At 36.3% G+C, this 288,358-nt stretch overlaps 7 protein-coding genes, 1 long non-coding RNA gene, 3 other non-coding genes and 2 pseudogenes across 13 annotated transcripts; 6 read left to right on the forward strand and 7 right to left on the reverse strand.

Moving 5' to 3' along the window:
• Positions 1–6,416: 6,416 nt before the first annotated feature.
• LOC102802859 (uncharacterized) lies at positions 6,417–10,941 on the reverse strand. Its single transcript, XR_438304.2, has 2 exons — positions 10,856–10,941; positions 6,417–6,714 (listed from the first exon to the last, which is right to left on the reverse strand). It is a non-coding gene; the product is annotated as an uncharacterized LOC102802859 (long non-coding RNA).
• Positions 10,942–24,333: 13,392 nt separating this feature from the next.
• On the forward strand, positions 24,334–24,404 carry TRNAQ-UUG (transfer RNA glutamine (anticodon UUG)). Its single transcript has one exon. It is a non-coding gene; the product is annotated as a tRNA-Gln (tRNA).
• A 7,714-nt stretch (positions 24,405–32,118) lies between these two features.
• Positions 32,119–32,190, forward strand: TRNAQ-CUG (transfer RNA glutamine (anticodon CUG)). Its single transcript has one exon. It is a non-coding gene; the product is annotated as a tRNA-Gln (tRNA).
• A 412-nt stretch (positions 32,191–32,602) lies between these two features.
• Positions 32,603–49,260, forward strand: LOC102803059 (cilia- and flagella-associated protein HOATZ-like). The gene is made up of 6 exons (XM_085499515.1): positions 32,603–32,823; positions 34,231–34,269; positions 34,759–34,829; positions 34,985–35,044; positions 37,268–37,317; positions 48,554–49,260. The coding sequence occupies exons 1-6, from the start codon at positions 32,640–32,642 to the stop codon at positions 48,654–48,656; spliced, it is 507 nt and encodes a 168-aa protein (XP_085355641.1). The 5' UTR covers positions 32,603–32,639; the 3' UTR covers positions 48,657–49,260.
• A 3,005-nt stretch (positions 49,261–52,265) lies between these two features.
• On the reverse strand, positions 52,266–64,342 carry LOC100370657 (DNA-directed RNA polymerases I, II, and III subunit RPABC3-like). Its single transcript, XM_085499111.1, has 4 exons — positions 64,221–64,342; positions 63,414–63,497; positions 55,501–55,681; positions 52,266–52,667 (listed from the first exon to the last, which is right to left on the reverse strand). Exons 1-4 carry the CDS (start codon positions 64,291–64,293, stop codon positions 52,550–52,552), a joined length of 456 nt encoding a protein of 151 aa, XP_085355237.1. The 5' UTR covers positions 64,294–64,342; the 3' UTR covers positions 52,266–52,549.
• Mir34 (microRNA mir-34) lies at positions 54,568–54,668 on the reverse strand. The gene has a single exon (NR_037532.1). It is a non-coding gene; the product is annotated as a microRNA mir-34 (primary transcript).
• Positions 64,343–71,347: 7,005 nt separating the features above from the next.
• On the forward strand, positions 71,348–168,398 carry LOC102803190 (sortilin-related receptor-like). The gene is made up of 43 exons (XM_085499112.1): positions 71,348–71,639; positions 77,433–77,663; positions 79,520–79,684; positions 86,289–86,356; positions 91,456–91,633; positions 92,914–93,012; positions 93,616–93,797; positions 96,947–97,163; positions 97,707–97,886; positions 99,140–99,228; positions 100,467–100,645; positions 101,203–101,389; positions 102,876–103,001; positions 105,334–105,416; positions 106,301–106,473; positions 108,762–108,988; positions 110,074–110,326; positions 111,381–111,519; positions 112,090–112,287; positions 117,731–117,844; positions 119,107–119,223; positions 119,978–120,109; positions 120,659–120,790; positions 121,653–121,775; positions 125,905–126,060; positions 128,207–128,374; positions 131,131–131,277; positions 143,542–143,685; positions 144,092–144,212; positions 145,384–145,559; positions 146,391–146,500; positions 147,982–148,101; positions 149,682–149,745; positions 155,667–155,770; positions 156,484–156,565; positions 157,640–157,836; positions 158,915–159,098; positions 159,605–159,702; positions 159,845–160,034; positions 160,938–161,047; positions 162,314–162,500; positions 164,714–164,932; positions 165,301–168,398. The coding sequence occupies exons 1-43, from the start codon at positions 71,379–71,381 to the stop codon at positions 165,363–165,365; spliced, it is 6,495 nt and encodes a 2,164-aa protein (XP_085355238.1). The 5' UTR covers positions 71,348–71,378; the 3' UTR covers positions 165,366–168,398.
• A 1,956-nt stretch (positions 168,399–170,354) lies between these two features.
• Positions 170,355–173,868, reverse strand: LOC144360340 (ABC transporter ATP-binding protein/permease wht-1-like). Its single transcript, XM_078013131.1, has 4 exons — positions 173,769–173,868; positions 173,251–173,351; positions 172,473–172,552; positions 170,355–170,612 (listed from the first exon to the last, which is right to left on the reverse strand). Exons 1-4 carry the CDS (start codon positions 173,816–173,818, stop codon positions 170,511–170,513), a joined length of 333 nt encoding a protein of 110 aa, XP_077869257.1. The 5' UTR covers positions 173,819–173,868; the 3' UTR covers positions 170,355–170,510.
• A 670-nt stretch (positions 173,869–174,538) lies between these two features.
• LOC102802991 (protein white-like) lies at positions 174,539–177,185 on the reverse strand. The gene is made up of 5 exons (XM_085498701.1): positions 177,178–177,185; positions 176,914–177,019; positions 176,589–176,720; positions 176,137–176,229; positions 174,539–174,553 (listed from the first exon to the last, which is right to left on the reverse strand). The coding sequence occupies exons 1-5, from the start codon at positions 177,183–177,185 to the stop codon at positions 174,539–174,541; spliced, it is 354 nt and encodes a 117-aa protein (XP_085354827.1).
• Positions 177,186–180,396: 3,211 nt separating this feature from the next.
• Positions 180,397–181,375, reverse strand: LOC146745473 (protein white-like). Its single transcript, XM_085498702.1, has 3 exons — positions 181,357–181,375; positions 180,656–180,842; positions 180,397–180,498 (listed from the first exon to the last, which is right to left on the reverse strand). Exons 2-3 carry the CDS (start codon positions 180,818–180,820, stop codon positions 180,397–180,399), a joined length of 267 nt encoding a protein of 88 aa, XP_085354828.1. The 5' UTR covers positions 180,821–180,842; positions 181,357–181,375.
• A 4,723-nt stretch (positions 181,376–186,098) lies between these two features.
• LOC100369167 (uncharacterized) lies at positions 186,099–226,516 on the reverse strand. Of its 3 annotated transcripts, none has more exons than XM_085499113.1 (31): positions 226,362–226,516; positions 219,901–220,017; positions 218,664–218,775; positions 216,935–217,163; positions 216,061–216,207; positions 215,328–215,447; positions 214,638–214,706; positions 214,063–214,074; positions 213,490–213,564; positions 212,851–212,937; positions 212,358–212,548; positions 207,544–207,771; positions 205,646–205,777; positions 204,802–204,973; positions 204,433–204,555; positions 203,656–203,775; positions 203,021–203,143; positions 202,206–202,433; positions 201,001–201,069; positions 200,154–200,347; positions 198,911–199,037; positions 198,398–198,467; positions 197,925–198,007; positions 197,221–197,351; positions 196,229–196,436; positions 195,461–195,568; positions 193,227–193,371; positions 192,636–193,007; positions 192,161–192,248; positions 188,903–189,058; positions 186,099–188,306 (listed from the first exon to the last, which is right to left on the reverse strand). In XM_085499113.1, the coding sequence occupies exons 2-31, from the start codon at positions 219,965–219,967 to the stop codon at positions 188,147–188,149; spliced, it is 4,146 nt and encodes a 1,381-aa protein (XP_085355239.1). In that variant the 5' UTR covers positions 219,968–220,017; positions 226,362–226,516; the 3' UTR covers positions 186,099–188,146. The 3 variants fall into 3 exon arrangements, with proteins under 3 accessions (XP_085355239.1, XP_085355240.1, XP_085355241.1); XM_085499114.1 differs by lacking the exon at positions 226,362–226,516 and adding an exon at positions 220,374–220,531; XM_085499115.1 differs by lacking the exon at positions 214,063–214,074.
• Positions 210,210–211,396, forward strand: LOC146745474 (uncharacterized; annotated as a pseudogene).
• Positions 226,517–251,690: 25,174 nt separating the features above from the next.
• On the forward strand, positions 251,691–279,717 carry LOC146745475 (uncharacterized; annotated as a pseudogene).
• The last annotated feature ends 8,641 nt before the right edge of the window (positions 279,718–288,358 follow it).

Below are 288,358 nucleotides of genomic sequence, written 5' to 3' on the forward strand. Positions count from 1 at the left end.
CGATATAAGATTTATTGTCACAATGTGCGTTTCGCGTTCGTAAACTTAGCTTACTGGAAATCCCCACACTGTCTACATTGACAGAAAATTAGCATATAGTATGACATCATTTTCACCCAGGATACCTCGCGATTCTTTACTGCGCAGGCGTACACAACTTTATTTTCATGTTTCAATGCTGTGCAAGTTTCAAATTTCTGACTTCCGTGTACTTCATTGTAACGAAATGCGGGGAAAGATTTTGTCGATTTTAGCGACTGTGAAATTTATTTGGGTGACATAATGGAAGAAGGACCTCATTATTTAGATGCAAAATATATGCACGAAGAGGATGTGAACAAATACAGATTGCGTCGTCACCATCGCCGTCGCTTCAAGGTGGCACCTGGCCACGAGGCTATGAGACCATGAGACTGAATTTGTAACTGAAGAAAAAACGAATGAAAAATAAGAGAACAGCAATGGAGATAATATTTGCCATTTTTGGGGATATTTACCCCCCACATAACACTAACTATATGATAGTTTGAGCCGAATTGAGCATAACGGCAACAATGTTAAATATCCACATTCTGCCGAGCACATGTACCATGCAACGTGATACACTGTTATTTAATATAAATAGAATGGGTCATATAACATTCTGGAATTGGTTTGGTTATCCAAAATCTACAATTAATTCTGTTTTTCATGCCAGGTTTTGTCGTTAATTCTCCACCAGTGGAGAGGCAGTTGTCTATGCAGAAAATGCGTGGGAAAACATAATACACTATTCATTTATGCAGAGCAGAACCTGTCAGTCTTAGTTAGCTGACCTGATTTAAATACGAAATCTACTTTTAATTGACAAGCTGTTTACGTGCGATATTCACACCTTTCATGTTAACAGTACCACCGGATCTGAAACATGCGATTATGCTAATAAATAAAACTGGTTTCAATTCATTTTTATACATATCCATTTATTTCATGAATCATCAAACTAAACATTAAACAGTCATTGAGTCCATGTTTTGTGAATTGAAAAAAAATACGAAAACACCGTTAGTATAGAGACGAGCTTGTCGTCCATGTATGAATAAAATGTGATCGTCATAACACCGTCTTTTTAATTTCAAGTTACTGCTATTTGTATTACAACTTAAAATCAGTGCAATTAAAAGAATTTGCGAATGTGTGGTCAGAAAGACCTTTACAAGGACTTCGCACAGGTCGACGATTTATCTAACTGATCTGATGTTCCGTAGATGGATGTTAGAATACTTAAATAAAAGTCGTTTGAAAGCAATCCTAATATATAAGTAGTCGGCAATACAAACCGAGTGTACAAATGTAAAGAAATTGTGTGCAAAGATGAATAAAGCGAGTGTAAAGTTGCGAGTTATGTTTGGAAATTTATCTATGCGGTTGTCTTTTCGCAAATAGTATTGCAAAATCGACCAAAAGCCTCGCAAACGAGTATCAAATCATCGTCGTCTGAACAAGTAGATGTCAAAAGTCAAATCCGAGACATTACAATTTGAATCAATATATATTTTGAATTATTAAATGACCGAAATTTATGAACCAGTTTATCATGCCTAAGTAGCTCTATTGTCAAGTGTTCAACGTGTGTTAAGCTTCAACGGGAGTGGCAAGTACTTGTATGGAAGACCTAACCAAATGATCTAGCGATTTTTTTTAATATCGTGTCAGACATTTGAATTATTCATTTCAATTTAGTATATCTTATTTATGACTGTGAAGGCGAACCATTTTGTAGAATTATGTAACAATGCTTTTAAAGTCCAAATGAATTCAGAACGTTGCACGTAACTTTAATAATATCTCGCTAACTGTAGTTATGACTCTATTCCATTCAGCGTGTTGAATGAATAATTAAATGTTTACATCCCATTATGTAATACGTAAAATTATATATCTTTATGGCTATTATGATGTATTGCGTTAACCATGCCACGAAATGCATTGTCAAAATACGAACAGTATGACAGTTTTTAGTAGCAAATTAATTGTTATGATTTGTATTACAACATCATCTAAGTACATTTAAGATATGTGTTGCCTTGTCATTAGAATATATTCTGTTACCCTACCATTGTTGTGTAAATTGTAATAGGAGCACTGACGTGCAATAATAGACAGATAACCAAACTGCTCCGTATAAATAACACCCATAGTTGTTGTAAGTTCAAGATGTATGACCAGTATCAAAACAATGTAAATACCGCCTCCAGTAAGACAGCCATGGTTCAGGGAGTACTCCATATAACTGAACAATCATTCCTCAGTTATGAATAATCAGCAATAAAAACATTACTTTAAACAGCGCTTTCAACATTGAGGACGAAAAGGTCACAGGTCATATTACGAAAGACACAAGTGCACGGATGCAATTTTAAAACATTTCCAAACATAAAACGGCCGCCAATTCGAAGCGAATTCAAGTGACGCTGATAGGCGAGTGGTCAGGTGATCGACCTCTCACAAAAGTTAAGATCAATCGGGCGTGGCTAGTAATTGCAAGGGAGACTAACCAAATATTTGTTTAAATACTTTTTTGCTTTCGTCACAAGTATGAAAACGACATAAAGCATTTTTTTTTTATTATTGTGATGTCACGCATTAACAATAAAAATTCTTCCAGATTATTTTGATATTTTAAGTTAATAGAATGTTTTAAATTTGCACGTATTTTCAATGTTCAACTATTATTTGCGGTCCGCACATAATGGATGAAAGCAATTAAGTTTTGCTAAGTGAGTATAAAGTTGGTATATTTGCGTGTATAATTGCATATTTACTTGTACTGAGCTGAGCAGTCTGCTTTGGCTATAAAAAGCTTTTGTTTTACGTTGAATAGGTGAGACTGCAAATAGACGGCAAACTAATAATACTATGATTTTTACCAGTATTAGTGACTGGTTTCTCAGTTTATAAGGAAATGAGGGCTGCTCTTGAAAATTGTTAGCTGTCCGGTCCGGTTTGTTTGAACGTTCCGGCGAAGTGCTGGTGGAAGCTGCAAGAAGTCAACGTGGGAGCTGAAACGTCGTATGTTGCTATTTGCATCTGCTTGTTATTAGTGGCATACATATTATGTGTGCCACGAAGTCATCGGTGGAATGATTGTCTTGTTGAAATGCATCTGGCAGATTTTATATGTGTTCAAAGTTATCCCTCAATTTCTCGATGTGTAGTTTGTAGTGTTAAACTCGCGGTCTTGCTTTAGTGAGTCAATTGATGGCCGCTCGTACTGCGCAGAGACTCCCATATCTCGCATACTTCACTCCTGCTAGACGTAAAACATTATTTAGATCTTCAATATTCGAGGTTCTTTCTCGTGCGTCTTATCCCGTCCTTAAAAATTCGAAAAAGTGAATAAATATGTCGTAAATGTCCGATTATTATCGAACTGACTGCTAAAGCACGAAAAGGTCACAGATTAACTTATGAAAGACACAAGTGCAAACGAATGCAGTTTGAAAACATTTCCAAACATTATATGACTGCAAATTCGAATAAAATTCAAATGACCCTAATAGCCGGATGGTCAGGTGGTCAAGTTAAGCTCAATCGAGCAGACCAGCTGTTTTTTACTTTCGTCACAAATATGAAACAGACATCAAGCATTTTTTGTTTGTATTTTTATTATTGTGATGTCACATATTTACAGTAGAAGGGTCGTGCTGATTATTTTGATATTTTAAGTTTATAGAATGTATTTTCAATGTACAACTAGTTTTTGCGATCAATTCAAGGACACGTCTTCATGTGATTGATAATATCTTTTACAACAACTATGCATGTCTGTTTTTTTAAATGTTAAACTCGAACTTACCTTATTAATGTTTATATTTAGGAATACATACATTTTATGATCACTGTACAATAATGCAAAAAACGCATCATTTGATATATTTTGTTTTCAAAAATCATAATGTTAATGATTTTTTAGCATGTTATCAGTGTAAATACATTTTGAAATTTGTTTCTGTTACGAGCACTTGTCAATATTAAATTTGTGTTTTACTTTTCAAAGAGTTGTGATAGTAAACACTTCATTAAAATATTTTTCTACGTGTCGTGCGTATAGACACTTTATAAAATGTGTGACTAGTAATAGCACTTTTAAAAGTGTTATGATAATAAGCACTTGATATACATGTTTCTGGTGGAAATACTTTCAAAAACGTGCTCTAATGGCACCACTTTACATAATGTGTCATGGGCAAAAACATTCCTGAAATGTTTCAATAAAAGTGTTTTCATAATAAACACTTCTCGCAATTATGCAGATTATAAACAATTTAAATGTTTTTAAAGTGGGGACAAGCTTATAAACACTTTAAATATTTGTTCACAAAACATTAAAAATGTTTTATTTTAAAACAGTAGTGTTGTAAAATACTCATTTGCGATTTTAAGAAAAAAACTTTTCATATGTTTAATTATAAATCATTACAAGTGATTTTAAAGTGGGGAAAAAAATATGTCATATTTTAAAACACCTAGATTTACAGTGTATTTTATCTACCACAATGCATAAGTCAAAAGCAGTTGTCATTCAAGCGATGTTGTCATCGATGTTGTTTTCTTATGTCTACGTAACTGTTTGAAGTTTCAGATTCAATATGATCTTCATGATAATAGAGTATTTACCGATTAGATCAGAACCATCATAAACATGGACGCCCATACCATACCTACAGTAGGGTAGTCATCAACAACAAGACGATGAATATCAACAGTGTGTATGATGTTGCCATGGCGACAATCTGCATAATATAATGGATATACACGAGTAATATATGAGTGTGACAATGGTACTAAACTAAATTAATATCGGTGAGTTGCCTGTTTTAAAGATTTCGCACTGCGTTTATCATCTTAGAAAGACCGATCCGGTTTTAATACAAAATGGAAAGTTATTTGTTTTATTGGTATACAATAATGCAATAAGAATTTTGCTTAAACTTGGTCCCGATACCAAATCTATTTTTCATGATGGAATCTGCTCGTCTAATCGGTGTATTCCCTACACTGATATTTCTCATATTCATGTACTCTGAATTCATTGAGACCACTTGTTTGAATGCTATATGACGGACTTTGTCGTCGACTTTGTTTTTGTGGGAACTCTGGACGGAATTGTTCGTCTGTGTATTGCCGCGACCTCTGCAGTAGATAGGTATTGCCGAGGTGGGGTTAGTGACTCCTAGCAGAACTATTATCAGTATTGTTATTGCTTTGTATATTAACTTTCATATGATTGAATCATGTGACATACATTCTATATATATATGCCGAGAAATAGACCAGTAAACTACAAAGCTACTTGTAAGATCATGTCTGATTGGATGTCCTACTCTAAAACCCGACAATCTGCCCAATATGAGAACAACTTATTTTTGTTTGTCAACGTAACAATTTTTTCCTTTTATATCAGATTTGACTACAAATGAATGTATTATTTTATCGTCAATAGAGCGAAATATGGACATTTCACAACTTTAAGTAATCATTGTATTTAAAATTCGACGATAACTGGTCTGTGATTGTAGACATTCCACGAACAGGCGAACAAAAATATGTGTGACTCGTGTTATCCAAAATACCAACGAATCAAACAGCAAACCCACTATTACCTTCGTGATATCCAATCCTTGGCATTTTATCTAGAATGATGTTTATTGGTGTGTTTTCCATATCGAATTTATTACCAAACGCATTTTGAAAAGTGTCGCTGATACAAGCACTTTTTAATATTTAGATTTTATTTTGCGTGAAAACATTTGTCAAAGCGTTGTGATAATAAACTGTTCATATATGTGTATAGTGAAATCACTTTTAAAATTCTACTGTAAACAACTGTAGTATTAGTTCAAATAAATTCTACCAATCCAAGTTATTAAATCGATATAATAAGTATATTGTAACCCAGGATTTGAATTTCGAGACAACTTAAACAAAAATACTGCCTATTAAGCAATTTTATACAGAGAGAGACTACACCACAGAAGATAATAATCTGTTTATATCGTGACCCCTAATATCCAGCAAAACATACCTTGACTTGAGTCTTCTTTTCCTTTTTTAAATCCTTCTACGAGCTTAGTATGCTAATTACTTAGTTTTGCGTGATTTTTTTCGGGTTATTACAATATTTATTTACGTTTTTCTCGTGGTAACTCTAAGCGAACCCATTGCATATTCAAGATAATTTTGAATTACCTCGATGGCACGTTCCTGTATCCCTGTACAAAGTTGTTCACTTAATGGTGTTGCCCAAAAAGTCAAATAATTGCTTTAATTCCACTGAGTGTATATTTGTGTATGGTTCTAACTCTCTGAGTTTGTATTGAGCGTTTTTTTTTTCATTTTCAAAGTATGTCACGCCGTAATACATGACAAGTCTGTTTTACAGTTTAGTGATTTACGCTAAACATTTTTATTTACATACTCTTAAATGCATTAGTTGAATCATAAATGCATATGTATAAGGATAGCTTCAGTTGTTTGTACTGGCGCCAGTCATTCTTTTCGATATGAGATTTAACATACTGAAGCGTTTTCGGGGTTCGACAAGATAGCCGCCGCCGGCCATACCATAACCACCAACATCATCAAACAAAAAAGCTTCCAGTAGGGAGATTGACGACAACAAGATAATTAAAATCAAGATAATGCGTGTTGGTACCATGATGAATTTCCGTGCTGAAAAAAAATAGACAAAAAATCAATGCTTTAGTAGGGTTGTTTGCGTTTCTATATTATGTACAAGTATGTTATATCCTATCAATGTTATTGAAACATCAAGTATTCGCACCCGTATTACGAAGTGGAAATGTTTACGTGTGTAGTTTCGTGTCGTGGCTACGTATACATAACCACAGTTCTTCAACACCCGATTTGGAAACGCTGTTGTTCTGAGGTGTGAATCGCGCGAGTCCCGCATACAGTATGTCTTGCGCTTGTGAAGAGACAGTGGCGACGTTATAGCATTTTCGTGGAGTTCATTGAAGCACTTATATCTGTGTTACGTTTACAAATATTGCGTGTTTTCAAGCAAAGTCGCCACATGTTATTAATTACAAGTCTCTGTGTGATCATTTCGGTTCCGTGAAAAGGCACGTGTAGTTTAAAGTTCATATTCATTATAAATCACGAAAAAATAATGATTTCGAACTGTAGCTGCCATGTGCATTAATTATTGCTGTTATAAAAATATTCATTTTGCTACTTGTCAAATCTTGGTTTTATGTATGTTTAACAGGCAAGATAATAGCAATAGAAAAATTAAGTCTGTTACGTATTATTCTTTCACATACTTCTTTTGAATAGTACCTCTTTTAAAAGCTAGAATAGCACAGCCCACTGAGTCTTATAGCTGTTCACAGTTACCTGTTATTTGTTACAAGAGAAACTTCTGGTAATGTTGAGTTCTGCTGCTGAAAAACATTTTACCTTGTAATGGCGTCCATGTACCAGCATGACTGAAACGTTCCTCTGTTTATTATATTTCGGTTTTATTAATGGATTTTACGATGCTCAGATTACCTACTGAAGCAGAGGCTCTCTTATCAACAAGCCGGGTCAATTTCCAGCGAGGGCACGAAACAAACGACATAGTTGCACATTACTGAATTTGATAATTATATGGGAGGGGAACCCAACCGGAGTAAACATCTCGCGGATGTGGAGTTGAAACCAATGCTCATAAAGAGCATTCCTTTTGATCATTAGCATATAATATAATATCATGGCAATAAAATACCGATTTTCAGTATGCTCTTTGTGACTTATTTCGGAAACTGTGTATAAATTGGGACAAAACCATAATTGTATCTATAAGATGGCCTGACAGTTTGAAGGGAGCGTTTAACACTGGTTTCGCCGAAGAAATCTCGGCCGAACATCTGGGTCCTGAAACGACTGTCGCAGTTAACTCACTCATAAATGTCCGGTGTAACCTTAGCTCACAAATGCCTGAATAACCTGGAAATAACTACAGATGGCATATTGTCGATGTGCTCTGTGTAGCTCATTTCTGAAACAGTTTCTATATGGGGACGAAACCATACGTCTATGAGATTCAGGTTTATTGCCTGACATTTCAAAGACATAGTTTTGCCCTGATATTGCCAGAGTAATCCCGCTCGTACATCCGGGGCCTGAAATGACTATCGCCGGGAACTCGCTAACGATTGTCCAGTCTTGTCACTTTAGCTGACAATTGAAATACGTTCTGTACAGTTTCAACTTTTGTTTCTCCCACTGATTGGTTAGATATTGGGGTGGGGTTCTGGGGGGAGGGGCAGTATAAAACAACAGCAGTCAGCCGATTTCAACATAGCCTATTACAAGTAATACACATTTACATACAGATCAGTTAGATAAATCGTCGATCTGTGCGAAGTCCTTCTGAAGGTCCTTCTGACCATACATTCATAAATTGTTTTAATTGTATAAATTTTAAGTTGTAATTTAAATAGCAGTAATTTGAAATTAAAAAGACGGTGTTATGACGATCACATTTCATTCATACATGGACGACAACTCGTCTCTGAAATAACGGTGTTTTTACAACAAAGTTTTCGTAGTTCTTTTTTTCAATTCACAAAATGACTGTTTAATGTTTAGTATGACGATTCATGAAATAAGTGGATATGTATAATAAAAAACAGCTGAATTGAAACCAGTAATATTAATTAGCATAATCGCATATTACAGATCCGGTGGTACTGTTAACTTGAAAGGTGTGAATATCACACGTAAACAACGTGTCAATTAAAAGTGGATTTCGTATTTAAATCAGGTCAGCTAACTAAGACTGACAGGTTCTGTTCTGCATAAATGAATAGTAAATTAGGCTTTCCTACGCATGTTCTGCATAGACAACTGCTTCTCCACTGGTGGAGAATTAACGACAACACCTGGCATAAAAAAACGAAATTAATTATAGCTCTTGGATAACATAACCGAGTCCAGGTTGTTATATGAATCAATCTAGTTATATTAAATAACAGTATGTCACGTTACTCGGTACATGTGCTCAGCAGAATTTTTGTTTTTAAGATGAGGATACCTAATATTATCGCCATTATGCTGTGAGACTCTTCGTATATGCGCAATACGGCTTAAACTATCATATAGTTAATACTATTTGGGGGTTAGATATCCCAAAATATTGCATCTAAATACTGAGGTGCTTCTTCCATTATGTCACCTAAATCAATATCACAGTCGCTGAAATCGGCAAAATCTTTCCCCGCATTTCGTTACAATGAATTACAATAAGTTTAAACTTTCACAGCAGTGAAACATGAAAATAAAGGTGTGTACGCCTGCGCAGAAAATAATCGCGAGGTATTCTGGGTGAAAATTATGTCATGCTAATTTTCTGTTAATGTAGACAGTGTGGGGATTTCCAGCAAACTAATTTTACGAACACGAAACACGCATTGTGATAATAGAACTCAGAGTTTTTCCTAACCGGGTGTGGAGGGACTGTGACATAACATACAGTAATCTCAATGAACATAATTCGAAAGAAATACAGATGACAAATGCAGTCTAAAAGGCGAACATTTGTCTTAACAGAATATCAACAGTAATTTTAAATAAGGGTTGCTGTGCACAGCACAGCCATTTCTTCGGCATAATAAGAAGACAAATGTATAGCCCAAAACATGTATAGTGCTTATACTTTGAAGGGCAACCTACTACAATAGAGGTATTGCGATATTCAGACCAGGTTTTAATGCATAACTGAAATACATCCAGTAATCATGTGCGCATAATAACAGGCCTTCTGATATTATAATGGAAATAAAGTACATCATTATACATCAGTCAACGTAACGCCATACGTTACATCGTGCCGTAATTTTGCGGTACTTTACGGAGTATTTTCATCTTAGCATATTAGGAAATGCGAATTCCAAATATGGAATGATTACGCGCGTAACCGTCCTCAAATAATAAAAACAAACATGGCTGCCACCAGGGTTTGTCCGGAATCCACCAAATAAAGTTCTTCCGTTGTGCTGTCATTGTGCATACTTAATAACCTCATACTGTTATTAGGCTCAGCTGAAGTCATTGAGAGAGTATAATAGATTCCACACGAGAGTATACAGGAGACAACAAGTTTGAAACAAAAATATAATCCACAGAAACATAAAAAACCATCAAAGGTTACCTTATAAAAAGTCGTTCATAGTGGGTTGAGCGTTGTAGGCGCTTATTGTGGCCATTCTTTTTGCTGTTTACATTTAAATCATGATGTCAACATGGCAACTAGCACATGTTTCAAGATATTATTTGTCAATATATTGATTGTGGACTGAGAGATATACATTAACCAGCAGTGTTTCCACATCATAAGTATATCAGTATTTGGAAATCTGTCTTTTAATATGTGTACTACGTGTGGTCGGCTATTCTGTGTATTCTTTGAACTGAATTTGTTTAAATTGCGTGATATTACGGTTAGTTTCATATACTCTGAATTCACTTAGTCCACATCGTTTGAAATATATTGGACGGAATTCTTCGTCTGTGTATTACTGAGACCTCTGGGAAAGCATTCTGCGAATTTTTGGCCGAAGTAGGGTTAGCGGCTCCTAGCTGTACTATTGTCAGTATTGTTATTGTTGTGTATGTTAACGTCTTATGGTTGAATCATATTACATAGCTATATATGCCAACACATAGTTAATTAAATTCCAAGATTAAAACAAACAAACAAACATTACAAACAAGAAACATATACGAAATGTCAATACAGTACAACCTAAGAGATTAACATGAAAATTGTACCAAGCTCATTTATATGTTGATTGTCTATACTCACATTTTCTTTGGTTAACGTTAATTTTGCTTGTAAGACCACAGAAACAATGCTCGCATCTGCTGTATAGTTTCCTTATGGCATATGAATGACAACCCGTAACATTTGCAACATGCTATTATTAAATAATTAAATCTATATTTAGTTGGAATACCAGAGTATTTTTTTTATTTAGCGCGTAAATAAATCAGAATTTATGGCCAGCGAAATACAAAATACAAGAGTAGATATGACATATAGACTCCACATGCATTTGTTGTCCGTCCGTTAGTTGTAAAAAGTGATTGAAATGATGGGAGATTTCATGGAAAATGTCCCGTAGATGAATGTTAGAATTTTTAATTAAAAGTCGTTTTAAAACAATCCTAGTATAGATGTAGTCGGCCAAACAGACCGAATATACAAATGTAAAGAAATTGTGTACAAAGATGGATAAAGAGAGTGTAAAGTTGCGAGTTATGTTTGAAAATGTATCTATTCGGTTGTCTTTTGGCAAATAGTATTGGAAAATCGACCAAAAGCCTCCTAAACGAGTGTCAAATCATAGTCGTCTGAACAAGTAGATGTCATAGGTCAAATCCGAAACATTACAATTTGAATCAATATTTAGAATTATTAAATGACCGAAAAGTATGAACCAGTTGATCGGCAGTGGCAAGTACTTGTATGGAAGACCTAACCAAATGATCTAGCGATTTTTTTGAAACTTTGTGTCAGACATTTAAATTATTCATTTCAATTTAGTATATCTTATTTATGATTGTGAAGGGAACCATTACAGGCCCGTAGCCAGCACTTTTGAATAGGGGGTTCGAAAACAACAATAAACGATATATTTGATATTTATCTCGTAGCTTGAAAATTTTAAAAGATACAGAGCTAGTTGATATATGGTGTGGCAGTTTGTGTAGCGACGAAGTAAGCCCAGACTGTCAGTATTTGCATAATTGCATAAAATTATTGACAAAAGATCAGCCCTTAGATCATTATAAAATGAACATATAAAAACAAATTGAAGTTCTTTTTCTATCATACTAAATTCAAACGTATCACTGCAAAAACTAAAAATTTATTGATCTAACTGTATTTTTGTGTGTCTGCCTAATTCAACATTATGTTTATGGCCAAAACATCGAAAACTCGTCAGTATATATTTTAGTCTATAATTGCTTGCCAATAAATCTCCCAGGTTATAATACTACATTGATTTTTCCGAAAGTACACAGCCTGGATGATTGTGAAATTGAGGCATGCCATTCTTGCTGGCAACAATTTTGTTATTCTTTGAGTAAATATTCATAAGAAATTTGCAGTATCCGAAACTTGTCCATATTTGAACAGGAGATTTGTATGTGGGTTTCCCAAGTAAGTCTGCCGGTCTTGTCTAATCGTTTAAGCATGGTATAACATGTTTTGGGGTTCCAGCTATTTATTATTTAATTTTAACCAATACAAGATACAACGCTTGAAATAACCACAACATAATGGTAGCCTTCCACATTCATTCAACATCGCTACATTGTTAGTACAACTATTCACGCTAAGTAGATATCTGCAAAATGTTGTCTGTACCCTCTCGATTTCCGAATTTTGGTACCCCCATATCGCTACCATAAGAAATAGTTGGCACAATGTTTGCATCAAACAAATTAAATGCACTAAGCAATGGCATACTGCCAGTTTCTTGCAGTACGTAAATTTCTTGGTTTACTGTAAATCTGTTTTTAGAGGGCGGTAAAATAATATGCATATAGTAGCAGTTTCGCAGCAGTCTCAATAAACTTCAATGACTACATCTCCTTTTATGAACCCACTAAAAATATAGAAAAAGTCATAAAAAAAACGTGTAAAAAATATGTTTGAAAAATATGATTTATCGCATAGTTTCAGTGCTGGGGCAACACTGTGGAATAAATTTTTGGCTACAAGAAGCTCTTCAACCTATACAACTCGTGATGATAAATCTTCGTCATTTTTTTAATGATCTTTTCAACCCTTAGCTGAACACTATGTCCAATAACACAGGTTACACGTACTAATACAATAAGTTGACCACATTTGGCTGATACACTTAGAACAAAACAGTATATATGCCATCATTAACTTGAAGAATACAAAACTAAGGAACCAATATGAAAGTACAGTGTCGTGTTGCCGTCTCAATCCCGTTCGAACCCCACACTTTACTAACTGAGCGAACACTACCACAAGACAAACGAACCTATTCAGGACCACCACATCCTTCAGAGAGTGACTACCATTACATTATTGTTTCAATGTTTCTTTAATATTTAACATCAGCTGCTTGAACGCAATCTTCATTACACCATCGCGGATTCACCGAATAAAAGCTTGTTCATTTATAACAACCTGTTTTGATTGGCTGCTGTTGAACTGAGACGGCGTAACTTCACGATTGACATTTAAAGCTCGTTGCCACCTAAATGCTCATTACTGTGCAATTTCGACCGAGTCTGATAGTTACCTCACTGAGTCAAGTGATTTAAACGATGATAATTATTTTAATTAATACTGTTTGTTTTATTATGTTCTAATCTACGATCATAAATCTATTCACTTCCAAAATTTAGGGGGTTCGACTAAACCCCCCGACCCCCCCCCCCCAAAAAAAAACTACGGACCTGCCATTACACGTAACTTCAATAACATATCTGTACATATTACATAACTGTAATTATGACTCATTAATTCCATTTACCGTGTTGAAAGAATTATGTAATATGTTAAAAGTATATATCTTTATGTAGGATTGACATTTCTAATAAAATTAGCACATGTCTTGTTTTAACCCAGTTGTTAGACAGAACAAAACATTTGATACATTTACCTGGAAAGGTAACCCAACCAGTTGGGTGCTTTGGTGAAACATGGCTATTATGATGTATCGCGTTAACCACGCCACGAAATGCATTGTCAAAAGCCGGAGAGTATGACAGTTTTTAGTAGCAAATTGATTGTTATGATTTGTATTACAACATCATCTCCATACATTTAAGATATATTGTATTGACTTGTCATTAGAATATATTGTGTTACCCTGTCATTGTTATGTAAATGAAATAAGAACACTGATGTGCAATAATGCGCAGATAACCAGACCAAACTGCTCCGTATAAATAACACTCAAAGTTGTTGTTTTTTTAAAGTTCAATGTGTATGACCAGTATCAAAACAATGTAAATACCGCATCCAGTAAGACAGCCATGGTTCAGGGAGTACTCCATATAACTGTGAACAATCATTCCACCGATATGAACAGTCAGCAATAAAACATTACTTTAAACAGAGTTTTCAACAATGAGCACGAAAAGGTCACCTGTCACATTACGAAAGACACAAGTGCAAACGAATGCAATTTTTAAAACATTTTCAAACATTAAATGCCCGCAAATGATCCTAATAGCCGAAGGGTCAGGTGATCGACATGTCAAAAAAGTTAAGATCAATCTGGCGTGGCAAGTAATTGCATGAAGACTACCTGAGCAAACCAGCTTGGGAATGTTTTTTTTTTGGTTTCTTCACAAATATAAAAAGACATAAAGCATTTTTTGTATTTATATTATTGTGATGTCGCACATTTACAGTAGAAACTCGTGCTCATTATTTTGATATTTTAAGTTTGTTGAATGTAAATTTGAACGTATTTGAGGTGACCGTAACATGATTCAAATAGCCTAAAATGATAAGAAAAATATTTGACAATTTGGGGGGTTTGCTAATATATTTGACGTAAATCATTGTTATTTCGACCCCGCAGTTAAAAATGTAGAAAAAATGAACAAAAGCGTTGAAAAGCCCCTATATTAGAAGATTATACCACTATCAAAGCGTAAAATGATAAACAAAGTGCTTAAAAATTATTAAAATTGATTGAAAAGTCGGCAAATGTTCATGGACATGTCACCTATGTTGTTATTTACCGTGACTTATCGTTAAAGTTTGAAAAAGTAATTAAATATGTCGTAAATGGCCGTTTATTATCGTACTAACTGCTAAAGCTTGTAGAGGTCATAGGTCAACTTACGAAAGACACAAGTGAAAAGGAATGCAATTTTGAAACATTCCCAAACATTAACTGGCCTCCAATTCTAACAAAATTCAAATGACTGTAATAGCCGAGGTGTCAGGTGATCGACCTGTAAAAGAAGTTAAGATCAATTGCTTATATCTTGCACCTAAATACTGAGGTACTTTTTTCATTATGTCACCCAAATCAATATCACAGTCGCTGAAATCAACAAAATTTTTCCTCGCATTTCGTCAGTGTCACGAATGTCAAACATTAAATCATGTTTATGTTGTATGTCGTGATGGTGGCGTTTTGTGTTTGTCTTACGGCGATAGATAGGCAATGTTGTTTTTGGCGATAGATAATTGTTAAATATAGAGTGGCAAGATGTTTCTTTTAGTCAGCACTAGGGAAGCGGACTTTGATAGAACCCGATCTGAACGTTCATGTGATCAAATGTGGATGTCCGATCTTGTAGGTACCACAGTAAGCCATGTTGTTATTTACCGTGACTTATCGTTAAAGTTTGAAAAAGTAATTAAATATGTCGTAAATGGCCGTTTATTATCGTACTAACTGCTAAAGCTTGTAGAGGTCATAGGTCAACTTACGAAAGACACAAGTGAAAAGGAATGCAATTTTGAAACATTCCCAAACATTAACTGGCCTCCAATTCTAACAAAATTCAAATGACTGTAATAGCCGAGGTGTCAGGTGATCGACCTGTAAAAGAAGTTAAGATCAATTGCTTATATCTTGCACCTAAATACTGAGGTACTTTTTTCATTATGTCACCCAAATCAATATCACAGTCGCTGAAATCAACAAAATTTTTCCTCGCATTTCGTCAGTGTCACGAATGTCAAACATTAAATCATGTTTATGTTGTATGTCGTGATGGTGGCGTTTTGTGTTTGTCTTACGGCGATAGATAGGCAATGTTGTTTTTGGCGATAGATAATTGTTAAATATAGAGTGGCAAGATGTTTCTTTTAGTCAGCACTAGGGAAGCGGACTTTGATAGAACCCGATCTGAACGTTCATGTGATCAAATGTGGATGTCCGATCTTGTAGGTACCACAGTAAGCCATTGAATAATATTGCATCATGGGAGTTTGTGATCTATTCTGGAGGACGTCGGTTCGCCGTTGCTGGCAGTATACCATTTTTTACGTGTCTACTAATCACGCGTTTGCAAGTAACGTTAGAACAATACACTGTGTATTGTCATACAAATTAATGTATTGTGATCTACGGAATGTGCATCATAAAGATAATTCTATTGGCCAATTCCGGCCTACTGCAGTTAACGAGTGGGGGAACTCGCCAGTGAATGACATTCCCGATTTTGGTTCTGAACTGGATGTGCCTTCTAATTTATGTTACTGGCTACGGAGTTACGAATATTGGACAGATAAACTCTGTAATTGATTGGTATCGTGCTCGACTGAGTGTGCAGCGTGTATTCTACGACTACAGTGCTTCTGACTGCGTTTTGTAATTACCGTCGTCGCCACCGTTAGCAGAGACTCGCTGGAAAATACAGGCAAAGACCCGTTTTCATCTAGTTTGAAGAAACTGTATGTAGGTAGGGCTGTGTCCGATCGCCAGTATATTATTTGCGTCCGTTGTTTGTTATGTATGTTTGTCTCTTAGTTTTATGCATGCATGCAAGATTCTATGTTAGACAATTATTTACATTATCGATTTAGGCATTTCCCCGTAATAGTATAACGTAATCCACTACCCCTTTATAGAGGGTTTGGCATTTCTTGCCTACCCTTTTCCCGTGTGGAAATATTACAATATTATTACTGAATTATATTTCTAGTGTTATATTTTTGTGTAACAAAACAACGTGTACCCCACTACCCCTTGTAACGGGTCAGGCATTTCCTGCCCATCTTTTAGGTGTGTGGAATAAAGTACGTTGTTTAAGCCTTACTCGTGTAGCGTGTACTTGTTGTTTATGTCGCATATAAATTATACAACTGTCTTAAGTTTCGAATTATTAAAGGACCCAGTTCACAGGGGTGTTATGGGTGTCATTTGTTTGGGACAATTTGAAACCTTAGCTCAACCCAACTAGCACCCTGTGACAGTCAGAAACATTCACATCAGTGAAACATGAAAATAAAGTTTTGTACGTCTGAGCAGAACAGACTCGGGAGGTATTCTGGGTGAAAAAATGTCAAACTATATGTTAATTTTATGTTAATGTAGACAGTGTGGGGACTACCAGCAAGCTGTTTTTACGAACGCGAAACACGCAGTGTGACAATATAACTCGATGCGTTTTCTAACGGGTGTGGAGGGACTGTGACATAACGTTCATTCGTCTAAATAGACAAAATTCTAAAGAAATAAACATGACAGGTAGAGTCTAAAAAGGTTATAGGCGGACATTGGTCTTAACAGAATATCCAAAATAATTGTGAGTGATGGTTGCTGTGCACAGCACAGCCACTTTTACGGCATAATAAGAGGACAGATATATCGCCCAAAACATGGACAGTGCTTATTACTTTGTAAGGCAACCGACTACAAAAACAGCTAAACTATAGTGGTATTGCGCTGTGAGCATAATTACAGGCATTCAGTTATTATAATGGGAATAAAGTACATTATTATACATCAATCAGCGTAACGCCATAAGTCATCATGCCGTAATTTTGAGGTATTTTACGGGGTATTTTCATCTACCATATTAGGAAATGCGAATTCCAAATAGGAATGATTACGCACGTAAGCGTCCTCTAATAATAAAACAAACATGGCTGCCACCAGTGTTTGGCCGGACTCCACACAAATACGTCATTCTGCTGTACTGTCTTCGTGTATACTTTGAGGTCCTCGTAATAACCTAATTTTATTATTAATAGAGCTGAAGTTATTTAGAAAGTATAATGGATTTCCCACGAGAGTGTACAGGAGCAAACATGTTTGAAATAAAATTATAATCCACAGAAACATGAAATCATCAAAAGCTTCATTTAATTCATAGTGGGGTAAGCGTGGTAGACGCTTATTTTGGCCATTCATTTTGCTTTTTAAAATCCTATCTTAAATCATGATTATCAGGTTAAAAATCCTCATGAAGTATAATGAAAATTAAAAATGTAATTGTTCACGCATGTTATGTAAATACGTTGTGTATATACACTATGACACCCACACCTTAATTTGCTCAACAAAGTCTGGACACGGCTTCACTTTTGTAATATGGTTAAGTATTACCTTATTGTATAACTTATAACCTCATCTAACACATTGTCATTTTTATTACACACGAAACTACTAAATATTGCTCTTTACTGCGTGAACATGTATAATTAAAGATTATAGAATGAAAAAATATATATTGATGTCGCATACGACTTGTTTACCACTTCCGTGTGACTGAGAATGTTCTGAAACCGTACTGTGTCTGGGTGGAATTTTTAGAAGTTGGTTGAATAGGTAATAGGACACTGTAGAAAGCAATAGAAGGTAATGGAACATTCTAGAAATTTGTAGTAAGTTCAAGACTCATTATGTATGCTGATGTAATGGTCTATTTATAGACCGTGTGGGTATATATAGGGAGTTGTTCATCACTGAGATCAGATCGGAGATCTCGTTGAATTGCATTGGAGTTTAAGTATCTAGTTATTGGAGTAGTGGAGTTTTACCGCGTTATTGTACTTGATGTTTGCAGAGTATAATAATACCAGTACCAGTTGAACCTCATATGTTGGCTCCGTGTTCGTATTTTATCATCGCCGCCAGGGAAGTCTTTTTGTTACTGTTGCCATTTTGGTATTTGAACCATCACACCTGTACTATACCAATTACGGTAATATTACGTTGCGTGTGACAATTGATTTTGTATATACTATTTTTGTTATTATCTTTGCCTTTTGTCGGTGAGAGGGAGATAATCCACTATTATTTCCCTAATTATTACTGTGATATGTGTTCGTATTATTGATTCTATATTATTCAATTGTTATTCAGTGCTTTCTTGAATTACTTATAATGATATTGTGTTTATTCAATTCAATCGTCTTTATTACATAACTCGAAGAGAACTAGCACAATTAACGATAACAGACGCCATTTCAAAAATGTTACCTTATTAACCCTTTCCAGTGGCGATTAATAAGAGGAGTTTATTGATATCGTTTATTTGTTTCCTGAACTTTACGCTCGTTGGGGTTGAAATAAGTGTTTTCACCACACCCACCCCACACAGACAAGATCACAACAGACAGCAGAATACCAATGGAAGTATATGGTGGAGATTTGCGCGAGTTGAATTTGTTGAATCAGTCGGTTTGTAAACGCCACATTTATGACAACAAATCCTGGTAAACTTGCCGAATGTAGGTGTAGAGCTCCTAATTTAGTTTGTGATAAATCGTGCAAATGTAGGGGACACACATACATATATTCTCTATCATCCCTGTCACAGGGTTTGTAGGAAAATCTATCACATTTTAGATCTTTTTATATAGATTATACATCTTTAGTAGTGTGAATTATCCAGCCACGTATATAAATTATAGGGAATATGAACACTTAGCGATTAAAACTTCCCTGTGTCACATTGGCATGCTTCTATGAAATTATTGTACTTTATAAATTGTAATCATCGTATTGCAAAATGGTGAGAAACACCGCCCTATTGTATTGGAAACTAACTTGACAAAATGACATTGAAACTAACCTGACTGAATCACTGCCAAATTGCATTAGCACGGCAGATTATATATGGAGGCTGTCATTTCTTAGTGAACGTTGTGCCAACAGGTCATAGTTATGGTTTTGAGTGGGCTGACCAGGGAACTTTAGCAGAGCAATGACAGAAGCCACTAGCTAAGTTGCGTGTAGATCAAGTAAAGGCATATATCATCTCAATAGACAACACTGCTGGTCGAGGTCTATTGTGGCCCACAGTTGAATCCCATCTCGAGTATTGAGTAGTGTTCTGCACGGGCAGGATTGTTTGGGCGGAATAACGTTCAACCTAGCGACAATCTGTAAAGAATAATGCACGAGTGTGGTGCCATCGTATATATATTGTACATTCATTCGGTCAGATACGGATTATGATCATACAGTACGTTAACCATATCTAGAGTTGATACTGGCCAATCGCGTTCAAATGATCGTGTCAGTGTTGGTGTGTATGTTTACCAATATTTCGGGCTTCGTTTTCATTCAATGACATATTAAAGATATCACTGGTGGACAAGTAAAACCAACTTAAAATATTTCTATTACTAATTTTAACGTGACAGGTTTGAAAACCGACCCTGAAAACGTTTTTCTGACAGATCAAAGTACAAGATGTTTAACTGTGAACCTGCACTTATGTATAATTAAGTGTGTATATTTTATTATTATGTGGAAGTCACGGACATTTTTCGCTATATATTTTAATAGTGGACAGGGCATTATCTATTCGACTAGAAAATGTCAATTACTGCATTGCTGTAAGATATTTTCTAGATTCGAATGGAGGGTTCTCGCCGATGTATGTATTCGAATGATGCTTGAGCAGAGATAAATGTAAATATTTTGTTATAAACCATATTTGATATGATTTGATATTGTACAGTGTAATGTACACCACACAATCTGAAAACTCGTTATAGAGACGGACCGCAACATGTGATGGCCAACAACTTCTAAACTAAATATTGGACCAGAGCAATAACCGTTTCTCGAAAGTGGTTTTGAAAGTGACACAAGTGTTCTTTTGAGAATTTCCGGTGAGCATTCATGGAAGATATCTTTCGCAAGTCCTTGAACTCTCTGTAATTTACGGCAGCCATGTTCTGATCAGTAACCTCTCTTTGAGATGGTGGCAAACCTTCTATATTCTGTTTGTTTATAATATCATTTTGACAAAAATTGATTCCATTCATCCGTATTTTCAAGATTCAAACAATTCAGCTTGTCCTTGGGGTTGGTTGATTAAGTTGAATAAAATAGATTTATTTTATTCTAAGTTATTCACATTATTTAAATTTTTGTATCCACCAAAAATACAAAGATGTGTGATAATTGCTATTAGGGTGTGTGTTTACAGCAGTGAATTCCATTCTGTGACTGCATACTCGAGTCACGTGATTTGATCACAGCTACGAGACGTTATAACATGGCGCAAGGTAGTATTTATTCTATTAATCGAGCATTATTATTACAATGACATAAGACAACATTGGAATACTGCATAACAACAATGGTGTTATCAACCATTATGACTTGTACGTCATATTCTCAATCTTCCTTTTCAGCATGGCCTCCATGATACTAGAGTGTTCTCCGTTCAGATCAGATCCGTCATAAACATAGCTAAGACCACCAAACATAAAAGCCTCCAATAAGGAGGTCATCAGCAACAACAAGACAAACATCAAGAGTATGTGTATTGTTACAATGGCGACGTTCTGTGCAATATAATGAAAAGGCACAAATAATATATGATTGTGACAATGGTACTTCTTATTTTTTATATCATTGAATTAAATTTAAGGATGAGACCCAAGTACCTGGGTCATTTATATTGTTTTCTGGAGATCCTACACCTTCGTGATATTGGCTCAACAATGATACAAACACTGTGAAAAGGAATATCATTTTTTGTTGTTAACAAAAATAATGTCAACGTAGTTTAGTTTACATGTGCTAAAAAATTACCTTTCGCACCTAAATTAGCTACACTAAAAACCTGGGTATCAAGTTTCTTCGTGTATATTTTAATTATTGATCGGATAAGTAAAAACGTGACACCTTGCTTATTCAATTAACATGTTTAACATGTTATGTTTTTAGCTTTATGCTCAAAGTTTTCACTTGATTAGTCATAACTAACAGTTTAAAACTTTTAAAACAACAAAAGAACTGAACTTGTGATAACAATTAACATGACGTCTGTAAATATTGTTTAGTTGTACAACTCTACGTCGAAAACAACAACAACAAAACGTAAAAACGTATATTTCAATAGATACGAGAATCTGGATTGATACAAAATATTTTTGTATTTATATTTTCATAAAATTCAAAATTAAAAGTATATTTCACATGTGCATAGACAATTTCCATCACCATTGTGAAATATATAATAACAATGGGAAAATTAAATAATATGAATACTATTTAAACGTGCAAATTTTAAATACAAAAATAGAAGCAAGGAATGTTGTCTTTTGTTTTTCCATTGTTTACATGTATCACTATCTGATAATTGTTCTCATTGACAACATGTGAACAAGATATACACTACTTTTACAAGATAATTGTTTAAATTTAGAGGCATAACAAAATTGAAATATTGTATTTAAATGGCAAAATATTTTATTTATAATTTTGTGTGCAATATTTAGGAATTTGTTGTCTTAAAATTAATTTAACAGTGATAAAAAATAAACGATTACGGTCAATATTAAATATAACTATATGCGTGAATAAATGTGATATTTACCATCAGCGTTCAAAATAACATATCAAACCAAAGATCATTACAGTCCAAGAACATAGCATATTACCAAAACACATACAATACACATACAATCGAATAAAAGTCAGACGAAGTTGGTGCCAAGCTCACGAAAATGTTGATTGTGTATGCTCTAAACAAGCATACTCGTATTCGCTGTTGTTTGTATTAGTTTAGCTCAGAAAAACCAGTCGTGTCTGCTATGTAGTTTTCCTGTAGTATATCAACGTCCACTCGTAATAATATATTAACATATCTATTTTCAAATGAAATACGAGAATATTATTTTTATCCAGACTGTGATCCGATTAAACTCTCGGGTCGCTATATTCAATATAGTCCACAGTTGATTATTCACATGTTTAAATTTCCAATTTCCCCTGCTCACATTGTAATCAGAGTTTACACTATATAAATACAGCGAGTTTGTTGATGGGAAATAAACAAATTATACCGCTAGATTGGAAAAGACGCGAATTTACATAGTGGTTAGACAATCCGCAATTGCCGGTGTAATAAGTACAATGCATTGTGGCTATTGTGTTGACATCACAAAACATAAGAGTATAGTTAATATGGCATATTTGTATAGTTTCTTATTAGAAGAAAATCATTTATTCCAGCGTTATTCATTCAGCCATCTATTTTCCCGTCTACTTAGTGAATCATTATTTAAGAACACTTAATAAAATATTGTTCATTGTTTTGTTACAATAACAGAATATCACTCATAATGCTTTTGAGCCAAAGTGTGTAAGGCGTTAACATGACATGAGATTCCCAATACTTATAGTATTTAAAAGATTTATGTAAAAGCTGTTACATGTGTGATATGTTAACTGCATTATTTAATATTTTTTTAATTGTTTTAGGCTACTTTTGATGGATGTTTCTTATTTCCTTCCTAAATCGTCTGAACTGGTTTGTTTAGTAAATATTTAACTACAAATTAGTTCGGCATTTCATTTTTTTTTATGTTTCTTCGACTTTTTTAAGGGTTCGTTTGTAGGTTATTTATTCCAGTTGTTTCAATCCATAATTGCTCAAAAAATGGGTAAACAACACAGACTACCGCAAACCCAGAAAATCCTGTTAAATCGCTGGGCCTATTTTGAATTTCTGGTTCCAAAAAAAAATCCATTGGCTTACCCACATGATGTTGTTTAATATAAAGTGCCTGTGAAACGCGTGCTATTCCAATGTCCGAAATCACTTATTGGTATGTGAATCGTATAATTGTTTATATATCTGGGCACAAAATAAATATTTTAATAGAGTTTCAAAGGTGTTGTCAGTCATTTATTGCGTTTCACAACGAGGCTCCATTAGTCCAGGTGAATTGATTCACAAGTAGGCATGGTGGTGGGACGCGGTGCTACATGACGTTCCAGATTTCAATCTATTGTCAATATTTTTTTTAAATAGTCTAAAATAAACTTCCACTAAATGTTTTAACAAATTTTGGACGACAAACGCTGTACTATTTGTACAGTAAAAACATCAGTTCGGGTCCATAGGTCATATTTTTATTTTACGAAAAGTCCGCAAGGTATGCACGGTTGGTTTGCACTCTCACCGCACTGTCTTCGTGCATACTGAGTGGTGTCCTCGTAATAACCCTATGATATTCCTTACCTCGCGATATTTATTTGTTTCCCTGTGTTACCATCTAACATGGATACTAATGGCAATGGTGACGTAATGGTGACGTAATTCTGATAAAATAGCATCGTACATTAAACTAAATAAAAACCTACACAAAAACAAAACAATATGCATTGAAATAATTTGCCATAGTCCGTAGTTATGTTGTCACTGTTTCTGTGTATATAAACCCTGTGCATCCATTGGACTTAACTTAGCATTGTCTTGCCAGTGGAGATGCTGCCCTTTTCAGGTGTATGAATGAATAATTGTTATCTTCTATGAGATTTACATTGGGTATGCAATAACATAACAAATGCCCTATGGTGTAATGGTTAGCACTTTGGACTTTGAATCCAGTGATCCGAGTTCAAATCTCGGTAGGACCTTGATTTATTTTAAGTTTTTTGTTATGTAATAATCTCTGTGGTAAAAAGGAAACAAATTAAATCAATAAAAAAAATAATTTAAGGCAAAACACATCAGGAATCTTTTTCCAACTTGCAAGTGATGCACAATGTCGATACATATTCTATGCTGCGGGGACTACTGCAGAAAAAAATGTAGAATAGTTATTCCTTCACTTAGTTTTTGTGCTATTTTTTTCAATGATGATTTTTTTATTTTTTTTGTGAGTGTAATATTTGTTCCCGAAACGCCAACTTGTTAAGTTGTACTGTAAAATCTGAGCTATACACAAACTAATCAAACACATTCTAACACCTTGTATTATTGTAATGCACACGGTGACTATGTCACTACCCTATTTGGAAAACGTTAGGTTAAAGTTTGTAATTGCTGCATTGCATAGAAAATATCACAATATTTGTGAAGTGATTTATAGCGGGGGTGTCGTCACCTACGCATGCGTCAGAAGGCCATATCGTGTCATTGTTTACAAACAAGCATGTACCCATGAGCCTTTGCGTTTTTAGCATGTGTTGTTATCGTCACTTGGGTCTCAATTGTCGCGCGTGCGCAGGTGACGACCCTTCCGCTTTAATTCAAGCACGCACTAAATACGTTGTACAATTAACATATAAGGTAGAAAAGGGGTATTTTCATGGTACTGTTACCCGATTGCCCAACACCCACCCCCCCCCCCAGATCATAGGAATCAAAATAGAGAACATCAGATACGAGTTTCCCGTCATGCCCCACGTCAGTCAATCGCACACTCAGGTAATATTGTTTATGTTAAATACCGGATGACATGTTACTAGTATTACATTTATGAAATTCACACTTGCCAATCGCAGCAGCTTATTGTAACTTTTTTATTTAGTTTTTCTCTTATCATTATTTTTAGTTATTTCTCTATTTGTTGGGCCTAAGATTAAGTTACCATTGTTTTTTTCTGTTTGTTTGTTTGTTTTCATTATGGTGTAATAAAAGTTATCATTATTATTAACATTCACATTTTAAATTAAAAAAATACATAACACAAGCGTTCTACTAATAGTTCTCTTTGGTTACGATAACTGTTTTTGGAGGATATAAAAAAGCAGTTTCTCATATAAAATTAAAATATTTCAAAATTCGTATTAGAAATAAAATCTTCAAATCTGATTCATCTAACTACTACAAGCACAAGGCCTAATGGTGTAATGGTTAGCACCCTGGACTCTGAATCCAGCTATCCGAGTTCAAATCTCTGTAGGACCCATAATTTTAAATGTTTTGGCAGTGTTTTCTTGTTATATATTATTCGAATAAATAGACATACAGACAAAAATGTAACACATGTAACACAATTTGAAGAAACCAATGTCACATTTGGATTAGTATTTTCTTTCATGAGACTGTGATTTTACGTTGGTGTATTTTAAAAACATCCATAAGTATGTATAGAGGGCGCCATTGTAGAAGGCTGCCTTCGTGATATTAGCACAACAATGATACAAACTCTGTGAAAAGGAATATCATTTTTGTTGTGAACAAAAATAATGTCAACGTGGTTTAGTATACATTTGCTAAAGAATTACCTTACGCACCTAAATTACCTACACTATAAACCTGGGCGTCAAGTTTATATTATAATTATCGATCGGATGAGAAGAAATGTGACACCCTGCTTATTCAATTAACATAATGTTTTTAGCTTTATGCTCAAAGTGTGTTACTTATATTTTCACTTGATTGAAATGAAAAATGTTACTTCTAACTTTTGACTATTAGTCATAAATAACAATTTAAAACTATTAAAACAACATAAGAACTAAACTTGTCATAACAATGAACATGACGTATGTAAACATTGTTTAGTTGCACAACTCTACGTCGAAAACAACAACAACAACAAAACGTAAATACGCATAATTAAATATAAACGGGAATCTGGATTGATAAAAAAAATATTTGTATTTATATTTTCATAAAATTCAAAATTAAAAGTATATTTCACATGTGCATAGACAATTTCCATCACCATTGTGAAATATAAGTTTCAAAATAATTGACTTCTCATCCTTGAATTCCATTTACTAGATTTAACACCCTACATTCTGTATAATAACAATGGGAAAATTACATAATATGAATATTATGTAAACGTGCAAATTTTAAAAGTAGAAGCAAGGAATGTTGTCTTTTGTTATTCCATTGTTTACATGTATCACTATCTGATAATTTTTCACATTGGCAACATGTGAACAAGATATACACTACTTTTACAAGATAATTGTTTAAATTTAGAGACATTACAAAATTGAAATATTGTATTTAAATGGCAAAATATTTTATTATTTATAATTTTGTGTGCAATATTTAGCAATTTGTTGATCAGTGATCAATAATAAACGATTTTGGTCAATATTAAATATAATTATATGCGTGAATAAATGTGATATTTACCACCAGCGTTCAAAATAACATATTAAACCAAAGATCATTACAGTCCAAGAACACAACATATTACCAAACACATACAATTCACATACACTCGAAAAAAGTCAGACTTAGTTGGAGCCAAGCTCACGAAAATGTTGATTGTGTGTATTCTAAACATAGGTATTGTTTGTGTTAGTTAAGCTCAGAAAACCCGTCGTGTCTGCTATGTAGTGTTCCTGTAGTATATCAACGTCCACTCGTAATAATAAATTAACATATCTATTTCAAATGAAATACGAGAATATTATTTTTATCCAGACTGTGATCCGATTAAACTCTCGGGTCGCTATATTCAATATAGTCCACAGTTGATTATTCACATGTTTAAATTTCCAATTTTTCCTGCTCACATTGTAATCAGAGGTTACATTTTTTAAATACAGCGTGTTTGTTGATGGGTAATAAACAAATTATACCGCTAGATCGGAAAAGATGCGAATTTGCATAGTGGTTAGACATTCCGTAACTGCCGTTGTAATAAGTACAATGCATTGTGGGTATTGTGTTGACATCACAAAAAACATAATAGTACAGTTTATGTGACATATTTGTATAGTTTCTTATATGAAGAAAATCATTTATTCCGGCGTTATTTATTCAACCATTTATTTTCCCGTCTACTTAGTGAATCATTATTTAAGAACACTGAATAATAAAATAATGTTCATTGTTTTGTTACAATATCAGAATATCACTCATAATGCTTTTGAGCCGTAGTGTGTAAGGCGTAAACATGACATGAGATTCCCAATACTTATAGTATTTAAAAGATTTATGTAAAAGCTGTTACATGTGTGATATGTTAACTGCATTATTTAATAATTTTTGAATTGTTTTTGGCTATTTTTGTTCTGGTTACTATGTATATAGTTGGCAGTTTGCTCCGATATGCCACTGCCATACTGTTTGAGGGTTGATTGGAATGACCTAGTTTTCAGGCTAAATGGGGAGAATGTTTTAAAATCGTATAGCGTTTTGCAAAATAAAGTATTGAATGCATTGAACGTCAGTTTTCTTGTCCTCAGAACTGATATAATATTCCACATAATAATAACAACTGTGGAATCAGATTAAGGTATTATGCTTCAATTAGAATGAGACTGACATTTAAATGTATTTAACGATGAAGGTGTGATTGTTTTAAATACAGCAATTTTGAAAATGATTTTCAAAAAATGGTTCACCCGATATGAATACATTGTATCAGGGTACAACTGATAAAATTAATTTACATTGTATATGTTTGGAGTTTTCGTGTCATGGTTTTTAATAAAGCATTGGCATTCCGAGGGGGAAACTTATTGTGTCCATCTGCTAGCCGATTTATTTATTGATTTTACTCATATAAGACATAATTTCTCCAGAAACTTTTAAAAAATCAAAATCATTCAGTAATATTGATTCAAGTATATTACAGTGCGGATAATGTACTTGCTATCAATGGTTATCTTTCTATTATAAATCTTGATGTCCTCTTTGAAAGTGACTATAGCAAGTCAGGTAATTTAAATTCTACTATCATCAATGTTCCTCATTATGCATTAATATTCCTCTTTCTCCTACATAAAGTGAATACATTTTCCACCTTAATGAATATGTAGAATTTACAGTGGTCTTGGTGATTTTGCAAAACTCTAACAACTATCTGTATGACCAATCAGAGAAAAGCATGTTTGTGGACGGGTTTTTTCGATGTATCAAATTATGCCTTGTATATACATGCTTTAACTCAAATGCAGAATTAGTGAGCGAGATTGCTAACCTTCTTCCCCGATAATTCTAAGATCTGGGAGAGCTCAAGCCATATTCAAATTTTTTACTACTGGACATGTTACTGGTCATACATGCAATGCATCATGAGAGGGAATTCAAACTTTGCACTTCTGAGCCTATTAATGAGCATATGTGTTATGCACTATGAAAGAATAGTTGTAAATAATTTTGTTTTATATAGTGTTACACTAATAATTTCACGGATTTTTGACGGCAGAATATTAATAGGTGATTTTTCGTTCACTGCTAGATCTTGAGTGATGCTTAGATTTTAAACTTTAGATTTCCACTTTTTTCATAGTTGAATGTTGATTATTAGAACTCGAGTCGCAGAATTCAGACTTCAAAATGCTAACCATTACACCATATATATATATATATATATATATATATATACTGCTTAGTAGACCTATAAATGTTTTAGATGAAAGACCCGCCGTAAACGTAAATGAAAATGTTTTATTTCAATTTAAAATTTCTGAAATATTTTAATTTTACACCTCCAAAAACTTGAATCATTTGCGGATTTATCATTTTTGTTTAGACATATAACATACTAGTAATATCTTGGCGAAAACCGAACGCAATAGCCATTTCGTGAACAGTTTCATAAATCAAACAGTGAGATTCCACTTAGACGAGTTAAACAATGTTGAAAATTTAAATAGAACTTATAACAATCGTCTAAACAGTAACAAGCATAAGGTTGGGGAGGTTCGAAACGTTTTAAAAATATAATTTTCTAAAAATCTTATGACTGGTAGAATTCAAATTGACCAAATTGTTTCTTATTTTTTTCCTTAATCTCTGACGTGTTTTAGCTTTATTCCTATTTATTTATTTACATACTTAGTAATTAAAAAAAATTGCTTCTATGTTAACACAGGAATTATTAAATAACAGCAACTCGACCAAAATAATTTAAGGTCTTACCGAGTTGTGAACTCGCTGGATTCAAAGTCTACATTGCTAAGGGAGAACGTCAAAAGATCGATGTCAGATAAAAAAACTTATTTGCTTGAGGTTGGGGGTGGGGTGGGGTGGGGGGATTTGACCTCAAAATGTTTCCATCCTATAAAAACGATTTTATTTTTTAATGAAGTCAAAAAAATCATGGAGTATTTGTAGTTCAATTTTTTTTCTATCCAATCATGGAAAAAAATAACAGAAAATGAAAAAAAAACATCCAAGACGAGAAAATGGTTTGGTCGGAGTGTAAATATCGGCGTCCAATGAGGTCAATTTCAGGGCATGGACCTAGAACCAACTGCTATGCCATACTACTGTCCGATTATCAATTTGTATTTAATGGTGAATTAGTCTGTGAGGTTGTGGAACCCATATGCATTTTTGGGTATAATCTTAGTAATTTTCAGGAAATACTCATTTTATATCAGGGAATTCCAAAACAATTGTTGCCATTTTTTCCAACCGCCTTGAGAGCGGCCATTTTGAATTTCAAAATGGCCGCCATTCATAATACATTGGTAATAGTATTTAAGATATATCAACTTTCATTTTGCCTAGAAGATTTATTCCAACGGCTTTCATGAAAAGAAAAAGTCCTACATACAGTAATCTTAACGTCTTAATCTTAATCATTAAATCCAAATTGATTTTACAAAAACTGCTGTTTGTCAGTAGTCGGCTGTGCCTCTATATGTTTAATTTCCGCCGGTTTTCTGACCTATACATATAGTCTGTTTGTGCTCGTAGGACTGAGACCGTATATTATTTATTAGTAATAACTGAAAGACATTAATTTGAATACAATTCTTGTCATGCAATCTGAATACCATACGCCCAGTTTCGCAAAGACCGTCATTCTGGAATAATTACCATAAAGTGTCTGTGAAAGGCGTGCTACTCCACTGTCCAAAGTCACTTATTGGTATGTGAATCGTATAGTTGTTTATATATCTGGGCACAAAATAAATATTTTAATCGAGTTTAAAAAGTGCTGTCTCCTATCGGTCCAGATAAAATTGATTCACAAGTAGGCATGGTAGTGCGACTGTGACACGGTTTTGGATAACGCTCCAGATTGCAATGTATTGTCTATTATTTTTTAAATAGTCTAAAATAAACTTCCACTAAGTGTTTTAACAAATTTTAGACGACAAACCCTGTACTATTTGCACAGTAAAAACATGAGTTCGGATCTATAACTCGTATTGTTATTGTTAGACCTGTAATCGTGATACATATGAATCAACGTGAAAAAAGTGGCAGATTTTTTTAAATAAATCAGACAATATAGTAAGACAGTTATTACGATCTACAAGGTATGCACAAAGAAGGTACAGTCGGTCGACGCTCTCACCGCACTGTCTTCGTGCATACTGAGCGGTGTCCTCGTAATAACCCTATGATATTCCTTACCTCGCGATATTTATTTGTTTTCCTGTGTTACCATCTAACATGGATACTAATGGCAATGGTGACGCAATTCTGATAAAATAGCATCGTACATTAAACTAAATAAAAACCTACACAAAAACAAAACAATATGCATTGAAATAATTTGCCATAGTACGTAGTTATGTTGTCACTGTTTCTGTGTACATAAACCCTGTGCATCCACATAACTTAACTCAGCATCGTCTTGCCAGTGGAGATGCTGCCCTTTTCAGATGTATGAATGAATGATTGTTACATTGGGTATTCTACAACATAACAAAGGCCCGATGGTGTAATGGTTAACCCTTCTGCACTTTGAATCCAGCGATCCGAGTTCTCGGTAGGACCTTGATTTATTTTAAGTTTTTTGTTATGTAATAATCTCTGTGGTAAAAAGGAAACAAATTAAATCAATAAAAAAAATAATTTAAGGCAAAACACATCAGGAATCTTTTTCCAACTTGCAAGTGATGCACAATGTCGATACATATTCTATGCTGCGGGGACTACTGCAGAAAAAAATGTAGAATAGTTATTCCTTCACTTAGTTTTTGTGCTATTTTTTTTTTCAATAATGATTTTTTTATTTCTTTTGTGAGTGTAATATTTTTTTTTTATTATAGTTCCTGGGCTCCCTGTGGTAATATTGTTTATGTTAAATACCGGATGACATGTTATTACATTTATGAAATTCACACTTGCCAATCGCAGCAGCTTATTGCAACTTTTTTATTTAGTTTTTCTCTTATCATTTTTTTAACTATTTCTCTATTTGTTGGGCCTAAGATTAAGTTACCATTGTTTTTTTTCTGTTTGTTTGTTTTCATTACGGTGTAATAAAAGTTATCATTATTATTAACATTCACATTTTAAATTAAAAGAATACATAACACATGCGTTCTACTAATAGTTCTCCTTGGTTACGATAACTGTTTTTGTGGGATTTAAAAAAGCAGTTTCTAAAGTAAAATAAAAATATTTCAAAATTCGTATTAGAAATAAAATCTTCAAATCTGGTTCATCGAACTGTTGCATGCACAAGGCCCTATGGTGTAATGGTTAGCACTCTGGACTCTGAATCCAGCGATCCGAGTTCAAATCTCGGTAGGACCTACAATTTTAAATGTTTTGGCAGTGTTTTCTTGTTATATAAAATTCGAATAAATCGAAATACAGACAAAAATGTGACACATCACACAATTTGAAGAAACCAGTGTCACAATTGGATTAGTATTTTCTTTCATAAGACTGTGATTTTACATTGGTGTATTTTAAAAACATCCATAAGTCTGTAGAGGGCGCCATTGTAGAAGACTGTCTGTAATCCCTGCGCTACATAAAATTACATTCGGAGTCATCGAGTGATTTTAAAAGATTTTTAACAAATACAAATGTAATATAGCTAACAATTAAATGTAAACAGTCAGTAAATAAAGAAAAAATAAGTGGTTCATCTATTAGCGACTGTTCTTACTTTTTGAAAATGAGGCCTGCTTTGCTTGTTGGCCCATCAAATAGTAGTAGAGTAACACCCGTCAAACACACCATTCCTAACAACCAAAATGGCGACCTCTACCACACAAATAATGCCCGACGAATTTACAGAGTTTGTCGGTTCTTCCAGCGAAGATCAAGCATATGCCAAGGTTTTCTGGCAGTCGATAACACTACACCCTCCGATAGAATCAAGACTGGTTTCCGGGGACATTAGACAGCGTCTTCCTGTCGCAAAACCCAAAGGAACGTGTGAGTACGACATTTTTTTTAATGTCAGGCTACCAAAGACAACTAACTTACAAGCTTGTAATTCAGGCGTACCGTAGATCTTGCACATACTTAGTACACCCCCCCCCCCCCCCCGAGCTGTCACATGAAGGCTGTCGGCAAATATTCGCAATCAGGAAAAAAACTAGTACCGCCATTCACAAAAACAAATCTGAAGGCATTTTTTTAGGTTGTTCAGCCTCTATGGGAAAATGCCCAAAACTTAGAAAAAGAAAAAAAAATGGACTGTTTTTCTGTTGCCGTCCCCTTCCCCAAGTAACTCATGAACTACCCATTAGTCGTCATCATCTCTTTTGTACACCTTGAGCCGTGGTTGAAAGCGTTATTTTTCTTGCTACATGCCTGTAGGTACGTTTACATCACAAGTAAACGATTGAAGTTCGTATTTTGGCACAATCGTCACTGTTACGAAGTGTGTGAAAATATTTATGACAAAATTGTATGATGTACAATTATGAGCGACCCATAATGGGCGAAAGCTCACAAAGAGTGCTTGAGTTATTATTGTTATTGTCTGAGTGTTGTCAATACCATTCAATACCAATTTAAACATTGGTGAAAACCTGAGGACACAGATACTTTCATTTGTCTATGCAAAAGTCGATCTAGTTTCGCAAATTATCAATAGTACTACAAAAACAAAACAAATTCTCTCTGTAATTGCACTCTGTAGACATACTCCCACTTCGATTACCTCATTTGCTTGGATAAATCATTCTTCACCTTAGTTCACTGACACAATCGGGCGACCCAGTCAGGAGGCCAAGATATTATTAAAGATTTTATGGCACTTTTTGAGATGAATTTTCATTGCCTCTGTAGTGAGTGAGTGCTACAAAAATTTTACCATTTGCACTGACTCGCGGAATTGTTGCTCATGGAAAATAATGTGTTCCGTATTGCATAGAAACATAAACGCCATAGATCAGTTTCCGTCCATTTTGAGAATATATGTTATGCCTGAAATCAAATGTGAAAACAGGACAAACAAAGCCTTAAGGGCACAGCATTATAGCATGTATTTTGTGAAGCCATGTTAAAACATTGCATGCGATTCAAAATGCAATTTTGCAATGTTATTTACCCGCCTAATAATGTGCTATACACATTTGGTAATAGTCAAAGATATCGCCATATTCCTCTCTGAAAAATCGGTATTTCATTATTGAACTATTAAAAAAAAATTATAGTTCAAAATCAAATCATTCGATATTTGCGACAGACTTTCGTTCCACGTCTTTCACGCATTACTTAAGATCTCACAGTGAAAGATAACTCACATGCGGTCAGCAATCCATAATATTATGAATGTAAAAATAAGTGATAATAATTATCAGATTTTGAAATTATCTTTTTATTATTTTGCAGATATTAATAAATCTTATAAACCAATACAGAAGCCACCTAGTAAGTATCATATTTGTACACTGAGGATGCTACCATCATTTCAATGCTTCGTCTTTGATAGTTTGTAACAAATCTGTTTTACAAATACCTGGTACTTCCTTTTTCTCTATTAGAAGTGCCACTCCAATAAAAGCGAAAATAAATCAAAAATTGCATTTTTGTTTAGGAAATTCATTATCATGAATTATTTTACCAATAAAAAGACCTCTGACTGTAATATACATATAAATTTATTATGATATGAACGTAAGTGAAGTAATTATGAGGTGAAAATAGTTTTGATGCAATTACCCTCTGATGAGTGATGTGCCCTCTATAGTTCATTGTACATGTTTACAATGTTTTGTTCATAACAACTCTAAGCGGTGTTTGCATAGTGCAAAGTTGTTGATGCTGCTCTCTATAGTCAACAATACAAGTTTACTTTGTTTTTCTTTTACTCTTTCATCATATCCTGTTGTTAAAAAATGTTATTTCTGTCTTATTTAGAATTGACCAAATTTCTACATATATCACATGGACAAGTTTTACAGGAAGAAAGTCTAAAGTTAATGAAACAGGTGAGTGGATTGTATTCTGAATATTCTCACATATTGTATTCTTTGAAGTTTTGTTTTTTGAAAAAAAAAAAAATTTGCAAAGTGTATTTTGTGAAGCTAATTAAATAATAACCCATGTTTGTGGGTGTATGTTTTAATTTACATATTTTATTTAGGCACAAAAAAGAGAAGAAGATTTGCAGAGACTGCGTAAAAGAAAAGAAGAGAGAGCAGAGGTGAGAAATTCACGAATACTTTGTTCTTATCACATGACTTATTGCCTTATTACATTGTTCATAACATGGTTACTTATTTAGCGAGAGGGTTGTCACCTGTGCATGCGCGAGATGTGAGTCCCAACCGACGATAACAACACGTGCTAAAAATCCAAAGGCTCGTAGGTAGACACTTGTTTGTAAACATGCGCAGGTGACGACACCCCCGCTTTAAGAAAGATTACTTACTAGAGTTATACTGTAAATCACTTTGATATTGTAACAAATTTTCATGAATTTCGAGAATCAGTTAAAATTGTGAATTTTTGTTACAGTGAAAATTTCTCTGGGGTTCTACAACTTGAAGAAATGTCAGTGTTATTAAAATAATGAAATGATCAAATCATAAAACGGGTTTTGCCTTCAGCCTGAATTTATAAAAAACTCCAGCTCTAATCACTTGAATCTTCTGATGTAAACCTAAAAAAAATATTGCAGGATTATAAATAAAACATTTTTTTTTTTTTTTTTGAATCTGAATCTGCAAGCTTGGTTTAGAATCTGAGGCTAGCCTCACTCTTTCTGAGGTAATTGTGTTTATAAGAATGTGCCCACTAGACCCATTATTCCTCATCAGCATCAACACTAGTGTTTAGTATATGATGAGTAGCTCAGTTGTGAGCCAAATCAATTCATATAATGAAGTGTTCAATGCAATGCAATCACAGTACTATTGATGATGTGATCAGCTTCTGGTCTGTCAAAATGACTACCTACTTTGAGTAAAATACAAAAAAATATCTATGCACAAGAACAGACAGTAACTTTCTAGCTTTCCAGTATGTTAGTAGTATCCAGTATCCATTTTTTACCTCTTACTTGAAAATAAAACTATATCGCTGCAGTACAATTTTAGGCTAAATCAAAGATATCAAAATATGTACATATATTAGCACGTGACATCCCAAGAGCAGCTTATATTCAACCAAATAGTATGGCTTCAGGTGATATACAGCTGTTGTTTCTTATATACTGTAAAATACTTTATTTTCGCTAGGAGTTATATTATTCACTAAGTTTTATTTTCATTATTTTGCTGACAGCTTATTGTACAACCATAAATTAAAACTTGCAAAGTTACCAATAAAATGTTTTGTTTTTTCACAAACCAGTGAGTTTAAAACTTAGTGAATATATCTACAACGTCAAATCGGCTAATATTAAATCCAGTGAATGTTTGGTAAATTTTAGCAATTTGCATGACTCAAATGTTTTGTGATTACCATAACTAATACTTCTTCAAAGTCCTTTAATTAAATATAGATGATAATATAGCGTTAAATATGAAAGAATAACAAAGAGAATGTTCAATGAATGCTTGTATCCCAATATTGATAATTGTTTTCTATCCCAAATGGCTGCCAAAGGACACTCAAGATGTGACGGTACAGTGTATACAAGCAACATTGTTGACCCAAACATGACTGGAATTAAAATAACATCACCATAAAATGCATGCAACACCATTATTATTATGTTACCCCCTTCAGCACCTTATTGTCACCATATAAAATTACTGCCATGGCGGTTGCCGAAGTACAACTTCAACTTCTGGATTAATTAAATAGTGGAGTTTTGGAGTTTCCCCGGTTGCTTACCTGTATGCACCATTGCACAAAGCAAAGTCAATGAACATCAATTCACCTCCAGCCTGCAGGATATACAAATTAGAGCAGATATTTGACTACAAGCCTCAGTTTTGTTTCAAGCATGTAGATTACTTTTACAAGTTTTTGAACTGTCCATACAATATAGAATACATTCACACACATAATGGAGTTATATAATTTATAACATCTTAGTTATCAGTAAATTCTTTCATAAGATATCTCTGGGGTGAGGCTTGTGAACAACTGGTAACAAAATTCTCCTCCACTTATGTCTCGAGTTCACACTCAGTATTGAAGCAACCATGCATGTCTGAGAACTCAAAACTCAGCTGTTGCTCACACCCAGTACCATATTTTCCCTTATTATTATAAATGTATGCAAATTTACCAGAGCATTTGATAATTTTGGTACATTTACAATAACACACTAACAAAGATGCTTGACTAACATGTACATGTTTGTAAGAGACACACTTCTCAAATGCATGTACTTATTTCATTATGGAACGCCTTCATTCTTGTACTGACCACACTCTCAATAATGTATTTTAATATATTTTCTCATTTTGTTCAGAAAGAGAAGATTTCACATAAGACGCTTGTACCTGCTAACCTGGATGAAATGTAAGTTGTACAATTTGTTTATTTACCATCACCTTTGCAACTCTGACCAGTGTACATAAATTGCATAACAATGTTCATTAGTTTGTGTACAATCATGAAACTAATGTCCCATTGTACAATGAAATAGCATTATTTTGTGTGTTAAAGTTAAGCTTTTTGAGAAACGTGTCCTAATATTTCTAGAAAATTGCTATTTTTAGAACAATTGCTTTTTCTGACACTTTTTAAAACCCAGATTTTTTAAATAATTCAGAACAACTAAAAGTACTCCACCATTAACAATATATGATTTTTTCAGCCTATGTCACCAGGTTAGATTTTGAAATATTGCATAATATCTCTGCCATAGTAACCTGTAGTAAAAGTGTTATAATAGGGTCAAAATGGTGACTTTCCACTAAATTACAACCATCAATTCCTGAAAAAAAAAGGCTGGTGACCCCCAACTTTTTTTAGATCAATAACCTTATATTGCCTTGAAGTACAATTTATTGCAAAATGAATAAATTCTGGGTATTGTAATTTATGAGTAGGCTTCTACCTTAATAGATAAAGCAAATATGGTATTTCAGATTTGTAAAATTCACAACTCGAAAATTTTGTTGTAGTTTGACTTGATATGCTTCAATAGATACTGCCAAATGAAGGTATGGTGTGTGTGTGTGACCAGAGGTGGATGGCAAAACAATATTGAGGAGTAATGTCAGAAGAAAATTATTGGGTGTAGACTGCCCTCTGGTGGCTGAGATGTAGTTACATTTGTTTTTTCCCAGAAGGTTTCTTGTTGGGTTCCAGTTTGCCAGTCAGTGTAACTGTTGCGTGTTGAGTGTGTGGGCAAATTTAATAAAATAAGCTAACTATTATTAAATTATTTTGAAGGGCAAGGCAAACCAGTTGACCATCAAGGTGATTGCCCTAATGCCTCTGTGAAGTTTAAACTGACATATGACTTTTCATGTGCACGTAGCCAATGAAAGAAGGTTCAGACTTTGTGTACCATGGGTTAATTTCACCAGGATACTAAATAATAGATGGGTGTCATCTAAAAAATATAAAAAAAAATGAATTCCCTCCCATGATGCATTGCATATATGCTAATTAATAACATGTTCAGTAGTACAAAATTTGAATATGGTTTGAAATCTCTCAGGTCTTAGAATTATCAGGGAAGCAGGTTAGCAATCTTGCTTACTAATTCTGCATTTGAGTCAAAGCATATATATATATATAAGGCATAATGTCCTTAAACAAGCTGTTCTCTGATTGGTCTGACTGTTAGGTGTTAGTGTTGGGTAGCCAATCAGATACAATCTTGCAAGTAGCTTTGCAGTGACTCGCTAGCTTAAAGGGCATAATGTCACAGGGCAACAGACTTAAAACCAAAGTACATCATGGGGTTAATCACAGTTGAAGGCTAGAACTGATGATAAGATACAGTACATTAATTGAACTATGAACAAATAATTATTTTTACTTGATGAGATGAGATGAAAATGTTAGTTGAATTATATCTGAGTGTTTTTTAATTTTTTGATTGTGGAATGCGTTGTGTAAATTTCTAACAGAAAAAAAGCGTCAAACATAAAAAAAGACTCAAAGTGGATTGACATGATCGTAATGTGGCCATTTTCTGCCAGGTGCTTGATTTTCTAGAAGAACTCAAATAAAATAATTATTGTTTTAGCAAAAATTGGATCCATGTTATACAGAGGTTCAACTAATGAAAGGAATACAGTACTAGATTCTGTTTTGAGCCGCAGTAATGATTTGCAGCAATATCAAAAATACAAACGTAAATATCATTAGGGTAGAAATAAAACATACATCCTTAGAAAACATTGTGACTTAAAATTGCACTCTGAGATCATTTCTTTATTGGTTTCTTGAGTATATTATGTGAAATATATCATGGTCTGAACTATAAGCAAATTGTGGATAATATAACGATTTTCAGCAAGTCAGAGACCAGCGCCGTCAAGACTAGATTGGAAAAAGTTGTTTATTGACTGTGCGAATGGTTCTCTGATATATCTTTATTTATTTATTTATTATTTTTGTCATAGTTACATGACACATTCATATCTTCAATGAGTTCAAAGGTCATCATCACACCCACACAGTTGTACACTATATTACATTGAAGTGATATTGTCATTACAGGTGTTTCTTTTATAATATGTTGCATGTTCATTTCATTTAGTTTTATTTTGTTAAATAAACAACATTTTGGACATTTAATACAGCACATGTACTTCACAGAAACATCAAATATAATTTCCTATATTGCCATATCATTTAGCCTTGGGTGTCTTTCAATATTTATGATATCCTCTGTATTATTTATACACTTTAAGAAGGTTTTCATAGTTTTATTATTAATGGTTAAAATACCAACAGAGAACAACAACAAATTGGAGTCACCAGCCAATTTTTCGAGAACAAGAGTCTGAAATTTGCATTTTTGTCATGTATTCTGTGGTCAAATTATACTTGAAAATTTTGCTCTGTGACATTAGGTGAAACAAGTTGTATACAATGGGAACCCCCCCCCCCCATATTGCATTGCACATATGAGTAGTACTGTAAAATACTTATTTTCGCTTGGAATTAATATCGCTATTTTCGCTGAAGTAATGTTTCACTGGGGTCCAAAGGAGTTGCAGTAACTTCTGTGTAGGCAATTTCATGTGCGGCCATTCTATGTGGGTTGGAGTTTGACTTTGTAACAACCATTGTCTCATCTCGACATTTGTGTATGTGTTTTGAGTGAAGGATTTCAAGGAGAAATGGTTTTATAATCCATGATAAAACAAGACATACTACATATTTGAAAGTCCAATCACTACCTGTGTATGCCGTTTTCCCAACACTGTCACTGTCTCTCTGCCATTTGCAAATGCTGACAGTGTTGTAGTGCATATTGCCAAAGTGACAATGTTTGAGTCACGACAGGGCTGTACGACTATCTTTCTATCTTAATGTGGCATGATGACATTTTAATGTGCTATCCTGACGCCAGCACATGCACTCGTGAACATTAACCAAGGTTCACCCACAAGTCAAGTCTGTCAGTGTTTTATTTTTGGCCAGTAATCTTTGCCTGTGTGGCACACTCATCCATGGTTGGGGGTGTCATTTCTATTTTGTTATTCAGCTGTAAGTAGTATTTTAACTTGTGTGTACTAATCATAAGGCGGATACAGCAACTACTATGCTACATGACAAAAAAGTTTTTAAAAAAATCTGCAATGATTCTTTGGTGATCATCAGACTTGTTTATTGTAACTGAGAATGAAAGCAGACCCCATCTATGTTAGTAAAACCCCTTGAATGTCTCAAGTACAATGTATCTGGAAGTTTGCCAGTCTCTCCTTGGTGCAGGTCACATTTGTAATTAGAGCAGTATGTATTGGCTTTGTTCTGTTTGATCATACAGAAAACTTTGCTGTGTTATTTGCACAGACATACAAAACTTGTCAAGATGGGAGCCAATGCACTGTCACACTGCCAGTGTTCACGTGATCTTTAAGGTTGCCCTCTAAGATCTTTAACCCTTATCCTGCCAGTCCCATCTACTTTTACATTGACTTGTCCAGATAAGGGTAAGGTTGCATTCCCATTGCCTTATTGGAGTCTTGGGAGTAACGGAATCCCACAGGTGTTTGGTTCAATTTATACTGTAAGCCGTTTTAATTTTGTATGATTCAATGAAACTTTTGACATAGAACATCAGTGATTTTCGCAAAAATGTTGTCTGTTTGATGTCAGGAAATCCTGAAATTACAAAAAATTTCAAGCGATGAAAATTATTAGGTGATTCAAAGTAGTATCGATATTCAATTTGAAATGCAGTGAGTTTCATCTGAATTGTGATTAGGTTGATTGACAATGCATAAATCTCTGTTTGCAAAAATGAAACTGACAGTATTGAGTTCTGTATATCAAACTTGTTAGTTTTTGCATGTCTTCATCATATGAGGTTATTACGAGGATACTGCAAAGTATGCATGAAGGCAGTACAGCAGGAAAATCGACCAACGCGCAGCGCAGTCGATGCAATGATTTTTGCAAACTTCTTTGTGTGGAGTCCTGTCAAACCCTGGTGGCAGCCATGTTTGTTTTCTATTATTAGAAGAAGCTTACGCGCATAATCATTACGTATTTGGAATTTCCATTTCCTAATATGGTAGGATAAAAATACCCAGTGCAATACCGCAAAATTATGGCACGTTGTAACTTACGGCGTCATGGTGACAGATGTATAATATTATCTTTTATTCTCTGCATGCAGTTAACATTCTTTATATTCCAGTTACAGAAGATTACAATCATGAGTACTTGAATAATTTTGACCTTTCAACTTTAATTAAAAAAAAAATTGTAACTTGTATTTTTAGCTCCGCTGTCTACTTTGTCGAGTGATGCTTATCATATGAGTGATTGTCTGTCGTCGGTGTCCGTTGTCGTCCGTCGTCGGTGTCAATGTTTTACATTTTTGACTTTTTCTTGAAAACTACAAGCCTGAATGCTTTGATACTTGGTGTATATGTACCTTGGGTAGACCTCTCTTACATTTGTTCATTTCATGATGATATTTTCAATTCTCTAATTTTGGTGAATATTTTTGTCATTTTTGGTAAAAAGGTGATATTTTCGACTTCTTGTTAAAAACTGCAAGGCCAATTGCTTTGATATTACATATATAGGTACTACATGTGGATCTCTTTCAGATTTGTTAATTTCATGTTGATATCTTCAATTATCTAATTTTGATGATTATTTTTGTAATTTTTAGTGAAAAGTGATATTTTTGAATTCTTGTTGAAAACAGCAAGTCCCATTGCTTTTGATACTAGACATATTGTTCATTTTCTAATGATGTCTTCTGTTCTCTAACTGAAATGTGCATTGCTAACAGCGGAGCTATCTCAGCCGACAGGCTGCTTGTATCTAATCAAATCCAAATACCCATTACTGGTACTTATTGTGATTACATGTACCTGAAATTTGTGTATAATCAAATATTTTTGACATGACCCCATATATTGGGCAATGCACCCCATCCCCTCCCCAGTGCAATAGATTCAATTTGATCCAAGTCTCTATTTTCAGGCTAAAATTAACAGTTTTTTCCCCGTTTTTATTTTGTGTTTTACTCGTGGTTCAGATTTAACTATCTCACATGATGTTTGAATACATGTTAATAAACTAAACTGACCATCCACTCATGCTATGAGTTTATTGCATAGGTTTAGGTGTCTTTTAATACATGTAGGTTCTAATTTTTCTCCAGTAGTGCACCACAGTGTTTGCCTGGGGTACAAATCCACAGGTGGTTGCATGTGGTTAATTTAGGACACACATGAAAACCTCTACCACTACACATGGTCCAAAACATAAAATCTGCATACAATGACTTCTCAGGTGAGAGGATACCCCTTTTTCATGGCCAAAATTTATTAAACAGTTTTAGCGCATAGTAATAACATTGGGCTTAGTCATTGAAGGCTACCAAGGCAAACTTGTTGAACATTGGGGTTAATGCTGTTGGGAAATTCATGCCTTGTAGTGTGTTTAACCATTAAATATTCACTGTTAATTGCCTAGCCTCTTTTACTCTGATTGCCTGGTCTCCAAGGACTATTTAGTCTCTCAGTAAAATGTTCAACACTAAAAATTTGATTTGTATACTTCTGTAAAATACTTTTTTTCACTTGGAATTTATTTTCGCTATTTTCACTGAAGGGGTGATTCAGTGACAATAAAATACAGCGAATATACCTTTTTTCCTATACTTTACATTCAACTTGTCATAAATCAGTGAAAATAAATTCCATACAAAACACCTTAAAAGTCTTTTCAGCGAAAATTAATTCCAGCTAAAATAATATATTTTATAGATTTTGGTATCATCACAATTTAAACTAAACTATTCATATTTTGCTGCTACAATTTTTCGAGTTTTGATGATTTCTTGGCTTTCATGAAGACAAAATTTCATTAAAGTCCCTGACACTCCGCTTTTTACTATGGTACAAGAATGTTGCGATGTTCACTGTGGAAATTCGCAAAAACAATTTACCATTAAATTAAAGTGGTTTACAATACTCTGTTGTGATCTTCTTAACAGGAATCATTGACTGTACATGGTGTATTGTGTTGTTCTTTTCAACTTTAGGGTGTGAAACAAGAAGCTAATATAAGGACCTTCCCTGCACGTGAACACACATCGTGTATAAATATATGTGAGATATTTCAAATTGTCAACATGTTTGTGTCAATCCTGTTAATTTATTTCTCATCTACCATACGCATACTTGCGCACATAATCTGTAACGCACAAGTGGTTTAATTTCTAAACTGACGTACGTTCATTCACCCAAAAGGGTTCAGTTTATTTGCTGACAAAGCAATTTCATGCATCTCAAGAAGGAGAACACGTTTGGGCATGATATTAGAATAAAGTTTCGGCAGTAGCTTTTCTTCGTTCTTTCTTCTTCCCCTTTTTTTTCAACAATGAGTACCATCAATACAACTTGTAATGTTCAAACAATGGGTTTTTTCTGCGATATTTTTGGATCTTTTCCAAACTTGCATACTGTAGTTTGAGATAACTTAGCATAGACAATACCTCCCACTGAAGGTTATTATATACATGGTTGTGTTCCACCCGCGCTACTCTCTATAACCGGCTATAACCCTTCGAGCTCTCTAAATTGGCATGTTAATTTGTGCTGTCATTTGGAACACCAGCTCAGAACTCAGTTAGTATTGTGATTAATCCATAATATTGAACCACAATACCATATTTGCTCTATTGGAAGTCCATCTCTGATAAAATCACATATAAACCAAAAATCACATATGCTATATACTAAATCACTAAAATATCACCTCTTGTGATCATTTAAGAATCACCTGTATAATTTATGTAGGTGCATATGCTACTTACATGTATAGAAAAAATACAGTACTAATACAAGGACCGAAGTGCTCTATTAGTTGCTTACTGTAAATGCATTAATTATTCACTAGGTTTTAATTTCTCTATTTTTGCTAAATTAAATCTATGTGAACATGTAAAATAACAATAAAACTCATTGTGAAATTAAAACACATTGAATATGCTCAAAATAGTGAAATTAAATGAAAATAAGTGTTTTTACAGTACATAAATTACAGACTGAAGTCAAGTGTTTTTACATGTATTAGTCAAATTAAGTAATATTTTAATGTTTCAGTATACAAAAATATTTGTATGGTATATAAAACCCATGTTATCAAATTGGTGCTTCAGCACTCCCAACATTGTCACCAGTGTGCCATCTTTATAGCTAATTTGACACCACAGAGGCACAGAGATTGTTCATGATGCTAATTCTGCTAATTCCCTGATGTATCATTGAGCCAGAAAATCATACATTGACAAAATAATCTTAAAAATGATCTTACTGTGAAATTCATCATTTATAAATAAAATAAGAAGAGAACATGAAGGAAATCAGAAGCTACAGCATTTTAGTTTGTTATCAACAACAGGTATTCCCTGGGAATGTGTGCTGGGATTAGACCATCGTGAGTTGTTCCCTCACTCATGTACAATATTTATCTTTTTTTTTTTTCCTGCCAAGTAGTCACCAAGCTGACCTATTTGATCATAAAGATTTCATTATAAGCCCAGGATGCTTACAATAAAATTAATATTTTATTGACATAACACACGCATAAATGTACAGCATTATGGTCTCAACTAATTTGTTGTTTTTTCGTCAAAACACTGAATTTGGGATTAATTTTGATTGTTGAAATCTAACTTTCCTTGCTCTTCATATTTTTTGCATGACTTTACGGAGTGGGTCTCTTCTTCAATTAACATAACTCACAAAATCTTTGTGCTCTATACAATATTTGACTTATTTACAGAAAAACCTACCTTTCAGTACAATCTTGACTATTATACATGTAATGCCTAGCACCGAAAAAAATAAAACTTAATATTTCATAAAAAAGCTGTATTTGCATTTTTTGAAAATGTATTTCCACCACTTGAATATTCAAAATTTCCTTATTTGGTATTGTCATCAATATTGCACGCATTCCAAATTATTGACATTGCATTCAAACCAGTTTTCTGAGAAAAAATATAATATAATAAAGTTTTCATGAGAACATGTCACTGTACACACAAAGGCAGTGCAGGATCACAACGACCTCTGTTATGTACCGGTCGATAAAATCACTGTACTGACTTTGTGCATTCTTTGCGGTATTCTCTTGATAACCTCATATAGTTAACTACCGGTAATATCCATTCAACATGTATGAACAAGTAGTCATATACCTATTTTGGCATTAAATAATAAATTGTTGTATTTTCACAGATTTTCACCGAAGATCTCACAGCTAGAGAAATTTTAGAAATTAATTATCCTGCAAGAATTAATTTTATGGGAGGAATTTTATCTTTTGGCGAGTTTTACATAAGTTATTCTTATAAGCACTCTCAGAAAGCTATGGTTTACATGCAGTCATTGTTGAGGTACAGGGTGTTCAGTGTTATAATGTTCTATAAATAATTATTGATTTTTAATAAATTCCATGGTGAGGGCTAGAGTTGCAATGTAACCAACTGTGGATTGTGATTGGTTTTTGCATTCCTGTCTAACTCTATATGACACACATCATGACTATGCAATCATGATTGATTGATTTACAAATACTTCTTGATTTTGGGTTCCGTGCACCGCTCCATTATTGGCAATATGGCACCCAGCCAAATTGTTTGTGTTTTAATTGTGTTTTTCTAGTTTAAGATCAAGTAGAAACAAGACAGACTGGTTTGGTTCACAGACTGGTAACAATTAAAGTATTAGAAGTGGTATCTAAGCAATTAAAACTATTCACAAACAGTGATTGGGATCGGTTAGCGATGTGAATATTGCCAAATATGTCAGTCCAGTTTGTGAGCAAGTAAACATGACTGACTGGGTGTCATAATCATAGAATTATGATTTGATTAAATGACTCACATAACAACAATAATGTATTAAGGAATTGAAATTATCTGTAACGGGTGTTTATCTAGTCACCTGTCTATACCTGATATTTCAGGCAGGAACTCCACATTTCAAACAAAATCTCATCAGAGAGGCAAAATTTCTACAAACATGTCCTATTTTGATTGAAAAATAACCCATAAATTACAAAATAACCAGAAATAATCAATAAAAATTGATTGTAATTCTGTGGTTTCATTTCAATAAAGATGTTATACTATTTTCTGGCTATAATCCTTGACTACAAAAAGTCGTGTCGATATGATTTAATTTCATTGTAGAATACAGGTGAAAAGTATTGAAATTTGAACATATAGTTTTTGCACCAGCTTATCAAGTTTCACACATACTGTTGTCTCATTAATTATTCCTGTTATTTATTTTTTTAATTTTGCTATTTTCATTGATGGGTAAAATTCGCTTGATTAAATTCATGAGTCTGTTCACGTCGCTCCCTCGGGGTGCCCCAAGGAAGTAGATTACACGAACGTAATCCGGGAAAGTAGTTTCACAAGATCGTATTGGTTCATTGCTATGCGAGTGAAACTCATGTCAAATGTATGAAATTTATTTTAAAAACATGCCCAGTTGCATTTTATATCTGAGACAATTACCAAAACACCTTTTTACCAATCGATTTCGTCGTTCGCTATCTTTTTTCTGAACGTCCCCGGCACTGCGAGCAGGGTCGGTAAAAACTGCCCTGAGTCGCCTCAGTTGTGACGTCACATATCGGTCAAACCAAAACTTGGCAGACTTGAGGCGCCCTGCGTCACCTGAGGCGACGACGCGAACGCACTCCACGTGAACATGTAAAATAACATTTAACTCTTTGTTCTTTTGCGTAATCGTAAACTTGTAACCAATTTATATTGCTGAAAACATCAAAATAGTAGAAATAAATGATTTTACATATGCTATAGAAGTGCACAGAAAGCCAAAAAATGTATTTATTCTATGCTGGATTGTTAAAATACCTAGGCCTACAATGTCCATGGACTGTCAGACTCTAATAGTTTCACTCCAAGAGCACTCTTAGAACTTAATTACTGGTCTGGGACAACTACCATATACTATATTTGCTCTATTAGAAGCGCATCTCCAATAAAAACAAATACTGTAGAATACTTGGAATTTATTTTCGCTATTTTTGCTGAAGTGATGATTCCGTGAAAATAAAATCCAGCGAATATACTTTTTTTCCTATATTTCACATTAAACTCATCAAAAATCAGTGAAAATAAATTCCATACAAAACGCCCAAAAAGCATTTTCTGCGAATATTAATTCCAGCGAAAATAAAGTATTCCACAGTATATAAGCCCCAAATCTTTGTTCCATACTAAATCATTACAATACTGTAAAGGGGGAAATTATTCACTGGGTTTTAATTTAGCTTATTTCGCTGACTGGAAAATGCGCTAAATTAAAACCCAGCGAAGATGTAAAATTTAGCATAAAACACATTATCTAAATGACGAAACTGTGAATTTAAAACCCACTGAATATGCCTGTAATGGGAAATCAGTGAAATTTAAACCCAGTGAAAATTAGTCATTTTACAGTATTACTTAATGTGATCATATAGATACACCTCAGTAATCTAAGTGTATGCACTTCTAAGTCATGTATAGTTAGAAAATTATTATCACATATAGTGATAGCTTGTGTGATAATTTAATGATCAGATTAACTCCTTGTTATAGATAGAATTGTGTTTATTTAGTGCCTCCCATGTTGAAGGGGAATGCTTCAAATCAAAGTCGAGCTGTACATGGAAGGTACTAATGTTAATACCTTCCATGGGCTGTATCAGTTGGGGGTTCCAGAATTGATAGCATTTGAACGATCCAAATGCCCAAGGTCGCAGTGCACCGAACATTAATGAGTTTCCAGCTCTGAAATAAAACTGCTATCATCTTTCAACTAACTCGTACCAGCCTCTGAAAATTTGCACACTATTCTGTCAAAGCAAGAATAATGAGCATGCAAATTATCTTTGGCTATAGCGTAATATTTTTTGCAGGTATTTGGAGAGTTGAAAAACTATGTCACAGTCGTATTTTAGTTTTTGAAACACACACATGCCATCTCTATTTCAATCCATTTTCTCTGAAAAATCATCTTTTTCAACTGGAAATTCACGTTAAAGAACATTGCTTTTTTCGTTCACATTGCAGTGAATATGGAGATGAACAAGAAGAGGAAGTATCTGACGCTATGCAACAGTTGGACCAGTTTGATAAGAAGATAAATTCTCAAGATGATAACGACTCTGATTGAGTATGTACCACCCCTGCATCATTAAATGGAACATTCCAATATGGATTCACCTGTTGACTTTTACAGGCACTGGTCAATGTGCCTTGATGACTTCTGATTCCAACCAATTATAAAGTGGCATTCTTCAAAATGTAAGATGTGAGTAGTTTAGTTGCAGCATTATCCGTCCATCCTCATTTCTGTCTTAATTATATAAGGTGTGTAATTTATGAGTTTGTCACCAGGATTATATAGTGCATAAAACTGTGTTGTATCGACTACCATGAAGGTACTTTTCCCCAATCTTGCTGGTATTTCCTTGTGATAAAAAGGCAAGCTCAAGAATTGTTTCAGCAACTTGCATTGACCTGTTTTTTCTATAATTTTGTACTTGCACAAGTGTACAAAAAAATATTTAACCAATCAAACATCTATTCTATGCTTTTTAAGAGCTTTTCTGGGGTAACTTTTCACTCATTTTAAAAACATGATTAATATGATGTGTTATCATATGTTATATGTAAAATTGATGATGGAATGTGACAAGTAATATTTTAACTATTTGCAACTTTGTATGTATATTTATAATGTAAATAAACTTATATTTTGTTATTTTTAACACTGATTGAACTTGTGCAACTGAGTTTAATATACTGTAAATGTGAAAGACAATTATTCCTAATTCAGAGGCAGAATCATGAAATTTCAGTGAATCAGTATTTGAAATTGTTTGCCCGTCTGAAACCCTGTGACATTTCCAATCGGTCTGGTACAAACATTACAACTTTAAAAAAAAAAAAGTTTTTGTTGTCTCCTGACCTTTTTCTATTTTGTAAGTGCAAATTGCAAGTGCTAGTGCTGATACATAGTGCATTTTGCCACAGAAGTCATTTCCTGTTTGGCACTACATGACAGGGCTGTGTGGCAATCTCCCTATCAAATGGTAATTTTAATGCGCTATCCTAGTGTCAACCAGGCTCTGTCGAGCACAAGCACCTGCGAACCTTAACCAAGGTTCCCCCAAAGTCTCATTCGTTAGTGAATGAATCTCGGCCAGTGGAATTGAGTCTGTGGCACATTCACCCAGAGTAGGAGTCGACCCTTTTGATGTTCAGCCTTGGGTAAGATTTGAACTTGGGTCTACCAATCATGAGTCTGATGCGACAACCACTATTTGCTACCAGTGACCGGCAACATTACAACTTGCATACCGATTGCCTGATAATATTTTTTTCACGCTTCCTACAATTCAAATTAATAAATTTGAACTTAGTCCTCCCACCGATGGCTGATAAAATGGCTGTGAAAAAAAATTTAAATCACTTTTTATGTGTAGCTGCTGCTGTAGATTCTCAATCTTTCTGAAAGAATATAAATCAGCTAGACTACTCGGATAAAAGTGATTGCCATGGAAACACTGACATTCAGAATGTTATGATCATTGTCCCCTGAGAATAAAGTGCTGTGCTTTTATGGTATGGGATAGAGGTATTTGAAAATACTGTACAAAACTTTATTTTCACTTAGAATTATTTTTGCTATTTTCGCTGAAGGGATGAATCAGCAAATATACCTTTATTTCCATATTTTACATTCAACTCATCAAAAATTAGTGAAAATAAACTCCAAACAAAACATCCAAAAAATGTTTTTAGCAAAAATTAATTCCAGTTACAATAAAGTATTTTACAGTAATCTATTATGCAGGGCTGGTAAGTTTCTAGCATTAAAGTTGCCAGTCTCTGGTATAGAATTTAAAGAAATTGCATTCTCATATCATTGGTCGTAACAATCCCTTCAATGAGACTGAGTAGTCCCTTCACAGCAAGTATGGCATTTGTTGTCAGCATGCACATCTACAAATTTGAATTTCAGTCACATAAGTAACCACAATGCATTGCTACTAGGGTCAGGGGTCAGCTACAATTTCATGTCAGTTTGATCATACATTTAGATTGGTATCATCTTTATCAATGAAGACTGTAATAATAACCATCCAAATCTATACAAATATGGCCTTGAACTTGAGATTTCTTGATTTGTCATTCATTTAAACAATGTATTTCACAAATATCAAAATATGCAACACAACATCTGTAGGTTGGTGCATTGAAGGTCTGGTTGTGTTGTGCCACATTGTGTTTGATGTTGCACGAACCCACCAGCAGTTCACTACCTCTTTTCATCACAAATTCACAAAATAGTCCTGTTCATAGTCTCCACTTCCTTCAGAAGATTGGGACATAAATAGCCAAATTTTTTAAGTAGAAATTGAAAATTGACTTAAATTCTGTCTGTTGGCCTCAAAATTATGGAAAAGATACAAGAAAAAAGTGCAGAAATTTTGGGTGAAAGAGTGATGGTGAAAAGGTAGGTTTTAGCCGAAGATTATCATGAGTTCATATAACATTAGAAATTGGGGTCACCAGAATTTAAAGGGAGGTGGGCGTCGCGCAATGTCCTGTTCGATATAAGACTCATAGCGGTGTATGCAACACATGTAAAGTACACTATTTATATGAAATTCAAACATGCGCTTTGTGATGGCCACCACCCTTTAAATGAGAATAAATAACCTTATACTGTATTATTTGCTCTTTGGGAAGTACATAAATGACAGACATGTCCATATATGTGATAAAAATAATAAATTCCATTCATTGAGTATACAATAAATGCAAATTTTGGTTCACATGCATTTGTATTGGAGATGCAAGTCTAATATAGAAAATATGGTTTAATTCTCAGCTCAACCAAAGGGACAACACATCAATTGATTTCAGTTTCGGCGTGTCTTTAAAGTACCCGGTAATTGTATACCAGGATGTATGACGCCATAAGGTCATGTGACCATGTCAGGTCAACTGATGGTTTATAATACAATTGTTTCACATACAAGGACGCATTGGCATATGCAATTATCTCATCAGAACAACCTGTTGTGATGGAATTTTGAGTAGGATTTTAGTGCCAACCAACCAGATACAAGTAAATGTACTAAGCTTAGTCAGTGTGGTCAATTCAGCTTCATTTTGGTACATTTATAGGAATACATTGTAGTTTAATTTTAAAAAACAGATGGTACTCTTTCCAATTTTTGTTAATCTCTGGATGCAGGACTTGATGGCTATATGTGTGAAATAGGTGTTCATATTATTGCCTATGGGAGTTACTGGGTATAATTCTGGCAAGACTTGGGGAACTTAATAGAGAGGGAATTTGCCATAACATGTAAATATGAGATATTCCTTTGGGAAATTACACACAAGATGCTGGTACACTGTCAGTAATATTTGGCACTGTAGATTACTCTATTCTTGCTTGGAATTTTCATAGACACAGTATAAAAAAAATTATTTGTCAGCAAAAATAAAGGATTCTACAGCACAACACCAAACCACAATGTTGTGAATAATTATCACTTGAGATATTGACCAATCAGCAGCATTCCTGTTAAGCCAAATCAATCTTTGAACAACTTCTCCAAGATATATTAAATATTGATGACACTTTGGTGATGTCACTGAGCAGATTGGACAAAGACAACAGCTTAAAAAGAACACACAACTGTCAAGCACTCCTCCATCTGAGGGAAGTGGTGGATTACCAAGCAAATGCAAAAACATGAAATGGTTTAAATATATATTTTTATTAAAAAGTAAATTTTTCTTTCCGCAATAAGACAAAATAATCAACTTGAAAATGGCAGTGTAGTATTGCCATGACAACATAATCATTGTTCATATCCAATTTTTTGGGATAAGTTTCGCAATACATGTACATACAGAGAAATGGTTATGCCGATTTACAGCCGCCATATTATGCTTTGAAAATGAAAACAGGGTGCTGGAATGTTGCATGGCTGTACAGCTGTCTACGTTGTGTGTATCAAACGATGACATCTATGTGTTATATTAGAAAGCCAGCTTCTTCATCAATAAATAGACGAATGAGTCAACTTCCATGCCGTGCAGATTGTTGGCATCTCCCTGTATTCTCATTAACAGTCCCCCATATGATATGTATGCTGATCTGTAATATATAAAATGGCGAACAACGTAAGCATGTCAGATTACAGGAAAAAAGGGTACTGGTAATATTAATAAATACATGCTCTCTATTAGAAACACTTATCAATGGGAGTGCATGTAGACCAAAAATGTGCATAATATAAGATGACAAAATTTTTTTTTTCATATTTAAAGGATGGCAGCCGCATCCTGTTCGATATGGGACTCATAGCGACGTATACAACGCATGTAAAATACATTGTTTATTTACATGAAATTCGAACCAGGCTGTGCGACGACCACCGCGCTTTAACTGACTTATTTCCAGATTTATAATTGATCAATGCTTCATTATATAATTTTTTGATTGCACGGAAAGTCTGTATTTACTAGGTGTCATGGGAACAAGGGTTCACCTGTGTTTTATACAAAAATGAGATAACGCAAAGAACTTAACAGCCCTACACTGCACTACACTGCATGTATTAGAAACCCTGGGCCAGTCACATGGCAAAGTGAAAGAGAGATGTCCACAGTCTTGAACACTGTACTATGAAATACTAACTGTGGGCCAGTCACATGGCAAAGTGAAAGAGAGATGTCCACAGTCTTGAACACTGTACTGTGAAATACTAACTGTGGGCCAGTCACATGGCAAAGTGAAAGAGAAATGTCCACAGTCTTGAACACTGTACTATGAAATACTAACGGTGGGCCAGTCACATGGCAAAGTGAAAGAGAAATGTCCACAGTCTTGAACACTGTACTATGAAATACTAACTGCGGGCCAGTCACATGGCAAAGTGAAAGAGAAATGTCCACAGTCTTGAACACTGTACTATGAAATACTAACTGTGGGCCAGTCATTTTAAACTGTGTAATCAAATCTATGTATACTAAACAAGAGTAAGTTATGAAAAGAAAAATACCCGGTACTATTCACTATTAAAGTCACAACACAATCCATACCAATCAGTTAACAAGGAAGCTTTTTACAATTTTTTTAAATTATTAGTTACTGTTTTATACTCGTATTTAAACAAAATCCCAATCCCAATGTAACATAGTTTCCATGTACAGCACTATGACACAGCTATTTAATACCAAATCAATATTTAAATTGTCTAAAGCATGCACTGCCCACTATATCGACATCATCATGACAAACCGGCACTTAACACCGAGACATGCGTCTCCTGAAGTTTATCAAAGTACACATCGAAATAAAACTTATCTAACAATGGGGAGAAAAGAAGTATGTTTTGCTCTTGTTTTGTTTGGTTACCTTAGCAACTGGCACGTTGATAGGGTGAGGTTATTAAAGCCTAGCCTGTAACATTGTGTACCCAGTGTTAGTCTATGGACCCTAGATTGCATGTGAGTACATGTCCTGTGCATGCACACACATGTACACGTTGTTAACAACTCACAAGGAGCACAGGCCAAATAACTCAACTGACAGTAAAATTAATCTTGAAAAATCTATATTTCAAATTCAATACTAAGAACAATTTTGACATATACATATGCACGTTTTTTTTTCATTTCAAATGATATTGGCAAGATTTGTGGAAACTTTAATGACCTGACATGATGGATTTTATTTTTTAGGTTGTTTCAAGTTTCACAAAGACATGCTCTTCGGCCTAGCAACCATTCTGGTCATCAAAGCTTTACAGGTTTCTGTCATGCATTTTTGTGGGGCCATTTAAATAGTCATGTACATATACAACATGTAGGCCTTTCACCTAATATATCTGAGTAATAAAGTTGTTCAACCACTTTGTCTAATAAAGAAGGGGAGAGAGTGATGTCGCTGCTATTTTCAGAGTACCGGTAACCCTCTTGGTGACGCTATTAAATATTACTAAAAACAAAGGACTGGTTCATTTTATTGGCAAGGGGGCACAGCATAGTTTGGAGGATGATTGGTTATGTCACTGTATAGGCAGATGATCAGATGGTTGAAATTATAATTAACAACCAGCTAACCACACTGCCACACTGTGGCATATAGTAAGTCCAACCCTACCCTGTGCAAACAATGGAATCTTCCACCATCAAAGTAACAAGACAATACCTTCTAATTTTTTACTGCTGGGCGGAATATTGATTTTCGCCGTGCACTTTGAAACACAGATAAGAAACAGGTCAGTGTCATGTGATGTGTCAAGTGACCAATCACATAGTGACCTTCATATAATCTAGTGAACAGTAGTCATCATGATGTTACCATGCTACTGAATTGAAACAACACATACTACACACATCAAATGCGGACTAAATATATATACTCCTATCCCCCATCTGTTTCCCACTTCCTCTTTCGCACATTATGCCGAGTCAATTTCAAACCACAATCTAAGTTTTCAATGAGATGACATGAAATCTTGGCATAACAGGTGATAAAAAAAAAATTTGGTATAATTTATTGAAAAATGAACAATTCTGATATCATGATTGAATAAACTGAAACCAATCCCTGAACTACAGATGAAAAGCAACGTTTATTCACAGACAAAGAACAGCCAATAAAAAAAAAACATGGAATTAGCCACATAATAGGAAAACAAAACAATTGGGTCTAAGCAACCATTGTCAAGCTGAATTCTGCACTCCAACAATTGCATTGTCTAACAAACTGAGCCTAACCCACTGTATCTACCTTGACAACACTTAATATAATACAAGAGGGGTCACCCTGATCCATCACCAACCTCCCCTTTTCGGAGCCTTAGCTACAGAAATTTTTTAACAAGTAGAATGCTTGAACTGGCATGGTGTAAAATGACTGGCCCACTTTGAGATCAAAAGAGAGAATGAAATTGAGCAGAAAATGGTACAAAAAAACTTACAATTTTGTTGCAGCGTCCATAGCAGTCTCATCTCCTTCAATCTTGTAGACCTTTCCATACATTACATACTCAAACTGGTCAGCCCTACTGGGCACGCCATCACTCAGGGGGGTATATTCACCATCATCTGGGTAGCCATCTTCCCGCAGGGTTGAGGCAAGCACCAACCGGAATTTATCAGCTGGAAGAAGAAAAATGAATGGACCGTCAGTACGGTCATTGGACTAGCATGAACGATTTGTGACCACACAGTTATTCCTCAATGGCAGTATGCTGACAGCGTGATCGTAAAAGAATGAAACCTGGCACAGAGCCAGATTTCCTATTTGATATCAGTCAAAGACGACGTTGTAATCCTTTGTGCGCCACCGGTATTCGCTAAGCAGTTAGCCGTGGGAATGGCTGATTCATTGGTCGGCTCTCAGAGAAAACCGAACTCCCCAGCTTGCGACAAACTCGTAGTCATTTATTACCCAGGCTTGTTCATACTTGTCGTGACTTTGTGGCGCATTTCGGATACCAACGTATGTTCGTACTGATTCTAATCACGTTTCCCGCCATACAATCTTTTTATGTCTGACTAGCTGTATACGACCGGCCATTAAATTTCAACTTCAATATAATATAAACTATCTATAAACCTAAATGATCCTAGACAATAATGTTCCAAATTATATTTTAAGAAACAATCTTGATGGAAGCCATAGCTGTTATTTTAGAGCAAAATAGAAAAGTTTTTTCAAGGTAAAATTATAGGGATATAAATTTCAAATTTGAGATAACACTTCAGGTACCAATTTCGACAAATTCAGTGTATATTTAGTACTGCTTTGAGGGCAGCCATGACCGAAAACCAGTTAAAAATTTAACTTCTAACAGTCATTACAGCAAAAAAAGTTTTTCAACACAAGCTAGACTTCACGAGGCAATGCAAAACAAAAATGGATTTGAGAATTGAGAAATATTTGTAACCATTTGAATTCATGCAGTTCAAAAAAAAAAAAAATATCTCAGTGTTTCATCGAAAGAATTTACAAATAACACACATACTTGAGCATACAAGTGCAAATTTGGCAAATCATTTTGTTCTAGAAATATACTGGGGGCACACAGAGGACAGGTATGCTACAGCTGAATGTGTAGATTGTGGCGGCAACTTATAATAGGGTTTAATTGCTTAGCAGTTTCCGCGTGGACATGTTTCCCTCCAAAATCAGATAAAGGTGTGTTCCCTCTAAAGTTGACAATTGCCTTTAAACGGACAATACTTCTTAATATGTGTTACAATTTAGAAACTTAAGTCACCTTTAAAGGGAAAAAAAGTTTCAATCAAGATAGAAATTTTGATCAGTGGTGATTTTTTAACAATTTCGACTTAGGAGAAAAAAAAATTTTTACACTTAGACAAGTATAATATTGATAAAAAAGAGAACACATCACTGTTACAAATTCTCTCTCTGTTTCTACAATGTATTTTAACATTTATAGCGTGAGAAAGAATTTACTTGAAATCTCAAGACAGAAATGGTTCAGGTATGAGACAAAATGCGATAATACTATCTTATATGGAAGGTGTTTCCCTCCAAATTTTGAACTTTGTTCCAACTTGTAAACTAGATACAGTCCAAGCCCGCCCTACAGTCTACAGAAAATTGTCAAGGGGGTACCCAATTGTTCGGGGTAAAAAATAATCAGGTTTGCTAGCCAGCCATGGTAGTTCTCTTTCTGAATAGAAAAGATTGCCAAAATGAATTGTAGAGAAGTATTGCAATGGTTTGGAATTCAGCTATCATGATCTAATCAGCAGAAATGGACAAGTAGGGCACCGATAACTGCAGTCAACATGAACATATGAAGGAATGTAAAACATTGAGGACTGACATAGCAATACCTTTTCTGCCAAGGTGGAACGATTAAGGAAACAGACATGGCAAGCCAGGTACATTAAAAACAACTAAACAAATGTCACCAACAGGGAAAGTAATCAGAAAAAAAAAACTTACTTCAAGTCATATTTGACAGAGCAGAGGCTTCGCTAAGTGACCATACTGTCTGCATGTATGACACTGCTAGCAGAGCTGCGATACTGGACTGTAAGTCCCAATGGGTAATGCCACACTGACAAACCATGAGGGGCGTCCGACTCTTAAAGCCACAGTTTCCCTCCAAAATTTGCAAATACTAAATGAGCGGCCAATGAGGCGACTTCCCTCTCAAATTTGAATAGTCGACTCTGCTTGTGAGGTGGGAACTGGACCCCCTAAGCCGTCACTTGTCACAGGTATTGTAAGGTCACTTCAAAGCACATACTGTGAAATCCACATTTGGGCACCATGCCAAGTCACATGGCCCCAAAACAGTTATAGAATACCTAATATTGGCTTCAATCTTGCCAAAATACTGATTTAAACACCAGAAAATAATAAAACACTAACAAGCGCACCAGTGACAATTTCCCGTGCTGGACATTTAAAAATTTAAAGGGACTATGAGGGAAGTTTTAAAACAAGATTAAACAAACTGAAATCCTGCCTCTGTGTAGTTAAACTATAGACAGAACATGTCAAAGCATGAAATAATCTAGTTTCAACATGATTTACACTGTCAACGTTGACCCCATCTGGAATTTCAGCAGATATCTCAGTAAAGTTCCACGAGTCACTCCACTGACATAAATTTCACCACATTTTTGTTTCACAGTGTAAATGTCAGCGATTTTGTACTCAAATCTCGGTAAGTTTTAGAGTGTAACGACAAGTCGCTACCTGTCCAATATGGAGATCTGACCGATATTCAGTTAACTATTATGACGTGGGTAGAATTCCTGCCCTGTCATTGTGGCGCAGTAGGTAATACTTCATTCAATACCCCCTCTACAAAAGTAACCTTGAAGACTCGTATCCAAGGTACATCATTTTCATTGCCTTTGGGGTGTGACGCAAACACAGTTACCCTGACACATGGCAACAAAACACCAATTACAGCAAAATGTCCCCAAAAATTGGCTCATATGATATAATGACATGAACCAGCAAGGAAATATAACCCCAACTTAATTCATTAAATTGACCAAAAGTCTGTCTTTTTCACCAAGATTACAATTTTATCCTATCCTTCACATATTGATAACTGCAGCATGTGGCCCCGTTATTGAGTAATTCAGGTTTTTTACTGGCATCCATTTCCCCTGATTCACCTTGACAATTTTTTATCTCCGATTACGAAGGCCATTTTAATGATCTCGGGCAAAGAAAGAAGTATTATTGTTGTTTCTTGAGCAACCATTGCCTACTGTGTATAAATCAATATTCTAGGCAATTTGTTTTATTTGGATTTTAAAGTCTGGCAGGCTTCCAACATGCGAGTGTGTGGCGCGAATGTAATGTTTGGTTTGCTGCAGATACACGTACGAGTGAGTGACGTAGAACTGCTGGTCATTTGACATGCAGGTTCAAACTGGAAACTGTGACACAAATATTTGGAAAAAAAAATGCTAGGAAGCGATCGGCAACGAATTAACAGCCATGTGATATAAGGGCAACAGATTTTAAGGAAGCTTACGATGAACTATGCTTCAGTTGGCCAGGGAAATTGACATGAGTGGTCAAGAATTCTAGAGAAAAACTTAAATTATAATCACTTTAATAACAATGTTGTTCAAGCCTAAACCACTCCCTACATTTAAGATATTATTATTGTGTTTTTTGTTCAAGATTTTGTATTATCAAACCTCAACTCATTTTGAGAAATGCAATATCAGGTTTGTACATATATTATCACATGACCAGCGAAAAAACAAGATAAAGTATTAAAATCAAAGAAATTTTTGGAATATTCATAATGGTATGCCACTGACACATGTTTTCAAAATCAGAAGGGTTTCCTGGTTAAAAAATTTGCATCAAAAATAAAATAATAGGATTAAAGAAAAAAAATAAAATCAGCCATGGAGCCCAGTTAGGTTATAAAAGTGGTCTTTATAACCAATTCCACTGCAAGTCATCTTAACTTTGAACTGGTGGGGCTCATTTGCATAGAAGCACATGGGGGCAGCCATCTTGGATTTCTTAACGCCAAAATACATACATTCAACATGTACATCTGGACTGTCAAAATTGGTGTACATTAGTGAAAATAACATTTTATTTCTACTCCAAATCAATACAAAATAAAACCGTCTAATTTATAGATTGAATTAGCCCATTTTTTTTTCTTTTTGCAGTTTAAAAGAAGGTTTATAATTAGTACAGAAAATAACACTACTAGGTTAGGTTGCAAAGATAGATATCAACTTCAAAATAAATTTAATGTTTCTTCAAACAAGTGAAACGATTTACTGAATTAATAAGCTGTATCAATATTTTCAGGCGACCTTTTTGAGCAAATTTCCAACTTTGGAGGGAATCTTTTCAAGATGTTTCAACTTGAAAATACAAGCTCCTGTTTATGCAAGTTTTGGAGGGAAAGATACAACACATATTTCTGCATAGGCGAGGTGTTGTAAAACCCCTCAGTTGTACACAAATAAATACACTTCCAAACAATTTCAGAACACCACTGTGACAAACCTTGACTTTTCACAGCTCAGTTACATTTACTATAAAATCCTTAATTTTCATTCTGATTTTATATTTGCTACTTTTGATGAAGGGCTGAATTCAGTGAAAATAAAATCGAGTTAATATACTTTTTTTTCTTATATTTTACATTCAACTTGTCAAAAAAATTAGTGAAAATAAATTCCATACAAAACACCCAAAATTCTTTTCAGTGAAAATTAATCCCAGCCATTTCACAAAATTTACTACCTGGCTGATTTTAATTAATTCCCAAAATTTAGTTGAACATTTAAAATTGAGTTGATTACATCTGATAAGTACAACAAGATATGGATGAAAACTAAATTAATAGGTTAGTTTTAGTTTGAGTGATATTTGACAGGAATTTGTCTGGATACATTACTACATTTTTCAAACAACTGTAAAATTCTTTTTATTTTTTAAATTACAGACTTAAGCTACACTAGATTTTAGAGGTTGTTACAAGGATTGAATGTCTAGGAAGTTTGGGGGGAGTTTTTGCTGAGTTTAAACTTGAAAATGCATGTATAATCGTACAAAAATTTTGGAGGGAACCCTAAATTTAGTTGCAATTAAATACAATATATTCCTTTTCCCCCATTTTGATTTAGGGAGAACTAACTGAACTTTAATTATGATTATATGATAATATAGAAAGTTTTGAAAGGTTTCTGAGCCAGTATATTTACCACTCAAGACTCTGACAATTGTAGCGAAGCTCATTTGCATGAAAGCACATGGGGGCTGCCATCTTGGTTTTTCCATAGAAACACAATAAAGTTGAAAGTTACTAAACAAAATCAAAAACATTGCAACTCACAAATTCATTTTAAACAGATGCACAAGAGAATATTATAATTTATCTGAAATCTGTGCAATCAGAATTGTTTTTTATCAAAACAAAAATGCAAACAAAAATTTTATTTCACACAAAACGAGTTCTTGGTAACTTATTGTTTATGAATAATCCTCAAAACATCATAAAACAGTTCACACATACGTGTAATTACTGTCTCCAGAGCTTTTAAATTGTTTTAGAAGATTCATTAACATATTTTGGGAAGGAGTCTAGATCTGTTTCAATTTGACACATCAAATACTTGCCTATGCAAGTTTTCGAGGGAAACCAAGCCAGAGTCAACAGTGAGTGAATGAATGAGTGAATGAATGAATGAACATTTTATCTACTCAACCTTTCAGATTAGAATGCTATGATGGATTTTACATTTTACACCCTACATACTTAGAAAATCAATACCCTTTCTCTTCCATTCTGATTCTTTAAACAGGGCCTATTTTTATTACCTATTAAGACTTTGCGAGAGTATCACCTTCCTCAGAAAACCAAATTTGATTTTTATTTTCATATGACATGCAACAACAAGAAACAGAATCTTGAAGATTTGAATGAAAGATATTATGCACACGATTCAAGCTAATTATATTTTAAAGGCTAGTTTCTGTATTGTAGCAGATATAGAGTATTAAAATCTGTGTTTAATTGCAAGAAACTATTAACAATATAAATGTCAATTTATGGAGGGGGGACTTCAAGTTGTTAGGAAACAGAGCGATTTAAGTTGTACTCAATTGTGCTTCAAAAGAAAGTAAAACCAGAATTATTAAGAGATTATTACAGGTAGAGATACATACAAGCCAAGTTTCTTTTTGCGGGACTTATGTTAACCAAACTCATTGAGTGCTAACTTAACAGGTTCCTTTATAAGCATATGCACTTCTAATAGAAACAATTACAATATCCACATTAAGCTACACACAATTTGGAAATGATAAATGCCTCCTCCGAGTGGGACTAATTGAGCATGGAGTGTAGGGATATTATGAGTTAAAGTTTTACAAATGAACTGAATCTGGATTATATTCAAATTCAATGTTACAGGGAATTATTGAATGTACATTACGAAATAAAAAGACAAGTGTGAACTATCCCGTATACGGTTCTCGATGGTGATGATATCTGATTTAAATTTTACAAGAGCTATGCTTAGGAATGCAGAAGGCTATAGACACAAAACTGGAAACCATTTTAAATATTTTTAAAAGTGTTCAAGGTCTCAACAACTTTAAAATGGATATCAGCCATGATGTTTTTTAAAAAACTTGCATTGTCTGATAAAAATAACAAAAAATACAAGTAACTAATTATAAATTGAGAACTCAATCAAAGGTAATTACAACTTTGTTTTGCAATGAGGGATAGCCATGTTTAAATGAATTTAAAGGCTATTGTACTTGAGTTCAACTGACAGTTTTTTTAAATTTAAAAAGACAAGCATAGACAGGCATTTAAACTGTTTTAGTAGTGTCATGCAAATCTCATTGTATACAGCCACCCCTAAAAACCTGTCAATGGTGCAGACTTTTATTGAAGACTAAACCATTTATGACCAAACTAGGGACCGAAGCATGTCTCAACAAATTCCAGAGATCTGCGAGCTTGGCACCACAGTGTTTCTTGTTGCTACGGCAGAAATGCACAATGCTGACAATGTAGTAACCAATGGGACTTTTCACCTCTTAATATGAAAGCTTTGACATGGCCTCACTATACAGGTCAGGTTGGAGATACTGGTACCGATTAAAATCTCACGTAAACTGGATTTATTTTCAGTTCTCCCTATGGGAAAAATAGGTACTCAGCAATTAGGTATGATTAGAGACAGACTTGACAGTATTCTATAATTACCAGTCAAGTTTCAGAACTTGGACAAATCTATCGCACATACAGTTTTAGGATTTAAGGTTATACTAAGGTCGTAACCAGGGATTGTATTTTGGCCATTCTGTTAGCGAGCGGAAAACAAAAATAAAATCAACTTAATCTATCAATACTTTTCAAGTACAATGGTATGAATTTAAATCAATTTTGAGGGGGAGGGGGTAAGCTTAGGGGTCTGCAAAGTTTCTTTAATGGAGGTTAAAATATTATTATTTGGTGAATAGATAACTCTACCTTAGTTAAAAATGTAATGAATCGTTTTTTGTTTTTTTAAAGTTGAATTTAAATCATTATGTTACAAACTTTTAATTAACCTTTTCTAATTGCAGTATTTTATATTTCTTTAAATTGTACCGAATTGGTGTAAAATAAGTTGTGTGGACAAGAATTTGCTTGATGTAGGACTCATAGTGACGTAAACAACGCGTGTAAAATACATTTGTTTAGGTTGTATAACAAATAAGCAACACACAGGCCATGGATAGCATAGAGATGTAGAAGGGTTAGATTGGGGTGGGGTAATATGTAAATATCTGGCCCAGCACTTACTTTGTACTGGTTTACAGCGGATATAGGGGGGCCAGGTTACCTACCTAGTTCAACTGGATAAAGCTGAGTGTTCACATCTAATATCAACTCCATTTTAAAACTCTCGCTTTCGCAGTGTAGACGGGAAACTGGAAAATAAAAAGCGGAGAGAAAAAAAAAGAAAAGAAAAATGTTTGAATTATTTGAGAAATAAATTAATCAAAAATGTTGATTTGTTATTTTAGTTTGCACTTGTCGAGTGTATGATATATAATCTGTAATTCTAGGGGCCACAGCCAGTAAACTGAACCAGAGGCCCGGGTTGAAACAAAGACATGGAAATAAATATCTACTACCAGACTTGGCGCATAGCAGGAATTCCGTAGCAATTTCCATGGGACAACTTTAGCCGAGAGCTTTGAAGGCCCTGGTTTGGGACTACTATAGTAAATTTAACGGATTTTAAATATCACCTGTTGCGTTTGCAGTTGCCAAACGCATACATAATATACCGTACCTGAAATCGCTGGAGAGGGAATCCCTTCCGTGAAGGAAACTCCCTCATTTGCATATGGAAGGTCGTCACGGGCGGCATTTTTCACGTAAATCGTGAAATTCTGCGATTTTACGGGAGTTCCGTAATCCTGAGTAAAAGACTGTATGCAACTAGAGTTAAAGCACAGATATTTAAATTTTTGAATTTAAAAACCCCGCTGTACCGGTCGATTTAATCGTCTTGTCAGAACATGTTTGTGTGCGCATACATGCTTCTGCGCCGATGGACTTGTAAGGCATTGTAGCCAATAACTCTCGATCCAAAGGCTCAATTCTCGGGATTTTTTACTTATCCACATATCGCGGAATTTTCTTACCTCTGTCAAACTTTTTCCCTTCTGGATCGATGTCCTTGACGTCAAAGATATCTTCGAACAAAACCCCCGACATGTTGAGTCTTGATCTCAGTTCAAATCTCGCATCAAGATAGCGCAGATTCCGAGAGTGTGCGTGGGAGAAATGTTTTGATATTAGGTCAACGCTTGGTGGCGTTTGCTTAAAGGTCATTCTGGTCACCGAGAAATTTACGCTCGAGTGGAAAGAAATACTAGTATATCCTATTCACAGTCATCTCAGACCCCATAAAATACTAATAATTCAATTCAGCTTTGTTGCATATTATGAATCCGAATTAGAGGTTTATGTAACGACATAGTTTAACATTATCACACGGTAATCATTTGTAAACCTCTATTCGCAAATCATTTCGACACAAAATTTAACTAAATGTTCTGATGGTGGAAATATATGAGAAACTATTGCCATAACAACAGGAATGAATCACACACAGCGAAATATTGGATTTGGGAAGAATCTAGACGCAATAATATGTTCGGTTTCGCCTCAGACATTATATAGTTGACTTTATAGCCATAGACCGATCCAATATGGCGCTGTGGGGATTTATTCAAGTTATTACAACAGTACACATGATAGAAAATGCAGTATACCTGAATAACTTTATCTTTATAACTTTAAATAAATTGAATAAATAGCAAAATGTTATATTTTTTTTTTCTTGTCGGGGTGGATTTAGCATGCCGAACGAGGCATGATTCCTTTTTTAATCACTGCAGTCCAATGCCATGATAACCTAGAAAGTCTTACATTGGTGTCATTATGACACCGTGACATGGTAACACCTCGTTGAGTTTTAGGGTACAGCAATCTTATGTACCAAATAATATTGGTATTTAATTATTTCAACGCGCATATTGATTGTATGGAGCCTTGCTTGTAGTTTAAAACGTGTGCATTGACTGGATGGATTTTGCTAAAAGTTCAAACTACAGGCAGCAAAGAAAATACTTATGAAATATACAAATACACACAATGTAACAGCAACAAAAGTATACTATGCACTGGGAAAAAGAGAAAAAAAATGAATATGCAGACCTCGTAATCATTTTCAAGTTCTTTGAAATGATATTTTCCGCGTAAATTAAAAGTAAAAACATAACTGAAAAAATCTTCCCTCTCTCCGTTGTTGGCAGAATCGACTATTCGCTATGTAAGTTAAGGTAGCAGGATAGTTTTTTTGCATGAAAAATATAAACACCTATAATCGGAATAAATTTTACAAGAAACCATACAATCTATATATGTTTGGAAAGCTCTTGACTTGTATTTTCCTATTATTAATATTTTGTGAACATTGTGTTTGTTTTAGCGTCACGTGGTTCTGAAAATCAGCGGGGCTGGTAATTTAACTAACGTGAATAATTTCGCATAGGTCATTACCAATTTCAATGTGGTCACAAACGCTGACAGAAATTACTTGTACCGAAATTATTTGTACCGAAATGCTTTCAGCTTTGTATTGTATTGTAAAATAGTTTTTTGGATATGCAAGGCACAGACTAATAATGATTGAAAGATAATTATGCTTAATAATAGCATTACATTTATCAGAAAAGGCAGAATAAAACAAAATTTTTTCGTTGTTTACTTATTATTAGTTTAAATGTGATAAAATAATAACAGGGCATTTGATGATATATGATGGTAAGTGTGGAGTTTCGCTAATCCTGAGTTCCGAGGAAGTCACCATGACTCTCTGGTAGGGATGACACGTAGATAATAAACGTAAATTCATTAGGACCTATATGTATTTTTAACAGTCTTCCGTATTACAAATCCTCAGCTGATTTTAGTTGGGAACCCTCTTAAATGTAACATTTGATGTACCGAATTGGTGTAAAATAAGTTGTGTGGACAAGAATTTGCTCGATGTAGTACTGATAGTGACGTAAACAACGCGTGTAAAATACATTGTTTGTGTGAGAAAATTTGAACACGCGCTGCGCGTCGACTACTGTTTTTTGAGCGTTATGATTGTCGATTTAAGGAAAATATTGATGAGACTAATCGGGAAATGATTTCCTTCTACACTAGAGGCAATGGTTTAAGCATTCGTAGATTCGCTCACTGAATTGATTGATTTGTCTACACAAGTGGCCACAGTCACCCACAATTACTGTTTTAAAACTCATTGTATACAAGCCCCTGTACACTGTCTATTACACGACGACTCTATATGTTTTGCAATAATAGTACTCTTAAAATTGTGTTTAAACACAACTGTATTAGAAGCTAGCATAACTGAAAACAGTGGGTATAATCGCGTGTGTTCTTTGCTCGGTTATTAAAAACTAGCAACCATTTCTACTTGAAAGTTATGGAAAGCAGGAACCCAGTGATTTGGGCAATACTAAATAGAAGTTTTTTTAAAAAAAAAAAAAATATGTACAAAAATGAGTGCGAGATATAAGGAAAACTTTTCGTCATGGGCTACGCATGTGAAATGACAAAACAAAAAAATCGACTGATGTTGCCGTTGGCGGTGTTCTTCTGAAAGAGAATAGAGTAATTCCAATATATGTTATATTGTAAGATAAAATGTATGTAAACATATGTATCAAACAATCGATTATGTACACTCAGTAACTCATATCATAATTCTTGCATGCGCCCTCAGCGGCACATGTTGGGTTTTTAGATATAATAAGGGGAATTTCGCATTTCCCAACAATTTGGACTATCATCCCATTTGTCATAATATCGAGTTATATACTCCAAATATGCAGGGTTGGTGTGATTTTAGAAAGTCGTGATTGAAGCTAGTGTGTTTTTTGAATGTTTTATATAATTCCACCAAACGCCAAAACGTTCATGCCTCATATAAGGTTACATCCGTGAAGAGATATTTATTGTAAAACTGTGATCAATATGACGGGTCACAATCACCGATACATAACATGGTAAAGATACACCCTCAACTCATTCTAGCCATGGCTGAAGCCTGGATGTATTACTAGTATTTATTTCCACACACACACAAACAAAACAATGTGTAAGCCTTTAGAAGTGAGCTCTGCAGTATTGCCCTTGTTTACGTTGGCGGTCATCACATCCATAGAGTGAAACTACGATCGATGTGACAATCAAGTCACAATCATCGAAACCACGATTAGTAGAAGAACCGTATCGAAACATAGCACAGTAAATGTACACCCACAACTCCATTCTACTCAAAGACCGAAACCCCTGACTGAAACCTACGCATGTGTTTGAATAGGATTGCAGGAATGGTCAATAGTCATGATAGAAAGGGTCTGAATTATAAAAAAAAAAAAAAAGGTTCCGTGTATTTATATGTGGGGGTGTATCCAGGAGATTGAAATAGCAAATAATGTCTTAATTCATTTAATCACAATTATTTATTTCAAAAAACAAAACAAAACCAGATATTACAATACTCAAGTTGAATAGTTAATATTGTATTACGGTTAATATAACGTACGACTGTAAAACCTTACTAGTAATGTTTTACATTTCAAACTTTGTTTTTTTCCGTCAACAAAGCTTCATAAAAGCAGATAATCATAATAACCAATAATAATAATGCTCCTTTTGAGTACCCGTGTGAATTTAGACAGAGAATTTGACCGTTATCGATTAAGTTCCAGTTTCAACTGATGATATTGCTTTACAAATCTATATGAAACTCTCCGAATACTAGTATATGCTTGCGATCTGATTGGTGGATATAATACGGCCTATGTAGAATACGTCATCAAGTAATTGTGATATTGATTTCTTGTCTGACAACTGACACGTACTTCTTATTTTAGTTGATTCTTTTTATAATTCAGTCATGAATTGTTTTTTATTTAGTCTCAATGTTACAAAAATTATTGGGTCAATTAAATAAATGAGTCGTCTCGCATAAAGTAGGGTCTACCGACAAGAGCGCCCTCATGATACAGCCAAGAAAATATGGAGTCGAGTGGCACTGATTATGTTACATATAAATACCAAGCCACACAAACTTTGCATCCGGTGTGACTTATAAATCATGTATATCACCTTCAACTGATTGGTCAATATCATATTTATCACCTTCAACTGATTGGTCAATATCATGTATATCACCTTCAACTGATTGGTCAATATCATGTATATCACCTTCAACTGACTGGTCAATATCATGTATATCACCTTCAACTGATTGGTCAATATCATGTATATCACCTTCAACTGATTGATCAATATCATGTATATCACCTTCAACTGATTGGTCAATATCATGTATATCACCTTCAACTGATTGGTCAATATCATGTATATCACCTTCAACTGATTGGTCAATATCATGTATATCACCTTCAACTAATTGGTCAATATCATGTATATCACCTTCAACTGATTGGTCAATATCATGTTTATTTCCCATAATACAATGCTCGTATAGTTGATTACGTGTTTTGTTTCAAAAAATCAACTCAGTTATGTGGCATACAAAGAACGTGTTTAATTGTTATGTCGTAATGGCAATGGTTTTCTTAAAACGAATCTATTTTTAGATGTATGGGTTATATGCTGGCATAAAAACTGTATATAATTGCTTCCAGTGGACGCGTTGACCTGCCTATTCCTCAAAAACTACTCTAATGTGTGAATGCATATATTAATACAATATTGTTAGTAATATTTTACTCGCAATATAACGCGACATATAGTGTCAATGTCAGTGCTAGTAACTACTAACAACAACGAGTTCATCATCACATGGTAATCTATCGCATGGTGGCGCTATTTTGCAATATAGCGTTGAAACTGGGGCAGGGGACCAGACTATATAAATCATGACGATTAGGGGCGTACCGCAAACAGTAGAACACAGTCTGACAAATAGTTGAACTATTTTCATAAAAATTAAACTTTACTTATTTAGTTTCTGTGTGATAATATTTTTTCATTATATATAATCTGAATTGAAGTTTTGTTTCTATGACGCATTGCGCACACGTACTGGGTCGTAACGTGAAAACAGAATTCGGCTCAAACTGAATTTTAATAAATCAACCGAAGAATGTAATTGGCTTCTGTGGCATACACACCCAGATCAGAGACCCTGTAAACGTCTTCAGGGTCTATACCCAGATTTACATCGCTATTTTGAATATTTCTTTTGAGAATGGGACAATAGGATGGGTACGAATAATCAGCACTCGTCTACTGTTATTTCTCCACAAATAAGGAGGTAAAACAACTTCGTCTCCTTCATTTGAAAACTAGTCATGCGGACAATAAAACTGAAATTTTAAACGTGCTTTAATTAAGAACAAAATGTTGGATTTCGAATGCGTGCTGTCGTGGTTCATTGCGTGTCATTGAACCCGAATGACATACATATTTCGCAACCACTCATCTGCGTCATTGTGAGCGGACTATTTCCTCATTTCAGGCGTTTGACGCAAAGTGTGTGCAACTTAAAAATCTTACACAACACGTACTAGTGTACGGATTGGATTTAAGTCTAGTCGAAGACACCCTGTGTTCCAGGTCTGCCTGTGTTCTTTACTAAATAAACCTCGGGCTGAGTAACTCCTTAGTAATATGAAGGGCCAGGGTTTACCAGCCTTCTGTGTACCTGTCTTGATATGAAACCAACACTGCACATTATAGAAATGTACATTTTAAATGATAAGTTAAATTTCTACTCATCTGTTCACCTTATATTGAAAATTTCGCGTAATTTACAAAATGACCAAGAATAATAATAATGACAAATAGGTTACTTTTTAAGAACTGCTGCAATCTGATTAAAATCTAATGTATTTTATTTTATATATTTTATTATGTTGTAATTATTATTATTATTATGAACTCGTTGTCTTATTTTCCACTGATTTAGCTATCGCCACATTGTGGGCTTCCGCGATTACGCATTTGTTTTTAAAACAGCCAGCAAATAAATAATAAATTGAAATGAAAAAAAAATGTATGATAAAAATAAATAATTACCAACATATTTAAAAAAAAACCTAAAGAGATTAGAGCTGTTGTAGCCATTGTGAAATTAGCATGTCAAAATTAACTAACAAAATTATAAAAAAAATACACAATAATGTGCAAAACCAACATGTTTGTAGAATGGTGGTGTTGAAAATGTGTATCTAACCTCTTGATCAACAAAGTCATCTAGGCTGTTTATGTCCATTTTGTCAAAAATAGACCTTTTCAACACCAGTTCTCCCTTTTGGTCACAAATTCACAAAATAGTCCCCTTTATAGTCTGCTCTTTTCTTCAGAACACTGGGACAAAAATAGTCAAATTTTGTCAGTTGGCTTTAAAATTACGGTTCATATCCAGTAATATTGAGGAATATAAGAAAAAAAAGTGCAGACTCAACAAATTGGGCGAGGCATTCTGGTGATAAAAAGGTTAAAGAAGAAACGTAGAAAAATATCGCGGAAAAATGATGGCATTCGTGTGGACCATTACGGTAGTTAAAAATAAGAAACACAAATATTATCGAACAAATGGTAGCAAATATAACCCTTTGAACTTTTGTAAATCTTTCACAAAATAAACATGCATACTAGAGTTTCCTAGCTGTGAACCAGCTCTTCTTGTGTCGGTATTTAGCCTTCTTTGTCATGGGATTAGTCATTTATGAAACATTTGGTGTCATATTTTTTTTTATCTTTTTGTAAAAAAAAATGTGCCAAAATTATGGAGAGAAAAATTGTGTTGTTCAATGGAGTTAATTAACTGTATATTGTGCTCAGTCGGTTATATCCAACACAAATTGTATTACACAAATGCCTATAAAATATATACATAGCAACATCGGCCTCACGGAAATTGAGAGCGAATAATCACAAAAACTAAAAAAGTTGTTTGCAGTGTTATCTTTCCGACAATTTCGTCGTTGATTTCACCTGGTGCTGAGAATTACTTTCCCTTATTTTGAGTATCAATCCGCGATTTGGAGACAACATCGATTTGTTCATTATTAAATGACTATTATAATATTATTCGCCAAGTGAGACTTCAAGCTAATGACTTCGGAACAAATGTTGAACAATGCTGCTTACTGTACAGCTGAACAATGTTTAAACAAGGTGAACTACATTGTTGCCGCAGTATACCACTCTCACATTTAGTCGTTGTGTGTCATTTCAAAATGGCGGCCATGGCCAGGATTATTCTGTTGTATTTTGTTGCGTTTACGCCTTTTGTAGTCTGCGTACGCTTCGGTTTACCGTCTAGAACTCTGCATTTCCCAACCGAAAATGCTAATCACGGCTTGGGAGAAGGATATTGGCGATATCGTGTTTCAAAAGACCACGAATCCAGCGAATTCATATCCAACACTGTCAAGCGGGTGGTTCGAGATGCACCATCACCAGGAGTATCCCAATCGCCGAGCGATATGGTCACAAAGGTGAAGTTACTAGATATGTCTGTATTGTTCACACCAAAACATCACAGTAACGTCCAAAACATCGCTTATAAACTAGTCTGTGTGATCAATGTCGGCAGCGACTTAATCTATCGCACACTTTGTTATTCTGCGGTTTATTCGTACCAGGAAGTGGCATCTTCAATATTGTTGTTATTCAGTCACGCACGCACACGCACACAAACACACATGTTGCATAATGTCAGTGTCTTCCGCTTTACCTGTATAACAATGTACGCGACAAGCTATAATTCACACTCATGGCCGTTCTTGGTACGGACATGTTTTGTTTATTTATCTTTTTCTGGGATATGCATTGTATAAATACATTTCGAGTCAGGCCATCTGTCGCAGCGTAAACATCAAATACGGCGTTGTTTGTTGAAATTATTATGCTGTAATTTGTAAAGTGTTTGTTCAATTCTTGTTTATCTATAGTTGTCAACTTACGCGTTTATACATTTACCATTTGATACATTTTCTCAGAGGATGTAGCTGTGTTCAGGGTACTTCAATTAATTAAGGGTTAAGGTTTAAGCTAATCTCATATGTTTCCATATCAGCTATTCCCCACTGCGTTTACTATGAGAGGGAACAACAGTGAGCACAGGCTAAGGAGCACCCTGATTTGTTAAAGGGGAACATTTCATGCCCAGGGATTGCACCAAAGAATCATGGGACACTATTGTTTATGTTGTTTACAATGTTAATATATCTTTTGTTATCCATTGTAATTTTAATCCAGAAAGTAAATTTGTAGTACAGGAAGCCCCCCCCCCAAGGTATACATGTTAGTTCTATGGTTATAAAACATTAACAATGCAAATTCAGAAAGTGCATATTGCAGAGTTTCATCGTCATTCCATGCATTGCCAAAGCTAAATGTTCTCACACACTTTCTTAGCCCGAGCTAAGTGTCTAGACCAGGTCTTAAAAACGAGTCAGATTTAACCTGTACTTAGTTTCTTAGCCCGTACTAAGCTGTACTGTGGAATAGTTTATTTTTGCTGGAATTAATTTTTGCTGAAAAGGCATTTTGAGCGTTTTGTATGGAATTTATTTTCACTGATTTTTGATGAGTTTAATGTGAAATGTATGAAAAAAAGTATATTCGCTGGATTTTATTTTCACGGAATCCTCCCGTCAGCGAAAATAGCAAAAATAAATTCCAAGCGAAAATAAAGTATTCTACAGTATTACATATTTTTTTACCGCGAACTAACAGGAGCTGTGAACAGAAGCAGCTTATGATTGTCATGATAATACAATTATAAAAATATTCACATTATAATTATCAACTTGTTATTAGGATTATTAAACAATTAATACAGTACACAGGCAGGTATGGCAGTCGGACGATTTAGTCGTCAATACTACGAAGTGCTTTCGTTAGTTTGTAATTCTTCACTTGGTAATTAACAGGACGGTCAGTTTGATGAACCGAGTAACACCTTGTTGGTAACGGTTATTACGCAATAGAATTATTTTCTTTTGTAAATTGTAACTAGTGTGTTTTCAGTGTGTTCACAAAAAAATCATTATCAGCAATCAACGAAATATTTTAAAACTTGTTTATCAGTAGGAATAAATCAACATGAGATCCCTCTAATAACAAAAATACGCAAATAATTGGCGTAGTAAAAAGTCTTGTGGTTTCACCACAAAATGGCAGTGTGTGGTGGCAGAGATACTTTCGGTACTCAGATACTGTTTGGGTTTGTTTACGTATTTAAATTGTGCACGGCTTTGGTGTTATGACGTTTACAGCGATAAGTGTTCAGCTGCGCACTCCACACAAGTGAAATATTGTTGTGGCTTCCTGAATACATGTTGACAATACTCTCTAATTGTCATAGTAATCGGGTTTGCCAAACCTGCCCGGACTTGGTCTTATTAATATTTCATTTTGATGTGAAAATTTGCTAGTGTGTATGTGTGTATTTGGGTGGTTCATCATACATGCAGGCACCATAAGAATGGAATGTCAACGTAATTTGCATAAACTGATGGGTATATTGTGATTTATTTCATTTCACATTACCAGCCCCCCTGTAATCAGTTAGACCTACTCGAATATGAATGATGACAAAGACTATTATCTGTTCTATTTATTCCAGTCATTCGGCAAAAAAGAAAAATGTAATACTTGTTCTGAGGAGTTAAAAAAAAATGTTCAGTGACACAGCTTTAATTTTCTTTCTTTTATCTTTACAATTTGTTGGCATTACCAGCACTCCCCCAACCCCCCAATGTGCGACTTTTGCTCGTCTTTCAAAGTGATACATGCATAGGAACTAGGGTGATGTAAATAAACATATGTGATGTGTTTTGTTCATACTGTCTATTGTATAATAATGAAAATCATTTGAGCTGGTAACAGACTGTAACTCAATAAAATTATTATTGCATGACGTTATACTATTAAAATTATGCCTGGCTGAAAAAACAGCTTATTTTAAAATTGTTAACATTTTCTATACTTTTGAATTGGATGATACTTTGGTTATGTTTTTGATGTCCAAATATATATTTAATATTCTTGTAACTATTTGTTCAAATCAAGGCTTCAAATCACCAACACAACCACTCAGTGAGATCACCAATTTTTGCCCCTGTACTTTCAGTTGGATATTCATCATCAGGCTGACTTGCATATGATTTGTACACAGTTTTCTTTAAAAGCACTCACTGTGTTTGTTCTATTAGAAGTGCTTCTCTAATAAAGTGTATATAAACTAATATAGTTGTGTTAATTGTATACTGAAACATAAAAATATGACTTATTTTTACCCTAGCAACAACTCTATAATTTACATAGGTTAATGTGCATCGCTACTACCGGTACAACTGTAATAGAACAAACTCACTAACTGCCATGAAATTTTAGCTGAATTAATCAACACACATCCATCACTTTAACAGTAGCTTTGTTTATTTCCTGTCAACAATTATCCCATGACTACTAGTTTCTAAAAATAGTAGCCCAACTGCTACTGGATATTTACCACCTGAGAATTAAATAATAAGTTGTGCTATACTGACTGGACAATACTTAATTACTTACTTACAATACTTAATAATTACTAGTAAAATCTAGTTGGTCAGAGTACATGATGTACATTGTATATGTCATCAGTGATGTTTACAACAGCAGATATACATAACTGGTAGCCATATTATAGTGACAGGCGACCTTGCATATACTTGTAGTTAGAGGTGTGTACACTAGCAGCCATACACCACTGGTAACCCTGTAGTGACAGGGGACTCTACCTTGCATATACATGTAGTTAAAGGTGTGTATACTAGCAGCCGTATACCACTGGTAACCCTGTAGTGACAGGGGACTCTACCTTGCATATACTTGTAGTTAGAGGTGTGTACACTAGCAGCCATACACCACTGGTAACCCTGTAGTGACAGGGGACTCTACCTTGCATGTACATGTAGTTAGAGGTGTGTATACTAGCAGTCATACACCACTGGTAACCCTGTAGTGACAGGGGACTCTACCTTGCATATACATGTAGTGAGAGGTGTGTACACTAGCAGCCATACACCACTGGTAACCCTGTAGTGACGGGGGACTCTACCTTGCATATACATGTAGTTAGAGGTGTGTATACTAGAAGCTATACAGCACTGGTAATCATATAGTGACAGTTAGAGGTGCGTACACAGGCCATACACAACTGGAAAGAAACCTTAATTTTGGAGCCAACAGACACAATTTGAGTAAATTTTCAGTTTTACTAAAAAATGTGGCTATTTTTGTTACAATAAATGAGAAATAATTTATGATGAAAAAGAGGGAACTGATGGTGAAAAGGTGAACATGTTATTTCTATCTCAATCTTGCATTTAATATAGACTCAAGATTATGAAGGAATGACCAATTTGCAAGTCTCTCATAGTGGATTTCTGATCATGTTATGGTCATCCACTACATCAAAGAAAGTAAATGAACAAAATAATTTCTGAGAACATAGTAATTTACATAAAAAAAAGAACTAATTTGCATAAAATGAAATAAAATGGGTATATAATAAAAAATATAATAATTTCCTTTGTACATGCTAATACACTACTGTAAACTGTCTATTTTCGCAAAGGACTACTTTTTGCGAATTCCGCTAACCGTAGTCAGTTAAAATCATGAAACTTTTATAGCAATGAAGAATTCAATGACTTTTGTGATATTTTGTAATAAATGCCATAAAATTCTGAAATTTCAGAAATTTTTATCGGTGCAAAAAAAAACATGGTATAAGAATAACTAATGTTTTGGAAATAATCATTGTTTCATGATACAATAGTTCTCCTAGCTAAACTGACATTCTATTGCAGCTGCCTTCTTTAGGAGACACAACTTATTTTCTAATTGCAAGCCAATTTGAAATACAAATGATAAAAAAATCTAATCAATAATTTCTCATATTACATTCATAAATTTATTAAAATATAGATTTTAAAAACATTTCTGAAAATTACATTTTCGAAATGAACTTCAAATCAAATATTATTCTGTGACATTGTTTTTATTTAAAAATAACTTAATTGCAATAGGGTAAACATTCAGCATTCATGTATGGTACATGTAATTGGTTATGCAAATGAGCATTCTGTGCTGTCTTAAACGTGCTTGCAAACTATGATTAGTTTTTAGTTATTAGAAGCTGTGAAATTAATACATGTGATAAACAGAATATCAGATTTGTGCCCCACGTATGAAATTTATCAAGTGATGGAAGTAAATTGTCATGATTTAAAATTACTACATGAATATATTGTAGGGTCACACTTAGGATATCCCTTAGGATATGTATGTTTAATAAATATCAGTGGTTTTCACCTCATTCACATGTCAGTGGTTTTCACCTCATTCACATAGCTGTGGTTTTCACCCTAATCCTATGTCACTGGTTTTCACCTCATTCACATAGCTGTGGTTTTCACCTCATTCACATGTCACTGGTTTTCACCTCATTCACATGTCAGTGGTTTTCACCCTATTCCTATGTCACTGGTTTTCACCTCATTCACATGTCACTGGTTCCTATGGCAGAGATATTATGCAATATCTCAAAATCTACCCTGGTGACATAGGCTGAAAAAATCATATATTGCTAATGATGGAGTACTTTTTGTCCTGAATTATTTAAAAAATCTGGGTTTTAAAAATTGTCAAAAAACACAATTTTTCTTCAACATTGTGTTCTATGGAATTGTTCCAAAAATAGCAATTTTCAAGAAATATTAGAACATATTTCTCCAAAAGCTTAACTTTAACACAAAATAATGGTATTTCATTGTACCATGATACGTTTAGTTTCATGATTGTACATAATAAACTAATGAACATTGTCATGCGATTTATGACCAATTTTGTCAAAAATTATGACTAGGCTTCTACCTTAAATGCAAGATCCTGCATTATACATGAAATCAAACATAAAAACAAAGGTTATACAAGTACTAGAGACATGGTGTCAAAACTATTTTGGAATTTTTCCACGCTCAATAATATACACATGTGATGATAGTTAATTTTGATAAAGTAAGGATACCTCAATGCCATATCCTCTCTAAAAGATGGGAAGTTGGACTATAATTGAACTAAAAAAAAGAAAGGAAATTCAAGTTTAAATCATTTGTATTTTGCGATAGCTATTTAAACTGTGTCTTTCATGCATTACATTAGATCTTGCAGTGAATGGAAACTCATCTACATGTATTCCGACCATCTAAAACATTAGTGTCACTTTATTTTTACAGTATGAGCTGCCTGATGACCACCACAATGAGATGATAGTCCACTGGGCTGGGGAAGGAAGTAAAGTTATTGTAGCGCTGACACGAGATGAGACCACTCAACCTGTCTCTACAAGTCAGGTGTATTTTTCCATGGACTATGGCGTCTCATTTTCAAAGAAACAGATTACAGGGAAGATTGACCCTACCTCAGTAATTGATAAGATTTACCACAGTGCCGCTGACAACAGTAGGGTAAGTACAAGTTACAGAGAAGATTGCCACTACAGCAGTAATTGATAAATTTTACCACAGTGCTGTTGACAATAGTATGGTAAGTACAAGTTACAGAGAAGATTGCCACTACAGCAGTAATTGATAAGATTCATCACAGTGCTGTTGACAATAGTATGGTAAGTACAAGTTACAGAGAAGATTGCCACTACAGCAGTAATTGATAAGTTTTACCACAGTGCTGTTGACAATAGTATGGTAAGTACAAGTTACAGAGAAGATTGCCACTACAGCAGTAATTGATAAGATTTACCACAGTGCTGTTGACAATAGTATGGTAAGTACAAGTTACAGAGAAGATTGCCACTACAGCAATAATTGATAAGATTTACCACAATGCTGTTGACAATAGTATGGTAAGTACAAGTTACAGAGAAGATTGCCACTACAGCAGTAATTGATAAGATTCATCACAGTGCTGTTGACAATAGTATGGTAAGTACAAGTTACAGAGAAGATTGCCACTACAGCAATAATTGATAAGATTTACCACAATGCTGTTGACAATAGTATGGTAAGTACAAGTTACAGAGAAGATTGCCACTACAGCAGTAATTGATAAGTTTTACCACAGTGCTGTTGACAATAGTATGGTAAGTACAAGTTACAGAGAAGATTGCCACTACAGCAGTAATTGATAAGATTCATCACAGTGCTGTTGACAATAGTATGGTAAGTACAAGTTACAGAGAAGATTGCCACTACAGCAGTAATTGATAAGTTTTACCACAGTGCTGTTGACAATAGTATGGTAAGTACAAGTTACAGAGAAGATTGCCACTACAGCAGTAATTGATAAGATTTACCACAGTGCTATTGACAATACTAGGGTAAGTACAAGTTACAGAGAAGATTGCCACTACAGCAGTAATTGATAAGATTTACCACAGTGCTATTGACAATAGTATGGTAAGTACAAGTTACAGAGAAGATAGCCAATACAGCAGTAATTGATAAGTTTTACCACAGTGCTGTTGACAATAGTATGGTAAGTACAAGTTACAGAGAAGATTGCCACTACAGCAGTAATTGATAAGTTTTACCACAGTGCCACTGACAATGCTAGGGTAAGTACAAGTTACAGAGAACATAGCCACTACAGCAGTAATTGATAAGTGTTACCACAGTGCTGTTGACAATAGTATGGTAAGTACAAGTTACAGAGAAGATTGCCACTACAGCAGTAATTGATAAGTTTTACCATAGTGCCGTTAAGTTAAGTTGTCTTGGGTGAGATAAGGACAGAAGAAGGGAGGGGAGGTGACATTGGATTCTATTTAGGATTTCTACATGAACAGCTGTAGTGTATTGTGTTTGGGTAAGGTAAGAAGGACGACACTGCACTGACATCTAGAAATTTGGTAACCCACTAAAATGTTGTGGTACTGAGGAGTCACTTGATTGTGCATGTATCAGTTTTAAATCAATTGGGCACCGTGTTTGGTCACAGTTGGGTAAAATATAATGCTGTTTATGTCACACCTAAATGACTATGTAAAACTGCCGTGGAGGTCGATCTTGTGACAGGCAGTGAATGACAATCATTCATGGCAGTCGTAAACGCTGTATGCTTGGTGAATAAATAACTAGCCCCCAGTTATTTTTGCTTTTTTTTAAAATAGTTTTTGTGCCAGGTGACACCAGCAGACCTTTAACCAAGGTTCCCTCAAAATCACATTCGTTAGTGAATGAATCTCGCCCAGTGAAATTGACCTTCCCGTCTGTAGCACACTCACTATACATAATATAAATGTCTGTTGGCACAAAATGTACTAGTAATTATTAATTTTTAACATCTATCTTAATTTATTTTTCAGTATATCTTCACAGACATTGGTAGTAAGGACTTATGGATCACTATAAATATGGGACAAACATTTCAACATATCAGGAACTTACCATTCACTCCTAAACTTCTGTCTACTCATAAGACAGATAGGAATATTGTATTAGCCAGTGAATCGGATCTTCCAGGGAAACCGGTAATTACATTTTCTTTATTTATATTATTTGAATGTATATAGAAATGATTCAGATCTTCCCCGAAAAGCGTTAATTACATCTCTTTTTATGTTATTTTACATTTAAGGTAGAGATGCAGTTTATTTGTGAATTTCAATCAAAAATAGTTTTTTTCGTTTTTTATATAGATTTTTATCTAAAGAACATTCTGTGAAAATTTGACCAATGAATTCTTATTGGAACACCGTTAAAATTGCTGTTTATTTTCTGGTTAAAAATAATAAACACTCGCACGTGGCAATGTTTATGTCCAATTGCCTAATTTGCATGAGTAACCAAATAACAGGACCTTTGATTGACAATATGCAAATGGAGATTGTACGGGTCATAGTTCATTCAATTCACGCGCATGTGCAATTATTCACAAATCAGTTCTCCCTCGCTAGCAAACCAAACATTATATTTCCTAGCGTTTTTTCCTAATTTTTATCATTACATTATGCGTGGTGTGAAAAGAAAGAGAGGTAGAAAGAAGATTCAAATGATTTCTATGTCGGAAGAGGCAAAAGCTACACTGAAGGCATCAGCCCACCGAACGAAAAACAAAATCGATGTGAGCGTCCAAACATGACTTTCCCTGAAGGCATGAATCCGAGTTTCTGATTGACTGAGAGATTTTATTTTTAAATAATTGTTCTCAAAAAATAAACTGAGCATGTGAAGAATAATTTAACATTGTTTACAGTGATAACTGCTCATTGTCGAAACGAAGCTTACCCATTCACGCTAGTCACAATTAAAAACCTCATACTCTTGAATAAGCGTCAATGACTACGGTAAAACTTAAAAATGACGCCAAAATACACCTTAAAAGTCCCATTTTATTTTTTTCCTAAATCCCATTCCGAATTTACGGCAGAATCTGGTCCCTCAAATAAGGGGCACGTGAGCTTTGATTCTAACCGGATATATTGCACTGGGTCAAGGAGATACAAACTTTTGTGTATCTTTTGTCCAATGGGTACCTGTACTTCGATCATTCGCAAGTTTTGCTAGGTGGTGCGAGACAGCTTTGTTTGCAACCGGTCGAACTTTGTTTAATTCAATGAAGCAAACAACTGACAATGCTAAAATAAATTGCAGAGGTACGCTAAAATTAATTGAAAACAAGCAAATAATTTCAATGAAAAATAAATCACAGAGAGAGGTAACTTGATACATTACGGTAACAACTCTTTTGACGCGCTGACCGCTTCTCCGCGTCTGATGTTTTGTTTTCCTTGTCATAATACTTACTGATTGATGATTTTGTTTTGATTTTTGAGTTTTTTAGCCTGCAACTTGGCCACGACCTTTGCTTTTTCCATGAAAAATGAGGAAGTTTACGTCAATTTGACAGACATTCCATTTTTTTAAACTAACAAAGCACACTGTTTAGCACTCCCAGGGTTCTCCCCAGGGCTTTTTAGCGCCGAGGTCCGCGGCGCTATACCTGTGAATCTTGGCGCTTCACTTGGGACCTCGGCGCTATGTGTTCCCACCTCGGCGCTTGATTTCATATTTGACATGCCAATATCAGATGTAAAAAAGCTTTGTTCACCACGCCGGTCGACCCCGACTGTCACTCAAAATTAGTGACCACCACGGAACTGCTTCCGACGAGGACTATTGTCTGATTGTTGGTATAATTACGTACCGACCGACACACATCCTGCCAGTCGTGGATTATAATTTATAAACAATAGACCTAGTCGCACGATACGTAGCGGTAAGTCAAATTTGTGGAATTAGCACCTCTTTGTTTGTAAGTAAATACTTTCTGCGATAGACACAGTCTTCAGATTGAAAGCTAAAATTATTTCAAAATCAATTCCACCTCGATATAACATGGTCAAATCGGAGTTCACGATCAGTTCACGCTACTCAAGAGAAAAACAACGTGTTTATTGCGTGATTTGGTAAAATACATTTGAACTGTTATCATTGCGAATCATGTAAAAACTCTTCTTTCAAGACCTAATTTACCTTTTAAAAATTGCAAATCACCTCTTTCGAAAGCTGTCATGCAGTTTTCAATTGAAATCGTTGCCAACACATCATGCTACGACATCGCTTTACTTCCGCAATGTAATTTTTATGATCACTACCATTCGGAAAACTTCGGGTTCTACCGGCATTACCATGCGGCATTTTGATTGGTTAATGGAATTCTTGATCCATCGGGTCAAAGGACACATGCTAATGTTTCACAAACATCATGGCGGGTCTGTTTTTTCTTACCGAAGCGATCAAGTGATCAAAAATAATCGCTCCCGATAAAAATAAGTCGGATTTTACTTACATTTTATATCAAAAAAAAAGAAGTAAAATTTGTTGAGGAATTATTGCTATAACTGGTGTATAACATGGCCAAGTAAGTTATGTCACGTCGTAACTTTGATGATCGTTTTGAAGCTTTATTTGTTCGCTCATTACTGTAATTGTAAACGTTTTAGAAGTTGATGGTACGAATAATAAATTACAACAATATGTCAATTAATTACGTGATCGATGTTTTGAAGGAGAATGTTTTTGAAGTGAATAAAATTATGAGATTCGTTAACATAAATCTGGCTTAACGTTTTGAATGCGTTTCCTTCAACGTTTTACAAAACAATTAAATTGCAACAATAATGTATTTGTGTTTGTTTTTAGTCTGTAGCATTTGTATTTCGAGAATGTTTCAAACTCTTCTAAATTGTGAAACATGATGTGTTGATTCCATTAAAAAAAATATTTGCCCTGTGACTGAGCTCACTAATATTCATAATTTTAAATAAGTTCTGTTAATCAATGAAGGAAAGATATGTAAATGATATGCAAATTATTATGCAAATTAGCCCCGGCGCTATGCATTTTTTCTGGGGAGAACCCTGACTCCTATTTTTCTCATTTGCCGATTTCTATTCAGAAAAATTCGACCGCTCGAAAATGCACCTTAATTTTGCACTCTTAAAACATGTCAGATTTCCAACACTAATTATTTAAAACCGGTCGAAATTTTAAAACTTTTACGTTAGGAGCTGGAGCTCTCTACTTGCAGGCGACCGTCGCCGGTAGTACAACAGCATGTTTTGTACGTACATCCGTGCGCTGATTGTCTGCGACTGTCTTAGAAAATCCCTGAATAAGGCGTTGCCAAAATCTGAAAAAATATAAAAATGCCTCCTTAAAAAACAAACAGAATTCAAATATTTCTTTTAACAAATATGTTGCAGTGGGAAAAATGGGATTGGAAACGATGAACAAAACTTCTGTGCCTCGCGTTTCGATTCTAGGATTACGCGATTATTCATTATTGTGTGTTCGCTTCCTGGAGTTGGTTCTCAATACTACATAAAAATCATCAAGGATAAATAATTTAATATCCCACTTTGTACTCTTCACGGTAAACCATAGGCTCTGAAATACTCGTAGATTTCTATTGAAAATACATCAAAGAGAAGCTATGATGTTTTGATCGTGATAAAAGGTCACCTTCCTAGGACCGCCCCCTGTTTAATAATTCATGAGATGACGTCATATTTACTGGGCATTGCCACGTGTTTTTACCGACCCCATCAAAACACTGGTATGAATGACGTGTTTCTGATTTATATATTCAAGAGCAGTTGTTCTGGTCCAACGATTTTACATAAAATGTCTATGTCTATACGTTAACTTTCAATTTCAATAGTCTAGAAAGTATGACAAAGTATGACAAAGCAGTAATTCCCGGTTTAACGCGCAAATATGCAAATTATCCTTTTTCTCGTCTTCTATTTTTGGTGAATTCTTGGGTTTTAAATTAAAATAGCTGATAGTCGCTTTGGCCATTTGCCTCAAAATTTTCACACATTATTGACAAGGTGTTCCCCCTTCAAAATGCGTCCGGACAGTTTATTACGGCGAGTGGAACAAAAATAACAAGTCCGCAATTAACATGGATATATAAATTATGCAAAAATAGAAAAGAGTGAACTTTGAGGTCATGCTGTGCGACTTTGAAAGCCGTTAGAGAGATGAGTGGACGCATTTGAATTAGTAGTATACCAAGGTATCCAGTGATGTAATTTTACCCACAAACGGACCTGAAGTTTTTAAGCTAATTTTTTTTAAACCACTTTTGTCCAAAAAAGCATATTTTTGACCCAAAATCAAAAACGCATTCTGTATATTTAAAATAAAGACAAGTTTTACAAAGGTTGTATAATAAGCTTTCAGAAAATATATAACATGTTGGATATATAATACCATCTTCATGGTCTAATTACTCAATTAAAAAGCAAGCCAAATAAACTGCATCTCTACCTTAACCCTTTGCACACCATAGATACTTTGTTGCAACAATGTTGCAGGGCCCATTACTAATTTGCATATTTGTACTCCCATTACCCAAAACTTTTTACCAATTCAGTGTGAGCCAGGTAGGTTGACATGTACACAGGGAAAAGAAGACTAGGACACTGTAGTTTCATTTCATTTAAAAAAAAAAACACATTTTATTTACAATTCACTTGGTTTCTAATTTATGATAACACCGAAATAGGCACTCATTTCATCTCTGTCCGTTTCATACCAATGCCGGTCTACGCGCCCGGTAACTTCCTGTCTATGTCTAGCGTATTTATTTGTTTCCCCGACCAACAAATCCAAAAAATCGTCCGTAAAATATAATTTAAAAAAATCCAGTGGTTCCCCGTCGAAACAAACACCATGTCTTGGTCCTGAAAACTGGTCGTCATGTGCTGGAATGTTCACGTCGGTCCTTTCATTTGACCAGATGTTTGGTGTATCGGCGATGTCATCGGCATCAGAGTCCGAGTCACTGTCGGCATCGGCATTCAGCAAGTCTAACAGTTCATTAGAATCGATGTCACTGCCACTGCCACAGTTGGTATTTTGACATAGCAATTCACATCTCAATCTCCCTTCGTCTATTTCTTCCACTGTAAAGCCTTCAAACTCAGTGTCTGAATCAGACTCATCGAAAAATCTCAGAATTGCGTCACGATCAGTTTGCGATGACAGCTCCGAGTCGGCCGGTTGTTGTGGCATCCCGGTACTGGGGCCCGCAGTCTGCTGTTCGCTCACAGTTTGGAAATTCATCACTGAGTTAAAACTTTAAACGTATCACACAAATAGTTGTGAATAATTGCATAAAAAATCCAAAAATACTCTACAGGAATTTAATTCGTTCGATTACAAGTCAGCTGTGTTTACAAACAAATGCAAATACGCAGTGGAGGTCAACTGAATGATCGTGTCTGTCAACCACTGAAAAACCTTGCATATTCCCGCCACAGTCAAATTAGTGTGTAATTTATTCATATATTCGGAAGAAGTATTCCTTATTTGGCAGGATTCTTTATTAGGAATATACATATGGAACAGTAGGGCGGGAATTGCCGGGGCAACGACACAGTGATCGTGTTTAAATATTCAAACCAACGGTAATTGATGACAGTGTCGTTTGGCCTACAGAGGTCATTGGATATTCCCGTTTAAAACCCCCATTTTAAAGCGATATTTGAACACTGTGAATGAAAAAAATACATTGATATCCAGTGGAAATACAACAGAGGCGAAATAAGGACTTGCAGTGAAAAATAGCAACGAAACTGGGATGCCTTTTTTACGGAACCAGCGACTACGGCAATTTTCACGTGTTGACCTCTGCTGGCACGCAAGACTGATTGCGATGACAGTCTGATTTTTCGACATTAAAAACTCGCCGACAAGGAAAAACAACATTTTATATAGGTAATTTATATAAATAATGTTTCCAGTTCAGATGAATATAAATTTTATATGTATTATGCGTTTATTTTGGATAAAAACTGCGGTAGAATAAATGAACTTTCACCAAACATGCCGCTGTGTTTGTTTATTTATGCAAATTGTCACAGCTCTTCACAGACACCGTCCGAAAAACCCGTTGTACAAGAAAAGTACGAGGACAATTCGTATATAATTTTCAGTCTGAACGTACCTGTATTTCTAATTATTTTCATCAACAATTTATTTTTTCATGCAAAGATCATGGGAGATCAGAATCAACTTCTGTTTCAATCTATGAAATACCGGCCGTTTACGGCCGCATTGGGATTTTGACAGTGCATTAACGGGTAGCCTTTTACGGCCAAATTGGGTTATCTTTGGTCAGAAATAAGCGGCCGTATATGGCCGCATTGGGGCGCAAAGGGTTAATGCATAATCTACAGTATTTATCCAGGTAAGAGCCCATTCCCAGGCAAATGTCCACCCCTCAATTTTGATACAATAAAGAAATTGAGGTCATGTTCAGGCATACCCCCAGGGGGTGTTTTTCTACACTCCCCCCCTGGTCCACCCCTCAATTTTGATACCCCAGGGGGTGTTTTTCTACACTTGTAATAAAAAAGAGAGGCTGCTTGTTTATTGACCTAAATAAAAATATGTTTGGCTCTGTTTCACATAAATTTGAAATAATACAAAAAAGGACCTTAAATGAAAATATTCTTAAGGTAAATTAACAGCCTGAATTATCAATATTCCACATAACATTCCTTTTTTTCTACTATTTATGGTAAGGTTACAATAGTTTATCTATGTTTTTTTTTAAAGTTGTGGAAATCTGAAGATTTTGGTGAAAGTTGGGTTAAAATTCAGGACAACGTCAAATCGTTTTGGTGGTAAGTATAGATGGTATGATTACCATAGATACATGCATTCTAAAGTTAATACAAGTACATGTATGTGAATTCTTTGATTTCATTAGAACATTTGTCTGAATGGGCAGTGTGTCTGATTTATTGGCTGACCAAACTCATTAGAAATAGTCCACTACCCCTACTAAGCTGAACTAATTTGTGGAAGACTCTTGCTGTCTTTTATTTGATCCTACACAGACTGATTGTAGTGTGGTGTTACTTTTAGCCAACTGTTGAAAATAACTATATCCATCATTTAGATATGACTTATGCATGGCCCCCAAAAGGTCACACATCCTGGTACTTTGCATGACCCCAAAAGGTCACACATCCTGGTACTTTGCATGACCCCCAAAAAGTCAAACATCCTGGTACTGATACTTTCTGAGGGTACAAATTCACTATCAATGAAAATTTGTCATTTATGCATGCACTTATGCAGTTCAAAAATAGCTAGCATAAATGGGGGGGGGGGGGGGTTATATTCTGTATTTGAAATTTCTGCTTCTTTTAGCAGGACTACAATACCTTCAGAAAGTGCCAAGACATGTGACCTTCAGGGGTCCTGCAAAAGTTTTAAACATATACCCCTTATAAAAATTATAGAGGGCACTGCTTATACTTGATTTACTGGTGGTAACTGTAGAGGGCGCTGCTTATACTTGTTTTACTGGTGGTAACTGTAAAGGGTGCTGCTGATTGTAAAAGTTGGCTTAGCTTTTTAGTCCCCGTTTGGACGCAGTTCGAAAACGGGGACTTATGTTTTGACCTCCGTGTGTCCGTCCGTGCGTGCATGTGTGCGTCTGTGCGTGCGTCTGGACCTGTATCTTAGAAATGCCTGGACCAATCACAATCAAACTTCACACATACATCATACATGATATTATACATATGCACATCAATTTGTTTCACGATCTGATTCAAGATGGCTGAATGTGCTAAAAATCAGCAAAATCAAACATTTTTCAGCTGTTTACAGATGGATTTTGTTCAAACCTTGTATATACATTATATGACCTTGATGCACATCATTTTGTTTTACGATCTGATTCAAGATGGCCAAATGGCGGCCATTTTGTGCTAAAAAAGTCTAAAAATCAAGCATTTTTCGGCTGTTTACAGATGGATTTTGTTCAAACTTGGTATATACATTAGATATTATGGGACCTTGATGCACATCATTTTGTTTTACGATCTGATTCAAGATGGCCAAATGGCAGCCATTTTTGTGCTAAAAAATCCTAAAAATCAAGCATTTCTCGGCTGTTTACAGATGGATTTTGTTCAAACTTAGTATATACATTAGACATTATGGAACCTTGATGCAAATAATTTTGTTTTTCTGATAAGATTCAAAATGGTCCATTGTTTTAATGAATGTGGTTCTCGTGCCATATCTCTGACTTGCTTTCACTGATTATGTTCAAATTTTAAATATTCATTATACATCATGTCATAGATAGACAGATATATTGGTTCCTATTCAAAATTGCCAAATGGTGGCCATTTTTGTGCTAAAAAAATCATCAAATATCAAGCATTTCTGGCATTTATGGATGGATTTCGTTCAAACTTGGTACCGTAAAATTCGTAATAGAAGCCGCGGCTTCTATTAAAAAGAAAATGGCTGCCCTCCCCAGGAAAAGTGGTGAAGTCCGGGTGCGGCTTCTATTGAAGCATTGTCTAAAATCTTAAAGTGCCTGCACGCGAAATATGCAGATTAGTTAATGATATGCTAATGAGATGCACGCAAATTCCAAACTGCAACAATGTATGAAGTTTTTACTTTAAATCATGGAGCTACAAATGTTTAAATCAAGGGCAATTTTCAGTGATATTCAATAAATATTTACTCAAGATACAAACCATTCAATAAATACTATATAACATACAAACACACACACACACATGATAGCGGTATAACTCTTTTTGGAGGATGTGGTGGCCCTGAAAAGGGCCGTTTGGTTTGTATGTGGAGAACCACGGAGATTTGGCTAAAATCCAAAGAACTCGTCATCGTCTTCATTGTCGCTATAAAATATCTCGGCGATCTCTTCTCCGATTGCCTCGTCGTCTGCCTCGAGATCTTCGTACACCAAGTTGTCCTCACTGCCATCAAGTGCATTAGATATGCCAGTCTTCTTGAATGAATTGATGACAGTTTGGGGCGGAACTTTGTTCCACGACGAGACGACCCACCCAAGTACCGTCTTCTTAGCAGGGGCCTTTCTTTTACCAGCCGGTGTGAACAGTGCTTCGCCGGTCTTCATCCACTCATCCCACTCGGCGTGCATATAGTCTTTGAGTGGCTTATTTACGCCCACATCTAGCGGTTGAAGAAGTGATGTCAATCCTCCCGGAATCACTGCAATGTCCACGTTCCGAGAATACAATTCCTCTTTGACAGCGGGCGTGAGGTGTACGCTACACGAGTCCCATATAAGCAGCCGCCGAGAGTCATCGTTCCGTCTCGGAAATGTATTTCTAATCCACGGTAAACAAACTGAAGAAGAATAAAAAATAATTAACTACAGGCAAAACATGGAAATAAAAAAAAAATTCCGCTAACTCCGTGGAATGATGATTAAACTAGATAGCAAATAATGATGCGAAAAACAAAAGAAAAACGTAATCACAACGTTTACAAGGTGGCAGCCATCTTGAATGGCACGCCGTGGCTTTTGACATGACGTGACTCGATCCGATCATGCATAATATTGACTGGGAACCATGGAAAACAGATTTATAAAAGAAAAAAAGAAAAATATTTTATGTGGAAACACAGAGCGGCAGTCATCTTGAATCTTATTGATCACATTTACAAACAGTGAACAAACCCAAATGTACACGCAATGATACACGGACGGTACAGTGTAGTGTATCAGGACATGATCAGGAGAACCGGGCCCAAGACAACTTTTTTTAGCTTCATGCACGAACAAAATAAAAAAAAAAATACTTACGAGATTCATTGATGTATCCCTTTTCTTGAACTTCTACCGTTATCTCTCTGCGTGTGAGGTCGTCCAGTCGCCGTTTACCTTTGAAAATAATCAAAGGGCGGATCTTTTGGCCGTCAGCGGTAACTGTCAACACAGCGGTGAAACCTCTTTTTTCTGAATTCGTTGTCTTGATGTGGACGGTCTTGATGCCTTCATGCTCGAGAGTTCTGTTTCCAGGCATATCGAACCGTAACGGTGTCTCGTCCATGTTATATACATCACTGAGTGGGTAGTTATGCTGTTGACGCAATTGGATAACGAATCGATGAAACTGGGCGATTTTTTCCTCGTAATCGGGTGGTAATTTTTGACCAATGGAAGTGCGCACGCGAGTTGAAAGTGTGTGACGTTTCTTGAACGAGTGAAGCCAGCCGTCAGATGCCTTGAATGTGGTTTCGGTGGCGATTCGTCTTGCTTGCATCTGTAGTTGTCGACCAGAGATGGCATTTCCATTTTTCCGATGTCCATCAAACCACTGCATGAGGTTGTCGTCCAGCGTGGTACTTCTCACTTTACGTCCTCCACCGTCTAATCGCTTAGCACTGCGTTTACCCATGTACAGTTGCTCCTTCGATCGGATCCATTGACGTACTGTAAAATGACTAATTTTCACTGGGTTTAAATTTCACTGATTTAACATTTCAGGCATATTCAGTGGGTTTTAAATTCACGGTTTTATCATTTAGATAATGTGTTCTATGCTAAATTTTACATATTCACTGTGTTTTAATTTAGCGCATTTTTCTAGTCAGCGAAATAAGCCAAATTAAAACCCAGTGAATAATTAACCCCTTTACAGTACTTGCTTTTCGTTGATACCGAAATGTTCGGCCGTTTTTCTGTTGTTTTTCGTCTCCATAGACATAGCCACAACTTTCAATTTGAAAGCAGTGTCATATGCAGCACGTCGTTGTTTGGGCATGATTAAATAAAATATCTATACGGAATACGATCAACGTAGAGACAGGCGAGATGAGAATGTTGCGTGAAAGCGAACAGAAAATAACTTGAGCAGTGCGGGAACTATACTCAGAATGAAAATTTCTCCAACATTTCTGGGATTATATTGACATTTCCACCAATCATGAAGCTCTCACAATTAGCACTTGTACTCATGGTAACAATTTGAAAACTTTATTTACGTCGTCTATGTGTCTGTCGCGTGTCCATTTCACACTTATTCAATCAGGCGTCTATCACCCAAAGAAAACAGACATTGCATACACAATACATACACTCATTTCTTGTATACACAGGAACTGGGGCAGCCCCAGGACGGTGAACACATGTGGACACGGGAAGCACTGCACACAATAATTGACAAGTCTCAAAAAGCCAAGGCGGCTTCTATTACAGGGTTTTGCAAGTTTCAATTGTTGTAATTTTTGACTTGATACATTGTAGCAAAGTCGGGGTGCGGCTTCTAATAAAAGTGCGGCTTCTATTACGAATTTTACGGTACATACATTAGACATTACAGATTCCTGATGCACATCATTTTATTTTTCAGATTGGATTCAAAATGGCTGACTGGCGGCCATTTTGTTTTAATGATTGGGCTTCTAGAGCCATATCTCTTAAATGCTTTGACTGATTATATATTCAAATTTTCTATATTCGTGTATTCAAAATGGCTGATTTTGAATGCTGTTCTAGAGCAATATCTCTCAATATGGACAAGTACTTGTTTGACGATCAGATACAAATGTTAATCATTTTAATGTTAAAAAATCATATTCCTGACATGGTTATATTCCAGCTATATTACTATAAATAAAACAATATATCTTAAATTTGATAACTAACGGGGACTGTGCCATGCATGGCTTGTCCACATTAGAGTCAGTTTAAAACATACGTCTCACACATTTTTTTTATTGATATTTCTGAAACTCACACATGTCTGGAGCTGTTTCTCTGAGATGACTGGGATGATTTGAATCAAAGTTGATGTGGTTATCATAAATATTTGTGTTACAGGTGCACGTAATTTTATTTTTTCATGATTCAAACAAATATGACCGACAGCTTAGTGCGAGTTATTTCTAAGTTAAACTAAACAAATTTGGTATTGTCCAGGGGTGTGGAACCGGATCCAGCAACAAGATTATATATCGAGAGACAGGAACCCGGCCAGACCTCTACAGTCCTCTACTCTGATGATTACTTCAGTTCACAAAGAACGGAATCTATCTTGTTACAAGGTATAGAAGATTTTGAAGTACGTGATGAGTACTTATTTGCAACAAGAAAGCGAGTAAGTATACAAACACACTTACATATGCATGTCAATTTTTTTTTATCACTTTATCAGACATGCCTGACTTAATAAATTTGTTAAATTCTAATACTTAATAAATTCTTTTCACAACCAGTTCCCTCTTTTCATCACACATTCAAAAAATATTCTTATTTTCCTTCAGAAGATTGGGACAAAAATAGCCACATTTTTTGAGAAAAAACTGAAAATTGACTTGAAATTGAAATTTTTTCTGTTGGCTCAAAAATTTGGTTTTATTTCCAGAAATATTGAAGAATATGAGAAAAAAGTGCAAAAAAAATTTGGGCAAGAAAGTCTGGTAGTGAAAAGGTTAAACATGTCTGGAACTTTTTCTCGGAAATGAACAGTTTGATTTTATTCAAACCTTGTATTATGATCATGCAAATTGAGTACAGATGCACAAACAAAAATAGCTAACTGCTGGCCATAAACTGCCTGATTTAGTTAAAAGTTTGCACACAAGTATTGTATCATAGATAATACATTGATTTTGTGATTGGCCAAATTGATTGATTGCAGTCTGTAAATGGGTTTGGAACTTTGAACTTTTTATAAAGGTTATACATGTATTAGTATATTTGAGTATATATAAATTGTTAAACATATTATATTGAGAGATGTATATGCACTAAAATATGTTTTCCAATGTGATCCAATTACAACTATTTCTATTAGATGGCTTGCGTGATTACATTCAAACTCAGTACTGGTTTGCATGATACATTTATAGTGAATCAACCAAATATTCTCAGCCAATTACAGGACATTATCAACGACGACATTTCACATCCTAGCACTATTTAACCATAAATACACCTACACTCCTGGATTGCTGCTAGTGGTGGACTTTGGCATCAAATACAGAACTAGGACGATAAATTGTCTGTTTGTTTTTTTCAACCCTCATTTTTTTCAACAGTCCCATGTACTTTTTCATTGTTTTATCCACATAACGGTTAAGACTGTAGAACACTTTACTTTTGCTTGGAATTTATTTTCGCTATTTTTGCTGCAGGAATGATTCAGTGAAAATAAATTCCATACAAAACAGCGAAAATAGTAGTATGTAAAGTATGTAAATTATCAGCAGACAATGTTGTAAAAGTTATGCTATTCTTTTTTTTTTTAAGAGTTAAGTAAGAATTTTTTTACCAATAATAGATACTATCAGCCCATATAAATAACAATAAAAGATCTTTTTAAAAACAATGGATTATTTAAAATTAGTCTTTAATATTTAATTTTCTTCTTTTCAGATGATAGAGGGACAAGCTGATTACACCCTTGAATTGCTAGTGTCTCATGAACGAGGAGATTTCCAGCAAGCGGAGTTTCCTAACGAACTGCTGAATCTTGTAAGTCGAATTCTTTTTACTTGCTGTAAAATTCAATTTATTGCATAATTCACTGATTTACAGTAATATGGAATGATTTACAGTAATATGGAATGATTTACAGTAATATGGAATGATTTACAGTAATATTCACTAATTTCAATCCAAGGCAGTGATATAGATTTGTTTTCAAGTAAAAGGAAAACAATAGAAATGAAGTTAGCCCCCCCCCCCAAAAAAAAAAAACAACAAAAATAGCAGGTATTTTTTAAAGTAGGTGTTCATTTCATCAGTCTGCTGGCTGTTTTTTTACATCTCTGCTGTATGACCTTCCTCATTCCTGAAGTACAGCTAAGAGCTAAGTAGAATATCACCAAGATATGTACTGTAAAATACTTTATTTTAGTTAAAATTAATTTTTTTTGAAAGACTTTGCGGATGTTTTGTATGGAATTTATTTTTAATGATTTTTGACGAGTTGAATTAAAAATGTAGGAAAAAAGTTATATTCGCTAGCTTTTATTTTCAATGAATCAGTTCTTCAGCAAAGATAGTGAAAATTAATTCCAGGTAAAAATAAAGTATTTTACAGTATATGATGGATCTTTTGTGTTTATTTTGTAGGATTTCTATATTGCGGATGCCTCAGAACACCAAGTGTTTGTGTGTGTCAACCATGACAGATCTCTAAATACTGGTATAACTCATCTGTATATCTCAGAATCTGCTGGTGTGCGGTTTTCACTGTCACTAGAAAATGTTGTGTATTTTAATCCACAAGGACCTGGTAAAGACACTTGGCTGAGGTAGGTCACATGGAGAGGCTGGGGAGTTGGCATCATTACAAATTCAATAACTAGGAGGCTAGAGGGTTAACATGTTTACAAATAATATGGAGGCTAGGGGGTTAGCATAGTTACAAATAATATGGATGCTAAGGGGTTAGCATAGTTACAAATAATATGGAGGCTAAGGGGTTAGCATAGTTACAAATAATATGGATGCTAAGAGGTTAGCATAGTTACAAATAATATGGAGGCTAAGGGGTTAGCATAGTTACAAATAATATGGAGGCTAAGGGGTTAGCATAGTTACCAGTAATATGAAGGCTAGGGGGTTAGCATAGTTACAAATAATATGTAGGCAAGGGGGTCAGCATAGTTAAAAATAATATGGAGGCTAGGGTGTTAGCATAGTTACAAATACTGTGAAATACTTTATTTTCGCTGGAATTAATTTTCGCTGAAAAGGCTTTTTGGGCATTTTGTATGGAATTTATTTTCACTGATTTTTGATGAGTTTAATGTAAAATATAGGAAAAAAAGTATATTCGCTGGATTTTATTTTCACGGAATCATCCCTTCAGCGAAAATAGCGAAAATAAATTCCAAGCGAAAATAAAGTATTCTACAGTAATATGGAGGCTAGGGGGTTAGCATAGTTACAAATAATATGGAGACTAGCATAGTACATAGTATCATCAAAGCTTGTCTTTGCTGTACTTTGGTGGAGAAACTAATCAATGTCCAGCTATTACAAAGAGGCTGAAATATTAACAAAGCTAAAGTCATCCTGTGTCACATTTCACAATTTTTGAATTAATGTTATTTTTGATCAAAACAACAAGAAGTTTGGTATGAAATTAACAAAGTAAAATGTGTAAGAGTGTGCGAAATGTTTCTTCAGAATTTTGGCGATGAAAAATGTTGACATACAAAAATAAAATTTGTGTTCTTAATACAAACATTACTGTTCTGTTATAATTATTATTATTTGTAATTCTTATATAGCGCATTACATAAAACATATTATCTCAATGCGCTTTACATAAATTATAGTTATAAAAAAACATTTAGAGAAATAAGATTAGATTAAAACCAGATAAAAACACATCATTGTACTGATGTACTATGGTAAGCTTCAGTTATTTGTCTTCAGTTAAGCGCCACCTTCAATTAGGCGTCAGTGCCATGAAAACATCGTATTTTACACCTCAATTAAGCGCCAGACAAAGTTGAAATTTTGGCACGTAATGATCGTGAATTGGGCAGCGGCGGATCGACTACCGGTTACTACCGGTTAGTAGCGATAGACGCCATCGCGGAAGTCCCTCACTGTTACTGTACGAATGGCTTTTATGTAAAAAAACATTGGTTTTGTTTCTAACAAATTTTGAGAAATCGGTCTATAATCTCTTGAAACATGTCTCTTTAGTCTACTGTAGAAAATATCAGCGTGGTATTTAATTTCGCAGTAAGTCCATAAAAACAAGATTAAAACAAAGCGAAAATGTTCTGTTTCAAATGCGCTGTTATCACAGTAAACAGTGTTAAATTATTCTTTAAATGCTCAGTTTACTTTCCAAAAATAACTAATTTCTTGATATGAAAAAAAAAATCATGCCGTTTTTCCCACCAAAACCAAAGCCAAAAGATCGCAAACATCGTCAAATCTCTTCTGCATTGCGTTCATACATTATTTAAATGAGCTATGGTAATTTGATCACGTTGGCATCATTCAGCATTTTGATTGGTTAATTAACGACTTGACCTATCAGGTCAAAGAACACGTTTCAGGTCATGTCCTAGACAGGAAGCATGGCAGACATCGTATCCCATCGAGCGTTTACATGCGACAGGAATCATTCGCTTACAATGAAATTAAGTTGAATTTTACTCGCATTTTATTTTTTGAACGTTATTATAATTAATACTGAGTAATAATCGTTACCATGGAATGCAGCATGACCGGATTTTGCTACCGTGATCATTTATCACTAAGCAATGCATTTGTTTTTTTGTTGATCGTACGGCAAACTGTGAATGTTTTCTAAATGATGATAATTTTTGTATAACTTTCTAGGCTGTCTGAAAACAGGTCATTTACTTAGTATTTAAAATAAAGGCTACAGACTGTAATGTAAAATACTGCCAATAATCTATCACCGGAATGGAGCAATTGCAATGGATTGAAACACAGTTACCGGAACTAGAACTCAAAGTGCTTGAAATAAGCGCCATTTGAAACAAAGTTGCTCATATTTAACCACAAATAAGCGCCACCATGAAATGAAAGTGTAACAAAGTGGCGCCTAATTGAAGACAAATACGGTATATGGTAAAGATGAGTTTTTAGTTGAGACTTGTAAGCAGACAAAGTAGATGCAAGGCAAAGAGCTCTGGGAAGGGCGTTCCAGAGTCTGGGTGCAGCAACCGAATATTTCCTCTTTCCGTAATGCTCTTGTTTATAACATGGTTCAAATAACCTTATAGTGGACGACGATTGAGTTTTTCCTAAACTGGAATAGTAGCGAGGTCAGATAGATAAGATGGTGCTTCATTGTGTAAAATCTTATATACAAACATTAAAAACTTAAAAACAATACGCTGAAAAACCAGTAAAGATTTTTAAGAACAGGAGTTATGTGCTCATGTTGACGTGAAAGGGTTACCAATCAAGCTGCGAAATTTTGAATACGTTGAAGGCGGGCAATCAGATAATCAGGAAGATAGATATATAGACTATTATAATAATCCAATCTAGATGTTATAAAAACGTGAATTAACTGCTCAGTACTACGATTTAAAACATTGCTACTGTAAAATCTGTATTAGAAGCCGCATCCCTAATAGAAGCCGCACCATTCTTTTTGAACAATTGAGAACCAAAAATTCACCATTTCTCATATGTGTAGATGCTCTAATAGAAGCCGCATCTCCTCTGTTGCATTGTACCATTTTAATAGAAGCTGCAGCTTTTAATACAGATTTTACAGTAATACAGCCAATATACGAATTAATGCATAAGAGGGCGATTTACACACATTTGAAATTTGTTATGGGATAAAGCAAAATTATCAATGTGAACCCCAAGATTCCTCACTAGATCAGAAAGATTGATTTCATCAGAACCAACGCGAAGGCATGCTTCATATTTTTTTTTTATTTTGTTGTAGTTACTATTCAGATCAACCGTTTGCTGATATCCACAAAGTTGAAGGTCTACGTGGTATCTACATAGCATCTCAGTTCAATGATACCCAAGGTGGTACTTTTCAGGACAAAAATATGGTGTCGTTAATCACATTTGACAAAGGTGGTGAATGGAGTAGACTGAATGAACCACAAAGAGACAGTCAGGGAAAGCCGTACCCAGATTGTGGCATTCTAAATGTAAGTATATACCAGTCAGTGAGGCAGAACAGAACAGAGAGCAATACACTATAAATGATTATTGTACCATGGACAAGGACATGGACACAGTACAGTGGTTCTTATGGTTGTCTTGCATCAGAGATACATAAAATAACTTTTGTCCAGGCCAACAGTTGGTGAATAGTGTCATATCAGATGGAGGCGATCATGACTCCTTGACACCATAACACCTAACCCTTTCTCTCCAAAAATACTATTACTGCAATATCTTTAGAATAAAATTTCGCCAGGCCAACGATTGATGAATGGTGACATTTCAAATGAAATTAATAAACAGTTGGTCTAAATGATTATTGCAGCCAGGTTAGAACATCACTCGATTGTTTTTATTGGATAGTCATACACATTGTTTATTGTTTCATGAAATTAGTTGCTCTACTTGGTGTAGATAGAATGTATGTGTATTGAGCGTGTGAGTAAAATTCCTGCATTACAAGCCTATTCTAGTTCATACATCTATTGTGGTACTTTACTTAACAATCTTGTTTGTTATATCTGTAGTCATGCTCACTCCATCTAACTCAGAAGTTTAGTTTGCTATATCCACGATCAAGAACTGTGCCGATCTTATCCAAGAAGAGTGCGCCTGGTTTGATCATGGCATCTGGTACTGTGGGCACCAGCATCAAAGATAACCCTGCTGTTTTTATTTCTACCACTGCTGGTGTTGAATGGTTTGAAGTAAGTAATTGGTTAAAGGAGAACCCATACTATAAATAGGGGCAAGATGCCCACCACAATTAGCATGCTAATTCGAACCATGCCGCTCACATCGTGGCTGGAGTGCCTAGAAATGTGCCATTCACGATGTTTAGAGATCAAGCTGTGATTCCAAATACATTTCTACGGGGGCATGAATATATACGCTAGCAATTACACTCATCTGGTTGGGCTTTTGATTGTACAACTGTTGTTGTTTTCGGTTGAACAAGTAAAAATCCTGATTTTAAAATGGCGGCTAATGTATGCTAAATGCCTGTCAATCACAGTTTCAATCCATGGGATTGAGCGGCTTCCTTTTAAGAGACTACTTAGTAAAAGCGGCTAGCCAATGAGATGTGGTCTTACTTAAATTACTCGCAACTTTCCCAGGATTGTTAGCAATTAAGTGGGGGGATGGTTATAATTATCATATGTTGGACAATACCATAGTTAGAGTTACAACTTAACATGAGCTGAAAACCTCTCATGGACCCCTGTAAGAATTATACAGGCTTTTGCTTGGGAAGTCTTGTCAAACTAATCCTGAAATTATATTTACAAGTAACCTTTTTTAAATTATGTTTGATTTGGCTATTAGACACCATCAATACCTTGTGGTAATCAGTGGGAGATGCATATAATGTATGCACATGTTGTTAAAACAACAGATAAAGATAACATAATAAAGAACATTTTAAATACTTTGACACATTGGCATCCTGTAGTAGAGACGCTGTCAGTCTTTGTTCTATTCCTTATATCAGTGATAAAGTATTCTTGGAAACTTTACACATGGGAGATTGTGTGCCCATAAAAAATATATACAGCTAAAGGCAACAGCTGATGATTGTTTGTATGAGTGTCATAATCACCAACATCTGAAAAAATAGTGCCCTACCTATCTGCATTTAGCCGTATTCCTCTTTGAGAAGGGTGTGTGTAGAAAATAGTTGTGCGATTTATCTGGCCAGTCACTAGCTGTTTAGTCCAGTCTAGATTGTGGAATTGCTTGTATCAAAGCTTTTGTACTGTCTCTGGTTGGGGAGATAATAGGGAATCAATTATTACTTTCCTGAGAGCTTGATGTTAATTTGTGTTTTGTCTATATATTTAGTATAGTCTGTTAAGGCAAGTGGTTACTACCTCAATTGTCTGAATGGCAATTTTATTTTGTAGTTATAACTACCCAGTAATTCAACATAAAACATAATTCCTCAATACTTGTACTACAGGTGCTGAAGGACAATTATTATTATGCCTTTGGTGACCACGGTGGTTTAATTGTAGCTGTAAAACAGTACGGACCAACAGATGAAATCAGGTATTTATGTCACCCTATGATATGTAGAAGTCTACTTATAAATAAACATACTCAAAATTGATCCATTTTGCAATAAATTGTACTCTTGTTCAATATAAGGATACTGTAAAAGGGTTAATTATTCACTGGGTTTTAATTTTGCTTATTTCGCTGACTGGAAAATGCGCTAAATTAACACCCAGTGAATATGTAAAATTGAGCAATAGAACCAATTACCTAAATGATAAAACCACGAATAATAAAACCTGCTGAATATGCCTGAAATGCTGAAATTTAGTCATTTTACAGTACCGGTATTGACTTTTGGTTGAACACGACACAAAAGTAAAAATATTGTCTTTTTTACAAATTTTATAGTTCATGTCACAAGAATACAGAAAATGGAATAAAAATATGTGGTCATCGTGCTCGGTTCGGAGAAAATCAATGTACAAAATGGAGTGAAAATAGCATGGTTTGTCTGTTTTAGGGAATGTTACCATCGTTTACTATGGAACCGTTATATCTCAAAATTTTGCTCAGTGACTTATGGTGAAAAAAAGTGTTATACTTTTTGATGTCTTGAAATATTAAAAAATTACAATACTTTTAGTGGGTTTTTATCAGGGACATGTGTTTTTATTGTGGTCTATGGAAACTGCTGCTAAGATGGCATTTTATGCATATTTTGCAGATTTACAGTAAAACAAAAAAGTTCACATACTTTTGACTTGATACTAAAATGGATAATTGTAAACGGGTTTTGAAACAAACTACGCATGTGTTGCTATTGCTGTATGTGCTAACATATACGCACATGTTGAGTAACATTCTCCCTCAAATAGTTTGGGAGTCACCTGCCTATTTTTCGAAAGAATTGTGTAGTGAATGAATGAATGGTGGCTACTTTGTCAGTACAATTTTAGCATTGATTCATATGGTGGAGATATTATGCCTTATCTCAAATTGTTGGCTGGGGTCACATGGTGAACAAAATGGTGGAGTACTTTCTGAATTATTCAAAATGCTTGGGTGTAAAATTTTGCTTTATCGTTTTTGTTATATGGAAAAATAGTATTGTATTTTTTGACACTGGAAGTGATGTTGATTTTATTATTTGTAGACCAAAACAGCGACTACATTTGGCTAAATTCGTGAAAATTTGAGGGAGTTTACAATTTGCAATGATTTCTTTACATATCTTGTGTTATACATTTGTATATAACATGTTGAGTAAAATTTCTGTTGTTGTACCACAGATATAGTTGGAATGAAGGGGAGACATGGAATACACTGACTTTCTCTGAAGAACAGATACAGGTGTACGATGTGATGACTGAACCTGGTGAACACACCACTGTATTCACACTGTTTGGTTCCAGTGTTGGTAAACAACACACATGGATGATAGTACAGGTTAACCTCTCAAGTATATTTGGTAAGATTTTCTGTCTATAAATGAATGCACTAATGAGATTCAGAGAACATGCTTAGGTATTCACCAGTCTCAAAATGGCAGCAGTTTTGCATACAACGTTATATACTATAAAATCGGTATTAGAAACCGCTTCCCTAATAAAAGTTGCAACAATTAAGAACCAAAGATTTACCATATTACCCTATTAGAAGCCGCATCTTCTCTGTTGCATTGTACCATTTTAATAGAAGCAGTGGCTTCTAATACAGATAATACAGTAAAATGAAATGCGTGATTGGTTTGGTAAACATACATGGCTAACAAAATATCCCTTTTCCTGTTCTTTAATTGAAAGTAAAATTCTTGAATCAATTCTTTGAATATATTGACGTCAGTTTAATATGGATTCCGAATTTTGGATGATTTAAATCTCCTTCATCACAGACTACTGTCAATTTCTGGGCAAAGGTGCATGTTATTTGTAGCGTTACATTTTGTATATTCACGACAGTTGTCCTGGCACTGATTATTATCTGTTTTATTTCAAGGAAAGTTTGTTTGTTTTTTTCATTTCTCAGAGTATTCATGTACTGATGATGATTACAAATTATGGAGCCCATGTGAGGAGTTGGCAGATGCCTGTCTTCTTGGATCTAAGACTGTGTATGAAAGACGTATTGCCCATGCTAAATGTTATAACGGTAAAGACTATGATAGACCAGTATCCACCGTGTTGTGTCCATGTACAAGAGAGGATTATGAATGGTAAGGCCCTCCTCCAAATGGGTGTACACCCTCTGTTCATTGAATTTTATCACCTCCCTCTCTGTTAGTTGCAAGCTTTCTGGGTTGTTTGATATCACCCTCTAGTAGATCAGTTTGATATCACCCTCTAGTAGATCAGTTTGATGTCGCCCTCTAGTAGATCAGTTTGATGTCACCCTCTTGTAGATCAGTTTGATATCACCCTCTAGTAGATCAGTTTGATATCACCCACTAGTAGATCAGTTTGATATTACCCTCTCGTAGATCAGTTTAATATCACCCTCTAGTAGATCAGTTTGATATCACCCTCTAGTAGATCAGTTTGATATTACCCTCTAGTAGATCAGTTTGATATCACATTCTAGTAGATCAGTTTGATATTACCCTCTAGTAGATCAGTTTGATATCACCCTCTAGTAGATCAGTTTGATATCACCCTCTAGTAGATCAGTTTCATATCACCCACTAGTAGATCAGTTTGATATCACCCTCTAGTAGATCAGTTTGATATCACCTTCTAGTAGATCAGTTTGATATTACCCTCCAGTAGATCAGTTTGATATCACCCTCTAGTAGATCAGTTTGATATCACCTTCTAGTAGATCAGTTTGATATCACCCTCTAGTAGATCAGTTTGATATCACCCTCTAGTAGATCAGTTTGATATCACCCTCTAGTAGATCAGTTTGATATCACCCTCTAGTAGATCAGTTTGATATCACCCTCTAGTAGATCAGTTTGATATCACCCTCTAGTAGATCAGTTTGATATCACCCTCTAGTAGATCAGTTTGATATCACCCTCTAGTAGATCAGTTTGATATCACCCTCTAGTAGATCAGTTTGATATCACCCTCTAGTAGATCAGTTTGATATTACCCTCTAGTAGATCAGTTTGATATCACCCTCTAGTAGATCAGTCTGATATCACCCTCTAGTAGATCAGTTTGATATTACCCTCTAGTAGATCAGTTTGATATCACCCTCTAGTAGATCAGTTTGATATTACCCTCTAGTAGATCAGTTTGATATCACATTCAAGTAGATCAGTTTGATATTACCCTCTAGTAGATCAGTTTGATATCACCCTCTAGTAGATCAGTTTGATATCACCCTCGAGTAGATCAGTTTGATATCACCCTCTAGTAGATCAGTTTGATATCACCCTCTCGTAGATCAGTTTGATATCACCCTCTAGTAGATCAGTTTGATATTACCCTCTAGTAGATCAGTTTGATATCGCCCTCTAGTAGATCAGTTTGATATCACCCTCTAGTAGATCAGTTTGATATCACCCTCTAGTAGATCAGTTTGATATCACCCTCTAGTAGATCAGTTTGATATCACCCTCTAGTAGATCAGTTTGATATCACCCTCTAGTAGATCAGTTTGATATCACCCTCTAGTAGATCAGTATAATATAACCCTCTAGCAAATCATCTGGGTAGTATAATAAATCTTACCACCATTTTATGTGACATTAACAGTGACTTTGGCTACAAGGAGATTTTTGAGTGGAATCCTACTTGTGTACCAGATCCGGAAAGTGACATAGATCCACATGCTATACCGGTACCATGTCATGAAGGCAACTTCTACACAAGAAGCAGAGGGTAAGCATCGCTTTCTTTTCGTCATTTCTCTTGTAACAGTAAGGAATTATTGTTTAGTTGGTGTATTTATTTATTTATTATAGTCCTTCCATTATTATACATCTGACTCTTAGACATTTACTGCCGGATATCCGTAAAATGATATACAGACATGTTTGAAAGTTTTAAGGATGTGTTCAGATGTTTTCTTTATTTGGAAATTGTGCATCATGTTTACGTCACACTCAAGACTTTCCTCAGATGCAGATGTGTTATTAGATCATGATGGAAATGGAGTTCTGTCACTAAATGTAAATGTTTGCACTTGAGTAGTTTGTCACCATTAAAAAAAGAATTTTTGAAATTTTCTAAATTTTCAAAATTCTGAAACTAAAAATAAATGATCACCTAACTATGTTGTCCACAAAAAATTGGCAGATATCAAAAAATGGCAGAAACATATCATATCATACATGTATCATATATCATATCATATATCATATCATATATCATATCATATATCATATCATATATCATATCATATCATATCATATCATATCATATCATATCATATATATCATATCATATCATATCATATATAATCATATCTCAAATTTGTTCAGTGCCCTATGCTAAAAAATGATATGTAGTATTATAAGGGCTACATATGACGGTCACGAAGAATTATGATTATTAGTGTAAGACAAGTCACTTCTGATGATATATGCAAATGGCCTTGGCCTTGGAATCGTGCAGCGGCGTGTGACTTTCTTTCCCAACTCCCTGTTTATTTCCCACAAGCTAGATCAACTGCACTCACAAACTAAGAAAACTGTATGATTGTTTATACAATCACCATACTGCCCTCAAGCATATTTTGTGGTATAATCGAAATAATCTCATATTACCGTACTCAACCGCGTTAGCGCCCAGGGGCCTCAACTCAGAAAATCACGATTTTGTAGGGGTGGACACTTACCCGAGCACCCCCCTCGAAAAAGAGTGCAAATGAAAATTTTGATTTATCAAGTGACAGATTACGTCTTTGAGAGAAAATCAAATTACTAAATTAGTTGCGTCGTCATTGATTTTCACAATGAAGAAACAGAAATGATCACAAAAAATACACACATTTTATTACAATATTAATTACGTACCACCATAATGTACGGAATTAAAAACATTTGAGTCTGTTGGAACACAGTCGAAGTCAATATTGTCATATTATTTCCACTGACGAAGTTGTTGGATCGTACGCAAACTCTCGATGAAAATCACTTTCCGCCATGATGCAATTGCAGATTTGACCTACAGCAGCATCCTTTGACCTAATGGGTCAAGTTGGTTATTAACTAATCAGAATGTTGTGTTGTACTGACGCAATTCTTTGGAAATTCCCGAAGACTTTCCGGTAACGCAATGCGGAAGTGAATAATCGATGTCGAAGTACGGTCTGTTGGGATTGATTTCAGCGAATAAACGACATGGTTTTTCTGAAAAACTAGTAACTAGCCATTTTTGAGAGGTAAACTGAATATGGCATGAAATATTTATCGCATTTTACTTGTATTAACAGGTCATTGTCGAAGCGTAGTTTACGCACGGTTACCGTGATCTACGCATTCACATGTTCACAGCGATCGATATCCATGCTGTATCATATAAAAACGATTACCAAGATTCGTTACGCAAGACCAAGTTTTAAATTAGTTGCATTTTGAAGGGGTGGGCACTTTTTCGAATGTGACCCTAAATATAAAAATTGCGCAAAAGTGGGGGGTGGGCGCTTGCCCGGGCATGGGCGCTAACGCGATCGAGTACGGTATCTTGTCAGAACACAAGTTTTTTTTTTTTCTTTTACTTATTGACAATATGTTCTTGTATGATGAAAGTTATTATATTGTCAGCATAACTTGAAATCCTTGGGTAACTTGGCCAAAAATCAAATCTGAAAGTTGGTTTATACAAAAAATACCCAATGAAAACACCCAACTAAATCATCTAGTGTGCATCTCAGACTTATCCTAGCTTAACATCAAATGTAGTCTTTTTAATATACCGGTAGTCAGTCTTGAATTGTTACACAGAGAAACCTGTGTTGGATTTGGTGACTTATTGACATAATTGGATGATAAAAAACTCAGTTATTCATCACAATACACATATTACTTGTCATGTCAAAAGCTTCAAACTAAGTTTCACATACAACACAAGTATAACACAGAGGCATCAAAACAAGAGCAGATCTCTTTCAAAAATGAATTAATCATCATCATCATCAGTTGTAATGTCCATCAAGTGGAATACACGATTGTCATTATTTTACCATTTATAAATTTTTATGTATTTACAGTTATCGGAAAGTATCTGGAGATCTCTGTACTGGGGGAGTTGAAATGAGATTAGACCCTGAAAGAGTGTCATGTCCAGTATCTGGTGAGTATGAACTATTTGTCATGGTTTGTTAACTGTCTTGTTCAGTTGACCTTGGTTAATTGTTAGTCCTGGTTAGTTAACCTTGATTAGTGTTAATCTTGGTTAGTTGTGAATATTGGCTAGTTAATCATGGTTACTGTTAGTTTTGTTAGATAACCATTGTCATAGTAAACTCTAGGTTAACATGTCAGTAATTATGTAATGCATAAACACATTGAAATGTATTCACTTCTTTGATTATTCACTGTATTGTATCCTGTCCAAATGAAAACAAAAAATGGAATAAATTGTTTTATTTTTGTACTTACTTACTTACTTACGCTGATGGACAGTTGATACACTCAGCTATGAATACGGTGTTGTATGCCAAGATGTCATTAGTTTGCCTTTTTCATGATGTTTCACAATTAAAATTAGTTGAATGTTTTAATTATGGCAAAAAGTTTCACCATTGTTCAAGTTTACTTGCATTTATTTTTTTTTACTTGTACATCTTTCATTCTTATTTCTGTCATTAAAACAGAGTTACTAAAATGATGCTCTAGTTACAAATACTGTAGTTGCGTATGATGCGCAATCGGGAGTGTCAATAAATTCAGGCAATTGACATATGAAAAATTCACTCACTTTTTACTCTTTCACAATTGCCAAAAATAAAATTGATAATTGTTGACAGACTTCCAGTAATCGCTGTTTACATCATGTAAACATTACAAACTCAGCCTGTTGTACGAGTGTGAGTGTGTTTTGGAGTCGGTGGTAAACGTAAAACCTGACAGCTGGGTCGTAGAACTTGATGGGTAAGCTGCTTACCTGAAACCCCCTGTAGAGAACACTGAACTAATCATAATCTTTGTTAAATGTTGATATATTTATGTTTTCAGAAAACCCAGAGTTTATACTATATGCTATGCGTACTGAGGTACGTCGTTACATACTTGGTGATCAGAGACAAGAAACACTACCCCTGCAGGGTTTACAAAATGTTATTGCTGTTGACTTTGATTACAAGGATAATTTTATTTACTGGGCTGATATGGCTACTGATAAGATAATGGTAAGTGGGAAAATGTAATATGGTTCTAGGGATTTTTCATATGAAAGTTTTGACTTACAAATGCTATTTAAAAGCTGTATCAAAAACATGCAAAGAATGGCATTCTGCACAGTTTTGACATCTCTTGCCAGTCAGCTCAAGTGCTAATATGACTACTTATGTGATAATGATTCTATGGATTCTTTAAGGGGTGATCTTATATTCAAACATCCGGGTCAAACCTACAAAAACCCAAACCGCCCTAAACCGCCCGAACAAAACCCAGTTTTGCGGTTTGGAATAGACAGTGCGGTTCAGGGCGACCGCACGAATTTGCATAAAAACGCGGTTCGAACCGATCTCATTCACGCCTCATTCAAGCTGTTGTTTATTTTTAGGATTGACGGAGTTTACATTTCTTTTTGAAGACTACATAGTTGTCTCTAAAATGTGTCGATTTATTGGTGTACAGTAGTCATTTTTCCGTGTGTGCCTTGCCTAAAAAAACACTCTTTTATATATCGGTGAACAGCGTGCTGAATAAATTGTTTTGTTTTGATAAACTGTTATGCTCGAGTCGCAAATTGAGCAGAGGACGTGAATCACACTTTTCATTGGGCTTGACAATTGATATGTGTCTTTGACAGCTAATAAGTATCAGAAGACGAAGATTTGTTGATACAAAGTTGCACTTGAGACTTACGCAACAGTGTTCAAGCCTTTACCACTGTTGCGCATTCAATTTTCAAACAGTTCTTTCAGGAGTGCGGCATCGCAAAATTCAGGAAAACAAATGCAGCGTACACCATGAAAATTTATTTTGATTTACTGCACATCGGTTATTTGCAGTTATTCTTATTCAATTGCCAGTGACACAAAGTATCAAAACAGAAAATTAAATGGACTCGCGCTGATTATTTAAGGCTATTCATCTGCAGACGAGACTGCTTATAAAAAACGAACCCTGACCTCTGAAAATACTTTATTCATAGAGTGCCTTGTACCCAAGACTGTCACCCAAGGCGACGCAATGCACGTTGCGATATCGCAATCGATGCATGCTGGGTGACAAGGAGAAATTCTGATTGAGGTAACCAAGATGGCTGCGTTGAGTGCATGATTTTCTGTGGTGTTTAAAAACAACACCTCGCTGCCTACTTCGCCCACAGTCCCTCGAGGCACTGTGCTTCGATGTACTTTCTAAAATAATCGTTTAATTAACCGGGGGTTCGAAATGTGTGCATTTTGTCACAGAAAAGTAAGATATCGGCAGCGGTAAATACCCGTAATTTCCCCGCAAAGCCGTCAGCTGACAATGTTACGGTGGTCGTAGCGCCGAAGTCGTAGCGTTAGCCCCAAGATGGGAAACTGATTATTATTACCAATCACAGAAATAAATAAATAAATATAATTTTTATCACACTTATAAATGACATGATGTAAATAGATTTGTGAAACAAATGCAAGTTTGTTTTTTATTAGCATTTACATGTACAAGACTTGCAAAGAAAAAAAATTGCTTCAAAATATAACACTCAGTATGAACATGGAGCTCCATAGTATGCATCTTATTTTTTTTCCTACTGAAACTAGGCTGAAACAGTATTGTAAGAAAAACCTAGGTTTCCCTAGGTCTGTCTTCTTTGTTCTCTGTTGTTTGTTTTCAGTGAGGGCGTTAATGGGCAGTTAATCCAGAGGTTAGGTTCAAACCTACTACTAATTTGCATATTGTAGGTCTAGTAGGTCTGAATAGGGCAGGAAAGGGCAGGACGGGTTAACCCAGGTTTGACCCAGGTGTTTGAATATGAGATCACCCCTAACATGCATACAGCTTTTGTTTTTTAGTCCCCGTTCGGACGCAGTCCGAAAACAGGGACTTATGTTTTGACCTCCGTGTGTGTGTGCGTCTGTGCGTGCGTCCGGACCTGTATCATAGAAATGCCTGGACCAATCACAATCAAACTTCACACATACATCATACATGATATTATACATATGCACGTCAATTTGTTTCACGATCTGATTCAAGATGGCCGGATGGCGGCCATTTTTGTGCTAAAAATCATCAAAATCAAGCATTTCTCGGCTGTTTACAGATGGATTTTGTTCAAACTTGGTATATACATTAGACATTATGGAAACTTGTTCTTTTTTACTTTTGTTGTTTTCTTAAACTTTTTTTCGTATTTTATCGGGACTTCAAATGAGTATATAATATAATAATTAAAAGTATTTTATTATTGCCATGGACACCAGGTGTGTCAAAATAATACTGCCTCTCAAATATTTATGATGTTTTTTTTTCAAAGCGCTATGGTCTAAACGGATATGGAGAACATGAAGTTATAGTTACTGGTCAACTTGATACGATTGAGGCACTCTCTTTTGATTGGCTGTCTGGCAATATATATTGGGTCGACTCTGGATCGAAGAAAATTGAAGTTTGTCGTAAAAATGGTATCAATAGACGGGAATTATTTAATGCTTCGCATTCTTTAGATAATCCCAGAGCTTTGTCGTTGGATCCACGACGAGGGTAAGTTGTCAACTAGGTTTATGCATGACAAATAGATATATCATGTACTGCCATACATATATTGAGATGATGTCTTCTCATTGCTTGTTCAGTGCAGCCCGGTTATTATGCGAGATCAGCTTGATGCACAAATAGACAAACAAAAATTATATGTGAAGCAACATTTTTTCTCTAAATCTATATAGATTGCGTAAACAACGAATCCTCCAACATATCAAATTCTGCGAAATTACTTGTTTATGGCTTTTTGTATGTTGTATAATTGCGAATAGGTTTCTTGTAAGGTAACAATGGTCATTCTAATCTCTCATTAGTTGTAGCAGATTTGTGAGTTTAGCTTGTTCCGGCAGTTAAGTTTCACAAATTTGCAAAGTGGGAGTGCAACAATAATGATGAAATATTTTTGTCTGTGGAAACTGTGGCTAAGTTGATAGTTTTTGCATTTAAAAATTTGTTTTTAAAAAACAGATCGACATGTGGGCGTTCATATCCAGCGTTCATATCTCACACATGTTTGGAACCATTAAGTTTAAACTTCACACATACATCAGAAATTTGAAATTACATTTGTTTCAATATATAATTCAAGATGGTTGAATGGCAGCCATTTTGAGAGCAAAATTTTTCAAAATCATACATTTCAACAATTCTGGAATCGAATCTCAGGCGTGCATGGACAGATTTTGTTCAAACGTGGTACATACATAATCGTACTTTGAAGCTTGTCATTTTATTCTTCAGATCGGGTTCAAAATTTGCTGACTGGAAGCCATTTTGTTTTGAAAAACGCAGTTGTGGATTCATGTATTCGATATGCTTAGACTACTCAAGCTCAAACTAAAAATGTACATCAGACATACAATGTAAGATTGGACAAACACACATGTATTTTTGTCACCATCAATCTGAAATGGCTGATTGGCAGTCATCTTGTTGTTTAAACAAATGCAGTTCCACGTAGCCATACATCGTACATGCCTGGAACAATCAAGATAAAACTTTACACATACATCGCACATCAGGTTATATATCTCAAGTCTATAACACAAACTGGGACTATGACTTGTTAAACAATTGATTTGCAGGTGGATGTACTGGACTGATTGGGGAGATAAACCGCATATACGTAGAGCACACATGGATGGTCTATATCATGAAATCATAATATCTGAAAACATACACTGGCCAAATGGGATTGTTGTTGATGACCACACACAAAAGTTATTCTGGACTGATGCATATTTTGACAGAATAGAGACAGCATATTTTGACGGCAGTTCACGTCAAGTTTTGTTGAGTCACGATATACCTCATCCATATGCAATAGGAGTCTATAAGGTAATTATTGTTCATGTCAAGTTTTGTTGAGTCACGATTCACCTCATCAATATTGATAAGGTAATTATTAGTCGAATGAAGTCATTTTCCCCTCAAATTTGCTAAATTCTGATATTTAAACATATCCGGAACTGTTTCCCGGAGCTGAACAGGGTGATTTCAATCAAACTTTGTATGGTGATCATGCATAATGGGTTATAGGTGCACGCCACTTTTTTTTGTTGAGATTCGGTCCAAGATGGCCGACTGCTGGCCATTTTGTTTTTTCTGTTTTCTTGCTGGTTCCTCCATAAGATATGGTCTGATTCAGTTCAAAGTTTGTACATAGGTAGTATACTACAAGGTAACACAACATGTTTTGTTTTGAGATTTGATTAAATTTGTCGAAATGGCGGCCATTTTGTTTTATATCTTAAAATCACAGTCTGTAACGTGTTCGGAACTGTTTCTCGGAGCTGAACAGGGTGATTTCAATCAAATTTTGTATAGTGATCATGCATATTGGGTTATAGACACACGTCATATTTTGGTTTTTCTTCCTTTTTTGTGCCGATTCCTCTGAAAGTTATGGCCTGATTCACTTGAAAGTTTGTACATGTTTTGTCTTGAGATTTGATGAAATTTGTCGAAATGATGGCCATTTTAACAAAAATACGTAGAATATCATCCTGTAACATGTTTCTTGGAGCTGAACAGGGCGATATGTTCAATTCAGTTCAAAGTTGAATCAATAGGGCATTTTCAATCAAACTTTGTATGATGCAAGCCATATTTCTTTTTGAGATACTTTAACAACAATACCCGATTGACTGCGTTTTCTTTCATGCTATTTCCTCTGTAAGATATAGTCCAATTCTGTTCAAAGTTTCCACGTAGGTACTATACGGACAGTAACACAATCTATAATCTGTGTTAGTGTTAAAAAAACATTGATCTTTCATTTCTACATGTCACTTGTACTGAACAGTTACATCGACTACAGCTAATACTAAATGGGGACTATGCATTATCAATGCTTGTTATTATTAACCAACTTGTGATTTATTATGTTCAGGATGAGATATACTGGGATGATTGGTACAAGAGAGCAATATCAAAAGCCAGCAAATATGATGGATCTGGTGTGACTATTGTAGAAGACAACCTTGATTCTGTAATGGATTTAAAGATTTTAGCAAAGTCAACCCAACAAGGTCAGTGCTCTGCAGTGTCTGTAAATATATTTTAGATTGAAAAAAATTTGCAAAATATATACATACATACAAGTGGGGTTTGTAATTCCAAAACTAGTTTGTGTATCCAAAGGTTTTTTTCAATCAGGATTTCAAGCAGCCAATCGCAAAGAATTATTTATTTTCCAAAAAATGTTGTTAAAGTGTTAGCCAATTTGTAGATATACAGTGGCGTCATCAATGAAATGAAATGTAATAAATACACTGAAGTACAATGTCAATTGTTTGATTTTGTTAACCAGAGTTGTCTTGTAGATTATTTTGAGGATACATGTAATTCTTACATTCAGCCAATTTTTTGTCATAAAGAAATGGTAATAGGTAATTTTGAGCCAAACTGAATATTTTGCTCGTGCTCATTTGACTTTGCCGGGAAAATACCCACAATTCTCCATGATAGAACAGTTTAGCTGAATGTGACTAGCTTTAGAATAACCTATTAACACATTAATCTCTTCATGAATACAGATAATGAATGGGAAAAAAATGATGTCAAATCAAATTTACTGATTTGTTTACTGTTTTCTTCAGGTTCTAATCCATGTGCTACTAATAATGGTGGCTGCAGTCAGTTGTGCTTGGTGAAACCAATAGGAGATGATGGTGGAGTTGGTAGGACATGTAAGTGTGGTCATGATACTGAGGTTGTTGTATATCATGGCACTGATGAAGAATGTAGATGCAAGGGTGGTGAGACAATTATCAACGGTACATGTGTCCCTCAAAATGGTAAGTTAGTCAAATGCTTAAAATTATTTTTGTTATCCAGTTTTGTTGTTTTTTGTTGAGTGGAGCTTATGGTATGAGTGATTGTTGGTCGTCTTTGTCTGTCGGTGTGCGCATCAACTTTTTACTTTTTCGACCTAATCTTGAAAACTGTAATTTCGATTGCTTTTGCTTGGTGTTTATGTACCTTGGGTAGACCTGTCTTAGATTTGTTCATTTTGCGAGGCTACGTGTTTCTTTGCATGTTCTACATGACAGGCCTAGCTATGGAGACTATTTGAAGACAATGTAATTCCAACAAATAACTGTGTTTGATTGTGCAGTCGCTTGTTCTCGAAACCATAATCTTAATTAATGGAGGACTGCCGATCAAATTGAATTCTATGCTTTGAACAGCCTTTGTGTCAACCATTAACATTATACAAGCATGTGACCAGAGGATACTATTTACTAATAAAGATGTTTTCAAAAACTGTTTCTTATATGCAATATACCAGTATTAGCCTTTCTGGTTGCTTAGTTACCAGTGTGTGAACAAAAGAGGGGTCGTTTTTGCATTGTATGCATTCTAGTCACCTTAGAAAATGTATGAAATTATTGTAAAATACAAACCAAATACAATTTTAACAAAAAAATGCATTTCACCAGGGAAAGCTTACATTGGTTTTAAACACTGTTTATATCACTATGAATCGGTAGGTTGATATTAATAATTTGTTGTTACCAGGTACCTGTGCACCAGATGAGTTTATGTGTTGGCTGATATCAATAATTTGTTGTTACCAGGTACCTGTGCACCAGATCAGTTCATGTGTTGGCTGATATCAATAATTTGTTGTTACCAGGTACCTGTGCACCAGATCAGTTTATGTGTAGGCTGATATCAATAATTTGTTGTTACCAGGTACCTGTGCACCAGATGAGTTTATGTGTAGGCTGATATCAATAATTTGTTGTTACCAGGTACCTGTGCACCAGATCAGTTCATGTGTTGGCTGATATCAATAATTTGTTGTTACCAGGTACCTGTGCACCAGATCAGTTTATGTGTAGGCTGATATCAATAATTTGTTGTTACCAGGTACCTGTGCACCAGATCAGTTCATGTGTTGGCTGATATCAATAATTTGTTGTTACCAGGTACCTGTGCACCAGATCAGTTTATGTGTAGGCTGATATCAATAATTTGTTGTTACCAGGTACCTGTGCACCAGATCAGTTTATGTGTAGGCTGATATCAATAATTTGTTGTTACCAGGTACCTGTGCACCAGATGAGTTTATGTGTTGGCTGATATCAATAATTTGTTGTTACCAGGTACCTGTGCACCAGATCAGTTCATGTGTTGGCTGATATCAATAATTTGTTGTTACCAGGTACCTGTGCACCAGATCAGTTCATGTGTTGGCTGATATCAATAATTTGTTGTTACCAGGTACCTGTGCACCAGATCAGTTTATGTGTAGGCTGATATCAATAATTTGTTGTTACCAGGTACCTGTGCACCAGATCAGTTCATGTGTTGGCTGATATCAATAATTTGTTGTTACCAGGTACCTGTGCACCAGATGAGTTTATGTGTTGGCTGATATCAATAATTTGTTGTTACCAGGTACCTGTGCACCAGATCAGTTTATGTGTAGGCTGATATCAATAATTTGTTGTTACCAGGTACCTGTGCACCAGATCAGTTTATGTGTAGGCTGATATCAATAATTTGTTGTTACCAGGTACCTGTGCACCAGATGAGTTTATGTGTTGGCTGATATCAATAATTTGTTGTTACCAGGTACCTGTGCACCAGATCAGTTTATGTGTAGGCTGATATCAATAATTTGTTGTTACCAGGTACCTGTGCACCAGATCAGTTCATGTGTTGGCTGATATCAATAATTTGTTGTTACCAGGTACCTGTGCACCAGATCAGTTTATGTGTAGGCTGATATCAATAATTTGTTGTTAGCAGGTACCTGTGCACCAGATCAGTTCATGTGTTGGCTGATATCAATAATTTGTTGTTACCAGGTACCTGTGCACCAGATCAGTTCATGTGTTGGCTGATATCAATAATTTGTTGTTACCAGGTACCTGTGCACCAGATGAGTTTATGTGTTGGCTGATATCAATAATTTGTTGTTACCAGGTACCTGTGCACCAGATGAGTTTATGTGTAGGCTGATATGAATAATTTGTTGTTACCAGGTACCTGTGCACCAGATCAGTTTATGTGTAGGCTGATATCAATAATTTGTTGTTACCAGGTACCTGTGCACCAGATGAGTTTATGTGTTGGCTGATATCAATAATTTGTTGTTACCAGGTACCTGTGCACCAGATCAGTTTATGTGTAGGCTGATATCAATAATTTGTTGTTACCAGGTACCTGTGCACCAGATCAGTTTATGTGTAGGCTGATATCAATAATTTGTTGTTACCAGGTACCTGTGCACCAGATCAGTTTATGTGTAGGCTGATATCAATAATTTGTTGTTACCAGGTACCTGTGCACCAGATCAGTTTATGTGTAGGCTGATATCAATAATTTGTTGTTACCAGGTACCTGTGCACCAGATCAGTTTATGTGTAGGCTGATATCAATAATTTGTTGTTACCAGGTACCTGTGCACCAGATCAGTTTATGTGTTGGCTGATATCAATAATTTGTTGTTACCAGGTACCTGTGCACCAGATCAGTTTATGTGTAGGCTGATATCAATAATTTGTTGTTACCAGGTACCTGTGCACCAGATCAGTTTATGTGTAGGCTGATATCAATAATTTGTTGTTACCAGGTACCTGTGCACCAGATGAGTTTATGTGTTGGCTGATATCAATAATTTGTTGTTACCAGGTACCTGTGCACCAGATGAGTTTATGTGTTGGCTGATATCAATAATTTGTTGTTACCAGGTACCTGTGCACCAGATGAGTTTATGTGTTGGCTGATATCAATAATTTGTTGTTACCAGATACCTGTGCACCAGATGAGTTTATGTGTTGGCTGATATCAGTAATTTGTTGTTACCAGGTACCTGTGCACCAGATCAGTTTATGTGTTGGCTGATATCAATAATTTGTTGTTACCAGATACCTGTGCACCAGATGAGTTTATGTGTTGGCTGATATCAATAATTTGTTGTTACCAGATACCTGTGCACCAGATCAGTTTATGTGTAGGCTGATATCAATAATTTGTTGTTACCAGGTACCTGTGCACCAGATCAGTTTATGTGTAGGCTGATATCAATAATTTGTTGTTACCAGGTACCTGTGCACCAGATCAGTTTATGTGTTGGCTGATATCAATAATTTGTTGTTACCAGATACCTGTGCACCAGATCAGTTTATGTGTTGGCTGATATCAATAATTTGTTGTTACCAGGTACCTGTGCACCAGATGAGTTTATGTGTTGGCTGATATCAATAATTTGTTGTTACCAGGTACCTGTGCACCAGATGAGTTTATGTGTTGGCTGATATCAATAATTTGTTGTTACCAGGTACCTGTGCACCAGATGAGTTTATGTGTTGGCTGATATCAATAATTTGTTGTTACCAGATACCTGTGCACCAGATGAGTTTATGTGTTGGCTGATATCAGTAATTTGTTGTTACCAGGTACCTGTGCACCAGATCAGTTTATGTGTTGGCTGATATCAATAATTTGTTGTTACCAGGTACCTGTGCACCAGATGAGTTTATGTGTTGGCTGATATCAATAATTTGTTGTTACCAGGTACCTGTGCGCCAGATCAGTTTATGTGTTGGCTGATATCAATAATTTGTTGTTACCAGGTACCTGTGCACCAGATGAGTTTATGTGTTGGCTGATATCAATAATTTGTTGTTACCAGGTACCTGTGCACCAGATGAGTTTATGTGTTGGCTGATATCAATAATTTGTTGTTACCAGGTACCTGTGCACCAGATGAGTTTATGTGTTGGCTGATATCAATAATTTGTTGTTACCAGATACCTGTGCACCAGATGAGTTTATGTGTTGGCTGATATCAGTAATTTGTTGTTACCAGGTACCTGTGCACCAGATGAGTTTATGTGTTGGCTGATATCAATAATTTGTTGTTACCAGATACCTGTGCACCAGATCAGTTTATGTGTTGGCTGATATCAATAATTTGTTGTTACCAGATACATGTGCACCAGATCAGTTTATGTGTAGGCTGATATCAATAATTTGTTGTTACCAGGTACCTGTGCACCAGATGAGTTTATGTGTTGGCTGATATCAGTAATTTGTTGTTACCAGGTACCTGTGTACCAGATCAGTTTATGTGTTGGCTGATATCAATAATTTGTTGTTACCAGGTACCTGTGCACCAGATGAGTTTATGTGTTGGCTGATATCAATAATTTGTTGTTACCAGGTACCTGTGCACCAGATGAGTTTATGTGTTGGCTGATATTAATAATTTGTTGTTACCAGGTACCTGTGCACCAGATGAGTTTATGTGTTGGCTGATATCAATAATTTGTTGTTACCAGGTACCTGTGCACCAGATGAGTTTATGTGTTGGCTGATATCAGTAATTTGTTGTTACCAGATACCTGTGCACCAGATCAGTTTATGTGTTGGCTGATATCAATAATTTGTTGTTACCAGGTACCTGTGCACCAGATGAGTTTATGTGTTGGCTGATATCAATAATTTGTTGTTACCAGGTACCTGTGCACCAGATGAGTTTATGTGTTGGCTGATATCAGTAATTTGTTGTTACCAGGTACCTGTGCACCAGATGAGTTTATGTGTAGGCTGATATCAATAATTTGTTGTTACCAGATACCTGTGCACCAGATGAGTTTATGTGTTGGCTGATATCAGTAATTTGTTGTTACCAGGTACCTGTGCACCAGATGAGTTTATGTGTTGGCTGATATCAATAATTTGTTGTTACCAGGTACCTGTGCACCAGATCAGTTTATGTGTAGGCTGATATCAATAATTTGTTGTTACCAGATACCTGTGCACCAGATGAGTTTATGTGTTGGCTGATATCAATAATTTGTTGTTACCAGGTACCTGTGCACCAGATGAGTTTATGTGTTGGCTGATATCAATAATTTGTTGTTACCAGGTACCTGTGCACCAGATGAGTTTATGTGTTGGCTGATATCAATAATTTGTTGTTACCAGGTACCTGTACACCAGATCAGTTTATGTGTTGGCTGATATCAATAATTTGTTGTTACCAGGTACCTGTGCACCAGATCAGTTTATGTGTAGGCTGATATCAATAATTTGTTGTTACCAGATACCTGTGCACCAGATCAGTTTATGTGTTGGCTGATATCACTAATTGTTGTTACCAGATACCTGTGCACCAGATCAGTTTATGTGTTGGCTGATATCAATAATTTGTTGTTACCAGGTACCTGTGCACCAGATCAGTTTATGTGTTGGCTAATATCAATAATTTGTTGTTACCAGGTACCTGTGCACCAGATCAGTTCATGTGTGCGGGCTCAACAAGATGTATTCCTGCAAGCTGGCATTGTGATAAAGATAATGATTGTGGTGATAGTTCAGACGAGCAGGATTGTCGTAAGTTATCTCTACTGTATATGTGGTTACATGCGATAGTTGCCATGTTCATATGTTGAAACTTGTGTTGTATAGCAGGGGTTTCACAAATGCATTTAATAGCAGGCCATCATCCTGTAACAACAGACAAAAAATAAAATAAAAAGGCTCTCAGCAGTGCGTAGTGCTGCAGCGAGACTGGTGAAGGCGGGCAATGGAGACCAGAAAGTAGGACAATTTGGGTTGTAGCAGGCCATATGGCCGGCGGCCAGCTTTTAACGAAACCCCTGGTATCAGTTGCACAGGACCTATATTAAACAGTACGTGCTGAAGGGTTGTACCTGAAATGTCTTGCTTTTTTTTTTTTTTTTTCAATAACTATTTTTGGTGTTTTTTTTTTCATTAAATCTATCATGTACTACCAGGTCGTTTAGCCTTTTTAACCAATTCTCACATTCAGCGCCATTGTAAACTTCATAGGCTTGGCAGTCTGGTAGCAACAACACATGTTTGAATAAATTGTCGCGTATTTATCTATTAATTAAAATTAAATAAATTCTTTGAAACTTTATTGCCAGCAGTTTTCCCAGGTCAGGTCAGGTCAGATTTGGCGAATGTCATATTTCAAACTGCCTCTATTATTGTTAATTTACAGAAAACTAGAAAATTCCTAATTTTTGTTTAACCCTTTGAGTGCCAATGTGAACTTCAAAATGATTGCAGTAGGTATATTTTTGTTTTCACATGAAAATGTTGATAACAATTTACAAAGCTTTTGGTTGAAAACTAAAAGCAATATCTGAAACTGTCTCTGTGTATAAATATTTTTTATTGGTAGCAAACTACCTTAAACAAGGTGTAGTTTGTTGTAAAATGTTCAATAAAAACTTGCGCAATTGTTGCTAAATCCTGTTTATAGTCTGCACTTTCCTTTAGAAGATTGGAACAAAAATATCCAATTTTTTTGAGAAAAACTGAAAATTGACTCAAATTTTGTCTGTTGGCTCCAAAATTAGGGTTCATTTCCAGAAATATTGAGGAATATAAGAAACAATTGCAAAAAAAAATAAAAAAAATTGGCGAGAAGGTCAGAAGGTCAATGGTCACCATTTAGTTAACAAATGCATACAATTATACAATTAAGGAATTACGTTCATTTTGTCCAGAATTATTCAGAAAGACAAAAAAATTTGAAAAATATAGCGGGAAAAATTGTGGTGTTGGAAGTGCTGGTTTGTTCAAGCGTTCGAAGTATTAAATTTATTTCTTATGTGTACTTGTAGCATATCAGACATGTCATCCAGATGAGTTTACCTGCGGTAATGGCCGATGTATTTCAGGATCATGGCAGTGTGATCTTGATAATGATTGTTATGACTGGTCAGATGAACAGGGATGCGGTGAGTATCATTGTCTATCAATATCATACCAATATCATATTGTTTAAACTGTATAATCCATGCAATTAAAGGGTGGGGGTCATCACTTAACATCCCGTTCGATTATGGGACTTATAGCGACGTACACCATGCATGTAAAATACATTGTTTGTTTTCATGGAACATGTGTTGCATGAAAACCACTGCCCTTTAATCTGAAAAGACAGTTTTGATCTAGAGTCACAATGGAATTCCTAAATAAAGTTGAATTATTTAAAGAAATAATAATATTGTATGTGGCTGTATAGTCAATTCAAAGCAACTTACAATACTGTGCCTGATTGGCTACCCTACTCATACAGTCAGACCAATCAGAGAACAGCTTGTTTGTTAACAGTTTTTTTTTGTCGTATCTAATTCTGCCTTGTATACTATTATGTGCTTTGACTCAACTGAGCTTCTGAAGGCATAAACTAGACTGTTGTGGCACCCAATTTTTATTATACATTTAATTGAGAGTTTTCGACCATCTTCTCTGATTGTGGTTGCCAGGCGATGGAAATTCTTACATGTTATTCGGCTAAACCCCAAAACTGCTTGCAGCGCAACAGAAACTAAACATATAAATGTGTGGGTGGGCATTTCACAGGCACTTTTATCATTATTAAATTAATCTTTGTTTTCTATATATAATTCATGCTTACAATTCATACTTTCCAGGCTTCCTTTGTTTATGATTTTTTTTTTAAAGTAAAATGTACTAATTATTTTACAGACTATCCAACATGTGGTGTGGATAAATTTACATGTGATAATCAGCGTTGTATACCTATAACATGGCGATGTGATTATGACAACGATTGTAGAGACAATTCAGACGAAATGAACTGCAATTACAATAATTACAGTAAGTTTATGTAACATCAGTCTTTGTTTGTCTTCCTTTATTAGTGCCTGTTCGGACGCATTATTGGTTCTTCATGCACATCATTTGGTTTTTCAGATCAGATTCAAAATGGCTGACAGGCGGCCATTTTGTTTTAATGAATCCGGTTCTAGAGCCATGTCTCTGACATGCCTTCACTGATTACCGGTATGTTCAAATTGTATATATTCATTATACATCATGTCATAGATATACAGATGTATTCAAAAGGGCTGACTGGTGGCCATTTTGTTTTAATTATTACTGTTCCAGAGCAATATCTCTCGATATGGACTTGTTTGTTGATCAGATACAAGATGGCTGAATGTCAGCCATTTTTAATGTTAAAAAATCATCATAATCAAGCATCAGCTTCTGAAATATATCTCTGACATGTTTATGTTCCAACTATATTACTATGAACAAAACTATATCTTAAATTTGATAACTAATGGGGACAGTGTCATCAGTTGTATATCGTTCCAGTTGTTCTTTTCTTAAGTTCCCATATAATATTACCTTCTCTTATAGCCGATTCTACTGAGCCTGGTACATGCAATAAAAATCAGATGACTTGTGATAATGGTTTGTGTATTCCATCCAATTGGCGCTGTGATGGCTATGATGATTGCGGGGATAACTCTGACGAACCAGATTCTTGTCGTAAGTTTACACCTGCACTGTATTATCATTAGACCAATTTTCAGTTTGACGTAACATCAAACATTACGAACAAAACTCCAAGTGTTGTGGTCAAAACAGTGTGTGAGACCTAACAAACTAGAAGTTTCAGTGTCGGATATTCAACCTGCACATTTTGTGCGTTATGCAAGATTTTGCAGTGATTGGAAAATCCAATATTCAGAGTACTCTGATTCTACCATAAAGTGCGAAAATCCAATGTTTTAAACCGCTTTAGCACTATTACAAAATTTCAGAACCACCTAATATTTCATTTTGCTGAGTGGAAGATTTCAACGACAATAAGCAAATCAAAATCTGTGGATACCCAAGTTTGGTTCCATGGAAACAATATAATAGCAGAGAGTGGGAAACCCTACTTTGACGACCATATTGGTTTAAAAAATAACCAAAAAGCTCAAAATTGACATTCTTAAATGGGAACCTTCCAAGCCCAGGGATTGCATCAAAGAATCATGGGACATTATTGTTTATGTTATTTACAAAGTTAATCTATCTTTGTTATCCATTGTAATTTTAATCCAGAAAGTAAATTTGTTGTGAGATTAGGCTTAACTGGAAGTGCCCCCTTTAGTGTTAAACTTAATAAGGTATCTTCAAGTTTTTTTTTTAGAATTTCGAACATCCAGTCACAAAGAATAATTTAGTAAAAATTCATGTTTGAAAATTGTTTGACCATTATTAAACTAACTGTTTGTGCATTTATAAATAGTCACTCTGAGTAGCTAGGCTGTTTTCTTTCATTGTATGTGACCTTTTTTTGACAAATCATGCTGACATGGCAATGTCAGATAATATTAACATTTTAATATTTAATCTACAGAGCAAAGAGAATGTAATAGTTCTTTTGAGTTCAAATGTAAGAACAATAACTGCATTTACCTGTCATGGAAGTGTGATGGGATGGATGACTGTGGAGATAACAGTGATGAACAAAATTGTCAAGGTAAGAATCTTCCCAACATGTGCTTCTATCTAAATAGCATGGCTCTAATAACCCAGCCCTATCTTGTTGTCTACACCCAACCATCCCTACCTAGCTCTTACCATCCACCCAACCCTACCTAGCTATCTCCATCCACCCAGCCATACCCAGCTATCTCCATCCACCCAACCCTACCTAGCTATCTCCATCCACCCAGCCGTACCTAGCTATCTCCATCCACCCAGCCCTACCCAGCTATCTTCATCCACCCAGCCATACCAAGCTATCTCCATCCACCCAGCCCTACCTAGCTATCTCCATCCACCCAGCCATACCCAGCTATCTCCATCCTCCAAGCCCTACCTAGCTATCTCCATCCACCCAGCCATACCTAGCTATCTCCATCCACCCAGCCCTACCTAGCTATCTCCATCCACCCAGCCCTACCTAGCTATCTCCATCCACCCAGCCCTACCTAGCTATCTCCATCCACCCACCCAGCCATACCTAGCTCTCTCTATCCACCCAACCCTACCTAGCTATCTCCATCCACCCAACCCTACCTAGCTATCTCCATCCACCCAGCCCTACCTAGCTCTCTCTATCCACCCAACCCTACCTAGCTATTTCCATCCACCCAGCCCTACCTAGCTATCTCCATCCACCCAGCCCTACCTAGCTCTCTCTATCCACCCAGCCCTACCTAGCTATCTCCATCCACCCAGCCCTACCTAGCTCTCTCCATCCACCCATCCCTACCTAGCTCTCTCTATCCACCCAACCCTACCTAGCTATCTCCATCCACCCAGCCCTACCTAGCTATCTCCATCCATCCAGCCCTACCTAGCTATCTCCATCCACCCAGCCATACCTAGCTATCTCCATCCACCCAGCCATACCTAGCTATCTCCATCCACCCAGCCATACCTAGCTATCTCCATCCACCCAGCCATACCTAGCTATCTCCATCCACCCAGCCATACCTAGCTATCTCCATCCACCCAGCCATACCTAGCTATCTCCATCCACCCAGCCCTACCTAGCTATCTCCATCCACCCAGCCCTACCTAGCTATCTCCATCCACCCAGCCCTACCTAGCTATCTCCATCCACCCAGCCCTACCTAGCTATCTCCATCCACCCAGCCCTACCTAGCTCTCTCTATCCACCCAACCCTACCTAGCTATCTCCATCCACCCAGCCATACCCAGCTATCTCCATCCACCCAGCCATACCCAGCTATCTCCATCCACCCAGCCCTACCTAGCTATCGCCATCCACCCAGCCATACCTAGCTATCTCCATCCACCCAGCCCTACCTAGCTATCTCCATCCACCCAGCCCTACCTAGCTATCTCCATCCACCCAGCCCTACCTAGCTCTCTCTATCCACCCAACCCTACCTAGCTATCTCCATCCACCCAACCCTACCTAGCTCTCTCTGCCCCCCCAGCCCTACCTAGCTCTCTCCATCCACCCAGCCCTACCTAGCTATCTCCATCCACCCAGCCCTACCTAGCTCTCTCTATCCACCCAACCCTACCTAGCTATCTCCATCCACCCAGCCATACCCAGCTATCTCCATCCACCCAGCCATACCCAGCTATCTCCATCCACCCAGCCCTACCTAGCTATCGCCATCCACCCAGCCATACCTAGCTATCTCCATCCACCCAGCCCTACCTAGCTATCTCCATCCACCCAGCCCTACCTAGCTATCTCCATCCACCCAGCCCTACCTAGCTCTCTCTATCCACCCAACCCTACCTAGCTATCTCCATCCACCCAACCCTACCTAGCTCTCTCTGCCCCCCCCAGCCCTACCTAGCTATCTCCATCCACCCAGCCCTACCTATCTCTCCCTACCCACCCAGCCCTACCTATCTCTCCCTACCCACCCAGCCCTACCTAGCTATCTCCATCCATCCAGCCCTACCTAGCTATCTCCATCCACCCAGCCATACCTAGCTATCTCCATCCACCCAGCCATACCTAGCTATCTCCATCCACCCAGCCATACCTAGCTATCTCCATCCACCCAGCCATACCTAGCTATCTCCATCCACCCAGCCCTACCTAGCTATCTCCATCCACCCAGCCATACCTAGCTATCTCCATCCACCCAGCCATACCTAGCTATCTCCATCCACCCAGCCATACCTAGCTATCTCCATCCACCCAGCCCTACCTAGCTATCTCCATCCACCCAGCCCTACCTAGCTATCTCCATCCACCCAGCCCTACCTAGCTATCTCCATCCACCCAGCCCTACCTAGCTATCTCCATCCACCCAGCCCTACCTAGCTCTCTCTATCCACCCAACCCTACCTAGCTATCTCCATCCACCCAGCCATACCCAGCTATCTCCATCCACCCAGCTATACCCAGCTATCTCCATCCACCCAGCCCTACCTAGCTATCGCCATCCACCCAGCCATACCTAGCTATCTCCATCCACCCAGCCCTACCTAGCTATCTCCATCCACCCAGCCCTACCTAGCTATCTCCATCCACCCAGCCCTACCTAGCTCTCTCTATCCACCCAACCCTACCTAGCTATCTCCATCCACCCAACCCTACCTAGCTATCTCCATCCACCCAACCCTACCTAGCTCTCTCTGCCCCCCCAGCCCTACCTAGCTCTCTCCATCCACCCAGCCCTACCTAGCTATCTCCATCCACCCAGCCCTACCTAGCTCTCTCTATCCACCCAACCCTACCTAGCTATCTCCATCCACCCAGCCATACCCAGCTATCTCCATCCACCCAGCCATACCCAGCTATCTCCATCCACCCACCCAGCCCTACCTAGCTATCGCCATCCACCCAGCCATACCTAGCTATCTCCATCCACCCAGCCCTACCTAGCTATCTCCATCCACCCAGCCCTACCTAGCTATCTCCATCCACCCAGCCCTACCTAGCTCTCTCTATCCACCCAACCCTACCTAGCTATCTCCATCCACCCAACCCTACCTAGCTCTCTCTGCCCCCCCCCCAGCCCTACCTAGCTATCTCCATCCACCCAGCCCTACCTATCTCTCCCTACCCACCCAGCCCTACCTATCTCTCCCTACCCACCCAGCCCTACCTATCTCTCCCTACCCACCCAGCCCTACCTTGCTTCCTCTACCCAGCCCTTTCTAGCTTACTTCACCCAGCCCAACTTAGCTCTCTCCACCTAGCCCTACCTAGCTCTCTCCACCTAGCCCTACCTAGCTCTCTCCATCCACCCAACCCTACCTAGCTCTCTCTGCCCACCCAGCCCTACCTAGCTATCTCCATCCACCCAGCCCTACCTAGCTCTCCCTACCCACCCAGCCCTACCTAGCTATCTCCATCCACCCAGCCCTACCTAGCTCTCCCTACCCACCTAGCCCTACCTAGCTATCTCCATCCACCCAACCCTACCTAGCTCTCTCTGCCCACCCAGCCCTACCTAGCTATCTCCATCCACCCAGCCCTACCTAGCTCTCCCTACCCACCCAGCCCTACATTTGTACCTTGCTTCCTCTACCCAGCCCTTTCTAGCTTACTTCACCCAGCCCAACCTAGCTCTCTCCACCTAGCCCTACCTAGCTCTCTCCACCTAGCCCTACCTAGCTCTCTCCACCTAGCCCAACCTAGCTCTCTCCACCTAGCCCAACCTAGCTCTCTCCACCTAGCCCTACCTAGCTCTCTCCACCTAGCCCTACCTAGCTCTCTCCACCTAGCCCTACCTAGATCTCTCCACCTAGCCCTACCTAGCTTTTCTAACCCAGTCTTTAACCAGTTTTTATCAAAACTGTCAAAATCACCCAAAATCGTGCCAGATTACAGATTACGAATTATTCCAACAAAATGTGCGCCCTCCTGACAGCACATGGAGATAAAAACCTTTTTTTAATGCTGCACCATACAATTGCAGTACCAGAATGGTTATTAACTTAGGATCACAAAAGGAGTTATCTTACGTACAATCCACCCTCCAAAACAAATCAGAAAAAATGTATTTGTTTACTTCTATCTTACCTGTTGCCCGATTCTACATACTTTTTTGGTTGGTTTTACATATTTTGTCGAAGCCGAAGATGTGTTGTTTTGAAAGAGGGTGTAATGTCTACTTTTTTTTCGTTGACATAATAGAGATTGTTTTGTTTAATGCCTTTAGATGTTGTGACTACCTCTGCTCCATCTACAAGTTATCCCTCCTCCTGCAATACATGGCAGTTCAGTTGTTTAAATGGTAACTGTGTTAGCTATTGGTGGAAGTGTGATGGTGTCAATGACTGTGGTGACTATTCAGATGAATATGACTGTGGTCCTGGTAAGCATAATATAATACTTTTTTATATACATTGTGTATATTCACAAGAATTTGAGGTATTTATGACAATCATGAAGACTTGTTTTTGCAAAAATCTCTGCTACATTTTGTCATACAGAAATTTTTCACAATTTTGAATCTCATACTGTTAAACCATTAAATATTTGCTTTTTTTATTTCATGATTTTCACAAATATGTAACCATTTCACAATTTTAAATCGCCCCAAATTAAAACAGTTTACAGTGACAAATATTCAAGTGCAAATGCAATTGTGTCACTTTCTAATGCCATCCATGTCATTACAGATGCCATATATGTAAAGAAAACGAACTTTGAAAGGTTCGAATGCGTGATTTTATGCCACAGTCCTGGCGCGTTTCAACCGTTGGGATATTTTACTATAATAGGGTGTGTCTACATCGCGCATTAAAATTTGCATATAACATTAGCGCGTAACAAAGATTGAGATAAAGGAAAGAGTGGTATAAACAAAGACCAGTGATTACTTGAAATCGATACCGTGGGGAGGGGGGTAAAAGAAAAGTTTTATAACATTTTATTTATACTTATAATTCGGTCTCTGTGCGTCTGTGCGTTCGTCCGGAATCATATCTCAGAATCCCTTGGACCGATTCCGTGCATTCTTTGCATATGCCTAATACTTTATGTGGGACATATGCACATGCAGTGGTTTAGCGATTGGATTCAAAATGGCCGACTGGCAGCCATCTTATTTTTTGAAAATGTTGTATTTTGGACATGCTTTATCAGTTTTCATTCAAACTTAGTACATAGATTAAACATGTTAGGATACATGTTCATGATGGTTTATTTCACAATTGGATCAAAGATGGCCGACTGGCAGCCATCTTGTGTTTTGAAAATGTTGTATTTTGGACATGCTTTATCAGTTTTCATTCAAATTTAGTACATAGATCATACATGCCCCCACCGTCCGTGAGTTCCTGAGTCTGTCCATCCGTCCATGTGTCCGTCTGTCCCTCAGTCTGTCCAGAGTTATAGTTAAGAATCCTGTAGACCGATTCCGTTCATTCTTTGCATGTGCCTAATACCTTACGTGGGACATATGCACATGCAATGGTTTAGCAATTTGATTTAAAATGGCCGACTGGCAGCCATCTTGTTTTTTGAAAATGTTGTATTTTGGACATGCTTTGTCAGTTGTCATACAAACTTGGTACATAGATTATACATGTTAGGATACATGTCCATGACGATTTATTTCGCAATTGGTTTAAAGATGATCGACTGGCTGGCATTTTTTTTTTTTTTTTATGCGGTATTTTGGACGTGCTCTGTCAGTTTTCATTCAAATTTGGCACATACATGTACTTTATATATGTTAGGATGCATGTCCATGACAATTTGTTTCAAAATCTGGTCAAGGATGGCCGATTGACAGCCATCTGACTTTTTGGCCTTACTACTATATTTCCACAATTTATGTACCATTTTCATTCGTATTTGGCACATACATGTACATCATACATATCAGTGTGTTTCAAAATCAGATCAAAGATGGCCGAATAACGGCTGTTTTTTTTTTTTTTTTGGCCATATTACTACTATACGGAACACGTGTTTTGATGTAAATAAACAATCTGTTGTATACGCCACTTGCAACTCAAGTTTCAAGGCCACGTTTGCGACAACCCCTCTGCTTTAATATGACGAGCACAAAGAGAACTTAATTTAACGGGGACTGTGTCATTTTCAATGACTTGTTATTTAATAACTTATTAAAATACATAGGTTTGTCCAACTCCCTGTGACTTCTTGTTAAACACCGTAAGTCTGATTGCTTTGATATTGCATATAAAGCTACTACATGTGGACCTATCTCAGATTTGTTCATTTAATGACGATATCTTTTATTCTCTAATTTTGGTGAATATTTTTGGAATTTTTGGTAAAAAGTGATATTTTCGACTTCTTGTTAAAAACCGCAAGTCTGATTGCTTCGATATTACATAATTAGGTACTACATGTGAACCTCTCTCAGATTTGCTCATTGCGTGATGATATCTTTAATTCTCTAATTTTTATGAATATTGTGACATTTATGCCAGTGATGTACCGGTGTTTATTTTTAGTAATCCTTAATCCTTTATTTTTTTGTTCAGTGACGAATGAGACATCAACCACCACAAAATCATATACCCAATACTACACCTGTTCACCGTATGAATTTGAGTGTGGCCCCCTTGCTACTACCCGGTGTATTCCAAGCTACTGGGTGTGTGACGGAGATAACGACTGTGGAGATTACAGTGATGAAAACGCTTGTCCAAGTAAGTACAACTATTCCTTAACCTTTTCACTACCAGTTTCCTCTTTTTCATGAATATTTTTGTGGAAAACCATGTTAAATAAATCATTATTGCATAAAAACAAAATAACGTTAATTAATTACTGTGTTACAGTTTTGAAAATTAGTTCAAAACCACAAAGTCATGTACAATTTATACTGTGAGTATCTATAGTAATCTATAGTAGCTTTTGATATAAGTAGTGAGCATTACATTTCAATGAAACTTGGTACTTACATACTCAAGGACTATGCAGAGATTGATTGTTTTGGATAAATATTTGTGCATATTAATCACCTAATTTGCATAATTAGTTAATTTTCAGCTTTTCCACGGGCATCTCAAGTACTAATCATCGCATTTCAATGAAACTTGGTACATAGATCCTTTAGGACTGTGCAGAGACCTGATTAGTTTCAGGGTAAATAATTGTGCATATTAATTACCTAATTTGCATAATTAATTTTCAGCTTTTCTACTGATATCTAAAGTACTAATCATCACATTTCAATGAATCTAGAATTATGCAGAGACCCAATTAGTTTTTGGTAAATATTTGTGCATATTAATCACCTAATTTGCATAATTAACCAATTTCCAACTTTCACACTGATATCTCAGGTACTATTCATCACATATCAATGAATGTTTATACATGGATGCTGTAGGACAATAGACAGACCTGGATAATTGTGGGTTAAAATCTGTACATATTAATTACCCAATTTGCATAATTAACCAATTTTAAGCTTTCACACTGATATCTAAATACTAATTTCCATTTTAATGAAACTTAGTACAAAGATGCTCTAGGACAATGTACAAACCTATTTAGATTGGGGTAAAACTCTGTTCATATTATTTCCCTAATTAGCATAATAATTCATAATTTTTGGGTTCTAATCACATTTCAATTAAACTTGGTACATAGAGTTTTTGTTACATTGCGCAGACCTCATTAGTTTTACAATCAAATCTGTTCATGTTAATTTTCTGATTTGCATAATTAGTTTTCAGCTAAGTAATTTCAAATTATATTTAATGTGTCTCCAATACTCTCAGCACATGGGAGTTCTTTCTAAGCTTTCTTTGATTGAAAATGTTGTATTTTGGACATGCTTTGTCAGTTGTCATTCAAACTTGGTACATACATGTAGATTATACATGTTAGGATACATGTCCATGACGATTTATTTCGCAATTGGATCAAAATCTGGTCAAGGATGGCCAATTGACAGCCATCTGACTTTTTGGCCTTACTACTATATTTCCACAATTTATGTACCATTTTCATTCGTATTTGGCACATACATCATACATATCAGTGTTTTTCATAATCAGGTCAAAGATGACTGAATAACGGCTGTTTTTATTTTGGCCATATTACTATGACACGAAACATGTGTTTCGATGTAAATAAACAATTTGTTGTATACGCCACTTGGAACTCAAGTTTCAAGGACACGCTCGCGACAACCCCTCCGCTTTAATATGACGAGCACAAAGAGAACTTAACGGGGACTGTGTCATTTTATTTTTTATGTGAAAGGAAGTTTGGGGACAAAACTTTTTATCTGGATTTGAAAATAAAGCAATTTTTAACTTCGCTGTCGACTTTGTGGAGTGAAGCTTATCATATAAGTGATTGTCTGTTATCGCCTGCGTCAACTTTTTAGCTCCATTGTCGACTTTGTTGAGCGGAGCTTATCATATGAGTGATTGTCCATTGGCGTCCATCATCGTCTTTTTACTTTTTCGACTTCTTCTTGGAAACTACAAGCCTGAATGCTTTGATACTTGGTGTATATGTACCTTGGGTAGACCTCTCTCAGATTTGTTCATATTGTGATGATATATTCAATTTTCTAATTTTGATGAATATTTTTTTCATTTTTGGTGAAAAGTGATAGTTTCGATTTTCAGATTTGTTCATTTTGTAATGATATCTTCAATTCTTTAATTAAAATGTGCATTGCTGATGACGGAGCTATGTCATCTGAGACCCTGCTTGTTTATAAATCAGATTTGTTTAATGTTAGCCTACTATCCTTTAAAAAAAATTTTTTAATCGCTTGGGATCTCAAAACTGAGTAAGTTGGTTAAAGCTAATAGAACTCTTTTTTTGCTATGTTGTTGCTTCAAAACTAGCCCGTCATCTTTGAAATATAGCCTAGCTTTTCTGTATTCGCATTATCTAATAAAGGTAGGATATGAATATCCAGAACAATGATGCAGAATTACTGATTGAAATTCATTTCATATTTGGAATTTATATTTTCTAATAAATAGGATACAGATATCCAGTAGAGTGATGCAGAATTACTGATTGAAATTCATTTCATATTTGGAATTTATATTTTCTAATAAATAGGATACAGATATCCAGTAGAGTGATGCAGAATTATTGATTGGAATTCATTTCATATTAGGAATTTACATTTCCTAATAAATAGGATACAGATATCCAGTAGAGTGATGCAGAATTACTGATTGGAATTCATTTCATATTTTGAATTTATATTTCCTAATAAGGTAGCATGTATGATAGGAAGGAAACGGATATTCAGTGCATAGTTGTATAGCTGTACTTGACTTTGTGTAATAATAGATAATAATTCCTTAATGCCCAGTCTCACAACCCTATTTTTGTTTAGGCTGGATTTACTTCAAAATAACCGAAATCCAGTTCCAATTATTGAGCCAAAAGAATTCAAATTTTTCTTTTTCTTTTTACGTAGGCCCAGTGTACGTACCAACAACAACAACACCACCACCACGTTGTACAAGGGATAAATTCCGATGTTACGATGGACATTGTATACCACGCATTTATATATGTAACGGCTACTGGGACTGTGTGTCTGGGGAGGATGAGAGGAACTGTCGTAAGTTGCATATTTACTTCTTGTACACTTTGTATTTACAAGTTATGAGTTCTTTGTTGCTTGACTACAATGTGCATGACAGTGTTGATAATGAGGGGGAAGGGATATTCAGTTTTTGACTATCAAGTGCAAAATATGCAATGGCAGTTACCTTATCTGTGTATGTATTTACTGGTATGTTTCGCTAATATCTCCATAACTATTTAACAGATTGATTTATAGATACTCTGGAATAATTCACAGACCTGGTTAGGTTTTTGTTAAAATCTGTGCATACTAATTATCTGATTTGCATAATAGTCACCCAATGTTTACTACATCACCTACCAGAAAGTTCGTGAAAATAATAAGCCTTGTTAGGCTTAATTACAGATTACAGCCCTGAACGGAAACAATTAGGGAATATACCCGGGTCCACAAAGAACACCCTAGGGTAGGATTCCTTTGATAAAGGCCTCTCCTGAGGGGTCACCCTCATGGCACTCACGTGCGCGAGGCATGTACCGTTCATTCTCGCTTGTTTCCGTTGCAGCGGGTGCGGATAAATTTCTCAGCTCCACTGCTACGCACAAGAGTACAGGTTACAGTTTTGCTGACTGAGGTTATCTAGAAATATAGTGTGGTTGATCGACTCCAAAGCCATTAAAGGCATTCCATTATTAGGGGCCCCTGTTTTTTACCTGTTTTTTAGTTGATCGCCAGCTAAGTTTATATTCACAGGATTCCGAATTCTGGTGCAGTGAATTTTCTCATTTTTTCACGATCTCATTGCGTACTATTTTTCCAGATTGCATAATGCCTAAATCACAAAAAAGATGAAGAATGTCCTGACGCAGCAGTCGGGACGTAAGACATGCTCAACCTGCTTTAAGCAAATGCCTGTTTGAGACCCGCACATGTATTGGCATTCGTGCCTTGGCTGTGTCAGGGACTCTGGGTTCTGCCTAAAGGGGCTATGCAATTTATGGAACCCCAAAACATGGTTGCATTGCGAGGCTAGGTGGAAAGCTGAAGGCAAGCGATTTAAAGCTTTTAAAAGTCGCGATAAGAAAGGGAAATCCCTAGCCGCAGCTAGCGAGGATATGTCTGATTCAATGAGTGAAAAATCTCTCCCTCCACTTGGTCATTGCGACGAGGCTTGCCTCCGGTCGACAACCGAGATGGTTGGAGAATTGTCACGATCTGACTAGCAGGGTCGACGTTTGCGACAAGACCTTCAAATTCGTCTATCTCTGAGGTGGCGGAGACGTCGGTCAATAACGTGGAAACACCAGCGGCGGATCTAAATTCTCCCAACGTGGAGTTAGTTTCCCTGTTTGATATTACCGCGGATGATAAACACCGTTCAACCGCTTTTGCTGGGGGATCAGATTTTACAGCCACAATGGTTACCTATCTTGTTAAACAGTGTTGTTGTGGACGGATAAAGTCCAGCACAGGTCCTTTCCCTTATTAACACACAGCAAGACAATCTCAGTATGCGAAGTCAGTCAAAATGAAGGACTACTTCGTTTATTTAGAAACTGGATGAACGTTGTGTACAAGACAAAACTAACAAGACTCACAAGTGAAGCGTGCTTTCGGTCGGACACGTGTTTTGCATGAATCGCGCGTGACCGTTGAGATTACTTCTCCTACGTTCGCAATGGGTCCGACTTTTAAAATGGTCAATCTGGTAAGATTGTGTTTGTTTCTAAACTTGTAATGCTTATAACTCAGCGACTAAAGGCCGGATCGTAATCAGAGAAACATGTATAAGTAACTATAAACACGAACTAGAACATGAAAACATTTGTATAAACATCGATCAATAATTGCACAATAAATGGGAATTTTCGATCTCCGCGCGACATATTCCGGGGGCCGACAAAATGGCCTCAATTATTGACGATTTCACAGTAAAAGTAAAGTCTGTAACATAAACATGAATCAATTGTTCAGAATTAACAAATACCCTGTCAATGAAATGAACATTAACGCAATACTATAGCTCATAGTATGGGAAGTTTCAAACATAATAACGTCAAACTGAGATCAATATACTTATATTTGTAATTGAGAAATGAATAAATGTCAGTTTATTTATTATTGTACATCAGACGCAGGTTGGCGACTTCAAATGCTTCTCTCCGTGGTCGCGATGACTGCGTTGTGTTTGAATTCTTGGCGGGGGACATTTGGTCTGCTCTGTCCTCAGTTGCGTCTTCTGGGACACCGTTCTCATTCGGGGGTTTCCCGGTAACTGGTGACGTCATAGTTGGATTTCCCTCAGTCAGCTCTTCGTTGTTGACATCCGGGACGGTTGGTGGCGACTGTATGGCGCTAGTCCGTTGTTCTTCGACTTGACTCGTCTCCAATAAATACAACTTATTAACGGGACGATTTGTTTTTCCAAGTTTGGTCTTGATTTCGACGACACGTACAAGTCCATCTTTGCCGGGTAGTAAGCGGGTAACTTTTGCCATGTGCCAATTCACTTGTTTCTCCACATCGCTATGAACGAGTACAATGTCGCCCACTTTTATAGTGTTGTTTTTCACACCTCCGGCGGTGTGAGTGTGGCGTTCTCGGAGCGCGGTGAGATACTCGGCTGACCACCTTTTCCCAAATTGGCGTTGTAGTTTTGCCAAATGTTCAAAGCGAAGATTTACATTATGATGAGTTAGAGAGATAGGATCACTCAGGTGGTTTGACGCGTCATACGGTAGACTGTATACATTCCTCCCGATCATAAGGTGAGATGGGGTAAGTGGTACCAAGTCGTCTGCGTGGCTAGCGATGTGCGTCAACGGGCGGTCATTTATGACAGATTCTACCTCTGTTAATATAGTTTGCAGTTCGTCAAACGTCACGCATGCTTTTCCCAGTACTTTCTTTAAAGTTGATTTGGTTATTCCAATCATACGCTCGTAGAAGCCGCCTACCCATGGCGCGCGTTTCGGGATAAACTTCCACGTTGTACGGTGATGCGCTAACAATGCTTGAACTTCGGGGTCGTTCATTAGTCGTCTCAGTTCGTGAGCTGCGGAAATAAATGTAGTAGCATTGTCCGATATTAACATTGATGGAGTTGAGCGGCGGCAGCGAATCGACGAAAGGCTAGTAAGAAAGATCGGGTAGACATGTCCGGTACGAGTTCAAGGTGAACTGCCCTTGTAGTCACGCAAGTAAACAGACAAACATACGCTTTAGTTACTGTTTTGTTGGGTGCGCTTCTCACGTATAAGGCGCCAGTATAATCAATACCGCTGATTCGAAATGGAGGTGTCGCGGTTACCCGACATTCTGGGAGCGGAGTAGATATCGGTTTTGCGTAAGCTGGTCCACTGACTTTCCGGCAGACCACACACTTGTGGAGCACGTGATTCACAACGCGGCGTATAGAATTTATCCAATAGCGATCTCGCAAGGCGTTAACCGTAGACTGGGGTCCGCGGTGCATGATACGATCATGTGTAGCTCGTACGATAAGTCGGGTTAACTGATGATCACGTGGTAACAATATCGGGTGTTTCGTATTATAAGGTAGATCTGCCTATTGAAGACAACCGCCTAGGCGTAGTAATTTATCCTCGGCGATAAATAGCTTCAGTTGGCTACTAAGATGACCGTATTTCTTATTGTCATTTTTGGTAGACGCGAATATATCAGCAAAGTGTTCATGTTGAATGTCAGTAATCCAGTGTATTTCTGCATTATTTAATTCCGTGGCACTGGGTTTATCTTGGGTGCATTTCTCTTTCGATTTAAGTAGTTGTACGAATCTCAACACATAAGCAGTAATTCGCAAAAGTTTGTTGTAATTGTTATTGTAATCATCCAGATTGATCACATATTGTAATCCAACAGGTACTTCCTTAGTGTTTACGGTGCGCGATGCATTGTGATTGCCGACTGGTACCGATGGAGTATTCTCACGGGTAAGGCTTTCCCGGGTCTGTGACGTCACTGCGGGGCTTCTATCTAATGATGACGTCATTGATTCTTTGTTGACATAGGTAGCGGGGATATCCTGATGAACTAGCGGCGCGAAATCGATGTCCCCAGTTGGCGTCAATGCTACGTGATTGACGGATATGTTTGGCTTGTCAAACAACTCGCATGTTGGCCAAGAATCACGATTTCCCAGCCACGGAGGACCTTTCCACCACAATTCAGAATCGCATAATTCCTTGGAGGTGATACCGCGAGTAAGCAGGTCTGCTGGATTGCATTTGGTCGGCACGTACTTAAACTCTTGTGGTAAAACTGACGATTTCACTTACGCGATTTGCAGTGAAAGTGTCCTGTTTTACGCGTGCATTTAACCAGTGCAAAATGATCTGTGAGTCTGACCAGAGAAACTATTTTGCAACATTATACTTTGTAGACAATGCTGTAGATACAAATTTGCTCAAACGCGTAGCAATTACGGCTTCCATCAACTCTAACCTTGGTAAGGTCAATGTCTGGTTATTTACTGGAGTTACGCGTGTCTTAGACATGGCGAGCGAAGTTTCATTTCCTGATTTTACGTATACAACTCCACCGTATGCTTTGCCAGACGCATCCGCGAATGCATGTATTTCAACTTCGTTGTTGACAGTATTGTCAGTTTCATTGAAATAGCGTCTTCTCACGTTTATCTTGGAGGTTTTCAGCAATTACTTCCCAATCGTTGCGTAACTTATCAGAGATAGGAGTGTCCCAGTGTTGATTCTGTTTCCATAAAGTTTGTATTAGTCGTTTAGCGGCGATATGCGCGGGCGTCAACAAACCCAATGGATCATACAAACTAGCGGTGTAACTAACAATGTCATGTTTGGTAATCAGTGGGTCGTTACTAGGCAACTCGATTTGCTTACATTGTAGTATGTCGCGATTTGTGTCCCATTTCATACCGAGAACTGTCACGGGGTTATCGGATTTCCCCCGTCCATCATGGGCGGCGAGTTCGCGTATAGCAGCGTCATTAGAACTCCAACTTCTTAAGTTGAACCCGCGTGTAGCCAATAACTGTGTCGCATCGTGATAGTATTGGATGGCTTCACTCGTGTTTGTGCTCCCGGTTATGACATCGTCTACGTAAATGTTCTGTTGAAGATCATTCGCGGCTGGTACGTCAGTGTTATTGTCGATGAGTGTTTTGATGGCCGCGTTTAATATGAACGGGCTTGGACTTGCACCAAATAAAACAGAACAAAATTGATAAGTAGAAAAGTCGCTGTTGACGTTTTTGATGTCCGATAGCCATAAGAACTTAGTGTATTGGCGGTCTTCTGTACTTAATCCAATTTGTAGAAAGGCCTTTTCAATGTCACTTGTTATGGCAACCGGATTCGCTCTGAAGCGCAGTAGGATACCAGTGAGGTCGTTCAACAAGGGAGGGCCTATCTCTAAACAATCACTCAAACTCGGTTGACCGGCCCCAGATTTAGCACTGCAATCATAGACGACACGAATTGGGGTGGAGGCAGAACTTTCTCGTTTTATTGCCCTATGCGGTAGATAGTGACCTGTATTGTTATTGTCCGGTACAACTTTCTCTATGCAACCTTTATCCAGCTGATCGGTAATCACCTTATCATACGCCTGAATAATGTCACGTGGTAATTTTCGTACCATGTTTCGCGTGCGCTGTTCAGTTGCGTAGTAGTTAGTTGGCAGGGGATCGTGATTTGGTTTCCATGGCAACTTGGCGCTAAATCGACCATTGACTACGTCCAAGCAGTTTTGACTATACTGCTTGTACTGTTCTGTGTGACCAACTGTTACTGGATCTTGATTGATTTGTTCACGGATCCCTATAGATTCTAAGTCCCAAAATGATGCAATGTTCTTGTCTAACACCTGACTAGTTCGTAGTGCTTGTACTTCGGCGGTGAAATGGAACGCGGTTACACTATTGGAGCGCGTATTTCGTACGTGTGTTCGACCAGTGAATGCCGCGGCGCGTGTTATGTGGTTTCGGTCGACAGGCCCCGAAAGTAAATATCCGAACACGGAATCGACGGCGGTGGGTCCCGGGCCTCTAATAACATCATTACGGACATAGTCCCAGTACTTGTCGGCTCCAATCAGAATGTCTATTCTTATAGTAGACTCGCTGGGCATCGGTTTTTGGGCTAGATTTAATCCTCGCAAATGGGGCATGTTGGTAATATTGGTTGTCACAACATTAGTGAGCTTATCGGAAATTTCCTTAACGTATAGAACATCGATGGGCTTTTTCTGTCCGTCTCTAGTATGTAGTTGTAACGTAGTACATGGCACGGATTTGCATTCGGCATCCGGGTTGTTGAACGACTTCAATCTGAGTTGTTCAGTGAAATGTACGTTGGCGTTAAGCCTTTGGGCGAGATTGTGAGTCACAAAACTACGATCGGCTCCTTCATCAAACAGAGCTGTAGCGTAGACCATTTTACCACGGTAAGAGACTGGAATAGTAGCTGTTTTTAGCAACACATGGTTTGGGGGATTACTCGGTGTAATATTACGATCGCCCGAGTACCGATCGCTTCGGTTCGCCAACTTCTGTGAAGCATGGGTAAAATTTACACTCACAGGGGGAGTTTCAGAGCCTGAATTGTTTGAGCTATTGTCGTTCGATTGTTTGTTATGACGATGTAGCGAAGTATGGTGTCGCTTCTTACATATTTTGCAACTATACTTTAACTTACAGGAGTTGGCTTTATGAGATCCCAAACAATTAAAGCACAGCTGATTGGTTTTGACATACTGCAATCTTAGTTCTGGGGTGGCCACTTTAACGCATGAAGTTGGGTTGTGCATTTCTTGACAGTAGACGCATTTACGTTCAGCGGGCGGCTTATAGGCGGGTTTTCTCGGTTTGTAGGGTTTCTTCGCGTGTGTATTTGTGTAGAAGGCGGCAACTGTAGACTTTGTATCAGTCTCATCGTCACAGGAAAGTGTAGAGAATTTATTGCCGACAGAGAGAGCTCGTATTTCTGCTCGCATAACAGCGGTCAGTCCGGTGAGTGTCCAATCGTCATCCCCGTGATTGCATGCGAGTTGTTGTTGGAAGGTAATTGGCAATTTATCCAACAACATGGGGATCAAAAGAGCTCCGTAACTGCTCTCGTTCATGTGTAGAACTCGTAGACCGCGTATCGTAGTCTCGACCTCATCGTGGAAGCGTCTTAGACTCGTGGGATCGTTGTTCGGAGCCGGTAGCGCCCAAAGTGACCGCATGTGAGCGTCGATAATCATCTTGGGTTGTCTGTAGCGCTCTTTCAACAAATCGAAGGCGATTTTATAGTTGGCTTGTGTAGTTTGTAAGCCATCTATTGTTCGTTTGGCCTCGTCTGTGAGGAAACTCTTCAAATAGGTGAGTTTCTGAACTTCGGATAATCGGTCATCACTGTCGATCGCAGATGAGAAATTGTCGTGAAACTGGTTCCACTCGAGTGCGTCTCTGCTGAATTTAGGGATTTCCAATTTAGGTAGTTGCATAGACGATCTGTATGTCAGTGATGGTGGGAATTGAACATGTTGGGCCGCAGAATTATGAGACTGGTTACGCGCGCTGGCATTGATTTGACTTTGTTGCGGTTGATTGTAAACAACTCTGTGTTTCTCGACGAACGAATCGACCCGAGCACATCTGTTGGACAGTTCCTGGTTATCCTTTATAACCTCGTCGAATTCTGGATCATCTACTTTTAAGTGGTCGTACAATTCACGATGCGCGGCGATAGAGTCTTCTTCTAGTTGATGTAGGCGCGACAGTCGACTTGCTATTTGTTCGTAGACTGACGGTTTGTCTTGTTGGCTATTGAAGGTGCGAATTGAGTCCTCTTCAGGTTCTAGTGCATTAACAAGCACCCTTCTAGCTTTGTCCCGCTTCTTCCTTAGTTGGTTGAGCTTTGTCATGGCTGTAGCTAGATTGTTGTATCCGGACAACGAAGAACAAAAGTGTCAATAATCCTGGTCTCGGCACCATATGTTGTGGACGGATAAAGTCCAGCACAGGTCCTTTCCCTTATTAACACACAGCAAGACAATCTCAGTATGCGAAGTCAGTCAAAATGAAGGACTACTCCGTTTATTTAGAAACTGGATGAACGTTGTGTACAAGACAAAACTCACAAGTGAAGCGTGCTTTCGGTCGGACACGTGTTTTGCGTGAATCGCGCGTGACCGTTGAGATTACTTCTCCTACGTTCGCAATGGGTCCGACTTTTAAAATGGTCAATCTGGTAAGATTGTGTTTGTTTCTAAACTTGTAATGCTTATAACTCAGCGACTAAAGGCCGGATCGTAATCAGAGAAACCTGTATAAGTAACTATAAACACGAACTAGAACATGAAAACATTTGTATAAACATCGATCAATAATTGCACAATAAATGGGAATTTTCGATCTCCGCGCGACAAGTGTGTTCCCACTGGGGCGCTGGCATCGACACCAAGTACTGAGGTGAAATCAGTACGGCCTTTAGGGACTGAACCGGTTCAATCCACCGAGACTTAATCGTACTGACGCAGCCTGAGTGGCTTGTGCAATCACAGGGACAGGCCCCATTGCCTTCCCTTACCGGTATTAGTCAAGGTGACTAGCTCTCCCTTGGTGCTGAGGTGGCTTGGAGATCACAGGGACAGGCCCCATTGCCTTCCCTTACCGGTATTAGTCAAGGTGACTAGCTCTCCCTTGGTGCTGAGGTGACTTGGAGATCCTGGATGCAAGATCTAGCTGCAAAAGTCAACTCCCTTCTGCAGTCTCATGGTAGGACACAGGCGGACCTGGGGGGGGGGGGGCGCAAGTCAGGTAGGGGTGCACGGGCTGAGATACTGCCTGTCCCTCCACCACCAGGGCTGGGGGTCAGGTGTGTCCCATCTCTCCAGTGATCTCTCCTTCAGTAGGGGGATAACTCACATCAGTCGGAAAGGGAGCATCCACTTCTTTTATAGAGGGGGGGCCCTCTTCCTGGAGCGGATCGCCTTACGCATCCTCCTCTGTATTCCCCACACCCCCTCAGGCTCGGACTGATCAGGCATTATTTCCTGTGTCTCACCAAGCCACGCAGATTGCTCCCACTTGTGACTCTGCGAAGGAGGGTACCTGTTTATATAGTGTTGGTACCTCTGTACAGGATGGTATGCAACCCTCTTATGGGGTGCAGCTACCACTCCCCCAACAGGAGTGGGGGGCGAGCGCTTTGTCATCTCTCGTCCCCACTTTGTCGGGACAGTCAGACGAAGCCCAACCAATCGGGTTTCCCACCCGACTCCGCTACCCATACATTCGTTAAGGCGGGTAGTGCAGATTGGGAAGGCCACGTTGCATGGACATTTGACCGGCACCAGAGCATACTAGTGACTCAGGCTTTACGGGCGGAACTTAGACCCATCAATTTTATAGAATGGGTTTCTTTGGTGTTGGAGCGTCTGAGGTGCTAAGTTCTGACAGTCTGAGTGCTCATCAACGAACCCTCGATCCTCGGGCAGATGGGCCAGTTCCTGGCTGCGCAGAGAGTCGCTATGTGGGATATCTTGCTCTCCATATTGCCCTCTTGGCAGGAGCGGTTATAGTTGAGTGAGAGGCAGTTCTGAGTCTGTGTGCTTATCCTACTCCAGCAGGAGGCAAGTTTGATCGTCTGTGGAGAAGGCCTTGGGAGCTGACCGGCTATTTGGTGGCCTGTTAGCGAATGTGGTGAACGGTTTGGCGGTTGCTGAGGATCAACGTATCCAATTGAAACAATCTTCCCTGTTGGCCACGGTAGCTAGTTCTTCTGGTCAACAGTTCAAATCGAAACCGCAAGGTGGCTCAGGCAGTAAGTCCTTCGCTCGGGGCCACAACCAGCGAGAATCAAAGCGCACATAGTCTTCTTAGAAGGGGCAGAAGAACACCAGTAGTGGGAAGCATCAGAAAAAGCCCAAGAAACGTGGTTTTGGTGGTGGGCGTTCTGACACTTCCGGGGACCAGGGGACCGCGAAGTCTTTTTGAAGGTTTCATCGGCTGCCTGGACATGGATGGTGGTACGACTCGGAGTCCTCGGGCTCAGTCTCCCTATCTTCGTCATCCCGTACTGGAGGCTGGAGTTTGGGAAGCACTAGCTCCGAACCCCCGTCCGCTCCTTCTCGTGGGGTCGCACCTTATGCAGCACATACCAGCTTGGCGCAAGAGAATTTCCAATCCCTGGAAGCTCGCAGTAGTGTCACGTGGGTATTGGATTTCTTTTCGGTCTCATCCTCCCCTGACTCCTCATCCCCCCTCAGGTCTTTTGCCGAGGGACGAGGTCAAGGCGGAGACGATCCGATAGGAAGTAGCCAGCCTTCTGGAGAAAACGCAACAGCGCTGCAGACGCCCTCTCAAGAGGTATTTGGTCCCAGAACACTGAGTGGCAGATCCCCCAATGGGTGGCGGACCGGCTTTTTCGTCTCTGGGACGGACCCCGGATAGATCTGTTTGCCCTTGGGTAATCTACATATGTGATTACCATAGTTCAGGGTTGAAATGCATGAATTAGCAAATTTTAAGCTGTTCACACATATCTCAAGAACGCCTCATCAGACTTCAATGACATTCTGTACTTAGGTGGTCTGGTATACTGAGTATATATGTTTAGTTAGGGTTGAAATTTGTGCATATTAATTTCCTAATTTGCATAAAGTAGACAGTTTTTAGCTGTTTCACAGATATCTCAAGAATGCCACAATGAGATTCTGTACATAAGTGGTCTGGTATATTGAATATATATTTTTAGTTTAGGGTTGAAATTTGTGTATATTAATTTTCTAATTTGCATAAAGTCGTCAATTTTTAGCTGTTTCACGGATATCTTTGGAACTTGGTACATATACATATGTAGTCCGTGATACTCCACACTATGTAAATCCTACCAATGTGCTCTCTAAGTTGATATGACCCGCCATTGACACACACAGATCAGCTGTGATGCAACTAGTTCATTAAACTAAATCAGTGGCACATTATTGACAGAAACAGAAAATCATACATCGATATAGTAATCTAATGAAATTCATATTTTATAAACAAAATTAGTGCAAAAATGAAGGAAATCAGTGACAATGAAATTGTTGTGCCTCAAATCATTAGATTTTGGTGAATACCATTTTGACTTGGGATTCTTACAAAATCAAGTCTGTTAGAAAGCACCACACTAGTTAGAACTGTTATCAATTGATTGTGGCTTGTCAGTGATTGTTCATAAATCCCTGAATAGTGTTCTACCTGGATATTACCAAATTATTTCAGTGCAACTGTAGTTCTAAAAACACCTGTTTGAGTGTGGCCCCCTATGTTTGTCAATCAAATGTTACATGCAATTCATGATATGATATTGACACAACTTATATCAATGCTATTGGTTGGACGATTGCTTTGTATTAAACAAAGAGAATTATTCATCAAATTAATCAAACTTGTACGTCTTCCATAAACCATTTATTTCTCTGTGTATAATAATAGATAACTTGTTTTCAGTCCCCATTTGAACGGAGATCGAAACGGGTACTTAAAATTTCATCTCTGTCAGTTCATTGCCTAGTACTTTATGTTGAACATGTGCACATGCAGTGGCAGACTGGCAGGCCTTGTTTTTTCTTGAAAATGATATTTTTGTTCAAATTTGGTGCATACATTATCCAGGTTAGTCTACGTGTTCATGATGATTCGTTTTGCTTTCAAATCAAAGATGGATGACAGGCAGCCGTCTTATTTTTTTTTGAAAATGTGGAAAATTTTGGACATGCTTTGTTTTTCATTAAAATTTAATTCATGTCCATGATGATTCATTATGTGTCAGTTCAAAATGGTAAACTGGCATTTTATTTTTTGAAAAATTAATTATTTTTGTATGATTTATCATATATTTCCGTCGCAAATGTTTTATAAATTAAAGTAAAAAAAATCAAAATAATGAAAAAAATTAGTAAAAAAAAAATTGTACATAGATTATTTAGGATAACACGGTACACGTTCTTGTTTGACTCGTGCTAATATAAGGAATAGCAAATAGAAATTTCTGACCACATATATTGAAAATTTAGAATTCATTAATTAATCTGATTTCTGTTGATATTAGATTAGTCCATTATTCACTCAATTACTGACCATGCACTACAAATTCATTCACAAACAATTGATTTTCATATCCAGTTTGTTTGCTTATTTTATGCATGTAGCAATACATAACTAGCAGCCATCATGCTTTTCGGTCTTATTACTTTATTTTCGACATGAATAATATTTCTCCTAATTGCAACAAAGACTGTGTTATTAGCAATGATTTGTTTTTATAGACTTAACTACGTCAACCCCAACAAGAGCACCATGTGATATTGGAGAGTGGAGGTGTCTGGATGGAGATAGATGCATTGATATCAACCATAGATGTGACATTATTGTAGATTGTCTTGACCTCTCTGACGAGACTGGGTGTCCCTGTAAGTATAACACTGTAAATCGATTAATTTTCACTATTTGTGAGCTAGTTAAATCTGTGGCACAATCACCGAGGGTACAGTGGCTTTGGTTTCCTCATTGAATCTGACTCATTATTGGTATATCTGGTTTATATCTTACCTGTGGTTGATCAAAACCTGGGCAAGTGTGCCACAGTTTCAATGGGGAGACCAAAGCTGCTGTACTCCGAATCTCACAGACTCAATAACAGGCTAATCAACTGTACCAGGATGAGTGTGCTAAACTAAAAAAAGTCAATGGGAGGCCTGTGTTTAACCGGGCATGATTGATGAAGCCATGTCCATCTATTAAATACATGTAGCAATGAAATTGAGTGTAGCAACGAATTGTACATGTATAACGTCTTACCATTTGTTTTCTATGCAGCAAGGAACTTTACAATTGAGTATGTAGATGCCTATGCCTTGTCCTACGACACAGTACTGGTATCATGGGGAGCACCAAGGACCACTCCCACTTTTGATTTCCAGTACATTGTTTATTGGAGGTAAGATCGAAATGTATAAAATTATGCCATATGTTCTAATTTACATAAGAACATAGCTGCCTTGTGCATAAGAAACAAAATTTACCATGACAACCAATTACATTCAAACTTTATACATGTTATTGTATACCTTGTATTGCCCAGCCTTGTAATGCTATGGGAAGTGTGCCTTCACATCAGGGCAATGATTTACCATATCCATCCCAGCCCAGCACCCTGACTTTCAACAATCAAAACAAAATGTGTCATTCTAAATTATATCTGTAAATTTATAATTATACCTATAAGGTTTATGATATAACCTTTATGGACAGGATACCACTTTTACTACCCCTCACAAGCTTGCCCCCCTCCCTGTACGACCTTTGGATCAAATCCAGTTCATAAAGATTAATGTCACACATGTTCACTTTCATTCGGTTGACGATCTAATTTAAGATGGCCGACTGGTGGACATTTAAATGTTAAAAATACATCAAATCAACCATCCTGTTTCGAAACCAAATCTTGGTTGTGCATGGACACATTTTGTTCAGGCTTGGTAAATACATTGAACATCTCAGAATTGGATACATATTGACTAATACCAAAACGATTAACTATAGACAGATTAACTATAGACATATTAACTATATAGACAGATTAACTATATAGACAGATTAACTATATAGACAGATTAACTATATAGACAGATTAACTATATAGACAGATTAACTATAGACAGATTAACTATAGACAGATTAACTATATAGACAGATTAACTATATAGACAGATTAACTATAGACAGATTAACTATAGACACATTAACTATATAGACAGATTAACTATATAGACAGATTAACTATATAGACAGATTAACTATATAGACAGATTAACTATAGACAGATTAACTATAGACACATTAACTATATAGACAGATTAACTATATAGACAGATTAACTATATAGACAGATTAACTATATAGACAGATTAACTATATAGACAGATTAACTATAGACAGATTAACTATAGACAGATTCTGACTCAAAATATTGTCACTGCAACATGTATATGTTTATCAAGGGAGTTCTACTTTTTCTTTGTTATTCTTAATTTCTTCTAATCATATATGTTTCTTGTAAATGTCCAGCGTTTAAATAAAGATGAGTTGAATTTTATCATTTTACATAGGGAGGCTGGTGTTGCAACTGACGATAGCTTCATGAATGTATCCAGTACGCGAACTTCACAACGTGTAACCCACTTGAAAGCCGGACTGATCTATGAATTCACTGTAGCCATTAAACCAGTCGGCAAAGCCCCGTTCCCAAAAGTGAGAGTAATACGTGTTCAAACGCCTGATGGATGTAAGTAATCAGAATAGTCGACAAATGGAAGTTGCAGTGCAAGTTCATTTCAAATTGTTGACAGTGTGTGCTCAAATTATAATTAATATTTGCGAAGTACAAAAAATGTAATGTGTTGTTTTGTAGTTGTGAATTACAGTAGGCTCCAGTTATACTGAACAAGCACTGATCTTTGTGTTGTTTTGTAGTTGTGAATTACAGTAGGCTCCAGTTATACTGAACAAGCACTGATCTTTGTGTTGTTTTGTAGTTGTGAATTACAGTAGGCTCCAGTTATACTGAACAAGCACTGATCTTTGTGTTGTTTTGTAGTTGTGAATTACAGTAGGCTCCAGTTATACTGAACAAGCACTGATCTTTGTGTTGTTTTGTAGTTGTGAATTACAGTAGGCTCCAGTTATACTGAACAAGCACTGATCTTTGTGTTGTTTTGTAGTTGTGAATTACAGTAGGCTCCAGTTATACTGAACAAGCACTGATCTTTGTGTTGTTTTGTAGTTGTGAATTACAGTAGGCTCCAGTTATACTGAACAAGCGCTGATCTTTGTGGTTCTGTGCATATTGGAACACAATTCAAAAATGTTAACAAACAAAATTTGAAACAAAACCTAAAGACTGGAGGGTGAAACAATTAGAAAACCTGATGGATTCTAGAGTAGTGTTGTATATAGAATCAAACTTCACATAGATTCTCAACTGGAATGGAGGTCAAAATTCTTATTTGAAAGGCTAATCTTAAATTATGAATTAATTTTAAGTATTTTCTATTTTTACTTTATATGTCTCCAATACTTTCAATTCTTTCTATGCTTTCTTTGATTCTCATTTTAGTGCCAAGTGTTCCAGAAGACTTCAGTGTACATAGTGGACTTGATGAAGTGTCAATGCAGGTGAATTGGGGTCCACCGTTAGTATCCAATGGCACTCTGATTGGATATGAGGTAAGGGACCTTCTCAATTTCTCACACTATAGCCAAGTATTAGAACACCATTTGTGTGTGTCCACCATTAGTATCCAATGGCACCCTGATTGGATATGAGGTAAGGGACCTTCTCAATTTCTCACACTATAGCCAAGTATTAGAACACCATTTGTGTGTGTCCACCATTAGTATCCAATGGCACCCTGATTGGATACGAGGTAAGGGACCTTCTCAATTTCTCACACTACACACTGTATCTCCAAGTATTTTAACACTATATTAGTGGACAAGTATTACCAATGTTATTCATATTTTGATGGAATATATACATTCTTTTTACATTGAAGTCATATTTAAGTCCTTTCCAAAAATTTTGCCCTTTTTTAGTTCCCGTTCAAACGCAGTCCAAAAATGGAGACTTATGTTTTGACCCCCCGTGCTTCCATTCGTGTGTCTGTGAGTTCGGACATGTATCTTAGAAATGCCTGGACCAATCACAATCAAACTTCACACATACATCATACATGATATTATACATATGCACATCAATTTGTTTCACGATCTGATGCAAGATGGCCGAATAGCGGCAATTTTTGTTCTAAAAATCATCAAAATCAAGCATTTCCCGGCTGTTTACAGATGGATTTTGTTCAAACTTGGTATATGCGTTGGATATTATAGGACCTTGATGCACATCATTTTGTTTTTCAGATAAGATTCAAAATGACCGACTGGCGGGCATTTTGTTTTAATGAATGTGGTTCTAGTGCCATATCTCTGACTTGCTGTGACTGATTATGTTCAAATTTTATATATTCATTATACACCATGTCATAGATATACAGATATATTGGTTTGACGATCCTATTAAAAATGGCCGAATGGTGGCCATTTTTGTGCTAAAAAATCATCAAATGTCAAGCATTTCTGGCATTTATGGATGGATTTTGTTCAAACTTGGTACATACATTAGACATTACGGGTTCATGAGGCACGTTATTTTATTTTTTAGATCAGATTGAGAATGGCTAACTAGTTCTTATTCATTCATTCACTTCAAGCGGGCACATGCCGGGGAGGCACCTTGCTGCGCCCACCCTCCTCTCCCACTCCTTCAGCCTCCTCCGAAAAGTAAGCTTGGGCACAGCCAATGCTCAATAACTCGTCGAGAAACCCGCTCATCTGCCTCAGCGACGATGCTCACGGTCTCCCCCCAGGCCGTCTACACCGGCCAGGATTCTGTGCAGACAGAATTTTGCAGGCAGGGTGGTTCCCTGGGAAACGAGCAACGTGTTCTTATGTTCTACCAATATGTTTAAACATTTGCTATTGATAACGAGCCATTGCTTGAAATGTCTAGCTATTTCAGTTATCTAAGACAACGAATATTAATTATTATCTACTACATTGTATATATCATAGGAAAAATTATGTTCAATTAATTTGTGAAAGATGGCTAAAGTTAATGGTTAAACTTTACTCTTTTTTTGCATTGTAAGATTCGTTACCAGAGAACAGATGTAAAAAAGCCTCCTGAGTCACCATTGACTATTTATGATGCAAATAAAACAGAGACTTATATCTATCAACTGGTTGAACGTGCTTCGTACTCTGTATGGGTAAGTAAAGAATGAATATTTTCAATTTGTCAAATGCCTCTGGATTTTTGACTCCCGTGTGCGAAGCACAAAAGGGAGTCTTTGCAGTTACCCTGTCTGTATGTCTGTATGTCTGTATGTCTGTATGTATGTATGTATGTATGTATGTATGTATGTGTGTGTGTGTGTGTGTGTGTGTGTGTGTATGTGTGTATGTGTGTATGTATGTATGTATGTATGTATGTATGTATGTATGTATGTCACTTTTTTTGTTCCACCGTTATCTCAAGAACCACTAATCAAATTTCAATGAAACTTGGTACATAGTTACTTGAGGACTGTGCAGAGACCTAATTAGTTTTTTGGTAAATATTTGTGCATATTAATCACCTTATTAGCATAATTAGTTAATTTTCAGCTTTTCACCTGATATCTCAAGTACTAATCATCACATTTCAATGAGACTTGCGACATAGATATTCTAGGACTATGCAGAGACCTGATTAATTTTGAGATAAAAAATTGTGCCTATTAATTACAGTACCTAATTTGCATAATTAGTTAATTTTTTGCTGTTCTATGGCTGTTGCACTGATGTCTAAAAACCACTCATTGGATTTCAATGAAACTTTTAAATAGTACCCATCACATTTCAATGAACCTAAGACTATGCACCATATTAGTTTTTGGTAAATATTTATGCTTCTTAATCACCTAATTAACATAATTAATTAATACTAATATCTCAAGTATGGATCATCACATTTGAATAAAACTTGGTATATAAATGCTCTAGGACAATAGACAGCCTGATTAATTTGGGGTTAAAATCTGTTCATATTAATTCTCTAATTAGCATAATAATTAATATTTTTTTGGTTCTAATCACATTCCAATGAAACTTGGTACATTGTGCAGACCTTATTAGTTTTACACCTAAATCTGTTCATATTAGTTACTTAATTTGCATAATTAGTTTTCAGCTATTCCATCAATATCTCAAGTATAAGTAATTTTGAATCAATTTTTAATGTGTCTCCAAAACTCTCAGCACACGGGAGTTCTTTCTAAGCTTTCTTTGATTGGCTATTGTGATGAGCAATATCATAAAATAGTGGAAATTTCAGTGATATCGCAACTTGTAACTGCTGAAACCCTGGCAACAAAGATCAGGGAGGGGTGAAGTGTAAAATAGCTGAAGCGATGTGAAACCCTGGCAACACGTTTGAGGGATCCAGGCAACACGAATTGGAGAAGCCTAGCAACAAGAATAAGGGATCCTGACAACAAATATCGGGGGGGTGAAGGGTAAGATGTAGAAACCCCACCCTGCTTCTTACATCACCAATGCATTTGTAGGATTATGCAAATAATGATTCTCGCTGCAAGGTTTCTGCCATCATGATTCTCGCATCAAGGTTTCTGCCATCATGATTCTCGCATCAAGGTTTCTGCCATCATGATTCTCGCATCAAGGTTTCTTCCATCACATTCTATGGAAATGATATATGTTCAATTCTAATACAATGTCAATTCTCCTTTGATTGACAAAATCAGTTTATTTTGTAACCTTGCATAATATTGTGTTTTTTCAATGCTAGATGGCAGCTAGAACATCTGCTGGACTTGGTCTTTTTACCGAGAAACAAACTATAACATTAGGAGGTGGGTATTTATGTTGGAGTCATGTGGTGAGATGCATCCAGTCTGTCTGATTTGTGGAATGTATTTCTGCCTGACATTGCACATTTGACAGAGAATGAGTAATTGAACAGAAAGTGAAGCAGTTTGCAGAGGTAGAAAACTGAATATTGCAAACTACTTGATCACATTTTGAATTCTGATTTATAACTCTTTATCACTCGGACAATCAAAACTGTACTTAACCATTTCAACACCATTTCCTTCTTTTCATCACAAATTCACAAAATAGTCCCCTCTTTTCATCACAAATTCACAAAATAGTCCCCTCTTTTCATCACAAATTTACAAAATAGTCCCCTCTTTTCATCACAAATTTACAAAATAGTCCCCTCTTTTCATCACAAATTCACAAAATAGTCCCCTCTTTTTATCACAAATTCACAAAATAGTCCCCTTTTTCATCACAAATTCACAAAATAGTCCCGTTTATAGTCTGCACTTTCCTTCCTAGGAAAAAAATAGCCACATTTTTGAGTAAAAATTGGTTTGTCTGTTGGCTCCAAAATTGAGGTATGTACGGTACCCTCTAGAAGGCATTTGAGACCAGTTTTGAGACTCTCCCACAGAGGAACATGCCATTTGAGACCGTGTTTGAGACCGATTTAGAGACTCTCGGATGCCACATAGACCGGGAATGAGACCGTGTCTGAGACCAGCTTTAGAGACCGTCAATTCGCGCAGTCTGATTGGACAACCATCTGACATCAGAAATTGTATTCTACTCTTTTCACCATAGATTTAGGAACGGAAAAATTGTTGTTGATAGATTTGTTAGCGTACGAGAAAATTAAAACGCTAAAAAAAGAGAAAAGAAAACGTGACAACAACATGAATATCTCATCTGGAGAATAGTTTGACGACATACAAGACTGTATTATGATTTAGTGTATTCTGAAATATGAAGCTGGGAATATTTAGTAACTGTGTTAATTGTTTGTAGCAGTTGACGTATTCGTTAACAAACCCGACATCATCCAGAAAAACAGGCGCAAAATTCACCCAGTTAGCCAGTTAACGGGTAGTAACAATGATCTGTGGCCATCGTTAACGATTGTATTTGAGTTGCAAGTGTTTCTTTATTTGTCAATGCTAGGTTGGGACGAAAAAAAAGATTTTTAACTCCATGGGTGAGTGGGAGTACGTCATAATTTAGAGAAAAGTTCCGCGATTTGCGTGAGTACTAAGTATCAACAAAGGTGCGTAAAACCGCAGCTACCATTGGCTGGCGGTGCCCAAAAAAGGCGGCGTCCTGGCAACCAGGGAGACGGCTGTTCATTTCCCTTTAGCTGCAGGCCTGCTTTAGCTGTATTAGTTCTTGGCGCCAATGAGCAACGAACGAGATTACGTTTGTTGAACGTTGGGTCGCACGAGTTCCTGTTAAGCGAGTTAACGTGTTTTTACCGATGATAACTACACTTCTGTGATTATTTCAACGCTGATATGCCCATTCTCATTTTAACGAAACATATTACTACTGGTTTATACTTCGTGTCCATCTCTAATTTTATTTATACAAGTTAAAATGGTTAGATTGAAGTGCTCGGGCTCGTACTTCTATTTACCCCTAAACCTTAGACCCAATACACTGCCCCTCTATCCCGGTCAAGCAACGCCAACGCCAGACATTTTTTTTTTTTTTTTTTCAATCTGGGTTGCGGTTAAACAAACCTCTTGTCCACGACAGGGATAGAGGAACTCGTCACAAAACATGTACTTTATTTCTCCACATATTCTATGAATTCGTGTTTATGGTTTATCTCGGAAATGTGTGCTAAATAACTCCGTTACCAAACTACATCAGTAACAACCATTGTACTAGTAGTTTTCGCGTCCATTGTGGCAAATTTAACACCTCTGTGAGGTGTGACTACTTTTGAAGCCTTCTATTGTTTTCACGTAATCGGCGGCCCGTGACACAGGAATCACCACATGGTTTCACCATGGAGGTAATAAGAATTCGAGTGCGTTGTTTGTGTTAGATAATACAATGAAAGGAATCACAGGAAAGAAAACACACACAAACTTCTTTGCAACGTCAAAACCAGACAGAATATAAAGTGTCTATTTGAAAACACAGCCGGCGGTTGAAATCAACTTGTCAACGATAAACGGCATTCAGAAGCCGTTCCCAACAATTTTGCCTGTAGTTATGATGTACATAATTCTGAATAAATAAGCGAAAGAGATTCGCTGCCGCCGTGCTAGTCGGTAATGTTCTATCTCATTATTTCCGGATCGTAGCGAGAATGATTATTTTTATAGTGATCAACCACAGTCCCTCTATCCCTCTAGAGGGACTGTGGATCAACGAAGCACTACAATAAGACATTCACGTACAATTTCGTATGCAAAATGAGTAAGGACAGAGTACATTTTGTCGTGATATTGCTCGACCAAGTTTTGCCGTGATTGCGTTTCGGGCATATATCCGATAAAAATGCACATTTACGCATTCTTGCGTTTGACTAGATCGGCATAGTTTGTAATTCTTTCTAGTTTGTCAAAAAATAGACGATAACCTGTGGCTGCGAAAGAAATCTTAAGCAGTTTCACAATTCGTGTTTCTCTGCCTGATGTCCGTGAACGACCTATCAATCATATTCAAAATTGCATGGGAACCTAGATGATACTTTGTAGCAACACAGTTGAGGGACTGTGGTAGCAAGTTCCAGTATAAATGTAAACAATGTCGCCGCTGATGTTCTTTCGTCGTTGCGCAGCCAAAATAATAAAATGAGGCATGGGCACGAACACGTAGGTGAATACGATAAAAAAATATTACGACCCGGTAATCGATCCAAGATGCTCTTGCCTGTGAGGTTATGGAAGATAATATTATTAGTAATAATAGTAATAATAATAATAATAATGCAAGGACAATCAACATAAATATTATTTGAATATACAGTTCTCTTAGTTATCTGGGGCATGGAGGTAAAAAGAGATCCTTTTCTAGCTCCATGTCTGGGGTAAAATGTGGTCGCTCAGAGACAAGAGATTTACTCTACGCAACCTAATTTATGTATGTGAATATATTTATTGAACATTGCAGCATATATCGTGTCACTTTAGAATGAACTGTGCATACTAGTATACCCGACTTGAATACGGATTCCAACAAGCTGCCTCGTCACCGGAAATGAATTGTTTATTTCACTTTACAGGGCTCAAATCAGTAACTATACACATAAACAAAAGATTAGGACTATCTACATTTAATGAACGATTGACAGTTGCCGTCGTTGAATAATCAGTCAAATTAGAATACTAAGCTCCGCCAAGCCACAGTCCCTGTGATAGAGGGACTGTGGCCAAGCCCATGGTTAGTATTCGCCAATAACAGTTCGATGACAATTGTTTGCTTCATTTTTTAATGGTGGAGTTAGTCTGTCTCTTGTTCACTAACAGTCACACACTGTTAACATCTGAACGTGTGAATAATTTTCTGTCATAAATTCAGACAGCCATGGTCAATATTTTATTTTACGTCAGTAAAAATACGTGGTCACGCCTGTAAAAAGGAATTCCTGCGTCACGCGCCGCCGATTACGTAAAAACAATAGAAGTCTTCAAAAGTAGTCACACCCCACAGGGGTGTTAAATTTGCCACAATGGACACGAAAACTACGATGGTTGTTACTGATGTAGTTCGGACACAGAGCACACATTTCCGAGATAAACCATAAACACGAAGTCATAGAATATATGAAGAAATAAAGTACATGTTTTGTGACGAGTTTCTCTATCCCTGTCGTGGGCAAGAAGTTTGTTTAACCGCAACCCCGGATTGAAACACAAAAAAAAATGTCTGGCGTTGCTTGACCGGGATAGAGGGGCTGTGTATTGGGTTTGAGGTTTAGGGTTAAATAGATGTACGAACCTGAGCACTTCAACCTAACCATTTTAACTTGTATAAATAAAATTAGAGATGGACACAAAATATAAACCAGTAGTAATATGTTTTGTTAAAATGAAAATGGGCATATTAGCGTTGAAATATTCACAGAGGTGTAGTTATCATCGGTAAAAACACGTTAACTCGCTAAACAGGAACTCGTGCATATGCGACCCAATGTTCAACAAACGTAATTTCGTTCGCTGCTCATTGGCGCCAAGAACTAGATACAGATAAATGGAAATGAACAGCCGTCTCCTGGTTGCCGGGACGCCGACTATTTTGGGCACCGCCAGCCAATGGTGGCTGCGGTTTCACGCACCTCTGTTGATACTTAGTACTAAGGAACGCAAATCGCGGAACTTTTCTCTAAACTATGACGTACTCCCACTCACCCATGGAGCTAAAAAAATTTTTTTTAGCTCCATGACTCGCCCCAACCAGGGAGCTGTAATGAGCTCCCTGCCCCAACCTAGTATTGCCAAATAATTCAAATACGATTGTTATCGATGGACACAGACCATTGTTACTATCCGTTAACTGGCTAATTGGGTGAATTTTGCGCCTGTTTTATTGAATAATACCGGGTTTGTTAACGATTATGTCAACTGCTACAAACAATCAACACAGCTTCATGTTTCAGAAGACACTACATCATAATAATACAGTCTTGTATGTCGTCAAACTATTCTCTACACGAGGTATTCACGTTTTCTTTTCTCTTTTTTAGCGTCTTAATTTTCTCGTAGCTAACACATCTGTCAACAATTTTTCTGTTCCTAAATCTATGGTGAAAAGAGTAGAGAATACAATTTCGGATGTCAGAGGATTGTCCAATCAGACTGCGCGAATTGACGGTCTCTAAAGCTGGTCTCAGACACGGTCTCATTCCCGGTCTATGTGGCATCCGAGAGTCTCTAAATCGGTCTCAAACACGGTCTCAAATGGCATGTTCCTCTGTGGGAGAGTCTCAAAACTGGTCTCAAATGCCTTCTAGAGGGTACCGTACATACCTCCAAAATTAGGGTTTCCAGAAATGTAAGAAAAAAATGCAGAAAAATTTGGTTTGAGAAAGTCTGGTTGTGAAAAGGTTAATATTATTTTAGTTGAGTTCAATTTTAATTGCTGAAGCTGCTCAATACTAGCACATAAGTTGGGATCAACAACATTTTTATAAGCTTTTGGACACAACGTTTTCCATATTTTAGTGCACTTGTCATTCAGATCTGTAATGAATGGTAAAAATCATACTAACATTTGCCGGGAAAAATTATGGTATACGATGAGTTTAAAAATTTAGCTTGTACAGTATCATACAATCTTCAAACCAGGGGTATGGATGGATGGATGGATGCATGTCTGTGTGGCTTCATAGTACAGATTCAGTATATGAACCTTGTTCTGACGAAAGAAATGAAATTATTGTGAAATCATCTGAAAACCAATGAAATTATTGTGAAATCATCTGAAAACCAATGAAATCGTTCATGGTACCGGTAGTTACTTTTAACCACCAGCTCCCTCTTTTCTTCCTAAATTCACAAAACAGTCCTGTTTATAGTCTGCACTTTCCTTCGAAAAATTGGTGCAAAAATATCCAAATTTTTTGAATAAAAACTGAAAATTGACTAAAATTTTGTCTATTGACTCCAAAATTCAGGTTCATTTCCGGAAATATTATTAAAAAAATTGGGCGAGAAAGTCTGATGGTGAAAAAGTTGATGACAATTCCGGTGAAATCTTTTCTCACCTAAAGCTACTTGTAAGACTGTACCTGATTGGCTACCCAACCCTAACACTTAACTGCCAACCCAATCAATGACAGGCTTTTTAAATGTATCAAAATTCTGCCTTGTATATCTGCTTTGACTCAGATTTGTTTATGTGCTATAACTTGTGGTACCAGGTACCCCATGTTTTATTGCTCACTAATGGCCGTCACATTCTGATGTACCTCGCTCTTATATCTAGTACTGATTATTTCTAGCAATGCTGGCACCACCAACTAATTTACATGCGCCTATGAGTAGTATAACTGAACGAAGTGTACACCTATACTGGACAGCACCGGCTCAGTCGTCAAATGTGAAGGTAGGTATATGAGGCTCTCTTCCTTCACTCATAATCATTTCATTGAAATGTACATATTTTTTTAGAATCAGGTTTTATAAGTCATTACACATGTGACAAAATTGAAATGTCAAGTGATTCACCGCAAAACAATTGCACATGCACTACCAATGTTGCATCATGTTTTTTTGTTAGTCCCTGTTCGGCAATATCTCTCAATATGTACTTGTTTAACAATCAGATACACTATGATTTGATGTCACTGTTTGGGTATTTTGAAAATATTCACTAAACCAGGCTGTAAAACCAATGAAACAACAATTTACTGTAAACTGATTAATTTTCGTTGCTATGAACTTGCTAGTTCAAACCAATTTTACGAGGGTGTGCCGCCCAGCTAAATGCATTCATTTATGAGGGTATTAGAACACCAGGCATTTATTACTGTCAGTACATATATTTTGTTTGGATAACCATTTACTATAAAGCAATTTATCTGATTGAATGAAATAAATTAAAAGGCAATTGCATTGTGATTGATTTATGTTCAATGTGTGTGCGTCCACCACTATTAGTTTAACGTCTCCTGTTGAGGTTGGTTTGACCCAACTTTTTCTGATTGTGTAACAATCACCAGGCGCGAATAGCAAACCGGTCAGCAACATAGGCGACAATGTTACTGTTTTGGTTTTCGAAACATTAAAACTAATATATTGTCTTTATTATTTATCTAGGGCTATAGAATCTACTATAACACGTGTTACCTCACGAGTTGTGACACTAAACAAACCACCACCACTCAAACTGATGTAACAGGTAATACGAAACGAATTGTAGAATGTACATAAGACAATATTTTGAGTTTTGTGAAAATTATTGCTCATTATTGAGTTGATTGTAACAGTCAACGTAGGTAGGCAGAAATGTTTATACTGTTTTACTTTTGACTTTGTGTAAAGCACACAATGGGAGTCTATGCAGTTAGTATGTACTCTAAACTCTCTAATTTAGGTATAGGAAAGAGTAAAAGGACGAACTGCTGAAACATGTACAGTCAAACAACCAAAAAATATTGGTATTTTCAAATGATGACAAAAAATACTCAGTGGTTTTAATGTAACATGCATTGGTTTTAATTTTGTTTGTAACGTACACATGTCAAATAAAAGCAAACATGAATGCATTGCTTAGTAGCAAATGACCATGGTTTCAGTAACTACCGGTACGTTATGTTTCACAAGTGTTGCAATTGTTGATAACAGTGTTACCCAGTAGTGATTATGATAACAAACAAAAAATAAATTCATTGGATTGTTATGAATTGTATTAGTAAAATTCAAATTATTCGTAAGCGAATGGTCTCGACTATGATTTTCGAGTTGACCTGAAACTGTGTTCTTTGACCTAATAGGTCAAGCTGCTTATTAACCAATCAAAATGCTGGATGGTGACATGTGTTTAAATTACAATAGATCATTTAAATGTGTTAATGACAGTTCAGCGACATGACAAAGAAATTTACTGATTTTGTTATATGATCTTTTGGCATTGATCTTTTTCAAGAATCAAGAAATTAGTAGTTTTCAAGGAATAAACTGAGAATTTAAGAAAAATTTAACAACTTTTACAGTGATAACAGTTCATTGTTGAAACGGTTTACCTATTCACGCAAGTCACAATAAGAACAATCTAAATTAGACTAATTTATGCATCAGAAAAGGGAAAGAATAACCCTCACCCCTAACCTGAACCCTAACACTCTAGCCAATTCCTCTGACTCTGCTGCTTCGACAGGTTGTCCATACACTGAATTTATGTATATTATGTTTTCTGTTCTCGATTACTGTGAGATGTGAAATATTAAATGAAAAAATGCTTCATCTGTTGCAGTGAACAGTCTGTCACCTGGCACAGAATATATATTCAGGGTGGCGGCATATAATGATGATACAGTCAGTCCAAAGACTATTGGTATTGTGGTAAACACAAACGGAAATCCGCTGCCAGTGCCGTCAGATCTCAATGTCACTGGAACGGATTTTAATTCTGTATCACTATCATGGAAAATTAATCAAACTGGACAGTGGGTAAGTACGCTATTTAATTCACTGCTAGCAATTTTTGTAGTTTGATTGTATCTGTAAGAGCAATTTTTCTCAAAATTTACTGTTAACTTCATGTCTTAAAGATCCCGGTAAAATTTTCACTGCCACAATAAAATCATTCTAGCTCATAAAATTATATTATGAGGATATTACGAGAATACCGCAAAGTATGCATGAAGGCAGTATGGTGATGTGCAGCAGAGAACGATGCGCTCTTGTACTGCCTGGGTGCATACTTTGCATTATTTTTGTGATGACATTATTATCAGTCTCATAGATTGACCTCTGTGTGTTAGTGTGTCCGTGTATCTTAGACATCTAGACATGTCTGGACTGATTACATTCAAACTTAACACATACATCATACATAATATTATACATATGCACATCAATATGGTTCTCGATCTGATTCAAGATGGCCAAATTTTTGTACTGAAAAAGCATCAAAATTAAGCATTTCTCAGCTGTTTACAGATGGATTTTGTTCAAACTTAGTACATATATTGGACATCATGGGACCTTGATTTTTGTGCTAAAAAGTCATCAAAAACCAAACATTTCTGACATTCCGAAACTGGATCTTGGTTGTTTATGGATAGATTTCATTCAAACTTGGTACATACATTAGACATTATTGGTCCTTGATGCACGTCATTTTGCTTTTCAGGTTGGATTCCATATGGCTGACTGGCGGCCATTTTGTTTTAATTAAGGCTGTTCTAGAGCCGTATATCATGCTTTGACTGATTATGTTTAAATTTTATATATTCATTATACATCATAGATATACAGATGTATTCGAAATGGCTGACAGGTGGCCATTTTGTTTTAATTATTGCTGAGCAATATCTCTCAATGTGGACAAGTACTCGTTTGACGATCAGATATAAGATAACTGAATGTCAAACATTTTATTTTTAAAAAATCATCATAATCAAGCATCAGCTTCTGAATTCATAGCTCTGACATATTTATGTTTATGTTCAAACTACATTACTGTAAACAAAATGGATGAACCCTCTGTCACATGTATAATTATGCTACTTATCTTCATACCTAGTTATATGGTATTTACTATGGTAAAAACAGCGAAGATTTAAAGACTTCCAAACTGACCACCAAAAACCTGACCTATGTAGTGAACAAACTAGAATCTGGAGTTGAGTATCTTTTCAGAGTTGGTGTCGTTGGACCTAATGGGATAGGACTGAAGAGTCCAGTTATTTTTGGACGAACTAAATTTGGTGAGCTTCTTTTCATGTTGTTTCTGAATTGCAGAATCCTTGGGTTCTCTGGTTGCTTAGGTAACGTGTGGAATGGAGAGATATTGATCTGTGTTGGTATACAGTCATAATGTGCAGTTTGAGGCCAACCATAACACCTTTTATTTTTTTATCAAACATTTATTCAGTGTTGTAGGCAGGTTATGTTACCTTTGAACGTGTACAAAATGTTCAAAGAAACTTGGAAAACAACACACAAGGATATTACTCATATCATCTTGGAATCTGTCTGTGTTTATTCTAGATATCTCTGGAAAACAAAATAGAAATATATTTGTTGATTCAACTTGAAAAACTAATACAAATAGAATCATGACCGATTTGTTATAAAAACCCTTTCCCCTTTCAATCACACAACCAGGGAACCAACAATATGTTTTTTGTTGCATAAACACTAGAACTTAGTTTGCTTTACTTGCTGTGCATTGTCACTTTAATTATGAAATTTGTTTTTTTAATTTATTCAGATGATCGTCTCAGACCACGACATGTCCTGGCAACTGGGATCAATTTTACTGTTATTAATGTATCCTGGTGGTCGCCAAGGGATCTCCCAGAAAAACTAGTACGTTTTGTTTTTTCTCTTTGAATGTCATTATCACTCCTGGCTACTCATCCTACTGACTGTTAACTATTTAACAAGTCAGATAACTAATGGATTACTGAAAATTACTGATTTCAAATTGTATTTTTTTTTTTTTTTAAAGGGATACATCATATACTATCGTGAGAAAAGAGGCAATTCTTCCTTGTTTCAAAACGTCACTGTATCTCCTACTTCTAAGACAAAGTTGAGCTTTAATCTAACAAATCTGATTCCTGGTGCTGAGTACCTGATTAAAATGAGTACTCATGAAAAAGGCGCTTTACTCACTGAAATCATCAGTGGAAAAACATGTGAGTATTACAAATTGTTTCCAATTGATCCAGGAACACAACTACAAGTGCAAAACAAAACAACTGTCAATCTACAACTAGAAATTCACAAACTGACAGTGTGTAATAATCCACAAGTACAAAACAAATGAATAACAACCAATTCACAAGTGCACAACAATCCACAACTAAAAAAAATTTTTTTTTCATTTTTTTTTTACAAATTAGTTATTGTACTCCCATATACAGGTGATAATTAATTAATGTATTGTTGTGCTATATTTTCAGTGTGATTTAGTTGTTGTTTATTTGAAGTCTATTATTGTATTGTATGTGTAGTTTAATTGTAGTTTATTTTAAAATAAGCTTTAATACAGCAATTACCAAAACTGAAATATCAGATTTCATTAAGGATGTAATAAAGCATTATTTTATTTTATTCTATTCTATTCTATAAAGGACAGTTTCTTATGTAGTTTCTATAGACAGGTTTGACTGTACTAACATTGTTTTTTTCTTGTGTGTGATTTTTCTTTTTGGTCTAATTGTGGGGTTATCTAAAATGAACACGCGGTCTCAAATACTTTGTTTACAGTAGAACTGAATTTTGGTTGTTATAACACACATTGTCCACTTACAGTATTTGCTCTGTTAGTTACACTTAATTCACATTTATGTAAATGACATAGAGTGCACGTAGCCAGTGTATGATTACTGCAATTGTTTTACAAATACAGTGTATATGGCATTCTATTAGGGGTATACTTCCAATAGAGCAAGTACAGTATTTAGATTTTGCGTATCAAGAAAAATAGCTCTGAACAAATGTAGAAACTTGTGCAAATAAGGACAAATTCAATTTAAAACTGACCTTAATATTAGAAAACGACATTGACAGTAGCTTTGCTGATATCACTTTTACAGTTAGTGTTGGACCTCCATTAGAATTCAAAGCTGTAAATATTGCTGTTCAAGACAAGCTGGCAGTGTATTTGAGTTGGGTAAAGCCAGAAAGGATGTTCAATCCTAACTTGGTGAGTGATTAAAAAATTTAAAACAGTGCTATGAATACATTTCTTTCAGTGTCACATTGATTTAATGATGTTGAATGAGAAACGTGATCAAAACCAAACTGTCAATGCTTGGCAGGAAAAGGAAGGTTATCTCTGCCAACACAGGTGGTTAAGCAACTCTCATGCCACCTGAACTCTGGTTTCAAACTTAAAAACTATTTTTTGTGTAATGTTAAAAAACAGTACAAAAATGTGGGTCAACTATAACATGATTGTGTTATCTACTATACTTCCCCAGTCATAAGCCTTTTCTTGTTTATAATTCAGGCGTCTGTCCATCCCTCTGTCTGTCCATCCAGAATCATATTTCGGAACCCTGTGGACCAAATATGTTCTTTCTTTGCATGTGCCTAATACTTTATCTGGGGCATATGCACATGCAGTGGTTTAGCAACTCAATCTAAGATGGCTGACTGGCAGCTATTTTGTTTTTTGAAAATGTAGTATCTTAATCATGTTTTGTCAGTTTTTGTTCAAATTTGGGATATACATTGTACATTTTAGATTATATATCCACAACAACTTGTTTCACAATTGGATCAAAGATGACAGGCTACCTGCCATCTTGCTTTTTACCTCACATAGATTTGTTCATTTCATGATGATATCTTTAATTCTCTAATTTAGATTATTTTTGTAAAAGTTATATATTCAACTTCTTTGTAAAACTGTAAGTCCAATTGCTTTGATATTATACATAGAGGTACTACAGATGGACCTCTCTCAGATTTGTTGATTTCATGATGATATCTTCAATTTCTCTAACTTTGATATATATTTTTGTCATATTTGGTAAAAAGTGATATTTTCGACTTCTTTGTGAAATCTACAAGGCGAATGGCTTTGATATTATACGAAAAGGTACTACAGTTGGACCTCTCTCACATTTCTTTATTTTGTGATTATAACTTCAATTCTTTAATTGAAATGTGCATTACTAAGAGCAAAGTTATCTCAGATGAGAGGTTGCTTGTTGGAGATGAACATATTAATATTGTATGTGGAAAGTTAATTCATGACACTAGGGGAGAAAAACTTAAAACTTGATCCATTCAATTAGAATTTGCCCTATGCTAATACATGGAATATAGAGTGTGTGCATACTCCTGTGTGTTCACTTCAAACCTAACCATAAACTGTATTGAGCAACCTCAAGACAATTGAGATTCCTTAACTCTCTTTGAATGGTACAGCAACCAAAATCAATTGTAATGTATTATTTTACAGGGTTATGCCATCTTTGAGACCGATTCTTCTAACAACTGGACTTTTGTAGACACAACTACGAAACTTTCCTATGTTGTCCTTGGCGTTTCACCCAATACAACTTATTACTTCAAAGTTTGTATGGCTGAGTACAAAGGATACTATGGTGAATTCTCAGAAGTGTTCATTCTCAATTCGGATTCTCATGGTGAGTGTTGTACAGTATTTAGCAGTGAAAGTGAATGGACAGTGTCAGTGAATGAGATTAACCTGTATGTCTAGGTTAGGATGGACAGTGTCAGTGAATGAGATTAACCTGTATGTCTAGGTTAGGATGGACAGTGTCAGTGAATGAGAGTAACCTGTATGTCTAGGTTAGGATGGACAGTGTCAGTGAATGAGAGTAACCTGTATGTCTAGGTTAGAATGGACAGTGTCAGTGAATGAGAGTAACCTGTATGTCTAGGTTAGGATGGACAGTGTCAGTGAATGAGAGTAACCTGTATGTCTAGGTTAGGATGGACAGTGTCAGTGAATGAGAGTAACCTGTATGTCTAGGTTAGGATGGACAGTGTCAGTGAATGAGAGTAACCTGTATGTCTAGGTTAGGATGGACAGTGTCAGTGAATGAGAGTAACCTGTATGTCTAGGTTAGGATGGACAGTGTCAGTGAATGAAAGTAACCTGTATGTCTAGGTTAGAATGGACAGTGTCAGTGAATGAGAGTAACCTGCATGTCTAGGTTAGGATGGACAGTGTCAGTGAATGAAAGTAACCTGTATGTCTAGGTTAGAATGGACAGTGTCAGTGAATGAGAGTAACCTGTATGTCTAGGTTAGGATGGACAGTGTCAGTGAATGAGAGTAACCTGTATGTCTAGGTTAGGATGGACAGTGTCAGTGAATGAGAGTAACCTGTATGTCTAGGTTAGGATGGACAGTGTCAGTGAATGAGAGTAACCTGTATGTCTAGGTTAGGATGGACAGTGTCAGTAAATGAAAGTAACCTGTATGTGTAGGTTAGAATGGACAGTGTCAGTGAATGAGAGTAACCTGTATGTCTAGGTTAGGATGGACAGTGTCAGTGAATGAAAGTAACCTGTATGTCTAGGTTAGGATGGACAGTGTCAGTGAATGAGAGTAACCTGTATGTCTAGGTTAGGATGGACAGTGTCAGTGAATGAGAGTAACCTGTATGTCTAGGTTAGGATGGACAGTGTCAGTGAATGAGAGTAACCTGTATGTCTAGGTTAGGATGGACAGTGTCAGTGAATGAAAGTAACCTGTATGTCTAGGTTAGAATGGACAGTGTCAGTGAATGAGATTAACCTGTATGTCTAGGTTAGGATGGACAGTGTCAGTGAATGAGAGTAACCTGTATGTCTAGGTTAGGATGGACAGTGTCAGTGAATGAGAGTAACCTGTATGTCTAGGTTAGGATGGACAGTGTCAGTGAATGAGAGTAACCTGTATGTCTAGGTTAGGATGGACAGTGTCAGTGAATGAGAGTAACCTGTATGTCTAGGTTAGAATGGACAGTGCCAGTGAATGAGAGTAACCTGTATGTCTAGGTTAGGATGGACAGTGTCAGTGAATGAGAGTAACCTGTATGTCTAGGTTAGGATGGACAGTGTCAGTGAATGAGAGTAACCTGTATGTCTAGGTTAGGATGGACAGTGTCAGTGAATGAGGGTAACCTGTATGTCTAGGTTAGGATGGACAGTGTCAGTGAATGAGAGTAACCTGTATGTCTAGGTTAGAATGAACAGTGTCAGTGAATGAGATTAACCTGTATGTCTAGGTTAGGATGGACAGTGTCAGTGAATGAGAGTAACCTGTATGTCTAGGTTAGGATGGACAGTGTCAGTGAATGAGAGTAACCTGTATGTCTAGGTTAGGATGGACAGTGTCAGTGAATGAGAGTAACCTGTATGTCTAGGTTAGAATGGACAGTGTCAGTGAATGAGAGTAACCTGTATGTCTAGGTTAGGATGGACAGTGTCAGTGAATGAAAGTAACTTGTATGTCTAGGTTAGGATGGACAGTGTCAGTGAATGAGAGTAACCTGTATGTCTAGGTTAGGATGGACAGTGTCAGTGAATGAGAGTAACCTGTATGTCTAGTTTAGGATGGACAGTGTCAGTGAATGAGAGTAACCTGTATGTCTAGGTTAGAATGGACAGTGTCAGTGAATGAAAGTAACCTGTATGTCTAGGTTAGGATGGACAGTGTCAGTGAATGAGAGTAACCTGTATGTCTAGGTTAGAATGGACAGTGTCAGTGAATGAGAGTAACCTGTATGTCTAGGTTAGGATGGACAGTGTCAGTGAATGAATGAAAGTAACGTGTATGTCTCAGTGTACAAATAAGTTATATTCAAATTTGAAGAAAATATATTGAAAGTATGTCTCGTATCTCATAGAGCCTCATTTTAGTAAGCATACAGAAGGAAAGAAGACCAAGCTTGCTGCCATTATCATACCAACCTTAGTTGTGATAGCTCTGCTGTCAGCTGCGTTGGTTGTTTTCATTGTGAGACATCAAAGATTACAGCGAAGTTTCACACAGTTTGCCAATAGTCATTATGATAGTAGATCTGGAACAACAACATTCTCTGGTGTGGATGGCGATAATGCTCTTGGTAAGTGTTTCTTTTATTCATAGGCCTTGAAATCAAAATTATATTACAAGCCCTATTCCTTTTTAGCATGATCTTGGCACACACTTGGCTGCCTTAGATGTTAATTAGAATGAGAATTGTCTTTGCCCTCTAAATAATGTTTCATACTCTGCTGTCGTCACGCCAACTGTTCTTTTGGGTCTATATAACCATAGTAATTTAAACAGTGAATGGTGATGATAGGAGACAATGAGTCACCATTTGAGGCCATGGCAGCTTACTAAAATTAATCACCCTGTTTAAAATGCTGCAGAATTTTCCAGAAAAATTAATAAAAACGTTGCTTCTCACGAAATTGAATTAAATTATTTTATTATTTTTTCTCCTAGGTGAGGAAGAAGATTCCCCAATGATACGCGGATTCTCTGATGATGAACCATTGGTGGTTGCCTAGGAAACTATTTACAATTCTTTTTACGATTCGTATCTAGGCACGTACAAGTATGAGTAACTTGAACCAAATATCTCAGACCAATTTATTTACATACATTGCTAGCTGGATTTAACTGATTTAAAACAGGCTTCACCAGTTGTAACTAGTCTTCACCAAATGTGACAAGTATTCCAAATAGATAAATAGTATTTACCAGCCATGCATATTCAGTATTCATGTAACATAACTGGTATTTACCAAACATTACTTGTATCATCTAACATAACTGGTCTTTACCAAAGATAACTAGTAGTCGTCAAAAATAACTAGAATTCACCAGATACCAGTAATGTACTATGATGTATGCAAGTCTTGATGAATAGACTTGACTTGTAAACACAAGCACAAAACATTAACAAAAACCATTTTTCAAGCTGTTTGAAGTGTTTATTCATAGTAACCCATTTTTTCCAGTCCAGCTTAGGAATACAAAATAACTATTATAAACTAGTGATGGTCCTTTGATCTTGAGTAATCAGAAAAAATGATTACTCTCTGTTGTCATGACATATTTTTATAAACCAAAACTTCACTAGGATGCTGACAAGTGTCTCGTATAATTGTGTTAATACTGGCGATGATATAAAAAAAGGTATAAGGGAAACAAAAAATACAAATTGATGTAAAAGAAAGTAACAGTTTTTGGTATTCAGTTTTTCTCTTGACCATCTTTACTAGATGTGTTTTGAATTTCATTTTTATCAAAAAAGAATTATTCAATTAATTTCTCTCAAAATATGACAAGTTAACCCATTGAAAGTAACCTGCAACCCCTGCATTTTTGTGAATAAACCACAGGGCAGTGGCCTTTAGAATAAACCATTTTGAATCTGATGTACATATAGGGGTTGTAGGTTGGTTCTGATGGGATTGGTTGCTAATACTGTATATTGTTTATAAAGGCAACCTTGACTATGTCAATTGCAGTATGTTTATTTGGACGGAACCATTTTGTTCCAGGGGTGTACTGTTTATCATTTTGGGTCAGCTGATTTGCACTGAGCCAATCATAATGTAGATAGATGGGTGATTCTATTTGAGAGGTAAAGTAGGTATATTTTGGATAAAAGTCTATATGGGTGGGGAAGAATGTTCATTTTTATTTGCTTTATTTTTACATTATATGTATGTATATATACACAGATTTGCTGAAGCTCTTGTGTGTAGCCTCTTTTTACCAGATTGCTTAAGATTGAGATGATTAGAATCAACTCTTGGAAAATGTGCAATGTTGAACTATTGTTTGAAAGTTTATATTTTGCTAATGCTGTCTGACCTCTGACCTCTGATCCGAGTTCTTACACTATACAAACTGATTAGATGTAGATGATAATTTGGATTTCTGTTTCATTAATTAAGGGTTAATCTTATTAAAGTTTCTAAATACTGGTAGCTGTCCACTTGCCTTGCCTTGCCTTGCCATTGAAGACTGCCCTTTTGCTATCTCCATATGCCTGTCTTAGTCGCATGCTATGCATAATGGCCGCTGGAAATGTGTCTTAAAACAAATTGCATGTTTTGTGCCAGTATCACACATTCCTGGCATTTCTTTGGCCCAGTCCGCGTTTTTTATTTATTTTTATCCCACAACCCAGATTACACGATAAAAAACTAATCTCTTTGGATTTAAAACGTTTCTGCACTACTGGTTTTTTAAGTATATTCAGAAAATATTAGATTAATGTGAAAATAGGCGCCTCCTATGATAAAGAGTAGACATAATTGAAAGCGGGAGGGTCGTCACCTGCGCACGTGTGGGAATTGAGTCCCAAGCGATGATAACAACAACAAAACTAGAGTCTGATGATTAGTTTTGATAACACTTGACTCACTTAACAGGAATACCATATGTGTGTGACAGAGACGCACCAGATAATAAGCATTGCTTGTTTTGATAAATTCTTACAAGACGAAGACAAATTCTGAAAAATAAAAAGCCCAGACTGGAAGCGCTGAAATTACTGAATCATGTACACATTCTTTCCATATATGGTGTTGGCATAGATTAGCATACATTTGACAGTGGCAAGATCTAGTCAATATTTAGTACTGACTTCATTGTTGGTTGAAGTGTCTGCTTTTCTGCTTGCCTGCTGAAATAGACTTAGAGGCTGTATTACTTTTTCTGTATTTTTGAACTATTTGCAAAACTTTAATTTTCTATGTTACCAGTAATTTTTAAGATTTCTAACATTTATTGATCCCATCATATTTTATGCTGTCATCAGTCATAACAAATTTTATAATTATTAATACCAATTGTATATCGCAGAATACACAACATACACGGTTGACTATGCAGTCTGGGGTTCAGAAAAGACAGCATTGTGAAGTGGTTACATCACAAACACTTGCATTATAACATGATAGAAGGTTAGCTCGAAATTCTTACACAAAACAAATTTCGGTGAATAACATTGTCACAAATCATTACAAAGAGTAAGCATTGTTACTGAACATTAAACCGTTTTCAGAAACCCATGGAACCTGAACAGCAGAGATCTGTTCCTTTCAAGTTTAGCTCTCCAGTTTCAGTCAAATTGTTTTTTGGCAATTTTAAGTCGCTACATTAAATATGTTACTATGTATATTACAGTAATAATTTTATGCGACAATTAATTATTGTAAGACAGTCCATGTGTTGGGGAAATTTCATCCAAGACATGTCATACAAAATGCACAAACTGGAAAACGTGTGAATTTTTTTTTGCAGTCAGGTTTTACAATGCATTAACCAGGTGTACCCTATCACTTGAGTGTACGGTAACTATAAACAGTGAATACCGTGTAACAAGTATATAGGTATTGTGTAATGTACATTATTTAACCAGTATAAAACTGTGTGTGTTTATTTTCCAAGTTTTTTTACAGGATAAGTACAGAGCGTTTGTTTTGAACAGACTGTATACATCTCGCAGTGGAACTGTTAGTTCATCAATCTGTCAAATCATTTATCTTTTTTTCTGTAATAAAATCATGAACTTTATAAACTTATTCACTGTGTATTGTGATTGGTGATGAAAAAATTACTACTTTATCTTTGCAGGATTGTCATGATTTATGCAGATAGATTAACATGTTCTACTGGGTATACTGTAATACCATTTTGTAATGACAGAAATGTAGTGTTTCCGCTTAAAAAGTTGCAAGGAAAGTCAGAAAAACTGCAAAGAAAGTCAGGGGGGGGGGAATAAGTTGTCTACAGATTTCAAATGTTGTAAAAGGCTGATTGTTAAGTCTGTCTTGCTAGTGTAACTTGTAGTATAGAAGGACTGAAAGTTGGCGTGAATATTTCATGGAAAATTCCATGATGAAGTCAAAAAAGGTGTGTAAAGTCAGTAATTTGTATGAAAACTGAGAGAAAAGTTCTTCTATATACATACCGGTATATTTGGTGATCTTAGAAATCATTTTAATGGAGCTTCATATGTGATACATAACAAGTTAATGAAGGGAAAAAGGTCAGGCATTACAATGTGTATTAATATGTTAATGTGAAATAGAAATAATTGTCTAGAAAGTTTTCATAAAAGTGAAACGCAATGACTGCAATTTGTGTGGAAAGCAAAAAAAAATTTAACTGGAAATTTTAGAAAATTGTTGAAACATTGAATTGGAAAATGTTGCATATCTAGTCAGAATAGATGCTGGGAAGAATGACAATCTGCTGATAAGTCTGAAACATCGTCTTGAAACATGTTGATGAACGTCAAGAAAACTTGTTGTTTTTATAGATCAAAGTTGAAATGCATTTCATGAAACTTGTCTTGAATATGCAAAGTACTGTCTGAAAAGTTCTCAGTTTACTCAGAAACATTGTCTGTAGCATGTCAGAACAATTGTCTGTAAAGTCATGACAACTTTAAAAAAAGTCAAAACTCTGTCAAAAGTTGAAAAGTGGTGTAAAACCAGAAAAATTAAATGGAAATTAAAAAAAAAAAATTGTCTGCAAAGTAAAGGAAACTTCATAAAAGTTTAAAACATTGCAATATACGGGTACCTTGGCCGGGAAGTCAGAGACTTGTCTGAAAAAGGTGTATTGAAAGTGCAGATGATTGAAAAGTATGAAAGGCATAATATATGCCGAGAAATTCTGTAACTAGTGGGATAGCAGGACAATCTTGTCCAGAAAAGTTGTTTGAATTTTCGGAAGACTTGTCTATAGTATTGGTAATGTTGATGGAAAGTGCGAAAATAAACTTGCATGTTAAGTTAGAATAGAATTTAGAAAGTACGAGTGAAAAGTCAGAATATTTACATTTAAAGTCACAATAGTTTTCTATTGTTGTCTACGAAAATTGTTGCATAGAGTCTATAGCATTGCATAGAGAGACGGTAAAACTTAAATAGAAATTCAAATGGTTGACTCGAAGTCTAACACTTCTCAGAAAGTCAGTAAACCTGAATAGAACATCGAGAAATTTGTCTAACAAGTCAGAAATAGACAGAAATAGGAAAATCGTAAAGTAAAGGCTGTATCAAAAGTCGTAAAAATGCCTCGAAAGACAGAGTGGGAAAAAAGTGACAGAAAATGTCCTGGAAAGTTAGAAAAACAACATGAAACGTCAGAAAAATTGGGAAAAATATATTGTAGTGTTTTTCAAATCATCTGTTTAGGGCTTACTTTATGGCTTAATAGCATAGTATTTCTATATGAGTTCTTCATTTGAAAAAAAACTGCCGTACTAAAACACGAATAACCAATTGTCGCAGAAATGTGTGAATCTTTGCAACAACAAACATCCCACTTATATTTGGAACCGCATCATTCAATATGACATCATTAGGCATATAGTTAGTGTATCAGTTATACAGTATGGATCAACACTTTGTTGTGAAGTAATGCCATCTCATTGGTAGATATAACGCATACACATGGCATAACAATATTAGTGTCGTTATCCACAAATAATCTCCTCGTGTATGTAACAAATCAATTGATCATAGATATTATATAGTTGTCATTTGTTTTTATTAAAATAAGAATTAATAATAGGTTTACATGTTTCAGTACCACGCGGTCTTTACACACAGTGACTCCAGTCTCGTTCGTTCTGCGAACGAGTCCAATCGAAGGTAATGGGACAAAATTCCACATGCACTGAATTAATTATGACGTCGAGACCTCAGTAGAAGTATAATAAATGCAACCAGTCTATATCCAATCATCAACAGGAACAGACTTGTTATGTTGATGTTGAAGTTATCCTGAAATTGAAACAAAAGTTATGTTTTATATATAGATAGGTTGGTCGGTCTGTTCTTAGACAATACGAAAAGTGTGCAACTGTGACGTACTCTTTGATGTGACGTCAATCTCACATATATATAGAAAGATAATGTTCAAAACTTTAGTTGACAAATAATCACGTTGAAATATGCAACTTAAATTTTGATAAGTGATATCAAGTTGCTTCGGCAGGGGAAGCGTTGTCAAGATCAGCACGCCCATATATTACTAATTGAACACGTGAACCGTAGCAGACATCGCACCACAGTCATTATGCAGTGCCACAGTTATTACGCAGCACCTAGATTATTACGCAGCGCCAAGTCGTTACCCAGTGTCACAGTCGTTACGCAGCGCCACAGTCGTTACGCAGCGCCACAGCCGTTACGCAGCGCCACAGTCGTTATGCAGCGCCACAGCCGTTACGCAGCGCCACAGCCGTTACGCAGCGCCACAGTCGTTATGCAGCGCCACAGTCGTTACGCAGCGCCACAGTCGTTACGCAGCGCCACAGTCGTTATGCAGCGCCACAGCCGTTACGCAGCGCCACAGTCGTTATGCAGCACCACAGCCGTTACGCAGCGCCGCAGCCGTTACGCAGCGCCACAGCCGTTACGCAGCGCCACAGCCGTTACGCAGCGCCACAGTCGTTATGCAACGCTACAGTTGTTACACAGTGCTACAGTCGTTACGCAGCGCCACAGTCGTTATGCAGCGCCACAGTTGTTACGCAGCGCCACAGCCGTTACGCAGCGCCACAGTCGTTACGCAGCGCCACAGTCGTTATGCAGCGCCACAGCCGTTACGCAGCGCCGCAGCCGTTACGCAGCGCCACAGCCGTTACGCAGCGCCACAGCCGTTACGCAGCGCCACAGTCGTTATGCAGCGCCACAGTCGTTACGCAGCGCCACAGTCGTTACGCAGCGCCACAGTCGTTATGCAGCGCCACAGCCGTTACGCAGCGCCACAGTCGTTATGCAGCACCACAGCCGTTACGCAGCGCCGCAGCCGTTACGCAGCGCCACAGCCGTTACGCAGCGCCACAGCCGTTACGCAGCGCCACAGTCGTTATGCAACGCTACAGTTGTTACACAGTGCTACAGTCGTTACGCAGCGCCACAGTCGTTATGCAGCGCCACAGTTGTTACGCAGCGCCACAGCCGTTACGCAGCGCCACAGTCGTTACGCAGCGCCACAGTCGTTATGCAGCGCCACAGCCGTTATGCAGCGCCGCAGCCGTTACGCAGCGCCACAGCCGTTACGCAGCGCCACAGCCGTTACGCAGCGCCACAGTCGTTATGCAACGCTACAGTTGTTACACAGTGCTACAGTCGTTACGCAGCGCCACAGTCGTTATGCAGCGCCACAGTCGTTACGCAGCGCCACAGCCGTTACGCAGCGCCACAGTCGTTATGCAACGCTACAGTTGTTACACAGTGCTACAGTCGTTACGCAGCGCCACAGTCGTTATGCAGCGCCACAGTCGTTACGCAGCGCCACAGTCGTTATGCAACGCTACAGCTGTTACACAGTGCTACAGTCGTTACGCAGCGCCACAATCGCCATGCAACACCACCATAGTCTTGAGACACCACACACGTTACGTTGTGCCACGGTCGCCACACAGCGTCCTGGTTGTTGCGCAGTGCCACAGTCGTCACGCGGGCCACTGTCATCACGCAGTGCCACAGTACATCTATCACTTATGAAAATATGTGTATAATTGAAATTTACATTTATTAATAAAAGAAACAACATAATATTCTTATTTATGTACATGTAATTTAAGTAAAAGTCTGCCTAGTGTGTCATCAACAATATATAAAGACCATACTCACTGGTACAAAGCTATATAACTCTAACACTTGATCACCTGAAGTTATGCACCTATCAACAAGCTGAGTAGCATTATTACACTCTATCATGAACAAAACAAATATATAATTATGTATACACCAGATAGTTACTGACATGATGGCATTGTATGATTCACACCCAACAACGATGCATTCACTTGTGTGTGTGGAATATCACAATGGGAGGGTTATATTTAATGTGTAGTACATTGAGGTTTTATCAGTGTCCGTAAAAATTGTGACTAAGAAGTATGAAGTAGATTTCGGTATAATCCTTCAGTATTCATTTTCGCAAAATTGACAATCATTATGTAAAATTGTATTCACACAATATCACACCCCTGTGAGCAATTGAATCTAGTAGGAAACTTAAGATTATGTCACAGAAAGCTGAATTCAAATATTTTAACACATATCTGACTTAGTTCCCTTATACTGTGTTTTGTAAAAATGGTATATAAAAAAGTGCATTCGCCCACAGGCAACAATAATTTGATTGTTACCAAAGTTCCAATTATCCGTTGTGCTTTCATTTTTGTAATACTCATTAAATAACCTCTATATCTAGAGGTTTTGTGCGTCATAATGTGTACATTCATCCATTACTTAATATATTCACAATACCTCTATGTTTAAATAGCTTATTATAGTAATGGCATAAGCGTATACCATAATAAGAGTACGATTTGTGAAAAGTCCAAGAGCGCCCTCTGTTACAAGTCTCGCGTGATATGTCACATGACATATGATGATATCTTACCTAAGCCTTCAAAGCCATACCACTGGTTTATACATAGTGCCTCAAACGCAAAGGTATAATGTGATAAGTACCTCAACCATATAAAGTAGTTCGGAATCATACTGAAATGTAATTAATTGGAAATCTTTCTTGAATGAGTAAAAAGAAAACTTTTTCAAATCAACGAATAATAACCCACTTTACCGATAACTGTAAAACATAGTCAACCTTTTTTGGTTAACAATAAAGCATAGATTATAAACAGATAATCAGATTTATATACATGCAATTGTATTTTAATACCAGTTGGAGAGCGCCCTCTATGGCTGGCGCATTCTTGTTTAATTGTGCCTTAGAGGAAGGGGGCACCAACATTGATCCACCTCTTGAACTACACCGTCGACTTGCCGGCTTGCAGTTTGTTTCATCTACAATTTTAGTCGTAATAATAAGAAATTAACTGTGTTAATCGGCCAGGCCCTGATTGTACACAGACATGTCATCTCCCATGATCGTATAATTTATTCAAATATACTTACTCAATACTAAGGAAAAATCCACCGAATAAAACAAAGAAAATCAACAACATTGACCCCAACTGCGTTGCTATGGTAACCGAAGGGCTAATTGAAGATACCAAGTAACCTACGAATGCAAGTAACACATTTGTAAATGACGTTACCAAATCGAATGCACTGCACATGCGAAATCAAATCCTCTTTATGAACATTAAGTACGTTTTCAGTAGCGTTTGTGCACTTTAGTTGTGTTTCGCGGGTTGTTTGAGACGTGTGTTTAATAATTCTGTAGTCATAATCAATAACATATACATTCAACATATCTTCATCCAAAATAAACATGCTAGGCAATACATACATAGGCCATTTCAATAGAAAACTCGACTGATTCCAAGATGGCAGCCCATGTCCGAGTCTTGATGGTGTTATTTATGTAAATAACCATGAAACCAGTACAGTACTTTCAGAAAAGCAATTTACATATTTTATAGCTAACTTATAACATATTTACTGAACGTTTCCTTCAAATCCAATTGAGACAACTGGATTGGCTATAACAATTGGCGTAATGTTCCAAAGCCAATCAGATTAACGTCGTTATGCCTACTTACACGCGCAGACTGGGTCTTTCCTTTCAGGAACGTTTACACCCGCGGTGACGTCACGGTGAACGTTCTGATAAGTCAAATGTTGTGAATGTCTTTTCTGAAAATATAATTGGTATTTACCTATAGACACACCCGTGTTGGTGACAATCAACATTATGCCTAGACATATAAAATATCTTTCTATCATCGGGTTAAATCCTGGGAAGAAAAAAACATACGTAGATGTTCACATAGGACATATGCTTTACAATATGTGAAAAATATAAAGCAAAAAGACAACCATTGTATGAGTAAGAATAAGTAAAAAAAAACTATAACAACAAATAAATAATAAATTTAAATAAAATACAATAACTAATAAAACTAAATAACTAATTAGTAAAATAAAATTTACAATGAATATGGCAGCATTGGTTCTTATTATTATATAATTGAACGGTGGTTGCGTAATGTGTGAATATGGCAATGATTATGTTGACTGTCCCGGGGCACTTGGCTGGGCGAGGGGTACGCATGTGTGGCCTGAATTTCGCAGAGAAAAGTATACTTTGCGAGGTTCACGTTTACTGTCCCGGGGCACTTGGCTGGGCGAGGGACTCCATACGCATTTGTGTTTTGAATTTAGCAATTTAGCAGGAATAGGGGTACTTTGCAAAAAGTAAATAAAGGTACTTTTCAAAAAAAATTATTGCTATTCATAAGTCAAGCAGGGGAACAAGACAACAAGCAAGTGAATACCTCAAATGCACAGAGCGCTTCGAACAGAACGATAAGACATCGCATCTTGCGTTTCTCTAAAATAGGGATGTTTAGATTTTTAGAGAAGTCCGCTTTTATCAAAAAAGGAGGAGTATATTTGTTTAAAAAAAAACAGTTGGAAGGGGTCGTTGTCGGTTGATTTTGCAGAACATTTGTATGCCCTACTTATACCAGCCAAGTGCCCCAGGCAACTGTACCGCCGGCGTAGTTGGTGTTCTGTGTTGTAAGACAATTGGTATACTTACCCACCATCCAGTAAATCACACTTGTATAAATTATTGGTAAAACTATACAGATTGGAAGCTGTGAATAAATTAGAATATAGACAAATCAAACTCGAATGTTTGCTTTCACAGCGATCATTGTTTGGAAAATAGATATAAGCAAATATAACATCGGGAGTACAGTCAACAATTTACATTAATAAATTATTTATTCACGCATACAAAAAAAAAACATACGTTTAATAACATTATGCGATCTAGAACAATAATATAGTAGATCAGCAGTAATTGGATAACCATACATCAAATGGACGTGTAATACACCTGTCTTAAAAATTGCGCCCTCTGGTAACGTAGTGCTTTTGTAACGAAATCTATTTAAAAGCTTCGATCGTTAATTTGAAGACGTCAGTCAATGACGACGATGTTTCTGACAGATGTTACTATAATTTAGATGATAAACAAACTTTTAAAAAACACAGAAATGTCGATTTAAACGACATTTCCTTTTCATATATTCTCGAGCGGACATCCGGGCATTTTCACTGCCTGGCAACCATCAAGGTGAAAACAAAGACCGAAACTATCAGAAAATAGTATTTTGGAATAGTTGTTCAGACTCCCCTGAACAGTCTAACAAGATTACCCCACAGAAATACATGGTGCAGTGGTGCGCATCTTAGCAACGTGGAACGTTCTGTGACGTAGCTCCGTCCCCGAGGATAAGTCATTTTGATGTCACAGAATCTCTCTGTTATCAGAGGGCGCAATTTTTAGACTGGTGTGTTAGATTCTTACCTCAGTCATCCATTTCGCAATGAAATAGACATCAATTCGATACATCCCGTTGAAATGTTCACGGAGAACAATAGGCCATTCTTTAGGCACTAGCTGTTAATATTAAAAACAATCCATTTAGTGACGTTTGGAGATTCATATTTCAATAAAATGGAAACACTGAATCACTTTGCGGTTTCCCTATGACGCCAAACGCTTCCTTGGTAGCCAATTACGTATACCTTATGACTACATAATTAGTGCTACCTTCCAGAACCTTTGAATCCCGCCCTCTGAGTTTAAATTCTAACTGATGACCGTGTACTTTATGAACAAACTGGGAACGATCCTGCATGTTCATGACGTGATCGGACGCAAAAACACTGGAAACAGAAATCCGCGAATGGTGTATCATCTTTACAGCAAATGCAAGTCGTAGATTTCAAATGTCACATGATGGGTGTGAGACTCACCTGGACGACAGGAAAGAAGGAATCGTTACTAACAGCCGCCATGACAAAAAACAGACATCCGGTGATATTTTGTATACTGGTTTGGTTGTAATCTAGTTGTAGAAATATAAGACCTATAACAATGCTGAGTATCTAAAACACAAACAAACGAACACACGTTACATTCGATACTAGTAATCATGATGAAATAAAACATTTCCAGGCCTCGGCACTACTATATGGTTCGAAATTCCACCTTGAAATCTAAATGTTTCAGTTCAATTGCCCACAACTTTACACCAAATCGGATTCGATGTATCCCACATTTTAATGTAACAACACTCACCATATTGTTTAAAAGACGCACTCTCAGTGCTACTGGTTCTCTACGAATAACAATTAAACAGCGCCACAGTACGGCAGACAACTGAGAACACCAACCCGCCTTGTATCTGTTCAGGGAATAAATAGAAAGTTATTTCTTCTTTTATTAACGATTATTGTGAATACAAACTATAAGTTTTAAAAGTTCGGAGGTGTTGTTATTTAAAAAAAATGAAATTGTATGCGCCTTCTATCGACGAAATCCGAGGGTGATGCACATTCCCACCTTTTCATGGTCCAAATACAAACATGTCAGTCGATAAAAGAGAACCTCACGTACTACATATTTTTTGTTTTGTTTTGATAATAGATATATTGAAACAATTCCTACGGGACTAATTTCATTAAAAAAATAATATTAATTATCAGAATTTCCTATTTTGATTACAGGTTAGCTAAACACAATTGTGATATTTTACTTTTTACCATCAGAACCATTGTTAAATAGATCTTATTAGCAATTAATGGCCGCCAAGATCTCGCCGAGAGCAAGAGAGTCACGTGACTTGTTTTGACCAATCAAACAGGGTTCCATTCTCTACCAAGGGAACCCCACGACTATTTTTCGAACCGTTAAAATTTAATTTGAATACATACATCGTAGTCTTCTTCTCTGAAACGTGTCCCTGATACAATACAAATAAAACAAAAATGTGAGTTAGTGTCGCCTATCAAGAAAACTGTATTTTTTTTCTTCAAATCGACGCCCTCTGCTTAGTCAGTTATGTCGCACGATATATAAATAGTGAATATGATGTCATCATATTACCAATTTATTGATTTAAAATAAACAAATGCTGTATGGTCGTGCGTTTAGCTAACATCATAATGGTTTCCATTTTGAATGAGCCAATCACAGACAGTGGGTATTTGTCATTTATGGGCCGTTACACAAAGACCTACCTTTGTGCGAGCCTTGCGCAAAGAACCTCCCACAAACGATAAAATCAGTACATATGATAATGTGTTATACATGTAACATACACCAGTCTACTCCCGGACTAAAATACTGTGTTCTATTAGTTCATAAAACGTAGTATACCAACATATGGTATGTATAAATTACACCAAAATGGAAGTATTATAACAATGTTATGCGATATGCGTAACAAATATGACATCACATTTTGTATTTGTTATAAATCATGCAAGTGTTCTCGACTCACGTCACGCTCATCATCAACACATTAAACATGCATAACCTAGACAAGTCACGGTCCACGCCATGTAACAGATCTGGCGTCAAACAGTTCGTAATTTGCATATTTCGTATGAAAATGAGTTAGTACCTCGCGTACATCTTCCGATTAGCTGGGGTCTGGCATCTTACGATCTCTGCAGTGCTCGCGGTATACTCACCAACTGTTGGTCATCTGCGGGCCTTATTCGAAAAACCTGTCGGTCAATGAACTCTTTCACGTTGATAGCATACTCAGATGTCTCGTACTTATCACAGAAATGCTACAACAATGTATCAGATAAAAGAAATTATAATATTATTGATTCAAACTGAGAAAAACTGGTCGCTATTACTCATTTACTGTATATACAATTATTGACAACAGTTTTTTGTAAAATAGTTTATTGACACGAAACCTGCCTTGCACTGATATGGAGATCATCCGATCCAAAAATGAGTAGGTTACTACCTCAATTACTGTATGTCGTAATCAATGACGTCATTCCTCTACAATCACCTGCTCTATAAAAGATTTTGCTCACCTTAATTTGACGTTTATTCTCAGCCTCGTTTCCATTGACATCAGACAATGTGTTGATGAAGAAATCAGCTGGACAGAAGTTTGTCGGACACTCAAAACCAAAAGATGTGAAGTAGGATACAGCGTCTGGTCTAGGCCCGTGATAAACTGTGCGTCCATCAGCCATGACAAACAACCTAGTGTGAAAGATACTATGTAATGATCACAGCTGATCACACACGTTAGCCTCGATGTTAGATTTCAGGATTGAGTAATGGGTGGATTTTGAGTGCACGTCACATTCTCTTGGATGATGTCAACTGGACATAATTGCATCATTTACTACTACTTAATAATTAACTGTTTTTAACAAAAAAATGTTTTGCCAAAAAAATGCTGACAATGGCCTTAGAAGTAGAAGTTGAAAATTTAATTTCTGATTTACAAAAGAATTATTGTACTAAACAGCTTTTATGTTTTAAACACAAACACAGACATCAAGACAGCCAGGCATAGTGTGGTCGAACGACGGCACTAAATACAATTACTTTACTGCAAGTTTCGCACTATCTACTGAGGGCGTAATGAACATACGAAGTTCCGAGTTCCGCTGCTCCGTCCCCAGTAGATAACACGTTTCGACTTTCGGTCGTTGCTGGCGCACAGTAATCTCTTGCAGAAAAACACGCCAACATGCGGCGGATATCACTAACTCACCTGTCAAACAGCTGATATACTTCAGACGACGGTTGGTGGATTGTTGCTATAATAGTGTGACCGCCCTCTGCCAGTTTAGCAAGATGTGCTACCACGGTCTGTGCCATGAACGAATCGAGGCCCGTGGTGGGTTCATCGAGGAACATTAACGGCGGGTTCGTCAAAAGCTGCCAACGATATAATAATAAGAATCTTTATTTGTTCTTAAAGACCACTGGCCCATTTCACAAAATATATAGAAAAATAAATACATAATTATAATAATGTATTATTTCCTGAGGTCAAAAGTCACCTCATGTTAATACATTCTTGTCTCAGAATTTGTGCTTTATGTACAAACATTGCTAGTTTTGTGATTATTTGGTCAGATTTATTTGACATAATGGAATAAAAAAATTCTAATGTTGGATAAGTATATGATCATGAGGGTAAACATTTTTTTCTAATGTTTTCATACATAGGGCATTTTAAAACGAAGTGGAATTCATCCTCTATTTCAAGGGATTCATATATTTTACATATTTTATGTTCTACCTCAGTCCCACAAATTTACCCTGATATAAACGAATGAATGAATGATCGCGTAACTTACTAACTAACTAAATAAATGCCAAAATAAAAAATAAATAAAAAAATGATAAATAAATACCTCTGCTGCTACTGATAATCTCTTTGCTTGCCCTCCAGAAATGCCCATAGTTTGAGCCTTGTCGCCAATTATGTGATTAGAACACTCTAGCAGACCCATCTGAATAACAATTCAACGCAACATTCATTCAATTGTGTTTCTTGATACCATGATTCCTGGTCTTGTCCATAGTTTGTAAATTTCACATTGTATTTATTCAATTATCAAACTAACTGGACCAACTGGTTAACAGTTAAGATGTTTCTGTTTTCTGTAAGACCAAATGTTTCCATAACGAACACGTGACGAATATGTTGTTGTTATAATCATCTTTTTACCCGAAACCATTTCAGAACTTATTTTGAAATATCAAAGGGCAGATTGTACTCAACATTTTGTGCTACTCCGAAATGGGATCCAGAGTTCTCACCTGTGATAAAACGTCATCTACTCTTTCCATTCTTGACTTTTTTGCTATGTCCGCATCCATTCTGAGCAAAGCCTGTGAATAGTTGAAGACAAAAAGTAAATTTTAACCGTGACAATTTTATAATTCTTTCTTACAGACTCGTTCTTTGATGAAAATTATCATGTAAAAGAATAATATTGCTAGGCAATACAATTCCATGTAATCTATTTACGACATTTAATGACGTCACCTGAAACTGGAGATGTTCTTTGACAGTCAGAGAAGGAATAAACAAATCATCCTGCTGTACATACGCCATGAGACCAGTGAGGGCGCTCGTGAATGGACGACCATTTATCTGAATATCGCCCTCTATGATCAGATCACCACGGTTACGGGAAGTTAAGACGTTCATCAAAGTAGATTTTCCAGCACCGCTGATAATAAAAATTATGTTCTATTATTACTCTGCCGATAACATAAAATCGTGAAAAAAGGATAACAAATCTCAAAAAGATACATTTCCGAAAATATGCACAAGTCGAACTGTAAACCCACAGATAGGTATTTCCTGAAAAAGTTTTTTTTGCATTGTTATCATTGCCTCTAGATAATTTTTTTATCTTTGCGGTCAAGTCTGTTTTGGTCGCTGTTCGTACCGTCGTTATTGGTATTTGCCATTAAAATATGTGGACTGAAGCAGACTAGTCGTCGCAAGGTCAAAGGTTAATTTTGATCATGATGGGCAAACTCCCTCAAGTATGTGACCAATAACAGCCTATTGAAGACGGCAATCACTGTTACGGGTCTTAGATAATATCACTAAGTGTATTATGTGTGAGTCTACTCAGGGACGCTGTTTATAAACCATCACAGGTTTAGAAAGTTTAAATATACATATATTCGCCGCCGAATAAATGAATTTGAATAAAGTATGATTGTTTGCGTTACCTCGTTCCAATAATTCCCAATATGCTCCCGGAATCTGCGTAGCCGGATACTAAACGGATGTGACATGGACGTGTGTGGACATGAAATAAACAACATAAAGCATTGTGTTAGTTATCAATACGTATTACACTTATCTTGGAAATGAAGAGAGACACTTTAAAGCGAAGAAACCTTTGAAATTTCGGTAACTCGACTAAGACTTGAATGCGTGCATTTTTTTTTTCAATCTGTTTCAAACGTAGAGCAGCTCACGGTGGCTCTATTAAAGACGTAATACAACACCGTGCATATTTAGGTTTAGTTTTTTTTTTCAGAGTTGACAAAAAACAACTTTACTTGTCGAAATTATTGATGCAATATACTACCCCCAAAACCATAACGCAGGTTTTGATGGTAAATAGTGACCAATGCTATGTCACTGTAGGAATTCGTAATATAAGTCTATACGCGGAACCACAATAAACTATAACGCTGCTTCTCATACCCCCAATATGTCACATGTCTCGTATACTGATGACGTCTCGTCTAACATGGCGGCCCAAATGACGACTGACGAATTCTCCATATACAGTCAGGAATATCCGTCGAGAGAGAGATATATATCCCGATCAGAATATACGCGTATCACGGTTGAGAAATAAATTGTTCTGTAGCCCGATCAGTATTTATATCGCATTAGCAGATGACGCATATCAGAACAGGCACTACTGTTTCTTATTCTATTGACCAGGCTCCCTGTATAGACCTACAAAAAAGATATTTATTTCCAGAGGATTTTGTTCTATCCCAATTGGAATATGTATATCCTGATCGGAGGTTTGTTAGTCATTTTTAGTGGGCCGAGACGTTTAAAGACAAAATATTCCGACCGAGATATATTTATCCTATTCAAGATGCACTTGTCCCCCGGTCGGGGAATGTATTCAGGTATGTATTACAGTATACTAGTATATACCCCGTTCGACGGATAGTCCTGACTGTTATAGTTGCGCCCTCTAGCGACAAAGCGTTTATGGGATGTAAATGGTGAAAGGTAAGACCGTATCAATTGACCACAATGTTTACAAACAGCAGCGACTTTATACATTATCATCGAATGTAAACACGCCTTCTCACCTTCATTCAATATTTGCGTTGATCTGGACAATTCCAGGTCACCATCTCCCCGTTTACAAAACCTCTTCTTCGGTTCAGGTGCATATACATTTACATTATTCCATGTTATCGTTATTGTGTCTTCCCTGCGCACATTAGAAACGTAACGGCGTATCTTCTTTGTCTCTACACTGTCAATCAGCGGTGCATACTCTTCTTCCTCCTCGGTGCTGAGGTCGACGCTGTCATGCGCATCATCGTCAGCATCCTGTTGACCAGTGTGCCACTGAACTATTTCGCCACGAATCATTAGTGATCGTTAACGTAATGATCCGGATATTGACTTTATAATTAACTACAGCGGTGCCCCTTGATGGACTTGAGACTTACGAACCAGAAGACGTCAATATATTATCGCCTCCGCTACCATCGTGAATGTCACGGCAAATATCGTCAATCAGTTAATAATTCACTATTTGACATATATCAACATTGTGTGCTTCCTGATAGTATCAGGTAACCTTGCTTTTACAAGATATCAATACAGGGTTTGTTTTACGGTTTATCTTAACATATCAGCGAATATGATATTTGATGACAATGCGTACATTTTTTGGTAGTATAAGAAAAAAAGACTACATGTATGTCTGTTATGGAGACGAAGTCAATCACTGGCATTGCACCGTGGAATTATGGGATTAAAAGTAACGTCATCAATCTTTCTGTTTCAATTTTGTTTTTCAATTGGCGTCATAGATGCATGCGTTGTAAGGAACAACATCAAAAGTTCAATGTAGGATTAAAACTTAATTCCTTTAGCCCATCCCCCCCTCCCACTGAAACTTAATTGGTAAATATTGATCATGGCATCAGACTACATTCACCATTAAATACAAATTGATAGTCGAACAATAGTATGGCATAGCAGTTGGTTCTAGGTCCATGACCTGAAATTGACCTCATTTGACGCACATATTTACACTCGGACCAAACCATTTTCTCGTCTTGGACTGGATGTGTTTTTTTTCATTTTATGTTATTTTTGTCCATGATTGGATAGAAAAAACGAACTACAAATACTCTAAGATTTTTTTTGACTTCATTAAAAAATAAAATCGTTTTTGTAGGATGGAAACTTTTTGAGGTCAAAACCCCCACCCCCAAACTAAAGCAAATAAGTTTTTTATCCGACATCGATCTTTTGACGTCGTCCCTAATTGGCTCATAACGAAGTAATGGGGAATTGCATGCGATGATTCAGGTGAAATAATGTTTGGTAAATGTTACCAATATGTTCTAGTGCACCCGTGTCTGGTTCGGTCATGATGTAAAATTACTTTAAATTTCAAGAGGACTTTCCATAACATACTTAACATTTGGTTACATAGATTATTATTTCATATAGAATAGATCCACAACGAACAGATAGCGAAATATGCGTGCTTTGGTCAACTTAACATGGTCGTGGATGCCAAACATGAAAAGCCGATATCAAGGATAACTGGAGTGCTTTCTAGTGTCGGCGTTATGAATATATAATAATAGTAATATGGTATTGCGTCTTTAGGAAAGAAACATTTCTATCAGTTGTTAGCAATTGAATATATAGGAAACGAAAACTAAACAAGTAGTACAAGTAACATCAAAAGAAAAAATATGCAATTTTATTTCTTGTTTTGAAGCACCTACTAGTAGCTGTTTACAATACTATCAATGCTTCTGATCATTTCCTCATTCCTGTTTTTAAGTAGATATATAAGTTTCTGGAATGAATTGGTGATTTTATCTGGGAATTCAAGACCTGTAAGAAGTTTTTGTCGGTGTAAATGATATTTAGAACAAAGTAGTAAAAATAGTAATTCATCTTCAATCTCATTTAGCGAGCATTGTTTACAAATACTATTTTCTAGTCTTTGGCTGGATATGCCTTGCTTTCTCAATTGTTAAATTGTGGTTACTTGTTCTAAATTTAGACAGAATAATTCATTCTTTGATGTTTAATGTAGGATGTATATGTTTAGTTTGGCGTTATTAATGAAATAGAGGCTCTGCGAAAAACACGTAATCATGTCCTGTGATTCTCATTTTTTTTAAGCGTTTATTATTATTTTTCAAAATAGCACAAAATGTGAAGAAACTATGCTATCGTTTGTATTTCGCACGCTCAAAATTGCAAGCTTTTTCTAGAATTTGCATATTTGCACTCAATCGTGTGATCGCCATATTTAATCCTGAGCCAGAGCGTAATTGCTATGATAAGCAATCACGATCACGAAAACAAACATATCCCCGAAATATGTAAAGAGCGCCCTCCAGTGTTGTGAAGTCGTGTAGAGTCGTTTGTCATATTGAATTCACTAAAATCTCTCAAAAAGATAATCTTCATAATAAATAACGACTACACGCACAAATACAGTTGACAAATAGAACAGACAAATCACAGACGTGCAACGGCACTAGAGGGCGCGATTATAGTAATGGTATTTTTGACAAGTCTCTATCTTAGAACAGCAGCAAATAAAAAACTAGCTCACTATAATTTACTAACAACTAGGACTAAGCAGATGACTTACAATTCTCACCGTGAGTGGATGCCATTTGTTGAAAGTGAAAATAATTCACCATCCAATATCATTAAAAACAAGGGGTTTAAAGTTTAAATTTCTTTGAAACAGCTTTGTTGTAATAAAAGGTCCATTACACTGACAATTTTGAAGGAAAGAGCGCCCCAGTGGTCAATCTTAGTTTATGAGGGAATACTGTCACACGCAACGTAATAATACCAGTACCAGTTGAAACGTTATTTCATAAGCAATAATTTGATCATGAAAACTTAAAAAAAAAATTCAAATTCAAACAGAAATTTGAATATACCCACCAAATTGTTGTAATGTGCAAATAAAGTCACTACAAAAAAAAATGGCAAGACACATCAGATTAATCGTTTAAGGACACATAAAAAAATATAACATGGTCACCAGTTGGGACCATTTTGGATCAAATCACAAAACCAAATGCTTGATGCTCATATCAACTTTAAATAAAACAAGTAATTGCATTACATAGTAGTACAAAGACTGAAAATGAACAGTCAGAGCATGTCAGCAATATGGCTCTGGAACTGCATTCAATAAAACAAAATGGCCACTAGTCAGTCATTTTGAGTCTGATCTAAAAAACAAAATGACATGCTTTAAAGTCCCATGATGTTCTATGTATGTACATTGAATAAAATCCATCATGGCCGAAATATGATTCTAGATTGGAGAAATGCTTGAATTCGATGATTTTTTTACATCGTGGCCTCCATTCAGCCTAATAGAAGGATGATGTATGCGTATGTAATTGGTTCAGGCATCGGAGGAATTATATCGGATGCACGCACACACACACACACAGAGCAAAACCAAAAACACAAGTTCCTGTTTTAGACTACCATTCAATGGGACCTAATAAGCAAAATATTATAAAGAAGTCCAATTCTTATTGGAGAGTATGTAACCTACATGTACCTGTGTTAAGATAGTCAGATAAACCAAACCAGGGGGGGAAGTGTTGGGCAACCATTTGTATTTTCACCATCACTAAAAATGTGCATGCATATTCAAGAAAACGCAAACATTTCAAAAATAAAAACTATTATCAGCTAATTTCAAACTTAGTAACAATTTATTGCAGCTCAAATTATAATTAACAATTTGAAATTAACACGTCCAAAATATTACATTTAAAAAAATGTTATATATATAAATATCATAATGCATAAGTATATTTTAAAATCCCCAAATTAAAAAAACAATGTGGCATTTAAAAAATATTTAACAGCAATACTTGGGTGGTTTTCATACCTGAGGGGGAAATACTGTAAATGCATTGATTATTCACTGGGTTCTAATTTCACTATTTTCACTGATAATTAAAATTATCAATAAATCTATGTAAAATAACAATAACAATAGCACTCATTGTTTGTGAAAATAAAACCCAGTGAAACTGTGCAAAACATCAAAATAGTGAAATTAAATTTCAGTGAAAAATAAATGGGTTTTCACTATGTAAATTCTAAGGGAACTGTATTATAAAAATACTTTATTTTCAAGAGTGAAGGTCTTTAACATTCAACATGACCTCAGACTCCACCAGAAATTCAAAATGGATGAGGGGAGGGGGTTATACACTAAAGAACAAATCATATTTGTTCAATCTTCAATGACCCAGAAAATAACAACATACTGACACTGTTCTTGAAAGCTATGCCATATTTCAAAACACATTTTTAGTCTAGAGTAGAATCCAGAATTATTCTCCAAATGAAAATAACCAGGATTCTAGGCCAGACAAATTATCAGTGAAAAAAAACATGACTCTCAGCAGTCAGTCAGTAACAGCAAAAATAGAATCTCCACCGACATCTAAAATTTTACTGCTGTCTTTACTGGGAAAAGTAGTTGCCAACACAGAATAGATAAATTTATAATTTGAAAAAAAGTATTTACAAACTAAAAATATGGATTTTGATTCATTTTTTATATTTAAATAACCAAAAGCTAAGTCTCATGATCATTAACATTCCTTTCTCATTTCCCCAAATTTGATGCAAATATACATAACTGATCATCACCTTTTCCTGTATACTACTATAGTTCATTCATTCATTTACAGTACCATTCAACACTCTACTACACAAAGTAGTCTGTATGACATTCATCTAAGTATCTAAGTAATTAAAAAAACAGCGTATATAATGTATTTTGGAATACATCACATGGAAGTCATATGAAACCTGATGCAATGTGACAAATATGTCGCTATAATACACATCAGAGTTGTAGATATTCACATTAGTAAGATTCCTACTCGTAAGTAACGTATGTGACATCAAACTCAACCCACCCAAATGACTTATCCCTTAAACGGTAAGAGCTCTCTAAACTTCAAAGGCCTGGCACAGCACCAAATAAAATAGTGAACATGTGGATGCACTAGTTGGTATTTGATGAATCAAAAAGCGATTGCGAATAACTATTGGAACAAGCTATATTAAAGGCACAATTTTTTATATTTATAAGTACCACATTTTTTACTCAAAATATCATTATAGTGCATCTCTCTTTTTCTAAGCAAAGAATGTTTTCCTAAAATTAAACTAACAAATATTTTGCTGGTGAAATTTAAGACCGAATATTATAAACCAATATGTGTAAGAGGTCATGCTACCAGGATGTGTGACTCCTGGGGTCAGGCTTGAAGTTCTTGGATGTTTGACCTCTTGGGGGTCATGCATAAAGTTCAACGATATGTGACCTCTGGGGTCATTGCATAACATTTTAAGATGTTTGACTCCCGGGCTTCAACCTTCCCACTATTTGCATAACTATCTGAATGAAAGATACACGGTAATTCAACATGGTTGTCTACGATAGTCTTGGAAAACATCAGTCCACTATGTCAACACTAATAACAGTTAGTAGTCTTCAGGTATTTAGTAAGTCACACATTTAATTAATCTAATGCATTTTTCAGCATTCTGTACTTTAATTTAAGAGGCAATACTGTCGTTAAAGTCATGTGGTAGTCTTGTTCTTGGTTACAGCGTAGACGTCGCGGATATCTTGGAAAGTTAGACACAAGGACGGAATAAAACATTACACAGTTAGTTCATTCGATTGCAAAAACACGTTTCTTTGACATCACATCAGTACTGTCGTATTTGCAGTTGATTATTTTCGTCTAACTCCAGTCTAACTTTACCAGACCGTGGTTGATGCGTTGGTGCCCCACTAGGCCTGACACTGCTACTCGCTACAAAAGCTTGCTTGGGTCCTGTGGATGACGAACCAAAGCTGTAGTTGCTCCTGTTGACTATGGTCAAGGAAAGTAAAGTTTTATACAGAAGTCACAATCTATGACAGAAGCGTTTGTGAGCATATGCTACAAGTTTACATCCATCAAATCACTACCTTTTGGAGTATCGGGTAGTTTACGTAACCGGCTTTAAAAAACAGACTGTGCATATCAAATAAGTTCACAACATAATTTCAGTACTACTGTACTACGATGGACTTGTTTTTGTTTGAAAATCAAAAAATGATTATATATTATCGTTTACTTGCATGGAGTTACAAAAGAAAATGTACTGTAAATTCTAAGCCGTTTGTGTGACTCGGTTTTTAAAACACGATGTATTAAATTCATTCAAAACTAACTAGTTTATGACCTGGCCATAATGTGTAGCATACGCAGGTTTTGGTTTCAAAATCGTCCAACGAAAAACATAACTAATTAAAATCTTTTGGGATTTTGTATGTATGTGATAAAACATCTTGGAACATTTCGACATACCAGTAACTTTGCACATCAAAATCACATTTGTATGAGAAATGTTACATCTAGTGTCTATGATACATATTATAAACCTTGATGACATCAGAATCAATTATTGAAAGGATACATGCTGTCTGCACTTCTTAATTTTTGGGAGGGAAGGCCAGAATCTTTCCTGAATTCTCTCAACCAATCACTTTGCTGCTGTAACATATTCTCAGTAGAGCCCGGTTCTGGCATCCAGTTATTATAACTAGTGTTGGGAGCATTGCGGAGCAAGTCTCTGTTGATAAATACAAAAATAGATTTTAATAAATTGCACGTCCATACATCTTCTTATGAATGATGCTCTCCAGCAACAAAGCCCTTTCATGATGTAAACATATAGCAAAAAAATACTATTTTTAAATGCTTTGCAATATACAACACGACCAAATAAAGTTGTATATTTCAATGACATTTACCCTGTGATGTTATTTTGAGGGCACCAAAATGCTACGTCACTGGAGGACACAATTCATTGCAAACAGGCAACAATTATTAAGGAGGGTGAAGGCAAATTTAAATACTTAAATGAATAATTTTTTTTTCTTCAAATTTTCATAAATAATACATGTTTGAACAAATTGATGAGACAGCTGTTTCATTTGTAAAAACAGATAAATTTCAAAGGCTCACAAAAGCCCTAAGTGATTGCCCCACATTGAATGTTAATTAAAATTTAGATTTCCATAAATCAAAGAAAAATTAACACAGATATTAAGGTAGTAGTATCGGTTGACGTGGAATATGATCACTAGAAAATTTTGAAAACAAAAATGTTGCAACTCGGTGATTCTAAAATACTGTAACGCTATACAAAATATGTCATTGTGTACCTATCATTGGTTTGATATTTGAACTCCTCTAACCACTTCCTGTGTCTAGTCAATGAATTACTCAAACTCCTAGCATTCTGACTTTCAATAGTGTTCAACTTTTGTTGCCATGGTGATGACTGGCCATCGTGACCGCTAAAGTTTATGCAGTCAGCGGATATAGTCTGATCATTAAAGCCCTTTGTGGGGGATAACTGCTTTGTTATGTCAGTGTGCCTTAGGATACATTTCACACCATGCATCGAATCTGGTGTGCGCAGCTGTCGATGTATTTGCATATTTTGCAACTGTTCAATACCCTTTCCATGTTGAGGACTATATAACTGCAGCAACTTTTCTTTTTCCATAGTCTGCATGTTTGCTCCCCTGAGTTGAGGAGGCAGGTGCTTACTATCTGGGGATTGCAGTTTATGACTATCCGAAAGTGTTTTAGACTTGTTGGTTCTTTGAAAATTATCATAATCATATCGACTATGTTTTATCCGTCTATGTATATCATCTAACATGTTTTGAAAACTAGATCTTTGTAGCGAGTTGTCAAACTGCTGACGACCAATCTTTGGATCATCACAATATGGTGGATTATTATTATCTTTTCTACATTTCTGGCAAGAAATATTGACATGTTGTTGCTTCCTATTAACACCAGCTTTATCATAAGATGTTTGACCAATCTCTAGTGTTTGCATAGGGCTGCTAAAAGAAGCCATTGTTTCTGTATGTTCATTCTGATTTCCACCTCCACAATCGTGTAGTTTTAGACGATTTCTTTCCGATACCATTACAGTTAAGTCGCCGCGATGCAACCCGTTGCAATTCTGTGACCGACCAGGTTTGTAGTTATCAACAGTTTTTGTTTTTCTTGTACTCTGCCTGTGCAAGTGTAGACCATCCAACTTTAATGTTTGCTTCCTTAGATCAGACAGAAGGTTATCAGATTTGTGCTTCATGTCATTAACTGCTAAATCATAAAGAGGATATGTTCTATCTGACACGGGAGAAACATGGTGATCCCGAAAGGTAGAGATGTCAGGATTTCTTGTCAGGTGACATGCTCTGTATTGGTCAGCAGGTGAAGCAACCTGATCTATTCTCAACTTTTCAACATCAGAAAAGTCTTCCATTGAAAGTGGTTGGTCTTCTTCATCTAAGCATGCTTTCTGTCTGACCCTGTAGTCATTGACCCACGGTGTGAGCTGTGTTGTCGGTAATGGCACTCGTATATCACGCCTAACTCGGCAATCTTCAACCCACTGTTTACTATCATGTGATGTAAACTCATCTAACCACTCCCAGTGAGCTTTCAATTTTGATATATCAACAGGTTTCACACTTGGTACCAAAGTATCCTTAGCATTGTCAGTATCGATGAAGGCTTCCTCTAACTCTGTAGCATTAACCCTCACGTAGCCACCATCAGTAAATGCAAATGTTCCACTGCTTTCGCCTGGGGGATCTTGATTTCGTTCATCACTACTCTCAGATTCATGAATGTTGTCAGCATTATTGTTATTGTTTACATATCCAACATGATCGTCATGACTACTTCCAGATTCACAAATATCGTCAGCATTATTGTTAATGTTTGCATACTCGGCAGGGCATGAACTCTTAGTCCATCCCCTGCTATAGTATTCAACCCTTGTGGCCTCATTTCTCCTCGTCCTTGACACAAGATTTCCAGTGTTTTCTCTCAGTGGATCTCTGTTCTCATCATCACTACTCCCAGATTCACGAATATCATCAGCGTTATTGTTATTGTTTACATACCCGACTGGACATGAATTCCTAGTCTTAGTCCATCCTCTGCTATAAAAGTCAGCCCTTGTGGCTTCATTTCTCCTTGCCCTCGACACACCATCAAGATATCTTCTTAAATCAGCTAACCCAACATCAAAAACCAAGCCTACACTAGATTTTCCCTGTAAGTTCTCAACTCTCTTCTCTCCTACCCACTCATTGTATCTACACTCATCCTGGCTTTGATAATACCTGTTACTAGCTTGTTCTGAATATTCATTACAATATATCTTTTGATTTATTCTGCCCTGAGTTTCATAACTATGTGTTGCTAACTGTGATGCACCAGTGGTTGCTGACTGCTTCTTGGAGTTGACATAACCCACACTTCTACAGCTAGGATTGTACCCTATCTCTGTCCTATTCTTAGATCTATTGGTATCTTCAAACCTGACTTTCACCTCTCTCTTGCTAACTAGTTGCCTGCAATACAGTTAATATAATAGTCATTACTTCACCTATTCAAGCCTGCCCTGTCAACATGTTACTGTCTAAGGCCTTCTTAGGGTTTTAGAAGAAATCAAGTATAATATGATTTCTTACTGTAAAATCCTTAAATCAATTTATTGATAGCTAAACGTAGGTTTAAGATGATAGACTAGTTCATGGTGGATTCTGACTTTTTGTTTCAAAATCTCTGTAATAAAATGTTTCCTTCACTTGTCCACGTTATGATTCAAGGGATAGTATTGCCATGACTTGCTTACCTGCCAGGTATGTATCCTCCAAATGAAGCACTCGGTACATTCCCAGTTACAGCGGCTCCAATAGGTGTACTGCTATATGGCTTGTAATCTACAACAACAAACATTTTATTTGCAAGTGTGTGTAGTAATAACACAAAGATAATCAAAAACTTGATGCCAGATCACGGTAAATTGGTTAGTGTTACAGCAATCTGGATATGTTTTTTCTTATGTTTCTGAGCCACACAAGTGTGCTAGTGAGTTTTTTGAAGGGGAAAAATTCAACAAGCTAGCCATCTTGTAAGATTTTTTATTAACAAAGTGACATGCATAAGAAACTTAGAATTGTCTTTGTGGTGAAATTTTTGCAAAATGGGTCAAGGGGTGACTGAGAAACACAAACATCTAGTCTGTTGAAGAAATGAAATCCAAAACAAGGTCAGGTCTTTTAGCATTATTGTCATAGGGGATTCTATACTTTTACATGCAAACTTACCTCCAAAGTAGGTCTGCCATTTCCTTCTAAGCCCCTGTTCTGTATCCTCCACGGGTGGCGTAGCTATACCGATAGTATCAAACCTAACATCCGGTGCACTTTGCGTTCTACCTTGCCAAGGTGACATAATGGCTGCATTGTACGGCTGGAAACCTGCAGGGGAAGACGACTGTGGGTTGTACCTGTGTGACGTAATCACTCCCATCACATCACCAAGCTGCTGGTTTATTTTTCCCAGAGACGCTGAGATGGGTTCCAGATCCACTGCTGTTGCTCGTGTCTTCTTCTTTGATCGGAGCTGATTTTCGAAGATGCCAAGATCATTTAAGAGACGTGATGGTGGATGGCGTTTCGGATGGTGTTTACTGACACCTAATGGAAAGATCCAACAAATTATGATAAACAAAAATCAGATGTTATGTTTCTATGGTTATTCATAGCTGCAAGAACACATGACATTTTCAAGTCTAGATACTTTTGGCAGAAGAAGACACTGGTGGTGAAAGGGTTAAAGATGACGAAAGGATTACTTTGACATGCGTTCACATAAATATTCAATATGACATGATACAATTACTTGAAAATGCTCACCATAATCTTCATTAAAATCACTGCTACTAACTCCACTACTATTCTCAGAATCACTTAAGTTAAACTCTGGTGCTTTAGCCGCTCTCGGAGCCACAGTCTGTTCTATATCTAGTAATAGACTCTCTGTGTTATCAGCACTCACAGTCTGCAAAAAACCAATAATAATATTTAAAACAAGCAGCCTATTGGCTGAGATAGCTCCGCTGTTAGCAATGCACATTTCAATTAAAGAACTGAAGACATCATTAGAATATGTATACTAGTATCAAAGCAATCGGACTTACAGTTTTTAACAAGAAGTCGAAAATATCACTTTCTACCAAAAATGACAAAAATATTCACCAAAATTAGAGAATTGAAGATATCATCACGAAAAGAACAAATCTGTGAAAGGTCTACATGTAGTATATATATATATGTAATATCAAAGCAATTGAATTTTTAGTTTTTAACAAGAAGTCGAAAATATCACTTTTTACCAAAAATGACAAAAATATTCACCAAAATTAGAGAATTGAAGATATCATCACAAAAAGAACAAATCTGTGAAAGGTCTACATGTAGTATATATATATATGTAATATCAAAGCAATTGAATTTTTGGTTTTTAACAAGAAGTCGAAAATATCACTTTTTACCAAAAATGACAAAAATATTCACCAAAATTAGAGAATTGAAGATATCATCACAAAATGAACAAATCTGAGAAAGGTCTACATGTAGTATCTATATATGTAATATCAAAGCAAACAGACTTACAGTTTTTAACAAGAAGTCGAAAATATCACTTTTTACCAAAAATGACAAAAATATTCACCAAAATTAGAGAATTGAAGATATCATCACAAAATGAGCAAATCTGAGAGAGGTCCACATGTAGTACCTATATATGTAATATCAAAGCAAACGAACTTACAGTTTTTAACAAGAAGTCGAAAAATATCACTTTTTACCAAAAATGACAAAAATATTCACCAAAATTAGAGAATTAAAGATATCATTACAAAATGAACAAATCTGAGAGAGGTCCACATGTAGTACCTATACATGTAATATCAAAGCAATTGCACTTGCGGTTTTTAACAAGAAGTCGAAAATATCACTTTTTACCAAAAATTACAAAAATATTCACCAAAATTAGAGAATTGAAGATATCAACATGAAATGAACAAACCTGAGAGGTCTCCCCAAGGTACATATACACCAAGTATCAAAGTATTCAGGCTTGTAGTTTTCAAGAAGAAGTCGAAAAAGTAAAACATTGACACGGACGACGACGGACAATCACTCATATGATAAGCTCCGCTCGACAAAGTCGACAGCGGAGCTAAAAAGTAAAACATTGACACGGACGACGCCAGACAATCACTCATATGATAAGCTCCGCTCGACAAAGTCGACAGCGGAGCTAAAAATCTAGTGATTGCAAGGCCAAATGTTGGTGGTTTCAGATTCACATTTTTTTTATAATATTCTACTGTGTGTGGATTCACAAACATTCACATCCATTCATAATTCCTATAATCAGTGATTTAGAATACCAGCAAATCTGAATAATTCTCAAATATTTCAAGCAATTATGTATGTATATTCACACATTTTCATAGATTATTGCCAAGACCACAATAATATTTTAGGATGCAAATCAAAATGCAACTTTTAACCTCAAGATGAAGTATGCCATTCTATGATTTCAAAAATAGGAATTTAAACAAATTCTTTAAACATCAAGTATGTTAACAATAGAGGGCGCAGTATTTGCAAAACAATATCCCCATAATCTTGATTTACATTGAGTAATTCTGAGTGTCTGTGTGAAACTTTACAACGGTCAAAATGTTACATATTTATAACTGGGTTCCTAAAACTGAAACAAAATAAAATTCCAGAATTTTCCTGGAATGTTTCATTTCAACAAAGATCATTTTCTGTTCCTTTTTTTTGTTGTCAATGTAAGATATATAGCAGCCGTAATGAAAAAGCTGGAGTTTTACAATGATTGTGCAAACAATTCATTTTTTACATCTTAATATATTTTTATGAGTATTGTACATTTCCCAGAACTAAAAGGCATTATTACTGGATTTTCAAAAATATTCTAGTACTGTATGAACCCTATTACAAACATGGATCACTTAATAAGTACATGCCACGCTACAACGACTGATTGTGAACTTTTTAGACCAAACTTTTCTAGAAGGTGAAATAGAATCTGGTGATGTTGTGTTACTTACCACATCAGCTAAAGATTCTTCTAATAATTTTAATTTGTGTTCTTTTTCTCTGACAAGTCGATGTCCAGTACTCATATTAACCATGGCTTTGTCAAGCTCCAGTGCCTCCTGTCAAAACAATTATGATAAAATACACATATCAGATTCTTTTCACATTCTACCAAAGGCAGCCTAACTGTAAATCTGAAGTTTTGTGAAATTTGTCTGTACTGCAATGACATCGCTCGATTTTAATAAAAAATTATCAATCTCATGATTTAAACGTTGATGACATAGCCACTGTCTATTTTTGCAATATTGAGGCCAATTTTAATGTAGATCTGTGTTAGATGAATCTAAAGAGATGGGAATTATGATGACATAGTTTCTTTATGTTTTTGCAATAAAGTTATGGCCATTGAGAATAAAGATCTGTATATACATGAATCTCAAAAAATGATTCACTGTCGATGACAGGTATTTGACAAATCAAATCAAATTGACCTGCATATGTTTCTCGTTATGTTTTAACAAAATCAGTTTTGACATGCCAATCATTGATTTAGAATGCATATAGACAAGACCATGAAACATAATACTATGTTAGAATGGCGACTAAAAAGATCAATGGTATGTAATTTGCACCAACGAATATTTTAAAATTTACTTTTGTGAAGTACGTACATGCCTGTTGCATGATAACCACTGCTAATTAATACATATCAGATAATTTAATTCAGAAAAAAAGATGAAAGCAAAAATAACTTGTCTGCTGTTCATTTGACTGACCTTCTCCAGGTTAATCTGCACATCCTCTAAGAAAGAAGCCGAGTCTGTTGCGCCATCGATTTGCTGGTCTGTAAGATCTCTCCTCAATTCTTGTCGTGCTTCCTGTAAGGCTAGTTGACGTCTTTTTAGTGATGTTTTTTGGCGTCTTAAAAACTCCTTGGCTCTGGCAATGGCATCGTTTTCTAGTGATAGTCTCACCTTCAAATCACTGTAATAATAATGAAAAGTTGTTAGTATTGATATTGTAATGCAAAAAATAAGTAGGATTTGTCACAAATATGAAATCTTCTGTTGCAGGTCAAATCATGCAAAAAAAAAACATCATGGCGAAAAGTGTATTTCATCGAGAGTTTACGTACATTCCAACACATTCAACAATGATGAAGATTTTGAATGTGTTCCAACAGACTCTAATATTTTTAATCTCATAAATTTGGGTGGTACGTAATTAATATTGCACATTTTTGTGACCATTTCTGTTTCTTCATTGTAAAAGTCAATGACCACGCAATTAATTTCATCATTTAATTTACCCTCAAAGAAGGAGTATCCCCCTCAATCTGTCACATGGTGAATTAAAATTGTCATTTGCACTCTTTTCGAGACTAGTGCTCGGGTAAGCGCTGACCCCTAAAAATCATGATTTTCTGAGTTGAGAACACTGGGCGGTCTAGTACAGTAGAACTAAAATAAACAAAGAATGCTGTTCATCCCATGTAACGTATCACATGTGGACAACATGCACAGACAATAAAACTCCTTTCAACCCTATATATTACTGTGTGGTGGCTTTTCAGTGATTTGTTAGAAAGTTTATTCCCTTTACCCCCCCCCCCCCCACCTTTACCCAGTTCAACACCCGTTATAAATACGCCTGTCACTATTCTAGCTTTTTGATTACTGATGCATTTGTGCAAATTAAATGATCTGATGAATATTCATGAAAGATGGATACACACTTCACATTTACTGGAGTTTAAGAGTATACCTACCCATAGTGTCCCTGTAGCTTAGCATTGAATCCCCTGTAGTCTTCAGATTCATCCGAGTCATAGTCTTTCCATGCACGTCTGTTTTGTTGGTGTTGGTTTATGTGTCGTTGTCTGTATTCTGGTAGATCAGCCTACAAATAAAGTATTCACACACTTATAACATAATAACTGGCTGTGATGGAATATTCCATGGTTGGCAAGTTACTGAATGTGCTCCTGACAGACAAGGGAGGTCGTTTTTACATCTGGTTGTCCGTGAGCTTGTTTGCATCAGTTTGTTGAATATACATGGTTGTACATGTACGTATGAATGTAAATGTTTTCTATATTTTATGAGAAGTTTGTGAACTTTCAAGGTAACATTGGATTTCTAAAATACAGAATCAATATGTGTGGTACAAAATAGAACTTTGGAAGTTAATTTGTGAAGTAAACCCTTCTTTTTGACAAACAGGTTGATGACAAAAAACAAGATATCATTATTTTTTTATAAATTTTCAGTGCTCAGTTTGGACACTCATTTTAGAAAATGGTAGCCATGATAGTTAGTGCACTCTTGGCTACTGTTAATTGTGTCCCTCTAGATATAATCCTGCATACATTTATTAAAATAATACATTGTACATCAACTGCTGAAAGCCTCAATAAAAAATTGCAAGTATTGCCAAAAGCTCCAACACCTGATATAATATAAGGTTACTTACCAAACTTCTTTTACTTGAGCGTCTTGGTTTTTCGGATACTTTCTTCCGAGGTCGTTTTTTCTCCTCTTCTTCTTCATCCTCCTCTACAAATTAAAAAAAAAGACAATTTCTTCTTCAATTCTGTGATTAAAACACTTCAATCTGTAAAGTCAGCAAATTATATTCATTGTACACTTCAGACAGGATTCACACAATACACATGCTAAGTTTTTTGTTTTGTTTTTGGGTGGCAGGGGGCAAAAACTGGTCTGGTCTATTGAGAATTTATACATAGAAAGTAGTAGATTTGGGAGATATGGAGGATGGGATCAAAAATCATCCACACCATTCCCATTAAAAACAAAATTAACAGATACCATGTCAGAATTTGCCTATATCTGTGTTTTGTGAGTCTAAGACAATTGTTGCAGGGGTTTATTTTCAAGATACAGTCATTCCATTCTTATCTAGATGTGTTTGGTGTTATTACTTACCATCTGTGAAGTGTTCCTCATCATCATCATCAGATTTGAATAGATCTCTAGGATGTACCATCTCACGTTCCTGAAATATACGTCAAAATAGTGAGTAAGCAGCAGGACATATCATTAGAGAAAAGTGATCATTCCACTCATCTATCACTCATGCAAGTCAACACCAAGAATAGCTATTTATCATTTCCAAATCCATAGTCTTTATCCAAATCCAAATCTTTAGTTTGCTGAAATATTTTCATTTAAATTCATTCCCTGAGAGAACAGTTATTTTTAGCTGAATTAGTTTCCATAAATAAATAATAACATGTTGTTTTGTTAACTGAGTCACACACATGTATATTTAATTACATCAGCGGACAACAACATCCTTTATATGTTCGAGTGAATGACTAGTTCTTGCCAAACAGTAACTGCACATGCATGCATGCACATTGTAAACAAGACCTCACAGGGAGGGGTGAGATGGTGTATGGAAAGAATGGTGTTGATATACAAATGAATGTTTCCCACCTCTCCTTCTGGTTCTGGTGATGATGGTTCCAGTTCGTCCAATTGCAATCCTGGAGTTTTTGGCGTCCTGGGAACAGCACTGTTTACCATATCGATCTCTGTATTCTCCAATCTCTGCGACATTTTGCTGTGAGAAAAAAAAAAGATATAATGAGGTATGGATAGAAAAAATCAATATACTGTAGAATACTTTATTTTCGCTTGGAATTCATTTCCACTATTTTCGTTGAAGGGATGATTCCGTGAAAATAAAATCCAGCGAATTATAGTTTTTTTCCTATATTTCACATTCACCTCATCAAAAATCAGTGAATATAAATTCCATACAAAATGCCCAAAAAAAGCCTTTTCAGCGAAAATTAATTCCAGATAAAATAAAGTATTTTATAGTACTTCTTTTCTCTATCACACCTCTAGTAACTAAGTAATCTGAGATAGAAGCACCACTCACAGCAACATATGAGGGCATGCATCACAGTACAGCCAATTATATTGACCAGTGTGTAACAGAGGTCAGTGCAATCCAGTACTGCCTGAGTACATCCTTTGCAGTTTTCTTGTAATGACACATCTTTTATTCATAATTTAGAGAGACATAACATAATATCTGCAAAAAATATTTTAGGTGATTTATGCCAGAGTGATTTGAGTTAAGTGACGTGTGTAAATTTCCTTCATGCGGAACATTTATTTTTACTGCAGCCGATATAAACAAAGGAAAGTGTTTGAATGTGGGGTAAATACAATGTATGCTTTCAAAATAAAGAAAACGTAACATTTATATGCATCTGTAAAATGCTCAATTTTAGGTTTACAGTCAGCTGAATTTCTCTAATGGATCATGTATTACAATGTTTTTTAGATTGTAAGATGAAAAACATTACACTGACCACATATAGACAACTTTCCCGTTTGGGGGTGTAACATAAACTTGCATGTTAGATATTGTGTTTCTGGGAGTACCAATCAACGTCACAAAAAATAAATTCCCTTACAGACTATCAGCAAACTGACAAGTTTGTATTTTCCACCATGACAAAGCAGTATTTTTTCACCCCAGTTTTGATACGTTCCGGGAGAGTAGTCTATAGTTACATTTATGAATAAAATGCACTCATTATTTTTATGTTAAAGAAGAGATTCGTCGTTAAGAGGGCGATGTTTATGAGGAAGGCAGATCCTTCTATCCACTACAAACAATGAAGAGGAGGTCACGGTAAGATAGAAGACAAAGGATTCATACCTCAATTTCTTAGCCTGTTGTTCTCGAGTTCTCTTCATTTTTCGTATCTCGGCTTCTAACTTTGATTTGTCTTTTTTAAGTTTGTCAAAATCTTTCTTTTCATCTTTGATGCCATTCTGCAGTTCTTTTCTTTCTGCCTGCATTTTTTCAAGATCTCTAGCGTTGGCATCGGTGGCTCTCTTACTGAAAGCATCCTATGAGGAGGAGAATTATACACAAGGTTAAAATGAAATGTGACAAGTCTGTGGTCTACATTAATGCCATAGGTGCGTGCCACATGCAACTGATGAAAACACTCCATGATCACTCAGTATACTAGATGAATGCAGCGTGTTCATTCTCAGCTGACAGCCAGCAATTACAGACAATCTATTCTGTTATTTTTGTCTCCCATTTTGTACAGAAAGTCTACTGTGAAACGCTTTAATTTTGCATGAGACAAATTTTCACGAATTGCGCAAATTTTTAAAAATCACAGATTTTGTTGCAGTGACAAGGTTCAATGACACAGAATGTTGGTGACTCCCGTGAATGCCATAAAATGCTGAAAACATTTCTAGCAGTGAAAACAAAATAATTTACAGTACAGGAACAGTACAGATGTGACAAATATTGGTGTTTATGTTGACACCAGGAGAGCACAGTAAATTGATATCAACATAATGTTAAGATGGTTATCCAGCCTTGTCACATAGTCACAAACATGGAATACTGATTCTGTGGCAAAATGCTTAGTTAGCACTTGCAATTGCATTTAAAAATATATTCTATGTCCAGAACTGTCACACAAAGATTGAATCACATCGAATTTCTGACGAGTGTGAATAACAAATAGTTCTCAACTTACGTCTTGTTCTTGTTCGTATTTGTCCATTTCTTCTCTCAATTTTTCTTGTCTCCTTTCAAGTTCATTTTCCTATGAATTGAATTATTGTTATCGTTATGACTGGATTTATCATAAAATCAACAGCATTCTGTTAGCTATGTTCACATGGCGAGATCTCGTCACATGCTCAATAATGTTAAACCATCAGGTTTTCAAAAGGATTACCTGTACATTGGAACCCATTTGGCTCATGTTGAAAATGCACCTTACTTTGTAGATCTGTTAGTTGACTAAAACATGGCAGATGATAAGCATATTCTGCATGTGTATGATGCTATGGTATTTATTTTTAACCATTGTTGAAAGAAAAATTCAAAGAGCAGCAATTTTTTAATGGAGATGTAGCATTTTAAAAAGAGACCAATTGCAGCAGTATATACACATGCGTCCCAGAAAACGTTCTGTGTTCAATTGATTTCTAGATACACATTTTGTTATTCCTTCTTGAGCTAGAAACAAAATATCACCTTCCCTCCACTTCTGACTTATACTGACCACAATTTTTATCATTCAATATATTTCTCTATACAGGTTCACCGCCCAGGGTGTGATTCCGAGCACTCAGTCATGGCTGGGACTAAGATTAATTTTTTTCGATCTCAGGCAGTACGAGATCGCATTAATGAGATTACTGTACTGCCTTTGTGTATAGGTCTCATGCCACTAATTAACCAATGGCTGCTCGTAGCCCTCAATTTAAATGCCCAGCAAGAACCAATGAAATTTTTTAAATATTATTTTTCTCAGGTGCTCCCTGTTTGAGGGCGTAATCACCTGGGTCAGAGGTGAGACCAACATGTGGTCTTTTGTTTACTACTTAGCGGCTGTGTACCTGTGGGTTTATTCTGTGTGTTAATGGATGTTCTAATCTTGGTGTTTTTGCAGTGATTTCTCTTGGTGCAATCCAAATACAGTAGGTGTGTCTTGTTTACCTGAGATTTGCAAGAGTTTGAGCTGGCCAACATGTTAGTTTTTTTCATATGGTTGATTACTGGCATGTTGATTTCCCATTTTTGAGCCATATTTTCAACTTTCTTCGTCATTTTCATATAGCAATCTCGTCATATGTTAACATTGTCGTCTATGGAAATTCAATTAGTGGTATGAGCCCTATACTTCACAGTATACTCAGGATAACCTTATGATATACAACATTTTTTTTTTACCTCTTTCTCTAGCTCTTTCAATTCTCGTTCCAGATCTTTCCTTCTTTGATCCAATGACTCAGTCATCTCCTTCAAAGTCATATCCTGCTCTTCGTGTTTTCCATGTAATTTTTCTTTCTTCTTTTCAAATTCACGTCTTAGTTCCGCCAATACTTTGTCATTGTCCTTTATAAGTTTCTTCTTCTCTGCCTCGATCTTATCGGCCAACGTTTTCTTTTCATGAATCTCCTTTTGTGAATGAAATAACTATTTGTTAGTTTGTGTGTAGAACTCTAATTCATTTGACCACCAGAACATTATGTGCTTTAATAAAGTAATCACTCTAATCGTGTTCGTTTTGCCAACCATTTGTAAAGGTCAATGTGACCATATATTAAACCTTTGAACACAATACTTTGGTGGGATATTTTGCAATATTCTGTGATATCTTTGTAAATATTGATCCAAATGAATGTACTTTCCACTTGGTTACAGGTCTTGATAAAAAAAATTGATAACTAATTGCAAAAAAAGAAATTAATCTTTCACCAAATAAATGATTTTAGTCTAAATTTACTTAGGTGACTATAACCTTGTCACCTCAAACACCTCAAATCAAACTTTCGTTGTCAAGGCATGATGGAATACGCCGATATTTAGACTTATTTTAGAGATCATTTCACAAGAACTGGCAATGACCAAAGATGAACTTGAATCTGCAAATAGCTGTTTTTTGTTTTCGTCACAAGTGAAATTGACTGTGTGGTTTCAATAATAAGATATCTTCTCCCTGCCAGCAGTTAAAAAGATGTATGAATATTTAGTTTTTAACTTACTTTTTCTTCATACTCCTGTCGGATTTTCTTGATTTCTCGTTCATGTTCCTTCCTCAGTTTTTCCAATTCTTTTCTGTGTTCGTCTTTCAATTCTTGTTTTCTTTCCTTAAGTACATTTTCCAGCTATAACAAAAATAGATTTTTCAATTTTACGGTATCCTCAACATTTAGCACGTCTGAGTCAGTGCCCCAACAAATGATATATACTTGTAGTATTTTTTCTGTACCCCTTTGAGACTTGAGTGAATTCAAATTTCCAGTATACATACAATGTACAATAAATACCTTCAAAGTACACTTTACAGTACACACCAATAACATTCTGAACACTTTGGAGCCTCTGAATTTTTGCTACAAAATTTGTTTACTTTGAGCACTTTTACAAAAAGAAAATTTTGTGAAAATTTTGTGACTGTCATAAAAAATAACCTGTTCTATCTTCATCGACATCAAATTTCCAAAACTTGCAATGTTAACAGAAATTTGTCGCAATGTTAAAGGTCGTCATGTCGCATCCTGATCGATATGGGAATCATATCGTCGTACATAGCATGTGTAAAATACATTGTTTATTTACATTGAAATTCAAACATGCATTGTGACCACCACCCTTTAGAGTGGTTTACAAAACTTACCCCTTCACCAAGTTCTTCAACTGCTGACTGCTTCTCTCTGGATGCTCTCAGTTTAGACTCCTCTCTTTTCTTTTCTTCCGATTGTGCTTCTTGGAGTTCAGCTACTAAGTCATCCATTTCCTGTTCAACAGAAAGCAATGAAAACCAACAATCTTAATTCTCTAGTAGTCTCAGACATAGTATAGTGACGCCAATGATGGAAATACATACTTTTAAAATATTTGTTTTGATAAACAGATCACATCCCCAATGTGCTTTCTACTACAATTAGAACCATATTTGCTTCATCAGGAACAAATCTCCAATCTGAGTGCATGTATACATTTATTGTAATCTAAATTATTAAAATATGAATTATTTTGATTACAGACACTGTTCTGTAATTATCAAACTACTTGACATATTTTTATTTTGTGACACACAACATTTAATTATTTTTTTCCTTTGTTGTTTGACAATTTTGTCAATATATTAACCCAATAAAGCATTATTAAATTTTTGGCTAATACATTTTATGTAGGCGCATGTGCTACTAATGGTATTGTAAAGAATCTTTTTTATTCGTATTTAATTTCACAATTTTAATAGGGGAAATACGGTATTGTAAAAAAAACATTTTTATTTGTATTTCATTTCACTATTTTGATTATTTTAAACGTATATGAGTTCTATTATTCATTGTTACTTGATTTAAATTCACAATATTCACAATATGTAATGTTTCATGCACAACGCTGTCCGATTCAAATAATAATTAGAAAGAAAGAACTTAATTACCCTTTCATGTTTTTCCACCAATTGTTTTCTCTTCTGTTCCATCTTATTTGAGTGTTTCTTTTCTAGGTCATCAATCATCGTCTGCAGATCAGAGTCAAGTTTCTCCTTTGTTTCATCCACTCCCTGTAGAGAATTAGCACAATTTTAAGTTTGAATAAAGAATGCCCTCTATCATCCTTCTGTACAAAACTTTTGTTTACACAGTCCTAACAGATGCTCTTCAGACACTTTCTCGTGGGAAATTTTTACTCAAAAGTGAGAGCAAAACAGGTACATGCATTGTGAATATAACAGAATAACTGAACTTAAGAAGAACACAGTAAATAATGTGACTGGACAATTGGACAAAGTTGTAGAAGAAACACACACCTTGACTTTCATCTCTTCCAACTTCCTCTTCTCTGCTTTGACAGCTTCTTCCACTTCTTTCTGGATTTTATCCAAGGCTTTCTGTTTTTCTTCTTCTAAGTTAGTTTTATCATTCTTTTGTAAATCTTGCAGTTCATCTTTAAGTTTTTGCATTGACTGCTCCAACTCATTTCTGTAACAATTAGCATAAATTAGCATACTCATATACTGGCATGTAATTAGTCAAAATCAAATATGTTAATGTCATCATTAATACATTCTCATATACTGGCATGTAATTGGTTAAAGTCAAATATGTTAATGTATCATTAGTATAAATTAGCAACTCATATTCTTGCACGTAATTGGTCAAAGTCAAGTATGTTTATAAGTAAATCATTAGAATAAATTAACAGATACACATATATGATTTGTCAAAGATAAGCATGTTAACTTATCATTAACATATACACAAACTGGCATGTGATTGGTCAATGTCCAACACATTTCTGCAAATAGATATGTGGCTGTTGGGAGTTTCTGAAAGCACAAACTGTTGTTACACCTGATTGCCTTTGTTTTTACACATTTTTTGGGGGTATTATATTTGACTCAATTACAAATTCCCTAAATATAGATGGATGCATTTCTAATTTTCTGCTTCATAAATGACATGCCAGAGAATAAGTATAACCTATTGCATAAAATAAAATATCTGTGCATCAGTGATATATAATATCAGCTTAGAGGGCAGACTGGTTCACATGCTATTATAACTGTAGTAAATTATGAATAACTGTCTTGTTTATAATTGTGATTGAAATGCCAGGCTGAGCCATTTCCATGACAACCCACATCAACTAACCTAAGTTTCTTTTCTTCTTCCTCTTGTTCTCTTCGGATCTTATCACGTAGTTTGCGTAAGGAATCCGATTTACTTTCTTGCAGCCTAGCTTCCTCGTCTTCATGTGAGTCTCTCACATCTTTCCTCAATGTTCTGTAATAAACATACATCAATCAATCACATCGTTGTCAAAATACTGCAAATTATGTTCAATATGGGTCCCAGATTGCATGTTTCCACAAAACGGATAAGGACATTCACAAGGACCAAAGTGAAATTGTTACAAAATTTGCAGTTTTCTCTGACTTTGCAAACAGTATCTGACATATTTAAATCAATTCACAGTAATACCCAAATGTGGTGATGTAAATAAAGTACATACAGTTGTATTACCAGTAATTTATTTATAATTGAATACCAGAGGGATTAATACAAAATGTCCAATTTTTTTAGAATCTTGAATACTGTAGATGACTGTTTGATTTGGTAGAAATTACGAGACCTTCAAACTTTGAGGATCAACACATTTCGGTTTGCTGTGAATACATGGAAGATAATAATCAGTCACACTATGAGATTAATGTACACTCTGGCAGTATAGGAATGTATCAACCTCCACTTGGTGCCGATCATAAAATCGTTGTATTGCCTGGGTGCATATTATGCAGTATTCTTGTGATAATATTATTATACATCTTTTTCCTGCCTGCAGAAGTAATTAAAAAAAAAAATCCGAAATGGCAACGAAAACTATTTTGCTTTATGCAAATATTTGTGTTGAGTGATGGGATTCAATTTCTGTCATGCTAAAATAATAGCTAATTCTGTTTGAATGTGATGTAAATGTGATACACACTTTCCATATAAAGAAGACATATTCATTACACTTTCAACACATCTGTATAGTATGAACAGTAAATGTTTTCTATTGTTTCCTGTATCAGATGTATATTTTAATAAGCTATGTCTGCCATTCTGTGGATTGTGTTTTAGCTAATGACGCATAATACATTTTCAAATTTTGTTATTCAATGAAATGTTTTCATTGTCCCACTTTTCCCATGACATGATAATGTGAGAAACGGTGAGAAAGTCACATGTGTTCAAGATGCTGAAAATTAGTTAATTAATATATAAAACTAACGTGATTCCAAAAGGCAGCATACATGTAGGTATATTGGGAATATAGGTTATATAAACTGTGTTAGCGCTGCATATTAGCCACGTATATGATTACTGCAATTTAATGTGACTAATGTGATTCGTAATTGACTAGCCATAATAACTTAACTTAAAATCTGAAATTACAATATAGGAAATATTATCTACTACACAAAGCAGGATACCTACATGTATCTAGTGAGACAATTATGACATGCATAATAAATACAAGTACTGTAGAATACTTTATTTTCGCTTGGAATTAATTTTCGCTATTTTCGCTGAAGGGATGATTCTGTGAAAATAAAATCCAGCGAATATACTTTTTTTTTCCTTATTTCACATTAAACTCATCAAAAATCAGTGAAAATAAATTCCATACAAAACGCCCAAAAAGCCTTTTCAGTGAAAATTAATTCCAGCGAAAAAATAAAGTATTCCACAGTATTACAACTTGAATGTGGCTAATGATAACTTTATTTAGCCAATAACATACTGTAAAATACTTTATTTGAGCTAGAATTAATTTTCGCTGAAAAGATTTTTTTGGCATTTTGCATTTATTTTCACTGATTTCTGACGAGTTTAATGTGAAATATAGGAAAAAAGGTATATCGTTGGATTTTATTTTCACTGAATAATTCCTTCAGCGAAAATAGCGAAAATTAAAGTAATATGCTAGTACCCACAGCTAGCACTAACACAGAAAAAAACTAACTTGGTTCTGAAATGGCACTAATTGTACCCATTTTACTTACTTAATATTTGCGTCTCTTTCTTGTTCAATTTCTCGTTCTTCTTTATCTTGTTCTTGTTTTATCTTTTGTTTAAATTCTCTGAGAGCATCTTCTTTATCATTTAGTAAATCTAATTTAGCATTTTCTAATTCCTTACTGAGTCTTGCCTTCAAATCAGCAAGCTCCCTCTCGTGGTCCCTCTTCGTTTTATCTTCCTCGTCTTTAAAGTGTTTGTCATGTTCCATCCTCCTGTGGGTGAACACACATTACATTTGTCATTTTTTTTACAAATTTTTTAACTAGGTGACAGTTCCAGATGTTAAAGGGTGGTGGTCGTCGCGACGCGCATGTGCGACATTTGTGTTGATAAACATTGATTTCCCACAATCCAGTCCACTCTTCTAATGGAAATCACAAGTATGAGGTCGGACCTGGGCACGTCTTGTACTAATTACCATCGGCAACTCCTTCGATAACTTCCAATCACCCAAAAAATACCTAATTAAACAGCCAAAGTCGCCATCCTTGTTTATATGAGACCTATCAGTGTTCTCCACAAATAAAATTTAAAGAGGGGCACTAATTTGCATATAATTAGCATATCTAAGTTGCATATAATTAGCATACCAATCAAACATTTCAAAGAAAATTCTTAGCACTTTTATATTTACAGCAACCTTAAATACTGTGTACAAGTACTATATTAATGGTCTTGAATTATTTTGATGAATAAATTAAGCCACTTGATGTAAAAAAATATCAACTTTGACAAATGAAGAATATCAATTTTATTCTCTGCAATGGAACAAGTTGTGAAATTCTAGCCTTTCATTCATTTCTTTTAAATTTCTTTCAAGTATTTTCATTTTCAAAAGTTTTATAAATGCTCTGACATATTGTAATAGTTGAAAAACCCAAGTAATAAGAAGAAACATATTTTCACATAACAAAATTACCATTTAAAAAAAAAGAAAAAATCGAATCCAATGACTGTAAATAAATTGATCATTATATTGATTGCGTTATGGGTACTGAGGACAAAGGTCAAATCAGATACAGTGTCATCCTTGTTGTTTCAGTGTTTACCGTACATTTTGTTTTGGTGATTTATTTGATGATTCTTTTTACTTTTCACCAATAAAAGGCAAGTAACAAGCATTTAGACCAATAAATTGTTGCTGGTTCTTCGGTTCTCAAGTATCTAAGCTACTTCAGGAATGATGAGGGAACTTGTTTTGACTCTCCCATTGCGTGAATAACGCAATGCTTGAGACAATCACTTCACGCATCTATCCATTGTTTTTTGTTTATTTATTCAGCCAGTTTTTCCCTAGACATTCAATCCATTGTCCTAGTTGTCACCTATGCCACTATCTGTCTCTTAGTTCTTTGTTTTATCGCTTGTCAATTAATAAGAGGTCTCTCAATAACGTCGTTGGGACATCTTCCGGGACTCGTGAAACAGCTGTTTACCGAAAACAAAGGAGGGCGCTGAAGATAAATAGAGGGGCGCTATAAATTGAAGAGGGGCGCAAATAAATTAAGAGGGACGCTGCGCCCCTCTTAAACCCCTCGTGGAGAACACTGCCTATATATCTCGCGCATGTGTGACACAACGACTATTGCCCTTTAATCCTTGGGATGCTGAAGTCAACTTTTTTCACCTTTCCATAAATAAATTTACATTCATGTTTAGGTATTTTTTAGCTGTGACCTCCCCACTGAGTCTTATGGCACACTCACCCAGGATACCAGTGTAACCAGGTAAGGTTTGAAGTCTAGTAAGTTGGTTGTTCTGTCAATGTGCTGTTTTCTCAAATTAGTATAGTTAATCGCACGAGTTGGAGTGCGTTTACAACTATAAAGGCCACAGTGGCCTTTATAGTTGTAAACGCACGACAACGAGTTGCGATTAACGGCTTATACCACGCATCCCCATGCATAAAACGATTAAATTGCAAGAAATTTTTAGTGACTGTTTCGGTTGTGCGTGAGATTGTGCCACCTAAATTTGCATGAGAATGCTCTTTGAGATTCAAATTAGTAAAGCTCATCTGCGTTCATCGAATACGGTTGGATGTTAAGTGATATGGCCAATAAGCCTCATTTGCTGAATGGTCTTTTCAAATAAACTCCACTCATTGGTCAATATTTTGAATACATTTGAATTTTGCACGTGTCAAAGCATGGTCTTGTGATTTCGAATGCAGGCAGCGCTCAGTGATGGTCGAATACAGTGACATCTCCGATTCGGAGTACAACGATGACATTGAGAGATTTTGCTCTCAATACGACGAAAAAGAAGATTTAAGTTAACAAAACAACAAGAACGTCAACGTTTCGGTTTACCTGTAGACAATGAACAGATAGCTGCCATTCAGAATTCGCGAGTGCCAAAAAACACGCGTAGATGTACTAACTGGGGAGTGTCTGTGTGGGATGAATGGGGCTGAGCCAGAAATGAACGAGTCGAGAAGCACGGGGTAAGCAGTAGTGACGTGTTCTCATTTGTTCCCAGATTACGCAGCGAACTTGGTGTACGTGAACTTTCATTTTGGTTGTGTCGCTTTGTTGTCGAGGCTCGTCGACAAGACGGAACAGAATATCCATCTAATAGCCTGCGTGTGCTTTGTAGCGCAATTCAGAGATATTTACGTGACGAATGCAAAAGAGTTGACTTGTGCTTTATGGATACACATGCTCGGGAATTTATGGAATTCCATAACACCATGGACGGTGTAATGAAGAGTATAGACAGACGAGGAATAGGTGTTATTAAACGTCAAGCTGAACCATACACAGATGATGATGAAAACAAATTGTGGGATAAGGTTTTTTCCACAGTCTGCTACAAATTTGAGTTATGCGGTCTACTTTTATGTGTGTAAAGTGTTCGCTCTCCGAGCAGTCGACGAACATAGTAACCTTACAGCCGAACAGTTCGTACAAGGATCAGACAATCAAGCTGACTATATTGAATTTAATGGTAGACCGTGTAAAAATAATCAAGGACTGTATTACTCGCGGAAAATCCTGTATAAAAATGTGCGCCAATACGGCGATCCTTCCAACACGCGTTGTGTTGTTCAGTTATTGAAACGTTATTTGCAATGTATTCCACCGAAAGGTCCCTTCTACCGACGTCCACTGACGTCCAGCGGAGGGCTCAAATTTTCTAAACAGAAGATTGGAGTAAATACTTTACGACAATATCCAAAAAGAATGTGTGATCTGGCTGGAATAGATGGGTATCATACTGGACACTCGGGTAAGGTAAGTTTGTCTCAAGTGATTCTGGGGTGGGTGGGATCTTGGGATGGGTTCAAATGTGTTTGAATTTCGCCGATTGAAAACAAATATTGTACATTGTGAAAACGTATTTCAAACACGATGCAAATAAATGTCGGTATATTTACTTCTCAAATCATTCTTTTCATACTTTTAGGTTACTGCGGCGACTTCGTTGTATGAAAAAGGCTTTGATGAGCAACTAATCAAAGAACGCACTGGTCAGAGATCAGATGATGGTTGAGAACATATAAACGAACAAGTAACTCCCTTCAGAAAATCGTATCTGATGCTCTCCAACCTCCACTACCGAAAGCAAGTACATCAGCCATCGTAATTGACGATTCCGATTCCGTACACAAGCCTAAGGTTGAAAGATATGAACAGCCACCAGCTGAACCAGTGACTGCAACATCACATGCAGAATTCAGAGAAATGTGTCGTTCAAATGATTGTTGTTCTAAACAAATTAAAATTAAGATCCAGGACGGAAACAAATGTGTCAATATTGAATTGTAGTGTTGTAGTACTTTTTTTTTCCATAGAAAGTATAATTAAATTAGTGCGATTTGCACCCTCATTGTGATTTGTGTGATTAAATGCATATACTTTGTTTAATTTGTAATGCAAATTGTAAACGGTAACGCTTTGATTGATATGCAAATTGTAAACGGTTACACTTCTATTGATATGTTAATTGTAAACGCTACACTTTTGATACAAAGTGTAGCATTTACACTTTGCATATGAATGAAAGTGTGACCGTTTACACTTTGCATATTTGCGAATGCGTTGCTTTTTACAATTTGCATATAAATTCACCCTGTTTGCAAGAATAAATCGTTGGCGAGAACAATGATGCACGTGACCAAAAGTGGTATAATAATTAATATTGGAATTCTTAACTAGACATATGGTGAGCAGGACTATAGCAAGAAAATTGAAACTGTCTGTCTAAAACTTTATCAAAATGAAAAACAGCAGTTGCTAGTCTGCAGGTATAGACTTGTAGTTTATTTGTTGTTGATTATTTATAGTAATTATTTTATAATTTACAGGTAGTTTTACAGGTAATTTTTTAATAACATGCATGACTTGGTGTGAATTGTTATTCTTTATGACATATTGCCAAAAATTTGGTTTGTTTCCAGACCAGCTGATAGAGGGACAATACCTGTAGTCTCCCATCACAACCACAACACTACCAGTTTAAGAAATCAGAAATTGAACTACCACTTAATAGCATTTGTCATGATTACAAAACTAAAAATAACGTAATCATAGAACATGGTACAGTGCATGAACAAGATCAAATGAGGTCAAGGTGTGCAGACAATAATGACATTTTCAACCTCAACTGTGAATTTCAGTGTTTTTTTGTGAATTCTGAGAAAATTTATTTCATGCACAAAACCTTTGAGAAATAGTTTTAGTTTACATATTTTTTTGTTTGAATCGAAAATTTTCACAAGCAATTAATCACATGACATAATTAGTGAGGTAATTTGAGCAACAAACGATACCACTGTAATATGATTAGTTCTTACCTCTGAGCTGCTGTTGCTTGGATTTCTGCTTTTTTCTTGCGTTCCTCGTCTTCTCGTTTCTTTTTATTCTCTTCTGATGTTGAAATCTTTTTGCCAAGACTTCCTGTGGTAGTGTTTAATTTACTTGTATTCTTCAACTCGCCAAGCAATCCTCCTCCCCTCGTCGGCAGTGAACTTGATAACTGATGATACTAAAAAAACATAACAAATATGCTGAACTAAGGAGGTAACATTAAAAAAAAAAAGTTCATGCCAAAATCAACTTTTCTCACTTCAACATTTTTTTTCAAAAAATTGTCTTCCATATGTCTATCTACCACGCCACCACTAGGTAGGAAAATGTTAGATTTGAAATGCTACAGAATCCATAAAACTGTTTTCTAAATCAGTGGTGGTTGTGCATATTGCAAACTTGAAACAATGAAACCAAACAGAATAACATGCACACCAGAAACCTGAAATGTAAAATATGTAAAAAAGCAGCATGACCTACTTTTATTGCGGCCTCTGGTACAGGAGTCAGGTTTTCAGCTTCCATCACACTCAGCCTATCTGTTAACTTGGGACTTATACCAAAATCCTACACAATGTAAGCATACAAGTTGTAATGTCAAATACTTTAGGCTGACTTTTTGGGTGTTTTGTATGGAGTTAATTTTTGCTGACTTTTCAATGAATTGAATGAATAATTTCAAAAAAAGGGTATATTTGCAGGATTTGACAGAGTGTTATGACACTGTCCCTTTAAGGCTGTTTGACACACATTTGTGTTGCTACTGAGTACATGTGCACAATGCATTATGGGGGAAAAATCTCACATTGTAAATAACTGTTAATAAATAAATAACTCTGGAAACTGAAAAAAAAAAATGTCATCAAGCAAAATTTTAAAATATGAAGAAATAATTTCACCATAAAAAACAATTTTTGGCACTACCATATGTTGGACATATGTTTCTCAATAAAAGAATGTTTACTGATTTTAATTCTTTATTTTTTTTTATTTTTGGTATTCTATCGGCATTAACCCATAATAAAGAAAGCATTGAGAAGATGATATAAACCCTTCTATTTGCTTTAAACTTTCATCTGTTTAAATATGAATTGTAAAGTGTAGTGTATAAATACTTACAACAGAACCATGATCATCACTGTCACCTGATGTATCATCTTTTAGTTTCATCAGCTCCTCTTCTGGTTCTGAAGTCTATCAGAAGGAAAATACAAGTGTTAGTTCTTAATATCAAATGTAGACATTACACAAGAACACAGTTTAGAAGAAAACACAATTTATATGATTTAATGTAAGAATAAAAGAAGAAAATTTCATTTATACAGACACAGAATAATTCATTTTCACTCTAGTATATAGTACAACAAAACTTGTCAAGGCATTGTTTTAAACAGTATAGGGCATCACACTTTGACGTTATTACCGTTATATACATTTTTGCCAACCAGCATGCGAAAATGTGATGACAAAGGTCGCTCACAGATCAACACAGGCTTGTGATCTGCTGCACATGTTTTGTTAATATGAACACATACATGTATATTCGATAACTATAGCAGCAAACAATGGCATTATTTGATTTTTGGTTTTTGTCAATCAATCACTGAGCATGCTCAGAACGTAAACAAGTGCAAATAGACGGGGACAACCATGCATTACAACATATAGTAATGTCTGAATTATGATGAATACCTGTGAGGTCTCCTTGATAAGCAGTTGAGGTAAATAAAGAAATGGTCAGTATGATGTAAAGTGAAAATTAGAAAAAAAATATACACAACCAAGGAAAAAATAGAATGTGAGGTACGATTGTCCCACATGTGTGACAGGGGTGCTACGTGCCCGTTTCACACATTTGTGGAATAGTATGAACACTAAGGAGAGGGGAGGGGGTCACATTTAATGTTGCATCTGCATAAACTGCATCATACACTGTATTTTCTTTGAAGTGAGTAAAATTAGAAAGAGCTACCATGTAAGCAAGAAATGTGGCGATAAATAACAATTGATAACCTGTGTATTTTACACGTCTCCAAATCTGTAGCATACATATAATGTACATGCTATTTTGTTCTCGGTTGTATATATTATTTATTCTGGGATGAAGCATAAGCAGTTTGCATGGAGAATAACTGTTCAATATAAAAACTGTGCAACATAACATTTTGTATTGATCAAATCCCCATAAATGGCATAATAATATAATTATAGTAATATAACTTAATATGAAAACAAAGATAGATGTCAGATTATAAATTTTATTTTACCTCATAACCAAGTTGGCCAACATCGTTCAAGTCCATGTCTAATTTTAAATCCAGTCTTGGAGTCTCTTCCTGCAAGACACAAAATAAGCAATCCCTGGCAGTTAAGAAACATGAAATATTAACACGGTGAACTTGTACTCTCAGATTATTTTTTTTTTCTTGGGAATGGGACTATCGTTATATACCAAATTTAAGGTCTCTATATGCATGTTTTGCATGAAATATTCAAGAATTCGTCCTTATTCCAAATTACTCAGCGGTGATTTTTTGCACATTCACACTAATTAAAAAGGTTAAATAATTAAACTTGAACACACAATCAGTGGGAAACCAAAATAATTACCAATAATCATACATGTTAGAAATCATTGTAAATTGAATGTATAGTACCATAAAATCTGTATTAGAAGCCGCACTCCTAATAAAAGTCGTATCCATTCTTTTTTGAACAATTGAGAACTAAAAGTTCACCATTTTCGTATGTGTAGATGCTCTAATAGAAGCTGTATCCTCTCTGTTGCAATATACCATTTTAATAGGAATTGCAGCTTCTAATACAGATTATACAGTATTTTTGTTTTGGAATTCGAGCAAATTCAGATTGAGAAGTATTTCTTGTGATAGGCCCCAGTATAGCTATAGGAATGATTTCAGAGTGTATTTTAGTGATTAGTCCTACATAACACTGACCTCATCATCGTCTAATTGTAACATTTGTATATTTTCTTCTTTTCCGCTCTTTTTTAGAAAACTTCTACCTGTACCAGTCAGTTCAAATCCAGCAGATTTACTGAGAGAAGCACCTTTACTCTGCAGAGATAATGACATTTGATATTGTTAGACTCTCTCCTTTATACATAATCCTACTCTGTATCGACAGTGTCAGTCTAAATCAATTTACAACAAGCTTACACGATCAGATTTTCCTGATAATTCTGATGTAAATAACAAAATCTAACAAGTGTGATGTACAACACCTGATTGTATAATCTGATGGTATTGAAGAGTAAAGTCTAATCCTACATTGTCTGATCAGGTTATTCTGACATCCAATGGCTTTAAGATGTGTGTTATGATATGAATGGTGAACTTGCCAGTGTTTGAATACATTGAAAGCGACTGCTGTGATACACATGCCTTAAAATAAAAGTGTCAACTCACAAGGAAAGAAGGAAGCAGGGGCAGGGATGGTGGTATGAAGGAAGAAAGAAGCAGAGAAAGAGGAGTAGGAAGCAAAAAAGAATGGAATAATAAAGAAGAAAGTGATCCAAGGAAAAATTAAAAGGGAAAGTAAGAAGGCATGAGAAAAAAAGAGCCTGGCAAAATGCCTCAAATGCACACAGTCACACACAGGTTTACATATTGACATGATATGACTTTGCTGAAGGGGTACACTAGTATATCCACGTTACCCAGAACTTACACCGAGTGATGATCCTAGTCCACCGGCTGTTGCTAATGGATCTGATCTCATTGTGCTACTGAATCTACCAGGAGCACTACCCATTGTGTTTGACATACCACCAAAACTACCACCTACTTCACCTTTCAGTGGTCCTAAACCACCACCCTGTAGGAAATATACAAAAACGTACTATGAACTCAGATCAGGATTCTTCTGATTTCTAACTAGGCAGTGGTAAATTCACAATTTGAACATTGAAATCAAGTTGTTCCTGTTATCTTATATCTAGCATTGGTTTAAACTTTTTGATGGATGTATGTCATCTTAGTAGAAACGGCTTGATGCATATACCAGTAGAACATAAATGTTCAATAATATTTGTAGCAAATGCTCTCTGAAAAATGACGTACCAATAGAGAGTAAAAAGCAATGTGGTTCAAAACAACATCTGTGTTTGCTTGTGTAGTCATACATCAAAATAGATCATATTTTAAAAATCAAACACAAGATTCATGCAATTTATGATTTATGTGTGTTTCAATTAAGCTTTTCACCACCAGACTTTCTCGTCCAAAATTTCTGCACTTTTTTTCTTATATTTTTTTTTCTTATATTCTATATTTCTGGAAATAAACCTTACTCTTAGAGCCAACAGACAAAATTTGAGTATTTATACTAAAAAAATATTGATATTTTTGTCCCAATTTTCTAAAGAAAAGTGAAGACTATAAATGGGACTATTTTATGAATTTGTGATGAAAAGAGAGAACTGGTGGTTAAAGTAAAAGATTAAAGAAGCAATTCTAATACAATATGGTAAATCTAGCACACTAACTTTTCATTATTTACATTGGCACAGCAATTTTTATTTAAAAAACAAAAAAATACTCACAGCACTCATTGCTCTTTTATCAGTTTCTTTAAAACTTTTCTTGGAATCTTTAACTTTTTCTTTCTCTTTTTTCTTTTTGTCTTTTTTCTGCGGCGTCTGTCTACTTGGTGTAGGTTTCATTCTTTCCTCCACAACCATCTTTCTATAATATTCGTCACACGGATGGTCCCACACACTCTCACCAGACATAAAGTTGAAGTAGTATATATCCCCGCCAGTTTGGTCTTGACTGTAAATAAAAATAATACTAGTAGTTTAATTCTCATAATTGTTATTAGTAAATTAGGGACTAAACATGGTGGTGCAGAGTCAGATAGCCAAACTATTGGATTACACAAAAAAGTTTAAAAGATAACTAGATAAGTGTAGGCAACTGGTGTGATACGCGAAGAGCAGTCCAAAGTAAAGTTACGCGTATATTACAAGAAATCAGTGAGTTGACTGGTTTGTGTGCATCTAAAGCTATTTTGTTTTAATAGTGTCCTTCGTTATTCGCAAGTATGTTCGTTTTCTGTTTTTGAATACTGCAATAAACTCACTTATTTATTCAGGCAAACCTTCCAAAGAATTCTTTGCAAACATTGGTTTGATTGGCGTACACATTGAACTCACACAGAATGGGATATTTATGACAATTGAGCGTTTTGATTGTCACAAAGAAACTATACAGTTGCGATCATCATAATTTTTAATGATTGACAGAATGTATCGCTATCTTAGCAATGTATAAATGCTCACTCTGCATTACTACATGTAATAGTAAGCCTCAATGAATAATGTAAGTAATTGTAGTAATCAAGACTGGAAATCTCATATTCATGTGATGCAAAAGGGTCATCACACAAATTGTTTTCTACACATACTGTTCAAATACTGTACAATACTTTATTTCCGCTTTGAATTTATTTTCATTATTTTCACTGAAGGGCTGATTCAGTGAAAATAAAATCCAGCGAATATACCTTTTTTCCTATATTTCACATTCAACTCATCAAAAATCAGAGAAAATAAATTCCAAACAAAACACCCAAAAAGCCTTTTCAGCGAAAATTAATTCCAGTTAAAATAAAGTATTTTACAGTTTGCATAAAATGACGCCCAAAACTAATCATGTCTGTGCATTGTCCCAGGGCACCTACGTGATGAGTTTCATTAGAATAGGATGATTAGTTTTTAAAAAATTTATGAATAGCCAAAAATTGAATTATTATGCAAATTAGGTAATTATGAATATATTTAAACCCAAAACTACAGTGTAAGAAGACTTCCATATTGTTTTAGATCATTTACGTACTATGATTCATTGAAATAAGACGATTAGTACTTGAGATATTGATGGAAAAGCTGAAAATTTAATAATTTATATTTATGCACACTAGTTAATTAATATGTGCAGATTTTAACACTAAACTAAACATGACTGCATGTTAATGTTACTTTATTTCATCAAAATGCAATGATCACAGATCAGTATTTGAGATATACGCAGGAGTCAAAAAAGTGTAAAACTAAGGATATCAAAGACCACATGATACTATTTTGTTTTCTGCAGTCAACAAACTGATTTTGATTTTTGGTGATTCCATTTTGACCTGGGATCCGCAAAAAATCAGTCCTGTTAATTAAAGAGCACATTGGATTCAGAGTTGATGCAAAACTTTTTTAATCTACTTTTCATCCAATACTGCGCTATGTGGTTACCACTTTCACAAATATGAAAACTACTCACCATGGTTTCCAGTCTGGTGGTAAAGGTGCGTTAATTCCTTCCCTGGCAACCCACATCAGATGAGGCTCCTTTATAGGATCTATACCAATCACCTGCGCATACTCAATTATTTCTGTAAGAATGAAAAAAGGTACATCAGGACTAGACACTAAGGGAAGTCAGTCCTATAGCCCAGGACAAGTACTGGTAAAATTGCTATTCAGAAAAAACACTTTCTGTAACAGTCTACAGTAAGTATATAGCCAACATACACATTTTGGACAAGTGAGTTTTAAAGATAATGTCATACAGTAGGCCAACAAAATTGTGTTTATGGTGATCGGGTGTGTCAGCAAAATCATGAAACACCAACCATTTTTAATAAACCACTTTCCCGGAAATTAAAGAAATAGCATTTTTGCATGTATACACATATCGGATGTGGGGTGTAATGCAATAATTCAGTGGTAATATTGCACTTGTGGATATACATGTACCAATTAGTGTCAAAAAAATGGAATTTCTTTCTACTTAATATTAGTATACTGAAATGTTTGTATTTGCCACCAGGACAAAAAAAATGTATCTTTCTGCACCCCAGTCGCACTACTTCCGAGAAAGTGGTCTACTGAAACTTGATTAGAGTGAGCCCTCTATGGCAAAAATGACAGCAGTGTCTTAAAAGGTAAATATGTAAAATAAAATATCCTAAAAGTTCAAGTACAATATTATATCTAAAGTTAACACAATTCAGAACTAGGTGATATTAAATATAGTGAAATAAGGTGAAGGGTATGTTCATAGTAGTGGCAAAATGTCTGTCGTGCATCAAATTTTTGCAGTTAGAAACCTGCTTCTCACACATTTTATTTTACAAGTTTTGCATACGGATGAAGTGTGCCGCAAATAGTAAAATGCTGTGGTACTGAGTAATTTAATACAACAAACAACAAAAACTAAATACACATCATACATGTATTAAAAATTATGGTTGTGGGCACAAATCAGCAAAAAGTAAAATTGAGCAAATGTACCGGTACTTTTATAATCTATAATAAATCAGAGATATTTATCAACGAAATTTGCACTATTCTGTGAAAAATAATTCGAGTATTTTTTTTCGGATTGTCTGATTCAACAGCAAAATTATTTTTTTTTCTTGTACAATGTACATGATAAAATAGGGAGATAATCAAAAGGATTTATATGTGAAGTAAATATACAGTTTATATACTCAATTAGAAATCACGGAACTCACCATCTTCGGTGGGTTGATAGTGTTCATCATAATCCTCTTCAAGGATCAACTGATCTCCCATCATCATCTTGACGGCTGTTTATAGTGCTTGGTTACGTTTACAGTAGAATAATATACCTATAAATACGAGAAAATGAATAATGTACACCAAAAAATCCATGGAATTTAGCATGGAGAAAAATTACTTGGGACTACAAATTTTGTAAAAAAATATTAAGGTGGGTCTAGGATAAGAACTACTACCCTACAGTTTGAATTGTTCTCTGTATATCATGCTACATGGTTTTTTTTGGACACATGCACATCTGTTCGTCTACCAGCATGTTAAATTAAAAAAAAAATATAATAATATATTTTTGTTTGCATACATATATTATTCAGTGAGAGCTTTGGCTTTGCACACTCGTACTTGTGCGGCTGTGCACCAGCAGGCTCAGGGAAGATTATTATTATAATCATTCATTTTGACTCACCAAATGTTTCAGTTCCACTCCCTCAGAATATGCAGAAATATCAATCAAGGTGTTGTAATGGTAAATTACCCTATCATCACTATATTTCATACATACTACACTGTCACTCGTCTCAACTTCTTTGCGAGGCCACTCACTATGGTAAGTTTAAATAATTGACACATCATCGGAATTCCCCCCTGCCAACTTTTATGCTACTCAGCAAAAACTGACAAACCCTGGAGGTGTAAGTCAGATAGTACAATATGTTATTTTTATGATTTACTCTGTATGATGTTTCATGACCTTCCTCACAGTGATGTCAGAATTACCGGTATCTTCAGATCGGGTTTCAGCGATCAACAATACATCTGATGAAGTTATTGAAAGCTTCCCTTGATAAAAATACATTTTAATTTATTTGGGATTCTGGATATGGTACAGTACGGTCTGAGCGAAATTTTACATTTAGCTTGCTTAAAGGCAGCTTAGTTTGCTTTTAAAACTGACACATATCTAAATACTGTGAAATATTTCCATTCCCATGTTTTAGCTGGAATTAATTTTTGCTGAAAAAAATTTTTTGGATGTTTTGTATGGATTTTATTTTCACTGATATTTGATGAGATGAATGTAAAATATAGAAAAACAGGTATATTCGCTGGATTTTATTTCCACTAATCATTCCTCTATTAAAAATAGTGAGATAAATTCCATGCAAAAAATAAAATAATTTTACGGTAATACAGAATAATCTGTCGAAATATCCCTTATACAATGTACAAATGTATTACTAATATGGGTAACAAGTCTACAAAGATTGTGAAATTATTGATGATACATGTACATGCTTTAAAAATGTTTTAATGTTAACACATCAATGTAACTTAATTTTGAGCCTTGTTGTTAATTGAACTACTGTAAAATACTTTATTTTACAATGTAGCTGAAATTAATTTTTGCTGAAATGACATTTTGACTGTTTTGTGGGAAGTTTATTTTTACTGATTCCGGATGACTTTAGTGTAAAGCATAAGAAAAAAATTCCACTGATTCATTCCTTCAGTGTAAATATTAAACAAAAATAAATTCCAAGTGCAATTTATTTACATTTGTACAGTATTTCAAGCCTAGTACATGTAGCTGTAATACACAATGTCATTTAGGGTATGTGTTATTTGTGGTTATACACACATGGTGTTATGTCAGGGCTGGTCAATGTTGTGGTCAGAATGAACTGACGTGTCAATGAGTGGTTTACACATAACATATTACCAGTGTGCCCTTTAAGCAGACACTTCACTGAAGATTGTTTATGACATACATGTTGCTAATTACACTCATTCACTGACAGCGTACCAGTGACACAACAGAAAATCATACATTGATAGAGTGACCTTCATAGGCTTGGAATGAAATTTGTAATTTGGTAATATGAAATTCTCATTTTAAAGCAGGGGAGTCGTCCCTGCGTCAGATGGCCATAGCAAGTTATTGTTCACAAACAAGCGTCTACGCATGAGCCTTTGCATTTTTAGCGCGTGTTGTTATCGTCGCTTGGGACTCAATTCCCGCGTGTGCGAAGGTGACGACCCTCCCGCTTTAAACAAATTAAGTATGAAAATGAAATAAAATGACGTGTCATAACAGTTCAGTTTGTCCTTTTAGAAGCTCCCCACAACCATATACAATAATAATTTTAGTTGTTGAGTATCTCTTCCTCAGTTTACATGTATCAACCTAACTCAACTTGATTTTTAGGATTCCATTATGACCCATGAAACCAACAAAATCAGTCTGGTACACTGCATATGATATTAGTTGTGTACATGTAACCGAAACAACTTTTTTCAAAACATGTTTCTAATATTGTTTGTGATTATAATTATATTAGACATGCATAGCCCATCACTCAAAATTCTCTAGCTTTCATATAATAATCAACATTCTAATCATCCTTATTAATCATCTTTCTAAAGCTTTGACTTTTAAACATTTGTTGAAATGCTTACTGAAATTATGAAATACAGTCTTTACCAGAATTGGTTTCCACTTTTCACAAATTTTGCGTGATTACATTTTGCAGTAATGACATTAATGTCACTGGAGTTTTTTTTTTTTTTTTAGACAATAAGTGACAGTGAAAATTTTGTCCTTCTATTTATTAAACTGTGCACAAATCTACTGCTGAAAATGATCACAGTGCTTAGGTGCTACAATTGTACAAAGGTTGGGAGCTTTGAATTCTACAGACCAATGTACTTTTAATCGAGGTGATTCTATTGATAAAGTTAATAAGACAAGGCCAAAAGGGAATACACATTCATTTCTGGTTTATAATTAGAAAACACTATCAAGGCAGAATCTGTCATGGCATGTAAGTCTTCATCAACTCTCATAATTAGATACTTTAAATTGCTTCAATTTTGCATTTTCGTGAATTTCACAAGGCAGTGAAAATCACAAAATATTGTAGCCGGAAACATTTTGCAGAGTAACAGTGATTTTTGCCAAATTTTGTATTCACAAATGCAATGATTAAATTATCATTAAATTGCCTAAATTTCTAGCAGCAAAAATTAGTTTAAGTGGGTATACATTACACCAATCAAATGTATTATAACTATGAAAAATAAAATGAAACAAGGAATAAAATGTGAATATACACTTGTATACTAAAATTTTAGTACATTTTTAAGTTGTCATGAAACATTTGGTTAATGACCTAAACTATAGGAGACAACTCAAATTTTATAAGACATTGGGAAGGAAATGTGAATATATACAATGTACTTGTATATTAAAGCTCAGACTTTGAATTTATTACATTATTTTTATAAACAAACGATTTATCAAGCTACATGTATCTTTGATTGGAAGTCCATGGAATATATTAATTTAAGTAAATTCTATAATATTTATCATAGAGACATCAAAGGCAATAAGTCCAGACGCAGTTTACAATGGTGTCCTTCAAAAAGTACAGCATGTTATTTTACATGTATCTACATGCCTTGGCAATTTTATCAAATTACTGAATCTGGATGCCGTCTCAAATTCAAAGTTCAAACATTTCCAACTATTAAAGATTTCTCTGTGGTGCACACCTGATTCTTGTTTTATCCTGTATACATTCAGAATTCCCACATTCAAAGTTTTGTTTTTGAACTTTTACTTCAAGTAAAGTACCATCAAATACTACATATATTTTAGGTTACTAAGGTTCTCCACAGGGTATTACAGCATATACCCTTCCCTATTACAGCAGAAACCCTCCCCAACTACAGCATATACCCTACTCCCTATTTTAATCGATCACATTGATAGACATTTTTCCAGGGATGAACACTGTGTTATTCAGTAGTTGTGTTTAGCATACACCCTAAGCAGAATTTAATTTCATAGCAATGTGTGAAGGCAATTTTATTTGTCTAACCATGAGACATTTGGTTCAACCTAAATTACTGGAAACAACACAACTTTTACAAGACGTTTTCAGAATGTATATACATGTACCATTAAATATCCCACATCTGGATGCCTTGATGCCCTTCAAAATAATATTCAATTTTTAAGTGTTCTGATAATAATGAAGTTCAAGATCTGCATTAGATTACAAAAGGACCCATTGCTTTATCGTAACCTAATTCAATGCTCATACACACTGTATACTGTACAGGTACTTTCCTGAATGACAATGTACTATACTAGGGGGTGGGGATAGAAACTGGAATAGCTTGATACAGCAAGAAGTACATGTTTATCACCCACTTCACCAGAGTAATGCAAAGAATAATCTGAAAGACCTTCTACACATCCGCATGTGTTCCAGGCAACTCATCAAGAAGTAACGGTTTGACTCACGAAGCATTTAACAATTTATTACAAGTTTTCAAGAAAAAAACAAACATGTAGTAATAATAAGTGCCGTATTATTACATTGAAGGCTAAACTATTATTAATCGTTTGAATGCCATTATTTTTTATGCCAAAACATATTCTCTTACATAAATAAAAGTGGTATAGTCAAAATAAGTCATATTTTAATGGTTCAGTATAGAATAAATGCAATTTTCAGTGTTTGTCTATCTACTATTTAAGAAGTGCTTCTAAAGAGCAAAAATGTATACATTTAACAATCTTGAGATATACATGTACAGAACAAACCAGTCAGCAACTTAGCTGGCAATATTTAGGTCGTTTTGCGGTTAGGAACAATATGGTGGTGACTAAATCACAACTTTTGGTTCTTTCCTTGAAGACTCAGTACTGTAATTACACACATTCATTTGTCCATTGACAAATTTGTCAAATGAATTTTGTGATTCAAAATTTTGTTTCAAAAAACTTTTCTGTTATATCATTATATGTATATCACAGTGGTAACCTGTGGTTGAAAGGCTTAATTTTCTGCATAACCAAAAACAAATAAAGCTCTCGAAACTATGACTTTCCAGTTTTCTAACTCTTTATACAAAGTACTGTAAAATGACTAATTTTCACTGGGTTTAATAAATTTCGCTGATTTACCATTTCAGGCATATTCAGTGGGTTTTAAATTCACAGTTTTATCATTTAGATATGCTAAATTTTACATATTCACTGGGTTTTAATTTAGCGCATTTTCCAGTCAGCGAAATAAGCAAATATTTTAAAACCCAGTGAATAATTAACCTCTAGATGAGATGATATTGGTTTACTATGTGAAACTTTCATCTGTGAAGAAATTCAGACAAACTCAATATAATATCTGTGAATAAGATCAGTGACTTAGATACCATAGATTTTATAGTATTTATGATTAGAAAAAAAAAGTATTAATGTTTTTGGTCAATGCAAATCAGTTAAAAACTAAGGCAGCACAGATTTTATTAGGTTTTTATGTCGTGAATAAAAAATAAATAGCAAATTTTTATTTTATTAAATTAGCCTTGTTAAATTATTTTATTTATTCACTTTCTTTGATGTACTTTGATGACCAGAACATGACCGAAAGGAAATCTACTATAATCACTTGCAGTTGTGGTACTTTTTCTAAATCTCAAGTCTGCATATCATAAATTTAGATCAAAATTAAATAAAAATGCAGTTTTCATGAAAAATCGTAAATTTAATGATATTTTACAAGCAATAGTTGCCAGTGTGTGCCGATTTTAGAAATCAAATCGACCAGACGTATTTGGTGGTATTACTTCTGTCTGGATCGGATTTTCGTTTATTTTTTTAATTATTTTCCCGCCTGCAGAGATTATTTTCAGCTGACTCCAATTGACAGAGAGGCAGGTGATGATGTAAAAACTGTATTTATTTCATAGATTGTTAAGCTTCAACAAATCCTGTGCTGCCAGTTTAATGCAAACCAATGTTACATGGATATTTCAACACTTCATCTAGTCACGAACTACTGTTGTGTTCAACCTCAGATGATAGACATGTACTGTCATGAAGACTGGGGACAATAGAAATGCGTTAACACAGCTGTATTTACGCTCACACCCGTTATGATCACTTATAATGTCGGTTGTAAGGCTCAAATCGGAAATAATCATATAAATTGCTGGTACGGATTTTGACGCTTTGATCGAAACGGAGCTATGAAAATAGAAGTTGTACGATCAAATAAGTCACCTGAATGACACGATTACAACGTAAAACGTGCACAAGAACCTCATAGATCATCGGACGGTGACTCCCATGTACGAGTGGACCGACCAGGATGCCAAGATATTGTTTTTATATCCTATTTCAATTGTAAACTAAAGTTATGAATGATTTGTAATAATTTAACGACCTCCTACTATTATTTTGCATTTTTTCCTACCGAATATGTGAACAATTTTGTAAGAATTCCGTTTAAACTTGTAGCTGGCAAAATCCCAAACTCTCTACAGCGCACTGGAATGCATGCACCAACACGGGCCAACGGGGAACCCAACGGTCAGAAGACGATCAGTTTGCTACAAAACACCGAGAATACCTAGATCTGTTATTTGAGTTAAATACACTTACCTCTAATGGGTTTATAGAACACTCTCGATGATTTCGCTGGAGTATCATGCATGAACTTACAAATATAATAACAAATGTTCACCTGCCGATCTTCTATTTACGTTCAACTATCCGCCATTTTGACAAGAATAACCCCGCTCTCACGCTATCTCGCGAGAGCTCGTACTGGCGCAGGTACGCTTTCCATCGTTACCTAGGGAACCTCTTTTGTTGCGCCTATGTCCTCTTATTTCGTTTTGAATGACTGTTTGGTCTATTCCGTTCCAGACGACGTTGCAATCCGTCTGAATAAAAATAAAATTAGATATTGGCATTGGCTGAAAAGTATATGTAACCCTGACTGATTAAAACACAGAATACGTACTCTACTTTTACTCTACTCATACTTCTTTCCTCTGGATGTGCTGGGATTCTGAACTCGTAAAATTATTTATTTTTTTGGTAGTCGTCGCACAGCACGTGTTTGATTTTCATGTAAACAAAAAATGTATTTTACACACGTTGTACACGTCACCACGAGTCCAATATCGATGCGACGACCGCCGTCTTTTAAATTGAATGAAATCGTTCAGTTTCATATAGTAATTTACTGATAAATGTTGCCTGTGTACTTGTTTTTTTCATCTGATTTGAAAATACAATGTACAAGATGGTTACATTCCCTATTTTTTGCTCTTTTTCAGAACTTCAACATGTGTGTACAAGCATCAATAATGATATGCCAAGTTCTGCCCTGACATCTATCATTTTGCTTGTTTGTGAAATCCTAAAATTTACAAAATGATATATGAATCTGTTCTAATTTGGATTCATACTCAACTAGTTTTTAAATGAAAATTGTATTTGAAATTTCATTTTGCAATATTGTAATTTTAATAAATGTACCTCAAACTCTAGAATCTAGTGTCATCAGCTCTGATGTGCAGACGTTATCACGTGACTCAAAGAACACGGTATATTGCCCCTGTAATAGCATAGGACAAACTACTGTATTTTTACAAATACGTTCGTACTCCCCTTTTATTTGTTCAAAGTACAGTTCCTTACACATTGTTTCATTATTTCTATTTTCATAAAAAACGAAATAATTGAAATTGAACGGGTCTTGTTGTAATAACTTCGTAATCCACGCAAGTGTCAGCAATACACCATTCCTGTAACTGGCGCCCTCTAGTGAGGGAGCGCCCTTGTGGCGTCAAATGTAAAATCTCCCAAACCATTATCTTTATAAATGCTATTTATAGTACTACTATAGATCAAAAACGATATCGACGTTTTGTGAACAGTACTGCAAGCATGTCACCCGCCACTAGAGGGCGCGATTGACAGGAGAGGTGTAGTGTGTATTTTCTAAGACTTTCATGAAATTTGTATCAATCAAATTTCCCGTCGCTGGCAAACTACCCACATCGGTAAAGCCATGGCATTCAAACTACAAATAATTCAGTGTGCATACTGGAATATAAGACTGATAATAACTGTAGACACAGAGACGGTGTAAATATGCAATCACGTGACTTCACCATTGTAGAATTATATCATAGAAACAAATTGAGGAGGGTCGATACTGATTTGATCGTCAGCGTGAAGTAGTACTGCCACTCCTGTGATTAATGCTAGTAGAGAAGGCTATGTTTGTATCTGGTCATTGCGCGTGGCACTGACAGTTTGAAGGATATGAGTAACCACTTGCTTGTATTTGCCAAAATATTTGAAGAAATAGACAAATATACGCATCCCATCACACCGCAGCACAGACCGGGTCAAAAACTAATATTTTTTTGGCTTAATATTTTTAAAATTATTTTTCACATATGTATGCTTTAGTAATTTAGTATCAAACATTGAGTTATGACGTCAGTACTTCGAGATGTAGACTATGTGCAGCTGCTCTCAAAGAACTCTCCATCCAAATCTCCAGCATGTAATTTCACTGTAATTTAATTTCACTGGAATGTAAGTTCACGAAATTGGCAAGAAAAGAAATTCACTTCTATTGTTATCCTACATGTTAGCATAGATTTAAGTTTATACTTAAAGGATTTTATTTATCAACAAAATTAGCGAAAATGAAAACCCGTGTATAAGTAATGCGATTACAGTGGGAATGGTTCTAATTTCAATTTGTACAGCGATGATGAAGACAACTAGACTCGACAGAACCGTACACTACCTCAATGTTGATGATCATGTTGATGTTGGGCGAACATTTATACTCCAAAATATCAGCAAATTATAAATTAATAACCCAAATATGATCGTATTCTCCTATATATATATATATATATATATATATATATATATATCAGTAATTTTAATGAAAAAAAAGTACATTTATCTTAGTAATAGTGACACCTGTTGTTTAGTGTGATGAACCCCCACGGTTGGGTACAGGAGCATAGAAGTTTTTAATTAAAATTGTTTTCCATAAGAAAAATGAAACCATCATACATGGCCTTATAAACAGCCTTTTACTTCATAGTGGGGTGGGTGGAGTAAAGCTGTGATTATTTTTATTACTTTCTGACCATCTAGTTTGCCATTTACCATGTCCATATAAACTAAAGCTCCAGCCAATATCAGATTTGACTACTTGTTTCAAGCTATGGCACTTGGAAATGAGTGTTGTGACATGTGGCAAATGTCCAACTGTCTTGGTTAATAAGATTGGCTATATTTCAACTAGAAACAGGTAAACCAGTATACCTGTATGTACGAAGCCAGTGATCGTTATTCAAGCCAAAGAAACTGCATCTATTTATATAAATACACATGGACAGAGAATATTTTCTTGGAGCACTAAATGTGACAATTGCCCTACTGTCTGTGATAAATATACCACACCAGCTACATAGTGCCCGACGAGGAGTTGGGTAGGTAGTGAAGAAAAACATTGACTGAAGCCTGGCAGAGGACTGAATTGTTGTCAACAGCAACAAACATACTGGGAAAGTCAAAGACAGTGAAAAAACAAACAAACAAAAAACACACAGGCATATAAATACTAACTTTCTAGGATCTTTATTGACTCCAAGTAATCCAGAGTAGAACGAGATGAATCAACGCTATACTCCGCCATCTTTATTTTAATATTAGATGCAACCATTATTCTGTAGGGGACAACGGGTCATAACTTGAGGGGAGTTAACACCCATGATTTTTAAAATGCCTTGATCAATAAGAGTCTAAGTTACAGGGAACATTATTTTCATTTTTCAGTGGACCAATAAATGCATTTGACAGGAAAATAGAAAAACTCTACCACAACAGCAATTAGAACAGCTTGCTGCATTATAAGTATCACTTCCCTGTCAAATTAGTGGTTCATGCTTATTTGAATCTGAACATAACAGGCCAATTCTATCACACCTTGCTAGGCTTGAACTTCCATCCAATCAGAGCATTCCAAATGAACATGATTCTCCACAAAACTAGAGGGCGCTCTGACCAAAAAATTGCCATGATCTAAATAAAAAGAACTGATATATATATATATATATATATATATATATATATATATATATATATGCATTACCATAGTAACGTGCTTAGTAACTGGCAGAGAATGCCCTGAACGCAATTAAACTATTAGTCGTAATCGACCGACATGTTTTCAATTTCAGACTAGTGTCGCCTAGACTTAATCTTGGTGCAATATGACGTCACGGGACAAGAGGTTCAATAAAGGGGACACAATGTTAGACAAAACATCATATTTAGCGATGTCTGTGTTATTTGACCCCCTTCGGACAAGTTATCAAATAGGGGTATCATTTTCGTCGATTTCAAGGGCGAACTTAGAGAAAGGCATATCTGGCGCGCGTCGAAATTTTAACCTTCGTTCACAGCGCCTCTTCAACCCAAAATCCTGCACCCGTCCCAGGATCGTGAGGCTCACATTGACTCGTACTACCACATCGTATATCTTCATATGGCCATGTCCATGTTTATGTCCGTAAACGTGCATGTAAACTACTAGTAACTGATGTATTTATTGTAAACTGAATTATCAATACACTAAACCATATAATTTTAATTGTTGAAAGAATATCTATACGCGTGAATTAAAAAAGGAACTACCATGCTTTAATCTCATAAAATCTGATATACGTTAGACGCAGAAGATAGAGTTAGAAATATCAAATAGAAGCCATACAATGTCCATTTTCCTGGACAAGTGGGGAGACTTTAATTGTTAATGGGTTCCCACTCCTAACTGGTAACGGGTATTCAGTGTTTATTTTGTATGGGTTACATTTGTTGTATATGGATATTGATATTGTGCTGTAACCTAATTCTCATTGTATGCAATAAATAAGGATGGCTGAAAAAAAATGAAAAAAAAATAAATAAATAAAAAAAAAAATAAAAAAAAAAAAAATTATCAATATACTAGTATGTCCTAGCTGGTCTCATATGTTTGAATATAGGCACGCACGGGGGGGGGGCAACAGTTAGCACCCAAACTTGTTAAGAAATCGCGTCGATTGTCATGTCGGAAATGGCATACCGAAGAGAATAGTTGTGAATATACGGGTAATAGTGAATTTTCCAAATCGATATTGTTTACAGTAGTGTTTTTGGCGCTTAGACCGAGCTCGCACCAAGCGTTCGCGTATACATCTCGTTCGCCTGTATTGACGTTCACACAGGGTTTCTTGGGACGGGTTAACGTTTTGACCCCCATATTGCATGCCAAGGAGTTGTGCGTGAACATAACTACTGTCCCAAGCTGTTTACACGAAATTAGAAACGCATTGCGTTAAGTGCACTGCCCTCCAGTACATATTTACTGATATCACAAGTGACCCTGCCCCCCCCGGGTCTCGCCTTATATATACAGACACGCAAACATATTGACACAGGCCATAGAAACGTTTACTGCATATCGGTACATTTGTTATTGGAAAGTTACAAACACAAACGCCATACAATGCATTACTTTTTGATCAGATTTTGGTAAATATAGCGGCATGAAATGAATCTGTGCGTCAAGTTGATCAATAGCGCCCTCTACATTTTAATTTCGTGTCTATTCTAGTAACCGTGCCATAACCAACTAATTTTGAAGACTGTCTTAGTAAATGTATTTACAGTATTGTGTACAATTAACGCTACTTGTTCCAAAATCGATAGATTGAATGAAATCTTTCTAATGCACAGCAACCATAGACCCCAAGAGACCCTTTCATCACTGTAAAACCGCGACCTTTTGCGGCATCTAAAGGTTGTGACTTAGTGTGTGACCGGCGCATCTTACTTAGTATCCCGTCTATGCTTCACTACACGGTCAACATATGCAGAGATACGCTGAATCATGAGGGCTCGACCATTTTAGATCAGGGGGTGGCTGGCTGGAAGATTTGCTTAAAATGTGCAAGTTAAACCTATGCAAGACGTCGGATGGAAATCATATAATGGCACATTCAAGAAAAACAAATGTAGAGATAACACACCGAGAAAAATGTATTGGTGATACTTTTCCAGGCACCCCCATATTATTTTATGGTTGACCCCAAAGGTCCTTATGAGAATTTAGAGAAATAAAGTACATGTAGTTGTTACATGTGGTTTGGTGAAAAGATGTAAGGATTGTATAAATTGTTCTTGGTCAGTTAGATTTACAGCGATAAGATAGAAATCTACATGATTGATTGAAAGTATCAGGTGAATGCATCTTGGAAAAGTCGTAGAATTAAATGTAGATGGCAACTTAAAGCCGGGCGGTGGTCGTCGCGCATCGCGTGTCCGAATTTCTTGTAAACAAACAATGTATATTTTACATATGTTGTGTACGTCGCTATCGAACAGGACGCGGCGAAACGATTACCACCATTTAATTACAAATTAAAGTACGCCGTCTACGGTAAGAAAAACAAAAACAAAAAAACAAAACAAAAACACGTAGCTGCAAGTTACGTGTCTAGCGCTTTCATTCAGTATCAGTGCCTGTTATACATTCATTGTCCGTTCTAAATATGAACAAAAAAATCATCTCCGAGACAAATTTGGGTAACATAACATTACAAACGGCATTGCTCAAGAATGAGTGGCGGACTGATATTTTACATATAATTGTAAATAGGAAACCAACCAATAATCAAGCCGGGTATAGTATACGTCATCTACGTGACGTAATGATAGTTTACGTTGGATACATCATGTATTGTGTATACGTCATGGATACAGGCTGTAAAACAGATCAAGTGATGATGAGAGATGGATATTGCAGTACACGTGACAGGAATGAGTATTAAGGGAAGGCAATCAAATTGTATATAAATGTTGAATTACTAGTACCGTATGATGAAATAATGATTATTGACTGCATTTTTTGAAACAAAATGGCAGCTAGTCGATTATTTTGAACTCGATTCGGAAAATAAAATTACGTGCATCAAGAAGGCCCCCATTGTATTTAACGGTGTATTCAATGTATGTACTAAATTTAAATCATATATCCGTCCACATGCGGCTGAAATCCGGTTCAGGAATAGAAGAAAATGTGAAATTTTGCTAATTCTTGGCATTCTCGGTCCATGATACAAATCTTTGTGCATATGTGCATACTTGATCGGCCAAACCATGTGTCAAATAGCTGGATACGAACCGTACGGACACACGCACGGAAATCAATCCATAAATTCCCGTTTTCGAACGGGGACTAAAAATGCAACAAAATCGATATGCTGTTCATAAATCAATATTTTTTTTCCACTGAAACAAAGTCACCAAGAATGGCGATACATAAGAAAAAAAAATAGCCAATTTTTTCAACCAAATTTTGTAAACGAAGTGTCTTTGTTGGCCATTTTTCGTTGTTTTACAGTCTACGCGATCCGTGAGTTACTTACCCATCAATATTTATATCACTTTTATGATTATCACAGATAACTTTAAAAAAAAAAATCTATCAAGAATGCCTCCGGGGCAGAAAATGTTATTTGACGCCGATGACCGGGCACAAATTTACCACTTGTGTGAAGACATATGAATCGCGGCATGCCATAACAGGGAACAGCATGCGAATGTGTTACTATGGCCACTAACGTGTCCCCATCATGCATATCGCATAACATATCTCTCAACAGCGATGTCATCGTGACACTGTTAGAAGTCAGGGACGATGGCGGTGGCGGCGGCTGTCTGTGTTGTTTGTTGTCTTGTTTACGTACATTTGACAGAGAAAGGTAGAAAGCAAAATAATTCATTTTTACAGCATCGCCACCCGGTATAAGAAATATAAACCCAAACTGCAATAAATTGCGAAGTTTTTAGCCACCCCATGTTCCTATTCGTCAGCCCTAAAGCTCTGTTTAATGTTCGAGGTTTGTGATTGGTCACTGCAAAAACATGACCTACCCGTCATGCACTGACTGTATAATTATAACTCATTTGCATACGGTACACGTACTTTCAGCAGCACATTCCCATCACATACTAAATATTTGGTGCATTAAAAGCAATAAGCTCTGAGCAAATATATCATTATGTTAAGCACTTAAGTGCATTCCACGTTTAATGACCCCGATATTGTGTTATGCTAATTACATATCCATTTCGTGTACGTTGTCTTCCTAGGGAGCAGTGTTTACGATCTAATAATAATACGCAGTTTATTTAGTTTCAGTCTCTTGCCTCTTTGACGCTTGTGTTCCTGTGTATAATAAAATGAATGCCGTGGAGGGCAGTAAAACAGGACGGGAACGGCAACTAAGTACACGCGAGAAAGTGAACACCAATGACACTCAACGATCTCTACACATTAATGCCCTGGTGAATTGGCCGTATAAAAAGTCAAACTTATTATTAGTTATCTTAACTCCCCGAGGAGCATACAAACTATAATTGCAAGCATCCTAACAACACAGAAGTCAGAACTGGAAGACCGTCAAAAACAGAATAACATTGTAATTCGCGGCGTAGATGAGGATAAAGTGAAGAAATTGTTAGCCGAGAAATTGAATATTACAGGCGTTGATTTTGAAAGAGTTCACAGGGTTGAAACCGGAGTCCGGGGTAGGAGACCACTTATTGCAATGTGTGCTCGATTCAAAGATGAGAAGAACATTCTATCAAAGAAAAAAGAACTGCATGGTACCAACATTTTTATTGATGAACATTTCTCACAAGAAACCAGGTATATCAGAAATAAACTATTTGCAAAGAGAAAAGAACTAATTGCAAACAATATACGTGCCTTTGTTAACTACAAAAAGCTTGTCAGCTATGAAGGTGGGAAAAGGTGTGTATATACTTATAGCAATGCCAGTGACTCAGTGTTGTTAGACAGGGTACTAGTATTTCAAGATAGGGGTCTGGCACGGGTAAAATTAATGAAGGTATGGGTAAAGTAATTAGTTACATGTCTTGCAATGTACATGGTTTATTGAGCCTTTTACATGACGCAAGTTTTATCCAGTATTGTACGCAATTCAATATATTTTGTTTGGTTGAAACTTGGCTTACACATGGGAATGTCGATGTTCACGAGTATTTCCCTGAATTTAAATTGATGTCATGCATCAGGGAGAACAATCGGCTCTCAAGGGGCAGGCCTAGTGGGGGTGTTACTGTTGGTATTTCTAAAGATATGATCACTGGTATCAAGGTGTTAAATACAGGGATGAAAGATGCTATATTTCTAATATTAAAGTCACACTATTTCGGATGGGGCAATGACATATTGTTTGGGGCTGTATATATACCACCAGAAGGTTCTAGGGTGTACGAAAATGAGACTAATTGAATCAGTATCCTTGAACAAGAGTTAACAAGGTTGAAAACCATTTATAATTGTACAGATATTTTGCTCGTGGGTGATTTTAATGCGAGGATAGCAGACGAACCCGATTTTAGTGCAAATGATGATACAAATTGCATTCAATTTCTCCCACATCTCTACGAGAACGACTCATTTTGTATGCCACGTAAAGCTAGGGATAAATTAACAAATAACTTTGGAAAGAGTTTAGTTTCGTTATGTTGTACTTTTGGCATACATATTCTTAATGGTAGAGTGGGTGAAGACATACTAGGTAATATTACATTTATAGCAAACATGCATGTGGCAAACGTACTGTGGATTATGTGATTGCTTCGTCTGGGTTATTTGATGTAGTTTCCAATTTTCGGGTGTCAAATAGAACCGAGTCAGATCATTTCCCCCTTGAATGTACTTTGCAATGTAATTGTAATGATAGTGGTCAGGTAATACATACTCCCCAAGCTAATGAATGGAAAAAGTATCGTTGGAAGGAGGATATAAAACAGAATTTTGTAGATAAGTTGAATTCAGACGAAGTGGTGGGGCTACTAGATAAAGCACATGATTATGTAGGCGAAAATAACGACAGGGTAATTGATTGTATTAAGGGTGCATTACAACTAGCTGGGGAAGGAATGGAATGTCGCGGTACCTCTAAAAATATGAACAACCAACCACCATGGTTCAATAAATCCTGCCACGATGCCAAACGGGAAATGTTCAGATGTCTTACGTTGTTCAGGAAAATGCACACTGACGAAGCACTGTTGCAATACAAATTTGCTCGAAATACTTTCAAAAGCATTTGTAATTTTAATAAGAAAACTCACACAGACTTGCTATTAAATCGAGAACAAAAATGTTGGGATAATGTGGTTGGTCGGGATGGTATGTGGTCCGTGATTGGTCGGTATTGTAGGGGTACCTCTAGTAGTCCACAAATTTCGTCTAATTGTTGGTTGGAACATTTAAGCACAGATAAATAAGCCACAGGTTGTAAACAACGGGGACATCACTTTTGATTCAATGCTTGAGCAGCATTATGCTGAAAATGGTAATTGTGGAGATTTGAATGATTGGATCACTAATGATAAATTTATCAAAGCAGTGAAATCACTGAAAAATGGGAAAGCTACTGGTCCAGACGGAATTCCTGCCGATTTTTTTAAATGTTCTGTAAATCATTTATTACCACTCATGAGTGAATTATTTAACAATGTTTTTGAAACGGGGAAATTTCCTGAAGGGTGGTCACGTGGGGTAATTATTCCACTTTTGAAAAAAGGTTCAAAATCTGATCCCAATAACTATAGGGGAATCACATTATTGGATGTCTTCGGAAAAATATTCTGTAGCATACTAAACAACAGACTTTATGAATGGGCAGAGGATACTGGGGCCATCTCTGGAGTGCAGGCAGGATTTCGTAAAGGTTTTTGTACTGTTGACAACATATTGGTCTTGTATGCAATCGTTCAAAATTATCTTAAAAAAAAGAAGAAAATTTTACTGTATATTTGTTGATTTTGCCAGAGCTTTTGACTCTGTTGACCATAGCCGACTTTTTATCAAATTACATAATATTGGTATATCAAGTAAAATGTTAACCATTGTCAAGTCAATGTACAGTGATGTCAAATCGTGCATCAGACTTGATGGTGGGATTTCTGATTACTTTCCTTGTACTATTAGTGTTAGACAGGGCAGTGTATTGAGTCCTGTTCTTTTTTCTTTGTTTATAGATGAATTATATAATATGATTGGGAATGTGGGATACAGGGGGTTCAGCTAACGCAAGAAATGTTTGATTTATTTGCTTTATTGTATGCCGATGATGTAGTCATATTTGCTGATTCAATTGTGGGATTGCAGCGGCTGATTAATATTTTAGAACGCTTTTGTATTAAATGGAAAATAACTGTAAATAAAAAGAAAACTAAAATTGTAGTGTTTCGGAAAGGTGGCCATAACTCAACTAAAGAAAGATGGTTTATGAATGATGAATCAATTAAAACTGTAAATTCCTACAAATATCTTGGGTTATTGCTGTCATGTAGAAACAGCTGGTCTAAAGCTGTTGCAAATTTGGCCACACAAGCACGCAAAACAATGTTTTCTTTATTTAGTTTATTTAAGTTGGTATACTTAATTATGATGTTTATTTCAGACTATTCGATGCTTTAATTTTACCAATTCTTTTGTACGGGGCAGAAATTTGGGGGTTTAAGCAATATATTCAGGCTGAAAGAGTACAGTTGAAATTTTGTAAACATTTTCTTGGGGTTGGTGACAAAACATGTACTGAAGCCGTACTTGGGGAATGTGGGCGGTTACCCATTTTTGTAAACTCCTTGTTAAAATGTATAAAATACTGGTTACGAGTCACAGAACTTCCTGAAGGGAGGGTTGTAAAGCATGCTTACAGACTAATGTATAAAATAGATGAAAATGGAAGGACATCATGGGCCACTGAAATTAAAAATATACTTCATATGTACGGCTTTGGTATGGTTTGGATATCCCAGGGCGTGGGGGATGTAAACCTGTTCTTGGTACAGTTCAAGCAGCGGGTAATTGATATTCATAGGCAGGATTGGTACAGTGAAATATGTTGCACTGCCAAACTAAGGTCATATTGTAATTTTAAAACCATGCTTGAACCAGAGAGATATCTTTTTGTAGTCACAGAGGCTAAACACAGACATGCTCTAGCACGTATTCGCTGTTCTAGTCATAGACTGCGCATTGACGAGGGACGCTATACAGGGTTGGAAATTAATGAAAGAATATGCGAGTTTTGTTTATCTAATGTAGAGGACGAATACCATTTTGTTCTTATTTGCCCATTATTTCACTCTATGCGAAAACTGTTAATTCCTGAGTATTTTTGGCATCTTCCCAATCCAGAAAAATATTACAGTCTAATGCGCTCAAAATCAGCAAAGGTACTACGTAATCTTGGTAAATTTCTACATAAAGCATTCAACCTTAGAAGGGAGTTTTCGTTACTATCGGTATAATAATTTTGTTATATATATATATATGTATTTTACAATTTCTGTACATTCTCCAGTGCTTGTGTATTCTTTTGTTTTTGTTATGTACAGTCATATGGGCCTGTGGCCTAAAAGACAATAAACAATAAACAATTGCAATACGAATATTAGAATCTCGCATTGTAAAATTGCAATACGAATACTGGAATCTCGCATTGTAAAATTGCAATACGAATACTAGAATCTCGCATTGTAAAATTGCAATACGAATACTGGAATCTCGCATTGTAAAATTGCAATACGAATACTGGAATCTCGCATTGTAAAATTGCAATACGAATACTGGAATCTCGCATTGTAAAATTGCAATACGAATACTAGAATCTCGCATTGTAAAATTGCAATACGAATACTGGAATCTCGCATTGTAAAATTGCAATACGAATACTAGAATCTCGCATTGTAAAATTGCAATACGAATACTGGAATCTCGCATTGTAAAATTGCAATACGAATACTGGAATCTCGCATTGTAAAATTGCAATACGAATACTAGAATCTCGCATTGTAAAATTGCAATACGAATACTAGAATCTCGCATTGTAAAATTGCAATACGAATACTGGAATCTCGCATTGTAAAATTGCAATACGAATACTGGAATCTCGCATTGTAAAATTGCAATACGAATACTGGAATCTCGCATTGTAAAATTGCAATACGAATACTAGAATCTCGCATTGTAAAATTGCAATACGAATACTGGAATCTCGCATTGTAAAATTGCAATACGAATACTGGAATCTCGCATTGTAAAATTGCAATACGAATACTAGAATCTCGCATTGTAAAATTGCAATACGAATACTAGAATCTCGCATTGTAAAATTGCAATACGAATACTGGAATCTCGCATTGTAAAATTGCAATACGAATACTAGAATCTCGCATTGTAAAATTGCAATACGAATACTAGAATCTCGCATTGTAAAATTGCAATACGAATACTAGAATCTCGCATTGTAAAATTGCAATACGAATACTAGAATCTCGCATTGTAAAATTGCAATACGAATACTAGAATCTCGCATTGTAAAATTGCAATACGAATACTGGAATCTCGCATTGTAAAATTGCAATACGAATACTAGAATCTCGCATTGTAAAATTGCAATACGAATACTAGAATCTCGCATTGTAAAATTGCAATACGAATACTAGAATCTCGCATTGTAAAATTGCAATACGAATACTAGAATCTCGCATTGTAAAATTGCAATACGAATACTAGAATCTCGCATTGTAAAATTGCAATACGAATACTAGAATCTCGCATTGTAAAATTGCAATACAAATACTAGAATCTCGCATTGTAAAATTGCAATACGAATACTAGAATCTTGCATTGTAAAATTGCAATACGAATACTAGAATCTCGCATTGTAAAATTGCAATACGAATACTAGAATCTCGCTTTGTAAAATTGCAATACGAATACTAGAATCTCGCATTGTAAAATTGCAATACGAATACTAGAATCTCGCATTGTAAAATTGCTATACAAATACTAGAATCTCGCATTGTAAAATTGCAATACGAATTCCAGAATCTCGCAATGTAAAATTGCAATACGAATACTAGAATCTCGCATTGTAAAATTGCAATACGAATACTAGAATCTCGCATTGTCAAATTGCAATACGAATACTAGAATCTCGCAATGTAAAATTGCAATACGAATACTAGAATCTTGCATTGTAAAATTGCAATACGAATACTAGAATCTCGCATTGTAAAATTGCAATACGAATACTAGAATCTCGCATTGTAAAATTGCAATACGAATACTAGAATCTCGCATTGTAAAATTGCTATACGAATACTAGAATCTCGCATTGTAAAATTGCAATACGAATACTAGAATCTCGCAATGTAAAATTGCAATACGAATACTGGAATCTCGCATTGTAAAATTGCACTACGAATACTAGAATCTCGCATTGTAAAATTGCAATACGAATACTAGAATCTCGCATTGTAAAATTGCAATACGAATACTGAATACTAGAATCTCGCATTGTAAAATTGCAATACGAATACTAGAATCTCGCATTGTAAAATTGCAATACGAATACTGGAATCTCGCATTGTAAAATTGCAATACGAATACTAGAATCTCGCTTTGTAAAATTGCAATACGAATACTAGAATCTCGCATTGTAAAATTGCAATACGAATACTAGAATCTCGCATTGTAAAATTGCTATACAAATACTAGAATCTCGCATTGTAAAATTGCAATACGAATTCCAGAATCTCGCAATGTAAAATTGCAATACGAATACTAGAATCTCGCATTGTCAAATTGCAATACGAATACTAGAATCTCGCATTGTCAAATTGCAATACGAATACTAGAATCTCGCAATGTAAAATTGCAATACGAATACTAGAATCTTGCATTGTAAAATTGCAATACGAATACTAGAATCTCGCATTGTAAAATTGCAATACGAATACTAGAATCTCGCATTGTAAAATTGCAATACGAATACTAGAATCTCGCATTGTAAAATTGCTATACGAATACTAGAATCTCGCATTGTAAAATTGCAATACGAATTCCAGAATCTCGCAATGTAAAATTGCAATACGAATACTGGAATCTCGCATTGTAAAATTGCACTACGAATACTAGAATCTCGCATTGTAAAATTGCAATACGAATACTAGAATCTCGCATTGTAAAATTGCAATATGAATACTAGAATCTCGCATTGTAAAATTGCAATACGAATACTAGAATCTCGCATTGTAAAATTGCAATACGAATACTTGAATCTCGCAATGTAAAATTGCAATACGAATACTAGAATCTCGCATTGTAAAATTGCAATACGAATACTAGAATCTCACATCGTAAAACTGCAATACGAATTCCAGAATCTCGCAATGTAAAATTGCAATACGAATACTAGAATCTCGCATCGTAAAATTGCAATACGAATACTAGAATCTCGCATTGTAAAATTGCAATACGAATACTAGAATCTCGCATTGTAAAATTGCAATATGAATACTAGAATCTCGCATTGTAAAATTGCAATACGAATACTAGAATCTCGCATTGTAAAATTGCAATACGAATACTAGAATCTCGCATTGTAAAATTGCAATACGAATACTAGAATCTCGCATTGTAAAATTGCAATACGAATACTAGAATCTCGCATTGTAAAATTGCAATACGAATACTAGAATCTCGCATTGTAAAATTGCAATACGAATACTAGAATCTCGCATTGTAAAATTGCAATACGAATACTAGAATCTCGCATTGTAAAATTGCAATACGAATACTAGAATCTCGCATTGTAAAATTGCAATACGAATACTAAAATCTCGCATTGTAAAATTGCAATACGAATTCCAGAATCTCGAAATGTAAAATTGCAATACGAATACTAGAATCTCGCATTGTAAAATTGCGATACGAATACTAGAATCTCGCATTGTAAAATTGCAATACGAATACTAGAATCTCGCATTGTAAAATTGCAATACGAATACTAGAATCTCGCATTGTAAAATTGCAATACGAATACTAGAATCTCGCATTGTAAAATTGCAATACGAATACTGGAATCTCGCATTGTAAAATTGCAATACGAATTCCAGAATCTCGCAATGTAAAATTGCAATACGAATACTAGAATCTCGCATTGTAAAATTGCAATACGAATACTGGAATCTCGCATTGTAAAATTGCAATACGAATTCCAGAATCTCGCAATGTAAAATTGCAATACGAATACTAGAATCTCGCATTGTAAAATTGCAATACGAATACTAGAATCTCGCATTGTAAAATTGCAATACGAATACTAGAATCTCGCATTGTAAAATTGCAATACAAATACTAGAATCTTGCATTGTAAAATTGCAATACGAATACTAGAATCTTGCATTGTAAAATTGCAATACGAATACTAGAATCTCGCATTGTAAAATTGCAATACGAATACTAGAATCTCGCTTTGTAAAATTGCAATACGAATACTAGAATCTCGCATTGTAAAATTGCAATACGAATACTAGAATCTCGCATTGTAAAATTGCAATACGAATACTGAATACTAGAATCTCGCATTGTAAAATTGCAATACGAATACTGAATACTAGAATCTCGCATTGTAAAATTGCAATACGAATACTAGAATCTCGCATTGTAAAATTGCAATACAAATACTAGAATCTTGCATTGTAAAATTGCAATACGAATACTAGAATCTTGCATTGTAAAATTGCAATACGAATACTAGAATCTCGCATTGTAAAATTGCAATACGAATACTAGAATCTCGCTTTGTAAAATTGCAATACGAATACTAGAATCTCGCATTGTAAAATTGCAATACGAATACTAGAATCTCGCATTGTAAAATTGCAATACGAATACTAGAATCTTGCATTGTAAAATTGCAATACGAATTCCAGAATCTCGCAATGTAAAATTGCAATACGAATACTAGAATCTCGCATTGTAAAATTGCAATACGAATACTAGAATCTCGCAATGTAAAATTGCAATACGAATACTAGAATCTCGCATTGTAAAATTGCAATACGAATACTAGAATCTCGCATTGTAAAATTGCAATACGAAATAAAACATGTGGAGTAATCAGGACAAATCTATCTATGTGAGCGGTATTACACATAAAACATGTGAAGTAATCAGGACAAATATATCTATGTGAGTGGTGTTAAACATAAAACATGTGGAGTAATCCGAACAAATCTATCTATGTGAGCGGTATTACACATAAAACATGTGGAGTAATCCGAACAAATCTATCTATGTGAGCGGTATTACACAAAACATGTGGAGTAATCAGGACAAATCTATTTATGTGAGTGATGTTACTCATAAAACATGTGGAGTGATGAGGACAACTCTATCTAAGTGAGTGATGTTACTCATAAAACATGTGGAGTGATCAGGACAAATCTATTTATGTGAGTAGTGTTACTCATAAAACATGTGGAGTGATCAGGATAAATCTATTTATGTGAGTGATGTTACTCATAAAACATGTGGAGTGATCAGGACAAATCTATTTATGTGAGTAGTGTTACTCATAAAACATGTGGAGTGATCAGGATAAATCTATCTATGTGAATGATGTTACTCATGAAACATTATCTATGTGAGTGGTATTACACATAAAACATATGGAGTAATCAGAACAATCTATCTATGTGAGTGGTGTTACACATAAAACATGTGGAGTAATCAGGACAAATCTATCTATGTGAGTGGTATTGCACATTAAACATGACTCTTGTCAAACTTAAATTCATGCAATACTCACTGCCAAATTTAATTATGGGAATTCACAGTATTTGGACTTTCAAAGAACCCAAAACACGGCTGCTAGAATCATCACCGTACCAGTTTTACATCACAGTATTGAGTACAAAATTATTCTGCTAACGTTTAAAGCCATGTACAGCCTTGTTCCAAACTACTTCAGTGTCCTTCATTTATATACACGCCCGCGCTTCGTTCTTCGATCTTAATATAAATTGAAAACATATGGATGGTGCCTTTTTACATGACGCTCCTCAACTTTGGAACACCTTTCCATCTGACATGCGTCAAGTCACTGATGACAACTTATTTAGAAAAAAGACTTTGAAAAATAAATTAGTTTTGGATCCCGGTGCATTATAAATGTTTATGATTGATTAAATGATGTAGCGGAATGACTGGCAAGACATCACAATAATAATAATAATTATAATAATAATAATAATAATAATTTTATTCAATACGAAAAACACACTACAGAAGTTGTTTTTATGGTTGTATAAACAAAAGAAATTTAAGAACAAATAAAAACAAGATTAAAATAAAAACTACAAATACACAAAAATGTATTACTTAAAGGACGAATAAAAGCTACTATAAAGCACTAATACTACTTAGGTTGGTGGAGCTGTTACATGTATAATTCATCTCTGATTTTCATACCTGACTGGATAAATTGTGCAACATCGATAGAGCACTTCTTCATAATTTCAATAAATTGAACTTAATAGGGCAATGTGTCAAAAAATTTAATTTAATTTTTGCTCCGTAATATAAGTCTTTTACGACATTCAATATAATACATTTCATCATGAAATGATATTCACTCTCAATTACATTACAGGTTTTGCATTTACGTTCAGCCCTTGGTATTCGTCTATGTCTGCCAGTCTCTATAAGTAACTTATGATCTGAAATCCTGAATTTGCATACAAGTTCTCTAAGTTTAACATTGCTGATCTCCGTTAAATAATTTTCTATTTTAAATTCAATTTAAAATTTTCTGGATGTGGCTAATTTATTTGTCTCACCATTCATTCTTACGTCTTAAATAGTTCACATTTCCACTGGTCTGTGTACTTTTCTTTAAGTAAGACATTAAGTTTTTTATTCAATAGATCTTTATCAGACTTTTCTTGTTGTCTGATGTAACTATTTAAATTATAATCTGCAATGATTAATCCAACCAAGTTTGAGTACTTCCATCTCCTTTAATGCCATTACTATAATTTGTGGTGTGCTGGGAATGTTTTGTCTAAACCAATATTTTACCATTTGCGCATGAATTTTAATGAATAATGGGTATTTCCCAAGCTCTCCTAAAATTTACAATTTAGTTGTGCTTTTACTGATGCCTAATAAGAATCTACAGATTGAAAAATTGACAGTTTCAAAAATTTTATTTTTGGTAATCTCTTCCACCAAACCTGGCACCACACAATTTAAAATCGGAGTGATTAATTTATCAAAAAGGTTTAAGGCCGTTTTAAACGTATAACTTGACACAGAAGTCATCTATTTCTTGAGTGCAAACAACACTTTCTGCGTTTTCTTTAAGTGTATTGCATGCCGCCTTAAACTTCCCATTAGGAGTAAAAATAATCCCAAGATAGTTGAAATTGCCAACTACTTCAACTTCTGAACCGCCATAATAAATATTCTCATTAATAATGCGGTTTCTCTTATTAAAAATCATTATTTTGGTTTTATCTGCCACTTATTGCTGTAATCTACCAGGTCACCTAGGTAACCCTGCATGAGAGCTTGCAGTCCTAAAGGATGCCATGGATGTACAAACAAAACATATACTCCAAAGGCTCTACTCTAACGCAGCCATTGAAAAATCATTGCATTCTACGTAAACTCAAGTGAACAATTTGACTTGACAGACGCCAAACTACAAACAAAAAGTGATAGAAAAAAGTGGGGAATGAGACATTTAACGGAGTTTAGGAGAAAATGGTAACTCAATCCGATCTTTGATCTGTCAAACCAAAAACCACTTTGAAATTCGATCACCGGATTGTGGTCTTTTTAAACTGTGTCAGGGAAACCACTGGACTGCCTGCAGTTTACTGTAGTAAATACAGTACAATCTCAGAGTATACATACATTCTAGTATCAACCCTGTAGTCACGCATATATTACCATTAAATGGCACAATTATAACAACTTGATTCATGATTGATTGATTCATGTTTTTCCTAAATATGAGGTATTAATTACGTGTTGAATTGGCAATAATCAACAAAAAATGATTAAAATGGTGTAAATGTATAGACAATGGTAATACGCGATATGTTTTGCTAACTATTAATAAATCTGTTTCGAGTCAGTGGCATTAATTAGCTGATATGCCTCCCTCTACGAGCACAATCGACGTGTACTAAAATAAACATTAACATAATACAAAATAATTCATATTATAATACATCTATCACCTTAACGCCATAAGTTACAGCGTGCCGTAATCCTATCATATAAGGAAATGCGAAATCTAAATACGGAGTGATTACGCGAGTAAGCGTCTTCTAATAATAAAAACAAACATGGCTACCGCAAGGGTTTGACCGGACTCCACCGGGGGGGGGGGGGTACTGACATGGGTGTGTAACTGGTTGTTTGAAACCCCTACCACTCATTAGACCGAATTAAACTCAAATTGCCTACCCCTTTTTCAGACAAACTATGGATATTTGACACCCCTTTCCAGACAGTAAGCATAATGGTACCAAGGGAAAGCAGGTGGACTTCCGGGGATGGACTTTGACGATCGACTCGGAAATGAAGTTACGGAAAGAAAAAATCAGCTTCATTGGCGGACAGACAGACAGGGTAAAATAACATACTCCTTTTTAGACAGAAGTGGTGAATTTGGGAACCTTTTGGCGGCACATATACATATACCACTTCAGTGTAGATATATGTTTATACTGCCCCTTTTTAAAACAATTTAGTTTTACGCAAAAAAAAAATCTTCCGAAAAATATAATTCTGCTATCAGTTGTATTGCAAATCAAATAATTTTGTACTAACGAAACAAGAACAACCCCCGAGTAACTCCCCCCCTAGTTTACAACGATAATCCGATAGTAACGTCTCTGGATGTAATCTTGGTAAAATTGAAGATTGAGTGTGGTTGACCTCAGGTTGCAGCGTCACAGGGAGAAGATATTATAATCAATTTTAAAGTGCGCCATCTAACACCAACAAACTATTTGCGACTTTGGTTATTATTGCGCAAATCTTTTGCGCAATGTAGAGGGCGTACTACTCGATAGTTATACGATTCACACATTTCAATGAAATTTGAATGATTAAATTTAATACGGCGTGGAAAACATTAATACTAGCTTGATTGCCATACAAATCAAACTAAATACCATCAAATACCAAGCACGTTTATTTTATGTTCTAGAAGTGTGGCGATGCGCTTAGTTTCGGAATAAAACTTTTGTATAATAAACTTACCTCTTGCTCTCCACCGTTAGAAATTCCATCAAAAAGAACTCACCCTTGTGCGAAGAGAAAACTTTTTCTCAGACAAGTATTATTCGAGACTTCAAACGAGTGTATAAATCTCGCGCAGAATGGGTAGGGCGCCACCCAGCTATAATTTAAAGTAAAACAAATCACTATTTCATGAACAGAGTTCAACAATAAGACGATATTCCCAGAGTACACCTCGCATATTTAAACGTCACTTTCATTGTGCGGAAAACACAGCATTGCTGCAATGTAGTATGTAATGGTTTTATTGGTTTTTGAAATGATGGTTAACATTTTCGACTTTCCAGCTAAATTCATCCACATTACAACTCATTTTTCGTATTTCCACACAACTATGAAAGTGTGCATTGTAGGTCATCCTCGTATCACGAACCTACACAGCATAGAAAATTCATAATTTTTCTCATTAATTATTTATTCAATTCTTTCGAGATCTAGTATTATTTCGTCATCAAACTCAGACAATATTTTAATGATTTATTGCTATAAACTGGGATTTGAATCATGATGGTCAAATAACCCGAACAAAACTAGAAATAACTCCAAACCATTTCAGGCATGTTTTGGCAATATAAAAACAAAAAAGACAAACACAAATTCGATAGTTCCTGGCATTAAAGTATTTACCTAGAATTAGTGAAATTAAACAACGTAAATACAATGCATCGTGCACTCACAATGTTTCGTATTTGATGTGGAAGAAATTTGCTAGAACGTTATAACATGAAACTCCAAGATGCAACAATGTAAAATAAAAAACGTTTTGAAGGTGTGGAAACATTCAAACGCAATACACATATCTATCAAACGCAATTTTATTCGAAGTAGGCATCGATATTTGTCACTTGGTGGCGACATTTACGATAAAAAACGATTGCGGTATTCATATTTGTTACTTGGTGGCGATATTTACAATATAAAACTCTCAAACGATTCCAACGATTGGAGAAACGATTGCGGTATTCATATTTGTCACTTGGTGGCGACATTTACAATATAAAACGATTGAACATTTGCGGTATTCATGTTTGTTACTTGGTGGCGACATTTACAATATAAAACGCATGAACAATTGCGGTATTCATGTTTGTCACTTGGTGGCGACACTTACATTATAAACGATTGCGGTATTCATATTTGTCACTTGGTGGCGACATTTACAATATAAAACTATTATGGTCGTCAATACTAAGTCATTATACCCTAATTTAGAAATAAAGCAAATTTGCAATCTAAGTATAATACTCGTTACATAACTGTCCTTTCTACATTACAATGCATAAATATGTAGGTGTTTTGGAAGCATGGTAAGAGGGATGACTTGTCAAACTTAATCAAAGTACATGTATTCATCAATGGTTGATTCTTGGTGGCGCTATTTACAAATTTACTTGGTTATCGTTTTATTATATTCACCTGTCAAATCAGTTTGAGGTGATTTCGCATCAAGTCGCATCAACACATTCCGGCGTCACAATTTTCTTTTTTATTACTGTTATATAGTGAACTCGTGCTCGTCTCTACAGATATATTCATGTACATACCGAGAGAACAATACATTGCAAACAAGTATCAGTATACTTTATTACGCAGGCACACAAGTTAGTCTGGGTATGGTCCATGGTCTGGGTGTATGTTTGGCACAGTAGGTACGCAGATAAGTTGTACGTGGTGTGTTCCCGACTCAGTTTGAACAGTTGCTTGTAGTCGGCGTACCAGACACACATGCGGACAGATATATTATATTAAATAGATTACAGACAAACAGACAGGCAAACAGACACAACGGAGCTTAAAATGCTTAGATAACTAGGTATTATCTAACTGTCCATCTTGTTCGCATTTTGGGATTTTTCTAGAAGAAAAATTTGATTATTATTTCTTTTTTTTTCAAATTTGCCGTAATAACGCCAGGAACCCAAATATGTACTTATTGACTGAGGCATATGAACCAAGTGTGAGGTAATATTGACACTGACTTATGTCAATGAAGTAAATAGATTTTAGTGATAAAATACAGCATACACTGTGAGCACAATCCTCAAAGCGGTCCCTGTGACTACGCCATCATTGACTGACTACTGTGTAAGATAAGATAAGATAAGATAAGCAGTAAGATATCATTTGTTTTGCATAGTTACCCGCACAGGTGCTCCCATTGCTATGTTAAAGACTGTTACATAACCAGTGACTAGAAAATCCGTAAGTAATATAATAGTGAATATACAACACGATTTTATTTAACAAACTTTCCCGACTTGGTAAGTTTTTGGTAAGGTGGTTAAGGGGATACTTCGCAACTGATACTTAGATCAGTTTTTCTGTTGCAACTGGACTAAAATCTGCATCCGGGCATTTGATTAATAGTACTAGTATACAAGGTTACATAACACATAACCGCGCATGCGTCGTTCTCTTACACGAATTATCTGGTGAGTGAAAGACGTGTTTTTTCGTGATTCCTCGGCTTGAATGACGAACTATTTCCATTTGAACAGTCATTGTCGTAATTTAGTTTTTTGAAAACATAAGCTGCATTCATAGTTTTACTCTAGTCTGTTTTTTCGGCGGAAACGCTGTTCAGTCAGTCCGTCCGTCTTTGAGTGATTGAGAAACGATCACTCACAGATCAGTCAACGATCACGATCACCCTACAATAGACGCAATAACCCTACTCGTAATAAATATTAACTACATTAAAACACACACACACAAAAAGAACTGAAAGTTTCTTTTTAGCTCTGATGATTACAATTTCTGTTGACGGCGAGAAAATTTGAAATTCCAACTGCCACCCAATTGAAACATTTGCACCCAGACGGCATCTATCAACCAATAGCAGGTTTTAAAAACAAATGTCACACTGTTGAATAACTGTCAGGAAATATTTCAATTGTCATCGCCTGTTCATTCTCCCTCCACCAACATGGCAATTGACTCAGACTGACAGTAATTTTGTTCTCGCATTTTTTTCAACTTCCAAACTTGACAATATGATTGCTTTGGCTTGTGGGTCCATAGCTCTACTTGTGTCGGTCATTAGTCTTTGTGATGGTATTTTAATCATTTCTGAATTATTTTGTATCATTAAATTAATAGAAAGCCTACAAAATAAGAAAAGAAAATGTGAAAATCAATTAATGTATTGTTGTGCTATATTTTCAGTGTGATTTAGTTGTTGTTTATTTGAATTCTATTACTGTTACATAATTGTATATGTGTAGTTTAATTTAATACAGCAATTACCACAATTAAGGATGAAATAAAGCTCTATTCTATTCTATTCTATTCTATTCTATTCTATTCTATTCTATTCTATTCTATTCTATTCTATTCTATTCTATTCTATAGACTTGCGCAGCACAAACGTGCGATCCCAAATAGCAGTGCAAATAAACGTCGATAAAAGCAGAATATTTTTTCGCATTACACCATCAAAGCTAACGCCAATCATAATATGTTTATTAAAATTATGTTTATATGTTTATTAAAACCACACGTAACTCCGGTGGCAGCTATTTTTTTTCAGGTCGAACGAGGACAATAAGATGTCACTATAGAAGGTATTCCCGATAACTTATTGGACACTCCCGTAAAGCGAACTGCTCGTCGTCGTCTACTTCAGATGCATGCGTAGTGCCCACCGTTTTTTTTTTTTTTTATAGAAAAATGTACAAATAAATGCATGGAAAACATCAGTAAATACCACGAAGTTAATTGCAAAATACTAATAGTAAGACGGCCATTTCCTGGCGTTTTAGCTGTCACAGTTCCTCTTTCCGAGGAAAGTTCTAATACAGTGACATCATTTAGCCAAATAATTTTGTCCTCGTTCGACCTCAAGAAAATAGCTGTCACAAGAATTAAGCGAGCTAAATCCCGGGAAAAACAGCAACTTCAAATAGATTTTTGTCATGGTTTTCGTGCTGGCGAGTGTTTAATAAACATACTATTAATCGGTTATAGTTTCTGTTGCGTGCTATATGAACTTTTATTGACTTTTATTTGCGATGACATTTGGAATCGCACGTTTGTGTTACACAAGTCTATGGGAGGAACCATAGCTCTTCTGTGTCAACAATAATCCTAATATCTGAAAATAACAAATGTAATGACACAAAATGTATCAGTAATTGCTAAAATACCATCACAAAGAGTAACGACCGACAAAAGAAGAGCTATGTAATTGGTTGATTTTCTAATACAAACTTGACTTGATGGAAGACAACAACTGTCATTAATATAGTAACTGTTAATTTGGCATTTATTAAGACGTGGAACTCAACAAATACATGTAATCACAAGGTTTATTATATTATTTTCTTGGATGTAAATAATGAAAATTGAATAAAAACAGCAAAAAATTACATGTAATCTAATGCGTATTATGATATTATGTTTTCCACTTATATTTCAAAATGTAATCTGGTCGCACAATATTTAGTCTTGGTACTTAGTTCAAATATTCCATCTATTCCATATTGTATTTTTGTTTTGTTTGTCATGTATTACATATATTCAATTAATATTTTCTCTTCTTTTACTAGGCATGCGATTACGATTACTTTGAATACGATTATTTTGAATACGATTACTAAGAATACGACTGCTAAGAATACGACTGCTAAGAATACGACTACTGATTTGGCTCAACATTACTAATTTGACATACAGTTACTACGATGGCTCGACGAGTTGACGACGCTGCTGCTTCTACATTCGTAGGAGCAGCTGGGAGGACAGCAGGACACGGTGAGTATTACTGTTTTACTACTATTTACTATTGTCATACAACTACCACGCTCTAAATAATTGTTGCCCGTGTTTGTATTTCTTGAGAAATCACATGGCTTGAAAAATCTGTCTCTAATCAAAACCCATATGATTTCAAATAGAATCGTAATTTTGTTTACCGGTATTAAAGATGCAATATGGACGAGAAATTGAATGTTTTCTCACGGTCGTTTGATACTACATGCTATAGAAGAGATTGTAATGTGATTTATCAGAATCTAAAAGCATAACTCTTGTAACGCACTAAATAATATGCGTTCAGTGAAAAAACAAAACACGATGCTACGGGTTGATATTGTACGTACTGGCAAAATCAATGTAAATACAGAGATTGCAGCGTCACAAGTTGATAATGCGCATGCGTGAGTACCACATTCGGAGCAAACATGGCCGCGCTGCAGAAAAGTAAAGCTTGGTCTTTCCTTACCAAGTCCGTTAAAAGCGCACCATCGCGAGAAGGAATGCCAGGAAAATAAATATTTTTGACAACATAGAGCGATGGGCCACGAATAGGTCAGAAGTGAATTTGCAAACCACTGTGGAGTATTGGAAGATTTTTTATGAATCGGTAAGTTGACTGATTTTATAATTTTTTTTTGTAATTATTGTTCGTATATTATTGTTCGTATATTGTTGTGAGCTTTGTTAGTGAGTGCATGTTTTCTTTGTGTAACCATTTTAATTCCTTCCGAGGAGTTTTAAGCGTTCTTTAATAAATTGAAATTCATACGCGGAAATACATTTGTTTTGTTTTTGCATTATGAATTCAATTTTATCGCGTCGTATTCCATCTAGGACTATGGCTCTCGATATTGGCAGATCATCACTCATTGATATTTCGCGTTCACTTTAATAATTCGTTGTTTACATTTATCGTTACTGATGACAATTCAGTGGCAACAGTCAGTCGTCAGCCTGTTACCAGTCACCAAAATATGCGGCACCGACAGGACAGTAGTTGTCTATTGAGCGACTTCCCAAACCGACCGTAGACTGACATGTTTTTGAAGTTTGAATCGTGTGTGTTAATTTTGGTGTTTGAGATGAGAATATTCTGTTTTTGCTTTTTATATTGTCAAGTAACTGATTGTTGATCTAAATGTTATTTGTATTGTCTACCATCACGGGTGCATATTATTTATGCACCTATCCATGTGCTTTTACATGGGTTGGCAGTTGAAATTCTGTATTCAAAGCAAACTAGTCAAAGCTGAATAAATGAACTGGCAAGCCAGAGTATGATGTTGTTGCCTGGTAACATTATTATGATAAATATAATATTGCTTTTAAGGCACAATGCTTTTCTTGGACTATATTTTCCTATTCAATTTGTTGTTATTAATAGATGGTTTTAATGATGGCCTCATCACATCACTGTAACATGCTGTCTCAGTTTTAATGAAAATAAACTAATCTTACTTTTTAATTTATTTTTTTCAGACAATATATATTCAGCAATAAAGCATATGGCATACTGCTAAGATTCTTACCAAGAAAATTATCAAAGTAGGTAGTCTAGTACAAATTTCTGTCTGTCCGTCCGTGAGTGTTTGCCAAATCTCGTTCAACCACTATCTTTTGAGTTGCAGAATGGATTGGCATGAAACTTGAAGCACAGCTGCTATATCATGATCACATGGCTTAATTAGATGTTAGTACCAATCTATGCATGTTAATTAGCTAATTTACATAGTTTTACTAATCAATCAGTTTTCACAATGGCATGCAGTCCATGTTTGTGTCTGTGTATGCATGCATCTATATCTAGCCATATCTCCAACATGCTTAGACTGAACTTTACACATATATTTTACTAGTATCGGACAATTATGTGATTACTATACAAATTTGACAGATATATTTATATGCTATGATCTTCCAACCACATACTGTAATCTCCATCCTCCCATCTTATACTGTGATCTGCCCTATCTATGTGATGATATCCTCATCCTACCAATAATACAAACAGGGACTATGTCATCGACAATGACTTGTGTTCAATAATGGTTTAATGTGCATGGTAATACTTTGTTTCAATGACTTCTCCTGGACAATAGTTCTCCTTTTTGTGCCCTGAAATGAAAATTCATCCAAATAAAGACAGAAATTGCAGACAGTTTTATAATTGTTTTCATTACAGGGTATATTACTTCAAGCTGTCAATGAACACGAGTGGACCTAGACATGAGTGCCAACAGAAGAAGCTAGTGGTGATGGAGAGTGGTTGCAGAGAGGAACCAAGGCATATTGTGTTTGAAGAAGATACCTTACTACTTGAATGCAAGGTGAGTTTAACAATCAAGATATTTTGAACAGGTCTATATGTTTTTGAATGGAAATTGTATTGATGAAAGTATGAAACTATAAAATCACTTTTTTTTTACTACATTTACAGGGAGATAGGTGAGCTTGAAACATTTCAACAGCAGATATTGCAATATGCCAGTAAATGGTTAGCATGTATACACCCTCCCAGTTTATAGAGCAAGAAACCCTTTTACAGCAATCATCCACAATGTGCATTACAATAGAGAAATCAAGAGAAAACAGAATGGCGAGTACAAAATTTACTTTATATGTCCCCGTGGACGTAGTCCTAAACTGCACGTCACTTTTTTTAGCTCCGCTGTTGACAAAGTCAACTACGTGGAGCTCTTCATATTACTGATTGTCCGGCATCTGTAACCTGTCGTCAATATTTTACATTTTTGCCTTGCCCGTAGTGTAGTGTAAACGAAAGTTAAGGTATAGTAAAGGGAAGATTTTGGCATTGTCGCCGTTGTTGTTGGCATTACTTGTGGGCGCTATATCTCAAGTAATTTGTTATAAACAAAAGTGTAAGGATAACAAAGTTCAATATTGGTGCACTTTACATGCATAATTATGGAGTAATTATTGTAGTGCACAAACAAATTTCAAGTTCTACAGGTCCCGTAAATCGCCTAATTAATGGCTGACACAGTAAATAGATTACTCCAGGAAGTCATCCTCTCGCCAATGCTTTCTTCCACACTAATTGAACAAAAGTTTGTTTTCTGATTAACTGAAATGTAACACAAACACAATAATAAATACATATATAATAATAAAATAAAGTAAATGTAAAATGTCTTTTCCAAGTAACATAATATCCATACGCATACATGGACAAGTGTAAGTTCTATAAATAGCTCTGAGAAATACAGTACAACTATTACACAATGGTTCTACTGAAACCAACAAAGTTTTTAAACATAAAACTATGTAAAATAAATGAATAAGTATCATCAAACTTAATTAAATCTACACTGAAGTCTTGGTTGTTCTGGCTATAGTGAAGTTGTTATCACTTGAAATCAATAAATGGAGCAGTAAACAGTAGTTTTGTTCACGTTAGAGATCTCGGCACATGCCGTGACTTGGGACAGAGTCGGCACTTGATCTCGATCCTGATAGATGCTTGGGACTTAAACTCTGAACGTGCCGAGATTTGCTGCCTGAATGCTTGGCACGAGCCGCAATCACGTCCTCAGTGATAAATTTAAGAGAACATATGCTGATTCATACTACCGTAAAATCTGTATTAGAAGCCGCATCCCCAAAAGAAGCCACACCCATTCTTTTTGAACAATCGAGACCCAAAAATTCACCAGGTCGCATATGTGTAGATGCTCTAATAGAAGCCGCATCTCCTCTGTTGCATTGTACCATTTTAATAGAAGCCGCGGCTTTTAATACAGATTTTACAGTAGTATGAAATGACGATGACAGGAATACAGATTTACTAGTATATGGTCAGATGCTGTAGTAATGAATGAAATGACGTCGTCAGCAACACATATTTATGTGCTTCTGCAACCGCTATTTTCTTGCAATGCTACATTGATGTGAACAAATAATTGTTTTTCGGTTCTTCTTTGTCGTTCATGTGCACGATGACTCGTAATAAATACCATAACAATAAATGGATGTAATTTCAGTAGAGCAATTATTATTATAATCATATGCGTATTGTTTTCCACGTTTGGGCCAAATAACAGATCGACGATTAAGGGCATGATTTCGGCACGAGCTGAGTTGGTACTAAGTAGGTCCCGAATAACGTGAATGCAACTGCTGTAATCTCTCTGCAAACACAAAGGATTGAAAATTTCGACACGTGCCGAGATTCTGTAACGTGATCGTAGTAAGTGTATGCTATATTTGCACCATACTGGCACTAGAATTAAACCGTAAAAAGAACATGTGTGAAATCACTAAACACTCACCGTGTTTGTAGACCTTTCTCGGCAATCAATTCTCGGGGAAACGGTTTGCAGTAGCAAGATATTGATGGATCTCAAAGGCGTACATCTGTACCTACAGTTGATCGAGTCACACTGCCAACCCATCTGTTTTTAATCTCAGATAATAACTGACCTTGACACTATAAATAATTTTTACCAATAACTCTGCGTGGCGATATTCACCACATGCTTTTGTCCAAGCCAATAACTCTGCGTGGCGCTATTCCCCACATGGTTTTGTCCAAGCCAATAACTCTTGGTGGCGCCATTCACCACATGGTTTTGTCCAAGCCAATAACTCTGGGTGGCGCTATTCACCACATGGTTTTGTCCAAGCCAATACCTCTGCATGGCACTATTCCCCACATGGTTTTGTCCAAGCCAATAACTCTGGGTGGCACTATTCAACACATGGTTTTGTCCAAGCCAATAACTCTGGGTGGCGCTATTCACCACATGGTTTTGTCCAAGCCAATAACTCTGGGTGGCGCTATTCAACACATGGTTTTGTCCAAGCCAATAACTCTGGGTGGCGCTATTCAACACATGGTTTTGTCCAAGCCAATAACTCTGGGTGGCGCTATTCACCACATGGTTTTGTCCAAGCCAATAACTCTTAGTAGCGCTATTCACTACGTTCAATTACCCACCATAGACTCCGGTCAGTCAAAATGACTATTTTGAACTGTAGGCATTAATCAGCGATTCTGCCGGTGACGGAGAGATAGAATCTAGGTCAGGGGAAGCCCCATGACCTCAAGATTCTTTTACCCCTTACGTCACGAACCCACGTGACCGAGGCCACATGGCAACGCCATAGGCAGCCGTCCATCACTCGTCGGGGAATGATTCTGAGCGGCTCTGCCTGGCTTTGTTGCTTTTTTCCTATCCGGGTTTCTAGCGTGGGTCGTCGCCGCAGCCGCGGCATCTGACATTCTAGCTGGTAGGATAAGTTTTTCTTGTCGTTTTACCCTCGTGTCGTTTTCCCCCTTTGTGTGTTATGCTTTTTCACAGCAAAGAAATCAAACCCGGGCGCCACCACGTAGTCACATGTTGATTTCATGGCGGCACCTTTTACAGCTGTAATACTTTTCCATCATGCCTATCGTCCTTTATTTTTAATGTGTCTAGAAATGGACAGATGCACTGGCAACGCCAGAGGCTCACCGCCGGTTTTGTCTCCTTAGTTTTTGAGGCGAGTTTGTACTGAGTGTACGCAGCCATTGCAGGAATGGAATCCGCATTCAAAGTGTTACCGTTGCTTTACGTGCGTTCGGGGTTCGGGTGTTTGCCCAGAGAATTTGTGTAATCACTGGGTTTCGGAAGCCTGGGAATCGTTCCAGCAGCATGTCAAAATAGCCGAGACTGACCGCGTCGCTCGTTCGCGAAAAGGTCGCGTGGCAAGTGCTACCGGCATGGGTATGAGTGAGTTGTGCGTTGGCATGAATGACAAGTCCTCGCGCTCGGTTACCGGTTCTCATACCGGGATACCAAGCAAAGGGCCCGATAGTGGGGGTCTCCCCCTGCTGATCGGAGGGCATCTACACAGTCTGTTTTTTCAGGCAGTGGGTTTCCCAACTTTACCGGCAACAGCGAGGCTGTGCCCCTGGAGGTCTTTCCTCCTATGGGGCCCGCGCTGGGTCCCGTTGTGGACCCATCCTCGCGCGGCGCCGGTTTTGCCACTGAAATGAGGGCATTGGTCGAAGGACTGTCAGGGCAAATTGCGTCCTTGGCAGGCAGAGTAGATCACCTGCAGGCGGAGCGAGCTGTCTCCACTGCGGCCTCTCAGCCGGCAAATAGGAAGAAACACAGAAAGCACCGTTCGCATTCTAAACACATCTCTTCCAGGGAACCCCCCGTTCCCAGCCGTGACCCCCCCGCTGATTCGGGGGAGGCCGAGGCGCAGGCTAGTGGCAGCAGGTCCCCTCGGGAACCTCAGACACGTATCACCAACGGGGACGCTGGTAGCCAGGACTCCGTTTTCGGGGCAGGGCGTTCGGGTCAGGACATACTTTGTACCTCCCCCCCGCTTTCAACCAGCCAGGGTTCACCGCACGGTGCCGGACTGGTTAATTTACCCTCAAGTCCGAGTTCCGCTGTGGGTTTCGACTCCCTTCTCGCCGACCCACAGGCGTTCCCAGAGGGAACCGACCCTGTCATGAGACGCACTCTTGAACACGCTCTCGCCCACATATTTAGGCTGAGGGGTGGCAGTTCACTCGCGTCGGATACAGTGGGTACCTCGGGCGGTCCCTCAGAGTCCACATTGCGTAACGACTCAGTGAGCCACGCCGTTGGGGTGATGCGGAATATTATCAGTCCAGGTGACGCTATGTATATTCCCCCACCCTCGATCCTAAAGCAGCCGCTTACGGTCGCTTCTACACTGATGGGATCACAGGCGCCGGGATCCAGATCAACCCCAGCCGCACGTCTCCCCTGGTCCAGCCGAGCGCTGAGCGTGGGGGACGGCGCGCAGACGGTGTTGAGGGGTGGCCGTTTGTCAGCCGCGGAGGAAGTAACGCCGAAAGCCCCGGGCTGGGGTAATCTGTTGCATAACTCCTTTCGCTGGACTAAACGCTACCCCATCGGGGCAATCTCGGATTCGAACCCCAATTCATGGGACGAAACCAGAAGTCCCTGACCGGACCCCAAGGCTCCTTCCCCGGACCCCGGTACCTCAAACTTCTGTTTTGCCAGCCGGGTGAAGGGGGATGGCCGCGTTCCATGGTCATTCTCATCGACTCATTCTGAGACTATCCAACATGCTCTGAGAGCGGAGTTGCGACCAATAAATTTCCTTGAATTTGTGGGCGCCTCACTGGAGCACATTCTTGTGCGCGCCCAGGACTCTGAGACCTCAGATGCAGAACGCACTCGCCTCCTAGAGCAGGCGACAAAGTTAATGGTAGGCCACCGTACGGCTATGTGCGATATCCTCCAGTGTCATATGGCTCTCTTGGCCGGGGCTACTACTGTGCAGCGAGATGCGGTTTTAGACGCGTGTGTTTTCGCCGGCGAACTGAGTCAGGGGGTACGTCACCGCCTCAGTTACGCAGACTGGAGATCCTCCACCCTCTTTGATGGGGAGATAGCGGGGGCAGTCGCAGAGCTTCGAGGTGTAACAAACCAGATGGTCCAAGTCGAATCCGCTAGCCAGTTGGCCGCTGCCAAGGGTAAACGGAGGGCGCCCCAGGCACAGAAAGCACAACGCTCTAGGACTAGCTCCGCTAAACAGTCAGCCAGGAGGCAAGCGCTCGTACCCATCCGCGGGAGGGAAGGGTAGCGGCGCGCCCCCAGGAAAGAGGGGACCAGGTGGTGGCTCTTCCTCCTCCTCGGGCGGTCATCATCCCCGGCAGCGGGGTAAGCATGTTTGACGCTTACCTCTGCGACGGGGGGGATGGGCCTGTGTTCGGCAAGAGATCAGGCTACAGCTTAGTAACCCCAGTGATCTGCTTGGAGGCAGCGGGTAACCGATCCCTGGACGCTCCAGGTGGTCACACACGGTTACAGAATACCACTGACATCTCCTCCTCCCTTGTCAGTGTCCCCCCCGTTGGGGGCACTGCCAGGGGACCCCTGCAAGGCAGAAGCAATCAGACAGGAAGTAGACAGTTTGCTAAGAAAGGGCGCCATACACAGAATAGTTCGGCCGGCACTAAGTCCAGGCTTCTACTCAAATGTATTCGTAGTACCAAAATCTACAGGCGGCTGGCATCTGGTTCTGGACCTAAGCAGACTAAACCAGTATGTGCTTCTCGATCGGTTCCGCATGGAGACACCATCCAGTGTCCTACTCTCCATCCACCGGCTGGACTGGCTAGCCTCTTTAGACTTATGCGATGCTTACCTGCACATACCAATGCACCCAGCGAGTTGCCCTCTCCTTCGATTCGCTCATCTGGGCCAAGTATTCGAATTTCGGGTGCTCCCCTTCGGGTTATCCACAGCGCCCTACGTATTCACCAGAGTGATGAATCAGGTAGTGCTGCTGCTCCGCCAAATGTCGGTACACATCAATCCGTACTAAGACGACTGGTTGATACACAACCCAGACAAGGGGTTATTAGCCAGACATGTAAGGCTTACACAGGATTTACTTCACCAGTTGGGCTTGTTAGTAAATCACAAAAAGTCCCATCCCGACCCGACGCAACAGTTGGTGTTTCTGGGCATGGAGTTCGACACCGAAGTAGGCCTGGTTTGCCCATCTCTAGCGCGTTGCCTAGCGCTAAGCAACCTAGCAGAACGCCTAGTCAGCGTACCTTCAGTGTCTCTCCAAGAACTAATGCGGCTCATCGGAATGATGACCTCCGTTCGAAGGGTAGTTCCCCAGGCCGCATTACGCAGCCGCCCGGTCCAACGCTTGTTATTGGAATACCGAGCTCACCTACGGGAACTAAACAGACGGGTATCGATCCCGGACCAAGTAAAGGAAACCCTGTCCTGGTGGTCGTCACTGACCAACCTCAGACAGGGGGTCCCCTTGGACCCACTCGTCACAACCATGACTCTGGTAACAGACGCCTCCCTCCAAGGTTGGGGAGTGCATCTATTGGACAAACAAGCCCAAGGAATATGGCCCCCGCAATGGGTTCGGGACCACCATATCAACTGGCTCGAGCTGAAAGCAGTGCACCTAGCACTTTCACACTTTCGACCCGAAGTTCGAGACCACAGAGTCCTGCTCCGCACAGACAACACAGCGGTGGTCTCCTACATCAACAAGGAGGGGGGGACGCGTTCCCCATCGTTGTCGGTCCTAGCGGAGCAAATTCTCCTTTGGTGCCTGGAATACAATGTGGAGCTAACTGCACACCACCTTCCAGGGGTGAGAAATGGTCTGGCAGACGCCCTTTCGAGGCGACTCCGTCTCCAGAACACGGAGTGGCAGATCCCCCAGTGGGTAGCCTCCAGACTGTTTCGGCTATGGGACGGTCCAAAGATAGACCTGTTCGCAGCACCCCGGAACGACAAGCTCCCGACGTACGTAACACTCCTGCCGACACCAGGAGCATGGGCCGTGGACGCCTTATCGATCCCCTGGTCCCACATGGATGCGTACGCCTTTCCTCCCTTCCCGCTAATTCACCGGGTACTGGAGAAACTTCGACAAGATCCCACCTGCATATTAACTCTGGTGGCGCCCAATTGGTCGACCAAGGCCTGGTTTCCGCTACTGTTGGAAATGATAGTCGAAACTCCGGTAGTACTGCCGGACATACCGGACTTACTGTCCCAGCCGGACGGCACACTACCAACAAGCCCAGCAGTGTACCACTTACACGCATGGAGGCTCTCAGTAGACTCGCGCAGACGAAAGGTCTATCTAAGCGGGCTGCCAACGTCCTGGCCAGGGCGAACAGGGATTCCACCAACGCTGCCTACGACTCGAAGTGGCGAGCATACACCGGTTGGTGTAGTGGAAGGGAGATTGATCCATGCCATCCCTCTATCGGCCAGGTAGCAGACTTCTTTGTCCACTTGTTTGACGAAGTGGGTCTGTCCTACGCAGCGATCGTTGGCTACAGGTCAGCCTTGTCCCCTGCCATAGAAGACTCTTTGGGGTCAAGTTTAGCCGATTGTCCCATTATTAGGAGACTGTTTACTGCTTTCCACAATCAGAGGCCCAGGGCCCGTTCAAAGGAACCGCCCGCTTGGGACCTGTCGGTTGTTTTATCAGCCCTAAGCAGACCTCCCTTTGAGCCCCTCTTTTCAGCACCACTCAAGTTTTTGACGTGGAAAACAGTCTTCCTACTGGCCCTCGCCTCAGGTAGGCGCCGGTCAGAGCTAGGCGCACTGTCCTTTGCGGACGGTTGTGCCGCCTTTATGGACGATCAAGTTGTACTAAAGACACGTATCTGGTTTCTCGCCAAGAACCAAATCCCAGGGCACGATCCTCAGCCGATCGTCATTCCCCGGCTGTCAAATATTGTTGGTCCGGAGGACCAGGAGGAATTGCTTCTCTGCCCGGTCCGAGCGCTGAGTTGCTACGAGAACCGTACCAGGTTTTCCAGACAGGGAACCAAACACATGTTTTTGTGTTACGGCCCTGGCAAACAAGATAAGCCGGCTTCCCCGACTTCCATCTCCAGGTGGATTACTGCGACTATACTGGAGGTCTATAGAACACTATCCTCCCCAACACAAACCTTGCAGAGACACCAAGTACGAGCACATGAGGTCCGTGCGATTGCTAACTCACTAGCGCTAGCGTCAGGCGCCCCCCTCGAACACATTTTGAGGGCAGGCTTCTGGAGGACGCAGAACGTCTTCATCAACTACTACCTAAGAGACACCCAATCTATTGAGCAGGGTCTCTTCAGGTTAGGCCCCGTCGTAACGAGTCAGGCCTTGTTTGCTGACCCAGCCCGTATGACTGCAGGGGGCCCTGCGCATAGGCGATAAGTCAGTCTCGGCATTCTTGTGGGCAGATTGTCTGTACCACTAGCACTCCCTGGAAGCTCCCAGGTTTTCGCTTCTTTCGACCTACGCCCTCATGCGAACTGTTTCGGTCCTACTTCAAGCTTATCACCCCCGAATTCGGCTTGGGTCTAGCTTTCTCGGGCGCACCGAACCCTGTCACCACAGCAGCATTGGCTTCTTGCTTCGGGGACAGCACAGGCAAGGTAAGACACCACCCTTCTTGGGTCTTAACTTAGGTTTTTGAGTTTGTTTTCATCCCGGACAGGGAAAAGACTTTCATCATTCCTTTTTTTCTGTTTGCTCGGAAAAACCCGCCACCTATCGGTGTCTGACTCTGCCTACAGTTCAAAATAGTCATTTTGACTGACCGGAGTCTATGGTGGGTAATTGAACGTAGTGAATTTAGGCGAGGGTTCTTCGAACCCGCCTATTCACATAGTTCATACCCACCATAGACTCTGGGTCCCCCCCAACCTCCCCACTCTTTCCGTCGCGTTGGTCTAAGTCCTCGAGGCGGAGAGAAAGGAACCAGAGTGATGGACGGCTGCCTATGGCGTTGCCATGTGGCCTCGGTCACGTGGGTTCGTGACGTAAGGGGTAAAAGAATCTTGAGGTCATGGGGCTTCCCCTGACCTAGATTCTATCTCTCCGTCACCGGCAGAATCGCTGATTAATGCCTACAGTTCAAAATAGTCATTTTGACTGACCGGAGTCTATGGTGGGTATGAACTATGTGAATAGGTGGGTTCGAAGAACCCTCGACTAAATTTACCACATGGTTTTGTCCAAGCCAATAACTCTGGGTGGCGCTATTCCCCACATGGTTTTGTCCAAGCCAATAACTCTGTGTGGCGCTATTCACCACATGGTTTTGTCCAAGCCAATAACTCTGGGTGGTGCCATTCACCACATGGTTTTGTCCAAGCCAATAACTCTGGGTGGCGCTATTCACCACATGGTTTTGTCCAAGCCAATAACTCTTGGTGGTGCTATTCACCACTTGGTTTTGTCCAAGCCAATAACTCTGGGTGGTGCCATTCACCACATGGTTTTGTCCAAGCCAATAACTCTGGGTGGTGCTATTCATCACATGGTTTTGTCCAAGCCAATAACTCTTGGTGACGCTATTCACCACATGGTTTTGTCCAAGCCAATAACTCTGGGTGGCGCTATTCACCACATGGTTTTGATCGTACCAATAACTCTGGGTGGCGCTATTCACCACATGGTTCTGTGCAAGCCAATAACTCTGGGTCGTGCTATTCACCACATGGTTTTGTCTAAGTGTGCAATGAATATAATATAGCATAGCATGCAGTAAATACAAAGAATGTAAGAGCAATTAAATACACAAAATGTTGATTTGGCCTTAACAGTTATTTTTTCAGTTAAAAAATAATTGTTGTGAAAGCTTTTTTTAGTTGAGGAAAAGTAATTTTAATGTTCCGAAATTCAATCTCCCTATTCTGTATCAGGATTTAACCAGAAAATCTATGGTGTAATAGTTTTGAAATCCATTGGAATTTTCCATTGTGATTACATTATACATTTTCATCTTTTTGGAACCAGTGCCATCTTAAGTTCATTATTGAAAAATGCCTTTGTTTTTACTCTAGTTAATATTTAACCTTTGTGTGAAGTCACTGTATGGTAATTAGATCTGTTTAAAGTTTATTTTCAAACACATTTGTCAACATTTGACCTTTCAAATAGCTGCAGTGTTTAAAACCTTTACACTTGTCCTTTATATTAAAACGAGGACTTATGTTTTGACCTCTGTGCGTGCGCCGTGCGCTTGTGTGTGTGTCCGAACTTGTATCTTAGAAATATCGGACCAATCACAATAAAACTTCACACATACTTCATACATGATATTATACATATGCACATCAATTTGTTTCATGATCTAATTCAAGATGCCGAATAGCGGCCATTTTTATGCTAAAAAATCAAGCATTTCTCGGCTGTTTACAAATGGATTTTGTTCAAACTTGGTATATACATTGGACATTATAGGATCTTGATGCACATCATTTTGTTTTTCAGATAAGATTCGAAATGGCCGGATGGCGGCCATTTTTTTTAATTAATGTGGTTCTAGTGTCATATCTCTGACTTGCTTTGACTGATTTCTAATATTCATTATACATCATGTCATAGATAGACAGATATAATATTGGTTTGATGATCCTATTAAAAATGACCGATTGGTGGCCATTTTTGTGCTATAAAATCATCAAATATTAAGCATTTATGGATGGATTTTATTCAAACTTGGTACATACATTAGACATTACGGGTTCCTGATGATTTAATTTTTCAGATCGGATTTAAAATGGCTGACTGGTGGCCATTTTGTTTAAATGAATGTAGTTGTAGGGCCATATCTCTAATATGCTTTGACTGATTATGTTGAAATTTTATATATTCTTTCTACATTGTGTTATAGATATATAGATGTATTGAAAATGGCCGACTGGTGGCCATTTTGTTTTAATTATTGCTGTTCCAGAGCAATATTTCTCAATATGGAGAAGTACCCGTTTGACAAGCAGATAAAAGATATCAATCATTTTAATGTTAAAAAATCATCATAATTAAGCATCATCTTCTGGATCCATACTCCTTAAATGTTTATGTTCCAATTATATTACTTTAAACAAAACGATATACATATGTATCTTACATTTGATAACTAACGAGGACTGTGCTATGCATGGCTTGTATGCTGAAATTACAAATTACAAATCAACACATCGTTTTGTCCAAGCCAATAACTCTGCGTGGCGCCAATCAACACATGGTTTTGTCCAAGCCAATAACTCTGCGTGGCACTATTCACCACATGGTTTTGTCCAAGCCAATAACTCTGGGTGGTGCCATTCACCACATGGTTTTGTCCAAGCTAATAACTCTGCGTGGTGCTAATCAACACGTGGTTTTGTCCAAGGCAATAACTCTGCATGGCGCTATTCAACACATGGTTTTGTCCAAGCCAATAACTCTGGGTGGCGCCATTCACCACATGGTTTTGTCCAAGCCGATAACTCTGCGTGGCGCTATTCACCACATGGTTTTGTCCAAGCCAATAACTCTGCGTGGCACTATTCAACACATGGTTTTGTCCAAGCCAATAACTCTGCGTGGCGCTATTCACCACATGGTTTTGTCCAAGCCAATAACTCTGCGTGGCGCTATTCACCACATGGTTTTGTCCAAGCCAATAACTCTGCATGGCGCCATTCACCACATGGTTTTGTCCAAGCCAATAACTCTGGGTGGTGCCATTCAACACATGGTTTTGTCCAAGCCAATAACTCTGGGTGGTGCCATTCACCACATGGTTTTGTCCAAGCCAATAACTCTGCGTGGCACTATTCACCACATGATTTTGTCCAAGCCAATAACTCTGGGTGGCGATATTCACCACATGGTTTTATCCAAGCCAATAACTCTGCGTGGCGCTATTCAACACATGGTTTTGTCCAAGCCAATAACTCTGCGTGGCACTATTCACCACATGGTTTTGTCCAAGCCAATAACTCTGGGTGGCGCTATTCACCACATGGTTTTGTCCAAGCCAATAACTCTGGGTGGCGCTGTTCACCACATGGTTTTGTCCAAGCCAATAACTCTGGGTGGTGCTATTCACCATATGGTTTTGTCCAAGCCAATAACTCTGGCTGGCGCTATTCACCACATGATTTTGTCCAAGCCAATAACTCTGGGTGGTGCTATTCACCACATGGTTTTGTCCAAGCCGATAACTTTTGGTGGTGCTATTCACCACATGGTTTTGTCTAAGTGTGCAATGAATATAATATAGCATAGCATGCAGTAAATACAAAGAATGTAAAAGCAATTAAATACACAAAATGTTGATTTGAATTATTTTTTCAGTTAAAAAATAATTGTTGTGAAAAGCTTTTTTTAGTTGAGGAAAAGTAATTTTAATGTTCCGAAATTCAATCTCCCTTTTCTGTATCAGGATTTAACCAGAAAATCTATGGTGTAATAGTTTTGAAATCCATTGGAATTTTCCATTGTGATTACATTATACATTTTCATCTTTTTGGAACCAGTGCCATCTTTAGTTCATTATTGAAAAATGCCTTTGTTTTTACTTTAGTTAATATTTGACCTTTGTGTGAAGTCACTGTATGGTAATTAGATCTGTTTAAAGTTTATTTTCAAACACATTTGTCAATATTTGACCTTTCAAATAGCTGCAGTGTTTAAAACCTTTACACTTGTCCTTTATATTAAAACGAGGACTTATGTTTTGACCTCTGTGCGTGCGCCGTGCGCTTGTGTGTGTGTCCGAACTTGTATCTTAGAAATATCGGACCAATCACAATAAAACTTCACACATACTTCATACATGAAATTATACATATGCACATCAATTTGTTTCATGATCTAATTCAAGATGCCGAATAGCGGCCATTTTTATGCTAAAAAATCAAGCATTTCTCGGCTGTTTACAAATGGATTTTGTTCAAACTTGGTATATACATTGGACATTATAGGATCTTGATGCACATCATTTTGTTTTTCAGATAAGATTCGAAATGGCCGGATGGCGGCCATTTTTTTTAATTAATGTGGTTCTAGTGTCATATCTCTGACTTGCTTTGACTGATTTCTAATATTCATTATACATCATGTCATAGATAGACAGATATAATATTGGTTTGATGATCCTATTAAAAATGACCGATTGGTGGCCATTTTTGTGCTATAAAATCATCAAATATTAAGCATTTATGGATGGATTTTATTCAAACTTGGTACATACATTAGACATTACGGGTTCCTGATGATTTAATTTTTCAGATCGGATTTAAAATGGCTGACTGGTGGCCATTTTGTTTAAATGAATGTAGTTGTAGGGCCATATCTCTAATATGCTTTGACTGATTATGTTGAAATTTTATATATTCTTTCTACATTGTGTTATAGATATATAGATGTATTGAAAATGGCCGACTGGTGGCCATTTTGTTTTAATTAATGCTGTTCCAGAGCAATATTTCTCAATATGGAGAAGTACCCGTTTGACAAGCAGATAAAAGATATCAATCATTTTAATGTTAAAAAATCATCATAATTAAGCATCATCTTCTGGATCCATACTCTCTAAATGTTTATGTTCCAATTATATTACTTTAAACAAAACGATATACATATGTATCTTACATTTGATAACTAACGAGGACTGTGCTATGCATGGCTTGTATGCTGAAATTACAAATTACAAATCAACACATGGTTTTGTCCAACCCAATAACTCTGCGTGGCGCCAATCAACACATGGTTTTGTCCAAGCCAATAACTCTGCGTGGCGCTATTCACCACATGGTTTTGTCCAAGCCAATAACTCTGGGTGGTGCCATTCACCACATGGTTTTGTCCAAGCCAATAACTCTGCGTGGTGCTAATCAACACATGGTTTTGTCCAAGGCAATAACTCTGCATGGCCCTATTCAACACATGGTTTTGTCCAAGCCAATAACTCTGGGTGGCGCCATTCACCACATGGTTTTGTCCAAGCCGATAACTCTGCGTGGCGCTATTCACCACATGGTTTTGTCCAAGCCAATAACTCTGCGTGGCACTATTCAACACATGGTTTTGTCCAAGCCAATAACTCTGCGTGGCGCTATTCACCACATGGTTTTGTCCAAGCCAATAACTCTGCATGGCGCCATTCACCACATGGTTTTGTCCAAGCCAATAACTCTGGGTGGTGCCATTCAACACATGGTTTTGTCCAAGCCAATAACTCTGGGTGGTGCCATTCACCACATGGTTTTGTCCAAGCCAATAACTCTGCGTGGCGCTATTCACCACATGATTTTGTCCAAGCCAATAACTCTGGGTGGCGCTATTCACCACATGGTTTTATCCAAGCCAATAACTCTGCGTGGCGCTATTCAACACATGGTTTTGTCCAAGCCAATAACTCTGGGTGGCGCTATTCACCACATGGTTTTGTCCAAGCCAATAACTCTGGGTGGCGCTGTTCACCACATGGTTTTGTCCAAGCCAATAACTCTGGGTGGCGCTATTCACCATATGGTTTTGTCCAAGCCAATAACTCTGGGTGGCGCTATTCACCACATGATTTTGTCCAAGCCAATAACTCTGGGTGGTGCTATTCACCACATGGTTTTGTCCAAGCCGATAACTTTTGGTGGTGCTATTCACCACATGGTTTTGTCTAAGTGTGCAATGAATATAATATAGCATAGCATGCAGTAAATACAAAGAATGTAAAAGCAATTAAATACACAAAATGTTGATTTGAATTATTTTTTCAGTTAAAAAATAATTGTTGTGAAAGCTTTTTTTAGTTCAGGAAAAGTAATTTTAATGTTCCGAAATTCAATCTCCCTATTCTGTATCAGGATATAACCAGAAAATCTATGGTGTAATAGTTTTGAAATCCATTGGAATTTTCCATTGTGATTACATTATACATTTTCATCTTTTTGGAACCAGTGCCATCTTAAGTTCATTATTGAAAAATTCCTTTGTTTTTACTCTAGTTAATATTTGACCTTTGTGTGACGTCACTGTATGGTAATTAGATCTGTTTAAAGTTTATTTTCAAACACATTTGTCAACATTTGACCTTTCAAATAGCTGCAGTGTTTAAAACCTTTACACTTGTCCTTTATATTAAAACGAGGACTTATGTTTTGACCTCTGTGCGTGCGCCGTGCGCTTGTGTGTGTGTTCGAACTTGTATCTTAGAAATATCAGACCATTCACAATAAAACTTCACACATACTTCATACATGATATTATACATTTGCACATCAATTTGTTTCACGATCTGATTCAAGATGCCGAATAGCGGCCATTTTTATGCTAAAAAATCAAGCATTTCTCGGCTGTTTACAAATGGATTTTGTTCAAACTTGGTATATACATTGGACATTATAGGATCTTGATGCACATCATTTTGTTTTTCAGATAAGATTCGAAATGGCCGGATGGCGGCCATTTTTTTTAATTAATGTGGTTCTAGTGTCATATCTCTGACTTGCTTTGAATGATTTCTAATATTCATTATACATCATGTCATAGATAGACAGATATAATATTGGTTTGATGATCCTATTAAAAATGACTGATTGGTGGCCATTTTTGTGCTATAAAATCATCAAATATTAAGCATTTATGGATGGATTTTATTCAAACTTGGTACATACATTAGACATTACGGGTTCCTGATGATTTAATTTTTCAGATCGGATTTAAAATGGCTGACTGGTGGCCATTTTGTTTAAATGAATGTTGTTGTAGGGCCATATCTCAAATATGCTTTGACTGATTATGTTGAAATTTTATATATTCTTTCTACATTGTGTTATAGATATATAGATGTATTGAAAATGGCCGACTGGTAGCCATTTTGTTTTAATTAATGCTGTTCCAGAGCAATATTTCTCAATATGGAGAAGTACCCGTTTGACAAGCAGATAAAAGATATCAATCATTTTAATGTTAAAAAATCATCATAATTAAGCATCATCTTCTGGATCCATACTCCTTAAATGTTTATGTTCCAATTATATTACTTTAAACAAAACGATATACATATGTATCTTACATTTGATAACTAACGAGGACTGTGCTATGCATGGCTTGTATGCTGAAATTACTTAAGGAAATCCCCACCTTTCTGTCTGAAAACAAGTTCATTATCCTTATTAATACTAATGTGACTCATTATCTGAAACTACATTTAATTTTTACTGCCTAATCTCATGTTTTGTTTTTTTACTTACCTTTTATTACTTGTAGCCAAAAATAAATTTGTAATTTCGTTGCAGTATAATAAAACTGTATTATTATTATAATATAGTATTCTACTGTAAGCAGTTGTACTCTGTACTAGTCCTCATTGTTCAGTAAAGTTGCTACTGTACATATACAGTAAGTTATATCCTAGAGTTCACATATAATAATTATACTATAAGTTGCTAAAAAGCATATTCAGTATTCTTCATTGCACACTGAGGGTTACAAACTAAGTGCAATAAGTTTTCTAAAGTTATTACTGTACAATAAGTTCCATAATAAGATAATTATACTATAAGATGACATATATAGTAATTGTTATTGTATACTGAACAGTTTTTCATAATTTCTAGACTACAAGTTAACTTTGTACAATTATATAAGTGTTATACATTAAAAATACAGAACTACTCTCATGTCCCAAATTAACGTTCCGTTACGTTTATTTTTTTCCTTGAGAAATTCCACCTGGTACATTCTTATTTGGGACAATTATTTATTTTTCTAAATCGGGCCGATTAAAAAAACAAAATCTTGATTTAAAAAACAAATCATGGAAAACGAAGCCAAAAGATCGCACTAAAATATCGAAAAATCTCTTCTGTATGTTGCTTTCACCATGAGGTCGCTGAACTGTCATTAACATATTTAAATGCTCTATGGTAATTTGAACATGTTGGCACCCTCCTGCGTTTTGATTGGTTAAATAGCGACTTGACCTATCCTGTCAATAAACCTATCTTGTGTGCATGGATAACATGGTGACTATCGTATCACATCGAGCGTTTACATGTGACCAAAAAACATTCGCTTACAATGAAACTAAGGGGTGATCTCATATTCAAACATGCGGGTCAAACCTACGAAAACCCAAACCGCCCTAAACCGCCCGAACAAAACCCAGTTTTGCGGTTTGTAAGTTTAAACAATAGACAGTGCGGTTCAGGACGGCCGCACGAATTTGCTTAAAAACTGCGGTTCGAACCATTCAAGCTGTTGTTTATTTTTAGGATTGACAGAGTTTACATTGCTTTTTGAAGACTAGATAGTTGTCGCTAAAATGTGTCGATTTATTGGTGTACAGTAGTCATTTTACCGTGTGTTTTGCCTAAAAAACACACTCTTTCATATATCGGTGAACAGCGTGCTGAATAAATTGTTTTGTTTTGATAAACTGTTATGCTCGAGTCGCAAATTGAGCAGAGGACGTGAATCTGTCTTTTCATTGGGCTTGACAATTGATATGTGTCTTTGACAGCTAATAAGTATCAGAAGACGAACATTTGTTGATACAAAGTTGCACTTGAGACTTAGGCTACAGTGTTAAAGCCTTTACCACTGTTGCGCGTTCAATTTTCAAACAGTTCTTTCAGGAGTGCGTCATCGCAAAATCCGGAAAAACAAATGCAGCGTATGCCATGAAAATTTATTTCTATTTGCTGCACATCGGTTATTTGCAGTTTTTCTTATTCAATTGCCAGTGGCACGAAGTATCAAAACAGAAAATTAAATTAAATGGACTCGCGCTGATTATTTAAGGCTATTCATCTGCAGACGAGACTGCTTATAAAAACGAACCCTGACCTCTGAAAATACCTTATTCATAGAGTGCCTTGTACCTAAGACCGTCGCCCAAGGCGACACAGTGCACGTTGCAATATTGCAATCGATGCATGCTGGGTGACAAGGAGGAATTCTGATTGAGGTAACCAAGATGGCTGCGTTGAGTGCATGATTTTCTGCGGTGAAATTAAAAACAACACCTCGCTGCCTACTTCCCCCACAGCCCCTCAAAGCACTGTACTTCGATGTATTTTCTAAAATAATCGTTTATTTTTAATTAACCAGGGGTTCGAAATGTGTGCATTTTGTCACAGAAAAGTACGATATCGGCAGCGGTAAATACCCGTAATTTCCCCGCAATGCCGTCAGCTGACAATGTTACAGTGGTCATAGCGCCGGAGTCGTAGCGTTAGCCCCGACTTTAGTTTTCACACAGTGATAGAGAATGACTGTGGTTTTCAGATGCCTTCGTAAAAAACAATGTTGCCATTATCGATTTATTATCATATCATCATATTTTGATAACTCGCAGTCTCACAGACTTTACAAACTTAACCAAAAAATGTGTTCTATGAATTTATGAACTGACATGGGCACAAAACTGACCGTACTTGTTGCGGACAAAATGTACCAGTTTGCTTAATGGATAAACATATTTTACTGACTATGCCAAATATATATAACGTAAGTAACTTATCATAAGAAGCTGCTCATTAAAATTCTAGTGCATTTTTTCCCTGTTCTGTTTCAAACATTAATTTACCATATATATCACAATAGAGAGGGTCTATGGTATCACTTGATTCACATTCAATGACAAAATATAACAAACCATCACGTCTGTAATTACTTCCAGATAAATTGAATAACAATTGTATTTGGTACAAACCAAAATGTAAGTTGTGAGAAACTGATTATTATTACCAATCACAGAAATAAATAAATATACTTTTCATCACACTTATAAATGACATGATGTAAATAGATTTGTGAAACAAATGCAAGTTTGTTTTTATTAGCATTTACATGTACAAGACTTGCAAAGAAAAAAAATCGCTGCTGTAATTCTTAACACTTCAAAATATAACACTCAGTATGAACATGGAGCTCCATAGTATACATCTTATTTTTTTTCCTACTGAAACCAGGCTGAAACAGTATTGTAAGAAAAACCTAGGTTTCCCTAGGTCTGTCTTCTTTGTTCTCTGTTGTTTGTTTTCAGTGAGGGCGTTAATGGGCAGTTAATCCGGAGGTTAGGTTCAAACCTACTACTAATTTGCATATTGTAGGTCTAGTAGGTCTGATTAGGGCGAGCAAGGGCAGACTGGGTTAACCCAGGTTTGACCCAGGTGTTTGAATATGAGATCACCCCTAAGTTGAATTTTACTTGCATTTCATAACTATTCAATGAATTTATTTTTTGTACGTTATCATAATCACTACTGAGTACTAATCAACAATTGCAACACTTCGATAACGAGCAAGTTATTCACTTGTGAGATGCAGTGCTACCCTACCGTGATCATTTGCTACTAAGCAATGTGTTCGAAACTTATTTTAGAATATACTTTTCGTTACCAACAAAAAAATGCATATTAAATATGTTGTTGTTGTCATGTGAACAGTTTTTTTTGATTGACTGTAATTTGCCAACATTTCGTGACGCCCATTCTAGAACTAAGTTACGGCCTTTCACTCCTCCTTGACGCCTATTTAAAAGATTATATGGTACAAAGGTTACACGACCATTCCGTGCATTTTTTATCGATGCACGGCAGCATGCATATAGAGAAAAGTATTGTCTTTGCAACAATTTTGCGCAATACGTCACCATTGTACCGTGACTGGTTTAATTTTAATTACCAGTATAATATTTATTCAACACTAAAATACCCAACTCATCATCAGTGTCACACGCAACGTAATATTACCGTAATTGGTATAGTACAGGTAACAGTAACATAAAGACTTCCCTGGCGGCGATGATAACATATGAACACGGAGTCAACAGATGAGGTTTCAACTGGTACTGGTATTATTATACTCTGCAAACATCAAGTACAATAACTCGGTAAAACTCCAAACCTCCAATAACTAGATACTTAAACTCCAACACAATTCAACGAAATCTCCGATCTGATCTCAGTGCTGAACAACTCCCCTATACACAAAAAATGTATGTACCCATACTGTCTATAAATAGACCATTACATCAGCATACATAATGAGTCTGGAACTTACTACAAATTTCTAGAATGTTCCATTACCTTCTATTGCCTTCTACAGTGTCCTATTACCTATTCAACCAACTTCTAAACAAAATCTAGAACATTCTCAGTCACACGGAAGTGGTAAACAAGTCGTATGCGACAATCAGGAAATCTGTTAATTTCACTTAACAGATTATTAACATACTTTATGTTCAAACTATGCAACACCAAGCTGTCTTGTAAACTACACTTTAGTGGAATACCTTGGTGGAATTCCTCATTCTCATCAATCATTTGGATACAAGTTAACATACTTTATGTTCAAACTATGCAACACCAAGCTGTCTTGTAAACTACACTTTAGTGGAAAACATTGGTGGAATTCCTCATTGTCATCAATCATTTGGATACAAGTTGACAATGTTGGGGGGGTCATCGTCACGATAAGAATTAATTAGATTTCTAGTTGCCTTAATCACAGTTTTCAGTTGGTGTATATCCAAAACATCTTTCTGAAATGTTTTAGAAACTCGATCCAGATTTTTCAAAGTGTCTTTCAATAAGCACAATCCTGCAATGAATTTAATTGTTTTGATTTTTAGTCCCTGTTCGGACAAAGTCCGAAAACAGGGACTTATAATTCGGCCTCTGTGCGTCCATCCAGAGTCATATTTCAGAATCCGTCGGACCGATTCCGTTCATTCTTTGCATGTGCCTAGTACTTTACGTCGGACATATGCACATTCAGGGCTCATACCACTAATTGAATTCCCATAGCCGACAATGTTAACATATGACGAGATTGCTATATGAAAATGACGAAGAAAGTTGAAAATATGGCTCAAAAATGGGAAATCAACATGCCAGTAATCAACCATATGAAAAAAACTAACATGTTGGCCAGCTCAAACTCTTGCAAATCTCGGGTAAACAAGACACATCTACTGTATTTGGATTGCACCTAGAGAAATCACTGGAAAAACACCAAGATTAGAACATCCATATACACACAGAATAAACTCCACAGGTACACAGCCGCTAAGTAGTAAACAAAAGACCACAAGTTGGTCTCACCTCTGACCCAGGTGATTACGCCCTCAAACAGGGAGCACCTGAGAAAAAAAATATTTAAAAAATTTCATTGGTTCTTGCTAGGCATTTAAATTGAGGGCTACGAGCAGCCATTGGTTGATTAGTGGCATGAGACCTGCAGTGGTTTAGCTATTTGATTCAAAATGGCTGACTGGCAGCCATCTTGTTTTTTTAAAACGTTGTATTTTGGACATGCTTTGTCAGGTTTCATTCAAACTTGGTACATAGACTATTCATGTTAGGATACATGTCCATGACAATTTCTTTCACAATTAGATCAAAGATGGCCAACTGGCAGGCATCTTATTTTTTTTTTAAATGTGGTATCTTGGACATGCTTTTTCAGTTTTTATTCAAATTTGGCACATACTTTATTCATGTTAGGACACATGTCCATGACAATTTGTTTGAAAATCGGATCAAGGATTGACAGCCATCTGAATTTTTACTACAGTTACTATATTTCCAAGATTAATGTACCATTTTCATTCGTATTTAGCATAGTTCATAGCATTTTCATAGTCAGATCAAAATTGAATTGCCCGAATAACGGCTGTTTTAAATTTTGCCCATATTACTATATCTCTGTCACCCATGTATCATTTTCATTGATATTTAGTATGTCATAAATGTATACATGTACATGTCAATTCAATTTGCAATTTGATCAAATATGGCTGACTGGTGGCCATCTTGTTTGTTTAAAATGTGATAACTTTCACTTGTGATCTATGTTTTTTTTTGCTATGTCTTAAACCAGAGGGGTCGTCACACAACACATGTTCGAATTTAATGTAAATAAACAATTGGGACTAAAGTTTCAAGGACACACTCGCGACAACCCCTCCATTTTAATATGACGAGCACAAAGAGAACTTTATTATGCTAATGGGACAGCACAATATTGTATAGAAGAAAACTGTATTAAACATCCTTGCATATTAATAGATATCATAAAACATGTCATCTGAAGAAGACATAGCTCCACTTGTCTGATAGATGTGATTTGACCCGATGATGAGTTTTAACTCCAATTATGTCAACAATATTGGCTAAGCAAGAAATAATGGTGGACTGCATTTCTATGGTCCATCACTACATGTATTTGTATTCACACCAAGTATCATCGAAATCAGTCCAGAAATGTTATAAATGTTGACAAAACAGACCAAAAATACGTAATTCTGACATTCAAATTGTACCCTAGTCAACCATATTTAGTGAAATCCAAAAATAAATTGATGGCATATGGATAGGTACTTTGTCTTATACAGCATTTCAAAAAGTCATCTCAGAAAATATGACTAACAAGTATTTTAACATTCAAAATGGCTAATATATATTTGGTTGAATCTGGAAAAACATAATATGTATGGTTAGTCACTTTTCTATGTACCAATTCTCAACAAAACCTGTGCTGTCATTTCTGAGGAATAAGAGTGGGCAGACCAAAAGACTGAAATTTGATATTCAAAATGGCCACCAGTTAGCCACCACATGTATGGACATTTTGTCTTTGTACCAAATTTCAATAAAATTGGTTAGTCAAGTCATCTCCGAGAAATGGTTACAGACAGACCAAAAGACAATATTTTGACATTCAAAATGGCAATCTCCAATAATGATTGAATCATTAAATAAATTGATGTGCATGTATATTTGGTCACTTTGTATTTTGTACCAAGTTTCAACAAATCAGTCAATAGTGACATGTGCAGGTGTTTTTATCCAAAATCGCTGCCAGTTGATTATGCCGTCAAACCTCATTAGTAATAATAATAATAACTTTATTGCATCCTTAGAAATACAATGTTTCTATCAGTTAATAGCAATAAAGATTAGTTGTGATAACTACTACTACAAAAAGAAATTTAGTTGTTAATAGGATAAAGCAAGTGTTACATATCAAATGGCATTTTCATTCCTTGATTGAAATGCATTATGAATATAATTGCCAATCTTTTTTATTATTACATCATCTTTTGAAGTCATCAAGAACTTAAATTTCTGGAGATCATCCTGTGTTTCTTCTAGAAATGTAATGTCTTGAATGATTTGTTGGCGTATTACTTTATATTGTGGACATATCATGACAAAGTGCAGTTCATCTTCTATTTTATTCTGTGTACATCGTTTGCAAATTCTATTTTCAGTAGGTATTTTTGGTTGCATATGCCTCCCTTTTTCTATTGCTAGTTTGTGATTACTAGTTCGAAATTTTGTCATTGAAATTCTTTGCTTCAAATTCAACACATCCAAGTATTTTTCAAAATTATAAGAGTCTTTGAATTTATGAACTTAGTATGAACTCTGTTATAATGAAAACCTACTTTATAAAATTTACAACAAAGAGTCACAGGTATGGTAAAATGCTAAAATGTGTTTTTGAAGAAGAAAACTTTTAAAAGTCTTTTGTAACGAAAAATTGGCGCAGATGTAGATGCCACATTTGTTGGATTTATGCTAGCTACACACATGTATTTCACTTAGGCCTCCCTAAACTTGAACACATACACACAGCAAAATGTGTGTCCACGTATAGGCTTACCTAAACCAGCTCACTGCCTAAACCCATACCAGTTGACATTTTGGTCAGTTAGCATGGCTATATGTTTTGTTCTTGTGTTAAACAAGATTTCTGGGTACATTGTGGGGATTATGATTTGGGGATGGTGAGAAAGAAATCTATTTATTTATTTATATCGGTCAAATTGGGCCACTACTGAGTGAGGAGAGACTTTTGTATACAAAACAAAGCCTTTTCTAACAATTGATTGTGGTTCATCCCTCTGTCTTTTTGTTTCCTGTTGAGGTTGGATGCCTAATTTGCATACACTTAGTCATGGTTTAAATCACACTTGTCCTTACACGTGTTTTTTCCAGATAAAGGCTTGACTATCAACTATAATTTTTGGTAAAAAGTGATACTTTTGGTTTCTTGTTAAAACCCGCAAGTCTGATTGCTTTGATACTATACATGTACATATAGGTACCTCAGGTAAATCTTTCATTTCGTGATGAATATTTTTGTCATTTTTGGTAAAAAATGATATTTTTGAATTCTTGTCTGATTGCTTTGATACTATACATATTGTTCATTTTCTAATGATATCTTCAGTTCTTTAACCGAAATGTGCTTTGCTAACAGCGAAGCAATCTCAGCCGACAGGCTGCTTGTTCTTGTTGTCCATGACTGACGGTCTGTACGTAATTATAATAACAACCGTGAAATTGTCCTGGCGAGTGGCAAGATTCCTGGTCACTATGCTAATCAACCTTCTGTGCCAGATAACTCCATACAATAGTGTCGTCTTCTAAATCATCTGAAACAGGATTTAATTTTCGGCTGTACCCACTTAGTCAGACCTGTTTCTCTTAACTCATGGGTTCAAAATACTGTTTTAGACGACCTCTCTCCTTTCTTATGTTAAATAATGTTGCTTTGCCTTGACAAATAAATAGATGTTGGTTGTGTGTCCACTCTTCCATGTGTGTATATGGAAACTGAACTGTTGACACTGGCAATATAACGGAAACTGATAAGATGGGCTTTTATTTACAATAGCAAACGCCCAGACTGTAGAGACAACAGATTACTCAATACAACGCAATAATTGTTCACAATTTGGCAATCATTTGAATTATGTAAATAGATAAGTGGTTGTTTGCATTTTAAATGACAAATGGAAGTCAGCTTGCTGTGCTCAGTTGTTTCTCTAATTTACGTCTAAAATAACATTAGTACTATTTCTTTATCAGTTGTACTGAAAGAATACACTAAAAAGAAGTGATATACCGATTATTAAAAAAAAAAGATTTTACCAGATATCATCAAATAGTATCATTTTTTTTTTTCACAAAAACGTTTTACAGCAGGCTGCAAAGTTTTAGGCAGAGTATACTTACATGTACCAAAGATGCATCAATAAAAGCAATTTCGATTTTATTGTATTTTGTAGTATCAAGTGTGTTTCACAACACTCCTAATTAATTAAACACAGTTACGACAACCATGGAGTATTTGGTGTGTAGCTACCCTGTGATATATAAATATAAACTGGAATGGCCCTATTGCTTTTCATTGTTTGACAAAGTCACTAAAAACATTGACTTGAAACATGACTTGTTTCCTAAGGATTTTGTATCTTGATCTCAATGCATAAATCCTGTACAGATATAAATAATATGATTTGAACCAAAACTTTAATATTACAATACTACAAAGTAAGCATGTTGACCAGTGTGATGTGGTTACACTGCAAGATGTATAATATATTTTTATTATATCTAGGTACAAAAGAATGTTCAATAAGAAAAGTGGTACATGGTTGGTGGCACCATTCAAAACTGAGAATTAAACCAAAAGTCTGGATCTATAGACGAATGGTAGTTGAATATGATGACCAGAGACGCATTTCTGCTAACATTGCTCTTACCGGGGTATACCTGCAATAGCTACATTGGTAAAGAAGAAAGTGTCATGAAGAACAGAAACATCCTTGGGCATTATACACACAAATCATATATTTGTGCAAATTGTTTAGTTGTTTTTGTAGTTGTAATAAATCTTATTCCAGAAGGGAAGAAATAAAACTTTTTTGTATTGGTCATAAGGTTCAAAAAACTGATGCCAGCTTCTAAAAGATCATGGTGCCAAAAAATTAATTGCCTATACACATGATTACTGTAAAATGACTAACTTTCACTGGGTTTAAATTTCGCTGATTTACAATTTCAGGCATATTCAGTTGGTTTTAAATTCACGGTTTTATCATTTAGATAATGAGTTCTATGCTAAATTTTACATATTCACTGGGTTTTACTTGAGCGCATTTACCAGTCAGTGAAATAAGTAAGATAAGCAAAATTTAAACCCAGTGGTTAATTAACCCTTTTACAGTACACATCATGGTGGTTAGTTTTGCTTATATCTTGGTCTTCATCCATGATCAGGTCCTCTCTGAATGCCCTTGCCATTGCAAGGATACCCTCATGCAAAATCTCTACAAATTCCGATAATAAAAAATAAAACAGCTCTTCATATTTGATACTTCTAGAAATGATTGATGGTTGTATTTTGTAAGCAGTTAAAAATGTTAATCATTCATTTGTACACTTTCGTTTGTTTGTTTCATTTCTCCACTGCGCATGGTTATTTTCACCCATTTGCTTTGTACTGTTTACATGCACTGTTAACATCGCACGCTGTTCGTTTACTTGTTGTCATGCCAGCTCGCTTTTCTCTCGTTTTAGCGTTAGTAACATACTTTTTGTGCTATTCATCGATTTGTCACAGTTGTTAGTTTTGTTTTTTCTGCCTTTTAGTGCTGTATTTTGCTGTATGACAGAAATGTAATTTTAGACTCAACAGAATAAAACTGTCTTTTTATTTTCTTTCGCCGCCAATTCGCTTGTTCTTTGCCTTAAATAATTTGCCACATTTAGCCGCATTAAGTACACCAATGGGAGTTAATTTACTATAGGAAAGCTTACACTCCAGCCTTGATGCAGAGATTGAATAAAGGACAGACTATTAAGAGACATGTATTGTTTGAGAGGTGGTGCTCAGAACAGAAATGCAACAGTAAAAGTGCCCTGCATAAAATGCATGAACATAAATTTTGACCTTCAGTCTGTTATATTCAAATTAAACCTGCTCACTCTCAGAATTTATTTCATTCGTACAGCTGTGCATCATTCAGATCTATTGTGGCCTATTGTAGTGAGCTTACAAAAAAATACTAGGGTACACATTTGCAGATGTTTATTTACTTTATTGTAGAATCCGGCCAGTTTATACCAAAAAATTAATTGATTGTAATGCACTACTACATGTAATACAGTACCAGAATTTCTGAAGGGTTTTATTTCTACAATGTATTCTTACATGATAAGGGGTAGATCATTCTGAGTGGGACAGTGGCAGAAAAACTACACACAATATTGTTTTCCTATCACTTAGTTTTGTGATAATTCTTTTATGTGATTAATTAGCTGTAAATCATGTTGTATTTCTACTGTCTAATATTTTTCCTCTTCATATTAGTGCTAAATTTATTTTCTGTTACTGATCTCGGCAGGAATTTTTTTTTTCAATGATCTATTCTTGTTCAAATTTTCTGTGTTCAATTCTGCCACCCCAAGTTTCTAATGAACAATCCCTGACAGGGTTGTAACATATTTTATTCTTGTTACAAAAAAACACTCTATAACAACAAAATTCATTGGATTTATATTAACTGCTGAGCTTCTGATAATCTGTTGCCAAAGGAAAACGTGTGGGTTGATATAAAGTGTATTCTACACTTTGACAGAACTGGTATACATGTCCTTGCACATATCAAGTTACAGAAAAACAAGTACACATTTTTTTTCAGAACTTTTAATTCAATTTTCGTGCAGCGAATAAGCTTGTGCAATAGGAATACACAATCCTGTATGATAAATTGAAAAAAAATAATTCAATTTACTGTGTTCTCGGAATGTCTGTAAACTGGAGACCCGATCAGTTAGTTCAATTCTCAGACCTAGCCACTATCCCCAAGAACCGACGATGATAGATTTTCCTCCTTTCCCACCTACGTTTCCCATATCTCTAACCAACTTTGCACCAAGCTGACGAAAACAAATTGTCTTCTACTAAAAAAACATACAGTTGCGTAATTGGATAGAAAAAACATTACTCATTACTTAGCGGTACTTCAGACTCCACCATTGTTGCGATGACCTACGACCCCTTATAACAACTCTATTTTCTGAGTTTGTAACCACGTGACCCGTATCTCCAGCAATTGCGGCGGATAAAACACTATGTTGACAAACAAACTTTTTACAGCGCTGTCATGTTGCCATGATTGAACATATCGGCATTTTGAATGCATGATTGTTAGATTGTATAGGTAAACTATGATTAAGTGTGCTAATTAATTCACTTTTATTAAAGAATGAAAAAAATGGCAATTCTCGTCTATCTTTAAAGCGGGAGGGTCGTCACCTGCGTATGAGTGGGAATTGAGTCCGAAGCGACAACAACCCATGCTAATAACGCAAAGGCTCATGGGTAGACACTTGTTTGTAAACAATGACACGCTATGGCCATCTGACGCATGCACAGTTGACGACTCCTCCCTCTTTAATTGTGAGTGATGTGGTAACCAGATGACCCCTCAATGTGTATATGTTTGACATTAGCAACGTAAAAATACTATTTCTGTAAACTGAAATGCTAGTTGAATTAACAAATAGAAATGTTAGAAGCCACAAATACTTTCCTGCAATTCAGTATACCCTAATGTGGTTTATATTCATGCTAATTGTTTGTTGTTGTTTCTATGAAATTTCTTTGATTGTTCTTTTTTTTTTTAAATATTTTTTTGTGCCAGGCGACAGTTCCAGACATTGAGTGTCACTGTTGTCTTTCCTGACTTTTTTTCTGTATGTGCAAATTGCATGTGCTCGTGACGACACATAGTGCATATTCATGAAGTCATATTCATGTTTGGGACTACATGACAGGGCTGTGTGGCCATCTCTCTGTCAAATGGCAATTTGTAATGCGCTATCCTGGTGTCGACCTGGCCCGGTCGAATACAAGCACCTGCGAGGTTCCCCCAAATGCCCAAAGTCGCATTCGTTAGTGAATGAATCTCGGCCAGTGGAATTAGCCTGCCCATTGAGTCTGTGGCAAACTCGCCCAGGGTAGGGGTCAACCCTTTTATGTTCAGCCTAAGGTAGGATTTGAACTTGAGTCTGGTACAACAACCACTATGCTACCAGTGACCGGTTCTTTGTGTATAAACTTTTATTGCATACAATAGAAGTGCCATGGATATTTAAAACGTGCACAACACATTGTGCCGCAGACTCTGCATTTAATAGGGAAGGGGTGTTAAAGAAATATATTACTATAGCTGCTTATCCTAAAGCAATAGATGCAAAGACATTTTAACCATCAAGGACCTGACCTTTATTTGTATCTCTTCTGTGAATATTTTATAGATTTTATAGATTTTATAGTCACTAAACCAAGCGAATTGTTTAGTAAGCCAAAGTTGTATTTTTATGTTTTTGCATTTGCATTCCTATCTTTGTCAAACTAGATATTTTGCCATGCAAAATAATAATACAAGATGGTGAATGCATTGTTATTTTTTGTTGTTTAATCTAGATTACCAATGGCCAAAGTTATAATAGTTGTATTTTGTTTTATTTTCTTTTTTGCAGTTCGACGGAATGTGTTCATGGTGTCACTATGTAAGTTAGTTTCTTGTGTTTCTCCCCACTTACTAGTAAATTATGCCAAGAGTTTTCGATATATAGACATGCCTTAACTGATCACTCTCAATCGCAATTCAAAATGGCCAAATAGCAATCATTTTTATGCTAACGTACATCAAAATCAGGCATTCCTACAATTCCGGAACCTTATCTTATGTATAGAAGGTTTTTTATTCTACTTGGTGCATTGGATAATATGAAACTTTGATGCACATCATTTGAGATCAAATTCAAAATGGCCGACTGGTAGCCATTTTGTTTCAATAAATGCTGTTTAGGTCTCATGCCACCAATTAGATTATCAGAGTTCAGTCAAAGGGTTTTCTTTCAGCGCATTTTATTTGAAATGTGATGTATGAAGGCGTACTTCAATTACGTCAGCTGTGCAGCTTTTTCGATTAGACTCTTCCAAACTTGCTGCATTTCTGAGAATATTGAAGGTATAAAGACTGACAAATTAGTGTGTTTTGTTTATATTACTGACAAATTAGTGTGTTTTGTTTATGTTCATTTTGTAGGAGCTTCAGCTGGCCAACATGTGTTTTACTTTCCAGAATTATATTACATACATGTGGTTTCAAGAAATTAAAACAATATTTTGATCTTTGAAAACTTTTTTCTCAGTAGTTTTTCAAGTTCTAATTAGTAGTATGAGACCTTTATGTTAAAGCTTTATATATACATCATGCTACATATATGCATACATGTATGTATCAATTTAATGAGTCTATTCTATATGGTCAAATGACTTCCATTTTAATGGTAAACATTTATCAAAATCAAGCATTTCTGCTTTGATCTCAGATGTGTGTGAACGAATTTAATTCAAACTTGGTAGAAACATTGAACAATATGGTACTGTGTGCCTGTTTAAAATAGCCGATTTTATTTGAATGAACCCTGCTCTGGGGGTATATCCCTGACATGCTCTGATATCTGAATAAAATAGTGTAGTGTGAAATTCGTAGTGATAAATTTTATTGAAATCGAATGTCACTCATAAAATTCATGATAACAATATTTATATATTTTTTATATTATTTCTTCTATCCCCCAAAGTGGAGCTGCAGCGGATTATAGAGGAAGAAGAGCGATGTCTCCGAAGAGAAGTCCCCGAGGAGCCGGGGCATCATTCATTTCACCCATCTCCACTCCCTCTTGCTCTTGTTCCGCTTCGTGCTGTTGATGTTGAGGATGGTCATGATGAGGCTGATGGTGTTGATGATGGTGTTGTTGATGATGATGTCGCCGATCATCATCATCATCATCATTATTATCATCATCATCATCATCATTATCATCATCATCATCATTATCATTATCATTTCCATATCATTCATCATCACCACCATTTTCCTCCTCCTCCTCCTCCTCCTCCTCCTTCTCCTCCTCCTTCTCCTTTTTCTCCTCTTTCTTCCCTTTCTTCCCTTTCTCCTCCTCCTTCCCCTTCCACCTCTCTGTTTTCTTCCCCTTCTTCTCTGTCTCTTCCTTCCTCTCCTGTGGTCGTTTCTCGTCCCCCTTCTGGTCGTGCTTCTCGTGTGCCTTTGTGTGTGCCACGTGGTTTTCCGTGTGTGCCCTTTGGTGGTGCTTCACGTGTTCCACGTGTTCCTGCTGTTGTCTCTTCGTGTTCTCCTGTTGTCTCTCCGTGTTCTCCTCCTGTTGTCTCTCCGTGTTCTCCTCCTGTTGTCTCTCCTGGTTCTCCGCTTGTTGTCTGTTTGTTTCCTTCCCCTGGTGTCTCTCCGGTTTCTCTTCCTGCTGTTGTTCCTCGTCGTCGTCGTCTTGGTGGTTTTTCTTCTCGTGGTCCTTCTCGTGCTTCTCCTCCTTTGTGTTTTGCTTCTCCTTCTTGTCCTCGGTCTCCTCCTGCTCCTGTCCGGGTAAGACTCAATGATATGATATTGATTAATGAAATGTTTTGAAATTCAGTGTCTTCACAGGGTTTAATCGTATTTGCCTAAAATACCAAATGATGAAAATGAAGTGATTGCAAAAGAAATAAAAACTGGTGTTCTTCGCCAAATTTGAGCATGTCCCGCATAGCCTTATATATGAAATATTTTGCGCACATAATACGCCTACCATGATGTATGCCCAACTAAATAAGTGGCAGACTTATCGTTAGTCATAGTCTTGTGCAGATCGATGGTTTTATTACTATAAGTTCAAAAATACAGATAATAAAGTAGGTTCTTCTTGCTCTTGCAAAAAACTTTTTAAAAAACCTATAAAAACATTATACAACCATTATCCACTGAATGATAGTTTGAATGCTTTATTTGTAACATACTGTACAGTTTCTGGACATCCAAAGACACCTCAAAAGTTGAACAACAAATTTTCTAATGAAACATAGTAGGTAATTTATTTTAATGATCCATGTTAATCCATTCACATGAGCTTTAAATAATCGTTATTTTCTATTCATATTATGCAGGATTCTCCATTGCCGATTTTGAACCAGCGCATTCAGCCAGGTACGATTTTATATAATCACACTTGTCTGTTGTAAACTGTATAGCAATTGCAAAGAAATAAACGTATGATAGGGTGATGTAATCACACTTGAACTGAATTAATTTGGTGCATGGCCCAAATAATTTATAAAAACTGTGCACATATAACTCTTCTTGATTGTTTTGTTAAATTTCAGGACCATGCCCGAACATAGGATGTGACGGCGAAGGTAAGATATTATGACTATTCAATAATACATAACTAAAACTTGCATAATAGTAGTACATGTATAACTGGTATGATTATCATGTGAAATAGCCTTATTCATTGACCTGATTTTAAAATTGATTACATAATCTTTGTTAATCCATTGTCAAAATAATTAAAATAAATTAGACCATAGAATGTTTGAAAAAATGAACAACAATGGACACAATATCACAATGGGTAGCTAACCACGAATGGCATCTGTACCACCTAATAAAGTAGGTTTCTGTTGCTGTTGCAAAAAATCTTTAAAAAACCTATACAAACAAAATACAACTATAATGATAGTTTGAATGCTTTATTTGGAACATACAATACAACACAACAGCTTAGAAACAGTTGTACATGTAATAATAATCAACTATACATAAAACTATAACTATCATTTAAAGATTCAGATTATGCTATATACTCGGGCAAGGCAGTGCAAGCCTCCATGCAAGTCTTGAAACATATCACATTTTTTATTGACAGGACATCGAACCGGGAAGTATCGACATCATCATTCGAAGAGCGGCTGCCCCAATTTTCCATATCAACGACCGAAGAAAAAGAAGAAGGTGCAAGTATAGTAGTAATGTCATTGTAAATTTTTCAGCTTACGGTTACTAGAAGAATGGTTAGGAAACTCTATTCTTAGATATGCTAATTATCCATTGACTTCACTTTGATGCATGTCCAAAATTGTCATTGTTTCAGTAGAGCGAGCGTCTGAAATTGGAATGTTTCAGTTTATTTTGTACATTGAATTAGAATCTGTGAGTCTTTTATGAGCGAACTATGTTAGTTTTATTTTCTGTTTTAATAGTGCAGTTTAATTTCTGACTCAATAATTTTTTTATTTCATACCAAATCCTGACAATGTTGTATAAATTGGGAGAATTTGTTAGAAGAAAAAAAACATAACAGAAAACCGAATATGGAATTTTATGCAAATTACGATTGCCGCAATGTCAACAGTATGCTAAATCTCCTTTGTTTACCGAGACACACATTCTAACAAAAGAATCAAAGAGAGTTTCCTAACCGTCCTTCTAGTAACTGTGGTTGACTGTACAAAACGATTTATTTTAAATGATTGAATATTTTATTTGATTAGGTACATTTTCAATATTTTCTGGTATGTATTTTAATTTTTGACACTGCATGTAAGAAGTATTTAAAATGTAATTTATTGACATGTATAATTTACATTATTACTGTGAGGAACTACCATTATTAATGACAATTATGATTGGCATAATTCAAGTTTCATTCAGATTCACTTTTGGCATGCCGTATAATGGTTTAATTATTTTTCAGTGATTTGGTGCATTTACAAATACTTGACAAATACTGGAGTATTCAATTTTTACACTTTTTAAACAAACTGCCTGCTAAAACTGTTACTCAATCACAATTGTTCTCAATTGGAAAATGGTAGACCTGCAGATAATATTTCATGATTGTAATTGATATATAATTAGTATACTCATTGTCAGTCACAGCGATATATAATTAGTATACTCCTTGTTAGTCACTGGCATATATAATTTGTATACTTCTTGTTAGACACTGGGATAATTTTATCATTTTTTTCTTCCATACACTGCTTTGTAATGTAATGTAATGTTATTATTGTTTTGTTAATAAGTGTTCAGGGAGTTTAAGATGAAATGTCCCAGGCATGACATTAAAAGGCCTCCCATTGATGTGATATTTTCATTTTCATGGGCGCGAACAGTACCTGGGACATCTAAACAGTTTCTGGGACAACTAAAAAGTTTTCATTCAATATCCATAGTATATGCACAATTAAACCATTGCATATTCATATTTTTATTTATTCGGTGTTAAAAAATTTGTTTTGATAAAATGACTCGTGATTATGTCATCAATAGTCTCCCACATAGCAAGTGTTAGTTCGAATTAGGTTCTTTTAATTTTAAAAAAGTGGATTACATTGCATTTTTGCATCAGCCTCTTTTTCTCGTATTGGATCGCGATGACAACATTCAAGTATTATCTACGGACGAAAAAAAAGAAGAGATCACAAAGACACAACAAGAAGACCAGAGACCAGGACTTGCACCAGACCAATTGATGTTACTTTCTCTCTCTTTTGATGTTACTTTCTCTCTCCCATGCCAAACAAAAAAATGATCGGCATGTTTCAAATTATTACAGTGCACATGTGTGTGCACATTTGGC

The sequence above is a fragment of the Saccoglossus kowalevskii genome, chromosome 5 (assembly GCF_978046115.1).
Source record: "Saccoglossus kowalevskii chromosome 5, keSacKowa6.1, whole genome shotgun sequence".
Classification (NCBI taxonomy): domain Eukaryota; kingdom Metazoa; phylum Hemichordata; class Enteropneusta; family Harrimaniidae; genus Saccoglossus; species Saccoglossus kowalevskii.

Coding starts and splice junctions, on each gene's coding strand:
- LOC146745473 (XM_085498702.1), bottom strand. CDS start 180,820: ATGAACGTCTTAACTTCCCGTAACCGTGGTGATCTGATCATAGAGGGC. Junction 180,499..180,655: donor AAGAACATCTCCAGTTTCAG/GTGACGTCATTA, acceptor AACTATTCACAG/GCTTTGCTCAGAATGGATGC.
- LOC100370657 (XM_085499111.1), bottom strand. CDS start 64,293: ATGTCGGGGGTTTTGTTCGAAGATATCTTTGACGTCAAGGACATCGAT. Junction 63,498..64,220: donor AGGGAAAAAGTTTGACAGAG/GTAAGAAAATTC, acceptor TTTATTTTCCAG/TTTCCCGTCTACACTGCGAA. Junction 52,668..55,500: donor ATGGACGCTGCAACAAAATT/GTAAGTTTTTTT, acceptor TATATATTACAG/ATCAGCATACATATCATATG.
- LOC100369167 (XM_085499113.1), bottom strand. CDS start 219,967: ATGATGATGGGAGATCAGTTGATCCTTGAAGAGGATTATGATGAACAC. Junction 212,938..213,489: donor GTGATGATCATGGTTCTGTT/GTAAGTATTTAT, acceptor TACATTGTGTAG/GATTTTGGTATAAGTCCCAA. Junction 196,437..197,220: donor AAGCTACAGGGACACTATGG/GTAGGTATACTC, acceptor TTATTATTACAG/TGATTTGAAGGTGAGACTAT.
- LOC144360340 (XM_078013131.1), bottom strand. CDS start 173,818: ATGTTGTTGATTTTCTTTGTTTTATTCGGTGGATTTTTCCTTAGTATT. Junction 173,352..173,768: donor GGATTTTTCCTTAGTATTGA/GTAAGTATATTT, acceptor ATTACATTTCAG/TATGATTCCGAACTACTTTA. Junction 170,613..172,472: donor AGTTATATAGCTTTGTACCA/GTGAGTATGGTC, acceptor TTTCAATTTCAG/GATAACTTCAACATCAACAT.
- LOC102802991 (XM_085498701.1), bottom strand. Junction 176,721..176,913: donor TGCGTCTTTTAAACAATATG/GTGAGTGTTGTT, acceptor TTTGTGTTTTAG/ATACTCAGCATTGTTATAGG. Junction 176,230..176,588: donor CCTTCTTTCCTGTCGTCCAG/GTGAGTCTCACA, acceptor TAATATTAACAG/CTAGTGCCTAAAGAATGGCC.
- LOC102803190 (XM_085499112.1), top strand. CDS start 71,379: ATGGCGGCCATGGCCAGGATTATTCTGTTGTATTTTGTTGCGTTTACG. Junction 93,013..93,615: donor CTAACGAACTGCTGAATCTT/GTAAGTCGAATT, acceptor TTTATTTTGTAG/GATTTCTATATTGCGGATGC. Junction 121,776..125,904: donor TGATGAACAAAATTGTCAAG/GTAAGAATCTTC, acceptor TAATGCCTTTAG/ATGTTGTGACTACCTCTGCT.
- LOC102803059 (XM_085499515.1), top strand. CDS start 32,640: ATGGCGACCTCTACCACACAAATAATGCCCGACGAATTTACAGAGTTT. Junction 34,270..34,758: donor ACCAATACAGAAGCCACCTA/GTAAGTATCATA, acceptor TGTCTTATTTAG/AATTGACCAAATTTCTACAT. Junction 35,045..37,267: donor GAAAAGAAGAGAGAGCAGAG/GTGAGAAATTCA, acceptor CATTTTGTTCAG/AAAGAGAAGATTTCACATAA.